The sequence below is a fragment of the Corythoichthys intestinalis genome, chromosome 7 (assembly GCF_030265065.1).
Source record: "Corythoichthys intestinalis isolate RoL2023-P3 chromosome 7, ASM3026506v1, whole genome shotgun sequence".
Classification (NCBI taxonomy): domain Eukaryota; kingdom Metazoa; phylum Chordata; class Actinopteri; order Syngnathiformes; family Syngnathidae; genus Corythoichthys; species Corythoichthys intestinalis.
Window position 1 is genome coordinate 29,886,765 of NC_080401.1, and position 243,793 is coordinate 30,130,557.

Here is a 243,793-nt window from a genome sequence, read left to right on the forward strand (position 1 = left end):
CTAGGGTTTCCACTAAAAATGCACGATAATATCGGTTACCGATAATTATCGGCCGATAATGGTAATTATGACATCACACAGATAATCCAGATTTTAAAAAATTCAACCGATAATGCAATCCGATAATTATATACTTGATTAAGCCTCCAAATGTGCGCAACCGAAGCAGTTTTGTCCACTTCTGCATCGCCGCCTCCTCAACACCTCCTCTCTCTGAAGCCCCTGAGGGAGGAGGAGTTGAGGAGTATGGCATCATAGCGGAAGCGGCGTTACACAACAGGGTTGTGGGATATCATGGCGGCTCTGTCAATAGCGTCGGTTGATTTTTCCGTGTGTGAAACAAACGACATTCTCGCCATCTGCAAAACATGCACTGCAGAAGTTCCATGAGGCGAAAAGGCGTCCTTATTCAACACCACTAACCTGATCAGACATTTAAAGCTGCATCACAAAGATTTTTGGAACGAATAGGAGGCTGCTGCTAATGCGCAAGGCTAAAGCTAATGTCAACAAACAGCTAAGGAACGGAGCTTGTGACAATGGAGAGATCTTTTGACAGCTCGGTCTTGGGCAGCGCCGTCGCCACTCATCTCTGGTTCAACTCATCAAGCACCATGGCCAGACAGAGGCCTGGCACAGGTGCTAATTCGGCGGCCGGACAGACTGAACAGCACAGGCGGGAGGAGAGGCCGGACTAGGGACGTTTTTTTTACCAGAGTGACCCGAGAGCCAAAGGCCCGGATACAAAAAATAGTGCAGTTTATACGACCACCATTCTTCGTGAAATACATGCCAAACACATTAGTTTCACCACGGACATTAGGACAAGTGATGTCAAGTAAGCATGCATATCATGACGGAACAGTGGTTAGATGCAGCGGCGGGCTTGGCAATTTTGGGGTCTAAGGCGAACATATCCAGGGGCCCTTTTCATGGGTCACGGGTTAAAAAGGTGAGAAGGGTGTGGAGGAAATATGTTCCGGTACACTAGGGCTGTCCTAAACGACAAATTTTCTCCTGATTAGTCAGTCGACTAGTTTTACAATTAGTCGACTAATCTAATAATTTTTTTTTTTTTTTACTAATTTAGCAATGAAATATTTGTTGACGCTTATTAATTCACAAAACCATTTTGAAACACTTAAATTCTTTATTAAAGTACAAATAATCATGTAAATAACAATAATTAATCACAAATAAACAATGAGGTTAAATGTTGATAGAATTTACTAGTGCAAAAGAATGGAAAGTAAACAGATTCAGAACACTGATTTTGCCTTTTCATCATTATTCAAAACAATTCTTAAAAAAAAAAAAAATTCTAGCATTATTATTATAGTATACTACATAATATATACTATATATACTATATAATAGTAGTATAATAATTAATAATTATTATTCATTGCCAGTCATATTTGTCATAAAGAGTGTCATTTGAAAGCTATTCTTAGTGTAGAATCTGTATTCTGTAGTATTTACTCTGTATTTACTGAACTATGTGGGATTAACTCCAGAAATCGTTATTTATATGACGAACATGACGTGCTTTTATTTTGAAATATATCACTGGAGGTACGTTCGCTACACCGCTAACCGAAAGCTTTACACAAAAAAACATTCTCCGTCATTGCTTGTGGTGTCACTAATAGATTTTTTTTTTCGTTAGCAAATGCTGTTAACGTTAACCAGCTGTTGAGTGTTATTGTATGACTGATTGGAATTGTACTGCTTTGTTTTGCCACAGGGTGTGCTGTCGTGTATTTTATTTTCGGTGTGAAGAAGAAGAAGAAAGTTAAGAGGCATTAGCGGCCTGTTTTTCTCCCTCACTGCACTTTGGCTCTCATGGAGAGCACGTTTGATCATGTATTCGTAATAAACGATAGCTGACGTGCAAAGTAGCAAGTAAGCTGTAAAAATAGCGAGCTTAGTGGCGTGAAGAATGCGGGAGAGCTAAGTGAAGCTAACGAACAGCTAAGCGGAGCTAAGCGATGCTAAACGGAGTTAAGCGAAGCTGAACGGTGCTAAATGAAGCTAAGCGACTGATACTCAGTCCGTTGTCGTGGAACAGTACATTATAGTGCGTGTGTGTGTGTGTGTGGGGGAGAGATAATATACTGTAAATGCAGCATTCAAATGACTTCCTTTTTTGTTTTGTTATTTGTTTGTTTGGTATGCTGACATAATTATACATGACGAATAGTTAGGGGGGCTGCTGGCTCCGGTGGCCCAAGCTCTTGCTGGTTGGGGAAAAGGCAGCTGGTTGGGGGCCTCCTACTGGTTGGGGGCCTAAGGTGATTGTCTAGTTCACCTGAATAGTAGATCCGCCTATGGTTAGATAATTTCAACATGCACCAAACCACCACACTCACAAGAAGTCAGCCAGTCAGTAATGCATTCAGTGTGCTGTAAATTTATGACGTCTTAATCAGATCCTTCTTAAATCTAGTCAAACAATTTTCTCCATCTTGTTTTGAGTGTTAAAAGACTAGTTAACAGATGAATGCGTCAGATTATTCTACTTACTTGAAGTATATATTAGCATTTGTTCTTATTAAGCCCATACATCTAAAAAAAATTGGTCATTTTTCATCTAAATCAAGAAAAAAAATGCTTTCAAATAATGTTTTGAAACATACAGTACCTATTCTTGAATAAAGAACATTTCTGACATTTTTTTTAGGATCAAGTATAATAATTCATTGCTTAAAATAAGGCTGTTAAGCTTATTTTCAGGTAGCTATTTTTCTGGCGCTGGCAGGTAATTTCACTTATTTCCAATAGGTTTACACTGAAAACAAGGGAATTTAACTAGTTTTAAGGCGATGTGTTTTTGCAGTGCAGTAATGTTATATGTTAGGAAGACTTACTTTTAAAGGCATTTTTGTGCAACTTAGGTATTCACTCTGTAAGTAATTGTTGCCAAACGTTTACCATTTCACAATGTCAGACAATTTGTCATTATTTAAATGGTTAAATTTACTACTTGTTCACATTTGATGTTGAAAAAGAGAGCAATAAATTCTATTTTTGCACAGTAATTATTTCTCTTGTGTATACTTTAAAATTTTACACAAATTATTTTAATAGAATTATCGGCTTGGCATTATCGGTTATCGGCTAGAATGAGGAGGAAATTATTGGTTATCGGTATCAGTTGAAAAATGTATTGTCGTGCATCACTACTTTCCACCCAATCCTGGCTTTGGGTCTCTGACAATTAAGTACTCCTGTTTTAATGGTGTGAACGGTGCATCTTTTGCCTCTTGACTAGAACATCAGATGGTCAACTTTCATATTTTATTTTATTTTTTTAAATAGTATCCCTTTGAGTCTATTGAGTTTGTGCATGTGCATGAAAGCACTAGTTCTAGATGGGTGGTTGGAGCTAGGAATCTGCTGTACATTCTTTAATCTGCCACTGTAATCCAATGGATCCTAACCTCTAGCAGAATTTTGCCACAAGTATCAGGCTTCGGGCTGCATCAGCCATTCTTTTGTAATGTCCCTGAGTTTCTAAAGGTGTCACAGGGTTATGGCTTGCAACAGCTCAAAGGTGCTGCTCACAACCAACAGCCTGCACTTAGAGTCCTTCTTCTTAATACTGCAGTATTAGTTGAACCTGATGACATTATGATCTGAGTGTTGTTGTTTTGTTTTGTTTTTTTTGCGAATTCCTCCAATAATACATTAAAAATGCAGAAAATTGACAAATAGTGTATATTGATAACTTGCTATTTAAAAAATGAGGCAATAGTAAACACACTGCTAGCCAAATATGCTCAAAATGTTCTGTTTTTTTTTCTTGAAATTGATTTTTCTTAATCTACAGCTGAATGAGTCTTCATTCATTGTTAGAATGTAGATGACTCGTTTTAGTAAAATCTAAATCTGGATCACACTCCCACACAGTTGTAACTGTGTTTGTCTGAGAATGATTCTTTCTTGCTTTCAGCCTAGGAAAGATGTGTGAAAACTTATCGTAGGGAGAGAACTCCCTCCAAATACTGAAAAATGACAAAAACAAGAAAATTGGAGCAGCACACAGCTGTGAACAAATGTGTGTTACATGGCATCACCCTTTCTTCAGGTTTCTACCTGTTTGATTTGTTTCCCTTGAATGAATAGGAGACTCACCCCGACAGTTGCGATGCATGGGAAGAACAGTGAAACATTAAAATGCAATGATTTTAGATGAATGAAACTGCTATCATTATCCTGCTTAATTCTTACAAGGGAGAGGCATATAACCAGTTGCTTACACAAAGACAACAAGTGCACAAAACCTAAAAAAAAAAAAAAGCAAATTATCCTCGCAGTTATGCGTTAAAAATGACATTGTTGTTTTGACGAACTTGTCCAAAGTTTATATTCGCGACTACAGTTGCTCTTTAAACTAAGCTGTGCGTGACCATCAAGAAAGTGCTTCTTCTGAGTTCTTATTTGCCTGAGTAGCATGATTATTTCAAGACTTGAATTATAAATGGCTAAACCTTTACATTCTGTGACTTTACACTTGAGTACCTTGAGTCCTGGACCTAATCACTCGAGACACTCCTGCCTGCTTGTATGCAGTAAAACCTTTTTCCTGTTTCGACCTAAATCCGGCGTTAGAACGAGGAGTGTGTTTGAGTTTATCACAATGAAAGCCACCTCAACACTCTGCCTGGGTCGGCCCCCTACGGGAGGGCGTGGCACATTGTCTGTCGGTTCGGAGCTGTCTCGTCAACTGATATTGAAGTTTATGGCAGAGCCCTGTTTTGTTACGTCAATGATATCTGGGCAAAGTGGCTTTTCAGACCAGGTTTTGGACTGGTTTGCTCCAAATTTACAGACTAAATCCATTTCTTTTAACTGCTAGTTCTCGATATGGTGGGAGCTAGAAAAATCATGTATCTAAGTCAGGGCTGTTCCTGACCAATTTGGTGCCCTAGGCAACACATTTTTTGGCGCCCCCCATTTTCAACACATATATTTAAACACTCACACCGAAAAAGCACATTATCTCTTTGTAATTTATTATATAAAAAAGACAACGAACAAGTGCATAAATTAAAAGAAAAATGCTGTAATAACTATTCAAAAGCACCAATAAAAAAACATTTAAAAAAAATTAATGAATAAAATAAATTACAATTGTTATTACAATATGATTAACACCCACCCACACAAACCTACTGTATATAAAGACACAAAACACTTTAAAATGCAACTTTTTTATCACCTTGACCTCACCTTGTCTTCATTGATGCAAAAGCATCTATTGCACTTTCATATAATAGTTGTTCTGGAAGGTGCACTTCTTTCCTGGACTTGGTGGGCTTGGTGCTGATGTGGATAAGTGAGCTATAAAAGATGGCCCAGGATGTACAGAGGTAGAAGAGCATCTACAAAGAAAAGAAAGTGGAATGTTACATTATATTAGTCAAATAGCCGTTGATCTTGAAACCAGCATGACATAACCATACTAGCGCCTAAATTCTTGCAGCCTACTGTACCTGTCTATTGGATCCGGCCACTATCTTTGATGGGCGTAGTTAAAAGAAAATAAATTCTTGAAGGACGACAACAACACAGGACTATACAATAATAATGAATTAAATAACATATGATAGCAAAAAAAAAAACATTTGAATGTTTTTACATATGAACGTGATCGCCATTTTAATGAATTAATGACGCATTTAATAACAAATGTTTGCATTTAAATCTGTGGCACTTTAAAACCCCCATACCACAGAACTTTGAAATTATTAATCCCATATTTAATGGTGTATTCATTTAATTAACCTTTGCACTTTTAGGCAAGCCAAATTTATTTGAAAAGCACAATTTAACACAAGGTAAAAGGGGTTCACATCACATGAAAATAAGACAATTTTAGTCTCCCAAACACTGTCCAAATTTCTCTAAAATTGGAGGGGGAGTAAATTTAACTGAAACTAATCCACAGCTGGCTGAATACTGAAAATATTTCTAAAAGAACAGCCTGGCGAATGATACAGTATAAATTTGCTTTAGCACTATGTCATATAAGCTCTATGTAAATAACGCTAGCTTGCAGTTGCGCTAAGTCTACGTGCTTATGCTGTTTTTAAAAAATAATCACAACAAACCTGTTTTTCTTCACGTCTTTGCTCTCTTCTTTCTTTTTCTTCTGACCCGGAAGGCTTTTGTCTTTTCATGAAGTTGACTTGTCACCGTAATGTCCCTCAATTGCAGCGGCTAAAAATAGCACCTTCAGGTAGCTCGCTTGTCTGCTGGGTGCTGAGTGGGACTAGGGTCTGTGGTGAAATTATCGCATCACAGGAAAAAGTGAAACAGGCAGAAGGCACACTAGAAAAGTGGTTTCATTATAATTTAAAGACTTATTATGAACGGTTTTGTTGTTCTTTTGTTTTATTGTTTTGTATAATTTTTTGAATACTGCTACCATCAAATATTATTAGAAGATTTTTCTTGACGCCCTTTTGGACGCTGATGCACCCTTAGGCGGTTGCCTAGATCGCCTTATGGGCGACATGTGTCTGATCTAAATACTTGTTTGATCATGTCATTGCATTTATAACATATTTGTAAATGCTAGTTTTACATTTGGAGTGGTAAGGCGATCACTGAAAGCTATGTAAACTGTTAACGCTGAAGGGATATTACCCATATTGTGGAGAAAACGTGTCCTTTTTATGTTAGCATTTGTACGGGACATCGACTTTTACATAGAAATGAAGGTGATTTAAGTTTTTCTTTTTTCACAACTAGAATACTGTTTTTCCAGAGAATGTCTCAATTTCCTTGATTCACCTACATATGGTAATACATTAAAGATAAAAACATGTAACACGTATTTTGTTCCCAAGTTCCAAGTGGTAGTGGTAGTATTTTGTATAGAGTTAGTTGTATACGTATTAAAGTTGAAGGGACTATACAGTTTGTCACTTTTTTACTCATGACTGCCAACTCTGGCCTAAAGCATAACGGATGCTTATGCACGTGCACGGCGCGCATGGCTGTAGCAGCACGAACATAAAGCAACGAGCGTTTAGCCCATCCGATCAGCAGCAGAAACGTAAAAATGCAGTAGTGTCGATAAACAGTTAAACATGGGATGCCCCAGCAATAAATGCAGTGATATAAGGTTATGGACACAGTTGGCTTAAAAATAACTTCTTCAGACTAATTAGCTTTCGGTTGTGTGTGAAGGCAGAATAGAGCTGGAGCGACAGATTAATTAAGAGAAATAGCTCTTTGATATTAATGAGCTTCTTCTACACTCAAAAAGTGCAAGTGCAAGGATGCGTGTGTGTATATATGCAAAAATGAGCATATTGTGTGTGTTGTTCCAAAGTCCCTCATAATCCCCTTCAGAAATGCAAAGTATTCACAGAAGTTTTCTCTCAGGCTACATAAGGACCTTTGTTGCATTTAGATGACATGATACTTCTTTAAAATTTGATATGCAGTACTATAGGCAATCGTCGACAGAAAAAATTAATCAATCATCCATCAATTCACTCCCAAATTCATAATTGTTGATTGACTGGCAGATCATTTGAATGCTGAACACGGGCATCTAAACAAGACCAGCAAACACGGTCTGCAAGAGGGGGGAACATCATTAACAACTCTGTTGTCTGCTAAATCAAAGAGGTTTCCTTGACTTTGATATTAGATTCTGGGGCTGACTGGGATGGGAGTTTGTAGCCTGGTTACCAAAATGCTAACTTCGTATAATAAGTGCGGAAAAAAACATATTTCAATATGGTTTCATGAGCATGTTTTAGATTTGCTGAGTTGCGCTGCATTCTTCTGTTTTCTTTTCACAGCAAGTTTACGAAAAAGTGATACGATCAAACAGAATTTGTACGGAGTGGCAATATACAGTAACATCAAACTGAAATAAATATGAGAATGCAAAAGTGAATAAAATATAACTGGCCCAAGTTCATCATCATTCTTTTATGATGATGTTACAACAACAGAGGTTTCTGTGAACTGAATAAAAAATGTTACTGCTTTGTCTGCTCAAAAAATTCATTTTGATAAGAGAATGGTGGTGACAAAGGTTTTGTTGAGAGCCCAAAATATAGTCTTGACGACAGTAGAGTAAACTTCATTGTAACTGCTCTCTTTGTTTACAAAAAGGACTTTTCGTGAACTGTGCACTGAATGTGTGCTAGAGTATTGCAAATGATGCCTAAACTTGAACTTTGAATGATCCTTAGCTTTGAGAATCAATGCCCTTTTTTGTTATGTTGTTTAATGAGCAACACGACAAGATCCAATTTTGGTTCATTAGAGCTTGAACAACTAATCTGTGCTTTGACGGCAAGCACTCAAACGCTTGATGTTAACTTATGAACAATGTTTAATCACCACAATGTTAAATTAAATTAAGAGATGTCAAGAAATGCACTCAACCATATAAATGTAAAGTCTGTTCCAGATGACAGGTGTTTGCTGATTTAAAAATAAAAATCTCTCTCCTCTGGTGCTGATTTCAGCCCAATTTTGGCACGACAGCCACGTCGAGGAGAAACGTGGACCATCGTGGCCTACATCTTGAGGTGCGGGGAGGTCCTGACGCATTGTGTTGTGAGACATATTCACCTACATGCTTCTACAATTTGTTGCTTAAAGGGATCCACGAGTATAAAGACTTGTAGGCCCCTAATAAGCCACAATCGTTTTCATGTAGTAAAATATATTATTAGAAATACATAACATATTGCCATTGATGTATTAGAAGCACATAACATATTGCCATTGATTTAAAAATCAATAATATTCAGTATATGGCGGAAAACACTCAGGTGACTTGAAGTTCCGCTCTGAGACCCCCAATTTGGCCAAATTTAAAATTGTCCCGTATGCATGTGTGATACATCATTGGAAAGCTTAAAATCCCAATTTTCTGGGGGAAGAAAATTTTTGGACAGGAGGGCATTTTTTTTTATTTTTATTTTTTTTTTTTTTCAATGTTTTTTAAACAGCAAAACCCTATCTGGAGGTGAGAGCAGAATTACAGATGTCATGACTTTGACAAGATATTGCGTACTTATCTTGTTTCAATCCAAAAACCCTATGTCGCATGTATCAATGAGTGTCAAGACACATCTGTGAATGGCCACAGCTGGATTTTTTGGGGGATTTTATGGGTGAAACATGGTAATATAACAAGGGTCGCAATGCAGAAATCACAGACAGCAAGGAGTGGTCGAGATGTTCTTTTTCATATATTTACCCTTTTAAACGTTTTTTTTCCAATTTTTTTTTTTTCCCAATTTTTCTTTGTTTGGATTGAATATTTATCATCTAACATATAGAGGAAAATGCAACAGTAACAAAAAAATACAATTTGGCGATAGCTATGAAGTAGCTATCCGTGACTTTTTTACAGACGCCCTTTTTTTCATTGTGACGTTATTTGTTTAAAAGTTTAAAACATGCGAGTGAATAATTTTTTAAAGTCGTTTTTTTTTTAAACAAAATATTAGACATCAATTAATGATTCTAAGCTAAAAATGACAGACATTTTGAATAATAAATATAATTACTTACCTTGTTTTCATGGCTTGGTTAAAACAAAAACGGTTGCGCGACGTCTGTAAACGGGGGTTTTTAGGGTAAAACGGGCAGATTAAAAATAGTTTGGGGGCTTAATGCGCCATGAATCTGCTATGGCAGCATATAGAGATATAGTTCTATCAAACACAACAGTTGTTTTGGCTTAAAATACAGCAGTTTCTTTTAAAGAGGAGTGCAAGAGTAGAAACTCTTTTTCAGCCTTGTCTGTGTTTTCCGCCATACATTCTATCGATGGACATTTGACCTGTGATAACCCTTGGGAGCCGTGGTGGCCATGCTCAGAAGCGCATCGGAGCACAAATTGATGGGGAGCTCAAATTGACAGAACACTGGCAGCTGGAAAATATGAGGATTTTGGGGGGGGGGGGGGGGGGGGGGGGGCTCACGATATCACAATAAATCATGATAAAATGACATCATCAATCATGTCGGTAGTGTCATTCATGTGTACCTGAAGAGTTGCGATGAAAAATCCAGTTAACCTGACATGCTGCCTACCATGCTACACACTACTTTCTTTGAATTCAGAAATTTGCCATTTATATTTTATCACCTGACCCTCTTGTTAAAAACGGGAAGTGGGGAGAATCTAAGAAATAGATAGGTATTATAGGAATTTCCTAACGGTGGTTTAAAGGAATGGCTTTAATGCATATTTCATTTTATGTGTGGCCTTTGAACCATATTATGCCATTGAGGTCTCCAGTGCCCTCATTATTGAAAGATAGCATAAAGAATAATTCACTGACTTATACAGACTCTGGTGTATTATTGGTGTATTCTAACCCCCACTATCTAAGCAGATTGATGAGACAGATTGCTGAGCTCACCTCAAAAAACCATGCAGATCTTTTCATGGTCCTGACATAAAGTAGCAAATAAAACCTAAGAGCAACAAGTTTGGTGCATGCCACATTAATTGTTTGACACATTAAGATAGATGTCCATCAACACCCACATTTACAGATCACAGAAAAAGTTTTCAATAACTTTAATATGGTATACAAGTATACTACCACTTCCATCGGGTCAAAATGGAGGACGTATTTTTAAAAAATAATACATCAAACTTGTGGTGTGTTTTCATCAACAATAAAGTTTTGCATATTTTATAGATCATATTTGTGTAACTAAATAGTAAAAAACACCAGTTATGCAAGAAACAACTGACTGAGAAACCAGACAAGTTGATCGGGTAACGCGGTGGTGCGTCTGCTGGGCTTTTAAGGCTGGCCGATGCTTATCGCGCTCAAGTATGGCCGCGTCACTCGTCTGACATCTGATCTGAAATTAGGCAAACTCCCCTCACTTGAGGCAGGGCTCAGGAAGGAGGGACGGAGCAGAACACATAGTTCTATCTCTACCTTTGGTGTCTTCAGATAGATAGATCATGCTTGCATTGTAGCCATATTATTGTTTGTCGTTCCGGTTCAGCTGCCACCATGCAGAACGCTGTTGGATATTCGTGTGCAATTTATTTTACTGTTGTGAAAATAGGGTGTTAAACTGAGGCTTATTGGATATTTCATTTTCAAATTAGTTCAAATTGCACTGTGCCGTCAAGCTGCACTGATTTGCATTAATACACGGGTGCTTTTCTTTCCAATACAAAAACTCCAACACACTGTAGGTGAAATAGAACACTGTCTTTGTTGTAGCTTAGTAGTAGTACGTCAACTATGCAGCATGCGTGTGTACTTCCATTGTCCATGCCTTGTATGGAGAAAATGCGCGAGCATGACAAATTTGGACTGAAACAACTGTTTTTAGATGGGAAACACGAAAAAAGATCCTCAGCACCCTCTGCTGTGAGTGACTTCCTGCGCCCCTGCTCACTAGTAACAAAAGATAAACTCTCATTACCAGATGAAGGCAAGCTCATGCACTCGTTCAATGTTATTCGTTATAGCCATTTATGCCCAAGTGGGCAGTGTAAAGTAGATTGAACACAGGGGTTAGTTAGCTTCGAAAGAGTTGTTGGTGGTGACTGTGGGCACCTACCTACAGTGGTACGAAAAAGTATATCTGAACCTTTTGGGATTTCTCACATTTCTGCATAAAATCCCCATCAAATGTGATCTGATCTTTGTCAAAATCAAACAGATGAAAAAACTGTCTGCTTTAACGAAAACCACCCAAAAATGTATAGGTTTTCATATTTTAATGAGGATAGCATGCAAACAATGACAGAAGACGGGAAAATAAGTTAGTGAACCCTCTATCTAAGGCGACTTAAAGAGCAATTGAAACCAATTTTTACCAAACAATTTAAGTCCGGTGTGTGCCCAATCACTGATGAGTGGTTTAAAGCTGCCCTGCCCACTATAAAACACACACCTGGTAAGAGTTGTCTTGATGTGAAGCAATAATGTAATCTAATGTGCATCATGGCTCGGTCAAAAGAGCTGTCTAAAGACCTGCGATAAAGCATTGTTGATTTGTATAAAGCTGGGAAAGGGAAAGACAAAATATTAAATGTGATGGTTCACTTACTTCTTCCAAAAAGTTCGGATCCTTTTTCATACTACTGTATATGTGATGGTGTTCCCCTACTTGTTTGTGCGTTTTCAGCTTACTGTTGTCTAGAGGTGTGTGACATGAGCTAAACTGCATCTCACAAGATGGCTAAATTTAGATAATGATAACAAAAAGATCCATACCGTGACATTGTGGGGGGATAAAATTAAGACACAGGGTTGGGTTCAATCACGCCTTTATTCATGGAGTCCTCACTCTCAAAAATGCCATCAAGTTCCTCTTTCAGAGGTTATTGCAAACTGAGCAACATCTACAGGAAACAGTCAGATCTGTTACCATCTGAGAGAGTAGCCCGCATACTGCTTTAAACGACTGGTGAAAGCATTCGCTTAAATCGCTAGCCCGGGGGTAATCGGCTGTGGTGCAGTTTACCTGCAGCTCCAAGGTTTGCTTCAGACATTTTTAGACACAGTAAACAAACCTGTCTTTCCGCACTTCCCAGGGAAGGCAAGTACTGTCTTTTTCTTTGTGTGTAAGCGGGTCTTAAAGAATGTGACTAATTTTACAACATCCTAATAATTTTTCAATCATCTCAGTTTTATACCAAGCTTTTTGTTTTTGAGGTGGTGGGGTGTTGCGTCACCATAGCAATACTGAATTTTAAAAAATGTTGCGACACAGTGGAGAAATTTTTGATAAACTGTGAATTGTGGTGCACGATAAGACGTGGGCTGTATTTTGAAAGGGTCAGGTTAAGTACTATAATAAAGAACAAGAAACTGTTCATCATATAATATTCATAAAGCTTTTCCATGCATACTGACATCCAGATCTTTAATCTGGATACATGCAAATACAGTATACAGACAAAGGGGAATGACGGTGTATCCCCCACCAGGCGCAATGCCTCACTCCTGCTAAAAATGGATATTGAGAGCAGTGGGTTGAATGAGGTGAAGACTTTCTTTTGAGGATTCTGCTCTGGCTTGCAACCATTTGAAATATTAACAAGGCCAAGGACTGTACAAGTCAAACCACAGACGTGATTGTTTTTTTCTATGCATCATAGAACATGGAAAGGAGGACAAAGACACCATCAGAGGTTGCGCTAGACTTTTTCGTTGTCTGTCATTTTGACTGACAGGGTCATAAAAATCTGGTCATAATCTATTTTTACCCGTCACTTAAATTTTTAAAATGATAATAATGACATATTCACTAGTATTTAGTTTTCATTCATTTTTAATTAATATTCTGTCCGAACAAGCTTAACAGAGAATCCACACCGTGCCATCACACATCAAGCAGATGAATATGTAACTTTTTCTCCGCAGTGACAAAAACAGCTGACTGTGGCCCTAGTAGGTAGGCTACGAGCCGACCTAAGCATAGCTTTAGCTTTTTTATCGACGCGACTGACAATGACATTCTCCTGTTTCAACAAGCTATCCTTTACCATCAGCCCTGTCTTTCTTATGTTAGGTTTTGTGTTGGTTTCTCCTAGTGTGACTTGTCCCTGTGATTGCCCATTGCTCTCACCTGTGTGTGTTCTCCCAGTGTATCCTGCAATCTGCATCCACCTGTGTTACCCAGCTGTTCCTCGTCTCGTTACCCCTTGTCTGCGTGTGTATATAATGACCCAGTTTCTTGTTACTCCTTGTTGCGTCATTGTCTACGTCAATGTCTATGTCTATGCCAACGTCAATTTCAAGCCCTGTCCGCGCCCTCGTGTACCAGTACCTCTGTTTAAGTAAGTTTTGGTTTGAACCTTGCCTTTTGATCCCTAGTCTTTTTGTTTGTACTTTGTGCTTTTGTTAGTTATAATTAAAACCATTTTTTTTTAGTTCTCTGCCACCTGCTTTGCTGCTTTTGTTTCCCTGCATTTGGGTCCACACCACCTGCTTTCCCGCGTTACCCTGACACTTATATATCCTCTGGTTGTCCTACGTCTCTTACCGTTCTTGGGGGTAAGTTAGTTAGCTTTGTGTAGCGATCGCAAATGCTACTCAGTGACAGCCAACGAACACTTGCAATTTTTTCATTGATAACATATCTTAATCCTATAATTTATTTACACTTCCCCCTTACTAAAGTTGTTTTTTTATATATATAACAGAAACTGTAACAGTGGCAGTCAAATACCATTGTAATTCTTTTCAGGTCATTCATTGTCAGACAGAAGCAGTACGGCACAACGTTACGCTAAAAAAATAAGTTAAAAATATAAAAATGGCTTACCTCTTTGTCCTCTGAAAGACCATGCCAACCCAACATAATGTTTACTGCATATGAAACGTGAATGGATTCGCCGAGCTGATGTTAAAATCTGCGCAAGTTGATTCGGTCTTCACATTTTTTCCTCCCTAGTTTTTGGTTCCGGAAACGTATGAAGAAAACATCCTTCACGTGTCGTAATGTCTAAAGTCGTTTCTACAAGTTTCTACAAGTTTCTACATCACGGTCTAAAAATAGCCTGCGTGCGGTACGCCATTGCGTGCCCGCTTGTGCATAATCAAATGTCTCAAGTGGGATTGCTGCAGAGGCTGTCCTTCATCCTCCACTGCATCAGTCCCTCTTTTTTCACCTCTTTTATCAACACCATCGTCGTTTTGGGGCTTTTTGAAGAAACTTCGGACACTCAGTTGCCTTGACATTTTTCCGAGTAAGGCCAACGACGTCATGCATCAAGAGAGACAATAGCTAATTAATATGCTCACTCGCCGCCCTGTGGTCTGAGGTGTGAATTGCAACCTGTCAAAATGACAGATGGACTTCATTTTTTTCCGTCACTGTTTTAAAAAACCGGTCAACGACGGAAAATATTCGGTTAACGCGACCCGTGGACACCATATAATAGAAGAAAATCCTCACAAGTTCTTTTGTAGAGCATGACTAAAGCAAAAAACAAACATGCTGATTTCCAAAAATATTTTGATATATCTTAGCACATTTATTCATTAATCATCATAGGGGTGCTGGAGCCTATTCCAGCTGACTAGAAGCAGCAGGTGGGTTACACCGAGAGCAGATTGCAAAATAAAAAAATGAATTTTGTAATCCTATCGTTTCAACATAATTACAGCAATATATCAGATTAGAATGCTGTACTTTTCTTGGTAAAAATAATATAAATTTATAACATGCAGTTCAAACAAAGAGCTTTCATAGATATAAAAGGGTAGCATAGGGATGTTAAATCATATCCATACAGGGGCGGACTGGTAGTCTGTAGCTTCCGGAGGATCACAGAACGGCCGGTGATCGAGACGGCCGGCGGCCGCCATACATACAGTACATCACTGTTTTTATCCCCCCTATCCTCTATGATTATTTACAGTTCGCATCCAATCTGACAGGTGGCAGCAATGCGCCTGGCTGTTAACCGCCAATCTGATAGGAGAAGAACGAAGAAAGCACAGAAAAGCCTTACTCCTTGTGGAAGCAAAATAGCGACAAGCGTGGATGAACAATATGGATGGTGGTGGCAAAAAAAGAAAAGAGAAGGGTTGCACGGAGAAGGATAGAGAGAAAAAACTGAGGAAACTCGAGAGCGAAGCATCGAAATGTCCCAAGTTGACACATGTTCGCAAGCAGCAGTCTCGCTGCATCGGCCACGCCGGCTAGCAACAGCCCAGCCCCCAGCGATGGTGAGAGTGGGAGCGGCAGCCGCTCTCATGTGCAGCCAGTGCAGGGAGAGACAACAGACGAGACAGAAGGTAATGATGAGGTGGTGTAAGTTCCCTAGACAAGCGCAGGGCAAGTAAATAGGGATGAAGAGGGTTACTTGCTAGGTATATTGGCAATTGTTATCCACCAGGTAGCTACATTTTAGATGAAATGAATGGAAATTAAAGGGTTAGTGCCAGCTAGTCCATGTCCCCGTTTGCAATCGTGTCAAGTTACACTACGCTAGTCCAACTAGCTTAAATATTTTAAGCTGTAAAACAACATATGCACACGTAGCAGCATTATTAATTCAGAAGAAACATAACAAAATATTAATAAAATGATTGGTTTTACTTTAAAGTTTAGGTAGTTAAATTAATATGATATGTATTTTTAATCATTTATATGTTTTTTTTTTTCTGGTTAATACTTTCCAATGAAGGTTATGTATACAGGATTTGTCTTGAAATGTTTATTGTATTTTCATTGAAATTGAAATTGTTAATTTCTCAGTGAGTATTCAAGTTAAAATGTATAATAATGCAATGTGTAGTTCTTCATAGCCGCATCATTTTTCTCTCAAAGAGCACGAAATTGATGCATTTTACAATAAAATGCAAAAAATAATAATAATAATAATTCTCCCCGGGGAGCATGCCCCTGGAACCCCCTAGAGCAGGGGTCGGGAACCTTTATGGCCGGGAGAGCCATGAACACCACATATTTTTAAGAGTAATTCTGTGAGAGCCATACAATATGTTTAAAACTAAAAATACAAGTAATATGTGCATTTTATGTAATTTCAACACTTTGTAAGTACAATAAGTCTCTGAATTCTTTTTAAATAATAATTAGATAATATTACAATAGTTATTTTAATATTTTGTTGTGTCCACAGAAAGTTTCAACCTATGTTTAAAATGTTTAATCTTATTTCGTTGTGTTTTTGCAAAATACACAAGTTTCAGTTTAAAAAGACTGTTGTACTTACGGTTTTAAACCAGTAGGGGGCAGTGTTGGCTTCTTGGCGTGCATGGGCAATAACAGTCCGCATTTGAGAGTGAATAAGAAAAGAGTCGTCTGTGCAGCAATGCGAGATGGACGTTGTTAAAAGTTTTTTTTTTTTTTTCTTGTTTCAAGTGAGAAAAAGAGTATAATTTGACTGTGTATATTAGCGGATTGCTTTATTTTTGGATGGTTGATATATGTATCGTGTGTTAATATAGTTGAGAAATATGTTTATCTTTAAGTATGTTTATGTATGACTGCAGATGTGTTCGTAATGGCGCGTGGACGACGAGTGAATGCTACTAGTGTCTAAAATGCAGAAGTTAAATGACACAAAAAAAATGTGTTTATTAATATAATTATATTAGAATTAGCATTTTAGAGCGAATAAGAAATGAGCCGTCTGTGTGCAGCAATGCGAGACGGACGTTGTTGTTTTTATCTTGTTTCAGCTGTACAAGAAAAATGGAAATAAAACAAAATTAAATGTGTAGCAACAGACTGAAGCATTTCATCTCTGTCTGCACCACGCTACGGATGCATATCTATTATTTAAACCAATTGCCAGACGCATCATCAGACTTTTGCGTTCTCCATTGCCGCACCTGTCCCGAATGTCGCCTGCTCACTGGCTTTGCAAAGGAAAAAATGTGAGCGCCCCTTACTGGTTTCTAATTTTAACGCTTCCCCTGTGGCCCTTACGCCCGCCCGTTTTCCCCGAGGTTCTAGCGCCCTCTCATTACATAATGAAACTTTTTTTTTTTTTTTTTTTTTTGAAGATTTGTCTGCGAGCCAGATGCAGCCGTCAAAAGAGCCATATCTGGCTCGCGAGCCATAGGTTCCTGACCCCTGCCCTAGAGGGTCTGTGTTTCTCTTCGTACAGAGATTCTTGTGGGCTGGGCTGAGTCAAAGTCCAGGGCTGCTTTTTAGTCCCAGTCCGCCCCTGTACCAATAGAATATAAAATTGGTATTTTCCCTTCTGCTGACTGGCTACCTGCTTCAACAAGCCTTGAGTTTTTTTTCCCCATACACTAAATGTATATAGAATGTAACAACATTTACAAGCAGTACGGCAATGACCCAACCTTTACATAACATAATCGATGGAACACAAAAGCATTCACTGAGTTAAAGCTTGCTCGCTGTTGGGTGATTACAGCCAAAAATCTATTGCTTAGAGTGCTTGTTGTTGAGACAGACGGGTAACAGTTTGGGAAAATTGGTTCTCATTCTTGCCTCACCACAGTCGCAGGTTCTGTGAGGTAGGAATTAAAATAGTCATTGACCTCTTTGTGTGGGGTAGAATTATTCCCTGCTCGCCTTCAATTTTGAAAGTGCAGGTTGTTCAACGTAATTCAAAATCCTGCACAAATTAGTCTTTCTACTACTCTACGAGCTCTAACAAATTATGAAAGTGAAACATTAAGACATAAAAGATATGATAAAAGGTGATGGAGTAGTATCATTCAGCTTACTGGATCTGTCACCCCATAAACAAAGCAAAACACATAAATAGCAAGTAGTTGTTATCTAAATCTAAACGTCATTGGGTGTAGTAAAATCAACAAATCAACTTGTTAATACAGCCCCTATTGTATACCACATAAAGTAGAAAGTGAGGAAGAAAGCATGAGATAACTTGTGGTAGCGCAAATATGATTGGCAATTGTACAATATAAAGCTGTAAGGATGCCGTCTGCTTGGTGTGTGTGTGTGTGTGTGTGTGTGTGTGTGCGTGTGCGTGTGCGTGTGCGTGTGCGTGTGCGTGTGCGTGTGCGCGTGTGCGTGTGCGTGTGTGTGTGTGTGTGTGTGTGTTAATGTCTGCAGGAAGAACACTCACCTGGATGGTAGTTCATTTAAAAGAAATAATGCACCTATCACCTTTGCTGCCGTGAATTTGTTCGACTTCAGTGCAGGCAGAGTGAATTCAGTTCCTACTGAGTGGCTGTGAATGTGAGCTTTCATGGTTTCCCTGCGACTGAATGGCGACTAGTTCAGTATGGTCTTTCTTTTGTCCGATATCAGCTGGGAGAGGCTCCAGCACCCTGCAATCTTGAATACAATAGGCAGTGTTGAAAATTTATGGCTGGAAAACTGTGCCTGTCTTTTACCAAACCCAGTGGGAAAAGAATAGAAGAACTAAGCAAAACAGATGAAGAAGAAACAGAATGTAGGTTTTTAAACAAATGATTGATTGAAGGAAATGTGTGATCATAGTTTGAGGTATATTTAGGGTTTGAAATATTAGTCTGGGCAATGATGAACATTTTATAGGTGTCTACAATCATACGCAGAGTTTAACACTGAGAGTCTGTGAGAGGCTGTGGAGTCGCTGCCTAGGTGTGAAGTGGGGGTTTCACTCTGGATAGCTGGAATTAGCGTCTTGAAAAATTGCAAATCCAGGGTTCCCTTTGCTTTGTCAAACATGGAGGAACACAGAGATGGTCAGTCGCCGTGTTCTACAATATGATTGACATGGCAGCACTGAATGCATACGTGTTGTATGAGGCATGCAACGGAAGGCAAGAGAAACTGGTGGACTTCTTGGTGGATCTTGCACAGGAATTGGCTCACTCTGGCGCAAAGAAGGCGCAGAAGGAGAAATTGCTTCGGCAACAACCTCCAACACCTAGCTTCGGGAAAAGGGCGAAGTGTCATATGTCACCACATAAAAAATGTTTTTTTTTTTTTTTTTATTACACCGTCCATTGTACTGTTGGCAAACTTCAGCTTTTGGAATATGTAAAAAGGTTGTCCGCCCGATTGCCTCCCTGAGCTATCCACTATACGACAAAGCCAAGGCAGCCCTGCCCGGCAAACACTCAAGATGCTGATTGGAGCAATCCAGCCCTGTGGTTTTATGAGTGTGATAGCCCCCCCGTGTCTGAAAATGTCATTGCATGTAATTTACTTTCCAATAAATGAATTCAAAACTAAGACTGCTGGTAAAATGTTGTCTATAAAAGATGTAAAGCAATAAAACAAACAACAAAAAGGAATGAAATGAACAAAAATAAATAAATAAATAATGGGTCAAAATTGTATTTTTGAACAGATCATGTGACTAGCACCTTAGAGACGGTCATTTGCTTTGTTTAGCCAAAACCAGCTGAAGACAGAAACAAGATGGATATACATAATTTTTTTCAAACATAAGCTTTCAAAAGCGACAACAACTACTGAGCGAGAACCAGGGATTGAAGATATGGACCATGAAACGCTAGAGAGCACCACCAAAATGGTGAGCGGGGTTTCAGTTTGTCCCACTAAAGACCCAAATTGTACAACAGAGTCACAACCGGACGTACCATATTCAATTGTCGACATCCTTGGCCAAAAGCATACGTAGCTGTCCTAAGCAGCCTGATTTAGAATTCCCCAAAAAATGATGGGAAAAAAAAAAAAAAAAAAACTTTTTAATATATGATTAGAAATATTCCTTGCTGGAATATTCAGTCAAAAAGGATGCCGTCTCCTGTTTTGCCTGCCGCCATTTTCAAACTCACGACGGTGAGGATTCATTTCGCAAACGTGTGAGTGACTGCAAAACTTGGCATCGATTTGAATATCTCCACGGAACGCAAAAATTGGAGTTTACCTCTCCACAGAAATATGTGCGCGCTCACACACGCACGCACGCACACCCACACACACACATAGCTGGGATACCTGTATTCACGAGCATTGGCTAAGCTAATGATGGAGCACATAACTTGAAGTTAATTTTATTGCTGACACCGCATTTCGGGGTCATCAACATGTTTTGCCCCCTGCCACAAAAGTCAAATCCTGGCTATGTCTACAATTCATAATTTAAAGATGATAGGCAAAAACTAAAATCATTCTTTAAAAAAAACAGATGTAAGCATTGTCTGAATCTTAACATGTAAATGGTGACATTATTCACTATTGTTTAAAAATCTCACTGTTTGTGTCAGCAAAATCCAAATATTTTAATGCATTATTTCTTCAAACACCATAGATCCTTACGTAAATCATATATAATATATAATAAACTACATCTTGACAGCATTGAGGGCAGCAGAGGAAGACAATACAAGCACAGGTCCCTCCAGAAGATCCACCTGCTAAATATAGACTTCAGAGACTTGAGGGAAGAAAGCACGATAGCAGGCAGGAAAGCTAGGGGGGTTGTATGGCAAGAGGCAACAAGATGGGAGGAAGAACCACAAGGGAAGACAAGAAGTGTGAAAATGCGAATGAAGTAAAACTTGTGCTGGGATAATCTGATGTATGGTATTTAAAAAATTAAGTTACCTATGTGATTAAAGATATATTGTCAAATTGGTCTGTAATGACCTTAGTATAAATGATTTAAGCTGCTCTAAGTTTGCACAGATGAATGTTTTGTTAAAATGCGTGCAAGTCTAGAGCTGCAGTGCTTTCTTATTTTACCATCCTACCAGATAGTGGCTGCTGACTGCTTCTCAATAATAGATCATCCCTTTGCCTCACTTTTCATGCTTGCCTTCAGAGTGTTACGTATGGGACAAACACGGTGAAGCAGTGACATGGAAAGAGAGAGAGAGACTACAACAAGCTTCCTCTTCTCCAGTAATGATGCCCCAACAGAAAAATACTTTACACTGGTACACCACGGTCAGAAACAAGGGTGTTAATTATTTATCTGGGGAGTTGCTAGAGGAGCAGTGTGATAGTCTGGCCAAGACTCACTTTTTATGACAAAATGCAAGCGCTTCCTTCTCCTCCTGCATTGATTTTTATTCCCTTTGGTCTTTCACTGAGTTTTGCTGCCTCTGATGAGGTCATGCACAACGCTCCATGTTGCGCCCCCTCAAAACTTGCCTGATGGGGCTTTGTTTTACACTGTCAGTCTTTAGGAGTAAAGTGTATGCTCGCACTTTAAATACTTCACAGAGAAAGCAAGACAATCTCATACAGAGGACTAGAAATGGGTGAGTTAAACAGTCCTACACAGCAAATATTTGGTTCACATGAGAACCAGGATTTGTCACAGAACCTTAATTTAGCAAAACCCAAAATGATGCGACATTTGTGGAAGCGAGAGAATGGGTAGGGGTGGAACCCCCACACTGCAAATTTGTAACGTCTTAATCAGATTATTTTTCTTAAATGAAAATCATTTATCATCATATACATTTTTCCCATCTTGTTTTGAGTGTTAAGGGCCAACAAATTCATGCATCAAATTGTTCCATTTACCGTAATTTTCTGAATATAAACCTCCACTAGTTTCCCTCATTTTGAATCCTGCGGTTTATAATCCAGTGCGGCTTTTACTTGATTTATTTTAGTTAATAGGTAACACTATATTTGACAGCGGGATCATAAGACTGTAGTAAGACCATCATAAATATGATATGACACTGTCATGAGCATTAACCCCTTCAGACCTGAGCATGCTGCTGAAGAACATGACGCGTTCGCGTCTCTAAATCAATAAATACACGGAATTTAGTTGCTATTCCCATTTCGGGGAAATGATTGGAAGAAACTAACTTCATGTGGTTTAGCATGCCCTCTTTGCTATTTTTGGCTCTTTGACAATGGCTGAGACAAAACGCAACTTAAGCAAAAACTTAAGTGCATATTTCTCATTAAAAACAATGTAAAATTAACATTAAAAATAACCAATAAAAGTACGAAATATCCTCGACCAAAAAAATGCACTTTGTTTTGGTATTTGAGTAGAATAAAAATCAGCAAAGATTTTTTTTTTTGCCCAGCAGAAAAAATGTGGGTCTGCAGGGATTAATGAATGCTTATGACTAGGGTTGTTCCGATCATATTTTTTTGCTCCCGATCCGATCCCGATCGTTTTCGTTTGTGTATCTGCCGATCCCGATATTTCCCAATCCGATTGCTTTTTTTTTTGCTCCCGATTCAATTCCAATCATTCCCGATAATTTTTCCCGATCATATACATTTTGGCAATGCATTAAGACAAAAAAATTAATAAAACCCGGACGAATAAATACATTCAAAATACAGTACATAAGTACTGTATTTGTTTATTATGACAATAAATCCTCAAGATGGCATTTACATTATTAACATTCTTTCTGTGAGAGGGATCCACGGATAGAAAGACTTATGACTTAATTATATATAAGTATAATTAATAAGTATATTGTGACTAAATATTGCAATCTAGTGTATTTGTTGAGCTTTCAGTAAATGATACTGTAGCCATGGCCAAATGCATGATGGGAAGTGGAACCATGACTGTGCGTAGTGCTACCAATTCATATATCTTCTCTGCGTTGGCAAATAACATAAGGTGTTAAGAAAAAGATCAAGTGCTACCTTGCTTCCCCACATTGCTTCCCATAATATTTCTAATCGTAGGGTGAGGGATTGTAAGGCTTTAGCCAATTAAAAAAAGGCTCCAAAGGCTGCCAAATTTCACTCTACTCATTTTACGCTGCCTTTTATCTCTCTATACAAGTAAAATGGCGCCATTACAGATTGAGCGCGACAATGCGTGAGTGGGTCGTGCATAGCATGCATTAATTGCGTTAAATATTTTAACGTGATACATTTTTTAAAAATTAATTTCTGCCGTTATTGGGATAAATTTGACAACCCTACCTTAAGACTAAACTAAAGACTCTGGGTGAGTAACATATTATGTCTGTAACGTTAAATACAATTAGAAAACGATTTAATTTTAAAAAAAAAAATATATATATATATATATATTTAAAAAAGGCATGGCCGATATTTTTTTGCCGATTCCGATACTTTGAAAATGACGTGATCGGACCCGATCGAACATCTCTATTTATGAGAGATGTCATTAAGTGTCATTCAGCAAATTTTGTTTCTTTCGCACCCAATGAAAAGGCTTTATTCCATTAGTGTTAAAGGTTGTATGTTTGTTCGCATAGCTCATCTTTACCTGAAGAGATGAGGAATTGGTCAGCTCAGTAAAAGGTTCACTCATTCTTGAAATGAGGAAATATAGCAGGCCTAGCCGTAAAATGACATGAATTTGGCCAGGCAGCGCTGCACAGTTAATATCGTATTGCTTTTTGTTCCTTTATTTTGTTTTTTGATTTGTCATTGCGCTTACTGATTTGTCGATGTGTGTTCTGATCTACCGTTGTGATTTTTGATTTGTTGTTTTTTTGTTGTTGTTGTGTTTTCTCATCTGTCGTTGTGTTTTGCACTTCATGGGCACCTTAGTTATAGTTTGAAAATCATACAGTAGCTGTTTATTATTATTGTTTGCTAGACATTAATAATGAATAAAATCTTTAAAATGACAGTTGTCTCCTTTTATTATGTAACAGTGCATTTTAATAGTATGCTTCCAAAAGATGACATCAACATACTTTCACACTTGCCGAACATATTTTAATGACACTGAACATCACACATGAAGTATAATACAGCCACACACATCCACCCCCCTCCCCAATAATATACATGCTTGCCTTTCCACCCATGAAAGTACAGTTTTTTTTATAAATTACAGCAGATGCTTTGACTGAATTATCAGTTACACTTAAAACTGTATTGTAGGGTTAACATGAAGACAGACTGTCTGTTTTCTTTTTAACTAGAAATCAAGTGTCAGCGCATCCTTGATAGTTTGACAGCTTACAATAAATAGCACACACGGAATAAATAATTGAGAGGATAAAACACTTCCAGAGCGCATGTTAATTCATGCTGGCATTTTCTTAAAACACTGTGAAATAAAACACTTCAAAACGAAGACAGTCCATTATTGGCTTTCAGCATAAAACAGCAGGCTGATGTGAAGGATTCTGGACCAGTTGCTGTAATTTCATTTATTTAGACCCTGGAGCCTCTGGTGCTCATGACATCAGTGGGCATTCATGCACTCGATCCCTCTAGTGAGCTATCAAGCTTACTTGAGGTGAGGAGGCAGTCATCAACAGGCCCTACAGTGTATCCACCTAACAAGTTTTAGGGGACGTACAAGAGCCCTCTTTGACCTTGTGATCTGACTACCTGATTGAATGACATCAATTGGACTTTACTGCCACTGTTTATCTTGACTCTGAACTGTTGGGAGTTCTGCCATTTGAAAAATATTATGCATATACATCTGATTTAGTGAGTATCAGCAACTTTATGCACCCGATAATCTCTGACTGGCATCAAGTGACTAATTTAGGCAATTATGTTGAGTGCAGATATGCCTGTGGGCTGTATCAGTTTTACAAGTACTGTACGACTGTTTGACTATATTGCCTTTGGAAGATTAAATTGCAGACCATCATATTAACTCCAGAGCAAAGGGCAGTTGCAAGCCCCAGAGCATTCATCATTATCTATTTTGTGAAGTTGGGTGACTATGCATCATCATGCTTGGAGATTGCTTGTGGCGTCCCTCAGGGTTCAGTGTTAGGTCCAAAACTGTTTATTCTTTACATAAATGACATATACAAAGTTTCAAGCAAACTAAAATTAGTTTTTTTTTTTTGCAGATAACACAAGTATCTTTGTCACGCCCCGGGCTAGGCAAGTGTCTGTCATTCAATTAGGATCAGCACCTGACGGGTGGAGCGTTGGCAGCTGTCTGCAATCATCATTAACAGCCTACATAAGCCAGCCAGAGCTCCACCACGTCGCTGGATCGCCTCTTTCAGTTCACTGTTAGTGCCCGCTCACGTTTTGAATATTTCTATGTGGACTCAACTGATCATCGACTTATTTGCTTTGTTCCAGGATCTTGCCTACGCCTCTTGTTATTGGTACCTTTGCCCGGAATCTTCACGCCAGACTCCACAGCCCTGTGAACAATAAACTGCTGCTACAATAAACTCAGATCCTCGTTATCTCTCGTGCCTGTTTTGAGGGTTCTCAGCCCACGATCATAACAATCTTTTGCTCTTGGGGGGACTTACATGAACTCCTGGGGAGGGTTTCTGATGAGATTTGTAAACTGAAAGCATGGTTTGATAGAAACAAATTATCATTGAACTTAAGTAAAACTAAATTTATGTTATTTAGCAGCCACAATAAATCTAGTCTAGTACAGATACAGATAGATGGGGTGAATATTGAAAGGGTCCATGAAAATAAGTTTCTTGGCGTTGTAATTGATGACAAGGTTAACTGGAAAGCTCATGTAAAACATATACAAAGTAAATTAGCAAGAAGCATTTCAGTTCTGAATAAAGCAAAACACATTCTTGATAATAAATCACTCCACATTCTTTACTGCTCTGGGGTAATACTTATAAATGTACAATAAATTCACTATCCATTTTGCAAAAAAGAGCCATACAAATAATACATAATGCTGGTTATAGGGATCATACTAATATATTATTTTTAAAATCCAGAACTTTAAAACTCACGGACTTGGTTCATTTTCAAACAGCTCAGCTCATGTATGAGGTCATCCACATGTTACTTCCTGGCAATATACAGAAGTTGTTTTCTAACAGAGAAGGTCATTACAGTTTGAGAGGGGAGCTTCACTTACAGCATCAGAGAGTGCGGACTACATTAAAAAGCTTTTGTGTTTCTGTTCGTGGAGTAAAGCAGTGGAATAAGTTAGATGAGGGGCTCAAGCAATGTCCAAGCATGACCCAGTTTAGGAAGTGGTACAAACACATGGTTTTCACAGGGTATAGGGAAGAGGAAGGGTTATAATATAGGGGGTTTTCACATATCTGTTATTGGCTGGTACTTTTTATTTCATTTTATTTTTATTTTGTCTTGCATCTTATGTATATGGTTGCATTATTTCTTTGTTGATATGAGGCCTAATTAAATAGGGCGGACTGATATTATTGAGGAATAGAAAAGGGGGGTAGGTTTTAATAAGCAAATGCTTCATCCTACTCCTTTTTGGACACAATGAATAAATTCTAATATTTATTATTATTACTATTATTGTCTTAAATATTGTTGCTGTTATCTCAAGTATTATAATTGGTATGTCTAATTTTTTTGTTTTGTTTTTGTTTGTTTATTACTTTTATTTTATCATGTCCAAAATAAAGCATTCTCATTCTCATCTAGTTTTGCATTAAGAGGTAGTTTTTGAGTTCCTATATATTTCGGGTCAAACGTGCTGTTATACAACAGCAAAAGTAACAACAACATCTTCAAATGTCAATCATCAATCCGCAAAAATTTCTGGAAATCAGGCATTAAAACTTAAAATGTTATTTTCCAAAAATAACATTTAAGTACAATATGTGCTGGGTTGGGTTTACACTAAAATTTAAGGTGCATGACCAAGGGCGTAGGTTTGCATAGGGACGGTACGGACAAAAAAAAAAACTTTACAGGAGGCTGAAATTGTCCCCAACAGCTTTTAAGCAATCTTATTTGCATTATATCATGGCATCAGTTGTATAGGTCATTTAGACTGTCTTTCCATATGTTGTATGGATAGAGTTGACCCTACTATTATTAAATGAATTATTCTTATGTTCAGATTTATATTTACCTCTTTTTCTTGCTGAATGTACCAGTCCATTCCCCCCCCATCAAACGCACGTTTGATTAGCTGATGACTAGACCCTCTTGTTACTCTCCCTCCCAACACAAATGCACACACCCAACCCAACCTTGACGGAAATACGTGCCGCCTCCTCCTCCCACTTTGAGGAGGAGGGATATTAGGAGTGATTTTCGGCTACCAGCAGCAGCAGCAGCAGCCACTGTTAAGTAATGTAAACGGACGTCAATATTGTGGATGGTGGCAAACACGCCCCTTAATTTTGCTACTGACAGTCCGATTTGCATCAGATTAGCATAGCATAGCAATTAAACTGTGAATTTGTTAATCTGCGAAACTCAAGTACACTGCAAAAATACACTTCCTCAAAACGAGTTAAATTCCCTTGTTTTCAGTAAAAATCTACGAGAAATAAATGATTATCTGCCAGTGCTTCAAGTAAATTTGACTCAGATTTCATGAAATAAGAAAAATAGCTATCTGATTCATGGTCTAATTATAAATTTGCAGTGTCTTTTCGATTGTTATGGTTAATTGTACTGAATTGAAATGTAGTGAACTATCCTGGTAACTATAGATCCAGCAAAGCGTGAGCAAGACGCTAATTAGTAAAGGAGAGGTCCCAGGACACAGTCTGTGTTTCACAGGAAAGTGTTGATAGTCAAAAAAATACACATGCTGCTTCTTTTCTTATTGTAAACATCCTGGTTTAAGAGGAAAGAAAGCTAGAGCATCTTGTGACTTTACACTTTTGAAACCAAATACCTATTAGTGCAGTCATTAATTAATTAAAATGAATTCATTTGTTTTCTACATTATTTATTTAAAAACATTTTTATTTGCAGCTTATGCAGACACTATTTTGAGATAATCGTACATTAATCATAATCAAGATAAAAAGTTTAATCCTGACTGAGAATTGTTTTTCCATAATTGCACTTTAGAGATGAAAATCAGGGAAAAGCAGATGAAAGAGACAACCAATTGAGTTGTATTACTCTTGTGGTGAAGGACAATGTAGGCCAAGAAGTAGTTCCATGTATAGGTTAAGTAGTATCTCCCCCCGCACCCCCAAAAAACAACCACTGTAAATTTCCTTTATATGAAGCAATGGGGAATTACCCTATTTTGAAAAAGGACTTTCTCCCATGCAAATAATTTTAACTTTTTTCATTTTTACATAGGAAACGCATCAGCATATTCGTGTGAAATGTTGCCCTGACCCTGGTTCACCTAATCTGTTTGGTGTTATTAATGTCTTGTCCCAAGCAAAAAATGTATAATACGTGCAGGTTATGCTGTTGTAGCGTCCCTACCAATGTCGAGACCAAACCCACGCTCTTGTGCATGACATTTTCATTAAAATTTAATTGTAAGTTGTAAGAAAAAAAGCTGTTTCATTAATTTAATTATTAATATTGTTACTTTTTTTTTGTTATTCAGTTCACAAATCCTGGTATGAGTTGTTTGAACTTTTTTCTGCGAGTAATTCTGTAATATAGTACAGATGATTTAATATGGTTATGTACTTAGTCCATTGAATAAATTATATTTTGGCTTGCAGCTATCATTTTTGTAACTTTTAAATTTTTGACATTCATGAAAGCAGATCAACTATTGGCTTCAGTAAAACTGCGAAAATTAAAATGTCATTCAAAAATGTTGTTTTGTGCTATTTTAAGACTTGTGGAAAGAAAAGAAATATAAGGAGTTTTGGTAAAGCCCTAAAGTATCAATTCTGCCTTAAAGTCAAAGGCAAAAGACTTGTTTTGTGGGTGTTTAGGTGGATTGATGGAATCTGAAAATTTTCAAGCTGCATTATTAAAAGAGCAGGAATTACCAATTAAAGATCACATTTCCACTCCAACAAAACTCACCCACCATATTCCTGAGATATTCTGTTACTTCTATGAAAGCAAAAATATTGCCCTTGTTTTATGTCAACATCACTGTGACATACGTAGGTTCATTGAAAATTAATGTTTTAAAGAGAGAAAAACAAGCAAGTCACAATGCTCTACATAATTTTTGTGAGCTTATTGGTACCTTATTTCAAATTGTTAGTAAACCCTTGAACCAATGCAGGATTTGTTTCCTCAGAAGAGACGGACCACTGAAGTTCTCAGTCTATGTAACTTTCAAGAATCACTCAATATTTTCTAGAGTTGAGTGGAAAAATGGAGTGAGTCAAAAATTTGCAAAACATTATCACGCTCATAAAGAAATGACCAAAAGCTGCGAAGAACAGTGACTTCGTTTACATGGAAACTAAAATATTGATCCAATTAGGACTTGTGTGTTCATACATCACACTTTCGGTCGAAACAAATTATTTCGACATGCCCAGATTAACCAAATATACTGTAGTAGTAGTACAAGAAGAAGCCCTAACAAATTGTGCCAACAAAACAAACCAGATAAAACAACAAACTCCACCCATTTCTATTATAAATGTTGGTGTTATGTTGCATATTTTCCCCATTTTTCTACCACCAAGTTTTAAAATAATTTTAAGATCTTTTAATATCTCAAGCAAAGTATTTGTCTTGGAAGCAGACCTCAGGTTCAGTCTTGCGCCCACCATGTCTTTCGGTTGCTCTGCTTCTACTAGCTTCTGGGAATAACAAATGCGTATACTGAGACCGTATTTTCTGTGTGTTTTCAAGCCGAATGAATGGATTATAAACAGACATAAACCACCCATTTCGTTCAGAGTAAAAACTTGATCGGAATGGCCATGATGTGGTCAGAATATTTACAAAAGGGGTGTGTACATGAAGCATTTTTATTTCAATCACACTTTTCGGGCGCATTCACACTAGCGCTGTTTGGTCCTTTTTAAACAGACAGGAGTTGTTTTTCTCAGATTGTCTGCTTCGTTTTATAAATGTGAACATGTATCCGAACTGTAGTTCGGACCAAACAAACTCTGGTCCACTCAAAAATCGTGCAAGTGCACCCTGCTTCGATTGTGAATGCAAGCGGAGCAGGGTGTGCTTATGCTACATTACGTGCAGCGTCACAGCTCCCTCCATTCCCAGGAAGGAGGTATTTCCTCATCTAAATTTGACCAATCAATGAGTATGCCTTTTGTCCAAGTGATACGACTCAGAAAGTTCGGTTGTCACGGTGTGAATACTGAACCTTTTCAACAAGTCATTTTCAAGTGTTGTTGCGAGATACCTCTAAGTATCAGAATAAACGTATACATGTAAACGCAGTCAGTGGCACATGACAAAACCCAGATTTTCAGCAATGCACACACAAAACCTCTTTAAAACTAGTCACTTCACACTTTTTAACAGACAAAAAATGTCAAGTCTCCTTTGCAGTCACAAAGACGTTTGATGGGGTTAACAAGAAGATATTGCATTATGCTATGGGGCAGAGTCAGCTCCATGACCAACAAAGCCTACTCTGGACTGTTGGTGTCACAAAACTAACACACTACTCAGAAAAGTCCCATTGTTTAAAGTTTAAATGGATGAAGTATTAAAAAATATAATTAAAAATTTACTTGTAAGAGGAAAAACTGTTCTCCTAACCAAAATGCAAAGTAACAAACATATAAATATCCACAGACAATGTCTGTGGATATTTGATTAGGTATGGTGTGGAATAACTAGTCTCACCGTTTACATGGTGACGTTTCGAGAATACGACAAATTTCACGTGTGCATTTATTTGGTTCCGTCTCCATTCGAACGATGTCGCAATTCAGCGCGAAAACGATGTAGCATTCATGCCAGGCCCTAGGGGGCAGTGCAAATTTACAAGGCAACAGCCAATGATGTACTTCTTTAACACCAACAACCTCCTCAGACCGGAAGACAGCATACCCGCCCACGCCAAGCAATGGCATTTTTCTTTTGAGGCACAAAAATGCAAACATTAAACATACAGTGGTACCTCGACATACGATAGCTTCGACACACGATCTTTTCAGCATCCGACGTAAAATTTGACTTGCCATTTGTTTCTAAATCCGACGAAATGCTCAAAATACGACGATTTACGACAGCGCCGCAGTTTTTTTGTTTTGCCGGAAGACGGATGCACAGCGGATTTTCTTGCGAGAGAAGTCAACACTGTTTCCAAGAAGGTTGGTGCAAGTGGGGGAAAAAGGAAAAGGTGACGCTTACCATTAAAATGAAGATGAGAGAAAAATATGAGCATGGTGTGTGCATCAGTGAACTCGACAATACGACCGTAGGATGTTAAGGTGACAGTTATTATTGTGATAATATTGCCAAAGAAATCGCAAGCTTTGTCAGGTTTCTAACAATTTATTCCATCAACTTGTGCAACACAGCACGCCTACTGTCCACTACAGTTTACGCCAGCAACAAAACATTAAAAGAGGAAGTAAAATAGAACAGCACTCTCGATCTCACGTCACGTTTATCGTCACGTCAGCTACGCGGTGCGTTCAGGTACAGCAAAAAACGCCCGCCACATTAGAACCCGATTCGTTACATTGTTACAGGATTTATTAGTATTATTATTATTAGGGCTGTCAAAATTATCGCATCAACGGGCGGTAATAATTTTTTAAAATTAATCACGTAAAATATTTGACGCATTTAACGCATGCGCGGAACGACCCACTTACGCATTGCCGCGGACAAACTACACTGGCGCCGTTTTATGTATATTGAGAGCTAAGAGGCAGAGACAAGCGCGTGGAGTGGACATAGGCACTCATTGGAGCCGCGCTATTTATTGGTGTAAGCTTTGGCATCTCTTCCACAACAATTGTAACTATTGTGGCAAGCGATGAGGGGAAGGATGACAGAAGAGCGTTTTCTTAACACCCTGTTTTTATTGAACACAACGCAGAGAAGATATACCATTTGCAGCCACCACTGACAGTCATGGTTGCCCAACTTCCCATCATGCATTTTGGCAGTTGAGTCGCTACAGTACCATTTAGAGAAAGCACAACAAAAATAATATTCCTATCTCTCTCAAAAAAAAAAATGTTTACAAAAAGAAAAGCGCTCAATGCAAAGAGAACTGGCATTCCCAATAAAAATAGCAATGCAAAATCAGACACTGGTCAAACTCTATTCAAACATTTCGTTTAGCTCAACAAATACACTAGATGGCAATATTTAGTCACAATATACAAACTATCAAAATTACTGTAACTTTTACTCACATTTATCTTTTAAGAATTACAAGTCTTTCTTTCCGTGGATCCCTTTCACAGAAAGAATGTTGAAAATGTTAATGCTAACTTGTGGATTTATTGTTATAATAAACAAATACAGTATTTATGTACAGTATGTTGAATGTATACATCCGTCTTATCTTTTCATTGCAATAATAATTTACAGAAAATATGGCAAATTTTAGAGATGTTTTTCATTGCGATTAATTACGATTAATTAATTTTTATGCTGTGATTAACTTGATTAAAAATTTTAATCGTTTGACAGCCCTAATTATTATATTATCATTCCGATTTTTATTCTTTTTTTTGTTTGTTTGTTTCGCTATGTGTAATTGCCATTTGTAATAGTACAATCAGTATTTATTAAGGATTTAGTGTAGGTTTTCGTGCTGTGGAATGAACTGAAATATAATGTATTCTTATGGGAAAATCCTCCTCGACATACAACCATTTCGACTTACAAACAAGGTCCTGGAACGAATTACTTCAAATGTAGAGGTACCACTGTATTTATATAAAAAATATATATTATTAAAAACAGTAAATTAAAGCCGTAATAGCAGCACTGCGCACGCCCAAAGTGACATGTGCGAGTGCTGACGTTATCGGTGCGAGAGCTTTCCTTTTGCAAAGCAAGCCCCGCAATCGAATCCTTCCCCTTTGGAGCCCGGAATAAAAGGTTTGCGTCTTTGCCTTTTGTTGTCGCTGTCACCAGATAACGGCGAAGCCATTGCGCAACATAATTGCTGCGTCTTGGTGCCGCAGCGTCACCATGTAAACTGCCCCTTAGGCTAGGCTCTGACATACAGATGAGACGAGCAAAGTGACAGGACAAAGGGAGAGGCAGATTAGACATACACACAGAGTAATGGCGAACAGGTGGAAACAATCAGGGTGGGACGGCAATCAAGAAACACAGAGGAAGAGCAAGTTGCCAGAAATGAGGAGGAATTAAGGCAATTACAAAATAAAACAGGAAGAGACAACAAACTTAATTAGGCTTTCCAGAAGTGACAGTTGGAAGTTGAAAGAGTAATTGTCTTGTCTAACGTAATGGATTAGCATTTTGGTATTGTTTTCTGTAAATGGTTATGTTTGCATGAAGCTTTTATGAATAATCCTTTTAGAATCCGATTACTGGCAACAATCTGGGCACTCACTGCAATGTAGACACATTCCATCGTTTCTAGTACTTCAAATCCGTTATCTAAGTAGGGCAGGTGTTGCAAACCCTTTGGATGGAAGACGTGATCTTCTTGTGGGATTACTGATTGTAACAAGGAAAATGTAAAAAAAAATGTTTGTTGATACTCTGGACTTTAGTTTCATCAAAATGGGAAAGAAGCAATTTTTGAACAACACGAATCACAATCACAGTCATGAAAGAAATTTGTAGATAGGCAATAAACACCTCATATTATAATATGTACAGTCTCTTCAATATGAAGATGAAATTGTCACAGTCTCACTTAACCATGGGCTCTCCTGAACTCAAGTAGTAGTAGTGTTTTGAAATATTTTTTGTTTTTAACACAAGAACGACTTCATAGGTTTATTGGACACAATATATTTTCGAGAAATGTCTCCTTGCCCAATTTAGTGTGTCCATATGATGGCCACTCAAGGTGGGCCATCAGCCAAACTGTCCTTGAATCAAACTGTCAAGTTGGTAAAGGCTGCCTTCTTGATGGATGGGTAGAAATGGGCTTTCATGAACGTAGTCCATAAGGTCAGAGCAGATCAGGTCTTGTAAAGAGCAGATACTTGTCATTTTTTCACCACTTAAAGAGCATGCTGACCTTGCATTGGCTCTTGCAAATGTGCATTTAATCACTTCCGTGAGGCATTAAGTCGAAATCGATCTCGGCAGCTAAATAAAGGAGCTGCTTCTGAACAGTGATTGGTGAGGAGAGGGATGGGTTGTATACGCACGTGAAAAATTAGAGTACATCTGCCTTGCCTGAACACTTTAAAAACCAACCAATGTGAATGTTCGATTATACAGATTCAGTCGGAGACTGGTCATCGATATGATGCCTCATTGATTGAACACTTGTAAGGATTTTCTTCTGGTGTCCAGCTAGAGACACTCCGATCCTCTGGAGATCTCTGACAAAACACAGAATAAAATACATATAAGGCATAGCAGTGTCAGAGAAATACCTGATAAACATTAGAGAAGGATAAAAAAATTTGACCACAGGCTATCTTCTCTCTCTCTCTTTACATCAGCTTTGACATATACTGTATATTGTTCCATTTTCTGTATTGCTTATTCGTTTTAGGCCTGCAAGGCAGACTACATCCATCATTCCCATTTTGATCGCTCATCATCTGTAATTAGCCCAACCACTTCATCAGTTCTACAGTATCAAAGCAAAATGTACAGCGATGCGGTTACTTACGGCAGTGTGTGTGTGTGAGTGTGTGTTGTTTTCTTTTTTAAAATAGGATACTGTAAATAGAACATAAGACTAAACATTATATATAATTAGCACAGTAACCAAATGATAATGGGAGGGACTAGCGGACTGTTTGTCTTTAGGGTTGCCAGTTTTCTTTACATCTACATTGTAGACTACATACTGTTGTAAACACATGAATTTAATATCACTGAAAGGGAAAACCTTGTTAGGGGAGGAGGAAACCTATTATGAATTAAAATGATTGATATATTTCACATTTTTTAATTATTATGAGTGTAAATAGTTATTGTAAAACTGCTCTACAGTATATCAAGTGAACTGTAGTATTGTCTCTTATTCCAACTCCCCAATTATTATGCTAATAACAACACAATAAATAACTGCAAACAGCAGGAGAAGCAAGCACATGAAATATGATCTTAAGCAGTTGATAACAGCATCGCTGGAAACCAAATAAGTAATCATTAAGTTGAAAATAGAGCAATTCATCTAGTGTGATGGCAGTTTGCAGCATGATAACAAAAGGGAACAGGGATGGGTGCTTGGAGGCAGTTAGGGGATAGCTCTGAATGGCAGACAGATGCACTCGTGGACTAGCCAGTAGCCTCCTTGCCAGCTCTCCAACTAACAAGATGCACACTTGGCATAGGATCAGTGTGAGATGTCTGCAGAGAAAGGCAGAAGAGGGACGACATACTCTGCAGTGATCTGAGTGACGAGTGGCAAAGAGGTAAAGCCTGATCGCAGGAAGGAATCTCTGTACTGAGTCATCTTAAGTGCAGCCAGCCATTCCTCCACAGAGTTTAAACGGCTCAGATCTGGAGCACCGCGATCTAACAAAGGATGATGGGAAGGACTGGTGGGGGAGAGATGTGAAGGTACAATAAAAGACATTTTTAAAGCCATTTGAAATGTGTCATACTTCCTTTGAGTTTCTTCTCACCCTAGCACAACATTGTTGGTGCCAGCTTTGAGGGATGCAGGATTGCGGATCATTTTGTCCAACATGTTGACAACATCGGGGAACTTTGGTCGAGCGTTTCTGTCTTTTTGCCAGCAGTCCAACATCAACTGATGGAGAACAGTTGGACAGTCCATGGGAGCTGGCAGCCGGAAGTTCTGCTCAATGGCATTTATCACCTAGAAAATAGTGATATTATTCATTAATCCTTCATATACCGTATTGGTATATATAAATATATATAAGACGGTCCTGATCATAAGACTACTCTTTTTCAAGACTCAAGTTTGAAAAAAGACTTTTTGAACACCAAATTAATCTTTATACAGAAAATAATTACAGTACATCTGAAACAAATGATTATAACAATATATTTGAGAGAAAAAGCATGTTATTTTGCCTCATTCAAATCTAATATCTGAACATTTAAATATGTAAACTAAAGTGCAAACACATTCGTAAAATAATGGCTTCTGGTTTTTGACATGTAAATAAAGCAATCTGTAGTGATAAAACAACAAATTGCAATATTGCATTAACCATCAAAGTGAAGTCTAACTGTAACCGTAGCCTTGAAACAAATCTGAATAAGGCAAAACATTGCAATAAAATAATGCAAACTGGTTAAACTTGAGAGTAGCTGAGATCTGTCATGACAGAACATCGCTTCAATAATATCTGGCGCCATCTAGCGTCGAGAATGGGTATAACGTCTAGACCGCGTATATAAGACGACCCCCACTTTTTCAGTCTTATTTCAATGCAAAAAACACCATCTTATATTCTGGCCTATACGGTATCTCTTCGTCTATACCGTTCATCCTTGTGGGAGTTGCGGACGTGCCAGAGCCAATCCTAGCTAACTATGGGCAGGAGGTTGGGTACACTCTGAACTGGTTGCCAACCAACTCACACACTATAAAAAACGATTTTTGCTGGTAGTAATTATGATCCATATAAATTGTATAAATTATACTAAAAGTATTTAGGTAAGCAAGTGAACAGTATTAAATTGGCAAAAATTAGCTCTCTTTCCCCATTTTTAATCAAAATAAACTTCAACTTGAACAAACAAGATAATGTTTACCCAAAAATATTAGGTGTGTGCTCAAGGCTACACATGCGCCAACACGTCATCTTTGAAACTGAAACGAGGATCGTTTCATTTGGCGAGACAATCCAAATTGGATGGCATCGTACAGTAGCAGGTAAATTAATTTGAACTTACTGTTTCTTTTAAATTGACAATGCGAAAACATTAACAAGCCTGGTATGCAGCGTGTTAAATTAGGAAGCCCCTGTAGTAAAATATTTTTATATTTTATTCCTGGATTTCAACATTCATGCCTGATAGCTAGCTAAAAGCTAGCTGTTTTCCAGAGCATAGCAACATCAGTTGCTATGCTCTGGAAAACACTCGTGTTGTTTACTGTTCAGTTAAAACTGTACTTAAACTCATGTTGCTTGCATATTACTTATTTTGGATTGATGCCCTCATGTTCTTCACTCAACAGTTAATACTGTACTTGAACTTGTACAATGAGATAAAATGTTTGCATGCAATTTATGTTGGGCAGACAATTTGTTAAATGTTTCATAAGCAAATTGTCTATAAAAAAACAGTTGACAATCAAATGTTTCTCTTGTGTACAATGACTTCAGTGTAAAACCAACCTAATCTACAATACTAATAATTAAGTTGATATTTAAATTAATATTAAAAATATTCAGAGAAATGTATAATACAATACATTACAACCATGCATAAATAATACTCTAATAGGTCTTAAGTGATATAATCTGTGTCAAAAGGTTAACTAAACCTTACCCATATTATTTGAGTATACCATTGTTGAGGCATTTAGGTAATATTTACTAAGTAAAATTGGCTAAACTTAACACTATCAAACTGAGCGTAAATTGTTACCTCAATTTTATTGAGTAAATTCTATAGGTTGTTTTTTACAGCGCAGGGCACAATTAGGCAAACAACTATTTGCGCTCTCACTTTATCAACAATTTTTTTCAGCCTCCCATGTAAATTTTTGGGATGTGGGAGGGACCCGGAATACCCGGAGAAAACCCACACAGGCACAGTGAGAAAATGCAAACTCCACTCAGGAAGGCCAGAACCTGCCATTGAACCCTTGTTCCATTAACTGTTGGGCAGACATGCTAACAACTCATTCACTGTGCCGCATATCGGGATATTAAAATAGTTAAATCATGGGCACCACACTAGTTTGTGAAACGAAAGCGGGGAGGGATCAAATATTTAAATAAAAGCCCATTTGAGTTTCAAACCAGTTAATATCCCAGCACAGCAAAATCAGCAGCATCGGAAGAACTCTCATGGTGTTCATTTTAACACTTTTCTGTTCTGTTGTTCATATGAGACAACACCTGTAGGTGTTAAAATAAATTTATTGCTGTGTTAAACAATAACTCCCATCTTAGAGTTGAAGATTGTTAAACTGAACCCTTTTGGAGAGTCATTTTGAATTATGATTATGATGACGTTGAACTGCTCAAAATGAGTAGAAACAAATTTTGTTTTTATGATGAAAGATGGGAATCCAATCTTTCTTTTTGTAAGTTCTGTGTTAATGTAGCCATAGATCTCAATATTCTGTGACGCTTGAAAGGAGAGGATGTCTTCTGACTAGGGATGTTTGGATGTTTGTGAATCGTTCTCGAATCTTCCACGGTCGAATCGCTCAAGGATGTAATGACGGCTGGGCATGTTGTACTGTAGTTCTAAGTGTTGGATGGTGCGTCTTTACTCACGAGAGATAATGGCTCGTCATCCAGAATGAATTCTTCGGCAATGACTCTTGTTATTCCCTGGGCTTTAGGACTGTCGAGTGCCAGTTTGTCACGCATAGCAAAAGTTTCTGCCAGTGTTAGTTGCGTAGGACCTTTCTTTTTGTCTTCGGTTTTCTTAACATACTTCTTATATTGTTTGTGGTGGTATTTCGCTAAATGCTTGATTAGGTTGGTTGTATTAAAACTTCTTACAGCTTCACCACCACGCTTGACTTTATTGCGGCATATGTTGCACTCTGCCTCTTCGTCTTTGTCGTCCTTTAAGGTGAAATGATCCCACACAACTGACATTTTTACCGATAAAGTCTCTCGGTAAATTGGGAGACGGTAATGTAAATGTAGTGTGTTGAAGGTGTGCCGTAAAATGCGGACCGGATTTTAGGGAAACCGAAGCAAAAACTGGAATGGATTATGTAAATCGGTGCGCTGGAAAACCCGGACCGGAGTTTAAAAAAAAAAAAAAACTGGATCGGAAGTCTGGATTGGAATTTTTCCGTGTTGGCCGATCCGATACTGATGCGCATTTTTTTGCCCATATTGGCGTCCAATCCGACCCAAATATCGGATCGGGACATCTCTACTTCTGACATGACGTTTGGTATTGAATGAGTTATTACAATTATCAATTATTTCACATGATGGTACTATGTGGAGAAATTCACCAAACTCCAAAGGTTGGAGCATCTCGTTGATTTACTGGATGTACTGTAACCAACACTTATGGAGCTCTTCGTCAAAGACTGAGTTAAAGTCTGATTCACTTTAAGACTGATCGACTTACTTCAAAAACACTCGACCGTTTTAAAGCGAAATTCAACCCCGACAATAGGACTCACTTGAATCCAATGGAGTAGGCATTAACCCACACAAAAGTGTCACGTTAACGTCACACTGCTTGGAAAAAAATGGTAAGACTCAGATTTTAACTCCTAGAGATTTGCTGTGAATCCCTATTTAAGTTTTATTCTTTCTGATATTGAGTAGCTCCTCTTGATTTCATTAACAGAAGATGGTTTTGAAGTCATAAAGAAGAATTTAGCTTTTTTTGGATACCAGCAATACAACATCAGACATATGCAAAAATATATGCTTTTGGACTGTAGTCTCCTTGTTGAATCATTGACCTGGAAAACCGTGTTTTATCTCCACCTACTTTGCCTCTCAGTTGAGCCTCCTTGACAGCGTTTGCCTTTAAGCTTGGAGTTACCTTTCATGCCTTTAAAAAAGCAGAAGTGAAAAGGCTTGAAATCTTACTTCATGTTCTTTTTTTTGCCACTCGAATGTTAAGTTATAAGCTGGTGTCAATGTACTTGTAAGACCACCGCATGGCACGCTGAGGGAATGACATGCTGCTCCGCTTGAAAATGCTGCAGCGTGTATTTGTGAGCGGTGTGAACTCTACTTGACCCTGGCATATTTCTTACGCTTTGAGCTGCAAAAAAATCTTTCTAAGCATTGCTGTCAATCAAGACAGCAGCAGGTGTAGTGAGACATCAAAGGTCTATGGATTCATGATTAATTCATGTTGAACACAGCATATACCTGTGGTATCCCCACTGACGATTTCAATTTGAATCTTGCTGTTTTTTTTGTTTCTTTTTAATAATTTGCAAGATGTGAAATCAATAAACTGTATGAAAATATTTCTGCATGTGTGTGGGTAGTGCAGTTATGCTTGGGGTTCATGCATACTTAATACCCACTGGACACTCATTAGCTGCAGTGCTACCACATACTTTCCTCATCATTATACACTGTGTGCCTTTATATAAAATGCCTCTATCGTTATACTTTCTCTGTCTTGTCTAGACAGCATTGGCTGGAACAGGTGCATTTGCTTGGTTGTTGTTAGTGCTTGACGATATACGATATACCATAAAAACAATTCTTTCTATCGTCAATAGCATACATTTTCTATAACATAAATGTATATTGGAGTCAATTCTCAAGTGTTGATTGTTGCCCTGCCTCAGGTGAGGAGAGTTTTGCCTGATTACAGGTCGAACGTCAGACGGGTGGAACGGCCAGCTGTGAGCAATCGTCATCAGCCAGCTTAAAAGCCCGGCGGATGCAACACCATGTCGCCCAAACAACTTGTCTGTTTTCCACGTCAGTTAGTTCTCGCATCCAGAGTATATCTATTGACTTTGACCACCGGCTCACGATATATTTTCATTGTTTCCAAGACCTGATCAGCGCGCTCGTCGTCGGATACTTCTGCTAACCTATTGACCTGTCAAAACTAGGGGTGTGACAAAATATCGAAATAGTGATGTATCGTGATACTTTGTATCCCAAAAAGTTATCGATATGCTCCTGCCAAGAATCGAGATATCGTTTTAAAAAGGTGTTAATGTCTAAAAAAATAAAAAATAAAAATGAACCAACAAGTTGCTACCAAAATCTTCCACCACAATAGTGTCTCAGTTAACTGTAGGGCTGCGTTTCAATCGCGGTTTAAATGAGCCCTCGCTTAGCCATTGCCGCACGGGGGGAATCCCCACCGCCATCTTAAGGGCCGTTTCAATTCCCAAAACAGCGAAGTGAACTTGGTGAGATGGACCCTCAGAGGGCTCAGTGATTGAGTGAAAAACGATAGTCACTCCGGCGGTTCCTGTATCCCACAATGCATTGCAATAGTGCATGGAAAATATTTCCATGTGGTGGTGATAATGACGCTCAAACACCGTTGGCTGCTGTATATATACCACCAAAGAAGAAGAAAATGAATCAAGCTGCCAGCATGGTGTTTGAATGTTATACCAAACTGCCTTTCGAATTGTAAAATTCATCATTGTTGTTAATAAATAAAAATAAAAGAAATTAGACTGTATGTGGCAGTTATGGCAGAACATATGGAATCACAATAGTGCCAAAATTTAAAACAAAAAACACATGAATAAAGAAATATAAAGAAGAAAGAAATTTTGCTTTTAACCAAAGGTCTGTCAATCAAATGGCATTGGGAGGGAATGAAACTTCAAATAGGTTGAAACCATTTAAACAAAAAATGTGTCTACTAATTATAAGGTATCGACAAATAAATAAAGAATTGGCCAAATAAAATTTGATACAAAACTAATAATTTGATACTTCCCAGGTACTGACGTATTGCCATCAAGCGCAGAATATGTCTCCGGCTTATTGACATGAGTCGCCGTGCATTTTGTGCGATGTAGAATAATGGTGCCACCAGTGGGTTGCCAGGCCTGGCCATGGCTCCCCCCAATGAATTTGTTGGCCACCCCACGCACCAGTATAATGTTAGATTGTAGTAGCTGCGGAACTCAAAATGTTGACTGGACTATTACGGACTATGCACATTAACACAATATAATCGTGTACAAAATACAATATAACACAATCAACAAACGTATATCAGTAGGTGTGTCCTTAAGTCAATCTGACAGTTTTCTACTGGCCTGTTTATTACTACAACATAGTAAAAACCTGAAATTATGGCTTTTATTTTTGGTGTGCCAGCTCAAGGTTTTAAGTGGCCCCATTTGGCCACTCCTATGAAGAATTTATGGAGGCGCCACTGATTTGGAATTGGCAGTATAGCGCTACTCAAAAACCTTGTGGTTGTTTCATGATTTTCTTGTCTGTGAGTGAACGAGGGCAGGTGCGTTCCATTTACGTCTTTCGCTTCCCCTCCATCCTCCAAGCGGCCTCCGTGTGACGTCATAGCAAGTGCTTAGGGCAACTCAAACCGTGATTGGAACGCAGCCTAGGGCTGCAATGACGGTGCTCAGCGCCCAATCTATTTAGACTGGGAACGTTTGTTCTTTCGAAACCAGAGCATTCGCAGTCATTCTGTCCGATTTTCAGGGCATTTAAAAGTCACTTGCTGTTCATTTTAGGGCATTTACAGGTCATTTTCTGTTGAGTTTGAGTCACTGACTATTCTTTTGGGTGATTCCCAGGTCACTTCCTTATTCTGTAACTCAAACTGAAAAGGAAGAGACCCATAAAATACCCAAAAATCAACAGGAAGTAACTGAAAATCAACAGGAAAATGACCTTAAATTGTCCAAAATTACCTCATTGCCTGGCATTGGCTGCCACTACCGGCCATAGAAGTTCAATCCGCTTGAAGTGGGAGGGATGGCAGCGAATGAACCCTCCCAGTTAAAATGGATGTCTACAAGTGATAAACTCATTCCAATTCACAACAGAAGCTTGTTTTTCTGTTTATTACTTGTTTGTAGAATATCCTAGAATGATTTCCTGACCAATGTATCGATAATCGTTGTATCGTCATATCGTCAGATCATCGTTATCGTGAGCTTTGTATCGCAAATTGAATTGTATCTTGAGGTACAAAGAGGTTCCCACTCCTAGTCAAAACCCTAGCTGACAGCTACACACGTGGCATCCACAGTGCTCACCACGACCTCCGCCTCCTGCCTCTCTCGGAGCTAAAGACCCAAATAAACGAATCTTCTCTCTCTCACTCGTGATTTGTCACGTTGTCTGCGTTGGGATCCCCCCCACCGCTTCCGCGATCCCTAACATTGATATTTCCTAAGTAAACAATGCATAATCACTAGATAACCTTACTGTTAGTGTGCACGAATGCGGAGAACAAGGTTGGCTCCCAAAACAGACAACAAGGGTGGCGCATAAACGGATTTATTTTAACCAGGGCAAAACGCGCGATCGCTAAAAAGAGATTTAAAAAAAAAACTGTCAATGACAACAGGTCGACGGAGACCACTATAAACAACCAAAGGGTAAACCAAGGTGATAAAGATAACACAAATACACTCGAAAACCTGAACAAGATAGAGGATACTAAATAAAGGTGGCAGACAAACAAACCAAGGCAAGGCGAAACTAGCCAATTCCGTATATCAAGCTCGAGACTACTAAAATGTCCAATGACGACAATGTCTTGGCGCCCTTCTCCCAGATGACCTGCATTTACAGTGGGGCAAATAAGTATTTAGTCAACCACCAATTGTGCAAGTTCTCCTATTTGAAAAGATTAGAGAGGCCTGTAATTGTCAACATGGGTAAACCTCAACCATGAGAGACAGAATGTGGAAAAAAAAAACAGACAATCACATTGTTTGATTTTTAAAGAATTTATGTCCAAATTAGAGTGGAAAAGAAATATTTGGTCACCTACAAATAAGCAAGATTTCTGGCTGTCAAAGAGGTCTAACTTCTTCTAACGAGGTCTAACGAGGCTCCACTCGTTACCTGTATTAATGGCACCTGTTTTAACTCATTATCGGTATAAAAGACACCTGTCCACAATCTCAGTCAGTCACACTCCAAAGTCCACTATGACCAAGACCAAAGAGCTGTCGCAGGACACCAGAGACAAAATTGTAGACCTGCACCAGGCTGGGAAGACTGTATAGGTAAATAATAGGTAAAATGCTTGGTGTAAAGAAATCAACTGTGGGAGCAATTATTACAAAAATTGAAGACATACAAGACCACTGATCATCTCCATCGATCTGGGGCTCCATGCAAGATCTCACCACGTGGTGTCAAAATGATAACAAGAACGGTGAGCAAAAATCCCAGAACCAAACGGGGGGACCTAGTGAATGACCTGCAGAAAGCTGGGACCACAGTAACAAACGCCACTATCAGTAACACAATGCGCCGCCAGGGACTCAAATCCTGCACTGCCAGACGTGTCCCCCTGCTGAAGCCAGTACACAACCACGCCCTGTGTGGTTCGCTAGAGAGCATTTGGATGATCCAGAAGAGGACTGGGAGAATGTGTTATGGTCAGATGAAACCAAAATAGAACTTTTTGGTAGAAACACAGGTTCTCGTGTTTGGAGGAGAAAGAATACTGAATTATATCCGAAGAACACCATAGCCACTGTGAAGAATGGTGTGGGAACATCATGCTTTGGGGCTGTTTTTCTGCAAAGGGACCAGGACGACTGACCTGTGTAAAGGAAAGAATGAATGGGGCCATGTATCGAGAGATTTTGAGTGAAAATCTCCTTCCATCAGCAAGGGCATTGAAAATGAGATGTGGCTGGGTCTTTCAGCATGACAATGATCCCAAACACACAGCCAGGGCAACAAAGGAGTGGCTTCATAAGAAGCATTTCAAGGTCCTGGAGTGGCCTAGCCAGTCTCCAGATCTCAACCCCATAGAAAATCTGTGGAGGGATTTGAAAGTCAGTGTTGCCCAACGACAGCCCAAAAACATCAATGCTTTAGAGGAGATCTGCATGGAGGAATGGGCCAAAATACCAGCAACCGTGTGTGAAAAGCTTGTGAAGAGTTACAAAAAACGTTTGGCCTGCGTTATTGCCAACAAAGGGTACATAACAAAGGATTCAGATGAACTTTTGGTATTGACCAAATACTTATTTTCCACCATGATTTGCAAATAAATTATTTAAAAATCAAACAATGTGATTTTCTGTTTTTTTTTTTTTTCCACATTCTGTCTATCATGGTTGAGGTTTACCCATGTTGACAATTACAGGCCTCTCTAATATTTTCAAGTGGGAGAACTTGCACAATTACTGGTTGACTAAATACTTATTTGCCCCACTGTATATGCTATCGATGATGAGCTGAGATTAGCTGCAAGTGCGACGTTGGCACGTCCCCACAGCCGGCTCTGCAACAAAACAAAATCTGAGCAGCAAACAGAATGCGACACTTATACCAGCAAACCTGGTGTGAGGTAAATCACCACAAAACACAAACATATGGTGCCTACATAAATCAAATAGTTACTGAAAGTGAAAACAAAGCCTCTGCTACTACAATGGAGAAAAATGAGTCACTAACAAAGCCTAACACAATTCGTTTCCCTTTTTCCTAAACTTTCTTTCATCAAATAATTCAAATTATACTAAAATGTGGTACAGTATATGGTTATTGTAGTGTACAATGTACAATATCGTGTATCGTCTAAGATATTTTTCGCTATTGACAATTGTAGGTAAATGCAGCCGTCATCGCAGCAGTTACTGATTATTTATTATTTATTGATTTCTGATAATGCCATCCATCATTTTAACACTATGTCTTACATATGGGCAAAAGATAAGTTTTTGACAGCAAAAAAGCACTATTTTCTTGTCATCATTGACTATTGTGAAAAAACTTTGACAAAGTTTAACAATTTATCCAAACAGTGAAATCAGAAGAAAAAACAAAGATGGCTGTCACAGCTGGAAAGCAATGTTCTGGTGCCTTCTGTTAAAAGTTATACTGTATGTCATTTAAATTGATGTCCTAGTTTGTGTGTTTACCAGACGTGCAGGCACCATGCTGTGAGGGACCGCAAAGGAATACACAAACACACACGCACAATCCAACACACACATACTGAGTGCAGATCAAATGTGATATGAAGTCACCAAGTAGAAGTGAGAAAAACAACCATGGTTCTTTGTTTGTAATGCTCACAGGCATGCAAGTTACGTACTTACATCTTGATTACTCATATCCCAGTAAGGCCTTTCTCCGTATGACATCACCTCCCAGGTGAGAATCCCATAGCTCCAAACATCTGAGGCTGATGTGAACTTCCTATAGGCGATCGCTTCTGGGGCTGTCCACCGTACTGGGATTTTACCACCCTGACAATCAGTGTCAAAAGTATGGATTAATGATGACAAAGCATTAGACTGCAGTAATGATAACAGCCCCTGACTAACATGAGCTAAGGCTCCAAGTTTCCAATGTCTCCACTATCACCTTTTAAATACACCATTAATAAAGATGCTTTATGTAAAGAAAACAAATTAAAACAAATCATGAAATTAAAAGTTAGCATTAATGTGAATGCAGTTGTTTTAATTGGCGGGAGCTTTGCCATGGCATTCTGGCTACATTTTTTCTTTCCCCCAGGGAAAACTAACATAGGCATTGAACTACCGGTACTTGCTAAACGCTGAATGCAGAATCTAAAAAAAAAAAAATACAGATACCTCACTGCCTAATTTACTGGAAGATTGTCATACTTTATTTTTTACATTCATGGATATTTTAAAAGGGAGATTATTCAGACAACAATTACACGTTGTTCAACATTGTACCTAAGATATGCAATATGTAAATTTATGTTCATCACACTACAGTCCCCGGCTGACTAAAGCAAAGAGGCAGGTTACAACCTGGACTGGTTGCAGTTCAATTGTCAGGAAAATACAGACAATAGACAAAAACAAACAAAAATATCTAAGGACTCGATCCACCAGTAGCAACCATGCAAACTCCTCGCTCGGTCACTGTCTTTATAATGCTAAAAGTAAGTATAAAAGTTTTAAAACTGTTTCATCATTTAAATATAGATTCAGATTCAGTCAAGATTTTGCCGATTGAGGAGTATTTTAGATAAAAAGTTAATTAGGTTCACTACAAAAGCCTTCCAGAGAAGTCTACTGCTTTAAGATGGCGGCTATTTACTAACGCCGGCGAGTCTGTCATTTCACATCAAGTTTTCTATACATATGCTAATGCCGGTGAGTCTGTCATTTCACGTCTAGGTCCTTATACAAGTGATATCTACCGTAGCATTATGTGGGCGTAGTTTGTCGCGGCTGTCGGCTGCAGTCAGGTATTATTGTTTTTTGATCTAGCACCATGAGTTGAGCCAGAGCCGTGAGTTGAGCACTGTCATTACCCGGGTATTGACGAGCATGTTTACTCTTGGTCCGTTCCTCATTGGGTCCTGAAGACCGCGCTGTGTTTTAGTTCCGCTTTACTTGGCATATTTCAATAATCAGAATATGGATGTTTGTGAATCGTTCTCAAATCTTCCACCGCCGAATCGCGAATAATCTAAGAATCAGAAATTTCAGACACCTCTAGTATGTACTACTATTATTTCAATGCATTGAAGGTAAAAAAAAAACAAAAAAAACACTATACTGTCATGTAACAATGTACCAGCATATTGCATCACACTCATGCATCACAAAGCTTCCATCACAAGGACTGTGTACTCTTTAATATGTCGCAAAGAACAACTGAGAACAGTATATAAGGCACAAACAAATAGCATTCAGTGTCAGGTCGTCAGTGATTCAGCATACGTTTGCATGCCAACTAGCCATTACCGCTTAACCTGATTGTTTTATTTGCCTGTCAACATCAATAAAATCCTGTGTCTGCGATATGCAACTGGTTCCTCCCTCTCGTACATGACATATATAGGTGAAGCCCATTTACCATTTAATACCAAGCCATTTAAAAACTGTTAATCTCACTTTTCCCTCTTATATTGATCAGCTATAAAATTGTTCTAGAGTTGGTCACCTAATTCATCAGTGTTGTTTTGACAGTTATTATTGCTGGGTCAGAAAACTTGTTACATGAAGTTCAGTGACATTTCAAGGATGACAGGCAACAAAAAACACATTGTTCAATAATAAATGTGGACTGTGCACGTGTGTAAGTGTTTGTGCCTGCTCACCAGTGAGCTTGTGTAAGTAGGATCCGAAGTATCCTCCTCCAGATACCGAGATAAGCCAAAGTCAGACACCTTACACACCAAGTTACTGTTAACTAGGATGTTCCGAGCAGCCAGGTCTCTATGAACGTAACTCATCTCCGCCAGGTACCTGCAACAAACGTGATTTGTTACTGTATGCGAACACGTATTATCATGCCAGCTGCTTGTGCCACTAAAAATTGTCATGGGATTTTGTGTTTCTGCGTTATCTTTGTCTAAAATAGGAATGGGATTGAATGCTTGTGAACATGTACGCTTTGGGTTTTTATCCCAGCAGGCATTCTGTGCATTCATGTGAATGACCTGTTTAAGTGTTGAGATTTACAGTGCAGTGAAAGAGATGATTGTGTTTTTCTATATCCACAGCATGTTGGAGCTGCTTCACAGAGGTTGTTGATATGTGTCTGAGTACTAAAAAAACAAAAACAAAGAATGTATCTGTGATCACCACATAAACTACATGTAACTGCTTTGATTATATAGGAACCTCATTTCAAATAAAAACAAAAAAGAGAAGCTTTTTTTTTTTTTTATCTTGATGATGACTGCAGAAATGCATGGGTGTGTGTGTGTACCTCATTCCAGATGCGATGCCTCTCAGCATACCAACTAGCTGGATCACTGGAAACTGCCCATCATTTTGCTGCAGGAGCACGAAGCAAGACAGGAGTATCTTTATTGGGTGTTTTCAGACTTTTTATCGAATGCGGAGGTTTTAGCAAGAGAAAACATGAGTGTGAAACGTATCATGTCTAGGGATGGGAATTGATAGGATTTTTATGATTCCGATTCCATTATCGATATTGCTTAACGATTCGATTCTTTATCGATTCCCTTATCGATTCTAATTTGGGGAAAAAGAACAAACGTTTTGATTGGCATTGAGTTTGTTTAATCAGAAGTCACAACCTTACAAACTCACAACAAGGTCAAAAGAGGCCCAAAGCCTCAATAATAACTGTGGCAATAAGTGGCAAATGTACAAGAATGTGTAACATTTTACTGAAACATTTTTCTAATAGAAATAAAAAATAATGGTATATATTGGCATATAGGTCGTTGGTCTGCCGTTGGCAATATGTGTTAAAACTTGCAGGGGTCCCCAAACTTTTTCCAGTGAGGGCCACATAACTTTTCCCTTCTCTGATGAGGGGCCGGGGTCAATTTGTAACAGAAAAAGTGTGACGAGTTCCTAAATGTAAAAAAAATATTGTTTTTCAGAAAGCCACAATCAAATAACCCTTTCTGGATATTTCACAAAACAACAAAAGTAAATAAAATAAAAAAAATAATATAATATAATAGTAATTAATAATAATAACACTATTAATCAAATAGATAATAACCAAATAACCCTCTCTGAGTTCATCACAGAAACAGGCCAGAAAATAAATAACACAATTGAGAAAAAAAAATTCAAAATGCTCTCTGGTATTGTTCAGGGGGCCGGACCAAATGTCGGGGCGGGCCGTATCCGGCCCGCTGGTCGTAGTTTGGGGACCCTTGTTAAAGTGTATTATTTACCAGTATATTGAAATGCATGCCTTTTAGTTTTTTATGGTGCTTTCACGCTCAAGTGGGGGCGCCCTTGCGCTTCCTCACGCGAAGAAGAACGTGCTCACGAGAAGAAGAGCGCGCTTACACGCGAAGAAGAAATGCCGCATCCAAGCGAGTGAGCGAGTTGGTGAGAGAGGGAAGCACTGCTACGACCCTACATTCTTTCTTAATGTTTGTAAAAGAGGCAACGCCTGTCTGTATCATCTTTTGTGTTGTTGTTGTGTGTTTCCACTCCCGATCGGACACTTAAATCCAGTTGTGTAGTGGTTTGAACGATGTGCTAATGCTAGCGAACGCATGCTAATCATGTTGTTATTACTGAATTAGCAGCTAATCATCGCTGATTTACGTTGATGCAAACCTGTTTGTTATTGGGGACGAAACTGATTTGTTTCATTTCTATTTTTAGTTTCACTCTTCAAGTGATGGTTGAATAAAGTCGGCAAATTATGCCAACGTCTTCTGTATTGTCATTTCGGAGTTTAGCTAGCTGTATAGCTGTCTCGGTGAGGACAGTGCAGTTGAGTCTATTCCCTCCCGATGCAGTTATCTCCACCTTCCCTCCCGATGCAGTTATCTCCACCTTGCAATGGTTGCAAGTCGTGTTGTTGTAATTTTTCCTCGTGAAGTAAAGACACACTTTCGAGCGTTTGAACCTACGTGCTGTCATTGTTATGTTTACGGCTGCAATGCTCGTGCTAAACCATCGTAACCTTTCATTTTCATACTCTTTCCTGGTGAAGTGTAGTCATACTTTGGAGCGGGTGGTTCTTGGCGCCATGCTAGTTTGATGCGTCTGGACAACAAGACAGTCACGACGCAATATGCGTCTTCAGGACTCGTTAAAGGGATCGTTAAAGCTTTTTCATTGTGATGTCGAGGCCTCGAAACACTCGGAACCGGTTCGGAATTGGAATCGGATTTCGATTCCCATCCCTAATCATGTCTAGCAAATACATTGGAAAATTAGTTGTTGGCTACAAGAATAATCAATTAATGACTTTCAAGGAAATGCAGACTGATGGAAAATGCACAGTTGTTTCAAAGAGGCCTCTTTTAATGTATAATTTGTAAAACGTGCACACAAGGTCATAATCTCCAACAAGATCAAATAATTGTTAGGATACAGGAATCACCCAGAACAAATACCCTTAACTAGTGGTCAGCGAATTGCTGGGCACTTATGTTTTCGTCAACCATGATAAGAACAAAAATATTTCCTCAACGAACAATTTGTTCATGGCGATGACGCGCTGAAAACGTGTCTTGGGAGACTAAAACATAACGTGATGGATGGCAGTTGTCATCTGACGACACGAGAACGAGATGAAAATTCGCCATAGTTTCGGTAAAATATTCACAATGCGTGATATTTTCTTATTCTATGTGTAGTTAGAACGCATTTAGCAGTGTTTGGTCATGTCACTCATATGACGTGCTGCGCCTCCCCCCGACCCTCCCGTCCCACACACAGGTTTATTCACCGGCTGGTGAGTAAGCCTGTGCCCATTCCAGGTTCATTTTGTGAAACATATGGGTCAGGTGGTACAGTATACCAAGTTGCTTTAGCCTTTAAAGGTCTGTGCTGACTGATCAGCACACACAAACTAACTTGTAGCATTAGCATAGCATTTGCGTTAGCATTAGCATTTAGTGCTAACTCTTGCAAAACATTTTACTTACAGTTCATGGCATCAAGGTGAGTTTAATTAATTGCAAATAATGTGCTGTCTTCATGACGCGTGTGTAGTACCATCATAAAAGTGGTGATGTCCTTGTAGACTCTACAGTTATGTGCTCATCTGTCATGTTCATTCAAAATTGTTGGAAACCGTGTATTTATCTATTTATTTATTTATTTATTTATTGATGGACTAAAACTTTTTTAAGTTTTAGACTTTTAGTTTTTAACTTTTTGAAGTTTATAGACGATAAAATTTTGAGAATTGTTGACTAAAACTAGACGAAATTTGTCTGAGTTTTCGTCGACTAAAACTAGAAGATGAACACATTTTGAAATGACTAAAATATGACTAAGACTAAAGGGTATTTTCGTCCAAAAGACTAAGATGAAAATTAAAATGGCAGCTATGAACAACACTGTTATGGGCAAACAACCCAAAAAACATTCATACTCACATAAACATCTATGGACAGATGGAGTTTTCAATCAGTCTACAAAGTATGGTTATGAGATTTGACACAAAACTGGAGTACCCGGGAAAAAAAACCATGCAAGCACACGTGCAAACTCCAGATAAGAAGGCCGGAGCCTGGGTTTGAACTTTTGACCTCATAATTGTGAGGCATCAGGTTAACCATCCATTATGCCACCCTTTCAACAGACATGTTGAATTATTTTAATATAATTATTCTTTTGTAAACTCACAAGCAGGTCGTAGAATTGAAGAATAAACAAAGTAATCCTAACTTAATCTCTTTTTCATGTACAGTGGTCCCTCAACATACGATCGCGTCGACGTACGTTCCTTTCGACATCCGACGTAAAATGTGACTCGTCATTTGTCCCGACATGTGATGACATCCTCGAAATATAACGATTTATGACAGCGTTGCAATTTTATTGTTTTTCCGCAAGACGGACGCACGGCGGATTTTCTTGTGAAAGAAATCCACATGGGTCTCAAGAAGGTTAGTGCAGGTGATGAAAAAAGGAAAAAGGTGATGCTTACCATTGAAAATAAGATGGAAATGATCGAAAAACACAAGCGTGGTGTGCTTGTCAGTGAACTGGCTTGACAATACGGCCAGTGTTCTGTCGATTTGGTGTCCCCGTCGAATTGATATCCAAAGCACTACGGAGCATGCGCATGACAACCACACCCCCACAGGCTTATCACAGGTTTAATGTCCATCGAGTTGATCTACAATTTTGACTACAACGTCATTGCTGTTGTTGTTGCTGCAAGTAATAATTTTAAAGTCTATTCATTTTATAGTGCCTTTTGACTAATAAGCCTATTAAAAATGATAACCATAGTAGAATATTATTTAAAGGCACTTCTTATAAGCCTGCTAAAATATGCTACTTCTAGGGACAGTCTTGTTTAAAGTATGATAAAAGCCTGTTGAAATACACGATCTATGCTACTGCAGTATTATTTAGAGGATGTTATATGCCTGATAAATTGTCCCACTGCTACACATAATATTACTAGTGTTTTGGCAGTGGGAGTAGCTGATATTAACGTAAGGTATATTTGTTCGACAGGATAGCTAGCATCGACAGTCCCCACCGTTGAGTTAAGCTGCTGTCAACAATGGGGAATTTATGTCTACGATCTCGACGGTCCTCCTCCGACCTCTGTTCGCCAGTCTTTATAAGTTAAGGTGAAAATTAATATTATTGTAACATCGACAAGGAAGTTACCAGCTTTGCCAGGTTTCTAATCATTTATTTCAGAACTTGTGCAACACAACACAGTTACTGTCCGCCGTAACCGACACCAACAACAACAGAACATGAAAAGTAAAAACGTCCCACTCTCTCACTCTCGTCAGTCACACGGTGCGTTCAGGAACAGCATGCAAAACACAACTGCCACATTACAACCCGATTTGTTACCATATTATTACTATATTATTATTATTCCGATATTTATCATTTTAATTGTTGTGTTATTTTTAATTGTTATTTGTAATTGTACCTGCAGTGTTTATGAAGGATTTAGCATAGATTTTTGGGCTGTGGATGGAATTAATGGAATTCTAACGTATTCTTATGGGGAAATCGCACTCAACATACGACCTTTTCGACTTACAAACCAGGCCCTGGAACTAATTAAATTCGTATTTAAAGGTACCAATGTATTTGCTGTATTGAGTGTAAAAGACTACTGTATGTGTGCAGTATTTTTTTCTGTCACTGCAGAGGTTTATAAACTGTAGAATTTTCTCCGAAACACAATACCTAACCTTCGTTTGGATGGACTGCAAAGCGATGTCGACAAGACGTTGCAAAATTTCCCCTGAAGTTTGTATGTGTGGACAGATGCGTTCGAAATTGCTATGCACACGGTGCTGCATCTTTGATCCTGTCTTGACACAAGCGTGCACACGTCCATCCCCCACACTCACACAAAAACAAGCAAAGCTTACAGTACATGGAGTTTGTTATCTTCAATATGATCATATGACCACACCATCAGTGATCTCATTGTCTAGTTTCATGTGTATGTGTTGGGGTGAGTCTGCGTGTCCGCGTGTGTGACAGCAGATGAGTCAAAACAGGTCACACTGTGAGAACTGAGCATAAAAAAGTTTCTCTGTCTGTTTTTAGCAGTGCCTTGAAGAGGGATCATAGGGAATGCCTGACAGAAAGACGGCAGGCGTGCTGGCAGGACAGGGAGAAAAGCTCACAAGAGAAAAAGGAGAAGGGAAAAAAGAACAGGAGGTTGTATCAATCTTTTCTTTTTCTGGAAAAACTGCTGAGCCCTTCCCTGTGCCCATCTGCTTGTCAATGGGGGTGTATTTCTTTGTGCCGATCTAAATTTATTTAATCCAGGATGTAAATCCCATTTTATAACTCAACTAATTGATTTCTGAAACTTTGATCTTCAAAGTGTGGTTGGAAATGAAATTAATTTTCAGAAGAAAGCTGTCAAATGTAAATATTACAGATGATTAAAAATAAATAAATATATGAATAAAAAAAGGATTTTAAGGGATTTACGAAAACTCATAAAAATAAAAATAAAATCGTCTAAAATCGTAATGTTATTAAAAACTACAATGATTTTTTTTCCCATTCATTTTCCATGCCACTTTTTCATCAATGAATTTTATACTATACTATACTACAGTATACTATACTATACTATACTATACTATACTATACTATACTATACGATACTATACGATACTATAAATTCAAATATTCTACAATGAAACATTTTATAGAATATTTGAATTAATAGTTGATTAGATTCACCCAGTTTAATAACTTGACGAATGCTAATTCAATGATCCTCAAACCAAAGGGAAATGAATATCAAACATATCATATTATCAGGATAAAATATCTACAGACTATGTACAAATTAACATTAAAATAAAATTACTGACAAATGTTTCCAACGTGTTTGTGTTTGGTGCATGAGTAAATTAAAATTGCAGACGTACTTTATACCTTGGTCAAAGCAAAGCATGTTCAAGGTAATAAATTCCTCCATGTGATTCATAATTCAGCGATTTTTTTTTTTTAGGTCCAGAATGGTTGACTTCAAACAAAAACCTTTTTTAATGAGTACAAGGATAAGATCTATTCTGTAGTAATTAAGATCTATTCTGTAGTAATTAAAAAAATTAATAGTTAGAGGACAAACATACTGTACATGCATGTAGAAGTATGTACGTACAGTTATACGTATTTATGTATGCACTGTATATACATATACATTTATGTACATACTCTACAGTATTTATGTATGTATGTATGTACAGTGAGGAGAACAAGTATTTGATATGAGTCTATCAAATACTTGTTCTCCCCACTGTATGTATGTATGTATGTATGTATGTATGTATGTACGTACATACTGTATTTATTTGCGTACATACCGTATTTATGTACTTACATACATGTATGTACTGACAAAAATTATTTCATCACTTTCATGGATGCTTTTAACAAAAGCTAAACATAAATACAGTGTAACTTACCCTGAGAAATGAGTCGAGAGCTCCATTCTCCATGAATTCTGTTATGATCATTGTAGGTCTGCTCTTGGTCACCACTCCTTCCAGCCTAATGATGTTTGGTTGGTCGAACTGGCCCATGATCGAGGCCTCAGAAAGAAAGTCCCGACGCTGCCTCTCAGAGTAGCCCACCTTTAGGGTCTTAATGGCAACAGGAATTTCTCTTTTCCCTACAGGTTTCAGGCGGCCTTTGTACACTTCACCAAACTCACCTGGAAGAGAAAACATGAATGCGCTCCAGTGGGTCAACCAAAGTTTTTTCATGGAAAGGAAATAACACACTTGTATTGTTTCTTGTTAGCTTGATGTATTCCAGACACTGCTGTTTATTTATTTATTTATTTATTTATTTATTTATTTATTTTTTATTATTATTGTGGCTGAATTCTGAGGTGTGGGCTTTCTTTTCTCTATCACATATTGTCTACTCAAGGACTATTTTGTGCTGAAATGCCATGTTTTTCAGGTAGCAGGTTTGGAATTAGTGTGTACGTACTGTACTGTTGTTTCAGTGAAAGCGGACTGGTGACCTTTCAGAGAGGCGGATCTAATCTAATTACACATAGCGTTGTAGCCCGGGTCAGTTCATCTTAAATATGTATGTAGTGCCAAATTCAATTAATTAGATTACATCCACATTCTTTAATTGATAACTTTTGGTAAATTGTGAAAATATCAATGCGAATGCAAAGTGAAGCAGAAAGAATGCATTATTTTCCGATCTTGGTCTAGACCAGAAAACGGATTTAACCAAATTGACTATAGTTGCGTTTGCGAAAGTAAAAAATGTACCCAAGTCACATTAAAGAGCAATAACGTACTGCACAAATGCTATTATTAGACCGTGACGTCGCCATCGTAACCCGGGAGTGGGTCGACACGGACACGCCCTCGCATGCGACCCATGTTATTACTGCTTGTTTTCTGCTGGTAATCTTTCAAATAAGAACATGCCGAATAAACATTGCTGCTATGGAACTTGTAGAAACAACTAGACATTACGACATCTGGAGGATGTTTTCTTCATACATTTCCCAAAGCCAAAAAATTCGAAGGAAAAAATGTGAAGAATGGATCAACTTGCGCGGACGTCCAAGAGACCAGTTTAACGCTAGCAAGGTGAAGCCATTCCCATTTCATATGCAGTAAACTTTTTGTTGGGGGCCACGGTCTTACAGAGGACAAAGAGGTAAACCATTTTGATATTTTTACTTATTTTTTAGCGTGGCGTTTTGCCCTGCTGCTTCTGTCTGACAATGAATGACCTGAAAAAATTTAAAATGGTATCTGACTGCCACTGTAGTTACCTTTTCTGTTGTAAAAAAACAACTTTAGTAAGGGGGAGGTGTATATAAATTAAAGAATTAAGATTTGTAATTAATATAAAAGTTAAAAGTGTTCGGTGGCTGTCACTGAGTAGCATTTGTGATCGCTACACAAAAATAGCTATGTAAATTACCCCCAAGAACGGTCAGAGACGTAAGACAACCAGAGGATATAATACATTAGAAGACAGGGCATATAATGGTAAAGGATAGATTGTTCAAACAGGAGAATGTCATTGTCAGTGGCGTCAGGCAAAGCACACAAGAAAAAAGTGTCGATATAAAAGCTACAGTACATCTAGATCAGGTCGGCTCTTTTTCCTGTCTTTTTCAGCCCTCGACACTTATTCCATCCCTGTAACTGAACATTTGTATGTTCTTCCACATCTTTACCAGTGAATTAGGCACCAGGGACATCATTTTTGGACAGAATTGGTAGGTTTAGCTCAGTAAACATCTCGTTCGTACACTATTTCCATGCATTTAGCATTAGGGACAAACGCAAGCTTGACCCGCCTAGCAACAATTGCTAACGTCATGAATATTAATGAGTAAAAGTGACGTGTTGTCTATGGTACGCCATTAATCTAAATTATTTGCATAAGCAACAATTTAGATTTAGCCATAATACTTGCATTATTCCTAATTTGCATCATTTAAAAAAAAATTAAACGATACCATGAATGTGTACCAAACTAGAAAGAAGCAATGGCTCGTGTGAATTAACATGGGCAAACGTGGATGTTTTTGGTTTTTGTAAATGTTTTGAACAAAGAATCTCTCACATGCGTTGATGTCAGGGGACAATATGCCAATGTTGTCAATCTTCAAAGAATTTATCACTCCATATCCAAACTTCGGTGGACTGCCGCTCATCAGAGAATGTAGCGAAAACACTATTACAGGCTTCGGGGACTGCATTTTGAAAACAATGCTGCTGCATTGTTGTTGAATTAATTCATTCCATACAAATTTTATTTTATTTTTATTTTTATTTTTTTGCACTTTTTTTTAAATCTTATTTTAAATGGTTCATAGTGGATTTCGGCAGCAAAAATATGACTCAACCTTTATTCAAATTTACCACTTTTTACATATAATTTTAAAATGTTTCCATGCAAAAGCTGGCGATTTGAGGACAAACATGAAATTAGTAAACATTGACAAAGTTCAACATTGATTGAACGCAAGGGAATTTTAAAATCCAGTTTTTTATCAACCTTCATTCCAATGCTAGTTAGCAGGATGAATCAAGAGGAAGTGAGCAAATGCCAGTAGTTTTTAATATTTGTTTCAACATCAAATACTACACTAAATTACAAGATTTTGATACCACTGGAAAGAGAAAGAAATGATTTTGTTTTAAATACCATTTTAAAATCTATATCTGGACCGATGTTTTTTGAAAATAAATTTGAAAAGTTTTAACCTTTTTTAATTTAATTTATATAAAAATTGAAAATGAAAACATATATATACATATATACACACACATACACACATACATAGACACAGTATATATACTATAAATATATATATATACAGTATATATACTATAAATATATATACAGTATATATATATATATGTGTTGGTAGGGGAGGTCGGGGGTTCGAACCCCAGTCAGGGCATAGTGATATCCAGGTGGGTCATTAGGCAAGGCCCTTCACGCTATATGCCTATACCTCAGTATGAGCGGAACAATCAATGATACAGTCACACAGGCTCGAACGTCGCCCGGGTCAACAAGGTTCGCGTCAGGGGACCAGGACAACCTGATGTCAAGAGGGCTACTGGAACAAGACAGGATGGAGCAGGACGGAGAACAGGGTGTTAATGTAGTGCTACTACAGCAGCAACCCCTGCAAAAGTGGGTACATGCAGAGAATGCGGGAAGAATGGTTACTTCGAAATCCCACAGCCACACTGACCAAGAAACAACTACTAGCTCAGTGTTCTAATATCCGAAAGAAGAACTTGCTATCACAGTTAGACATTGATGAGGCACAATGTGTCTCATCCAAGGCACAAAGTTGCTATGGCAAGGGGGAGCCAGGACACCAGGTCAAGTGGGGGGTGGTTTCATCATCACCAAGGTTACCAAGGGGTACCAAGCCCCAAGAGCAGCGGAAGAGAATGAGAGAGCAGCAGACCTGAGAGAGAAGATCATGAAGTCCTGGGGGAACTCAACTACCTGCTACATGCCAAAGCTAACAAACAAAGTGCCATCACCATCAGATTCTCTACTGGAGGATGTAAACACAGCACTGCTGAACATCCCCATCGTAAACATCACTGAGACCAATCAGCTGATATATGCAGCAGCATCAGTCATACTAAAGTCACTTGGCTACAAGATAAACAGCGCCAGTAGCCGGAAGGAGCCTCCATGGAAACGAAGGCTCGAGGCAAAAATCATGCCAACACAGAAGTTAGCCTCCTAACAGAGCTGAGCAAAAATGTGAAACCTAAGAAAAAACTGCCCAAGAAATACAGCAAGCTGTCCACAGCTGAGGCACTGGAGACTGCTAAGCTAAGGCTCACAGCCCTAGCTAGCCGCCTAAAGAGGTACACAGGAGAAGTAGAGGGTAGGAGAATAAACACTATTTTCTCCAATAATCCAGCTAAGGTCTACTGTCAGTGGTAGGGTAGCAAGACCACAGCAGACCCACCCGGGGTAGGTGGTTTTATTTACCTGAGATGTTTCGGCGAGCATTTCGCCTTCGTTTGACGAAAACTGGAAAAGTATCTGGGAAAAAGAGGCGTCTCACAACGCCCAATGGCTTGCAGACCTGCAGTCAGAACATCGCAACATCCCAAAACAAGACACATCATCACATCACATCACGACAGCAGAAATCCAGACAAGACTGTCCAAAATGAAGAAATAGGCAGCTCCAGGGCCCAACAAGATTCATGCCTACTGTCTTAAGAAGCTGACTGCACTCCATGAACGCCTAGCAGCACAAATGAACCAGCTGCTGAAGTCGGGGACCCACCCAGAGTGGCTAACTGCGCAGGATGTTAGCTGTACCTAGGATTGCGCCCCTCGTGTCCCGATCACTACTGGCACTGTTGCCTTCACTCCCCACATTTTCTCTAACTCTTCCTTCAACCCTTGATATTTCTCCAGCTTTTCGTGTTCTTTTTTTCCTGATGTTGCTATCGCTCGGGATAGCTATATCTATCACTACTGCTGTCTTCTGATGTTTATCCACCACCACTATGTCAGGCTGGTTGGTCATCACCAGTTTGTCCGTCTGGATCTGGAAGTCCCACAGGATCTTGGCTCGGTGTTTCTCGACCACCTTTTGAGGTGTTGCCCACCTTGACTCTATATATACAGTGGGGCAAATAGGTATTTTGCCCACCTTGACTCTATATATACAGTGGGGCAAATAGGTATTTAGTCAACCACTAATTGTGCAAGTTCTCCCACTTGAAAATATTAGAGAGGCCTGTAATTGTCAACATGGGTAAACCTCAACTATGAGAGACAGAATATGGGAAAAAATAAAACAGAAAATCACATTTTTTGATTTTTAAACAATTTATTTGCAAATCATGGTGGAAAATAAGTATTTGGTCAATACCAAAAGTTCATCTGAATACTTTGATATGTACCCTTTGTTGGCAATAACGGAGGCCAAACGTTTTCTTTAACTCTTCACATGCTTTTCACACACAGTTGCTGGTATTTTGGCCCATTCCTCCATGAAGATCTCCTCTAGAGCATTGATGTTTTGGGGCTGTCGTTGGGCAACACGGACTTTCAACTCCCTCCACAGATTTTCTATGGGGTTGAGATCTGGAAACAGGCTTGGCCACTTTAGGACCTTGAAATGCTTCTTACGAAGCCACTCCTTTGTTGCCCTGGCTGTGTGTTTGGGATCATTGTCATGCTGAAAGACCCAGCCACGTCTCATCTTCAATGCCCTTGCTGATGGAAGGAGATTTTCACTCAAAATCTCTCGATACATGGCACCATTCATTCTTTCCTTTACACAGATCAGTCGTCGTGGTCCCTTTGCAGAAAAACTACCCCAAAGCATGATGTTTCCACCCCCATGCTTCACAGTTGGCATGGTGTTCTTCGGATGCAATCCAGTATTTTTTTCTCCTCCAAACACGAGAACCTGTGTTTCTACTAAAAAGTTCTATTTTGGTTTCATCTGACCATAACACATTCTCCCAGTCCTCTTCTTGATCATCCAAATGCTCTCTAGCGAACCGCAGATGGGCCAGGAGGTGTAGTGGCTTCAGCAGGGGGACACGTCTGGCAGTGCAGGATTTGAGTCCCTGGCGGCGCATTGTGTTACTGATAGCAGCCTTTGTTACTGTGGTCCCAGCTCTCTGTAGGTCATTCACTAGGTCCCCCCGTGTGGTTCTGGGATTTTTGCTCACCATTCTTGTTATCATTTTGCACCACAGGGTGAGATCTTGCATTGAGCCCCAGATCGAGGGAAATTATCAGTGGTCTTGTATGTCTTCTGTTTTCTAATAATTGCTCCCACAGTTGATTTCTTTACACCAAGCGTTCTACCTATTGCATATTAAGTTTTCCCAGCATGGTGCAGGTCTACAATTTTGTCTCTGGTGTCCTACGACAGCTCTTTGGTCTTGGCCATAGTGGAGTTTGGAGTGTGACTGACTGAGTTGTGGACAGGTGTCTTTTATACCGATAATGAGTTAAAAGAGGTGCCATTAATACAGGTAACGAGTGGAGCCTTGTTAGACTTCGTTAGAAGTTAGACCTCTTTGACAGCCAGAAATCTTGCTTGTTTGAAGGTGACCAAATACTTATTTTCTACTCTAATTTGGAAATAAATTCTTTAAAAATCAAACAATGTGATTTTCTGTTTTTTTTTTCCACATTCTGTCTCTCATGGTTGAGGTTTACCCATGTTGACAATTACAGGCCTCTCTAATCTTTTCAAGTGGGAGAACTTGCACAATTGGTGGTTGACTAAATACTTATTTGCCCCACTGTAAATGGTTTGAATTTGTAGTGATGAGGTCACGCAGCCCTCCATTTACTTGAAAATGGACCCGAAGTGGTGCCATTTGTTTGTGCTACATTGTGCTTGTTTGTGCTGTAAACAGTTTGTGCTGCTATCGTTTTTTTTTTTTTTTTTTTTTCAAACAATTACCATTCTTTTATATGACAATCATAGGTCAACCAGCCCCCCATTTTTTATTAAAAATGGCTTAAAATGGTTTAAATTGTTTGTGTTTTGTTTGTCCTTTAAAAATTTCATATTTGCTAGTTATTGGGACAACCCTCTGTTATTGAGAGAGTTGGTACGCATGGTCAGCCATGGAAGTTCAGTTCATTCATTCATTCATTCATTTTCTGGAAAAGCTGCGAGTTACATCTTCACTCGAAATTAATATTTCAATATCTATAATACGATAGCAGCACAAACAAAAATTTTGACAGCATAAACAAGCACAAATGAATGGCACTAATTCGGGTCCAGTAAGTGGAGGGGAGGCATGATGTAATCACTACAAATTGAAAGCGTAATATCTACAAAAGTGTTTAAGTTAAAATTTTTTTTTTTTTAAATACAGCTTAAAACACGTACAAACAAATCACAAATGAATGACACAATTTTAAGCCATTTTTGATAAAAATGGGGGGCTGGTTGACCTCAGATTAACCTATGTTGACCTCAGATTAACCTATAAATGAATGGTAAATATCTCATAAACGATTGCAGCACAAACTAGTACGGACATAGCACAAATGATTGACATAATTTTTAACTAAATTTGCGTCTGATGGGGGGCTAACTTCTCAGAGGTGAAGTTTTATACAAATATGGATGTTTTTACGCACTGCCATTGTATTCCAGCAGGTTACAAAGCTAATTGGCTACCAGCAATCACAAGACACATACAGTCATAGCACAATTGTTAGTTAAGCAAACATACATTTTCAAACAAGAGAGGAAGCAAGAGCACTTAAAAAAATCATAGAGAGAACATGCAAACTCCACACTAAAAGGCAGCAGTAGAGATTCCAACCCAAAACCTCAGTGATGTGGTTTTTATTTTTTTGCATTTTTTTCTTGGTTTATAAGGAAATACTTCGGTGCATGAATAAAAAAAAACATTTCATTGTACACAACTTGTACCAAACAGATGCTTTTCTTTAGTGTGTGTGTGTAGAAATATAACCGTAGCTCTTCACTACCCAAGACTGAAGGCTATATATGTGAGTGTGTAAATAATAAATGAATGATATGAATTGGATGAAAAGCCATCACACTGGGAATGCCGCATCCCATCGCAATGCTCATTAAAAAGCACTGTAACTGCTGTAACTCAGCAGAAAAATGTATAGAGAATAAAATGGAAAAAAGAATAGATACAGGGTTGAGAAAGGGGACATATTTGACTAGAAACATTGGATTAAAAAGAAGAAACGTATGGACAGTGGAAAGATGAAGTGAAACTGCTAAACAAGTCAAGTCATATGGAAATAGCCACATCTATGTATAGTATTTAATAAGATCTTTTAACAACAAATTATCCTTAAATCAAGTGTTAGTACGGAGGTGTTTGCTACAGATTGAGTGAGGATTATTAGGTCAAGTGAAATACTCTTATCAACAGGAAGAAGAGAGAACGTGAAAGGATATTTTTATCTCCTCAGGGTGTGCTCTTGTTTTATCTCCCACCCACTATCAGTTGTTCAGCTTTCCCTGTCTTGCTTTTCCTATTTTAGCATATCCCAAAAGTTAAAACGGTGGTGATGCTTCTGAGGGCCTGAATTTTCGAGAGGGATTAAGAAAATGAGGTTATGAGGAAGTTAAACTGCTGTATATCCAGTATATTTTTAAAAAAAAATCCATTGTCAAATCAAACAAACTCATATTTCCTTGCCCTCTCGAAGGGTTTTATATTGCAGTGACATGTGGCTGAGGTAAAGAAACCTCGCCCCAAGAGAAATAAAAACAGAAACTGAAACTATTGATTTATATCCAGAGTAGCCCAGTTGACCAAAGTATATCCTCTCTGTGTTGAGGTTTATAATCTGCTTCTTGAGCTTCCTTTCCCAAAAAGGCATTTCATAGAGTGAATTTTGTCCCAATAGCATTAAAATACTGTATACGAGGCAAAACAAATGTTCACTTACAAAAAACATGTTCACATTTTTAGTCCTGTCAGGGTTCTTTTTCTTTATTATTATTATTCAAGTAAAAAGTATGCAAGATGCTCAACTCTCACACACTTAACGGTGCTTGTCATGTTTTTACTCGCGACTAGGGTTGCCACCTGTCCCTTAAAATAAGGAACAATCCGAAATTGGGAATTAAATGTTGCGTTCCGTATTGAACTAACACGGAATATAAATGAATAGATACATTTCTATGCATTTTAGGAGTTTTTGGGATGTCCCTTTTTTTCTCTGCCTGTACAGCTTTGGGCACGAGGGGGGCGTCCCATATTTCTTATTTCTGAAAGGTGGCAACCCTACTCGCGACTGCTACCACCGGCCTAAAGTGTAACTGCACCCTTCATGTTAAACCCGTGCATGGCGCGCATGGTTGTAGGAGTTGTACTGGAGTTAGAGCTGTGCTGGAAGCCGGTCTCTTCTTAATGTGTGCAGAATCCATGGTAAATTGTGGACAGTTACCGGCTAGCTCACCTGCGCAGTGTTTTATATTAAGCGGAGACGAAGCGGAGGCTCGGTGAAACAGTGACGCGCGTAACCGTGGACGCGCACAGGCTCATGTTCACCCAGTGTAAGACCCCTGTGTTCCCTTCAATAGAGTGAGTTCGACCTGAACATGCTGTATTGAAGGGAAGAAAAATGTTTTTTGGGGTCAGTATCAGTTAAAATGTCAGGGCTCTTTGTACTCATCAGGGCATTGGTGTATCATGCATGGAGTACAAAAGTATTTTACATTAACACATTTAATTCCATGTGGTACCTTTAAGGTCATTCTCACACCCACTTTACATTTCTCTCACAAAAAAAAAAAAAAAAAAACTCGACCCTTGTCATAATGAAAAAAGCTGCCTGTTTTTAAAACTGTTCCATTTACTTTGCCCACAACCATCAAAAAGACAACCCTAGCTTAGTGGTTACCACGACATGGTTCTGAGGTGAAGGGTTCAATCCTGGGCTATGACCTTCCAGTGTAAAGTTTGCATGTTCTCCCCATGCCTGTGTGGATTTTCTCCAGTTAATGTGGGTTTCTCCTACATCCGGAAAAAAAAAAAAAAAACATGCAAAGCAAGCTTGTTGATGAACACTCCATTTTTTTCCTGGCTATGAGTGTGTGCGTTAATGGTTGTTTGTCTCCTTGTGCCCTGCGATTGGCTAGCAACCAATTCAGGGTGTACCTGCCCATATTTACAGTTGTGTTCAAAATTATTAGATAAGTGTTTTTTGTTTGACATTCATTTTTCATCTGGTTTGTTATTACATCAAATAATGACATGTCAAGCAGACAAATACAACTGAAATAACAAAAATATTTTTAGGAAAATTCCAATTAATGGCCTTTCTGTGATTACCTCATGGACAAAATTATTCAACCCCCCAAGTCCACCACTCTTAAGAACAAAGGTTTCCATCAGGTGTTGTCAAACAGCAGTTGAAAACATCTGTAGAACCCTAATGAACAGCAATTAAGCAGATTTAAAAGGACTGTGACACATGACTCTTCTTGGCAGTTAATGACATCTTTATAACATGGTACAGTCCAAGGAATGGTCAAAAAAGGTCAAGGAGGAGGTCATTTCACTTCATAAGGAAAGATATGGCTATAAAAAGATAGCAAAAGGACAAAAAAAAAACTTCAAGAGACACAATTGGGAGCATAGTCTGCAAGTTTAAAGCTAAAGTCACAGTGGAAACGCTATCTGGGCGTGGTAGAAAAGGGTTTACCGTCTGCAACTGCTGTGCGATACCTGAAACGAAAGGTGGAGAAAAATCCCCGGGTGACAACTGAGGAACTACGACAGGACATGTAACAGGGAGGTATTCAGTTTTCGTCCTAGACAATAAGACACACACTGCGAGATGATGGCTTCCATGGAAGAACTCCCAGGCACGACCCCGTCCTTACTCCAAAGCATAAGAAGTATGCCAAAAATTATGTGGAGAAACCACAAAGATTTTGGCATACTGGTCTTTGAAGTGGTGTGACCAAACTGGAACTTTTTGGGCCAATGGATCAACGGTAGGTGTGGAGGAGAAAGAACAATGCCTATAAAGAAAAGGACACTATCTACTCTGAAGCACGGTGGGTGGGGGTCAGTCATGCTATGGGGTTGTTTTGCTTCTTCAGGTACAGGGAATCTTCAGCGTGTAGGAGATCTTGGAAGCAAATGTCACACAGTCATTGACAAGGCTGAGGCTTGGGTGACGTTGGACCTTCCAACAGGACAATGATCCTAAGCATACCTCAACATCTACAACATCTTGCTTCACGTCTAAAGGATGTTATTGTTGCAAAGAATGTTGTTCGAAGTACTAAAGTTATACATACTTAAGGGGTTGAATAATTTTGTCAATGAAGCAATCACAGAAAGGCCATTAATTGGAATATTCCCAAAAATATTTTTGTTATTTCAGTTGTATTTGGCTATTTGATATGTCATTATTTAATGTGATTATAAACAAGATGAAAAATAAATGCAAAACTTGCAAACACGCTTATCTACTGTGGAGGTTGAATAATTTTGAACACAACTGTAGGGTTGATCCCAGCACCCCAGACTGAATGGATTGTGTGCACAGGTTATCTTCATCCTTTGATAAGTGGCTCATAATTGATTAGTTTTCTTGTTATGTGTAACGTGCATCAGATATGCGATGATGTAACATTTAATTGTATTATTGTATGTATTTTATTGAATTATGTCATGTTCGTGAATAGAGTGGTAGCTGGACATTCGATCTCTTTGACACACGATCTTTTCGACATCCGACATATAATTTGACTCGCCATTTGTTTCTACATCCGACGACATGCTCTAAATACGACGATCTATGACAGCATCGCAGTCTCTTTGTTTTCCGCAAGATGGACGCACAGCATATTCTATTGTGAGAGAAATCGACATTGGGTCGAACAATATTAGTGCAGGTGGTGAAAAAAAGGAAAAAGGTGAGTCTTACCATTTACATGAAGATGGATAATAATGGATATGATTGAAAAATGGGGTGCGCTCTGCGCATCCTTAATATGGCTCAACAATACAACCGTAGACTGTCTTGCTGAGTGGTCCTCCTCCATTCACCAGTCTTTATAAGTTAAGGTGGCAATTATTATTGTGGTAACATCGCCAAAGAACTCGCCAGCGTCGTCAAGTTTCTAATCATTTATTCCATCAACTTGTGCCTAGTGTCCCCCGCAGCAAGTAAACAAAGTTAAAGTGAGGCTCATGCTGTTAGCCACGCGATGCGTTCAGGTACACCACAAAAACACACTCGCCACATTAGAATCCAGTTTGTTACATTGTTACTAGGGGTGTAACGGTACACAAAAATCTCGGTTCGGTACGTACCTCGGTTTTGAGGTCACGGTTCGGTTCATTTTCGGTAAAGTATGAAAACAAAATGCAAAATACAAATGTGCTAGTTGTTTATTACACACTTTTGTGCTTTCAACAATGGAACATTAGCCTATACAAAGCTAGAATTCTGCTCAAAAATAGAAAATACTATATTCTGAAATGTAGATATTTTGAAAAACAAAATAAAAATAACTTAGCTAAGCTTAGCTAAGACTTTTTCTTTAAAATAAATATCTGATGTGCAAAATTGAACAGTTGCAACACTGAAATGAAGAGTTGTTCCATCTATATTCCTTTTTAATTTGAATTCCCCACCCAGATGGTCAACCATCTTCCATGTTAACATTTAACCGTTACCCACGCTGCTCACTGCACTTCTGAGTGGTGCGACGGCCCTGGACGTTTAATTGTTATCTTTTTTGAGACTGTCAGTCATCTGATCACCGCGTCCGCCAGCTGGCTGCCTCCCCTCCCAACGTGGCGTACTCTGATTGACGCCGGACGGGCTGACGATGTTACCGCCGCTGACGGGCCACCCGAACAAGCCGCTGTCTGACATGTATCCATTATGCAGCGCTTTGTTTACATTTGCGGCGATAACGACACTTGCTTTATGTCAGCTAATCCGATACACGGTAATACGGCTCTGGGTAATATTATTAGGCCGTTGTTTGAACTTACATACCCATGTGTGTGTTGTATTGTGCCTGAGTCTTGTTAACCAAATAAAGGCAGCGTTAACAAAAGTCATCTGACCGCTCGTCATTTTACAGTCAACACTCAGAGTTCGCAACTTCGCATTTGACAGCATACGTGCCGCGTACCTCCTCGCCAGCTGTTTGCTCGCTATTCATTCACCTGTGCATTTGATTGCTATTTTGTTACACTCCCGCTTTTTCGGTGAGGTATTTTGTGTTTATTCGTTATTGGATCGTTTTTGTTCACCACTGTAAATAAGAGCACCGCCGCAGTAGAGGTAAACTGCTGTTTTCGTTCAACCTGTTTTGTTTAGTGTAGAAGCCAGGTTAGTGGCTGTATTGTTTTTTCTTTTTTACAATCAGGGTTTACTTAGCGGGTGGGGTTCAAGTGGAGTTTCATTTTGTTTGATGTTTTGGCCTTGGCTTACGCTGAAGCCAGCTTCTTCCGCATTTTATATATTTTGTTCATTGCGAGTTCGACTTGTGTGAATAAATTTGGGTCCACTTGCAACTTGTGTGAGTGTCTCATTTTATGTTACGCCCTTAGCAGCCGTCCGTGGGACGTAACAGTGGGATTATGGGAAGCATGAGCGGGCATTCCGCGCTTGTGTTAAATGCGTCAGATATTTTAACGTGATTAATTCAAAAAAATTAATTACCGCCCGTTAACGCGCTAAATTTGACAGCACTTTACATTTCGTCAGAAACTCGTTCGGTACGCCCCCGTACCGAACCGAGGGCCCCAAACCGAAACGGTTCAACACAAATACATGTACCGTTACACCCTTAATTATTACAGGTATTATTTTTATAATTATTACTAATATTATTATTCCAATTTTTATTCATAATGTGTTTGTTTTGCTCTTTGTAATTAATATTTGCAATTGTAACATCAGTATTTATTAAGAATTTAGTTTAGGTTTTCGGGCTGTGGAACGAATTAATGGAATTATAATGTATTCTTATGGGAAAATCCTGCTCGACCTAGGGCCATTTCGATTTACCAATAAGGTCCTGAAACGAATCAACTTCGTATGTGGAGGTACCACTGTATATTTTATTGAATTGTGCTATGTTTGTGATTACAATTGTACTCTTTCATTTTAGGAAGATACATACAGTAACATCTGTCCAGGGTCCGCAGATGAAAAATATCCCTTAGGCTAATTTTTGCATTTTTACAGTAATGTTTATTAATATGGCTTGTCTCTATAATTCAATGCAGCAGGATGAGAGGATTCTTAGCTTGGTTTGTTTAAGTTTCACATTGAGCTTATGACAGCGAAAATTTAAAAGTACAATTCGGTGCTGCACATCAAACGCAATTTTGTATTGAGATAGTGGCATTGACACAACTTATTATATTTCTGTGGATGTTTCAGCATGAATGAAAACAAATCTTTCTCAACTTCAAAGCACAGAAAATAATTGGCTTATTCCCGCCTCGCGCTCACTGACACATAAAATTCACTTATTTAGTCTACTCATATTTCCTGTTTCAAGTGACAAGCTGTCTCATGGCAGGAGCAACAAGCATTGCCAATGTGTCTTTTGAAAATGTTGGGAAAAATAAACAGTGGATCTCTAAAATACTGACTAATACGTGATGTCAGGTATGTACCTGTATATATTTAAATGCTTACCTGAGCCAATTACTTCTTCCATCTTGACACATGAAGGGTCAATTTCCTTGGCAAACTCTCGGACAGCCTCATTGGGGTCTTCATAGGTGAAAGGGTCAATGTATATCTTGACTCCTGGTGAACTGTGACCATCAGAGAGTGTCGGGAAGGTCACCGTGGGGGCAGGACCACTAAACATGTCAGTTCTCAGGGTCACCTCTGATAAAAGAGAAAAGATAAGCACTTAGAAAGTTCACTATAAGCAAAAGCCAAGTTGTTCTGTTGATGATAAAGAAAGAAAAATAAACTAGTGGAAATAACCACAAAAAAAAAAAAAGAAATTATAATACATTTATAAGGATGGGAATCGAGATGGGAATCTTATAGAGAACCGGTTCCACTTGTTCCGATTCCATGGAATGGTTTGGTAATTTATCTAATGATTCTTTTATTTATTCCAACCAGCATGATTTATGTTTCATGATTTACGCATGTTGCACATATTCGATTCAGCAGGCACTGCTACATGATAACTCAAGGAGAGACTAATAATCAAGTATAATCTGGAGAGAGTCGTTGCTGAGTGAATTTGCATTGATTTTCACAGGCCATGTCATTATTCATGAGACTACTTAAAGAAATGTTGATTTTCCCCAAAAAGTCTATTAATGGGTCTATCGTATTCCTCGTCGAATACTCTATAAGAAAAATATAACATATATGCATCTAGAATAATCCTGAACGATTTTATTAGCAATTTTAATACTCCTGTTAGAAAGATTCCATGGGTATGCGTTCGTTCCCATAGCAACCAGTCAGTTACTTCCTGTTATTGTTGTACGTCACGCGCCAAGAATAGGCGTAAGTTGCGCATTTCGAGCAAAGGACGGCCACCTGTTGTGTCTGTGCGAGGAAGTATTAATTTGCGTGCGTCAATGAACGAATGTAAGTATTTACTCTTAATGCCATAAAGTTCTTATGCTAAGTTAGAGCCATTATCAGCGCGACCATTTCGTGTTTTTACTGTTACGTCGGGTGGTTGCTGCCGCTCGTTCTCGCTGCGTCGAAGAGAGCGTTGTTTACATTATATTCGCGTTGCACATTTGTGTTAAGAGGGAATGTGTTAGTTTAGCATATTAAGATGATGTTGTACATCCATATGAGTGTAAAGTGTTGGTTTTTGCCACTTTTATGGCCAAGATGACCGCACGTGCATGCAACGGGCCTCTGGGTTTGCGCGCGCATGCGCACGCCCCCTCCACCTTTAAGTTCATCATAATGTGCGAGTCATATATGTGTGGTATTGACTGCTTTACAGTAAATTTGCATTGTTTATTGCATCAGCACTAATATGATGTAATTTTCTTTCCTTTCAGAACCACACATATACCCACACATTCCAGTCTTCTTCCACACAAATACAAATACATTAACATCTTTCCACGCGTGCTCTCATCTGCTCATTGAGTGATTGTCATATCAAGTGCCATTGCCTGTATATAGTTGGATTAAAAGTGCCAAAGACCAACTCCACTCTCCGCTCCTTGTGTTCTAACCGACACCCCGAGGCGAATGAACCATGAAACATATTGAACCCAGAACCTCATACAGTCCATTCGTCCAAATTAGAATCGATAAAGAATCGAATCGTTAAGCAATATCGATAATGGAATCGGAATCATAAAAATCGTATCAATTGCCATCCCTATACATTAATGTCGTCCTAAACAATTACCTTATTTTTCGGACTTTAAGTCACACCTGGGTATATGTCGCACCAGCCATAAAATGCCCAACGAAGAGGAAAAAAAAACATATAAGTCGCACCGGAGTATAAGTCGCATTTCTGGGGGAAATTTACTTGATAAAACCCAACACATAGAACAGATACGTCATCTTGAAAGGCAATTTAAAATAAAAATACAATAGAGAACAACATGCTAAATAAGTGCACAGTATGATAATGTTACATGATGCATAAACAACGAAATGCGAACATGGCGGGTATGTTAATGTAACATAGCTATTAAGAGTTATTCAGATAACTATGGCATACGCCAAAACACCGAAATAACATGTGAAATGATATAATAATGTGTTAATAATTTCACACATAAGTCGCTCCAGAGTATAAGTCGCACCCCCAACCAAACTATGAAAAAAAACTGTGACTTACTAGTCCGAAAAATACAGTATGAGCAGCTTGGTTTGGCAATTGAGTGCTTATAAAGAGACACATTAGCAGTATAACGTTATTAGCTTCTCATAGATAATACTTACTTGATGACTTGTCATCAAGTGAGGCAAGGAGATCTCTTTATGTTTTTCATGTTTTATGGTGTAGTAATGCTTTACATAACGTAATGCTTTCATTGTATTTAATCTAAGATGACTTCCATTTATTCAAAACTCAGGACTCTGCTTTGGCAAGTAGAAACAAGCAGGTGGCTGAGAAATTCAGTCCATCGGTTGTCAATCTAAAGGTCAACCACTAGGTTGGGGTGAGTGCTATCTTATTTCTATAAGGCAGTTAGGCCCTAAAATAGGCTGATTTTTTCATGACAGGAAATAGGTTGCCGAAAAGTGTCATTCTTGATGCTTGAAGTGTTTTGAAGAAAGCACCTCAAATCAGTTTTGAAGAAATGCATGATGTGTTTCCTGTAACACCAATAGCCATCACATGATTACTTGAAGTCCCAGTAAGATTTGCAACAGTCAACAAGTATTAAAACCATGATGTTCAATAAGATTTGAGTCGGGAGTCTTGATCATAGCCAAATCTTTTGTTCTTAGCAGTGTGATTTGAGTCATTATCCAGTTGCAGGACCCAAAGCCTGCGGTGGGTCCCAGGTTTTTTGACATTGGTTAGCACATTTCACACCACAATGTCTGGCTCATCTGGGGGTTTAATTATACTCTGTGCAGATGCAAGAAACCCTGCTGCAACAAAGCATCTCAGGAAATATGCAGGCTTCTTTCTTGTTTCCTGGGAGCTCCAATGTTCTTTTCTTTGTGCAAACGGCAGAAGCAAAAGCGTTTGTACCCATCCAAAGAAACACGATAGAAACTCCAAACACACAGCTGAGAACCTTAAATAATGGCAAAGAAAAAAAAACATTGGACCTTTTTGAAGTGGCATTCAATGAGCGCTGACCTAATTCTGATGAAACATGTAGACATGAAGACAGCATTAAAACCTGAGCATTTGAGGAGTGTGCTCAAGGAGTGGTCCAAAATTCACATTGACAGTTGCATAAGTCTCATAAGTATGGTTTTTTCAATAGTGTACTTATATGTGATTAACATGAGATAAAATACAAAAGCCATTATAAACTACATAGCTGAAGTCTCAGTCATATTAAGTCATTTTGTGGAGCCGTTAATGAAAAGTACGTAAAGTTGCTGATTTTTACATCTCTGTATTTAAAATGAAACATTTTACATTTTATTTCATCTTCAGTGTGTAAATTCTAGTCATACACACATATATGGCGGAAAACACTCAGGTGACTTGAAGTTCCGCTCTGAGATACCCAATTTGGCCAAATTTCAGAATTGTCCGATATGCACGTGTGATACATCATTGGAAAGCTTAAAATCTCAATTTTCTGGGGAAAGAAAAATTTTGAACAGGAGGGCATTTTCAAAGGGAAAAAAAATTCAACAGCGAAACCCTAACTGGAGGTGAAAGCGTGAGAGAACATAATTAAAGACGTTATTAAAGAGATTTTAATGAGCTATTATCACGTACATACCTTGTTTTGATCCAAAAAGTCCGTATAGCATGTCTCACCGTGCGTCAAGACACAGCTGTGAATGGCCACAGAATGACTTTTTGGGGGTTTTATATGGGTGAAACACGGTAATATAACACGGGTCGCAATGCAAAAATCGCAGACTTCAAGGAGTGGTCGAGATTTTCTTTTTCAAATATTTACCATTTTAAATGTTTTTTTTTTGTTTTTTTTGTTTTTTTTATTTGTATATGTTTGGATAGATTATTTATCATTTCAAATAACGGGGAAAATGCGACAGCAACAAAAAAAATACAATTAAGCGATAGTTATGAGGTAGATATCCATGACTTATTTACAGACACCATTTTTTCATTGTGACGTAATTTGTTTAAAGTTTAAAATATGCAAGTGAATAATTTTTTTAAGTCGTGATTCTAAGCTAAAATGTCAGATATTTTGAATAATAAATATAATTACTTACCTTTTTTTTTATGGCTGGGTTGAAACAAAAGCGGTCGCGCGACGTCTGTGAACAGGGGTTTCCAGGGTAAAACGAACAAATTAAAACTAGTTCGGGGGCTTAATGCGCCATGAATATTTTCTATTCTATTGATAGAACAATATGTCTATACGCTGCAATAGCAGTTTCATGGCGCATTAAGCCCCCAAACTATTTTTTATTTGTCCGTTTTACCTTGGAGACCCCCGTTTACAGACACTGTGCAACCGTTTTCTGTTTCAACCCAGCCATAAAAAGAAGTAATTATATTTATTATTCGAAATGTCTATGTCTATATATATTATACATATATTTTCTAAATACTGCGGTAACTATAACATTCATACCAAATTAATCAATAGACCCTACCCACCGACGTCACAAAACCACGTGCTCGCTGTATGGTTCCGCCCACTTGTCCGTCATTTTGTCTCTGTATTAGCATTGGTTTCAATTGATCGAGGAATTTAAAATGCATTTCATGGAAGACCCGGTGCTTTCTGATGCCGTAAACTCACTGGATGTGTTGCATAAAAGGCGTTATGTGGAAAAGCTTCGTTCTATACAGTCGCCAGATCCATATTTGATGCCCAAATCGATGTTTTTCGACCCACTGTCTTCGCCTTGTCTGCCTGACATCTGCTACGCTGATATTTACAATTATCTTGTCCACACAAAATCAGCCTATTCTCACGAAAATTTGAAAAACTTCAAGAGCTTGGAGGCTTATAAATACTTTGTTGCTGGTTGGGTGAAGCAGGTCCTCGTCCACGAAAATTCGGCAGGAATCTATCTTGTGCTTGGAAAGGTGAGTTACGAAATTTTCAATTCAAAATCTTTTGTTATTGCTAACATCCACTGTCAAGTCTAATGTATTTCATGTCGTTTGTCAATGGAGTTAAGGCTTTTAATGTTTATATGGTTTAGCGATAGCACTCTCACTACATACATACGTGTATGTTGTCGGCGATTAGCCTAGCAATGATCTTAATTGTGGTTATTTGTCAGCCCAAAACCCTCTAAGTATATCTTAAATGCATCTTACCGGATATAAAATGACTGCTACATAGTCTGTGGTGATTTTTTGGTGCCCAGTTTTCACGTCGAATTGCAGCCGTCCATTTCGCTCTCCTCTTTGGATCCCTCGGAATACGGTAAAACTTCAAGTCTCTCCTTCCATCTTCTCTGTTAGTGCAACCAACAGCCACACACGCCTTCACCATTTTGATTATTAATGTTAAGGAGCAGAAAAACACGCCGTAAATAGGAGGAATGTACGTAGCCGTAACAGGTTAACACTATGTTTTGACGGACAATTGGGCGGTACCATTCAGGAGAGCGGAGTTGTGACGTCACGTGGGTAGGGTCTATAGTTTTGGTCATGATAATTTTGACATAAAAATCCAATGCCATTTCATCTCTGTGAGACATACACCAATACATTGTACAAAGTCTTATCGGCATTGTGGGAATTATAATGTCTACATAGACGACTTTCTTCTGGTTTTATTTCCTAAACATTGGTGAAATGCCTGCCCTTTAGTGTCATTGACATGAACAAGAAATCATACCTCCCCCTGCATTGTACTGCTGCAGCTTGTCACCATACACACTCTCTTTCAATTGCCTCCTTCTGCAGGAAGAAAAAAAATGCAAAAGTAAAATGAATTAATGCATTGATACAAAGACAAAATTCACTTTAAATTTAATGCAACATCCCATTTTGGAATATCAAAAAGAGACATAAAAAAGTACAAAGTCTATCTAATTCATTATTTGCTGACAGGCCCCAATGTGTTTTGTCGACTTTTAACTGAGGGTGCAGCTGAGGAAACAAACTGTACAGTATATATTATTTGCATTATGGTAACTGATCTTCACACAGACACCTTGCAGTATTTGGCACACAGCCGAGCGCTTGTCACTTAATATTCCTGGGAGGTCATCTTACCACAGCAACCTTGGACATAGTGTATCTCAAAACCTACTTAAAATTGCCAGGAAACACAGAAAATTTTGCTGTAATTGGAGTCCATACACAAAGCACAAAGGCCATCTTGAAATTGCCTTTTTATTATTTTTTTTCCTAACCATTTAATTGGTTTGGGAAGGAAGTGGCTAAAGATGCCTAAAGAGTTCTTTTTGTTCCCCTCAGAAAAAGTAAGCATCCTTGTTAAAATGTACTCTATCATTGCTCCCATTAATTTTTTTAGATGAACAAAATATCCATTTGCTTCAAATATTGTTCACAAAACTATCTAAAACTGGGATCAAGATGCAGATTAGAAAGCATGATTATTGCACAGGTGTAAGAAACGGTCATTTTGTGTTTGTGGATAATATTTTAGATCTTTGATGTTGTCTCTTCAAAAATGGGAGCCAAAAAAGTATTGTGTTTATATTTTTGTTCAGTATATTTTAGTGCTAAAAAAAATCATTAATTTGACTAGATAGCAGTTTCACCGCTCATCACAATAGTGGATGGACTTGTGCATCGGATTTACAACAGGGCACATTATGGAAATTCTAGAATCCATACCTAAAGTTGAACTGAAAATCAGTCATTTTAGTTAGAAGCAGTGTTGGGCACGTTACTTTAGAAAAAGTAATTAGTTATAGTTACTCACTACTTCTTTCAAAAAGTTACTGAGATAGTAACTGAATTACTCTATTTTAAAAGTAAACTAGTTACCAGGGAAAGTAGCTATTTTCGTTACTTTAAAAAGAAGTTGTTGTATATCAATGAATTTGAAATTTTCTGAGCAGTATTCTAGCCAGTTGAATAGAGAAGAACAGACAGGGAGTTGTGTTATAGAACCTTGTAATATTTATTGCACCTCACCAGCAACAGATTTATCCTACACTTGAAGTGGAACAAAAATAAACAGATTTGAATTGCTTACCACTAGGGGTGTGACAAAATATTGAAATGGTGATACATCACGATACTTTGTATCCCAAAAGGTTATCGATATGCTCCTGCCAAGAATCGAGATATCGTTTTAAAAAGGTGTCAATGTCTAAAAATAAAAACGAACCAACAAGTTGCTACCAAAATCTCAGTTAACTCTAAGGCTGCATTAACGGTGCTCGACGCCCAATCCATTTAGACTGGGAACATTCGTTCATTCGAAACTAGAGCATTCACAGTCATTTTGTCTGATTTTTAGGGCATTTACAGGTCATTTCCTGTTGAGTTTGAGTCACTGCCTGTTCATTTGGGTTATTCCCGGATCACTTCCTGTTCTGTAACTCAAAATAAACAGGAAGAGACCCATAAAATAACCCAAAATCAACAGGAAGTAACTGAAAATCAACAGGTAAATGACCTTAAATGGCCCAAAATTGACTGGCATTGGCTGCCACTGACAGCCACATTCAATCCGTTTGAAGTGGGAGGGATGGCAGGGAATGAACAAATCTTCATTCGCTGCCACCCTCCCAGTTCAAATGGATTGGACGTCTGCTAGTGATAAACTCATTCCAAATCACAGCGGAAGCTTGTTTTTTCTGTTTATTAGTTGTTTGTAGAATATCCTAGAATGATTTCCTGACCAATGTATCGATAATCGTTGTATCGCACTATCGTCAGATCATCGTTATCGTGAGCATTTTATCGCAAATCGTATCTTATCATGAGTTACCAAGAGGTTCCCACTCCTACTTACCACAGATGTCGACAAAAGCTTTGCCCCGGGACATAAATTACACTTTACATGTACGTTCTTTCCTTTAATTTCGACCATCTTGAAATAGTATGTATATCTCCACCTCATAAAGGACAAATTTTCCTCTGAATGCTCTGCCATCATATCCCTCTGCATCTGTTTTGCGTGTGTGTGTTTGCCGCACGTGCTCTTCCGGTTTGTGTGTGAAAACACCAGCTCTGAAGTACGTGCGCTATTAGGCTCGAGCGTTTACGTCACAGAATCGGGGATCACGTGAGATTTGACAACAACGCAGCCATATTGGAAGCAGGTCTGGCTCGCAGGACATTAAACTTTAACTTGCCAGTTCGATAAAGAGACAAACTCGTTACTAAGGCGAAGAACAGATATGTGATCAAACGTAAGGATGTGAACAATGTTGACTCTTACGAGCAAGCTGAAGACAAATGGAGTAAAGATGTCGACGGGCTTCCACAATTACGCAAAATGGACATTCTGCTGTATTTATTGTTTGCTGTATGTTACTAAACTCATCAGCGATTCCGAAATTACAAATCGCTACAAAGCTACGAACGATTATGACCGTATCGAAGGGCAACTCCATTGTTCTTGCAAAGGTAGGCTATGTGTGTTTACTATTTTCATTGCCATGAACCTGAACGCACCCCAAGTCTTGGATGACAAATAAACAGCAGAGTAGACTTGCTACGGCTGGTAGTTTCTTCAATTTATTCAAAATAAGTAACGTACCGCTTTTGACCGTCAGTAACGGTAACGGCGTTGTAACGGTGGAAAAAATAATTAGTTAGATTACCCCATTACTGAAAAAAAAATAATGCCGTTATGTAACGCCGTTATTCTCAACACTGGTTAGAAGTGGACATTTTGCAGGAATACTATGCTAGTCTATTTAACAGATTCCAAATCACAAAATCAGCCCTAATTAGAAAGCAGCTACCATGGAAAAATGGGTAATACGCTGTAAGACGTTTTAGCCTATGCCAAGGTATGTGAACAGCAGAGGGTGTCACAATTGGACGATCATTTAGAGGATTTACCATGACAACGGGGGAGGGAGGGTTCATTCATTGTTGCCTGTGGCTTTAATTTACATTAACAATCTAAAGATTGTTCTAAAAAAATGAATGAGTGTTAAGTACATGGGAAAGCCAAGAAAAACTGACTGTTTCTCATGTGCGCAGACTATAAGGGGAAGACATATATCTAAAAGCACTTTTGTTCTAGGTGTATTACCTGGTACAAATGATGGCAATGGCTACCAGAGAGACAATACACACTCCACCGACTAAGGAGCCTGCAATCAGCGAGAGCTGTTGTCCTAGCTCTGATTTGAACTCATCTGCAAAATCATAAAAGACGAACATTGTTTATTAATTGAGCTATAGGCCATTTAATAATACAAAACAAGTAATTCTGCGTGCCTGACTGATTCTAATGTGAACAACATGGTAATTATGCTTTTGAAGCCCATATTAATGTCAGATGATTTTTTGAAATAATATTTGCAACCATTTTTCTACTCTAGCTAAACCTCTCATATCTTTTGATTGTGCAAGCAGCTCCCACTCCTCTACACACCTCCACATCACTTCAGTTGCACACCCACACACTTACCATCAGTGAGTGTTTGGAATAGCATCTCTTTGCTATAGGCTCCATAGCCAGCCACAGTGCGGGCCCTCACCTGAACCACATAGCCAGTGCCCGGCCTCAGCCCTTCCAAAATCACACTTGGGGTCTCGCTCTCAACTGTTGAACTGTTTGACAGTGGAGGCTGAGACTGTGGGGACAGTGCAAAGGGATAAACATGTCAGAGACAAAAAAATGAATGACCCTCAGACGAACTTTCCATATTTTCAAAAACTGATAACCTTAATATAATGAGCTTTGTTGAATTGCGCTTCAGTTGTGTCATGGTATGGACATATCTCCAAAGAACAGAGACACAGTGAGAAAAATTGGTTAATGGTAGTCTGAACTGTTAGTCACACATGAACCCAGCTTGCCTGCACAGCAGACAGCTGCAGCTGATAACTTGGATTGAAATGACAACACCCCCTCTTTGCACACAGAATTTCTGCTTTATCCTTCTGGGAGCTGGGTTATTTTATTTTAAGTATTTTAAACAGATCTGTATCCAAATCAGTTTTCTGAGATCAGAAAGAGTAGCACTGACTTGTACCTGTTTTTTTCATGTTTTTTTTTTTTTTTTTTTTAAACATGCTTTTTTCCCCCCTAGAAAGAGCTAGTGTTGTAATAAGGGCATCTTCCGGTCTATAGTTTTCTGACATACTGTACTTTTGGTATACAACCTATGCTATGGCAGAATAATATTTTTGTATATATTTACTCTAGGTCTGTCAAAATTATCGCGTTAACGGGCGGTAATTATTTTTTTAAAATTAATCACGTTAAAATATTTGACGCATTTAACGCACATGCCGCGCTCAAACAGATTAAAATGACAGCACAGTGTCATGTCCATTTGTTACTTGTGTTTTTTTGGTGTTTTGTCGCCCTCTGCTGGCGCTTGGGTGCGACTGATTTTATGGGTTTCAGCACCATGAGCATTGTGTAATTATTGACATCAACAATGGCGAGCTACTGGCTTATTTTTTGTTTGAAAATTTTACAAATTTTATTATAACGAAAACATTAAGAGGTGTTTTAATATAAAATTTCTATAAGAACTACAAGTCTTTCTATCCATGGATCATTTTAACAGAATGTTAATAATGTTAATGCTATCTTGTTGATTTATTGTTATAATAAACAAATACAGTACTTATGTACAGTATGTTGATTGTATATATCCGTCTTGTGTCTTATCTTTCCATTCCAACAATAATTTACATAAAAATATGGTATATTTTATAGGTGGTTTGAATTGCGATTAATTACGATTAATTAATTTTTAAGCTGTGGTTAACTCGATTAAAAATTTTAATCGTTTGACAGCCCTAATTTACACTAATTTGGGGATGTACCAATGCACTGTTATCCTCGAGAAGTTAATCTGGAAACGTAACATGCTGTTTACAGGTAACACATACAGTGTTGTTAATAATGGCGTTAGATTATAACAGCGTTTCTAACTGCGTTATTTTTTTCAGTAGTGAGTAATCTAATGAATTACTTTTCCCATCTTTGCAACGCCGTTACCGTTACTAAGGATGTGAACGGGCATGTTACTACAATTTGGTTGAATGAAGCGCAAGTTGTCTGATTTGGTCACACATCAGGTGATTGCCTGGAGGAGGGATTAGGGTTGTGATGCTGTTGCAAACGAGATGATTAGCCAAGTGGGTGGGTCATGTCTTGCTTCACTGCATGCTCTGGCAAACACAACAAGACAGCGATAATGGCGACAGGCGAGGGAATTTCAAAGGTAGCGTTCTAAAACTTGAATTATAATAAATATTGTTACTTCACGGAATATTTAAAATAGTGTTCTGCTTATTATGCAGTAAGTACACCATACAGTTTCAAAGTTTTGCACTGGTTAATAGTCAGTTTACATTTGTGTTTTCTTAACAGACTGTAATATATTTGATCCAAATTAATACCAAATGTTCTTAAATACTGTATATGGTGTTTTTATTCTTCAATAAGTTAATATAAACATCTTCGATGTGAATGATGTTATAGAATGTATAATTTAATAACGCGTAGAAGATGAAAAGTAACGTGTTACTTTGCTCAGTAACTAATTACTCTTACAATGAGGTAACTGACAGTTACTGAGTTAGTAACTGAGTTACTAACTAAGTTACTTTTTGCGAGAAGTAATTTGTAACTGTAACTAATTACCTTTTTAAAGATTACCAACACTGAACACGTATAACCCTAACCTAACACAGACAGAGACTCAAATCCGTGACGGAAATGTGAGAACCACATTTGCTGCAAGCGCTCAACCCCTATGCTACAAGGAGGCCAGGAAAAAACAGCTTAATGTGTATTGCAAGTTACACAAGCTTAAAGGTCTGTCATATGAAATGTGCGCAAAATCTAACTAGATTTTTTTTTTTAAATAACCTGCTCTATTTCTATGGTTAAAAAAAACTAATCTGGCCCTTGAGAGTAAAGGTTTTCCCATTTGTGATACATACCTTAATCCCAAAATATAATCAATATGCATTCTTTTTGCTTTATCACCGATCACAGTTCTTTCATTTGAGATATAATTACAAAGGGTCCTAATTCACATGATTATCTAAAAACCCTCAGTTTTAATTCGGTCTTGTTGATAACATAACTGTTGGCACTATCTTCTAACCCCCAAGGCAAGTTGGTTGAACCCCAATTTAACCACACCATAGCTTTCCATTACCAGAAAGGTTTAATCCGGTGATGGGGAAAAAATGACGGAAACATGATTACAGATGATTTCATGTAAAAGAAGACAGAAATTCATGCTGTTTAGAATGAAGGAGGCTTCGACGATTATTGGTAGAGAGTGTTTATTAGGGACAAAAAGAAGATTGAATTGTAAAGATGTAAAATAGGGAAATTAATTGAAGAATTTGAAAGGTAACTGCATTGAAAATCAAGTATCACTGCTATATATCATTATTTTATTCTTAGATTGATCATCATGTATTCTCTCTACAGTTAACAGAATTGAGCCATATAACTCATTTTTTTCATGCAGATACATGGCCAATGTCAAATAGTCGCAAGTGTAAGATACTAAGACACACCACATGGATAATTACAGCATATGTTTACATGATTATTTTTTGAGAAATTAAGATTTATAACATTGGAAGTGACCACAAAAAGTAGGTGTCAATGTGTGGAGTGTGTGCACGTGTGTGTATGGTTGGGGGGCTTTTTGCCTGCCACAGTAGGGAGGTTAGAGGGCCAGCCCATCTGGAAAGGTCTGCTAGCCAGAGATAAGCGGAAGGAAAAAAATCCTACCACCATGTGCCATATTAAATTTGTGGAATTCAAACCTCGTTATCTGCACGAGTGAGGGCAACGGATGAGGAAGTCAGAAGGGGTCGACGAGGTGGAAACGAAGAAGTGGAAAAATAGCAGCATAGTTGTCAGTCGTTTATCGACAAGTAATTCTAACAAGAAAATAAAGTGAAATTAAATAATGTAAGGTTTTTGCCTGATGTCACATAATGAAATGTCCAACCACTAGCCTGATGTTGCTTTATCAGAAAAAAAGTTAACCCGTTTTCTGAGAGGTGTTTATCTTATACTTTTTGGTCTGTATGTTTTTTCACAATTTAAATTGTACGGTAAGGGGGTTTCAAACATCCAGGCCTTGGACCTTTTGGGGCTCACATGGCATTTTTATTTCACTTAACATCAAAGTTTAGTGTTAGTGTGGCCCGTGCGTTAATTGCCATTCTTGCCCTGGATATCTTTCTTTTAATTTACTGTATTCATTTAGCATCACCTGCAGTTCAAGTTTAGGCTTTATTTTTCAACAGGTTACCCAAAGTCAATTAGCAACATTGGTCACTGGGTTGAAAAGCAATTTTTAAAGTGACACCAAGTGGAATAAAAATATTAGGGCTGTCAAACGATTAAAATTTTTAATCGAGTTGATTACAGCTTAAAAATTAATTAATCGTAATTAATCGCAATTAATCGCAATTCAAACCATCTCTAAAATATGCCATATATTTCTGTAAATTATATATATATTCTGTAAAATAAATTGTTGGAATGGAAAGATAAGACACGAGATGGATATATACATTCAACATACGGTATATAAGGACTGTAGTGGGCATTTCACTCTACTGTCATTTAAATCTGTCTATGCTGTCCTCACTCCGAAGCGTCTACTTTTTCCAAAGCTAGACAGCTAGTGAACGACGTCATAATAATCAGGCTTCTTTCTTTTTCATCTGATTTATTTATAAAATGGCCTCAAACCATTGTCCTCTTTAGACTGTCGCAAAACTACCAAAAAAAAGTACACAAGCATTGCATTAGCAACAACGTTAGCTTAGCACGCTATACAGGTTCACAAAACATAAACAAAAAGCGTCTCATACAAAAAATATAACATTTCGCTTACTAACATAATATGTGCATTATTTACAACAACCATACTTACGGACAAATCTTGTCCAAGGATCATATAAGCACAACATTACAACGTAGGCGTCAGCCCGAGACGTCCTGCAGCCATATTGAACTGGCAAGACAACAATAAACCATGTCGCAAAGCGACCACAAGAGTTCGCTGTTAGCACAAAAAGCCTTGCTGTAAAACTTACCAAAAGGCAGAATACTGTCTGAGCGGGACATGTGCGTTAATTGCGTCAAATATTTTAACGTGATTAATTAAAAAAATTAATTACCACGCGTTAACGCGATAATTTTGACAGCCCTAAAAAATATATCATTTCGCAACATCCCAATTTTGTTTCTCAAAACCTGCCATTTTATAAAAGGTTGGCATCAACCCAAGCAATTTCATGTTGTAATACGCAAATATTAAAACATAAGGCATATTAGCAGAATTTGCACTATAAGGCGCACCTGACTATAAGCTGCCACCCAACCAAATTTGACACGAAAACAGCATTTGTTCATGGATAAGTCACCCAAGACTATAAGCCGCCGCTGTCCTCACTGTATTATGGGATATTTACACCAAAAGATATTAACCGGTAAGAGCAGGGCGTTAAACCGAAAATTTACCGTGACCGAAATTCTTCACGATGACCGACGTAATTTTGACCATGTCGGTAAATTCGGTAATTTAATAAAACAAGAAAATATAGTCTTTTCATCCCGCTTTAACTCTGTGTTGTTCGGCTATGTTCATTCCCCTTTAAGAAAGCAGTCAGTGTGCTTACGTATGGAGTCACATGGTTTTCAGGAAGCCAAACAAACAGAAGCCCAGTAGGCTAACGCTAGCGGCTAACGCTACAAGCAAACGTGATGGAGTCGGGCTTAAGGGAGCTTCGCCAAACTTTCACCCGACATTAAGTAAACTCTTGGCGGGTTCCAGACGGGCTTTCACCCACTGTCCTCCCTGGTTCTCACGATTTCAGGAGAGGATTCTTTCATTGCTTTCTTCTGGTAGCTAAGCCACAGGCTAACGCTAGCGGTTAACGCTAGCCGCTAATTCTACAAATGAACGTGATGGAGTCGGATAGCGGTTCTAAGCCTCTAACCTTGTCGAAACGGCTGAAATTAATGAGTTGACTGGGCACGGACTTCATCTAGCAATCATTATGTCGCGTTATTTGGTATCTCTGTGTGATTTCTCTGAAGGCTTTCATGATGGTAAAGCACTCAGCATAAAGTATAATCCAACAGTGAAGCCTATATATAATATGACAGTTTAATGGCCACAGCTATTTTTCCTGTATGTGTTTGCTTTATTCTGCCATCATAAAATCTTAAATGTTTCATTGACATCAGAGCAATACAGCTTTAATCTGGTTGTGTCTGTGTATGTATTAAAAAATGTTCTGGAAAAAAAAACCTGAAACCATTACGCAAACACTTGTGTTGAATAATTATGTCACAGCAGCCATTACCAATAAGTTGTCTGAAGTGTACTGTTAAAGCTGCAAGTCATTTGTGTTACAATGACATGTTTGCACAGTCGTCAGATTGAAATTTATAATGTTGAACATTTTTCAAGTCATACAAGCTGTTATAAATGTTCACGCTAGAATTCTTATTGTTTACAATTTTTTTATATATACTTAATGTTTAGACTGCGTGTGCAATTGTTAAATTGAAAGCTGGTAAATAAATTTAACGAGAAACAGTTAATTTGTATTCCATGCATTGATTCAAATTTTCAAATTATATAACAGTCCGCTTGGGCGAATTTATCGTCATTTATCGTTTTCGAGGTAAATCTGCTCAATTTACCGTGATACGTACTTAAGGCCATATCGCCCAGCCCTATAACCAGCAACACTTTATTTGATAGTGGCATCATAAGACTGTCATAAGACCAAATGAACCACTATGAACCTTTGAACAACCTGGCTACAAAGCTTCATTGCTTCAAGAAGCTTCATTTGGCCATCACTGCTCCCTTGGGGGAGACAGTCAACCTCTGCTGCCACATGCTATCAACACTGCTGTCGTCCAACATGCCTCCTAGTATGCATTGCAGCACTACAGATGTAAATAGCAATCAAAATTCATGTTCTGCACTAATTCTTCCTTCAGTTACTGTTCCAGTTGTTTCATTATTTTCTAGTTGTCGTATTTAGTAACACTTTATTTGAAAGTGGCGCCATAATACTGTCATAAGACCATCATAATTATGACATGACACTGCCATGAGCATTAATGAATGCTAGTGACAGATGTCATTTTGTGTCATGCGTCAAATTATCTCACTTTTGAATGGATGTAAAAGAGCTGAGCTGGACATACAGTGCTGGCCAAAAGTATTGGCACCCCTGCAATTCTGTCAGATAATGCTCAATTTTTCCCAGAAAATGATTGCAATTACAAATGCTTTGGTAGTAATATATTCATTTATTTTGTTTGCAATGAAAAAAACACAAAAGAGAATGAAAAAAAAATTCAATCATTATCATTTTACACAAAAATCCAAAAATGGGCTAGACGAAAGTATTGGCACCCTTTGAAAAATCATGTGATGCTTCTCGAATATGTGTAATTACAGCACCTGTTACTTACATGTGGCATATAACAGGTGGTGGCAATAACAAAATCACACTTGCAGCCAGTTAAAATGGATTAAAGTTGACTCAACCTCTGTCCTGTGTCCTTGTGTGTAGCACATTGAGCATGTAGAAAAGAAAGAAGACCAAAGAACTGTCTGAGGACTTGAGAAGCAAAATTGTGAGGAAGCATGGGCAATCTACAGGCAACAAGTCCATCCCCAAAGACCTGAATGTTCCTGTGTCTACCGTGCGCAGTGTCACCAATAAGTGTAAAGCCCATCACACTGTGGCTAACCTCCTTAGATGTGGATGAAAAAAAAAATTTGACGAGAGATTTCAACGAAAGATTGTGCGGATGGAGGATAAAGAACCTCGACTAACATCCAAACAAGTTCAAGCTGTCCTGCAGTCCGAGGGTACAACAGTGTCAACCTGACTATTCAGAAAATTACGGTAGTCAACTACACATGTTGAGGAGTCCGCAAAATACCAGCAAGGTTAGAGAGGGGCATATTGGTTTTCTGAATCAATTTTCTTAAAGTACTTTAAACCTTTATTATGGAATGCAGGATTTGGTCTGAATGCAACCAAACTTTACCTCCACTGAGCCCCAGATAAATTGAATATTTAATGCATCAGCAATAAGTGCATTTGTTTAACAGTTTGAACATTATTAATAAAGCATTTGCATATTTTTCCCATTTTGCAGCACATCTTAATTACAGCCAAACATCTATTGTGCTAGAAAATTTGAGACAGCAAGGCAGGAGTCTTGGCAAAGATACCGAAGGGAATCTAAACTCTGCAGCTTGGTTTGTAATTTAGACCGCGTGTGAGTTATTGATGCAGTGACTCACTGAGATTTTGTATTAAAAATGAGCACAGAGACAGGCAGCTGCTTCACCCTCTCGACAAAACAGTTTCTTCAGTTTTGTAGGCAAGGATAAAGAGATGTCATGTAAAAAATGTGGGTCGTGTTTGAGGTTTGTATGCCTGTTAGGGTATGCCATCTACAGCTCACAGCTTGTAGGTTTTCATCTGTGCTCATTCCTATTCACACATATTGACAATATGTGCCCCTTAAAGGTTTTTAATGGAGGTGTTTTCACAACACAAACCATTCATTTAGATTTTATTTGAAGACTGAACACCTTCTCTTAAGCAGATGAAAGTCATGCAGTTTCCACACGTCAGGTTTGGTTGAATTTGAAACAATTCTAGTGGGGTTTGTTTGGTTACGCATCAACACTCATCCGAACCCTGCTGTGCACCAAGCACAGAACGAGACAACTAGAAGATGGCAAGTCTTTTTCTGTTTTCAAATACACTAGTGTGGGTAGGTTTTTAAAAAAAGATGTGAAATGACACCAGGGATACCTTAACAATGGTTTTAAGAACTATTTTGCATATACAGTGGTACCTCTACATATGAAGTTAATTCATTCCAGGACCTTGTTTGTAAGTCGAAATAGTCGTATGTCGTGCAGGATTTTCCCATATGAATACATTATAATTCAATTAATGCGTTCCACAGCCCAAAAACCTCCACTAAATCCTTAAGAAATACTGCTGGTACTATTTCAAATGACAGTTACACATAGCAAAACAAATAAATTATAAATAAAAATCGGAATAATCATATAATAATGATAATAATAATTCCTGTAATAATGTAACGAATCGTGCTCTAATGTGGCGGACGTTTTTTGCTGTACTTGAACGCACCGCGCGGATGAGGTGACGGAGAGAGGGAAACCTTACTTTCACTTTCAATGTTTTCTTGAGAACACCGTCAACTGCGGGGGACAGGCTTTAGGGGTTTGACAAAATATCGAAATGGTGATATATCGTGATACTTTGTATCCCAAAACATTATCGACATGCTCCTGCTAAGAATCGAGATATCGTTTTAAAAAGGTGTCAATGTCTAAAAAAATAAATAAATAAAAAGGAACCAACAAGTTGCTACCAAAATCTTCCACCATAATAGTGTCTCAGTTAACTCTAAGGCTGCACTGACGGTGCACGACGCCCAATCATTTTAGACTGAGGGTTTTCAGGGCAGTAACAGGTCACTTGCGGTTAATTTTAGGGCATTTATAGGTCATTTCCTGTTGAGTTTGAGTCACTGCCTTTTCATTTGGGTGATGCCCAGGTCAGTTCCTGTTCTGCAACTCAAAATCAACAGGAACAGACCCATAAAATACCCCAAAATCAACAGGAGGTAACTCAAGATCAACAGGTAAATGACCTTAAATGGCCCAAAATTACCTCATTGCCTGGCATTGGCTACGACTGACGTAGACATAGACGTTCAATCCGTTTGAAGTGGGAGGGATGGCAGCAAATTCCATATGGATTGGACGTCTACTAGTGATAAAAACTCATTCCAATTCACAGCAGAAGCTTGTTTTTCTTTTTGTTAGTTGTTGGTCACAAAATCATTCTAGGATATTTTACAAATGTATCGATAATCATTGTATCGCCATATTGTCAGATCATCGTTATCGTGAGCTTTGTATCGCAAATCGTATCGTATCATGAGGTACCAAGAGGTTCCGACTCCTAGTAGGCTTTGCATAAATTGATGGAATAAATTCTTAGAAACCTGACAAGGCTGGCGATTACTTTGGTAATATTACCACAATAATAATTGTTACGTTAACTTATAAAGACTGGTGAACGGTGGTCGGAGGAGGACCGTGGAGATGTATTCCTGTATGATTTGCATCTTCATTTAGAAGGTAAGCGTCACCTTTTTCCTTGTCTCACCACCTGTGCCAACCTTTTTGAAACCTGTGTTGATTTCTTCCACAAGAAAATCCGCCGTGCGTTCATCTGCGGTGCTGTCACGTCGTCGTATTTCGAGCATGTCGTCGGATGTAGAAACAAATGGCGAGTCAAATTTTACGTTGGATGTCGAAAAGTTTGTGTGTCGAAGCGATCGTATGTCGAGGTACCACTGTATATATAACTGTAGAAAAAAAGATGTGTATGCAGATGGACAGAAGTTTGACTTTCATCATGCAATATGGCACACAAAGTAGGTTTAGTTTCACCTCGATGCATTGTTTGTTGTCCTTTTGTTTTAGACTGCCCAAGAGGAAGGTCACAAGATCTCACTGCTTTGTTCTTCTTGGGTAGGACATTAAAATTGCCCCTGTTCCGTTATCAGTGGACGGATCACAATGATAATTGGTACGTACTGTTTATTCAGGAGATATATACACATCGACCCTTTTTTTTTGTCTCAGGACTGATTAAATACATTAACAATTGCGGATTTGTTGTTGCCTGTAGGTTCTGAGTTAGAAATAAGAGGGAGAATTGCGCTCTTCAGGTTTGCTAAAAATGTCACTAGACTTTTGAGACTTTTGAGTTTAGGGAATGAGTCAGGCGGTTGTAGTTCATTTGAACCTGTTTTGGCGAGTATAAATTTGAACGTGGTTTTACAAAGACGATGTATGTACTTGGTTAATGGTTAGTTTGGGTGATGTTAGTCCTTTAAACATGGCCTTTTTAGACTGGACAAGTTGGTGCAACATTCGGAGAGGACAGTTTTTGTGGCGAAAAAAAAAAAAAAGCATTAACGCTTGGACAAAAGAAATGTTAGCGCTCCTGAGCCCCACTCCTCCTTCTTGTGTGTGTGTGTGTGTGTGTGGGGGGGGGGGGTACATAGATAGATGGCTGAACCTGGGACCAGGTGCAGGTGATCATCCTCAACAGCCTACTTAAACCGGTCCTCGGCCTCACATCATCGCCAGATTAACAACTCAACGAGTTTGTTACTCCAGCTTCAGTCAGTTAAGAATCCTGAAAATCTGCTATTTAGCTAATCTTGCTTGCCTGCCTGAACGCCTGCCTCGCCGCTTACCTGTTCACCCACCAAACAGCTCACCTGACTATTTGAACACCATCTGCCATACCTGTCAATAAAACTCTTGTTCTCACTGCCAGTTTGCCTCCCAACTGTGCGCTTGGGTCCCCCGTCACACCAGAACCGTAACAAGAAGCTAATGTTCACCCTTAGTTTTTATGTTTTGTTTTGTTTCCTGCATTTTTTCTCCAACACAGTGAAAATGACTTTAAACATCTGTTGATGGTGTGAAAAGAGACCACAAAAAAAAAACCAGCTCAGTAAATGTGTACTTCAGATGTAGCAAGAGACCCAAACACAGCAAAAATAAATTTAAATTGTTCCATCACTTTAAGATTTTTTTCCTAGTGATTTTTACCGTATTTTTAATTTAATACATTGACAATCCACCCAGTAACATTTAGTTTGTCACTGCATACTTATGTCTTTATGGCTGTAGGTGCAAAGGGAAAATTTACTGAGGTGTTCTCCAATCAATCTGCTCATTCGTAAATGATAATACAGCATATTCAGTGTGATTTTGTGGCATTCACTCAAATGAGAGACGCAATATACAGTACAGGCGAAAAGTTTGGACACACCTTCTTATTCGTTCGTTTTCTTTATTTTCATGACTATTTACATTATAAATTCTCACTGAAGCGTCACCTTTTTCAACTATGAATGAACAAGTGTGGAATTATGTACTTTTATGTACTTTACTATTTTGCACACTCTTGCCATTCTCTTGATGAGCTTCAAGATGGAGTCACCTAAAATGTTTTTTTTTACTTCACAGGTATGCCTTTTCAGGGATGATTAGTGAAATTTATTGCTTTATCAATGGGGTTGCAACCTTCATTTTTGTTGCATTGAATGAGGTGTGTGCAAACCTTTGGCCCGTACTGTATTAATGTCACGGGTGATCAATCTAACATATGTTGGTACCTCTCTGCCTTCCCTTACACAATCATAATGTGCTTGTTGTGAGGAGGAGAGTCCGAGGGGGAAAAAATACCCTGATCAATAATAGTCTTTTGTTTGTTTATGAATAACACACAGTGGCAGATAAAGACTTTCACGTAATTTGTGGCCATAACTCGTAAATCTAAAGTACAACAAACCGCACTTTTTATTCATGATAATACCACAAAGACCTTGTTTAGAGTGTTGGGAATCCCAATTATTTTAAAATGTGTTGGTTTGTCCCGAGACAATTTTGACATATGCCAAAAATATTATGGCGTTTGCAATCATGTACTGTAATTTTTGCACTATAGACCCTACTCACCTACGTCACAAAATGACGTGTCGCTGTATATATATATATTGTCCATCATTTTTTAGCCCTACTCTCAATGGTTTCAATTAGTCGTGCAATTTATAGAGCAATTCATGGAAGCCCCGGTGTTATCTGACGCTGTAAACTCATTGGATGCGTTGCATAAAAGGCGTTATGTGGAAAAGCTTCAGTTTATCCATTCGCCAGATCCATATTTGATGCCTAAATCGATGTTTTTCGACCCGCTGTCTCCGCCGTCTCTGCCTCACATCTGCTACCCTGATATTTACAACTATCTTGTCCACACAAAATCAGCCTATTCTCACGAAAGTTTGAAAAACTTTAAGAGCTTGGAGGCTTATAAATACTTCGTTGCTGGTTGGGGGAAACAGGTCCTCGTCCACGAAAATTAGGCAGGAATCTATCTTGTGCTCGGGAAGGTGAGTTATGAAATTTTCAATTTCAAAATCTTTTGTTCTTGCTAACATCCACTGTCAAGTCTAATGTATTTCATGTCATTTGTCAATGGAGCTAGGGCTTTTAATGTTTATATGGTTTAGCGATAGCACTCTCACTACATACATATATAATGTGTAATAAATATGAAGTGCGATAGCACTACTCCAGACTGTCCCTAGTTGAATTTATTTTTTAGCTTTTGACCTCAATAGTGAAATTGTAAATTAATTGTATGACAACTGTCTTATTATCCCCTTATAATTATATATTTTCAGGTAGTTCATTCACAACGTCTGAGTGTATGTTGTCGGCGATTAGCCTAGCAATGATCTTAATTGTGGTTGTCAGCCCAAAACCCTCTAAATATATATTAAATGCATCTTACCAGATATAAAATGACTACTACATTGTCAGGCCCAGGGCCAGGCAAGTGTCTGTCATTCAATTAGGATCAGCACCTGACGGGCGGAGCGACAGCAGCTGCCTGCAATCATCATCAACAGCCTACATAAGCCAGCCAGAGCTCCACCACATCGCTGGATCATCTCTTTCAGTTCACTGTTAGTGCCCTCTCGCGTTTTGAATCTTTCTGTGTGGACTCAACTGATCATCGACCTATTTGCTTTGTTCCAGGATCTTGCCTACACCTCTCGTTATTGGTACCTTTGCCCGGAATCTTCACGCCAGACTCCATAGCCCTGTGAACAATAAACTGCTGCTACAATAAACTCAGATCCTCGTTATCTCTCGTGCCTGTTTTGAGGGTTCTCAGCCCACGATCATAACATCTATCTTCTGTTATTGCAACCAACCGCCACACATGCCTTCACCATTTTGATTATTAATGTTAACGAGCAGAAAAACACGCCATAATAGGAGGAATTTATGTAGCGGTAATGCGTCAAAACGACGAGTAGACGGACAATATGGCGCGGAGGCGTGGTTGTGACGTCATGTGAGTAGGGTCTATAAGGCGCACCTGACTATAAGCTGCCAGCCACCAAATTTGACACAAAAACGTCATTTGTTCATAGATAAGCCAGACTGGGCTATAAACCGTCGCTGTCCTCACTGTATTATGGGAAATTTACACCAAAAGTTATTAACCGATAACACTATTTGATAGCGGCATCATACGACTGTCATAAGACCATATGAACCACCATGAACAAACCACCATTGCTACAAGAAGCTTCATTTGGCCAATCACTGCTCACTTGGGGGAGACAATCAACCTCTGCTGCCACCTGCTGTAATCACTGTTGTTGTCCAACATGCCTCCTAGCATTCATTGCAGCGCTACAGATGTAAATAACAATACAATCAAAATTCATGTTCTGTGCTAATTATTTCTTCAGTTGCTGTTCCAGTTGTTTCATTAATTGATAGTTGTGGTCTTTTTTAACAATTTAGTTGACAGTGACGCCATAACACTGTCATTAGACAGTCATAATTATGACATGACACTGTCAAGAGCATTAATGAATGCGTATAACAGATGTCATTTTGAGAGTTATGCGGCAAATTATCTCACTTTTGAATGGATGTAAAAGATCCGAGCTAGTGTCATAGTGTCGAGTTAGTGTCATAATTTGTCAGATGACACTTAATGACATCTGTCATAAGCATTTAGTAATGCCCATGATAGTGTCCTTGTCCTGTCACAGTTATGACGGTCTTATGACGCCGCTGTCAAATAAAGTGTTACCTATTAACCCAAATAAATCAACAAATAAGCCATACTGGACTATAAACTGCAGAATTTTAAATGAAGGAAAAAAGTAGCGGCCTATAGTCCGAAAATTACGGTAAGTCACTTTTGATTTATTTCACTGTATTTATTTATCCAGGTAAGATGAATGAGAGCAGATTTTAATTTGTTTTGCTGACCTAGGTACAGACCTTTACCCTTGAGTATGATTTATATAGCAACTGATTAACATTTTTTTTGTAATACGCCTAATGGTGTATTTATATCTGCATATTCAAGTTTTCATGTATCAGAACATAAAGCACTGATTTCCTGCTATTTTAATAAGTAAAAGCTAAAACGTAATACAATGACGAATTATACACTGTTAGAGTATCAACCAAGGCCATATTCATTGTCGATTTAATAACGCCCCGTTTCGCGTGTGTTTTAGTTCAATGCCAATATCTATGACATATTATGAGTGAACAGTTGTTTAAAAAACGGTGCGTGAAGATGAGCAAGCAGCAGTAAGACTGTGGCTCCCACTGTCTTGATAATTGATGTGGCTGTGCTTGTTTTGTACATTTCATTGACTCTAACGTACTGCGGGCTGTGAACAGTATGGAAAAGCATACAAACACATTCATCATCCAAATATACCTGATCATAGTATCGTATCTCATAGTCGAGGATTATTCCATTGGGGTGTTCAGGAGGCAGCCACGTCAATGAGAAACTGCGGCTTGTGGAGCTCACTTGGTGCATGATAGGAACAACTGAAGGAGCTGTCAAAAAGGCACACACAGGTGCACACCGTAAGCATTCCATCATACGAGAATTATGCAAATTTGTTATGATGCAATCAAATGCAGGATTATTTATAACCAAAGATGAAACATGTTACCCCATCGCGAATAAACGAAAGAAGAATGGCTATAATGAATTGTATGCATAATTTTTTAAAAGCCAGTGGCTGTTGGCCATGATGTTTTGTGTATTCATGAATTTGTTGCATAAATGTTTATGTTGGTTTATATCTCATTATGAGCATCATTACCTTGAGAAGTGAAGGGATGAGAAGAGTAATGGAAATACACAGCATAATGGTTGTGCATGCAAGGAAAAAACATACTAATCATTTCTTGAATTCATAATCTGATTTGATTATGGTGTTCATGATATTACAATGTAGTACTGAACAATGGCTTTATGAGCAAATGCTTTAGGTGCAAGTCATTAATCAACACCGTAATCATTGAATCAGGAGGAGTTCGAAAGATGGTTTAAAATCTCTAGAAATGTTCACTGAATCATCTTAATATGACAGCATTAGCCTACTGAAAACCGTTCCTCTTTAAGTTTATGTTCACAACTGCATATTTTTGTATATCGGGAGTTACATTCCTTAAATACTTGGGTTTCAGAAATTCACAAATTACAAAGAAATTCAATTTTGAGTGCTAAAACGTTCATAGAATGAGGGATGTCTGGCAGTAGATTTGAGTTCTATTCAGAAGGTGTAGAAGAAGGCAATTGATCACTTATTGAGAAAGAATGACTAGCCTGGGACAGAGGGAATGAGATAATTATAGCGTTTTCCATCAGAAAAGGAACCTTTGAATCTCAATGTGGGTGGAAATTTCACTCGAGTCTGTCTCTATAAAGTATTGATAGACCAGTAACTTGGCTGACTTTATAGTCTGTGAGAAGTAGGCTATCAGAGACTAGAAGAAGAGCAGGGCCAGTGGTTAAAGGGAAAAGAGTAAATGAGAAGAAAGAGGCAAAAAGGGCAGCAAGATGAAAGCTGCAGGAACAACACAGAAGAGAAGGGACGAAGGAAGGAAGACAGAGGGAAAGCGATGACAAGCTGAGAACATGTTTTATGAATTAAAAGGCTGCAGCTCAATTTCCTTTATCCCCCTAGCCAAGCCTCACTCACATAATCCACATTGCCCCAGGGTACGATTACACACACCCCACAGATGGCCGCACACACATGCGTTTACTCGCACAATGCTTTTGCACTCACCAGCTTGGTTGGTAGTAATGTTGATTGACACATGCTGGGCGGGATAAGGGCTCTTGTTGGAGACACCGTTGACTGCCTGAAGAATAAGAAATATAAACAGCATAAACTGTTATTGATCCTTGATGTTCAAATAATTAATCATCTGTGAAAATACAAATTCCAAAGAGACCTTGCACTTACTTTTGTGGTGTTATGTTGTACACTGTCAGTCAGTACTGACCCTTATTTCTTGACTTTTTATTACAGTGCTTGTACTGGATGTCAGCAGATTATGCAGGTGTATCTTATCAGAACACCAGTGAGCATGATAATGCAGGCTTTAAAAAGCATGCTTTCTATTCCTTACAGGCGACCACTAATCTGTTGGCAGACAGTACAGCTGTCGCAGGCAGATTTGATCATCTGTGGGCTAATTAAGCGGACAGTTTAGTTTCGTAACTAGTGGGAATGCCGTATTCAGCTGACTCATTTAAAAATGAACACTGTAAATATGTGCTTTATGCCAACGTGACTTTCAGCTGCTGCGTCCTGTGTTATTTTTAATATTATTAACACTGTCCTAAGAAGCATTCGACTTAAGCTTATTTCAGTCAGCATCAAATGATTACTTCACATGGTTTGCTATTTCTTTTGGTTAAATATGTATGCAGATTCTAAGCTAGGAGAAAAAAAAAACACTCGCCTGATGTCCAAGTACAGTGGTACCTCTACATACGAAGTTAATTCCTTCCCGGACTTTGTTTGTAAGTCAAAATGGTCGTATGTTGAGCAGGATTTTCCCATAAGAATACATTATATTTCCATTAATTCGTTCCACATCCTGAAAACCTACAGTAAATCCATAATTAATACTGCTGGTAGTATTGCAAATAGCAATTACACAGAGCAAAACAAATAAATTATGAATAAAAATATAAATAAAACTCTTATTTCAATGCAAAAAACACCATCTTATATTCGGGCCAATACGGTACATACAATAATGTAATGATTCGGGTTCTAATGTGGCGGCTGTGTTTTGTGTGACGTACCTGAACGCACTGCGTGGCTGACGTACCAGAGAGTGAGGGAGGACTTTTAACTTTCACTTTTCATGTTCAACTGCGGCGGTGTAGCACAAGTTCTGAATTAAATGATTAAAAACCTGACGAAGCTGGCGATTTTTTGACGATGTTACAATAATAATAATAATTGTCACCTTAATTCATAAAGAAGGGCGAACCGATGTCGGAGGAGGACCGTCGAGACTGTAGACATGCTATGGCCGTATTGTCAAGCCAGTTCACGAACACGCACACCATGCTCATATTTTCCTATCATTTCCATCTTCATTTCAATGGTAAGCCTCACCTTTTCGTTTTTTTCACCACCTGCACTAACATTCTTGGAACCCATGTTCATTTCACTCACATGAAAATCCGCCGTGCGTCCGTCTTGTGGGAAAACAAAGAAACTGCGGCGCTGTCATAAATCGTCGCATTTCGAGCATGTCGTCGGATGTAGAAACAAATGGCGAGTCAACTTTTACGTCGGATGTCGAAAAGATCGTGTGTCAAAGCAATCGCATGTCGAGGTACCACTGTACTTTTGTTCAGAATTAGAGTGTTTCAGTGTGTAGTAGACATGGTCAAAAAGAAAATTTAAGTGACTAATTTTATTTTATTAGTATCATGTCATGTTGGTCATGTTGGATCCACCGCAGCCACTGCAGCAAAAAATGAACTTGACTTTGCTTTTTCACCTTGCTGGAAAATTTAAAATGTTGCCTAAGCAGCTAAGGTTTTATTATGGTCACAGTCTGTGCCCTGGAACAATATATTTACGACAGAATGACCAAATCGATCATCATCATTTAATGGGCTGTGGATGCACTCAGATGTACCACTCTTCTATAATGAGCATTCAGATGTTTTTCAAAAAGCCACTTCACTCAAGTGAGAATAAATAAATAAATACAGTAAATCAATAGCATAATATTCCACAATTTAATAATGAGGTAATTTATCCTTCATTGTTCATTGATTCAACCCAACCACATTTAAAAGCTTGAAATACTTTCGTATAACCCTCTATCAAAGACATATACCAAACTTGCATGTGGCATTAATATGAGTAGATATGCACTGTCCACAGTTAAATCACCCGATATTTTAGAACCTCATACTGTGCAGACAAGGACACTAAGGTGAGATACATGATGTTAAAATTGGCACTCGAGCCTGATGTTAATTTGGCTCATTATCAAAGTTTGAAGTTTGAGCCTGAGCTGGCTTTAAAGACTCAAAAAGATTCGACTCCTGGAGTGATTCCTACATATACTCTAGCAAACGGTGCAAAAGAAAAAAAGTGAGCACAGGTATCAATTCCAGGGGTATCGTTGATCAATTATATCCTTCCTGCTGTTGGTAAAACTGATGAGACATGAGATACTTATGAACAAAGCTGTTAACATCATTTGAGAAAACTCCATGACAAAGCTTTCTTAAAACTTTGGACACTTTTATGACAGTTTTTCAAACAAACAAAAACACTGAGCTGCGGTAATCTTCTCACTTTGAAAGGCATTCATACTTTTCTTTTAACCAATAAACCTTGAGCGTGTAACTCTGATGTGACACACATTTCAATTTAGTTATACTACAATCAGTAAAAAAAGTAATGTGTTGCCAAAGTTTATTTTGTATGTTCTTTTTAAATTGGCTGTGTTGAGGCCAATGTGAATATTTTGAATGCAAAAATGACTTAACTCATGGAAACACAATTAAAATGGTTAAAACTATACATTAAGGCTGTAACAACTAATCGATTAAATCGATTAAGATGATAAGTAAATTAGTTTGACAATCGATTTTTGCCGGCAGCTATGAGCAGATGTTTGCGTGTAAAGTGACGCTGCGCGAGCGCCAGTAATTAGAGCAAAAGAAGAGAGTTCACTGCTACACTCACGTTGGGTTACTGAGTCAGTAATATTACAAAGTGTTGAGAGTTAGAATTTCATTAGTGTTGTTAGATCCAGTGTGCCTCCGTCAGGTGAGTAAATGCCAATTGTATTGTTTGTATTATTTCTTGATGAGACATTAATACTTAGCACTGAGCGCTAGGCTAGGTAGCGATTATGCTCATCAGTGTCTTAAGTGTCTGTTTGTATTGTGTTTTGGAGAAGCATATTAGCACTTGAGTTATTGTTAGATAGTAAAGTTCATTCTTATTTGTTTTTATAAAGAAACCGCACACATAAACTCATTCATATACGTAACAGCTTAGAGTCTCCTTTTAACACAAATTCCCATTCAAACTGTAATTGTCATACAAGACAGTGTACTTTGAAATTGGATCTGGATTGTATCTATGAACAACTGTTTGATAAAGAAAACTGATTCATTACAGTCTACCTCCTCCTTATTTGAGTTTGTTTAGTTTGTTTAAAGAAAATAAATGAGTCATTGACACAATTTATCAGTGCTTTGCCCATAAGAAAAAAATGTCAATCAGCAGCACTTTTTTTCATTTGAATGAATGGGTATTGAATGGGAAATCTGTAAAAGTATTAACTTGTCACACACCCTAGGTCTGGTTCTATGACATAATGAGATAAGAATACAGACCTACTGTACATGCAACAGGTAATCACACCAACCTGGATGTCAAAGGTGTATGATGTGTGGGCCTGCAGATTGCTGATTTCCACTTTTGTTACTTTTAGACCCCGCCGGCCTGGTACATAGGCCACACTGTCCTCACATGGCTGACACACGCGTCGCTCACTGCTGTGACACCGGTGGCACAACACGTTATAGGACAGGTCTTCGCGATGCCCAATGTCACGTGGTGGATGCCATTCAAGTTGCACTGATGTCTGGTTAACAACTGAGACTAAGTTGCGAGGACCAGAAGGGACACCTAGAAGTGGCACCATGAAAGCAAAATATCAATAAAGACAAATATAGGTGTACTTAATTATTCACATCAGAAATTCCAGGATATACGGGGGGAGTATTTTGCTTTAAACTTAAAAACCCGATCCTTTTGACCAGATTCCGATCCTCTGAAAAATTTCTGATCACGTGATTGGATCAGGGACATCCATAATTGAAGTGTTTAGAGTAAAGAGACCAAATCGACATTTTTATCACTATTACTGGGTAACTAGCTTTACCTTGCTTGTTGTTTGATTCATTTTCAATGATGATTCTTGACTATAATCAAAGATCAAAGTAAGATTTTTTCATTAAATGGTACCAGTCAAAAAACAAAAAATCTAATGTTGTTTCCTCTTTTGAGCTGTCGAAGCACCATGGCAAATCATAGAACAGTATATATTGAATAGCTTGAGAACTGAGACCTTTTCAATCAATCAATCAATCAATCAATCAATCAATCAATCAATCAATCAATCAATCAATCAATCAATCAATCAATCAATCAATCAATCAATCAATCACATTTATTTATATTTCACTGTAAAATAACCAAACACATATTTTCCGACAGCATCAATTTGCATAAATGCCAACATTTTTGAGTTGTTGTATTTTGAGTTGCTTTCTATGTTGTCCGGATAAGGTGGTGCCTAAGTGTTTCACTATCCACTTAGGCAAGCAGTACTTTGGGATCATCACCATGAAATTACAACAGAGTTGATTGGTGGTGTCACACAAGCAGCGTGAGGACCCAGTTATTCCAAAATTCAGAGTGAAAGATGTAATGCATGAGCTGTCAGATAATATCTTTTTGATTCAAAAGGATCAAATGAGTGGAGAAATGTACTTTGTAAACACAGGTTTCGAGAAAAGGTCATTTCAATCTGGCATGTAAGTTTGCCATTTATATGCTGATCAAAATTATTTCCATATCAATATACAAGTAAAACCATGGTAATATTATAGCGAAAGCTACAGCTTTTTTTTTTTTTTTTTTACCTCAATCTCACATCACTGCCAATCACAGTCAAGTAAGTCTGGTAAAGGTCATTTTTGTTGTATTACCTTTCATGATCAAGCATTTGCATTGATTTCATCAGTGGCTGAACTGTGCATGACCCAGCCTTTGAATTCCCTAAAAAACACCAAGTTCTATCTAGGTCAGCAAGGACGTGCACGTCTCAACATTATGTGCGCACGTAGGAACCCAATTCTCCTTGTTTATGTTATCAATGCCCAAAAAAGAAATTGGGCAGCAATCTAACAATATGCAATTAGTTGCTGTACTGTACACCCTCACAACTGCTCGAAGCGAATTGTTAATTTCTTAAAGAGTGCACATAAACGTATAAACAAAAACACATAATCTAACTGGCTGTAGAGGCAGTCTGAAATGATTCATGTCTCAACCTACTTCCACCCCGTCTCAGTGGAGCTGAGAGGGAGCATGTTTCTAACCCTGCTCCTCGTCTTGCATAGTAATGCAGCCCCTTCAACACTCTAAACACATATTCACTTCAACGAAAAGCCAGTGGAATGTGGCAGACGAAAAGATGAGGACTCTGTACAGCACTGTCGCTTAAACTTTTGCATCTCAAATGTGAAATGGAAAATTTGCCAATGCATGTGACTAATGTACTTAGTGGGCTGTATAGTATGTATTTAATTGTGATCACTAGAGCCCAGTATATCACCAGTTCTACTGTTTATTTTGTTATCTTTTTATGTTTAACAAAGAGGAACTCACTGGTACATAAGTCTTGCGGTTTGTCCATGTCACCACGATAGTAACCATTCCGACAACCACAGAGGGAAGCCGCCTCAATGGTGGACCGGCTATTAAGAGGACATTGGGCACATAATCCAGGTCCCTGGGTTGATTTAAAGGTGCCCTGTGGACAAGCTGTGAAGAAACAGGAACATGAAAATGTCATGCTTTCATATTCTACAGTAAGAGTTTAGTCCTGTATCATGTTAATAGTCCATACACAATGTAACCAAATAAGCTGCTTTGACAAATGTATTGGCTATGCAACATTTAGGTATGGGAATATTATTTAGAGAAGACTCATAATTATGATTTGTAGGGTACTTTTTTCATCTCTGTCACGTCTCGGAAGTCTTGTTAATGTTTTGTGTTGATTCATGTCAGATTCTTTTATTTTGGTAGTGGCGTGCCTCCTTGAGTTAACTTGACTTCCTGCCCTTGCCAATCAGGCTGATCATGTCCACCTGTGACCCTCCGTATAAATAGCCTGCTTCTAACCTTGCCCAGTGTTGGTTTGTCTGCTATCCTGCCACGTCCTATGCCACATCCTTGTGTCAGCCCTTTTTTTTGACAACAATTCATTTTTTTGAACTAATGCCTTTTTGTTTCTTGTGGAATTTACTCGATTGATGTCCAGCTGTTGCTGTGAATTTTTGTTCACTTCCTTTTATTGAACTTTATGAACTGTAAAATAAACCTTTGTTTGGATTGAACTGTCGAGCATTTGGGTCCTTTGGTGCATCCTTGTCAATCTCATCTGGATCAGAGTGCTGTGATAGCATATTTATACTTTTTTTTTTTTTTTTTAAAGGAAAAATGTAAAATGTTCATATTGTCAAATTAACAACGAACTACTGTAAAAAGAAGTACATTTTATTATGCAAGTGTTGTTTTACATCAAACAACTGTCATAGTACTCACTTGTTCCCCCCTTCTCCAATTGGAGTTTGAACCCATGACATCAATGTGGCAGTCAGGTGTGCTGACTACTGAGTGAATAGCACAGTCTAGCTTAAGCTGCCAGTACATTCATTTAAGGTCTCAGGGAGTCATGTTTTCCTAACCTATATGCTCTTCTGCCAACCGGGCTGCAGTAGCTCAGTGGTTAGCACGTTTGATGGCCCAGACAACGATGTGTGTTCAAAACCAGACTGAAGACTGGGGATCATGAGGAAAGGTGTGTTTGATGCAATGCAAACCATCTTTGAGTGTCCATCAACACTGGTTAAATGCCAATTGTTTTTCTGTTAGTTGTCCATTATAATTACCATAAGTAATTATAATTATCCATTAATCCATTATAATTACCACAAGCTCTACCAAGGTTTTTCGACAACTGTTCAAGTGGAAAACGATTTAGTAAGGGTGTACGTTGAAGCAATGCCATACACAGTATTGTGTGCTACAGTAAAGCAGTTCTTTTGCAATTAAATGTTTCCACACCGATCGAGCAGCTGAACCCATCAGAGAGCCACTTTGTGAAGAAAACTATCACCCTGCCACCAAAACGTCTGACTCCTTGACTGACTTTTAATCTTTTACAGGCACTTTAGTGCAGCATTTCAGTTCATGCTCCGTCTGCAACGGTCTGTTTAAACCTTCCCATCCCAAAAAGCCCACTTTCCTCTGAAGCACCCTGCAGAAGAGCAGCATTGTCATCCATATTGACTCTGCTGTGTCTGGCGCAGATAATCTCATGAAGACATCAGTGTTAAGTAGATGCCACAGTAGAAAAGAAAACATAATGTCAGTCCTATTTTTACACACGGTTGCATCTACAGTACAGATAGCTATAATACGGCAGAGGTATACTGTATTGTTCTTGTAGTTGAATGTTTTGCCACCAGACTGTAATTAAAAGGGAAAGAACCTGCTGTTTCAGCGATGCACACCAATACAATTTTAATTATAATTCTAACTGCATTAATGAAGTTAGTTTTTGACTGCTGATCATTAATTCTGTACTAATGTATTACACAAGCAACTGAACTAAAGAATGTAAGAACAAACAACAACAAAGTTTGGTAAATGTATAGAACTAAGAAGTTGCAAAAGGCAACTGTTTACTGGCTCACATTATGTTTGTTGTATCGCTGTGCCAGCTGGCTAGACAGAATTTTATTGACTATATTTCACAAATTTTCCACAAAATGGATGATTCACTTTCCATTCAACCAAAAAATATGACATTAGATATCATACCCAACTGACAGTATTTAATTACACGCATTTGTAATTTTGACAGGCAAGCTGTATAAAGCAGTGATCCCCAAACACCGGGCCAGGGACCGGTACCGTCCCATGGCGCATTTGCTGCTGGGCCACAGAGAAATAATAATTTGTACGAACGCAATCTGGCCTGTGCTTCTTAACTAATCCATGTAGAGATTTGTGTACGTCGCCCTCTAGTGGTTGGCCACCATTACTGGGGTGTTTGCACACCTACAGCAGCCCAGCTTCACTCAATGTAAACAGTAACATTAGCTGCTGTTGGTTGTGTGCTGTGTGTGGCGACGTCTTTGGACAGCTTTTTTAAGGGGCATAGTCCAGCTGCTGGGGCCAGCAGAAGAGCCTTTAACCAAATCAATTTTGCATAATATGTGGCTAAAAGCTAGCAAACGAGGCAAAAAACGCGCATGCACTGAGAGCATCACACACCGTGGCAAACCGTAGTGGAAGCCTTTCACGGCTGGAGAAGAACTCATCATGCTCGCAACCAAGGATATTTGCCGTCAAGTTTTAGGAGAGTCAACCATCAAAAAAGGTGGATTCAGTGTATGGTGAGTCACATTTTCCCTGCTCTTAACTCATTCACTCCCAGCCATTTTCACCGGAGCAAGGCCCTTCGCTCTCGGCCGTTTTACTGGATTTTGACTGATTTTGCAAGGCCCACGGAAAACTCTGTTCTATTGCTATATAAACCCACCAAACGAAAGATTAGACTCTCTTCTTTCAGCAGAAAAAAAAGTTAGTTCATATCTTTTTCCATTCTTTAGAAATCAGCATTAGAAAATAGCTTAGTTTGAGCAATTTTCCAACTTCTGATGAAAAAACAGAGAAATTGAGCTTTTTGTGAAAGCATACATTTCAAACATAACTTTGACTTTAACACAGCTATTTTTCGCTTATGTGACATCCCAAACATCTGAATAATGTTTTTGTTCTACAAAATAACAAACAACAAGTAAAATAGAGCTTTGATCGCAAAGTAACAATTTATTTACACATAAGTATTGAACTGTTGAACTATTTGCTCACATAAAAACGGGGAAGGCTGCTCCCGGTTGAATGAGGTGGCTCCTAGCACATAACAACGGGGAAGGCTGCTCCCGGTTGAATGAGGTGGCTCCTAGTAATCTGATGAGTCCGGATCAAGATCAGTCTCACTTTTTTCATCATCTTCATCGTTGGTTTCAACCTCGGGCTAAGGAGTAACGCAACGTGAGCTCCGCAGGACGCGTGTGGAACCTGACGCTGTTATGGAGTCACCGTGTCTCATCAAGATTTTTTGAATCCTTCTTTGACGATGGTGTCAAAACACTCCTCCAGTGTAGTTTGCCTTTTTTTCCCCGATCATTCTCCACATTTTTCTCAAATTCTCACTCGTCTTCACAAGATTCCTCCAACTCCCGTTTCCTGACTATTTTTCTTCACTTCCTTTCTTAGCCTAAGATGAGTTCTTACCAAATACACAACTGACCTCCAGTGGCCAGTTTTATTGCTTTAAAATAGCTTTTGAGCTTTTTGCATTGTATCTTAGATACAGCGGAACCTGTAGATGCCTCTTGTCAAAAAATAAATAAATAAATTTAAAAAACACGTCGTATAAATACGTTTTTGGGACACTGAAGCAATTAAAACTCGAACGTATTTATGTTTTTGGGAGCAAATGAGTTAATGGTCATTTTTAACCCCATTGTGTTATTATATATTTACTGTAATTTTCTGCCACACATTGCCGGTCTGTGGAAAAAAAGGCCCACTTGACACCAGTCTGTGGTGCAAAAAAGGTTGGGGACCACTGTTATAGAATACAAAACATACTTGATAGTATTCTACATTTGATTATTTTTGAATGAACAATTATCATAGTTATTGTTTTGTCGAACATTTACATGCACTTGTTTTCAGATTACTAGATTACATTGTGACCGTTTTAAACATTTAATAGTATCTTATCACAACCAACTGTGAAGTGTAAATGATGCAGTGCAATCAAACTTTGAGTGTCCTAAACAGTGCTAGCCCTTTGTTATTTCAATATATTGTTATCACTATTATTATTATTATTGTTAAAGAAAATACCCCAAACTCTTTCTGGCCACCCCATCCTTTTTCCTGTATGTGAACTTACAGTATACTGACATTTGTATCAGCCCAGACTGTTCCCTGGAGGGCATATCATTTTGCAGTGTGATTTCACTTAAAAGATTTATCCAGGCCTGACGCCCAAAATACACTTTTAGTCACAATTAAGCTGTTGACTTTCGCCGTTCGAATTTTCAGTGCATTGCTAGTCTATGGACTACAATATAAAAGTCTAAAGTTACAATTATTTCCTACAAACATCATTGACCACATTGTCTCCCTCATTGCATTCATTCACACCTCAATAATTACCAAATCCACCATCCTTTGAAGTAATCTTTTCAAAACTCTCATCATTTAATGTGTGTCTGTGTCCTTTGAATAGGCCGACAGACTTCTGACTTGTCAAGGTCATTTATTCAACAACAACTTCGTACGCACGGGGTGTGTTACCATGGCAACATGTCCTGCCATTAGTCATCTACACAGAAACATCTCTGCCACGTCTCTCTTTCAAAGCTCATTTAAATACTAACTCTAGAGGTGGTGTTTTTTCGTTTTGGTTCTTTTGTATTTGTTTATGAAGCTACCACATAAGGGTTCCAGTGTTAGCATAATAAACAATGACTAAAATTCTAAAATGAGCACGTTGAGTGGGAAACTACACACAGACAATTTGCTTTGATGTAACTCGGCACACAAACATCTTTCCATTATCCTTTATAATATGGCAAAATTAACAAGTTTAACAAGGCTAAAACCATATGAATGTACTGTTAAGTATATTGTTAAGCAAGCATGTTTGTAAGTTAATTTGCGACAGTCTTTCTCTGCATTCTTTGCATTTAATCAACGCTATCGGTGAGTGATACTTAAAATATTTCATTGACCAATTCATTAAAATTTAGTGATGGCGGATGTTTGACCATGGATTGACTACATTATAATACAGTATATTTCAATTATTGAGTTCCCTTTCTGTGTATTTGTTAGAATGTCACGTCTTTTCAATAATGAGACACACTCACCACAATAATGAACCGGTAGGGTCAAATAAAATCATTTGCATGAGCAAGATCTTAATTGTATATAATCGATTATATTTAATCAATTAATGATGAATATATTATATCATATGGCTGCCAACCAGTTCAGACTGTACCTTTCCTAGGCCCATAGTTAGCTGGGACAGGCTTCAGCAAAGAGAAAACATCACTCGGATATAAGATGGCGTATCATTAATGTGCTACCCAGGTCAACAGGAAACAGCAGGCAACATCACATCACCTCAGAGAGGTCATTGAGGACAGGTGAACTATTTCTGGTCACCAAGTGGTCTACCATAGTGATAGGATACGTAAAACCTTGCAAAGGAGGAAGGTGTCTACCAGGTCCACATATTCAGTACATGGTTAAAAACACCTGGCCGGAATTGGGTAAGGTCTGAGGGCAGGTGAACCATGCAGATCCTTACTCTCTTCCAGTGAAAAAGGCTGCCAAAGCCACATTATGAAGTTGTTTTGTCACAGTGTGAAGGTTATACTGCATTCCGGTCCCATAAAGTCCAATTCGTGAAATTTCTGTGCCCTTTCTGGGCTTTTTCATGGCAGGCTGCCCGTACACGTCTAATTGGCATCCCTCACATGGAGGAGGTCGAGCACCGCATCCAGCTTGTAGGTGACCACAAAAGTCTGGTTACCCACCACATCCAGCTTGCTGGAAAGCTCTCCCATCTGGACGCCAGCAGCCTTTGCAGAGCTTTCCACCAATTTAAGCAGGTCTTGCAATTTAGGGCACGCTGCCAACGACCTCCAAAAATAGCGGTAGACCAGGGTTCTGCCAACTCCAATAAGCCTGAATCTCACCACCATAAATCCAATCAGATAGGCATCTTCCACATGCTCGATGTACAGTTTTGACTTCTTCGACTTACTCCAGGAATCCATCATGTACCCGGCCAGATAAGTACCACCGGGGCAAGCAGGCTCTCCTTGCCTACTTTCTTTGTCAAGAAAATTTTGTCAAAAATGCTGAAGGACCATGTTACGAATTTCATCGCAGCTCATAAAACAGAAGAGACTGAGAGCGAGGTGGGGTGTAAGATAAAGGGAGCAGCTGCAAAAGTGCCTTCATTGATGGGCAAGGAATTAGGGCTTGAATTGAATTAGGGCTGCAGCTATTGATTATTTTAGTAATCGATGAACTAGTTAGTTCGAATAATCGATTAATTGGATAAGGAACATGAAAAATTAAAATACCCGAGCTGAGCCTCAAATGGTATAAAAAAATTAATTATTGTGAATCTATGTACAACAAAAAACAATTGGCTAACTTGCATAGTAAAATTCCGCTAGCTTAAATGCTATAAAATGCTAACGTTTTTTTACAATGTTCTTAGCAAATAGTTCAGACACATATTCCCACAAAAAACGGCAAATATATTTATAAACTAATTTACGAATGCATTTAAAAAAAGATTAGCTCAAACAAAAACTTATCTTACGTTGGTCGTAACAGGGCGCAGTTGGATTCACCCATGTGAAATGAGGCAGACCAGAGGGCAGTGTATCCACCCTAATCAATAAAACTAAATACAAACACGTTCAAAATAAACCATTACACTTTACACACCACTTTAATTAAACTAATACTTGAAGCAAAAAAATTTAATTCGAATATTTTATTCTAATCGAATGCTCGAGTTAATCGATTAATCGTTGCAGCACTATATTGAAGTGATAAGATTCGCTCCCCTGGTGGCCCTTGTGACGTACATGTGTAAAACTGACATAATTTTGCGGCCCAATAGATGGCATTCATGGGCAATGCTGAGTGCCAGCCCTATGGTTAAGTAGCAATTTCATTTTGTTATGTTTATGTTAGTTTCGTTATGTTTCCAGTTTAATTTCGCTATTTCCAATTTGCCATGTTGATAATTGCAATGTTTGTTTACAGTTTTTCGTCTAACGGCGAAGAATTGACGATCGGCCCGCCATTATATTTACGTCATCAACCTTCGCGATGTGGCCCAGGAATTAAACAGCTGGTTTCACACATGCCGCGTCTCGAGTAAATCCCGGACATTATACAAGGGCGCGACTCAGTTAATGTCCGTGTCAGTCGATCCAGGAATTGCTTTGAGATATAAGGGCTGCCCATTTAAATCCCGGGATTTAAACAAAGTTCAGCGTACTGTATGTCTGAAAGGGGCTTTTGTCCAAAGTCATTTCAGATCAGCTCAAGCACACCCAGACATACTCATTACTCATTAAATGAGGCATTGGTGGTGAAATGTTACTTTCCTTTTTCTTTCAGTTCATTTTAATGTACCTATATACTGTATTTTGTTCACTTCTCTGCTAGAAGAAAACTTATCTTTATACGCTTCTTTTATCACTTTCCCCTTTTCTTATATGTCTACTGTACTGCCATATCTCCAGTTCTCTGATAGTGCAGAACTAATTTTCTCTTGCCTAATTAGTGCGGGATGAAACAGACTCAGTTATCATTTCACTCCATGTACATGAACATCACACAAACACACACCCTTGTAACAGAAATACACACCTAAAGTAATGCATACAGACATAGGTGCACACACACAATGGATTAGTCTCAAGAGAGAAAAAGGAAGAAACTACATTAGAGAGGAAATGGGGAAAGAGGGCAGATAAAAAGGGAGCACAAATGAGAAACATTGAGGGATGAAGAGTATTTCTGTGCCAGCTTCACCCGAGTTTTATTCTGCTGTGGGTTGCTCCCTAGAGTAAAAATACATCTGAGAATATTTCAGTGCCCATGATTTTTCATTCATAAGATAAACTAGATTTTAGAGAGAACATTTAGAATGAAATGACTCAGCCTTAGTGGTTATCATTGATGATACTAAATGGACCAAAAAAGGACCTAAACATTAAAATATAATATTTGGCATCATGATTGTATAACGGTTATCCCACGCAGCCAGTGGAATAACATTTAAATAGCCATTGGAACACTCTTTGTGTACAGTTTGTATGTTTAGCCAGTACTTGAATTTCTTTGCGAGGTTGCTAGTCATCATTATTAGATATTTATTTGTTGAGTTGCGTCTGTTTTTCCTACACAAGTAATACCGTATTGGCCCGAATATAAGACGGCCCTGATTATAAGACGACCCCCTCTTTTTCAAGACTCAAGTTTGAAAAAAGACTTTTTGACCACCAAATTAATTTTTATACAGAAATTAATTACAGTACATCTGAAACAAATGATTATAACAATATATTTGAGAGAAAAAGAATGTTATTTTGCCTCAATCAAATCTTAATATCTGAACTTTTAAATATGTAAATTCAAGTGCAATCACATTCGTAAATGAATGGCTTCTGGTTTTTGAAATGTAAATAAACCAAACTATTGTGATAAAACAACAAAATTGCAATAACTGCATTACCCATCAAAGTGAAGTCTAACTGTAACTGTAGTCTTGAAACAAGTCTAAATAAGGAAAAACATTGCAATAAAATAATGCAAACTGGTTAAACTAGTAACTGAGCTCTGTCATGACAGAACATCACGTCAATGATTTCTCTCACCATCTAGCGTCGCGAATGGGGAGAGTTTGCCTGGTACACCTGACTCACCGCTGTTCCAGCTATTGAGTCTGGCCACCATTCATCGGATACAATTTCCAGGGCGGAGCAAGCCACAGCAAACAGACAGCAGAGAGGACCAATCAGCGACGGGCAGACGGGACGTTAGTTAAACGACGAGGGCAGGACGAGGGACTTGCGCGCGGAAGTAAACATACGAGGAGAGCGGAGTTTATTCAACATAGCTAGCGCGAGACAGACTGTTGTCAATGACTCGTATCGATGTGTTTTTGGTCATTTAAAACTGATTTTACCGTGAATTGGAACATATTCTCGGCTCTCCTGTTCACCATCTGTGTTGTTGTGAAGAGTGATGTTGCTCGTTAAGAACACGTCACGCAAATAAACGAATCTGATTTGTCGATTGATTTTGTACCTGCTCGAGAGGCCTTTAATGGGCTGGTTCCCAGACTTTTCTCTCAGTGTTTGAAAAATACACGGAGAACAGTCTGGCCGTGCCAGGCAAGGGGAGAGTAGCTGAGAGCTGTCATAACAGAACATCGCTTCAATGATATATGGCGTCATCTAACGTCATGAATGGGTATAATGTCTAGACCGCAAATATAAGATGACCCCCTCTTTTTCATTCTTATTTCAATGCAAAAAAAAGTCTTATATTTGGGCCAATACGGTATGTATTCTGTTTGCTAGTAATAGGCTCATATTAAACTAAATTAATTCAATCCACAAGACAATGGTAGATTCTTTGAATATGGATTTAAAATAAATATAAGCACATTTTGGACTGCAAAAGTTTAATAAATAAATAATTTTACCTCGGCACAGGTTATCACTGTCTGGTTCATAACCCGCTTTACAGCTGCAGCTACCAATGGGCACCATCCACTCGCCGTCACCGTTACAGTAAAGCTTTATAGGTACATCTACTTCCTCTGCGTTGGGGATACAATTTCCCCTGGCAATGACAAGTGATGTGGATTCTGCTCCAGTAAGTGTCTAGAAAAATATTTATAAAAATAATTTCTAGGTAGGGTACAAAAAAACTGTATTAACAATAAAACAGAAAAAACAATCTGGTGCATGCTTACCTCTGGGAAGTAAGCAAAGTTTTGAACAATGCTGGGACATTTTTTGTAGAAAACCCTGACAGCAAGTAGGGACATACAGGCTCCAAGATCCTGGAAAGCCAGATGGAACCCTTTTCCTTTGGAGAGTGGTCCAAAACTTCGAACTTCTGTGTTGACCTTCATCAACCTCCCACCAAAATCAACTTGAGAGAAACTCTCATCCGCTGCAATGGTATCCACCTGTTGCAAGGATAAATTACTATGTCTTGCCACATGCATAGATCTTTGAAATATATTTTAAACAAATATTACAAAAGTTAAGCAGACTAAGAAATCACTAAATACAAAAACAAAATAGAGTGGTACCTCGGCATACTAACGCTTCGACACATGATCTTTTCGACATCCGACGTAAAATTTGGCTCGCCATTTGTTTCCACATATGCTCGAAATACGCTTAAAAGTGCGTAAGAAAGGATAAAAAAAAGTCTTAAATAGCATTATTACGTGTATTAGAACCATATTTTGAGACGATTCGACTAGATACAACAATTTGGCAAAGTGCAGATGACGAGAAATCAGTCTTTTAATCCGCCGTTTAGCTACGCCTACTATTATAGGGCTCTAGCGCCCCCAACAGAAGGATCTCGTAGGCAGGGTCATGGTTTCATCTGATTTAGAATTCAGCTCATTGAGGGGGAATTATTCAGAACGAGGAAAATGCGACGAAGACAGCCGCAAAATGTCATTGTTTCAGGCTCTCTACTCCAATATTTTGACAGGATATTCTTTTAATCTAAGTATTTTTCCCCAATTGCTAAAAAAATGGTATGGTCATGTCAAATAACAGTCTTGTGCTAGATGGAATATGAAATAATAAAAAGCAATTATTTAGTACGACATGGCAAAATTACTCCATAATGGTCAAAACTGTCGAATTCACCTTTATTGTCGCACCTTCCAAACGATATTTTATGCCACCGTAGTTAGTCCGGCTTTTGTCATTTCCCTGCCCCGGCTTCGAATTATGTTAACAAACCAAGAGGCGTGACAGTTAGCCGACATGCTAACCCGAACCGAATGTTGTCTCAGAGTCTTTTCGTTTTTTGAAGCGAAAAAAAAAATCACACTAACCTCGCCCGGTCATATCACAGGGCGACGGGGTTTTCGATTTTCCTTGCCGCTCGGCAACCTGCCCGGCGGCGAGCAAGTTACAGCTTGTTCTCCTGCTGCGGACAGAAGAGCTCGCCAGGGAAGCAGCTGGAGAGTACCGCCGGACAAACCGACCAATGTCAGAGGAGCGCGTAGCTGGCCACAAGGTCAACATGAATATGGCATAAAATAATGATTTACTACACGGCGAAGACGTAAACAGAGAGCAGTGTGCAGTTGTGCAGCTAACATGGCAGGATGTGTCTGAGGAGAACTTTTCTACATGTCTGTCCATGATCAAACAAAAGTTAATAGTCCTTTATTTAAAGGGTATGTAGTGCCCTGGGAAAATTGTAATATTCCATCATTTATCCATAAACGCATGCCTTTTATATTCATATCATGCCACTTCGTGTAATTACACACAAGAAAATGAGAGAAATTTGGCTCGATTGTCAAGCTAAAACGACCGGCGCCCGAGATCTGGCAGATTGTGTGCGTGACGTCACGACAAGTGAAGAGAGTGCCACCGGCCACTAGGGGGGCAGCGCCTGTCTGCATCAATACAATTCCTTCTACTGAGGAGAGAATTAGGGGTGTTTTGAGCTGTTTATGCTGATGCATTGTGTTCGTCCTGCACATATTCCAGGTTCCCTCACGAAGAAACACCCCTCGTTGTCAATAAAAGAGAATTCAGAATTGACAGTGAGGGGTGTTTCTTCAACAAGAAAAAGGCTCAGTGCTTTAATATTGAATGGCGGCGATGATGGCAGACAATTTCGTTTCTAGTTTCAGCGACGAATCCGACGTAGAAGGACGTAACGTATGTTCATCTAATGGTGACGAGGAGAGTTACGAAGCTTTAACCGGTGTTTTAGGTTACCAATTTGAGCCCAAACGAACGCCAATGCAGCGTAATGAAACGGTCATTGAGGGGAGCAATGACACTGATGAAACATCGGCAGCAGATAGAGTGGGAAACACCAATGATTTGTTTTGCATTTCTTTTTGTGAAGCTGATACACCGTGACTGCAAAATAAAGGAATGCATAGAATAATTATCATTTATTGCGCTATCATAGCTTTTCGCTCTGCCAACAGACACAAATATGAATGGGATCAGAGGATTTGTTCTATATATTTTACGAACGATAATTTATACATGTGTTCAGTCCTGTATCCAATGCGTGACATTTTTTTATTATAAAAGAGTACTCACTCTGGCCATTTCGAGTTTGGCTGCTCCCCTCCTTTGCTTAGCTTTAGCCTCCTTTACCAGTCATCGTCCTCTTTCTTGATATCTCGGGACATTTAGGTGGCTGCACCGCATCTCCTTTGAGCAGCAATCTTTTAGCAAAACCCGATTTCTCTTGTCCATAGTTCGAGAAGCTTTCAGGTGGAAAATGCGCACCACAGAAAAGCTTGCCGGAGGCTGTGTCTAGAAAATTAGCCCTCTTTGCACGGACGAACTTTACCCATTGTCTGTGTAGTCCAGCTTTTTTTTTCGCGTTCAGGAACTCATGGATACTATATTCCAATAAATAACTATTTGTACACCACATAGCACAGCAGTTTTGAACCATTTTTGTGATGTTTTGGTCAAACAAACCCCAACGCTACTCTCTCGTCGTTAAAAAACAATGGCACCTGGCTCCGCCTCGACTGTCAATCACTTGTCGTGACGTCTCCGCCCCATTCGGCTGTTTCCGGAACACTTTCGGAAATGTTCGTCATTTTTTATCTATTTTCGATAATTGCTCATTAATGTGATTGATTTTTTTGTTAACTTTATCAATATTTGTTATCTTGGCACATAACGGTTCTATTGATGTCTCACACACCCTTTGCCGCTACATACCCTCTAAAGAAAGTTTGCAGTGTTTACTATGAAATCGCTGTATTCGCGGCCATACACACAAAGTTGCAATTTCTGATGGGGTTGAAAATTTTTACAGAACACCGAGCACACGAAGAGGGCAATAATCCGAGTATAGAGGGGGTGTGCAAAAAAGCCACCGGTCGTCGGCTGAGTGACATTCTCGGTGGACAATCAGCAACAAAATGCAAGCCACCTTTGTATTAAAACGTGTGCCATGATCCCAGTATTTGACATAATACAAAATACGATGTTTACTCACTTCCTCGTAAGTCCAATGGTCCGACAGTAGTAGGGTTTGTTTTGGCCAATATCCGACGTGAATGGAACCTTTTGAAACCCAAAGAGGCTCACACGCCTCTCCCTGGTGCAGCAACAATTATCGGCAGCCGTTTGGCTGGCGTGATGCGAAAAATAAACGGATTAATGCGCAAAATCAGCTGAATCCGCAGTCCATCTAGATGCTATAAAGCAGGGGTAGTCAACATCGGCCCCCCGGGGCCCCTATCCAGCTTGTTTTCCATGTCTCCCTCCTCCAACACACCTGACTCAAATAATCAGGATCGTTATCAGGCTCCTGCAGAGCTTACTGATGAGTTGATAATTTGATTCAGGTGTTTTAAAGTAGGGAGACATGGAAAACAAGCTGGACAGGGGCCCTCGAGGACCGGAGCTGGCTACCCATGCTATAAGGCAATGCTTTATTGTGAGATGCTGACCCGGGTGATGGCACATTCACATTCGTCCTAAACCCAAGACTGAGGCCGGAACTTCCTCGTTTTCATGGCGCGGGATTAAAAAATTGAATATATAAAACAATCTCTTCCACACTGCGTGAAATATGAAATAAACATGCTTTTTGGTGTCATACGCACTTTAAGACAGCGCCTCAGTTTGTTTTCCCGCACGACAGGTGTACAGCAAATTTTCTTCTGAGAGAAATCAACATGGGTTCCAAGAATGTTAGTGCAGGTAGTGAAAAAAGGAAAAAAAGGTGAGGCTTACCATTGAAATGAAGATGAAAATGATAGAAAAATATGAGCATGGTGCGCACGTCCGTGAACTAGCTTGACAATATAGCCGTAGAATGTCTACGATCTCGACGGTCCTCCTCTGACCTCCGTTTGCCAGTCTTTGTTAAGTTAAGGTGAAAATTATTATTGTGGTAACCAAAAAATCCCAAGCTCCGTCAGGTTTTTAATAATTTATTTCAGAACTTGAGCAACACAACATGCCTACTGTCCGCCGCCGCTGAACAAAGTGAAAGTAAAAAGTCTCTCGATCACTCTGTCAAGTCAGCCACGTGGTGCATTCAGGTACACCATGCAAAACACATCTGCCACATAGGAACCCAATTCGTTACATTATTACAAGTACTACTATTATTATTATTACTGTTATTATATTAATATTCCAAAGTTTTTTCAATATTAATTTGTTTTGCTTTGTGTAATTGCTATTTGCAATAGTGCCAATAGTGGGAAAATCCTGCTTGGCATACGACGATTTCTACTAACAAACAAGGTCTCGGAACAAATTAACTTCGTATGCAGAGGTACCACTGTACTGATTCCTCAAAAGCCCTGTTATGGTGTATTTCAATTTTAATCATGTACTTGTTGGAAACAATAGTTATCCTAAACACTGACTTGTCCAACATAGACTCCTTGACAGAGAAAGAAATTCACAATGTATGTTAGCAGCAATTAGAGCTGTGTCAGCATTGAATTTGACATAAAATTGGAAAAGCTGTAGAGGTGAGTAGTTTATGACATTGTCACCACTTGTTACTGAACTCTCCCATCATATGTATTATTGAATGAACACTTGAGTAACATATACACTGTAAATTTAGGCAATGAGCCACTGAGTTTTTCCCATGTGTATAAGTTGTGATAGAAACGTAAATGAAACGTGAATAAAAGCCAATCTTTCCGAGAAGTAGTCAAATTGGACGTCAGACATTTTTAAATGCCAGTGTTATTTTAGCCAATCAAATGCAAGTATCTCAGTATCACTTGTTGGCTCCCCATTGTACAATGGCACTGCTCTTAACCATATAGACTTTAATAGATCTAAGAGTTGAAATGGGCTTCATCCTCGTCTCAAGCGGAGAAAAGACCCTGAACAGTGACAGATTCAACAAGATACAGAAACTATAAATATATTTTGTTTTAGCTGCTTTTCACCTGTTTCAAGTGTATCTGTGTTTATGTGCTGTACATGTGTGAAGTGACTGAAAAAAGAGAGCATGCTGGACCAGTCTTAAGTCAAGAAAACATACAATTTTAATGTTAATTGAATGTAATAACCTTTAGGAAGGGGGCATTTGCCCAGTATTCCATCCCTCTGATGGCCTCTGACACAGCCCTGTCTGTTTCCAAGTAGTAAAGGTTGAACGTCTCTTTGCAGGAACCGAGGACACTGGGAATGGAGGCACAGTCTCGTACAGTGAAGCGGATTTCTACATAGATGCGCAGCGCTGCCCGTCTGTCAACGTATGTGGTGAGGAGCCAGTTGTTCTGGCTGGGCTCAAACACATTGCAAACTTGATAAGTCCTGATGGTGTTGAGGTTCTCATCATAGCCACTCACCTCCTCCCACTGGCAAAAATATATGTGTGTAGAGTAAATAGAGGGGATGGATGGGGGGTTGGAATGAGTGTTAGAAAAAGGAGATAGGAACAGCTAAATGATTAATGGGTTTACCAAGCGTCGATTCAGTTTTAACATAGCTCCCGCTTCCTCTGCACTCTTTGTCTCATCTTAGTCTTGTGATGCACCAGATTATGTACTGTACAATTAGAACATACACATACAGTATATGCACTATATAAACTGACTTACTGTAATTGTCACATTTGTTGGGGTCTTGCTTAAAAAATAAATACATTGGAATTAGTTTAATAGCATTTGCAATGTATACTAGAAAAAAATGTATAAACTAGGGCTGTCAAAATTATCGCGTTAACGGGCGGTAATTATTTTTTAAATTAATCACGTTAAAATATTTGACGCAATTAACACACATGCCCCGCTCAAACAGATTAAAATGACAGCACAGTCTCATGTCCACTTGTTACTTGTGTTTTCTCGCGTTTTGTCGCCCTCTGCTGGCGCTTGGGTGCGACTGATTTTATGGGTTTCAGCAGCATGAGCATTGTGTAATTATTGACGTCAAGAATGCCGAGCTACTAGTTTATTTTTTGATTGAAAATTTTACAAATGTTATTAAAACGAAAATATTAAGAGGGGTTTTAATACTAAATTTCTATAACTTGTACTCACATTTATCTTTTAAAAACTACAAGTCTTTCTATCCATGGACCGCTTTAACAAAATGTTAATTTTAATGCCATCTTGTTGATTTATTGTTATAATAAACAAACACAGTACTTATGTACAATATGTTGAATGTATATATCCGTCTTGTGTCTCATCTTTCCATTCCAACAATAATTTACAGAAAAATATGGCATATTTTATAGATGATTGCGATTAATTACGATTAATTAATTTTTAAGCTGTGATTGTCTCGATTAAAAATTTTAATCGTTTGACAGCCCTAGTATAAACCATACAACCCAACTGGTACGCAAGCTAACCAAACAGAAGCGAACATGCAAAAAATTCCCGGTCCCATTACATTCCCATTATTCAACTAAAAAATATCTTACTCCATTTGCAGGGAATGATATCCAGCCCAGCTCAGCTGTTGCTGTTCTTGTGTCCATCACTGTATCTGTCAAAAAAAGAGAATAGAAAGGGAAATTATTAAATTGGAGAATATCCATCCACTTTCAACACCACGCATCTTTGTCTGGGTCAACTGGTATGCCTCAGACTAAAAGCAGACTACATCCTAAAATGGTCATCTGTAGGTGTGAGAACCTCTTGGTACCTTACGATACGATACAATTTGCGATACAAAGCTCACAATAACGATGATCTGACGATATGGCAATACAACGATTATCGATACATTGATCAGGAAATCATTCTAGGATGTTCTACATACAACTAATGAACAGAAAAACAAGCTTCTGTTGTGAATTGGAATGAGTTTATCACTAGTAGACGTCCAATCCATTTGAACTGGGAGAATGGCAGCGAATGAACGTTCGTTCATTCGCTGCCATCCCTCCCACTTCAAACGGATTGAACGTCTATGGCCGTCAGTGACAGCCAATGCCAGGCAATGAGGTAATTTTGGGCCAGTTAAGTTCATTTACCTGTTGATTTTCCGTTACTTCCTGTTGATTTTGGGGTATTTTACGGGTCACTTTTTGTTTATTTTGAGTTCCAGAACAGGAAGTGACCTGGGAATCGCTCCGAATGAATAGGCAGTGATTCAAACGCAACAGGAAATGACCTGTAAATGTCCTAAAATGAACAGCAAGTGACCTGTAAATGCCCTGAAAATCGGACAGAATAACTGTAAATGCTCTGGTTTCGAATGAACAAACATTCCCAGTCTACTGTATTTTTTGGACTACAAGTAGCACCTGAGTATAAGTCGCAACATCCATCCATAAAATGCCCAACGAAGAGAAAAAAAACCCATATAAGTCGCACCAGAGTATAAGTCACATTTTTGGGGGAAATGTACTTGATAAAATCCAACACATAGAACAGATATGTCATCTTGAAAGGCAATTTAATCTAAAAATACAATAGAGAACAACATGCTGAATAAATGTACAGTGTACAGTGCATGAACAAGAAATGTGAATATACTGTCCTCACCAGGACGCTACGGCTCGGTCCTGGCTATACAGCGAACTCCCAAATGACGATGCTGGACGTCCGTATAATTTGCTGACTCAATTTGGTCCTTGATACCAAACAGGTTCGCATCAACGTAAATAAATGATAATTCGGTGCTCTTACAGCAATGACATAAACGGCTAGCATGCGTTCGCTAGCATTAGAACATCGTTCAAACAACCACACAACTGGCTCTAAGTGTCCGATCGCGGGTGGAAAACACACAACAACAACAGAAAAGATGATACACACAGGTGTTGCCTCTGTATAGATATTTTAAAAGCATAAACAATGAACGTAGGTTCGTACTTTGCAGCCGTGTTTCTCTCTCGCTAACTCGTCCACTCACTCACAGCTACGTAGCTGTCCGTCTTCTTCTGGCGTGTGAACGCTCTTCTTCATGTAAACAAGTGCGAGTGCGCCGCCACGTGGGCGTGAAAGCGCCACAAACTAAAAGCATGCATTTCAATATAAAAAAGTCAATAATACAATTGAACACACATTGCCAAAGGTAGAACGCGAACGTGGCCATCGCTATTAAGAGTTATTCAGATAACTATAGCATAAAGAACATGCTAAATAGTTTACCAAACCATCAGTGTCACTCCAAAACATCAAAATAACATGTGAAATGATATCATAATGCAGGTGGAAAAGCGCTATACAAGTATAACACCATTTACCATTAATAATTTCACACATAAGTCGCTCCTGAGTATAAGTCGCACCCGCAGCCAAAATATGAAATAAAAACGCGACTTATAGTAAATAAAATACAATAAATGGATTGGGGGGGCCAAGCACCACCAATGCAGCCTTAGAGTTAACTGAGACACTATCATGGTGGATTTTGGATTTTTGTAGCAACTTGTAGGTGCCTTTTTTCAAAATTTTTTTTTTTTTTTTTTAAAACAGTGACACCTTTTTAAGATGATATCTCGATTCTTGGCAGGATCATATCGATAACCTTTTGGGATACAAACTATCATGATATATCACCATTTCGATATTTTGTCACACCCCTAGTCATCACTCTGTTACAGGGCACACACACACACACAGACAGCCATTTGCTCCCACAATCACACAGCCAGTGAGTGGGAATTGATCCCATGCTATCTGCACTGAAGTCAGGTGAATGCACCACTACACCATAGGGGAATAGAAGATGTGATTCAATAACTAAACAACTGTATAAAGAACACTTTATCAATATCATACAGTATTTTAACAATGTATGGAACTGATTAATGTGAATAATTTTGTTTTGAAGCAGAGTGTCCTTTTTCTCCTCACGCAGTGCCAATCTGTGGTCCACACATTGCAAATTGCACAGAAATGCCTATAGACCCTACTCACCGACGTCACAGAATGACGTATCGCTGTATCCGGCCGCCATATTGTCCGTGTCTGTTTAGCCCTATTCTCAATGGTTTCAATTAGTCGTTCAGTTTATAGAGCAATTCATGGAAGCCCCAGTGCTTTCAGACGCTGTAAACTCATTGGATGCGTTGCATAAAAGGCGTTATGTGGAAAAGCTTCAGTCTATCCATTCGCCGGATCCATATTTGATGCCTAAATCGGTATTTTTCGACCCGCTGTCTTCGCCCTCTCTGCCTGACATCTGCTACCCTGATATCGACAACTATCTTGTCCACACAAAATCAGCCTATTCTCACAAAAGTTTGAAAAACTTTAAGAGCAGCACTCTAAGCAACATTACTCTGTGTGATTTCTAAAATGGCGACAATCAAAAAAAAAAAAAAAAGTTGACTGCGATGGCCGACGCTTCAAGGATAGGTGGATATTGAACTATTTCTTCAATAAAACACGCAACAACTGTGTCTGCCTCATTTGCAAAGAGACAGTCGCTGTTTTCAAAGAGTTCGATGTGACGCGATAATATTACCGAATAAGACACGCTGACATGTACGACATTACAGGGAAGATACGCAGCGAGAAATTATAGCAACTAGAAGCTAGTTTAATTTCACAGCAGCAGTATTTCGCAAGAGCCCGAGTGTCGAAAGAGAACGCCACAAAGGCGAGATTGTTGAAATTATGAATTAATGAAAAAAAAAAAAGTAAATGTGACACACAGAAGGGCTTGCTAAAATTTGTTTAAATATATTGTTCTATGTAAATTAGCCAAGGTAGCACCCCGCATTTTTACCACACCAAATCTGGCCCCCCTTGCAAAAGGTTTGGACACACCTGTTTAACTGATGATCCGTAGACAAGGCCAGCTTCTTTCACTTGGTACCAGCTAAATATTATTCAAAATGTAATGATGGTGGAAAAAAATAAGCATCTTGAATTTGAAACTGTATGTCGTCGGCGATTAGCCTCGCAATGATCTTAATTGTGGTTGTCAGCCCAAAACCCTCTAAATATATATTAAATGCATCTTACCAGATATAAAATGACTACTACATAATCCGTGGTAATCGTTTGGAACCCAGTTTTCTCGTCAAATTGCAGCAGTCCATCTCGCTCTCCTCTCCGGGTCTCTCGGAATACGGTAAAACTTCAAGTCTCTCCGTCTATCTTCTCTGTTACTGCAACCAACCGCCACACACGTCTTCACCATTATGATGATTAATGTTAACGAGCAGAAAAACACGCCATAATAGGAAGAATTTACGTAGCGGTAATGCGTATACACGACAAGTAGACAGACAACATGGCGCGGAGGCGTGGTTGTGACGTTATGTGAGTAGGGTCTATAAAAGCCCACCATCCGAGACTCGGACCTGCTGGCTCCCCGTGGTCGAGAATGCCTGTCAGCCTCAACAGTGAGTGCTGCCGCTGCAGGCCCCTCAACACTCAAATATATGAAGCAAAGAAAAAACATAACCCACGAAAATTAAATGTGTTAATTAAACCCAACACACACCCTTGCCAGAATGGCCTGTCAAATTGACTCAATTTCCAGGAGAACGAGACCCTCAAAACGACTACCCAGGGAAGCTCCACTTGTCTCATTATTTGCAAAATAGTGTATGCACAGTACAAACATTGATTCTAAATGACAAACACTGAACAGTGGCTGGGGGCTAGAGGTCGCTGTGATAAAGACAGGAACTGATCATTTGACATGAGTGTTGTACTAAACCTCAGCAAATGCAAATGTATACATTTAAATACTGAATTATTTATACACTGTTTTCTTGGTGCAACTCAATTACGGGGAAAGACGAGGCAACCCTCTGACGGCATCTCTCTGTGCTCAGCACTCCTGATATTAGTGGGCGTGAAGAAAGAACAAAGGGAAGGTATTTCCATATTACTGCACGGTGTGACGACATACTGTGACTAATTTCAAAACCTACCGTTTGTTGAACGAATTCACTTGCAAATGTTTCTACCTATCAGTGGTGGATGCTGGTCTTTCAGTGTGAGGAAGTTCAAAGTGTTTCCACCTGTGAGTGCTTTGTAACAGTGTTCGGCATCAGCGGCACTCACTGTTTGGTAGGGAAAGAAACTAGAGTGCCAGAAGTCAAGTCTTCAAACACACGTATCTACAATAGAAAAAATACCAGTAATAGACGCTTTAAAGTGCCTGTGACACGAAAAAGCATGTTTATTTCATAATATACGCGGTATTTTATGCTCCTGAATGAAATGGACCACTTGGATGTATGAAGAAGCGATCGATACATTTATTCAATTTTTTTCAATCCCGCGCTACGAAAATGACAGACTTCCAGCTTCAGTCTTGCAATGAGGAAGAGGGCGCTGTGACGTGTACGGGAGAATGAGTCCTCTTCTATATACAGCCGTACTGTTTTATGAGAAGGACTAAGGATTCAGCTGATTTTGTGGATTAATTTGTTTATTTTTCGCATAACGCCAGCCAAACGGCTGCAGAAAAATCTTGCTGTACGAGGGAGAGGCGTTGTGAGTCATTTTGGGGTTTCAAAAGGTTCCCATTCATCGGTGGATATTGGCCAAAACAAGCCCACTACTGTGGGACCATCGGACTTACGAGGAAGTGAGTAAACATCGTGTTTTGTATTATGTCAAATACTGGGATCATTTTAATATGGAGGTGGCTTGAATTTTGTGGCTGACATGTTCCTTGTCCCCTTGGCCGACGACAGGCGGCTGGCCGCACATTCCCCCGCCGGGAGAGCACTATACTCGGCTTATTGCCCTCTTCATATGCCCAGTGTTCTGTCAAATTTTCCAACTGATCAGAAATTGCAACTTTGTGTTAAAAATAACCGCGGATACAGTGATTACAAAGTAAACACTACAAACTTTCTTTAAATAAAGGATTACTTACGTTTGATATTGAATGGGCATGTAAAAAGCTCTCCTCATACACATGGGCTACGTTCATACTACAGGTCTTAATGCACGAATCCGATTTTTTCGTGTTTTTCCGACTCGAGTGAGGCATTAACTTGATGGTCTGAACGTGACAAGTCGCATAGAATGGGACCATTTCAAATCCGATCTGGGTCACTTTCGTATGTGGTCTAAATCCGATCTGGGCCACATTTTTCCAGACTGTCGCGGCGGTCTGTACTGTCCAGTCCCGCAAATCGGATTTAATGCAGCAATTACGTCATCAAATAGCGAGAGAGTCGTTACCGTAGCGATGCACCTGTGCGTTATTAGCGCCTAGCTTGCAGTGAGCACGGCTTTTGAGGAAGGGCTGAGCTTGACAAGAGTCATAAAAAATAAAAATGGGTTGAGGATAAGCCTGAGAATGCTCAGTTTTCTCTCTGCTCCAAGTGAGCAATATTTCAACATTGCCTCCACGGCCGAGAGTCGGGACAAACTGCCCGTATGTGTGTGTGACGTGCACGGACAGTGCGTGCATGCTATCGATCCATATAAACTTTGAATATAAGCCTAAACGGGGATTATTTATGTCTGTTATTTGTGTCCACCTTTTGAAAAGCAAAATATGATATCCCTGGAATGACGGATGACGTCTGTCATTTGTTTTGATGGTTCTGCGCATGCGGGTCTTCTTGCTTAGCACGTGTTGGACTGCGAATTAGTGCGCATGCGTAATACTTGAACGGTCTCAATGGATAAAGGCAGTCTGAACGGGCACGCCAAAAAAACGGATATGACAAAAAATCGGATTCGTGCATTAAGACCTGTAGTATGAACATAGCCGTATTGCCATGTTAGCTGCATAACAACTGCAGCCGCCCTCCTATGAGTCTCTCACTCTTTACGACTTCGCCGTGTAGTAAAGCATTATTTTGCCATATTCGCGTTAACCATTTGGCAGCTAGTACACTCTCCTCCGACGTCGGCCGGTTTGTCCGGTGGTCATTGTCCAGCTGCTTCCCCGCAAACGAGCCCTCTGCCCTCAGCAGGGGAACTACAAGCTCTAACTTGTTCGCCGCTGGGCGGGTTGTCGATCGGCGATGAAGACATTTGACAACCCAGTCGTCATGTGAAATGATCCGAGCTAGTTATGTGTGATTTTCTGCTTTGAAGACTTTGAAACATCACTCGGTTCGGGTTAACATGTCGGCTAACTGTCATGCCTCTTGGTTTGTTTACATTCTCCGAAGCCGGGGCAGAGAAATGACATAAGCCCGACTTAGGTGGCATAAAATATTGTTCGGGAGGTGCGACAGTAAAGATGAAGTTGACAGTTTTGACCATTACGGAGTAATTTTGCAATGTCGTCCTGAATAAATGCATTTTTATTATTTCATATTCCATTTAGCACAAGACTGTTATTTGTCATGACCATGCCATTTATTTAGCTACTGGGGTAAAATACATGGACAAAAAGAATATCCTGTAAAAATATTGGAGTAGAGAGACTGAAACAATGACATTTTGCGGCTCTCTTCGTCGCGTTTTCCTCGTTGTGAATAATTCCCCCTCAATGGGCTGTATAGTAAAACCGATGAGCCCATTCTCCCGCTGACGTCATCCACCTGTTGGGGACGCTAGAGCCCTATAATGGTAGGCGTGGCTAACCGGCACATTAAAAGACTAATTTCTCATCATCTGTGCTTTGCTTCATTGTCGTATATAGTCGAATCGTCTCAAAATATGATTCTAATTCACATGATAATGCTATTTAAGACAATTTTTCTCCTGTCATACGCACTTTAACAAAGCAAGTGTCGGTAGGAAAATTATTAAAGTCTACAGTTCAACTCAGAACAACGGAAATTGAAAAATCTTCCCTTGAATGTTAATTCAACAAGATCACAGATTCGCTCATTTCACTGTCAATCAAAAAGGGATTCAGCCTCAAACAGATCATCCAATCATCATGCAGAGAGGCAGAGCGTCCGGGCCAGCTGAGCACCTCGAACTGCCCTATGGACCCCCAGAGACATACAGCCTACGATGGGCGGGATAAAAAAAGCCTTAAGCCAATAACTCGCTGTAGTGTATTACTCTCAACTCTAGAGATGCACAGCGTCCACACTGTTCAAAGGACTGTGAGGCTTCGCAAATGAATGAAAAGCAAGCCACCTCGTAACCAGTGATAAGAAGCTAATTCTCAACAAAATTTGTGCACGCTGTAGCGCATATTTAGTCAATGACATGTACACAGAACCGTATATATTTGATCATAGACTCCACCATCAGTTGACAAGACAGCTCCCACAGACATTGCGCCACGCCTTCCCGTAGGCAGAAGTTGAGTTGGCTTACACTGTGACAAACTCAAACACACGCTGCATTCTGATGCCGGATTTAAGTGTAAATAGGACGAAGGTTTTACTGCATACAAGCAGGCAGGAGTGTCTCGGGAGTGATTTGGTTGAGTATTCAAGGTAATTATATTTTTCTCACCATGCATGCACTTTGAAACGTTGTGAATACAATAAAAAGGAATGGAAAAATTAGCCTTTAGCTTGAAATATTTACATAAAATGAATGATAACAGACCTTTTAACCAATGTGGTTTCTACTAAAACAACCAGCACCTGACTGCAATCAACTGATTACACTTATAAAACACTAGATTGTTGAAAAGGTGTGGTCTTGTTTTGTTGTCCTGCACCCCCTATGTGGAATAGTTTGGAGACCACTGGTCTAGAGTGTTTTACGTTCATATCTATAGAATTTCAGCAATTTAAGCATTTATTTACAAGAATTTTAAACTTAAAAAGCTCTTTGTTTCGTGACGGCCGCCAATACCGTAACTTTTGCTTGAAATATTTATGTAAAATGAACGATGACTACCCGTTTTTTGCTTTTAACCAAGAATCTAGGCTGTTTTACGTTCATATCTATAGAAATTCAGTGATTTAAGCATTTATTTACAAGAATTTTAAACTTAAACGTTCATATCTATAGAAATTCAGTGATTTAAGCATTTATTTACAAGAATTTTAAAATTAAAGAGCTCTTTGTTTCGTGACGGCCGCCATGTTGGATTACACTATACTGTAACTTTTGCTTGAAATATTTACGTAAAATGAATGATAACTGTCCGTTCTTTGCGTTTAACCAATAATCTAGACTGTTTTACATTCATATTTCATAACTGTAGAAATTCCGAGATTTAAGCATTTATTGACAAGAATTTTCTACTTTAAAAGCTCTTTGTTTTGTGACGGCCGCCATGTTGGACTTTGTATCTCTGCACAATAGCGGAATTCAACCAAAGTAAGTTGTGATTGTATATAGAAAAATGCTAATTTTGCTTTTGTTGAGAAAAATTAAGATGACTCTGCATGCTTCCCTCAAGTATTACGTTTCTGATGTGATGACTGAGTGATTTTTTTTTTTAGGTGTAGAAAACTTGCACTCAATTAAAAAAAAAAAAAAAACAAGTTGCTATTTTTGACAAAAACTTATACAGTGGTACCTCTACATACGATCGCTTCGACACACGAACTTTTCGACATCCGACGTAAAATTTGACTCGCCATTTGTTTCTACATCCGACGACATGCTCGAAATACGACGACAACGGCAGCACCGCAGACGAATGCACGGCGGATTTTCTTGTGTGACAAATCAACACAGGTTTCAGAAAAGGTTGGTACAGGTGGTGAAACAAGGAAAAAGTTGACGCTTACCTTCTAAATGAAGATGCAAATGACAGAAAAATATGAGCGTAGGGTGGGCATCCGTGAAATGGCTCAACAATACATCTCCACGGTCCTCCTCCGACCATCGTTCGCCAGTCTTTATAAGTTAAGCTGACAATTCTTATTGTGGTAACATCTCCAGAGAAATCGCCAGCTTCGCCACGTTTTCATCATTTCTTTCACAACTTATTCAACACAAAACGCCTGCTGTCTGCCGCAATTGACGATGTTCTCAAGAAAGCATTGAAAGCGACAGTAAACTTTCACCCGCTCCCCTCCCTCTTAGTCACGTCAGCGCCGCGGTGCCTTCAGGTACAGAAAAAAACGTCCGCCTTATTAGAACCAGTTTCGTTACACTATTACAGGAATTATTATTATTATTATATTATTAATCCGATTTTTATTTATTATTTATTTGTTTTGCTATACGTAATTGCCATTTGTAATAGTACCAGCAGTATTTTTTAAGGATTTAGTGCAGGTTTTTGGGCTGTGGAACGAATTAATGGAATTATAATGTATTCCTATGGGAAAATCCTGCTCGACATACGACCATTTCGACTTACAAACAAGCTCCTGGAACGGATTAACTTCGTATGTAGAGGTACCACTGTATGTTAAAAATTGCTATTGATCCTGAAAATATAGGTGATTATCTCTGCATTTGGTGATTTGTGTGGATTTAGCGTAAAATTTGAGAATTTTATAGCCATTTTAAGTTTTGTTGTACTTGTATAAAAAAATAATTAATCAGGATTTTATTAAGGATCAACTTTGAATTTTTTTTTTATTTCGCTGCTCATGGAGACTCGTAAATGCCAAAGGGAGGTGCCTGTTTTGGCTTTAGGTCGCTAGCGGCTTTGGATTTGAAAAATATTTGAATTTTATGTTTTTGAAAATAGGCTCCCTACGGATCGGCCCTGAGCCCCGTGTCCCATCAACTAATAGTGAAGTCTATGATTTGATCACTTATTTTTCTGACATTTGAGGGGAAGCTTAGCTTCCCTTGCAGTCTTAGAGCAATCGCCACTGGAACTCATTACCATACGATTCTTTTTATGCATGAAAACAGTTCAAAATATTATAAACAACTTTAGTGTCCGCTTAAAGAAAGGAACAACTTGCTAGTTAAACAAAAATATGCTATCCGGCGTAAAAAGTAGAATAAATAAATAACACAATTTGCTATTAAGCAAACTTCCGAATTACCTTGTTCAAAATTAACACTCAATGACAGGGCTGACATCAGTTTCACATTATGCTGACATCACCTTCACAGACCCAACATAGAACCTTTAGTAGTAAAACACGGTGACAAAACAACATCACACTGTGAGGCGGCCGCAGGCAAACAAGCCACTTGACTCCTCACATGCCCTCCTCCTCCTCCAGCATTTGTTCATGCTGTCACCCTGTTTCTCATTATCCCCCCTTCCTCTGCACACCCTCCCCACCATCTTCTTCTCCTTCACTCAGTCTTTCATCTGCCCCTTTCACTTTGGATGTTTCTTTTTTTGTCAGTGAGCTCGCCTAATTACAGCAGAACCTGCTTTTTTCAGCTTTCCCTTGAGAATGAAGGTCGTTTGGGGAATGAAATGCTTGTCATGCAGAATGTATTCCACTATCGGAAATCACAGAGTAAAGCTTATTCAAACAGTGACAATTGTCACTATCCAATTTGTAGCTTCAGCGCTTTCAGTGGTGTCATGTCAACAAACATCTTGTGAAAAAACACAACAAAAATATAGCTATTATTCTTTCAGTTCATGGTATTCGTTCCTTGTAGCTAGTGAACAAAGAACATACCTTAAAAATTGATGGTGCAGTTTGAACATAAGAAATCATGGAAGTCTTACATATTAGCAATTCTCAAAGAGAATTCATGACTTGGCAAGGAAAATAAGAATATGTATTTCGTTTTTCATGCTGCTATGCATAACATTTTACTCTGGATTTGAATAAAGGTATTCAGGCAGAAGAGTGGACTATCCGGAGTTATGTGGTGTAATCTCGTTAAAAACACAGACAAAATGTTAAATTGATTGTATAAATAATCATAAGAATGTATATAATCATGACTTTCCCATTCCACTCATCCAACACCATCAACAAATTTGCAAATGACACCAGCATAGACTTAAGTTGAAAACCTGTCTGGTGCTCCGAAAACACGCTAACATTGAATGGCCAGACAACAAAATGATTTATCATGGATTTCAGGAAGCACAGCCCTGACCATGCACCCATCGTCATCAATGGGGTATGAGTGGAAATTATCTCCAGCTTCAGGTTCCTGGACACCTACATCTCCAATGACTTATTCTGGTCCCCCAAGGCTTGGCCGAAAAAGGACTAGCTGAGAGTTCACTTCCTCGATGTCCTCAGGAGGAACAACTGCTGGCCTTCTACCACATCTCAGTGGGGAATGTACTTATATTCTGTCAGGGTGTATGGTAGACCGGCTCCACTGCTGAGGACAGGAAAAGTGCGCAGGGGCTGACCCAAAAAAAATCATCAGCTGCCCTCTGTGGAAGAAATAGTCCAATCCCGTGGCTTCAGCAAAATCAGCACCTCTTTGGCCTGCTGCCCTCTGGATGGCGCTAAATGTCATTGAAGTGCCACACCACCTGGGTCATACGGACTTTACCTTGATAACCTTAAATAGACCCAACATACAACCACAACCAAGGGCACTACCTCAAAATATGCAATCTGTGATGATGCTCTTTAATTATTTCATTAAATAAGTGTCTGTGCAATTTGTCACTGTGTTCTTGAAGTATTCAACATTAGCATATTTCTGTACATATTCATGAATACAATGAACATACTGTATTTTTAATCTGAAAGCTCCTTCTTACCTGATTCTGTCTATTTGTTTTTGTTGTCTATATTATCAAATAATTATTATTATAATATTTACATATTATATATTTTATACGGTGCACAGTGACAGAATGGTTAGCACGTCCGCCTCACAAATTGTCCCTAGGTATTAGAGTGTGCGCGAATGGTTGGTCGTTTCCTTGTGCCCTGCGATTGGCTGGCAACCGATTCCCCACCTACTGCTAAGGGAGAGCCAAAAAATTGATTATTAGATGCATCACGATTTCGACGTGATGATTTGATTACGATTCATAAATGTTCAAAAACGATGATTCTCCCTAATAATTTTATGACAGCCGCTCGTAGCAGAATGAAATTCAAGACTCGTCTGCCGCCCGGACACCTTTACGCACACACAACGTTATGATGGATGCTGCCGGTTACTGAGCGAGAGATTTACTCCTTTTCAAAACAATGGAAAATAAATTTGTGTATGAGACAGGCAGGGACCTGGCGGTCGTGCTTCTGTGCGCGAGTCGTTTTTTAGAGTGAGAGGGGAAGAGAGATTGTTCGTTGCTCCTTGTCTTTCAGTTGTCCAGCAGTAGTTTCAAGTCGTGTCAATTGAAAAATGTCCTGAGTGTGTTGCTAAGACCCGTGTACGTCTATAAGAGGTGCGTACACGAACCCTCTTGTACTGTTTAGCCTTTATTGTTGTTGTTTTTGAGATGTCAACAGTTAGCGCCGAGCGCTGAGCTAATTAGCGAATTCGCTACCGTGTATTTCCATGTCCATTTGTGCGTTGTTGGTGTACAAAAGTCACTCCATATGCAGAATGTGTAAAACCATGATTAAGTACAGCGGTAACACTACAAACATGCGAAATAGTACAGAAATCTGTGAAAACTAAGTATATTGGTTAAAAGAAGTCTTATTTCTAAAGACAGAAAACGCCAGAAATTGTGGAATTCATTTTTCCTGTGTAAATTTTATTGTATTGTTGAGAGAAATAAGTACTGCCTTTAAAAATGGTTAATGTTTTTTAACTTTCTTGTGAAAAAAAAAAGCAGTTTAAAAGGAGCTTTTTGTTGTTTAGGCATGTTTCCATCGTTCCTGTTGAATCATTAGGATATTTTAAATAAATAATGGACAGAAATTTCTTTGGCTACTTTAATAATTAGTAATGTGCGATGCATCGATAATCGTGATAACCGTGATCATCGTCAATACCGTGATCATCATTCAATAATCGAATCGTAGCACCCTGAATCGTAATTGAATCGAATCGTGGGGTGCCTAAGATGGCATACAACTACCTACTGCCTATAGTTAGCTGGGATTGGCTCCAGCACCCCCGTGACCCTCGTGAGGATAAGCGGCTTGGAAAATAAATGACTAAATATTTCATATAATAAATTGAATAATTCATCACTGAGAATCAGTGAGTTTAGAATTAGTCAAATCCCCTGTCTCCACGATACTAAAAAGGCTCATTAACATTTCTGATCCAACTGTGATACTCTTCCTCATCTCCAGAGCAAAACTAGCTATAATTAACGTAATTCATGGCAGGGCCATAAACCCCGAAGAAAACTGGTGAAAAAAGAAATGTCAGTAATCTGCACTTTTTTGTTTTTTGTGAGGATTATGTACTCACTCTGCTTTAGTCAGGGATAGGGATACAACACGACTTTGATAAAAGCTCAAAATGCATGATGTAAGCACTTTATTTAAAAAAAAATACACAGGGGAAATAATGGTATAACCAAAAAGTAAGAAAAAAAATAGATTAATTGATTAATTGAAAGAACATTAATATATATATATATATCAAAATAATTAGTTGCAGCCCTAATGTAATTGCACTTTTACTGTGCTTGCATTTAGCACTCAAGTAAATATTGTATGGTTTTCATGGAGAGAAATGGAGAGAGGTCTAATGAGAACAAAACTAAGCTTTGTTTCATGGTCTACAGGCTTATTAGGGTGTAGCTGCTCATCATTCTAATTAACAGCACGCACCTCTTTTTGCAGAAAAGGGAATAGTATCACTAGCCTAATTATTTTTGACATATTGGAGGCTATAGTTGCACCCTTCTCCACACCACCTACAATTTATGCTGCTCTACAACATGAAATCTAAATTATTCAATCACATAATGACCAGCAGGTAAATCTGTATGGTACTATGGTACTTAAAGGCTACATTCAGACTGCAGGTCTTAATGCACTAATCCGATTTTTTTGTCATATTTGATCTTTTTTTGTCACCGTTCAAACGTAGTCTTTTTTCATTAAGACTGTTCACGTGTCACGACTGCGCACAAGCTCACAGCCCACCACAAGATGTGCAAACTGCCCCGCATGTGCAGAATTATGAACATAAATGACAGCAGCCTACACAGGCTGGGTTTAAAGGACAGGTGAATAGTTTGTCGGATTTCGGTGTGATTTGATAAATTTAAATTTTGGACGAATTCATCGAAATGACTAGGGATGGGAATTGATAGGATTTTTACGATTCCGATGCCATTATTGATATTGCTTAACGATTCGATTCTTTATCGATTCTCTTATCGATTCTAATTTGGGGGAAAAGAAGAACAAACGTTTTGATTGGCATCGAGTTTGTTTAATCAGAAGTCACAACCCTACAAACTCACAACGAGATCAAAAGAGGCCCAAAGCCTCAATGTTAACTGTGGCAATAAGTGGCAAATACACAAGAATGTGTAACATTTTACTGAAACATTTATCTAATAGAAATAAAAAATATTGGTATATATTGGCAGCTAGGTTGTTGTTCTGCCTTTGGCAATATGTGTTAAAGCAGGGGTCCCCAAACTTTTTCCTGTGAGGGCCACATAACTTTTCCCTTCTCTGATGAGGGGCCGGGGTCAGTTTGTAACAGAAAAAGTGTGACGATTGCAGAAGTGCATAAATGTAAAAAATTATTGTTTTTCAGAAAGCCACAATCAAATAACCCTTTCTGGATTCTTTATAATAATAATAATAATTAATTAATAATAAAAACACTATTAATTAAATAGATAATAACCAAATAACCCTCTCTGAATTCTTCAAGGAAAAGGCCAGGAAATAAATAACACGACTGAGAAAAAAAAAAATTCAAAATGGCCGGACCAAATGTGGAGGCGGGCCTTATTTGGGCCGCGGGCTGCAGTTTGGGGACTGCTGGGTTAACGTGTATTATTTACCATTCCATTGAAATGCATGCCTTTTGGTTTTTGTGGCACTTACACGCTCAAGTGGGGGCGCCCTTGCGCTTCCTCATGCGAAGAAGAACGCGCTCACGTGAAGAAGAGCGCGCTTACACCCGAAGAAGAAATGCCGCATCCAAGCGAGTGAGCGAGTTAGTGAGAGAGGGAAACAATTCTACGAGCCTACGTTCTTTGTTAATGTTAATATCTACAGAGGCAACGCCTGTATGTATCATCTTTTGTGTTGTTGTTGTTGTGTTTCCCCTCGCGATCGGACAATTAAATCCAGTTGTGTAGTGGTTTGAACGATGTGCTAATGCTAGCAAACGAATGCTAACCATTTGTTATTACTGTTATTAGCAGCTAATCATCGCTGATTTACGTTGATGCAAACCTGTTTGTTATTGGGGACGAAATTGATTTGTTTCATTTCTATTCTTAGTTTCACTCTTCAAGTGATGGTTGAATAAAGTCAGCAAATTATACCAATGTCTTCTGCATCGTCATTTGGGAGTTTAGCTAGCTGTATAGCCAGGACTGAGCCTTAGGAGAGCGCAGTCGTATTCCCTCCCGATGCAGTTATCTCCACCTCGCAATGACTGCAAGTCGCTTTGTTGTAATTTTTCCTCGTGAAGTGAAGACACACTTTCAAGCGTTTGAACCTACGTGCTGTCATTGTTATGTTTATGGCTGCAATGCTCGTGCTTACCCGTCGTAACCTTTCATTTTCACACTCTTACCTGGTGAAGTGTAGTCAAACTTTGGAGCGAGTGGTTCTTGGCGCCATGCTAGTTTGATGCATCTGGACAACAAGACACGTCACGACGCAATACGCGTCTTTAGGAGTCGTTAAAGGGATCGTTAAGGCTTTTTCATTGTGATGTCGAGGCCTCGAAACACTCGGAACCGGTTCCGAATTGGAATCGGATTTCGATTCCCATCCCTAGAAATGACTATGTATTTCTAACGCGTAACTGCGAGAAGAATTTGTGGGGGGTTTTTTTGTTTTTGTTTTTTTAGCACTCCATTAATACTGCAAACCCAAACACAGAAGTGTGACGTCATTTACAGAACGCAACAGAAGACTTGGTAGACTTTATCCACAGCAGCACCAGCTATGGTGATGTTTCCAGCAAAAGTACCCATTCAGGATCGCCTTTTCATGACGGTAGCAATGACTAGGGCTCACAGGAAAGATTATCTAAAATAAATCCTTACATGTTTGAACCTGAGCTGTCAGATGACGAAATTTTACTCAGCACAGCAGACGGCAGTGATGACACCGATTGGCGGCTCGACACTTTACGAAAGGAAGAGTGGTAAGTAGGGTTGGGCATCGCTTGAATTTGATTGGTTCCGATTCCTATTCCACGTTTCGATTCCAGTTCCAAACGATTCTCAGTTCCGATTCTTTTAATAAGCACGGTTTGTATTCATTTCTTAACTTCTCGATTTTTTTTTTATTTATTTAATTATATGAATTTTCGATTAACTTTGCTAGGAATTTCTCACAGGGCTATTTTTAGCTTGCAGATAAATATCAGTCTTTGAACTTGAAAATGACGGTTTCTTTCCACAGAAGTGCACTTTCACAAAGTTTATTTTTCAAAAGCTCACGGAGAAAATATTTACACATATTCTTTTGCTTATGTTTTAGAGTGTCTTATACTGCAGGCATTTATTGTATTGCATCATTTGTTTTAGGTGGTATTTCTACAAGTTTTGCTATGTGCGCTTGGCTTCCCCCCTAGTGACTTAATGGAAGCAGCAGGCAAAAAACAACTTATTACTTTGTAAGTACTTTGTACTTTGTACTACTTATTACTACTTATCTCCTCTGCACCACACGTTGTTGGGAACCCTTGATAACACAAAATCTGTAAGTTTGCACGTTTTAGCAGAGGGTCTGATATCATTTCGGTGTGTGTATTCTGTTACTTTGTTGTCATTTATGTGAAGCCAAGTAACACGAATTTGTGCAAAGCTAAATTAGCCACTTCATTTGATTTGCTCATAACGGAGCTAGTCTTCATGTGGCTTCTTTTTCATGGTGTTCGGCAGCTTTTTTTTCCCGTTCGGCGGTCAGGGCATCGAAACTTGGAATCGAAATTAAAAAATTCAAACGGCTTCGTGAGAACCGGAGTGTTAGTCCCGGATCCCATCGATGCTCAATGCTTGATGCCCAACCCTAGTGGTAAGCCAGGGTAAGTGGTAAGTCTAGCAACCCGATTTCTCTCTGAACCTTTCTCTCTCAAATCATTCTGTGATATAATTATCAGTAATTGCAAAAACAGTCAAGGAGCTATACAGATCTTAAATGTATCAAATTCACATGAACAGTTGACCTGTCTATTGTTCTACTTATGACAGGCCAGGAACAACAACAACAACAAAATAAATATATACTGTATGTATATACGGTCCCTGACAAAAGTCTTGTCGCCTATCCATTTTATAGAAACAATTGCTACCATACAGCTGCAGAATTTGTCCCTTTTCATGGTTAGGAATGTAAGAGGCAGCTAAGATTTGTTGATATTTCAGACTATTTATGATACCTTCCACCCCTGCAGATCTCTCGCACACCCCCATGCTGGATGTAACCAGACCATGATTTGCCACCACCAAACTTCACTGTTTTCTGAGTGAATCTCGGATCCATGCAGGCTCCAGTAGGTCTCCTGCAATGTTTGCAGCGACTGCGGTGTAATTAAATGGAAGATTCATCTGAAAAATCCACCTTTTGCCACTTTTCCAGCGTCCATCCTTTTGACGGGCTGTGGGCATTTTTTTAGTTGTCTGCACCCTGAGAGATCTGCAGGTTGAAAGGCAACATAAATAGTCTGAAATATCAACAAATCTTAGCTGCCTCTAACATTCCTAACCATAAAAAGGGACAAAATCTGCGGCAGGAAGGTGCTCCATCGCATACTTCAATCTCTACCTCAAAGTTCCTCAAGGCAAAGAAGATCAAGATCCTCCAGGACTGGCCAGCCCAGTCACCCGACATGAACATCATTGAGCATGTCTGGCGTAGGATGAAAGAGGAAGCATGGAAGACAAAACCCAAGAATGTGGATGAACTCTGGGAGGCATGCAAGACTGCTTTCTTTGATGTTCCTGATGACTTTATCAATAAATTGTATGAATCCTTGCCGAACCGCATGGATGCAGTCCTTCAAGCCCATGGAAGTCATACAAAATATTAAATTTGGATCTCACAGCACCACAACTTAATTCGCTTATGTTATGTAACATATTTTTGTATTTGAAGTACATTTTTTGTTCAATTTTCACATTACTTTCTGTAGGCGACAAAACTTTTGTCTTGTCAAAATTTGACCTTTATACCTTCATTAAGTGATAAGTCTTTTTTCAGTGAAACAAATATATGTTTGTACATTCAACATCATTTGGGAGGGTCTTAGCTTTCATATGAGCCATTTATGAAACCAATTGAATAATTAAAAGTCAGGTTATTAGCAATTGTTTCTACAAAATGGATAAGCGACAAGAATTTTGTCAGGGACTGTATATTATAAACATTTATTGTAAATAATTGAGGCGGCACGGTGGCTGAGTGGTTAGCACGTCTGCCTCACAGTTCTGCGATCAAGGGTTCAATCCCGGGCTTCGGCCTTCCTGTGTGGAGTTTGCATGTTCTCCCCGTGCCTGCGTGGGTTTCCTCCGGGAACTCCGGTTTCTTCCCACATCCCAAAAACATGCATGGTAGGCTGATTGAACACTCTAAATTGTCCGTAGGTATGAGTGTGTGCGTGAGTGGTTGTATGTCTCCTTGTGCCCTGCGATTGGCTGGCAACCAGTTCAGGGTGTCCCCTGCCTACTGCCCGTAGTTAGCTGGGATAGGCTCCGGTACCTCCGCGACCCTTGTGAGGAATAAGCGGCATGGAAGATGAATGAATGAATGGATGTAAATAATTGAAACCAAGCCAGCTTCCAGTCTGAAAAACAACCTAAAGGCAGCCATTAATGGTAGGATCCCTCAAGGAGCCTTGGCTGTCCTTCCACTGCCTACCTTCGCTGACATAATTGCCACATGAATTATGATTTAGGAGACTTGAAAATTGAGGCCGCAGCCACCGTCAGTAAATTTTGCCCCAGATCACATTTAAAACAACATACGAATGTGACCTAGCTCATGTTTGTAAAAATCAGCTTCACTGCAACTCAGCTCATTCAGACCGTCAAGAAAATGTCTCACTTGAGTAGGATAAAAGTGAAAAAAATGGAATTGGCTCACTTCAGCCTCTGGTGTGAACATAGCCCTAGAGTGGTAGTTAAAAGCTTGTTGAGTTCTTCAAGGAAGACATCAAACTACTTCTATAATAGGTGTTGAATGATATCATTTCACTGTGCACCATCTCCTAATGTTGCTGTAAATTCGGACAATGGCACGCTAATTAGAGTTGCATCTCTCCACCAAACGACTGTGCAAAAAGTCCTACTGAATATGTTGGTGATTATGTGTGTCTCTAAATATACCATACAGAATATAGTAATTTGTAGCATGAAAGGTTTAATGGAGCATAGATACGGCAAAACAAGCAAATATATCCACAAGGGAAACACATTAAAAGCCCTTTTTGAGTCTTACATTCCAGTCCATCAAAATTATCTGGAAACAATTGGGGATGCCACCCATAAAAAGACCTGTGCAGTGGAATAACCAGTTGGAATACATTTTCCACCCTGCTGTCATTATTTGATTGAGACGGATTATGCGGCATTCACTCCAGACTGATGCTCTGGTGGCTTTTGAAAATCCAAATGTTCTACTACCAGCCACTCCATAAATGTTCGCATTCTACATCAGCTAAAAGACTCACTCTGATCTTTCAGAAGAGTATATTCAGCAGTTTGAAAACACAGTGTATCAGCAGAAAAGAAGAATAATTTAAAATTGAGAAAATTATGATTCCGTTGAAAGAGCAGGACAACTGCATTTAAAAAACTAAATTTGAAGGTTTCTGCATTATTTAATTTTTCACCGCTTTGATCACTTTTGATCAACCCTAAATACAATTGAGTTGGGAGGTAATGGATAATGGAAACAAAACAATAGTTTTTCCAAGAGATTTGGTATACACCATGGAGGGATCTGATGTGAACGTCCTGGTCATGAGGAATGTGGCTCTGGTGGGCAAAAAAAAAAAATTTTTTTTTTTTAAATGGGAGGGGTTAAGTGAGGCCATGGAGCACAAATTCTAGATATTTTTTTTAAAAATTCTGGTCCACCATCTGGCATTTCACCAGAGGAAAGCAGTGCACCATCAACACCGTGTATAGTGGAGATGGCACGCTGCTGACCTTGACTCGAGATCTTGTGAGTCGGTGGGCTGAAAATTTCAAAGACCTCCTTAACTACCATGAGGAAACAGTCAGAGGATTCTGAGGTAGGCTCCCCTATCTTTGAGCTTGAAGTCCCTGAGGTGCTTAAAAAGCTCCTTTGGTGGGGGTGGATGAGGTTGGCTCAGAGTTTGGGGTTGTCTTGGCCAACACGCCTTTGCAATATCGCGTAGACATTAGGGATGGTGTATCTGGGTTGGTAAATCTTTTTAAGATGGATGTTTTCTACAACAGATAGATGAAACATCTCAGCCTTCCTGGTAAGGTGTATCAGGGGTACTGGACAGTAGGGTCTATTGGGATGTCAAACCTCAGGTTCATGAGCAGTGTGGTTTTCCTCCTTGCCATAACTGTGGAGCAGAGCACTTGAAGGGGGACTGGAGTTGATCCAACTGACTAGGGCATATGATTAGGATGTCCCATGGACGCCTTCCCTTGTAAGCTTTTCCAAGCACGTCCTACTGGGCGGAGGCCCAAGGTCAATCTAGCACATGCTGGGGAGACTATGTTTCAAGGCTTGCCTAGGAACACCTCAGTATCCCCCTGAAGGAGCTGGATAAAGTTGCTTGGACGAGGGAAGTCTCAGCTTCCCTTCTGAAGCTACAGTGGGTATGGTGTTCTTTGGATGCAATTCAATATTCTTTCTCCTCCAAACATGAGAAGCTGTGTTTCTACCAAAAAGTTCTATTTTGGTTTCATCTGACCATAAAACATTCTCCCAGTCCTCTTCTGGATCATCCAAATGCTCTCTAACGAACCGCAGACGGGCCTGAATGTGTACTGGCTTCAGCAGGGGGACACGTCTGGCAGTGCAGGATTTGAGTCCCTGGCGGCGCATTGTGTTACTGATAGTAGCCTTTGTTAATGTGGTCCCAGCTCTCTGTAGGTCATTCACTAGGTCTCCCCGTGTGGTTCTGGGATTTTTGCTCACCGTTCTTGTTATCATTTTGACGCCACGGGGTGAGATCTTGCATGGAGCCCCAGATCGAGGGAGATTATCAGTGGTCTTGTATGTCTTCCATTTTCTAATAATGGATCCCACAGTTGATTTCTTTATACCAAGTGTTTTACCTATTGTAGATTCAGTCTTCCCAGCCTGGTGCAGGTCTACCATTTTGTCTCTGGTGTCCTTCGACAGGTCTTTGGTCTTGGCCATAGCGGAGTTTGGAGTGTGACTGACTGAGCTTGTGGACAGGTGTCTTTTATACCAACAATGAGTTAAAACAGGTGCCATTAATACAGGTAACAAGTGGAGCCTCGTTAGACCTCGTTAAAAGAAGTTAGACCTCTTTGACAGCCAGAAATCTTGCTTGTTTGTAGGTGACCAAATACTTATTTTCCACTCTAATTTGGAAATAAATTCTTTAAAAATCAAACAATGTGATTTTCTGTTTTTTTCCACATTCTGTCTCTCATAGTTGAGGTTTAACCATGTTGATAATTACAGGCCTCTCTAATCTTTTCAAGTAGGAGAACTTGCACAATTGGTGGTTGACTAAATACTTATTTGCCCCACTGTATGTACTGAGGATTCCCTGTGTGAATATTTACAAAAACTTTAAGGGTTAAGGGTTAAGTGATTGTCTTCGAGATTATTTCTTATGTTTTTTTGGAGTACTTTTTAATAAAGGCCATTTATTTGAAATATGCTTGTTTGCAGAGCAGGGTGACACAAATGTGACCGCAATCAAATAACAAACCATATTGATGACAATCTTCAATGAGAGCACACTTATTTTGCCTTATCATTTGCATTTGAAAATTTGGAGTATGACACAAGGTTAAAGTATTTTTAGTCTTTTCTTTATTTTCTAACCTTTACAACACATCATTAGCTATAATTACTAGTTTTATATCTGGCTTTTGGGCTGTGTCGCTTATTCCTACTTCTGAAACAAGCTCCTGTGTGAAGCATTTCACTTGTCACTCTGACAGAATCTTTTATACTTTTGTGACAAAAAGAAAACAGGAGTGGCATTTGAATGGAACATTTCATTTAAAAAAAAAAAATTCTTTGTTAAAAGCGCAACACTTGCAGATGCTCACTTGAAAATCCTCAGATCTCCTGTTCAAATGAGTGTGGGTTTTGATAAGATGGGTGAATTAGAGGGCAACACTGGTGGGCATCAATGAGGATTGTGTGGTTTCTGTGGGCGGTGAGTGAAATGCCATGTTTCAAACCATGAAAATAAAATAATGCACGATGAAAGTAAACCAAATATGAATAGAGTGACAGATGTGGGGAGAGAAAATAGATGTGCCTGGTTATTTATTATTAATATCCGGGCATGTCTGTCAGGTAAAACAAAGACACTATTCAATAGTGTTTTTGTTTCACCCGATAAACCTACACATTTTACCCTTAAGTGATGCTGATTATATCAAATTATACAGTATTTAATTTGAATTAAGGTATTGGGGCACATTGCTTCAAAACATACAAAGGGGGGGGGGAATCTTTGCAGATGTTGAAGCTTTCTATCCTTGAAACATTTACACATGTATCTCACTATGGGAAAGGATGAATGATCACTTTTAAAATACAAACTGTACCACAAATGAACTATATATTTTATCAAACCAATGTAAATTGGTTTCAAACACAAGACTCTCCTGTAATAAGTCTCTATTCAAAGAACAAGAAAAATATAATCAGCATATCCACAATTCTGGCAAAAAAAAAAAAAAAAAATTGACATGCTTTAAATATTTTGACTGAGCTAGTCAATTACAATATTTCTCCATATATAAACACCCTTTAAAAAAAGGATTAATTTTGGTGAAATTAATTGAAATAGATGGACTACTGGCACTAAACCTTTCAGTCAGTAAAAAGCATAAAGACCCAATTCTTATAAGAACCTGACAAGTACATACATATCATCGACTTAATGAAAACGTTTATGTGTAGAACTCCTATTCCAGGATTCATAATACAGACCAAACCAAAATTGCGTTGAAGTCACATACAGTTTCGTAGTAGTATTTTATTTTAGGGCTGTCAAACAATTAAAATTTTTAATCGAGTTAATCACAGCTTAAAAATTAATTAATCGTAATTAATCGCAGTTCAAAACCATCTATAAAATATGCCATATTTTTCTGTAAATTATCATTGGAATGGAAAGATAAGACACAAGACGGATATATACATTCTGCCTGAAATGAAATGAAATTTAAAAAAAATTAAAAAAAACATACTGTACATATGTACTGTATTTGGGCCTGTGCGCGATAACAAATTTTAGTGTGCGATAATTATTCTCATAAATTATTGCGATATGCGATATTATTGCGCCCCCCCCCAATTTTTTTTAACCAATTTACAATAACACAGTGTGAATACAGTATATATTAATAGATCAAGTACACCCATTTAAACGCGATAAATATTTACACTTAAATTCAAAAATACTTTTTAAGAAATCACAACTAAAAACAATAGACCATGCCTCTTAAAGTGCCCGTGACACGAAAAAGCATGTTTATTTCATAATACACGCGGTATTTTATGCCCCTGAATGATATGGGCCGCTTGGATGTGTGTGGAAGCGATCGCTATTTTTATTTAGTTTTTTGAATCCCGCACCATGAAAATGAGTGACTTCCGGTTTCGGTCTTGCATTGAGGAGGAGGGCGCTGTGACGTGTACGGTAGAAGACGTCCTCTTCATGCTACAGTGTACTGTTGTGTATGAGGACGAAGGATTCAGCTGATTTTGCGGATTAATACGTTTATTTTTCGCATCACACCAGCCAAACGGCTGCAGAAAAATCATTCTGTATGAGGGAGAGGCGTATGCGCCTTTTTGGAGTTTCAAAAGGTTCCCATTCACCGTGGATATTTACTGTGGGACCATTGGACTTACGAGGAAGTGAGTAAACATCTTGTTTTGTATTATGTCAAATACGAATACAGCGATTACAAAGTAAACACTATAAACTTCCTTTAAATGAAGGACTACTTACGTTTGATCATTGATAGGCATGTAAAAAGCTCTCCTAATGCTCAGTAGCAGCAGCACGTTAGCTGCACAACAACTCCAGCCACCCTCCTCCGGGGAACGAACTGTAAATTGCTCTCCACCGGGCGGTTTGCCGAACCGCGAAGACAATCGACAACCGGGTCGTCATGTCAAATAATCCAGGATAGTTATGTGTGATTTTCCGCTTCGAAGACTTTGAAACATCACTCGGTTCGGGTTAGCATGTCGGCTAGCTGTCACACCTTCTGGTTTGTTTACATTCTCCGAAGCCGGGGAAGGGAAATGACATATGTCCGATTTAGGTGTCATAAAATATCGTTCGGGAGGTGCGACAGTAAAGGTGAAGTCGACAGTTTTGACCATTATGGAGTAATTTTGCCATGTCGTCCTGAATAAATGCATTTTTATTATTTCATATTCCATTCAGCACAAGACTGTTATTTGTCATGACCATGCCATTTATTTAGCAATTGGAGAAAATACTTAAATGATAAAAAAAATATCCTGTAAAAATATTGAAGTAAAGAGACAGAAACAATGACATTTTGCCGCTCTCTTCGTCGCGTTTTCCTCGTTGTGAATAGTTTCCCCTCGACGGGCTGACTGGTCCTTCTCAAGCCATTTATATAGCTATTGGGGGAAAATACTTGGATAAAAAGAATATCCTGTAAAAATTTTGGAGTAGTGAGACTGAAACAATGACATTTTGCGGCTCTCTTCGTTGCGTTTTCCTCGTTGTGAATAATTCCCCCTCAATGGGCTGAATAGTAAAACCGATGAGCCCAGTCTACTGCTGACGTCATCCACCTGTTGGGGACGCTAAAGCCCTATAATGGTAGGCGTGGCTAACCGGCAGATTAAAAGACTAATTTCTCGTCATCTGTGCTTTGCTAAATTATTGTATATAGTCGAATCGTCTCAAAATATGATTCTAATTCACATAATAATGCCATTTAATACTTTTTTTCTCGTGTCATATGCTCTTTAAGTAAAAAACAACAATATTGATACCGCACAGAAACACAGAATAAATAAAGTGTGTTTAAAAAATTTAAAAAATTGCACTTAATAACTTAAGCATTTAGGCAAATGAAAAATGTTCCCGTTATAGCTTCTGCAATGGTGTTCCATAGGGATGCAACGATACAGTTAAGTCATGGTTCGGTACGATTTTTGATACGGGGGACACGATTTTCGATCCGATTCAATACATTTAATGCTCTGTTAAAAAAAATAACCATTATATTTTTTGTTTAGTTTTTTTTTGTTTTTTTTTTTTGCTAACAAGCAAAAATTAAATATCCATCATATAAACATGCGTTTTAGTGCATAATATTTATGTGCTTACTTTTTACTGATCTGAAAAAATTTTGTATATAAGTGCTGAGAATAATCTTCGCTGTTTGTAAAGTGAGGCAGGGCACACTGTTGATTGCTACAGCTCTCTTAGCAGCTAGGTTAACTACATGAGCAAGACATCTTATTTGTTGTCCGAATCCAACTGTGTCACGTACTGAATTAACAATATTTGCAACATTATCTATAGTCACTGGTATGGACTGATTTGTCCTTCTTAACTTCCATTCAGTCATGACAGTTTAGAATTCATCGATGTAGTATATGGACTACGTGTCCCATAATCACTCTGGGCTCACGTAGCCAATGGCATGGGACGTAGCACATCTAGTTTCCCATTTCATGATATCTAGTGTGTGCGCGCATTAAAAAAGTTAGCAAGCACCGCTGAAGTCACGTCTGCTCATTACTACACAACACCAGCATATGACAATCGACTTTCATAAACAGGACGAGTTTGAAGCACAGCGCTCTTAATTTCATTCAGCTGATCATTGTCAAAGCGAGGTTGTTCGTAGCAGCCAAGTCGATAACAATGTTTTGGCAGACTTCGTTGTAAATATCTGGCGTTGTGCCGAAAAATAGCCGCCCTGTGTGAAATGTCACTCCTGACGGGAGCGCCCAAACATCAACAACACCGGCGCGCCATAGATGGTCCACAGTCACTCCGGAGCACTGACGCGGCCGGTATACGTTGAACAATAGTAACAATAATACAACAATAATGGGAACGATTGGCTCCGGCGCTAGTTTTTGCGGGACCTGGAACGAAGATGCATTTTGCGCAGTTGGTAACTAGGAATCCGAACTTTTAACAGCACGTCTGCCGCACGCGCGCACGCACATGCAAATGAGGCGATAAATCGCAGCGGAAAAATTACCGCTTTCATTTTTATTTATCGCGCGATAAATTGAATTATTGCATATTGCGACAGGCTTAACTGTATTTGTTTATTACAACAATAAATCAACAAGATGGCATTAATATTAACATTCTGTTAAAGCGATCCATGGATAGAAATACTTTTAGTTCTTAAAAGATAAATGTTAGTACAAGTTATAGAAATTTTATATTAAAACCCCTCTTACTGTTTTCGTTTTAATAAAATCTGTAAAATTTTCTATTAAAAAAAATAAACTAGTAGCTCGCCATTGTTGATGTCAATAATTACACAATGCTCATAGTGCTTAAACCCATAAAATCAGTCGCACCAAAGCGCCAGCAGAGGGAGACAAAAAACACAAGTAACAAGTGGACCTGACACTGTGCTATCATTTTAATCTGTTTGAGCGGGGCATGTGCGTTAATTGCGTCAAATATTTTAACGTGATTAATTTTAAAAATTAATTACCGCCCGCTAACGCGATAATTTTGACAGCCCTATTTTATTTTCTTCTCAATGTTTTTTTTTTTTAAATCTCTCTTCTTTGCGTGTCCCCTTCATCCTCATCCAGCTGCATTTTCCAATTATTATCCATCACTATGTGAATAGCCGTAGGACTATAGGAAACTCCCCTGTTGCACAGAAAAACATAGTGGAGGAGCGGCCTAATAGTCCATTCTGCGTCTGTGCCATGTATACAGAACAACATGGGAAGAGGTGCATTAGGCTAGAGTATGTGAAATTGGTTGATGCTTTGCTGCTGAAAGATTCAGGTGGTTTTCAAGCTATACATTTACAGTATTCCATCCAAATAATGTGTCTTGTGTATTGGTTCGAAAAGACACATATACAGTACAATCGCATGAGACATTGACTTTAATGGTTGTAAATATGTTCTTCAACAGGTTTTTGGCTTAAAATACTATAATCTGACTGCAGAAAATCCAGCAAGCTATCAAAAGTACCAGGATATTGCAGATGTTTTCACAGGATGTCTCAGAGCCGCCAGTCAGAACTGAAAAGAAAAATGAGTGTGACACAAAATCATGCTCGATGGGGCTGTGAGCAGCTCAATACTCATTAAAGACAATTACCGGTATATGTAATATTTTTTTCTTTATCAACTAATAAATTGAAGTGCTGGTTTTACTGTAAATGTGATTCAAAGGGGAAAAAAATCTTGAGTTTAACCCTCCAGCTCCCCCACAAAAACCCATTGCAGTTTATGGGCGTTGTTAAATGTATCATTAGATTATTTAATGCAATGTGACTGTTTTAGAGACACCAAACACCTAAATTTGGTGAAAGTAAACAATTAGTTAATTTGTTTTTTTTGCATGTTCACTTAACAATAACACAAATACCTTCAAACATAATCCATGCATGATCCTTAAACCAATTTAACTACCAGTATTAGTAAACCAGTGTTACTATAAATGGAGAAATTTTGTTGATTTAGTGACCCATGTTTGGTGAGGACTATGAAAAAGTCGTTACTTTGCTTGTCATTGCAGGCAGCCACTAAAGTCGTTGGCACTTAAAAATGCTGGCAGATGCTTGAAATCCCTGAAACAGAAAATATGTGAACTACTGGAGAAAGTGAATAGATGCTCACGTTGACTGGTGGCAACAGTCCATCAAACTGTTCCAACAAGGGAGCAGTTTCCATTGGTTAACTCAAATTTCTTCTACTGTTACTCTATGTTTGGTACTTTTTGTAACCAAAGTGTTTTCTGTATTATTTTGGACTTGTCTGTATTTGGGTTGAGTTTTAAGTCTTCAGTAAGCCTGTCGCAATATCCAATAAGTCAATTAATCCCACGGTCAGGATAAAACAAATGAAAAAAAAGACAATGTACTAACCAACTACTAGATGTGTGACAAAATATCGAAATGGTGATAGAGTATATTGTGATACTTTGCATTCCAAAAGGTTATCGATTCGCTCATGCCAAGAATCGAGATCTTGTTTTAAAAAGCTGTCAGTGTTTAAAACCAAAAATAAATAAATAAGGTACCAACAAGTTGCTACCAAAATCTTCTACCATTACAGCATCTCAGATAACTCTATGGCTGCCACTGACGGCGCTCAACAGCAAATCCGTTAAGACTGGGAAAGGTGAATAACCGTTGGTTCATTCGAAACCAGAGCAGTCACAGTCATTCTTTCTGATTTTTGGGGCATTTACAGGTCACTTTCTGTTGAGTTTGAGTCACTGCCTATTCATTCCCGGGTCACTTGCTGTTCTGTAACCCAAAATCAACAGGAAGTGACCCATTAAATGCCCCAAAACCAACAGGCAGTGACTGAAAATCAACAGATAATCAACAAAATTATCCCGTTGCCTGGCATTGGCTGCCACTGACGGACATAGAAGTGGGAGGGGCCTGTTTGAAGAGGGAAGGGTTCATTCACTGCCACCCTCCCAGTTCAAATGGAATGGACATTTAACTCACAGCAGAAGCATGAAGATAGCTTGTTTTTCTGTTTATTAGTTGTTTTGTAGAATATGCTAGAAGGAATTCCTGACCAATGTAACGATAATCGTTGTATCGCCATATCGTGAGATCATCGTCATCGCGAGCTTTTTATCGCAAATGGTATCGTATCGTGAGGAACCATGAAGTTCTCACCCCTAGTACTAACAACTTTAGCCTGCTATAAAACAGTGACATTCTTCTCAAAAACACAAACTTGCGGTTAAAAGGTGACACTTCAAACATGAAAACTCGCTGGTTTACAGCATTTGCAAACTATGGGGAAAATTAGAAGAAAAAAAAACTAGTTAACACCACATACATGATGAAAATAGAAGTGCTTTTGGATGGGTCATACATTAGGATGAATTGTCACATTAGTGTTTGAATTGGTTAAAAAAAAAAAAAAAAAAAAAAGTAATAATATTGCATATCAGCAATAATTATATACACTCACCGGCCACTTTATTAGGTACACCTGTCCAACTGCTCGTTAACACTTAATTTCTAATCAGCCAATCACATGGAAGCAACTCAGTGCATTTAGGCATGTAGACATGGTTTAAGAGAATCTCCTGCAGTTCAAACCGAGCATCAGTATGGGGAAGAAAGGCGATTTGAGTGACTTTGAACGTGGCATGGTTGTTGGTGCCAGAAGGGCTGGTCTGAGTATTTCAGAAACTGCTGATCTACTGGGATTTTCACGCACAACCATCTCTAAGGTTTACAGAGAATGGTCCGAAAAAGAAAAAATATCCAGTGAGCAGCAGTTCTGTGGGCGGAAATGCCTTGTTGATGCCAAAGGTCAGAGGAAAATGGCCAGACTGGTTCGAGCTGATAGAAAGGCAACAGTGACTCAAATAATCACCTGTTAGGCCTGAATGATATTGGAAAAAACTATTGTTGCAGGTTTTTGGGGGTTTGCGATATATTGCGATATAAAAAAATAATAAAATATATAATTTTCACTAGATGACTTGAATAGCTGTTTGGAAAGACTTTGGATGACTCACCATCACCACAGTGTACAGTGATCCCTCGTTTTTTGCGGTTAATGGGGACCAGAACCCGCCGCGATAAGTGTAAAACCGCAAAGTAGTGCACCCCCCCCATTGTTTTGTGTGTGTGTGTGTGTGTGTTTTTTTTGTGTATATATATATATATATATATTAAGGGTGTAACTGTACATGTATTCGTATTTAACCGTTTCGGTACTTGGTGCTCGGTTTGGAACGGAGGCATACCGAACGAGTTTCTGACGCAATGTAACCCTTACTTTTCGAGGCTGTGAGTCGATCGGGTTACAGTTTCTTTGTGTAGATTAGATTTACTCCATCTTCTCTACTATAATGAGGACCAACACGGTAGGACACTAAGAAACGTCAACGGTGCGACAACGTGGCCGCCGCGAGAACGCAGTGAAACGCGGCCGTTAAAGTCAATCAGCCAATGCATACCAGTCGCAGTGAGGCCGCGTGTTACACGCGTCCCAGGAGCGGCTCAACGCGATGCATGCGAAAAGAACGGCAGTTTATTATTTGACGCGAGACGCGGCCCTCCTGCGTCAATACTATTAGCTAGCAGACATGTGCTGTGCCGAAAAATAGCCGCCCCGCATGAAATGTCCCTCCTGACGGGAGCGCTTATTTATAACGTTTTATTGAGATGAAAACATCAAATGTTTTCATGGACAGTAATGGATTTACGACTGTAAGATCAGTTCTAAATAAATAAATAAATTACACAAAATAGTAGTACTGTATTTTCGTAACAAATCGTGGACTGGGCCACATAACCATCTTTGAACAGAAATGTATTAGTCTAGTGACGTGTGGGCGCTCCCGTCAGGGGGAACATTTCACGCGGGGCGGCTATTTTCCGGCACAACACCGGGCAGACCGGAAGTCACTCGTGTAAAAATACGGTGGATCCGGTCGATTTTCAAACTAATATGCAATCGTAACTCACTTTTTGAGTCCATCAGATCTCTTGAGTGGTAGACCGGGGCACAGTTGACTTGTCTTTGTTGATTTACTGCTTTCTTCTCTGCTATACTAATAACCAACATGGCCCCGTGTTCAATACAAAACCCTCCTACCACAACAAAACAAGTAGGAACTAATATTCACATAGGAACTAAAGTTATACAACATAAAATATACAGTATAAATGAATACTACATCACATTTGTAAAATATAAACACATAATAAAATAAATAATAGCCCATTTAAATAAAATACATTGAAATGAGCTAAAACACCTGTAATTAAATAATAAGTATAATACACACATCCTGCTTACACAATTACAATAAATTTATTAATTTCTGTGTGGCGCTTCAACTTGAGAAAATCCACCAATAAAGCTTTTGAAAACCGCTCATAAGAAAAAAAAAAAAAATTCATTGAGGCATTTCATTTGTAAAATACATGTTAAAATGTTTGTCATTGAGATTGCTCTTCTCTTTAGCACAGGACTTCTTTTTTCTTCTTTCTTTCAGAAAGAAAGCTGACCAATACGCGGGGTCTGAAAGGCAAATTGTTGTTGGATTATTATCTTTAAATACCCGCTACTTTTTGAGAAGAATTCTAGCTTTGTATAGGCTACTATTCCTATTGTTGAAAGCACAAAAGTGTGTAATAAACAACTAGCACATTTATATTTTGCATTTTGTTTTTTTACTGTACCGAAAATGAACCGAACCGTGACCTCAAAACCGAGGTACGTACCGAACCGAGATTTTTGTGTACCGTTACACCCCTAATATATATATATATATATATATATATATATATATATATATATATATATATATATATATATATATATATATATATATATATATATATGCTATTGCAACAGGCCTAGTCTTCAGTATGATGAGTGGTAGTAGGGTAGTAGATAGGGGTGTCACTTGAAAGTAAGATTTAAATAGACAATGAAAAAAACACATACAGTATCTTACCATGTCTAAAGGGAATTATTTATTTAACAGCAAGTATGAGTTTTGGTCCATTTAAAAGAGGCGGATTACATGAAATGGAGCAACGTAATTATCATGCCAGTTTTTAGGAGTATGGATACTAATGTCTTTATAATGACAATACATTCAATACATTGTGAGGCAAACACAACAGCCATGTTCCTCCTGCTTACATGATGTGTGATGGATTGCCTCTTGGGCACGTCCTTGGCTTTTGAAAGATTTTTCAGGGTTTAGATGGCTCCATCACTTTTGAAGAATTCCACCAGGGGAACCTTTTCACAGGTTATAAACACTTTGTAACACAGTTTTTTAACCGTTTTGCTGTTTTTTAATTTCAAATAAATCTGTAATGTTTGTAAAATCACTACCATTAGGATAACTATTTCTGGAAAAAAAAGATAAAATAAAATAAAATATTCATAGATCAGTATCTTTAGAATTAGATTCATCAATCCATCCGTTCCCACACCGCTGTTCGTCGTCTAGCATGCACTTTTCTCAGCTTATTCACCGGCAATAGTCAGCCTCCTCGCCTGATCCACAATCGACTTACTCCACCACCCCGTAATGTGTCCGTCACCACACACATTGCCAACACCAATACGCTTCCGACCGGCACACCCACTTCACCAATGGCCAATCAGGCCAAAGAGTACGCAAATTAGCTCCAGTCAGCTGCATGTTAATGAGAAACAGAATTTTGCCAAAGGTCAAGAAAAGGACCAACTACAGTAAATGCCTTTCTAAAATGACATACTGGGCACAAACCTGGTTAAATCCCATCCTAGTTTATTAAAAAAAATAATGTCTAAAAGCGAATGTTAAGTGCACCTTTAAATAAAGATGGTTAAAAGTAATTCCCTCATTTGTATTCTATTGAAGCTAACATTAGTCTTGGATTTGGTAAACATATGTCAGCATGTGCATCAATCTCCTCGGAGACGGATCAAGAAAGGTAGACATAAATAAAGGAAAAATGAGGGAGATCCCACCATGGGTCTTCTGCATCTCCCCTGACAGCTTTTCTCTATCTGAGGGTCAATCTGTTGACAGATGTTCCACTGAAACCAGTCCCAGAAGCATCCGGTAGCTCTTTGCTATCTCAGAGGGTAAAACAGGGGAGACGGGGCGACACATGCTTGCACAGTATGAAGCTTGGGCATGCCAATGTGAAGACTGATGATAAACGGCAGGGTGACTGTATTATTGGAAAAGCTACACAAAAAGGGAGGTAAGATCTAACACTGCTCCTGAAACATAATAAATAAAATCTAACATTTCGAAAGCATATTTGATGTTCTTAATTTTCCAACTATGATTTAATTTTTTAAACATTTAGAAACTTATTTCACATACCATCTGTAAGCTACAATTGAATTGTTTGGTTAGTCATTGAATTTTTGTTCAACAACTTTAAAATGTTTAAACTCAATGCCCGTCGGGATCCCTCCCTTAATTATGTGGAGTAGCAACAGCAAGCTTAACGGACATTTTAATGAAAAAGAAATAATAATAATAATAGTTTTGGAATTGTTTAAATTTAAAATTGGGATTGTGGCCTCAAAATGTGGACATGTTCTGGAAATGGATAACGTCAGGTCTCGTTATTAAACAATCATCGACTTTTTTTACTCTTCATCATTTAATTCTGCAGTTGGGATAACTTGTTCAAATCAATTCTAAGCTCCTCAACTTTCAGTCAAAGATAAAACAAAAAGTTCATTGTCTTATCATTAATATTTAATTCTAACCTGGTTTTTTTAACTCTCGATAAGAAAAAAAAATGGCATCTGAACGCTCATGCTAAGAGCTCCCAAAGTAAAAATGTCCAGTATATTTCCCCTGACTGTAAAACTGACTTTCTGTGTATACTAAAGAAGAGGATAATCTGCAGAACTCAAGTTGCATTAAAATCCTAATACAGTGGTACCTCTACTTACGAACGTCTCTACGAATGATATTTTCAGGTTACGACTCGCCTAAACAGGTGGGAAATTGCCTCTTGTAACGAGTGAAGTTTCAGGTCACAAAAGGCAAAAATACAGCACAGTATGGGGAGTTGTGTGTATGGGCAGCTACTCGCAGCTCCCAGAGTTTACTGAAAGTAACATACTCATAGCTGCTCTGCCATTTGCTATTGCCGAGCATCTTCCTGGCATCCAATTTGATAACACTGTACAATGTACAGTATGTCTATGTGGCGTCCTCTTCATTAGGACCTCCTAAGCTCATGAGCCAGATCTGGCTCTTTTGACGGCTGCAAAGTGCTTGCAGACAAATCTTTCATTATTACAAAAAAAAAAAAGTTTCGTTATACTCCTTTGCATTGTTACCAGCATCCCCAAGTGGCCGCGGTCCCGTTTCAATATGACCGGCATTGCCAATTTGGTGCAGAAGAGGAAGTCGGCGAGCGCAAGGGGAGAGAGAGACAGGTGTAGAGAGAGTTGCGCTGGAGCGCTGTGTTGAGTGTAGAGCTGTCCCGACTAGTCGACGTTGTCGACGTCATCGATGACGTAAATGCATCGACGGGCAAAACATACCGTCGACGGGTAATGACGGGTTTTTTAAAAAATTACATGCGGATAAAGTTTAAAATGGCGGGCGCTCGCGATGCAATCGGTGAAAGCGGCATAAAGCCAAAACAGCGGACCAGAATGGCCAGAGCCTGGAATTATTTCATAAAAAAATATGGAGGGTGCCACTGTGTGCACTCTTTGCCAAGCTGAGCTCGCATACCATGGTAGCAAGTCGGCTATGAACGAACACTTGAAGCGCTGTCACCCAGGTGTAATTTTGGAAGACAACAAGAAACAACAAGCTAGCGGATTGTAAATCCATACAACTTTCTAATGATTTTTATAAATTGAGGTTGCATTTATGTGTGTCGTATCATCGTGAATCATTAAGTTTTTTTCCCCACGTACGTCACGTTTTTAATCTACTCTGCTGCTGCTCCCGAAAGCTGGAGATCTCGACATCTCTGAGCACAGCATGCAGATTGTATTTATTAGGATCATGGAAGCTCCCACTTGGAGACACAGCACTGGCCTGCTTTATAATCCATGACTATATTAATGTTAGTTACTTTATATTATAAAGTATTATTGTGTATATACTAAGCCTAAACGATATATCGTTTAAACATTGCCATCGCGATGTGTGCGTGCGCGATAGTCCCATCGCAAGGACGTGCGATAGTTTTTTGTTTTTTGTTTAATCCACATACGCCCTGCTTTCTGCTCTGCGCAGAGCCTCACACCCTCCGTCTCCCAGCTCTTTGAACCCCACAGTCACTGCAGCACTTGCTTATTAAAGTTAATGACGCTGGTATCTTTGATCTTGCCAAAGAAGGGGACATCACAGCGCAGCAGCTGTCAATCATCGTTTAACTTGTTAAACAGTTTCTGCAAGGAAGCCGCTTTGGAATGAATGTGTGTGTGTGTGGAGACGTTTGAGACATATTAATTAAATGCCAGAAGTGATCATGAGGAGTTTGTAATTTCTACATGTCCACCAAGAGTCACAGCTAAGGTAGATAAACAGAAGTATTTAATAAAGCCAAGCATTTTTCTACTACAGTACTTTATTCTTGTTCATGCCTTATACAGGGCAGTGTATCTAATACTTGTTCTTCCCACTGTATGTATCTCTTTCCAATGCTAAATCTAAATAAATACATTGAGCACACACACAAAAAATAATAATAATTTGGGGGCGGGGTGCGTAACTTCGCGGTTTTTCACTCATCGCGGCGGGTTCTGGTCCCCATTAACCGCGAAAAACGGGGGATCACTGTACACTGGTCATTGTGAGTCATCCAAAGTCTTTCCAAACAGCTATTCAAGTCATCTAGTGAAAATTTCTTTAAAAAAATATATATATACAGTATATATATTTTGTTTTTTTTAATATCGCGATATAATATCGCAAACCCCCAAAAAATCACAGCAATAGTTTTTTCGTTCAGGCCTAGTATATACATATAGTAGTATACTATAAAATTAATACTATATATTTAATTTTTGTTACTATGACTATGTGTGCCTTTCGTTCAAAATAATTGTGGTAATATTTCAGTGTGCCCTCTGCGCTATCCATTTTTTGAGGTAAAAACAAACAAAAGTTGAACAGTTTTTCCCCTCCCCAAAAAATGCGGAAAGCACACCAGAAAGAGCATCTGAACTCACACAAAGTATTCTGAAAATGATTGTCCGGGACATGAGGCCCATGGCAATTCATTTTTACATTTAGAACAATATAGACATACCACAAAAAGAGTAAGAATTGTTTTGACTCCTGTTAAAAAGGTGAAGTCATAGTGTTTCCGTTTACATTTTTTTGCACTAGTTAATGCCAGCAGCATTTGACCTCATTGTTTGTGATTTATTATTGATATTTATGTTATTTATTTAATAAAGAATTTAGGTGTTCCAAAATGTTTTTTGTTAATTAATAAGCTTCAACAAAAATTTCATTATTAAATTAGTTTAAAAAATTTTTGATTAGTCGACTAATCGTAAAAATAGTCGGTTTACTAATCGGGATGAAATTAGCCGTTTGGGACAGCCCTAGTTGAATGGCTGGGTGTCCCCCACTGGTTTTTGTTTGTGTTAATAAAGTCTCCGGTAAAAAAAAAAAAAAAAAACATCCGACACATCTATGTGTTTTTATACACTAAACCACCTCCCCGAAGGCAGAACCGGACATAGGAGGGACGACGAACAAGCCACGGAAATCGCCAGTCCAATCTCGACAACGGTTCGGAGTTGAGAGCACCGCATTACCAAACAATGCAGATTGGTAACAGTGCATTGCGCGAAACAGCGATGGTCACCAACGACCAGAAAGCCAGTTCGCAGCAATTTTAGTGGGAAAATAGCAAACATCTTCTTGTGTCTATCTATTTAACTATCTATCAATCGCATAGGCAACGCAGATGAGGCAGAGACACTTTTCACGTGGGGTTGCCGTATTTTGCTGTCGAAAATAGCGACAAATGTGCGCATGTGCGTGAGATCAGGAAGTAAATTTCCCTCGTTTTCAGTTTCGTTTTCCGCGTTGTCACTTGTCAGCTAATTTTAGAAACACTTTTGTGAAGATGGCAAAAAAAAAAAAAAAAAAAAAAAACAAGAAGTATCGTACTTATCAGCAGAACATAAGGACATAAATGTGGCACCGTTTTTTTCTCTCGCTTTGGATGAGTCAACAGACGTAAGCAAATAAGCCAGGTTTTGACTGAAAGGGACAACAATAGGGGAGGATTTATTCAAGTCCTTCATTGAGTTCACTAAAGAAAAAAATCTACTGATGGATAAGCTTGTTTTGTGAACATTAAAAGAGACGCAAGTTTCTCAACGCCTGCATGAAGCTTAACCCCACTTAAGCCTGAGTTATGCTCCCGCGTTGCAGTGACAGCGATGGTTGTCCAACCAGGTGACGCTGTAATTCACCGCCAAGCCACTAGAGGGATGTTGTGTTATGTTTCTACGGTTTTGGGGCATGCTTGTTGACTTCCTTTTGTCTAGTTTAACGGAGAAAAAATAAACAATGCAAGATGGAACGCTTGAATGTGGATCTTCAGCTCCTCAACATTGAATATATGTTGATCATACAAATGTTGAGGCACAGGCGACGCAGAAGACGGTTTCGAGGTGGTCTGTCCAACTTTTGATGCCGCATAGAGTTCTTCTAGCCTCGGGTGAAAACCAGCTAGCTGTGGCAGCTAACTTCAAACTGGTGACGAGCACTGCGTCCAGCGTTTTGTCCGAGGTCTGAAAAGCCCTCCAGCCCAATTTGTTTGCCGTGTCCTACAACCAGCCAGTGGGAAGCCATAGCAGATTTCTGGCGTTTATGGAACTTCCCAAACTGCGTTGGAAGCTTTAAGTTAACGTTATCATAAAAAGCACCGAGGCACTCTCAATCAGTGATGATGTATCGTGTGTGAACTGTCTGTTATTGAAATTTAAAGATCAAAACAACTCTTTTGACACCAAACCTGTGCTTTATTCTTCATATACTAAAGTGTGACACGTAAAGTCACAGACTCACAGCAAACATATGTACGCAATAAATGATGAAGTGCACCAACCAAAAATACGACAAAGTGATAAAAAGCTGGCAGTTTTTGGCCGACTGGGTCACTGCTTTGTGTGGCCACTCGATTCCGAACACACACATCTCGGTGGTTCTTCCATTTTTTTAATTAAATCGCTGACCTTGCCATTTGGCAAACTTTATGATGCCTTGACGAGACTTGCTCTTCGATGATACTCCCGTGGGCTTGGTCCATTTATGCGTCTAGAAAAATAATGTTTTACAATGGCGGTGATTTCGCGCTGAACCGGAAACAACAATCACAGTCCATTTCCGCCACGTCATATCCGTTGACGCTAGGGTTTGAAAAATCAATAGGACCGCATCAGGCTACGGCGCAGGGTCGTAAATCGGGTCTTCCTTGACGGCGCAGGTCTGATGCGGAAGTATAACTCGGCCTTAAGTATCAACCAGACTACAAAGCCATAAGCAAGACCATGCAGCACCTCTTCATTGATTAGCAAAAACAAAACAATGTTATTAAAAGAATTCAGAGACTTGTTGTACTTTAAAAATGTTGAAATGACATAAAATGCACACATTACTTGTATTTTTTTTTTTTTTTTTTTACATATTGTATTGCTTTCACGGGATTACATTTAAAAATATGTGGTGTTCATGGCTCTCTCAGCCAAAAAGGTTTCCGACCCTTGTCCTAAGGTGCCTCTGCGGCTTCTCGTGAGCATACATATTATAACTTTTATTCACTATGGCCCCCAAGAAAGTTACGGTGAAAAAAAGGACTAGAAAAAAAAGAGTTATTTTGTCTACACAAACAATGCAAGATATATATAACAAGTATGAAAAAGGGGTGCGTTTGGTTGATCTCGCCAAAGAATCTTGCCGTAATGCATCATCAATCGGCACGTTATTAAAATGGCGGCGCAAGAACAACACCGGGAGTTTAAGGCATCATGCGGATGGTTCGAGAAGTTCAAAAAGAGGACTGGAATTCACTCTTTGTTTGGCATGGTGAGGCAAGTAGCGCCAACCACAAAGCGCCCGACAAATTTGTGCAAAAAATTGGTGATTGATGAGGGCAACAGGAGATGAGGACCGCAGTTAAAAGGTAAATGACCATCATTTTTATTCTTTATTTTTTACATGATGCACAATTCTCATTTTGCTTATTGTGCAATAATCTAATTGTAACATATTTCTTACATGTTTTGATGCTTTTTTATGCGTTATAAAACATTTGTGTCCAAATTTTGGGGGGCTTGGAATGGATTAGTACCGTCTCCACTTAAAGACTTTTCAGGTTAAGAAACTGCTTCCAGAACCAATTAACTTTGTGGTTAAAGTCGCCACTGTAGCTAAAAGGTTTTATTAACTTGCCTTGTAATAAATAGGAGACAGATATTTCTGTCAGTCATGAAAATGCAACTGTACAATATGTACTAAAAGCAATTATTGATAATCTTTCTTTTTTAAATAAATGTACAGTAAATATAATTGTTCACAGGATTTCCTATTTCATCCAAACGGATGGTGAACATAGTGCATCATTTACTGTTCATGCCTTTTCCATCCAAGACCTCTTTTGTCCTCGTTTCACATTTCCTTTTGTTGACACAGGCGTCATCATCCAGCATGGCTCTCTGTGAGACCATATGCCCATAACAGAAGTCCTAAAGAGGCTGGCAGTGGGCCCACTAACAAGTAGCACATAAATAGATGGCCATTATTGTAAATCCTTTAATTACTTAAAAAGAGCTCAAGTACAACATCGTAGCGTGTGATTGCAATCCCAATGAAGCTCCGTGGATTTTGCCCAAAGGTTGAATTACCAATCAGACGCACCCATAATTACCTATCGAGCAAAAAGGTTGCTACTATTGGATTTAATATGAATAGAATTTTAATTCAACCTGTTTATGGTTAAAGGGTTTCTTGCCAGCAACATTTATCCAGCCATCCATCCATCTTTTTTTAATACCACTTATCCTGGTCAGGGTTGAGGGGTTCTGGAGCTGACACCGGGAGAAAGGCGGACTACATTCTGAACTGGTCACCAGACAGACAAAGGCCACATAAAGAACAACTATTCACAAACACAGTTACACTGTCACCAAATGGAAATTGATTCCATGCTGCCTGCGCAAACGCCAGGAGACAAGTACCTGTACCATTACACCCTGAAGGCTGATTTATGGTTCTGCGTTGCGGGGACAGCGGACCTACGCCATTAACTCGGACCTGATTTAAGACCCCAGGCTGTAGCATGATGTGCACCTCCCAAAAATTCTGACTACACCTCACATCAACACGTGGTGACCAAGGGAGTTCCAAAAACTTGATTAGATGCATCGCGATTCGACACGTGACGATTACGATTCATAAAGGTTCAAAAATGATGATTTTCCCTAATAACTTTATTACAGCCGCTTGTAGCGGAATGAAATTCAAGACACGTCTGCCGCCCGGACACATTTAACGGACGCACAACATTATGATGGATGCTGCCGGTTACTGAGCCAGAGATTTACTCCGTTTCAAAAGACTGGCAAATAAATTTGTGTATGAGACAGGCAGGGACCCGTCGGTCGCGCTTCTGTGCGCAAGTTATTTTTTTAGAGCAAGAGGGGAAGAGAGATAATTCGTTTCCCCCGTCTTTCAGATGTCCAGCAGTAGTTTCAAATCATGTCAATTGAAAAATGTCCTGAGTGTGTTTTTAAGACCCGTGTGCGTCTATAAGGGGTGAGTACACGAACCCTTGTTAGGTTTTGTGTTTGGTTTCTCCTTGTGTGACTTGTCCCTGTGATTACCCATTGCTCTCACCTGTGTGTGTTTTCCCAGTGTATCCTGCAATCTGCATCCACCTGTGTTACCCAGCTGTTCCTCGTCTCGTTACCCCTTGTCTGCGTATATAATGACCCAGTTTCTTGTCACTCCTTGTTGCGTCATTGTCTATGTCCGTCTTTGCCAAAGTCAAGTCCGTTCCACGCCCTCGTGTACCAGTCCCTCTGTTTAAGTAAGTTTTGGTTTGAACCTTGCCTTTTGATCCCTAGTCTTTTTGTTTGTACTTTGTGCTTTTGTTAGTTATAATTAAAACCATTTTTTGAGTTCTCTGCCACCTGCTTTGCTGCTTTTGTTTTCCTGCGTTTGGGTCCTCACACACCTGCCCGCCCAGCAATCCCTGACAGAATGACGCAACCAATTGTGGACCCAGCGGGAAAAATTCATTTTCGGCAGGCACGCCGACGGCCATCAACCCGAACCCGACCACAGCATATTTTGTTAGACTCTGATTTTTCTGATTTTGAGGAGGATCATAATTTATACGATCTCCTATTTTCTGATTCTGACTCTGACCCGGATTTTGATTTCACAGCCTCTGTTTCCTCTGATCGTTTTTCTTTCTACCCCCCTACCACTGTGTCCCGTTCGGAGCTCCTGGCCAGAGACTCCTACCTGGGGTCCCGTTGGGCCATCTATCGGGGACCCCCCCGGGGTGGTCTGCGGGGTCGCCCTGGGACAAGGCGACCTAATGAGGCTGTTCTGCCGCCCCTGCCACCTGAAGGCGCTCACCAAAGGCCTCGGCGTGGTCATCAACGCCGACGGCGTGCGGCGGTTCCTCCCGCACCGGCTCCCCGCAGTCAAGTTCTTCCCGCGCCGGCTCCCCGCAGTCAAGTTCTTCCCGCGCCGGCTCCCCGCAGTCAAGTTCTTCCCGCGCCGACTCCCCGCAGTCAGGTTCCCGCTCCGACTCCCCGCAGTCAAGTTCCTCCCGCGCCGACTCCCCGCAGTCAAGTTCCCCCAGCGCCGGCTCCCCGCAGTCAAGTTCCCCCAACGCCGGCTCCCCGCAGTCAAGTTCCTCCAACGCTGGCTCCCCGCAGTCAAGTTCCCCCAACGCCGGCTCCCCGCAGTCAAGTTCCCCCAACGCCGGCTGCCCGCAGTCAAGTTCCCCCAACGCCGGCTCCCCGCAGTCAAGTTCTTCCCGCGCCGACTCCCCGCAGTCAGGTTCCCGCTCCGACTCCCCGCAGTCAAGTTCCTCCCGCGCCGACTCCCCGCAGTCAAGTTCCCCCAGCGCCGGCTCCCCGCAGTCAAGTTCCCCCAACGCCGGCTCCCCGCAGTCAAGTTCCCCCAACGCCGGCTCCCCGCAGTCAAGTTCCTCCCGCGCCGGCTCCCCGCAGTCAAGTTCCTCCCGCGCCGGCTCCCCGCAGTCAAGTTCCTCCCGCGCCGGCTCCACGCAGTCAAGTGCCTCCCGCGCCGGCTCCCCGCAGTCAAGTGCCTCCCGCGCCGGCTCCCCGCAGTCAAGTGCCTCCCGCGCCGGCTCCCCGCAGTCAACTGCCTCCCGCGCCGGCTCCCCGCAGTCAAGTTCCTCCAGCGCCGGCTCCCCGCAGTCAAGTTCCTCCCGCGCCGGCTCCTGGCAGTCAAGTTCCTCCCGCGCCGACTCCCCGCAGTCAAGTGGCTCCCGCGCAGACTCCCCGCAGTCAAGTGCCACCCGCGCCGACTCCCCGCAGTCAAGTGCTCCCGCCAGCAGTCTCCTGCGACTCCGCTGCTGTTCCGCCAGCAGTCTCCTGCGACTCCGCTGTTGTCCCGCCAGCAGACTCCTGCGACTCCGCTGCTGTCCCGCCAGCAGTCTCCTGCGACTCCGCTGCTGTCCCGCCAGCAGTCTCCTGCGACTCCGCTGCTGTCCCGCCAGCAGTCTCCTGCGACTCCGCTGCTGTTCCGCCAGCAGTCTCCTGCGACTCCGCTGCTGTTCCGCCAGCAGTCTCCTGCGACTCCGCTGCTGTCCCGCCAGCAGTCTCCTGCGACTCCGCTGCTGTCCCGCCAGCAGTCTCCTGCGACTCCGCTGCTGTCCGGCCAGCAGTCTCCTGCGACTCCGCTGCTGTCCCGCCAGCAGTCTCCTGCGACTCCGCTGCTGTCCCGCCAGCAGTCTCCTGCGACTCCGCTGCTGTCCCGCCAGCAGTCTCCTGCGACTCCGCTGCTGTTCCGCCAGCAGTCTCCTGCGACTCCGCTGCTGTTCCGCCAGCAGTCTCCTGCGACTCCGCTGCTGTTCCGCCGGCAGTCTCCTGCGACTCCGCTGCTGTCCCGCCGGCAGTCTCCTGCGACTCCGCTGCTGTCCCGCCGGCAGACTCCTGCGACTCCGCTGCTGTCCCGCCGGCAGACTCCGGCGACTCCGCTGCTGTCCCGCCGGCAGACTCCGGCGACTCCGCTGCTGTCCCGCCGGCAGACTCCGGCGACTCCGCTGCTGTCACGCCGGCAGACTCCGGCGACTCCGCTGCTGTCACGCCGGCAGACTCCGGCGACTCCGCTGCTGTCACGCCGGCAGACTCCGGCGACTCCGCTGCTGTCACGCCGGCAGACGACGGCGACTCCGCTGCTGTCACGCCGGCAGACGACGACGACTCCGCTGCTGTCACGCCGGCAGACGACGACGACTCCGCTGCTGTCACGCCGGCAGACGACGACGACTCCGTTGCTGTCACGCCGGCAGACGACGACGACTCCGCTGCTGTCACGCCAGCAGACTACTCCGACTCTGTTCCTGGCCCGCACGACGACTCCGACTCTGTTCCTGGTCCGCACGACGACTCCGACTCTGTTCCTGGTCCGCACGACGAATACGACTCTGTTCCTGGTCCGCACGACGACTCCGACTCTGTTCCTGACCCTCGCCCCGATGATGCTACTCCCCGTTTCCTGCCACAACGTGCCGGTATGGACGACCGAGCACTACCTCGTCTGGGACGCCCGCCTGATCTGCCCGTGCGGTCACCCAATGTCTGGCGCCCCGGGCGCCCTCCCGATCGACCCGTGCGATCGGCCCACGTCTGGCGTCCTGGACGCCCGCCTGACTGGCCATGACGGGCTGGTGTTGCTCCCTCCTCCGAGCAACCTTCTGACTTTTTGTTTCCTCGGGACGTCTGGGATTCGTCCCTTGAGGGGGGGGTACTGTTAGGTTTTGTGTTTGGTTTCTCCTTGTGTGACTTGTCCCTGTGATTACCCATTGCTCTCACCTGTGTGTGTTTTCCCAGTGTATCCTGCAATCTGCATCCACCTGTGTTACCCAGCTGTTCCTCGTCTCGTTACCCCTTGTCTGCGTATATAATGACCCAGTTTCTTGTCACTCCTTGTTGCGTCATTGTCTATGTCCGTCTTTGCCAAAGTCAAGTCCGTTCCACGCCCTCGTGTACCAGTCCCTCTGTTTAAGTAAGTTTTGGTTTGAACCTTGCCTTTTGATCCCTAGTCTTTTTGTTTGTACTTTGTGCTTTTGTTAGTTATAATTAAAACCATTTTTTGAGTTCTCTGCCACCTGCTTTGCTGCTTTTGTTTTCCTGCGTTTGGGTCCTCACACACCTGCCCGCCCAACAATCCCTGACAACCCTCTTGTACCGATTAGCCTTTTTAGCCTTTATTGTTGTTGTTTTTGAGATCTTAACAGTTAGCGCCTAACGCTAAGCTAATTCGCTAACGTGTATTTCATATGCAGAACGTGTAAAACCACGATTAAGTAGAGCGGTAGAGCAAAATATACTACACTACAAACATGTGAAATAGTACAGAAAACTGTGAAAACAAAGTATATTGGTTAAAAGAAGTCTTATTTCTAAAGACAGTTTGTTTCCAGAAAAATGTGGAATTCATTCCACCGGTGTAAATTTTGCAAAAAATTTTTTAAAAAAACAGCTTAAGGGCAGCTTTTTGTTGTATGGGCATGTTTCCACTTTTCCTGTTGAATCATTACGATATTTTAAATAAATAATAGACATAAATTTGTTTGGCTACTTTATTAATTAGTAATGTACAATGCATCGATAATCGTGATAATGGGGATAACGTCAATGCTGTGATCATCGTTCAATAATCGAATCGTACCACCCTGAATCGTAATCAAATCGAATCGTGGGGTGCCTAAGATGGCACACCCCTAGTGGTGATGTGAGGGTCAAAGGACTGTGATTGGTCCGCTCAGAACGTTGTTTCCGGTTCAGCACAGAAACACCGCCATTTTCAAACATTCAAACACCTCCGCAAACATCTTCTGCTTCACCTAAGCTTCAACATTTATATTATCAACATTTGTTGTTCATTATTGATTAGCTGCAGCTGTGAATACACATGTTCCATTTCCGTTTTCCGCTGTCTATTACCAGAAGAAAACTAAAGGAATTTGACAAGAGGCCCCTAATATCGTGCAAAGACAGAGCCACACCCCTCTGGTGGCTTGGCAGTGAATTACAGAGCAACACCTTCCCTTAACGCAAAACTTCGAATGCTCAATGACAACGTAGGGTATACGCCGTCGCTCTGCCGTCAACGGAACACAGAAGCATAAATCAGGCATCAGTAGGGGTGTATTAATGAATTGATCCGTTTTTTTATAACAATTGGTTAAGCACTATCAAATCGGAATTGATCAAAACGCAAAACATCACCTAATATTGTCATTTTTTTGGGCCTGGGCATTTTTTAAAATAATGGCTTTATTAAAATGTCAGTAAGGTTTCAGCAACAAAATTGTCAAAAACATCAAAATTGTTTGTATTTTTTCAGTGCATTTTATACCCGACTATAGCGAAGTAGTAAAAAAGGTAAAATAACGTCACACAATGCCACTATTATTGATAATATATTTAGCAAAGTTATGGATGGTCAGGTCAACAGTGGTCTGTTTGTATGTGACATAACTGAACACTTACCAGTTTTTACTTTGTATGATTATTATTTTCAGAGCAAAAAAAGATTCAGTGGTTACTATACCCAAGCGAATGTTAAAGTACATATGACAAAAAAAAAAAAAAAAAAATTAAATGGCATTATTATTGGATTTAAAATCATATTTTGAGACGATTCAACTATATACTACAATTTGGCAAAGCGCACATGACGAGAAATGCATCTTTAAATCTGCCATGTAGCTCCTCCTGTCATCATAGCGCTCTGGCACCTCCATCTTGGTGATGACGTAAGAGAATGAGAGATTTCAGCGATTTAGCATTGACCTAAATGGAAGAGGAAGCGTTTTTCGCGATTCTGGTTCAAGTGTGGATTTTTCGAAAGATATTGTCGATTCAGAGGAAGTATGTGACATACAGTCATATATGTTTGAGTCGTATTTGGAGGAGGAGGAAGATTCAGAAACAGAAAAAGGCGACAGAGACAACAAACACGAGGCTAGACTATACTAAAGTAGATGAGAGCAGACTGCATGGGCAACACAAAATGTCATCATTGTTTTTATCTCTTTACTTCAATATTTTTATGGGATATTCTTTTTATCTAAGTATTTGTTTACCCCGATTGCCATATGAATTGTATGGTCATGACAGATAACAGTGTGCTAAATGGAATACGAAATATTAAAAATGCATTTATTTAGTGTGAAAGAGCTAAATTACTGCATAACGCTCAAATCTGCCAACTTCTTAAACCTCCCAAACGGTATTTTATGCCATCGGAGTTAGTCCTTTGTCATTTCCCTGCCGGGGACTCGTAGACGGACGAAAGAGCGTAAACAAAAGAGGATTGTGAGAGCTAGGCTACATGCTAAACCGAACCGAGCGGCTCTTCCAAGTCTCTTCCTCGCCTTTCGAACATGAAAAATCACAGCAGCTGGGGTGGTTCCCTTCACCTATCAGCCAGCCCCCAGCGGCGGGAAAGTTTCTGCTCGTAGTTCCCCTGCTTCGGCCCCGGCAGGCAGGGAGTGCTCGTCGCCGGGCACACAACAAGGTAATGAACAGCGAAAATGGCGCATTCTCGGTGGACAAACCAGCCGCTGTCAAGGCGCCTGGCTGCTCGACCCCAAGCCGAGTACAGCGCTCTCTAGGCGGGCACGCAAAGAGGGCCGAGGGGGGTGAAAGTCTTGACACCATGGAGAATCGGAGACGAGACCGGGGGACTTCCTGAGTCCAAGCCGAGTATAGCGCTTTCAAGGCAGGCAAGCGGAGATAGCCGAAGGGGGTGGAAGTCTCGACACAATTGAGGCGAGACTATACATTCCACCAATTTGCTTGCAACCATGTTTTAATAATGAAATATGTATTTTCTGCATAGTAATATCTATTGTATAAGCTTTCCGTAGGAAATAATGCAGTATTACCTGGATTTTTATGAAAATACTGAAGTTTCTAAGCGAGACATGCAATGAGGAGTTGTTGCTGGCACTTTAGTTGTACACCAAGGCACTGTGGCATGGCTCAAACACTTCATAGTTTTTATCTGGTTTAAGTGAATATCATACATGATCATTAATCACTGACTCAGAGGCTTGTTTTATTTACATGTTTACATAAGTTCTGCAGTGATACGCCTACAGTGCTGAAGATATACTGGTGTACTGAATTTGATTTGTTGATAGCCCAGAGTCCCAATGTTGGTTTACAAGTCACAAGTTTTCTGTACAAAAGCATGGCCAGCAGAGGATGAAAATGACATTGACATTGCTACTTTTACTAAAGTTCAGCTTCCCCGGTTGGTTTTGCGCTCACCAAAATGCATGTACTTTATGTACTAGGGCTACCAAGTACTAGGACTACCAAGATCGGTCGACTAGTCACGACAAAGTCGACGATCAAATTCTTCAACAACTTATTTATTAAGCGTCGTTTAATGTTTTTTTTTAATGCTTTATTTGATCTGTTATTGTATATATGATAATATACTGTATTTATTAAGGGTGTAACGGTACATGTATTCGTATTGAATAATATTGGTGCTCTGTTTGGAACGGAGGCAAGTTTCTGACGTAATGTAACCCTTACTTTTCGAGGCTCTGAGTCGATCGGGTTACAGTTTCTTTGTGTAGATTATATTTACTTAGTCTTCTCTACTATAATGAGGACCAACACGGTAGGACAGTAAAAAACGTCAATGGCGTGACAATGTGGCCGCCGCAAGAACGCAGTGAAACGCGGTCGTTTAAGTCAATCAGCCAATGCACAGCAGTCGCAGTGCTGCCGCGTGTTAGACGCGTCCCAGAAGCGGCTCAACGCGATGCACGCGAAAAGAACGGCAGAGTTTATTATTTGACGCGAGACGCGGCCCTCCTGCATCAATACTACTAGCTAGCAGACCGGGCAGACCGGAAGTCACTCCTGTAAAAATACGGTGGGTCCGGTCGATTTTCAAACTAATATGCAATCCTAGCCCACTTTTTGAGTCCATTAGATCTCATGAGTGGTAGATCGGGGCACAGTTGACTTGTCTTTGTTAATTTACAGTTGTCTTCTCTGCTGTAATAATAGCCAAGACAGCCCCGTGATCAATACAAAACCCTCCTACCACAACAAAACAAGTAGGAACTAATATTCACATAGGAACTAAAGTTATACAACATAAAATATACAATATAAATGAATACTAAATCCCATTTGTAAAATACAAACACATAATAAAATAAATAATAGCCCATTTAAATAAAATACATTGAAATGGGCTAAAACACCTGTAATTAAATAATAAGAATAATACATAGATGCTGCTTACACAATTAAATTAATTTCTGTGAGGCGCTTTAACTTGAGAAAATCCACCAATAAAGCTTTTGAAAACCGTTAATAAGACAAAAAAAGATTCATTTGTAAAATACATGTTAAAATCTTTGTCATTGGGATTGCTTTTCTCTTTAGCACGGGACTTTGTTTTTCTTCTTTCTTTCAGAAAGAAAGCTGACCAATACGCGGGGTCTGAAAGGCAAATTGTTGTTGGATTATTATCTTTAAATACCCGCTACTTTTTGAGCAGAATTCTAGCTTTGTATAGGCTACTGTTCCTATTGTTGAAAGCACAAAAGTGTGTAATAAACAACTAGCACATTTATATTTTGCATTTTGTTTTCTTACTGTACCGAAAATGAACCGAACCGTGACCTCAAAACCGAGGTACGTACCGAACCGAGATTTTTGTGTACCGTTACACCCCTAGTATTTATATATTTATTTATAAAATAAATACATTGAAAATAATGTAACATTTATTTATTGGATATGTATTTCTGTCACTGCTGCTACCTAGCGGCACAACACACTGTACACACGCACACCCCTACATACATAGACAAACACTGGGAAAAAAAAGTTATTTGTATTATAAACCAGTAAAAACATTTTTTCCAAATAAGAAATTTAAAAAAAGAAACCAGAACAAAGCAGTGCTCAGCAGGAGAAATGAAAATCACTTTGGTTTTTGCATAAAGGTCTCCTTTTTTTGTTTAATTTGAGCCCATTAGTCTGTCACTTCAACTAATTTTCTTCTCAAAGAATCACATCAATAAATCACTATGTTAGACTACAGGCACTAGCTTTCTCCTTGTGCTGTTCTGTCATCCATATTGATTGAATTTCTAAAATACAAAGAAAGCATCAACTGCCCTTTGTTCCAAAATAACCACACTTTATGCATGAACCCCGGCTAGATGTATTTGACTTCTCTTATAACTGCTACCAGTTCAGAAGAAGAACAAAATAGGCAGTGTCATTTTTTAAGTGCTAGGTGTGAGAAGCGAGAATATTCTCATACAGTGTTTAGCAGCTGGCCGCCAATAGCATTTTGTACAAATACTGAATGTTGCTTTTATTCTGTGTTTGTATGTATAGTTTTGTTCAAAATTACTCAATTTATGTCATTCCTAAACAAATCAAATGTGGACTTAATTGTAAGGCAAGGCAAGGCAAGGCAAATTTATTTATATAGCAAAATTCAACACAAGGCAATTCAAAGTGCTTTACATCACATGAAGACCATAAAAATCACATTTAAATCAACACAACGTAAAAACCAAGACAAAAGATCTCATTTTAATCACAGAATAAAAATAAATAAATAAAAATAAAACAAAAATAAAAATAAAGCAAAAACTACTACTACTAATAATCATTGAAATCAGCAATGGAGATAAGCACAAGAGGAATAGAAGGCAGGTAGATTGAAATATATAGACAGTTATGGATATGCAGTGCTAAACAAAAGCGTTTTTAGCCCTGATTTAAAGGAGCTAACAGTTTGAGCATACTTCAGACGTTCGGGTAACTTGTTCCAGAGGTGAGGAGCATAATAACTAAATGCTGCCTCACCCTGCTTGGTTCTTGTTCTTGGAACATGAAGAAGACCCGTTCCAGACGACCTTAGGGGTCTAGATGTCTCATAAGAATCTAACAAGTCAAGCATGTATTTTGGTCCAAGGCCATTAAGTGTTTTGTAGACGAGCAGTAGTATTTTATAGTCTATCCTTTGACTCACTGGAAGCCAGTGTAGCGATTTCAAAACCGGTGTAACGTGGTCCAGCTTCCTTGTATTTGTGAGGACTCTGGCTGCAGCATTCTGTACTAGCTGCAGCTTCCTGACTGATTTTTTTATCAAGACCTGTAAATATACCGTTGCAGTAGTCCAATCTGCTGAAAATGAATGCATGCATAAGTTTTTCCATGTCTTGTTGAGTCAGAACCCCCTTAATTCTGGTTATATTTTTTAGGTGGTAATAAGCGGATTTAGTGACGGACTTTAGATGGCTATCAAATTTTAGGTCTGAGTCAATAATTACGCCAAGGTTTCTGACTTGATTTGTAGCTGTAAGTGACATTGTGCTAAGTTGGCTGCTTATCTTTGACCTTTCCTTTTTTGGCCCAAAAATGATCACCTCTGTCTTCTCCACATTTAACTGGAGAAAATTCTGGCACATCCATTCATTGATTTGATGAATGCATTTACTCAGGGAGACTAAGGGACTATAATCATGTGGGGACACAGAAATGTACAGTTGTGTGTCATCTGCATAGGTGTGATAGGAGATGTCATACTGTTCCATTATCTGAGCTAACGGAAGCATATAGATGTTAAATAAGAGTGGTCCAAGAATTGACCCTTGAGGGACTCCACACGTGAATTTGGTTCGTTCTGACTGATAGTTTCCGATTGACACAAAGAAATCCCTATCATGTAAATAGGATGTGAACCACTGAAGAATAGTGTCAGTAAGCCCTACCCACTGTTCCAATCTGCTGAGTAGTATGTTGTGATCAACCGTGTCGAATGCGGCGCTGAGATCCAATAGTAGCAGAACAGATGATTTGCCTGCATCGGTATTCCGACGAATATCATTTAGGACTTTGATAAGCACGGTCTCGGTGCTGTGTTGTGGCCGAAATCCAGACTGAAATGAGTTAAAAAGATTGTTTTGCATCATAAAAGTCTGGATCTGTTCAAACACAACCCTTTCGATAATTTTCCCCAGGAATGTCAGATTTGATATTGGCCTGTAATTACTAATGGTTGAGGCATCCAGATTAGGTTTTTTTAGGAGAGGTTTTATTACTGCAGTTTTTAAAGTCTGAGGAAACTCTCCTGTTTGGAGGGAAGTATTTATAATCTGAAGTATGTCTGGGGCTATGCAATGAAAAACAGTTTTGAAAAAGTTTGAAGGAAGGATGTCAAGGCAGCATGTTGTGGGCTTTAATTTCGACACAATTTCTGTTAAAGTGGCATAGTCCAAGAGGCTAAACTGTCTAAGATTGACGTGGGGGACATTTTGGGAGGCATTTAGTGTAACATTTATTAATCTGCAGTTGCACATAGTCTGTCTAATCTTTAGTACTTTGTGTGTAAAGAATGCTGTGAAATTATTACAGGACACCTCAGATGCCAATTCCTGAGGTATTGATGCTTGTGGGTTTGTCAGTTTGTCAACAACAGAAAATAGTGTGCGAGTATTGTTGGTGTTTCTACTAATGATCTCTGAAAAATATGATTGTCTATCATTTTTCAGTTCCTGGTTGTATTTGCGAAGACTCTCTTTGTAGATATCATAAAAAACTAGGAGTTTGTTTTTTCGCCATCTGCGTTCTGCTCGTCTACAGACTTGCTTTTGTTTTATAGCTAGTATGGCATTTCTCCAGGGTGACCTCTTTTTTCTTGACAAAGTTTTTGTCTTAATCGGGGCAATAGTGTCCATTACAGTCATCACACTGGAACTGAAACTAGTTACAAGTTCTTCCACTGGAGCTATTGTAGGGGTTAATGATGAGGCATAGGCCTGTGTGAATAACGTACATGTGTTATCACTTATGTAACGCTTCCTAATCACCTCTGTTTCCCTTTTCAGAGGATGGACAGGGGTGGTCATTTTAAACATAATGCAGTAGTGATCAGCCAGAGCAACATCATTCACTGTGACCTCAGAGATGTTAAGACCTTTGGATATTATTAAGTCCAGTATGTGCCCTCTGTTATGTGTTGGAACTGTGACATGCTGAGTTAAACCAAATGTATCCAAAATATTTAAAAGCTCTCTAGCACATCCTTCTTCAGGATTATCAACATGAATGTTAAAGTCACCCACTAAAACAACACAATCAAAGTCCATGCAGACGGAAGACAGTATTTTGGTAAACTCATCAAAAAACATTGTGTTTTACTTCGGTGGTCTGTAAATTGTTACCAAGGCAGCTCTGCAAGGGCTTTTTAGCTGAATGACAATATATTCAAAGGAATCAAACTGACCACATGAAATATTCGTGCATTGAAAACTGTCCCTGATCAGACTGGCAACCCCACCTCCTTTCTTATGGGTTCTTGGCGCACTAAAGAAATTGAAGTTTGTGGGGGTTGCCTCAATCAGAACTGTCGAACTCTTATCTTGATCTATCTAAGTTTCTGTTAGGAACAACATGTCAAGGTTATGTTTGCTGATAAAATCATTAATTAAGAAAGATTTGCCAGGTAAAGATCTAATATTTAGCAGAGCCAATTGGAGATGCCAGACTGGATTCACTGGTGAGTTTTAGGAATGACATGCTATGCTTAACAGGTTGGCAGAGTTGATTGAGCGTTTTTTATTTCTCACCAGTCTAGCCCTTTTTTTGTTGTTTATCACCACTGGGATTGTTGAGCATACATACTGTACTCCATAAGGCCCCGGCTTTTGCTGGGACAGAACAGTCTTTGTAATGTTGTCACAGCCTGGACCCGGTGCACATCATATTGGTGTCGCAAACATGGCTTCCTCCATAGAAGGATAATACCGTGTAGTTCCAGAGTTGTAGTGCTTTGGCTTTGCCCCGAGAGAATTCCAGGGGAGGCTGGTTGGTTTGTTGCCATCTTCCCCTGGCACCTGTCGGGTGTGACAGGTACAGGGTGGAAGCGAAGACATGAACTTGAGGAGATCAAGAGACTGGTTAACCTTGCTATCTAGATCCGTGGAGTCCCAATCAGGTTGACTCATTATTCCATCCAAACTAAGTCGTCGGCGGGGTGGCTTCCGGGACTGTGGGGATTTAGGCCTTGATGAGGCCTTAGCCTGGCTGAGTCGGCGGAGTGATGGCGTCTTGGAGTGTGAGGATTTGGTGCTGGATGGGGCCTTATCCTGGAGTCGGCGGCATGGTGGCGTCTTGGAGTGTGAGGATTTGGGGCTGGATGGGGCCTTATCCTGGAGTCGGCGGCGTGGTGGCGTCTTGGAGTGTGAGGATTTGGGGCTGGATGGGGCCTCGACAGCAGAGGATTGCACGGTCGGGTCGTTCTCCTCCTGTTGAGCTGATGGAGCCACTTCTTGAGTCTCATCTGAAGGGGGTCGATCACCTGTTACCAGGGTCTCCTCCCGTTGAGGCAGTGGAGCCTCAGCAGAGGAGGGTTGGTCACAGCCTGGCAGGGCTGGCTTAGTCACTTCCCCTTCAGCGAGGTGTAATATAGATAAATGCAATTACAGTAGTACCTCGACATACGATCGTTTGGACACACGATCGTTTCGACATCCGACGTAAAATTTGACTCGCCAGTTGTTTCTACATCCGACATACGATGATTTATGACAGCGCCGCAGTTGTGATTTTCCGCAAGATGGACGCACAGCGGATTTTCCTGTGAGAGAAATTAACAGGGTTCCAAGAAGGCTTGTGCAGGTGGTGAAAAAAGGAAAAAGGTGGCGCTTACCATTGAAATAAAGACTGAAAAATATACCATATTTGTCAGACTATAAATCAACCTGAGTATAAGTTACACCAGCCAAACATTGCGCAATGAAAAGGAAAAAAACATATAAGTTATAAGGGGGAAATTTAAATTTTATTTTTAGAAATTTATTAGACAGAATCCAGCACCAAGAACAGATATGTCATCTTGAAAGGCAATTAAAAATATAATAGAGAACAACAGGCTGAATAGGTGTACGGTATGCTAACATTATATGACGGTAGAAGTTAGATTGGGCCTAAAAAATCCAGCCCGACCTGACCAGCCCGTGGGTATTAAAGCCAAACGATCAATTAACTTGATTCGCTTGCCCGAGCCCGAAAAAATACCTTCAATGTTTTATTTGTAGGCACGAGCCCGAAAAAAAACGAAATTTTATGTTTTATTTGTGAGGACTTAAGACAGGAGGACACGCGGGGATGCGATGCAGGGTTGCGTTTTGTGTGATCACGTTGCATATATGCATAATGATAACAAATTAAAGCCTGTCTTTTGTAACTAATTCTCCCAGTTAAACAAGACAGTAAGATGGATATTCAATAAACATTTATATCTTTTATATTTGCGTGTCTGTTCTAACAGGCGGATAGTTGATTTGAAATTTATTTTAATCTTCTTGAGTTGGCAGAAAAAAATGCAAGTTTTCTCAAGGTATAAATAGTCTAAATATTTTTATGATCATTATAAATGCATTTACACAACGAAATAACGCTCGAAAAGTTTGTTAAATATATATTTCTCGTACGAGACCAAAGCGCCACATTCGTTTACATTCAGTGAAGCGGACACAATTTTCCGTATACCATTTTCAACGATCAATTTGAATCCTTGCCATATCCCACTCCTACCGCAGTTGTTTGCTTTTAATTTCCCTGTCTTTAGTTGTTTTTTCACTCCTATGCTGTTCCATATCGAAAAGGAAATACCAGGATGCTCGCGGAGGGTGCCATGCAGGGCGGTAGGGGAAGATTAAAAAGAGAGCGGGGCCACTGCGTTCACATGTGCAGGCATGCACAGCGCCTTCTCTGTTTTATCCAAATTATGTATTTTATTTAACATCCATTCATCATTTTACTATAAATATATGAAAACATATTTATTTTTAAAAAAAAGTTAGTGGGAGCGAAGTCAGCCCAACTCAACCATAAATAATCACACATAGGTCACTCGAGAGTATAAGACGCACCCTCTGCAAACCTATGAAAAAAACTGCGACTTATAGTCCGAAAAATACAGTAGAACTGTCACGACTAGTGATGAATGTGAAATAAATGCGTCGACGAGCACAACATCCTGTTAACGGTTGATGAAGGGTTAAAAAAATAATTGCTTGAAAAGTTTAGAATGTCGGACGCTCGGTATGCAAGTGTGGGATACAGGCACAAAGCCAAAAAAAGCACCAGTGGCCAAAACATTGACTTACTTCAACGAAACAAAGATGGTACGCTGTTGTTTCCTGTGTCTTCAATGCCAAGCTTGGTTGCACATCGGCCGTGAATGAACACCTTAAGCGCCGTTACCCAGTTGTAATTTTGGAAGACGACAGGGGACAACAGGCTGGCATATCGTAAGTCCATCTAACTAACTAATGACATGTTTTATCGAAGTTGCTAAGCCTAATTTTCACCGCTGCATTTTATCGCCGCGTGCGTGCTTGCCCACATATATTTGTGCGTGCGTGTTGATGGCATATGAGACTCCAGTTCCTTTCACAGATATTTATTGGTCATCAACACGCTGTTGAATTAAAGTTCAGACATACAAAATAAGGAAACACATCCATATTCAACACTGTAAACGTTAGCATTGCTACATTAAGGCTAATGGGGAAAAAAATACAATCTATTTTAGCCTGCTATAAAACATTGCCAGTCTTCTCCAAAGCACAAATTTGCAGTTAAAAGGTGACACTTCAAAAATGAAAAATCACTGGTTAACAACATTTGCAAACGAAAAAAATGAAAAAAAACACCTATTACTGACACCACATGCAATGACGAAAAGTGCTTTTTTTTCTTTGCGGAGTGTAAAGCTTACAGTTAGCGGTTTAGCGAATGAACTTCCGGTGAACATTTCGAAAATAAAAGCACGTCATGTTCGTCATATAAATAATGACTTCTGGAGTTAATCCCTCATACTTCAGAATTCAAATTCTACACTAAGAAAAGCTTTAAAATGACACACTTTATGAAAAATCTGATTTGCAATGAATGATTATTTAATTATTAAAATACTATTATTATATACAGTATAAGTATAATATAATATCAATGCTAGATTTTTTTTAAATTGTTTGAATCATGTTGAAAAGGTGAAGTCAGTATTCTGAATCTGTTTACATTCCATTCTTTTGCACTAGTTAATGCTATCAGCATTTGACCTCATTGTTTATTTGAGATTTATTATTGTTATTTACGTGTATATTTGTAGTTTAATAAAGAATTGAAAAGAATTAATGAAGAATTGAATAAAGAAGTGTTCCAAAATGTTTTTGTGAATTAATAAGCATCAACAAAAATGTCATTGCTAAATTGGTAAAAAATAAATAAATAAATAAATAAATAAAATTACATTTAATTAAATTTTAAAAGAATAAAGAAATTATTAGATCAATCGACTAATCGTAAAAATAGCCGGCTGACTAATCGGGAGAAAATTTGTCATTTGGGACAGCCCTAGAAAAATATGAATGTGGCGTGGCATGCGCGTCCATGAACCGGCTCGACAATGTGGCTGTAGAATGCCTACTATCTTGACGGTCCTCCTCCGACCCCTATTCCCCATTCTTTATAAGTTAAGGTGACAATTATTATTCTGGTAACATCGCCAAAGAAATTGGCAGCTTCATCAGGTTTTTAATCATTTATTTCAAAACTTGTGCAACACAAGATGACTTCTGTCCGCCGCAGTTGAGGTCAACAACAGAACAATCAAAGAAAAAGTAAAATCTCTACCGCACCTCTCTTACTGTCACCTGCATTCAGGTACAGCGCGCAAAACACATGTGCCAAATTAGAACCCAATTTGGTCCAATATTACAGGAATTATTATTATTATACTGTGTTGTTATTATTCCGATTTTTATTTAGTATTTTTATTTGTAAGATTACCAGCAGTATTTATTAAGGATTTAGTGTAGGTTTTCGGGCTCTGGAATGAATTAATGGAATTATAATGTATTGTTATGGGAAAATCCTGCTCGACATACGACCATTTCGACTTACAAACAAGGTCCTGGAACGAATTAACTTCGCATGTAGAGGTACCACTGTACAGTTTTTACACGTCTTAATTTGATCTGATTCTGAATAAAAATAAATGTACTACTAAAAGACTATATAGCAGTTGGGGCTGCACGCGTGTATGTACAAGTACATGGCCATACTATGTTACCCTCCCATTTTTCTTATGAGCTCAGTTTCAGCTTCTTCAAAGATGTCGCAGTGCCTGCTACTTTGGTAACAGAGCAATAGATGCTGGATAGCAATGACTTTGATTTATGAAGACAAATTCAATGCAGAGACTTGAACTTGCAGAGTGAAGCATGTTTATAGTTTATGTAAATGCAATACTGTACATTGTTGCAGCGCTATTTACAGTATATTTAAAGGTCATCAATGTTTATGAATAGACAGACGGATTCACAACATGACAATTAAAAGACAAAACAGTCTTTCAACGACTGAAGCTATTACTGTTAATATGCAAACAATGACAAAATGTCAAAAATCAGATAATACCTCATAGGCCTACTATCAAAATTTTCATAGTCGGCATAAATACGAGGAAGAAAATACATTATATACGCCACATATTCAATCTAACAATGAAGAACATTTTATTTCATTTTAAAATGAAATTAAATGACTTTTCTGTGATTATGTCTGTCAGCTCTTGACTGTGGAGTTCTGTACTGATATTTTTATTTCATTTATTTTATTCTCAACACTATGCAGGTCAAATGCACTGACATTTCATTCTGTATTCACTTGTGCATACCAGAATGACAAGTTCATCTGTCTGTCTGTCTGTCTGTCTGTCTGTCTGTCTTCTGGATAAGCCATTACAGTACAATACACTGTCACTTGGAAAACCAGGTAGATATTGGTAATTTGCTTAAATGTGCCGTATCTGACATGAATCGTCAGTCGTGCTGGAAAAAGTTGTTCAGTTGTGTGAAAATTCACAGCAAAGATGTGAAGCTTCAGAGATAAGGAAATATTTTCACACAATTAAAACTCATTAATCACATCACAGTTCTGGAGGTGTCTTGTTGGAAACAAAATAATTATTTACAAATGATTACTGTGTCGAATACAAGACACATTTTGATTCCCATCTCATCTTACCGCAATGCAAAATGCAAAAGTAAATATTCCCACTCGGGGTTTTAACTACCTGAGAGAAGAAAACAAACACATGATTCACATCTATTCAAAAATGCAGAAAGGAAATAAATATTTAATACTGAAGGCCTTAGAAAACAGACTACATAGGACCCAATAGTATAAAAGCTTCAGGGCTCGTGTGAAGGACCTTCCAAGCTAGCACTTTTCCCCAGTTCAACTATATGTCTGTCACATTGATAACGTGTCACTACATGAATATAGAAAGAGCATCTTTAAAACATGAGCTGGCAGAACATGCTGCACAGTATGCGAGAGCAGCATGTATAGTACGTACTTCAGTACTTCAGGAGCCGAACTTAGGGGGGGAATGATGGTGTGGCCGCACCCAGGCCAAGCCTCTAGGGAGCACTGGTGAGCGGGGGTAGGTTCTGAAAATAATATATTAGGATGCTTGGAGCTTTAATAAAGTGTATTAGTATTAAAAATGTTTGAAGACAACATACATACATAAATATATAACATTTATCTTTTAAGAACTACAAGTCTTACTATCCGTGGATCCCTTTAACAGAAAGAATGTTAATAATGTTAATGCCATGTTGTGGATTTATTGTTACAATAAACAAATACAGTACTTATGTACAGTATGTTGAATGTATATAGCCGTCTTGTGTCTTATATTTCCATTCCAACAATAATTTACAGAAAAATATGGCATATTTTAGAGATGGTTTGAACTACAATTAATTACAATTCATTAATTTTTAAGCTGTGATTACTTCGATGAAAAATTGTAATCGTTTGACAGCCCTAATATTTATATTTACTGTACCTGTTTAATATGTCTGTCCTTTCTCTGTCTGAGACAGACGACGCCTGTTTAATCTCTATTGAAGTGTATTGAAGCATGTATTGTAAATAGTGGCTCACAGCACAACGTGTAGCAAATACGTGATGAGTTGGCGGGACATTCTGGAATACTCTCATTTGATTGGCCAAAAGCGTACTGGTGTTCAATAATGTCTACCAATGGTCATTTTGTCTACTTCCAGGTCATTTTTTAAAACATTTTTATCATCTTATACACATCAGAAAAATGAAAACCTGTTGTTTTTTGTTTTTAATTTCAATTTCCGCTGGGATGCACATAATTAAGGTGTTCCCATTCCTCTAAGATCTGCCAACAATTCAGGAATTTCAGATGTGAGAGGACACCTGTTTTCCCTTTTGGACTAGACCTGATGTCTGCGCAAAAATCCCAATTTTACATTTTTAAAGTTCAAAGTTAAAGAGTGAGATAATAGTCTGTTGCTTGCATTTAGGAGCACATAATAATTAGTATATTTGGTTTTGAGAAAGGCATCATACCAGTTGATTGATACATCTAAACAAAAAAATGTGGGGGAAATATGATATGTAATACTAGAAACAAAGCAGGCCAACATAAATTTCACATCCATATAAATCATTTTTAACAAGCACCTCTGGAGAACATCCTACTGCTCAAAATATAGCCTTGTTAAAAAGAGAATGAAATAATTCATTGGCATCTTAACAATGTGCAGACATCCTCTTTTGTGCCCTGCAGTATATGTGAATGAATCATCTTTTGTTTCTGTGTCGTATTTTGAAGCAAACGAGTACATGCCAGCCTTTTAAGCTAAGAGGTAGCCTAACATTGCTTTATTTATTGACATTTCTTGGTGGGGGGTGTGGGGGGAATCTTTTAAAGGTTAGCGTCAGTCCTAATTGTTCTGGTTGCATATTAACTGCAAGTTGAGCTTTTACATGTTTATTACTGCCTACCATGGAATGTCATAAGTCATCACCTGCACTGCTCCTTTTCCTCTAATCCTCCTACCTGTGTCTCCTACACACAATCTCAGCTTTCTGTTCTGTGAAAATACGGCTGCCCTGCAATGCATTTACATATTTCCTAATGGGGGCACCTCACCAGGGTCTGTCATTACACACTCTTAGAAGACTGCAGAGTACTTATCTCACTCACACTTTTATTTAAGACAGCAGTAGGAAAAGGAGAAAAAAACCAGGGGAGGTTTCTGAGGCAGGTTACATCTAAAAGGATGAGGATGTGAGGAAGAATGTCGTAAGACGGTGATGTAGAAGACAACTAACAGGATGGGAGTAATATTATTTTGCATGGCATGAGTGGAAGAAAAAAAGATACAAGTACAATAAATTCATGAATGTAGCTAAATGAAATAAATGTAATAATGTTCATGTACCGTCATTTTCGGACTATAAAGCACACCTGACAAAATGATAAATGATAAATGACACAAAAATGGCATTTGTTCATAGATAAGCCGCACTGGACTATAAGCCGCAGCTGTCCTCACTGTATTATAGGATATTTACACCAAAAGATATTAACCAGTAACACTTTGACAGCGGTATCATAAGACTGTAATAAGACCAAATGAACCACCACTTTCCAGAAGCTTCATTTGGCCATCACTGCTCCCTTGAGGGAGACAGTCAACCTCTGCTTCCACCTTCTGTCAATGCTGTTGTCGTCCAACATGCCTCCTAGCATGCATTGCAGTGCTACAGATGTAAATAACAATCAAAATTCATGTTTGTGCTAATTATTTCTTCAGTTACTGTTCCAGTTGTTTCATTAATAGTGTTACCAAATATCATAAGTAGCTTTCTTTGACAGTGGCACCATAAGACTGTCATAAGTCCATCATAATTATGACATGACACTGCCATGGGCATTATTATATAATAATACAGATATGATTTTGTGTCATCTGGCAAATTATCTTACTTTTGAATGGCTGTAAAAGATCTGAGCTGGACATAAATGGAGTTAGTGACATGATTTGCCGGATGACACTTAATAACATCTGTCATATACATTCATTAATGCCCATGATAGTGTCATGTCATAATTATGACAGTCTTATGGCAGTCTTATGATGCCTCTGTCCAATAAAGTGTTACCTATTAACCCAATAAATCAACAAATAAGCCGCACTGGACTCTAAGCCGCAGGATTCAAGATGAGGGGAAAAAGTAGCGGCTTATAGTCCAAAAAGAACGATTTTTTTTTTTTTTTTTACTGTTTGCCTGTTTATATTTAGCAATATCATAATGAGAGCGGCAACTGAACATTTTGGTGACAGTAAGTGTTTTATTTTTAAATTGTCTAAAAGGGAATATCAGGAGGATGAAAGATGAAAAAAGGAATATACAGTATGTAGCTTTAGCACCATACAGTGTAAACAATGAAAAGTGTAGTACCTGCAAAATACAGTGGATGACCCCTAATCAAGTTGCACGCTGTTTTTTACTACAATTACTTCAAGACCCAATTACACACTAGACTTCATAATTGATTGATAATAATGTATCATTATGAAGTCTATGCACTAGTCGATTCAGCACATCCAAAAAAAGTGTCTTAACACATTCTTCCTCAGGCTTCAGCCTATACTGCATTCACCTTTGCCTTAAATTGAGACCAGTAATAAATGAACAACCATAAGCAATCATTAGAAATCATGATCAATTAGTCAGCTTAAATTGGTACCTGCTATCCTGCTGGTGGCTGTTTGATACGAGCAGATTGCAGCTGCAAAAATTGAATCATTAACTGGATGTGCTATGTATGTAATCAAAGCATGCCTACATAAACCTTTAGACTTTTTAAATGTTAGTTTACACAAGTCATCGACAGAATGCCAACCTTCTAAACTTTTGGCGGGCTGTTTTTTTTTTTTTTTTTCCCAAGACTGCAAGTTACAATGATTTGTCATGCATGATGTATGCCCATGCATGCATGCCCAGACAAACAACTGTTGTCCCTAATATTATGCAATATTTTGCTTCATAAAATAAAAATTAAAAACATGAGAAACTCCTGCTTGCACTATGCAGTGTCTTTTACACTTAGCAACAATGATCAACATGAACATGAAAACATAAAGACCATAAGTCTGACTTGTCAAACCAATGTGAACATTATTATTTTTTGTCAATTGATGTAAGACTGTCCAGCTAATACTGGGATCAATGGCTGCATTTTTTTTGTTTTTGTTTTTTTGGTCTCTGTCATCTGATCACAGGGTGCAAAATAATAAAATAAAAACTGTTCTATAAAAGCTGCATGAAGCATCCTTGGACATTAGCAAAATTATTTCTGCATGATCCAATAAAAGTGAACAATACATTTCAAATGAATTTTAATTTGTTACACTGCTTCTCAGATGTTCATAACAAAATGAGAAGATGTCTGTAAAATTTTATGAGGCACTTACTTGCATTTATTTGCTGAATGCAATTAGTCCTCAACAGAAATAACAATTATAATAAATGATAACTTCGTAGGCTGACTTGTATGAGGGTCTCTGATTATTCTCTTTAAACAAGAAATTTAATTCAGCCCAGGAAAAAAAAATGTAGAAACGCAGACCTACCTTCTATTGCCCACACTGAAGTGCTCAGACACAGAAAACCCGCTGTAAAAGTGGCCACCATGGCCCCACTAATCATCCTGCTGTCCTCTGCCATTATCCGGCTAATATGAACCAAATCCCAGTGATGCTCAAGTCAGAATTCCACTGGTAGACTCACATCCCCATCGTGGTAGAAGAAGGAAGCGGACGTCCACTGATGCGAACACACGGCTCACGGATGGTGTGAAGCTTCTCCGCTCCCTCTGCTATCATTACCGCCTCTCAACACCTTTCTGGCCAATCAGAGAATAGGATGGCGGCTCATTAACCAATCACCTTTCTCTTGGCACCTGACCTACACTGAAAGCCCAATGGACTGCTTCCGCATGGTTGCCTTTAAAGATTGAGCGACACTAAGTGGCCAAATAGAAGTATGACATCTGGCAAATGGAAATTTCGTAGTGGCTCCCGAGTGTCACCTAGCGTTTGTTGCCTTTCAGTCATAATAATAATAGTGCTAATAATAAAAGCAAAATAATGATAATAATAATGATGCCCCAGACATATTGATTATGTGCTGCGGAAATGAAATTTACTGTACACTTATTCAAATTATAGGAACTGGGTAATTGTGCCCTCGCCCCTCCTTTATGCATTTTGTATGCCCCTATTAAGACTAATGTTTGGCAACGAGCCTGGCAATAGTTATTTGTAATGAAGCTGCATTTAAAAAAATATGTTTTATAGGAACATGAAGACTGAAATTCAGGCAAGCTAAATGTAAGGTACACGGTCTGGCACAAACACATTCAGTCATTCTGAAGTGGAAAAAATGTGTAGTTATTATTTCTTTTGTTTGTATTTCAAAAAAGCAGTACACAATGCAGTTTTACCGGTCGTGTAGCGGTACATTCCAGACATTAGTGCAGGCAGCATGGGGTCAGTTCCCACTTAGTGATGGTGTAAACTGTAAAGTTTAGTTCTGGTGTGAATACAGTGGTATGAAAAGTATCTGAACCTTTTGGAATTTCTCTCATTTCTGGATAAAATCACCATCAAATGTCATCTATCTTTGTTCGAATCACACAGATGGAAAAAAATGTGTCTGCTTTAACTAAAACCACCCAAACATTTGTAGTTTTTCATATTTTAATGAGGATAGTACACAAACAATGACAGATGGGGGAAAAATAAGTAAGTGAACGATCACATTTAATATTTTGTGATAAACTTTTGAATTCATTCTTCCATTAATAACTGCAAGTTGTCCAGGCCCTAAGGCATCAAAACAGCCCCAAATTATGATGCTCCCTCCACCATGCTTCACGGTGGGGATGAGGTGTTGATGTTCGTGAGCGGTTCAATTTTTCCTCCACACATGACAAACAATAAAGAATATTTTGCCATAAATTTTGTGGCGTGTCCAAGTGCCTTTTTGCGACCATGAAACAAGTAACAATGTTTTTTAGACAGCAGTGGCTTCCTCCGCGGAGTCCTCCCATGAACACCATTCTTGGCCATAGTTTTATATATAGTTGATGTGTGCACAGAAATAGTGGACTGTGTAAGTGATTTCTGTAAGTCTTTAGCAGACACTCTAGTCTGCTAGGCAGAGGGTTAACTTACTTATTTTTCCTCGTTCTGTCATTGCTTGCATGTTATCATCATTAAAATATTAAAACCAATAAATGTTTGGGTGGTTTTAGTTAAACCAGACACTGTTTTTTCATCTGAGTGATTTTGACAAAGATCAGATCACATTTGATGGTGATTTTATGCAGAATTGTGAGAAATTCCAAAAGGTTCAGATACTTTTTCAGACCACTATATGTGCCCTGGGACTGACTCGTGACCAGTCCTGGGCTGGGTGTAAGTCCGCCATGGAGTAACCTGGGATTAGTTTCAGCAAACCCCCTTAACCCTGAAAAGGCTCAGTGGTGTCGGAAATGAATGAGTACATAATATAAATAAAAATTGGAGACAAAAGAAAATATGCATAATTTCAGTGTTGATGTTAAACTTCCAAAAGATTTACAAATGTGTTCAGAAAGCTTTAGTTTTGTTTATTTTGGTCCTGCATGGTGTAGTCTATATTTTTCTTTGCACTGGTAAATGGGAAAATATCTTCCAAAGATACAGTAAATCTAGCAGAAATCTTTACCGTTGATGAGGCTCCCACTAAGTGCTGTAGTTCTGCTTAAATATTGAGTTACAAGTATGAAACAAGAACTGGGGAGTATCTTAAATCAAGAGTTGAGTTATTTGCTTTTTGTCTTTTTGTTTTTCCCAAAGGTGCTTAGCTGTGCCCTTTATCCTCAGCTAATCCTGATATGTTGCTTCTAAGACGTCATATGGAGCAGTGGATTAAGCCAGGCATGCAAGCATTCAATGAAAAATCCCCTCGAGTTGTCTGATGTGAAATATGCTCAGCATGACATCTAAAAATGGTAGAATGATGTGACATTTTTTGTAATAACAGCAAAAAATAACATCATTTCAGTACCTTGCTAGTCTGTGCTTTGTTTATGGATGTTTTGATAACTGCTGATTTCAAAGTTGATGACAACATTAACAATTTGAATCACGACATGTCATACATTGAGGAGGGTTGTTGTCGTTGGGGAATCCAAACAAATCCCACCAAATATTTGTTATGCAATACTCACACGCACCACGATTTCTTAACATTTACATCACAGATTATAAATGATTCATTCCCAATTGAGTATTAACTTATAAATGTACACACATGGCTCACCATGTTGACAGTCTTGTTTCCAATGTATGCAATGATAATGCACACTTGGCTATACATACATTTACAACTTACACAATGTTGTTTAAATACACACCCTTGACACCGTTTTTTTTTTTTTTAAATAAAATAAAATAAAATAAAAATACACCACAGCATTTGCCACAGAGCCCTGTCCCTTCTGAGTAAAGAACAATAGAGCATTCAGGACATCAAAGTCATCATTATAGACATTTGGTTGATTTTGCACCATCTGTCATCTTTCCGAACATCTTGTTTCATTTATCTTCTTCCTTAGAATTCATTGAAACCAGCTCAACAAAAGCAATCAAACTACAGTACAACGCAGCAAACCAAACAAAGACTGCTGTTACTGCCAGTTTTGGTTTCTCTTCATTATCAATTTTGGCAATGTTAGTCCTTCACTGCACTAAAGAGTCTGGCAGAAGGCAGAGTATCATCGCTGAAGAAGTAGCAGGCCAGCCAGCAGGAGGAGCGATACAACAAGGCTAGACGGGTGGCTTTGGCATGTGGCTTCACCTGTGACTTTCTCATTGTCTTGTGGGTATGCATACAGTCCTGGCCTGCTTCGAGTACAATGACCACTCAGACACATTCCACTTCCTGAGCCGCTAATGTCATCACCTAAGAGAAAGTAGCACAATATAGTTATTACAGTTGTTTGGTCATCCTCATGATCATACACTGCTGGCCAAAAGTATTGGCACCCCTCCAATTCTGTCAGATAATGCTCAATTTTAGGGCTGCAGCTATCGATTATTTTAGTAGTCAATTAATCGATGAACTACTCATTTCGAATAATCGAGTAATCGGATAGGGAACATGAAAGCTTAATGAAAATACCTAAGCTGAGCCTCAAACGGTATTTTAAAAAAATATATTTTAAAAAAAATTAGGCTCTATGTACAACAAAAGAACAATTGCTAACTTACATAGCAAAAGTCCGCTAGCTTAAATGCTATAAAACGCTAACTTTTTTTTTTTTTTTACAATGCTCTTAACAAACTGTTCAGACACATATTCCCACAAAAAACGGCTAAACATACCTATAAACTAATTTACGAATGCATAAAAAAAAAAAAAAAAAAACATTAGCTCAAACAAAAACTTATGTTGGTCTTAACATGGAGCAGCTGGATTTAGCCATGTGAAATGAGGCAGTCTAGAGGGCAGTGTAGCCACCCAAATCAATAAAACTAAATGCAAACACTTTCAAAATAAACCATTACAATGCCATTTCAATTAAACGAATACTTGAAGCAGGAAAATGCAAATGCGAATCTTTTTTTCTAATTGAATACTCGAGTTAAACAATTAATCATTGCAGCACTACTCAATTTCTCCCAGAAAATGATTGTAATTACAAATGTTTCATTAGTAATATCTTTATTTATTTTGCTTCCAATGAAAAAATCACAAAAGAGAATGGGGGGAAAAAATCAAATCATTATCATTTTACACAAAACTTCAAAAATGGGCCGAACAAAAGTACTGGCACCCTTTGAAAAATCATGTATGGGACCCTTTGAAAAATCATGTGATGCTCCTCTAATTTTTGTAATTAACAGTTCCTGTTACCTACCTGTGGCACATAACAGATGGTGGCAATAACTGAATCACACCTGCAGCCAGTTAAAATGGATTAAATTTGTCTCAACCCCTGTCCTGTGTCTTTGTGTGTGCCACATTGAGCATGAAAAAATGAAAGAAGACCAGAGAACTGTCTGAGGACTTGAAAAGCAAAATGGTGAGCAAGCATGGGCAATCTCAAGGCTACAAATCCATCTCCAAAGACCTGAATGTTCCTGTGTCTACAGTGCGCAGTGTCATCAATAAATGTAAAGCCCATGGCACTGTGGCTAACCTCCCTAGATGTGGGCGGAAAAGAAAAATTGACGAGAGATTTCAACAAAAGATTGTGCAGATGGTGAATAAAGAAACTCGACTAACATCAATACAAATTCAAGCTGTCCTGCAGTCCGATTGTACAACAATGTATACCCGTACTATTCATCGGCATCTGAATGAAAAGGGACTCTATGGTAGGATACCCAGAAATACTAGGAATTCTGACCTAGGGAAATAAAATAGCCAGGCTGGAGTTTGCCAAAACTTACTGGAGAAAGCCAAAAACGTTTGGAAGAATATTCTCTGGTCAGATGAGACAAAAGTAAAGCTTTTTGGGAAAAGGCATTAACGTAGAGGTTACAGGGACAAAAAACAAGGCCTTCAAAGAAAAGACCACGGTTCGCACTGTCAAACATGGCGGAGGTTCCCTGATGTTTTGGGTTTGCTTTGCTGCCTCTGGCACTGGACTGCTTGACTGTGTGCATGGCATTATAAAGTCTGAAGACTACCAACAAATTTTGCAACATAATGTAGGGCCCAGTGTGAGAAAGCTGGGTCTCCCTCAGAGGTCATGTGTCTTCCAGCAGGACAATGACCCAAAACACGCTTCAAAAAGCACGAGAAAATGGTTTGAGAGGAAGCACTGGAGACTTCTAAAGTGGCTGACCTGAATCCCATAGAACACCTGTGGAGAGATCTGAAAATGTCAGTTTGAAGAAGGCACTCTTCAAATCTCGGAGACCTGGAGCAGTTGGCCAAAGAAGCATTGTAAGAAACTCATTGATGGATACTGGAAGTGGTTGTTCGCAGTTATTTTGTCTAAAGGTTGTGCTACCAAGTATGAGGCTGAGGGTGCCAATACTTTTGTCCGCCCCATTTTTGGAGTTTTGTGTAAAATGATAATGATTTTTTTTTTTTTTTTTTAATTCTCTTTTGTGTTTTTTCATTGCAAGCAAAATAAATGGAGATATAACTACCAAAGCATTTGTAATTGCATGAGTCCTATTGCATTGTAAATGTTTTGGGTTCAAGCGCAACCTAATTTTTTTTCGGCTTCTAGACACAAAAACTGTATTAGTATGTAAAGTATGCAGGGGCATCACTTTTATCATATGCGTCTCAGCAGAAAGAAATTTCTTTCATAAAGTGGGGGGGATGAATTTTATTTGTCCAATATTTAACTGTCGTGAAACATGTTAATAAAATCCTTCCTTTCCCTGAAGTAGGCATAATAGCCATTGTCAGACATTTTTAAATGCCAGTATCATTTTAGCCGATCAAATGCATGGCCTGACTGATGTCACATTCGTCACAAATGGATGCGCTTGTAAGCAGTGTCATTTTATTGTATTTAAACATTAAGAAGTCTAACACAGGGGTTTTCAACCCAGTCCTCAAGGCACACTGTGGGTCCTGGTTTTTGTTCCAGCCGATCCAGCAGAGACAGTTGAACCAATGAGGCTTCTGCTAAAACAAGCCACACCTGACTGCAATCAACTGATTGCACTTGTAAAACACCAGATTGGGGAAAAAGTGTTGTCATCTTGTTTGGTAAGAATGAAATCCTGCACCCACAGTGTGCCTTAGTGGAATAGGTTGGGGACCCCTGGTCTAACAAATGCGCAATTTTCATACTACAATACTTTTACTTTGGCTGTCACATGAATCTTATTTATACTAGCTCCTGTGTTTCACTTTTACAGTATACAAAATGTGTAAATTTGCTTGCAGCAGCTTGATTTTAACAGTGCTGTATCGATTCCTGTGCAGTTGGGACAGCTGCAAGTTAGAGCAACTTATTCCAACTGCTAGTGGTGTTTTCACACCTCTATAAGAAGATTACAACACCAGATCAGTATAGGAATTAGCATACTCTAAATCCATTTGCCAGAGTCAATAAGTTATTTGTAAACAAGCAAAGCAGCTTTAAGCTTCATGTCATGTTCACTCCATAGCTGCAGGGATGGTTTAAAAAATAAAAAATAAAAAGTAAAATGCCATGCATATTTAAATCAATCAAAACGTGAAACATTTCCCCCTCATAAAATGTACTCACTTGCATCCTGGAAATCTACATCGTTCCCATCCATGGCATTTTTTAGCCTGTTGCTCATAATTTTGAGTTGCATTATTTGCTGTCGGATTGTCATATCTGGCTTTGTTATGTCAAGCTCTACCTCTGGATTGTTGATCTGGTTAGCCAAGCCATCTCCCATCACTTCAGGAAGGTATCTTGAGGAAGTAAAAATAGTAGAAATAAAGATAACTTTAGGGAAAGGACTAGTGCTGTTTTCATTGTATTAAAAAGAAAAGTTATGTTTTAAAAGAAAAAGTGCTTCTTCTTTTTTTATCCTTCGTGATTGATTGACTGCGTGTGCATTTGTGCTTGTGTGTTTATGTTGTGTGTATGCATATGTAAGTCGACACATGCAAAAGTGTGTTTAGTGTTTGAAAGAAATTATTGAAGCTGAAAGAAAATGCATAAAATATGAAACACCATTATTTACAGTCTGCTTTGAAGTCTCTTGCTTTTCTTAGCAAGCATGCTGTTTCCAGGTTAAATACATTTCATGAATGATAATAAAACATCTTCAACACTATTTGTTCCGATCACGTCATTTTCAAAGTATCGGAATCGGCAAAAAAATATCGGACATGCCTTTTTTAAAAATATATATATATTTTTTTTTAATTAAATTGTTTTCTAATTGTATTTAACGTTACAGACATAATATGTTACACTCATCCAGAGTCTTTAGTTTAGGCTTAAGGTAGGGTTATCAAGTTTATCCCAATAACGGCGGTAATTAATTTTTTAAAAAAATGTATAACGTTAAAATATTTAATGCAATTAATGCATGTGCTGCACAACCCACTCACACATTGTCACGCTCAATCTGTAATGGCGCCGTTTTACCTATATAGAGAGCTAAAAAAGGCAGCATAAAATGAGTGGAGTGAATTTTGGCAGCCTTTGGATCCTTTTTTTAATTGGCTAAAGCCTTCCAATCCCTCTCCTTATGATTAGAAATATCATGGGAAGCAATGTGGTGAAGCAAGGTAGTAATTGATCTTTTTCTTAACACCCTATGTTATTTCCCAACGCAGAGAAGATATATCAATTGGTAGCACTACGCACAGTCATGGTTCCACTTCCCATCATGCATTTAGGCATGGCTACAGTATCATTTACTGAAAGCTCAACAAATACACTAGATGGCAATATTTAGTCACATTTGTCCTTTAAGAATTACAAGTCTTTCTAGCCGTGGATCCTTCTCACAGAAAGAATGTTAATAATGTAAATGCATCTTGAGGATTTATTGTCATAATAAACAAATACAGTACTTATGTACTGTATGTTGAATGTATATATTTGTCCGAGTTTTATTCATTTTTTTCTTAATGCATTGCCAAAATGTATATTATCTGGAAAAATTATCGGGAATGATTGGAATTGAATCGGGAGCAAAAAAAACAATCGGATAGGGAAATATCGGGATCGGCAGATACTCAAACTAAAACGATCGGATCGGGAGCAAAAAAACATGATCGGAACGACCCTAGTTTTTACGGTTTGAGTTTTTCTAATATAAAAGAAGTGTGACCAAAAAAAAATCCAGCTGTAACAAACTATAACTCACAATACACAATGTGCTTTTACACTGGGTATTTACTGTATATCCATGCAAATGTAACAAGAGGGAGAGTTTGAACAAACACCATTCAATGAGAGATGAAGATGCTTGACTACAATGCATGTTTCTTTCCCACCTGGCTTTTGTGATCCCATTCCAGCATGTATCCTTGCTGGCGCCACCTGCTGCCAATTTGCTGCAAAGTGCCATGGGGAGCTGAAGCCAATACTGCCTCATTTCCCTTAATTTACTAGAGAGATCTGACACCTGCGAATGACAATAATTACACCCAAACATGAAAATCAAAATGAAAACAGTCATGCTTCAATCTATGGCTCTATCCATTTAAGCATCATTGTAGAAGTGTGAGTCTAGCCAATCTGACCTAGATACATTAGGTTCAGAGGCTGGCTCCAGACAATAATTCACATTGACAGTCACACCAATAGGAAAGTAGTACACAGAAGAATCTGTGGAGTTGATTTACCAGTGTACATTAGTTTGAGTTGATCTGTGTTGATTTGGGTGTTGTTTTAACACAAGCAGTATGAATATCGCAGTGTAAATTAAGTGAGTTGGACACAAACACCCCTAGCAGAGTTAAATGTACATCTAGCAGAGTTAATTAGCCACACCCAGTTTAAGTGCATGTGTCAGGAAACAACTGTTAGGGGCTCTTCACCCTGAGCCCCGCTCCTCTTACTCCCTGTATTTGTGGGTGTGTCAGCATTCTCATTACAGGGTTGGACAGATGAGTTAACCTGGGACTAGGTGCAGACAATCATAATCCATAGCATACTAAAACCAGTCCTTGGCCTCACTTCATCATCAGATCAACGACTCAACTCAACGTTTTTGAATCCAGCCTTATCCACCTTTTAGTATTCAGACAGTTCTCGATTGAGCTCAATTTGCTTTCAGTTTCCTAAATTCAGTATTACAGCCTACCTGCCTCTTGCCCCCTTTTCTGTGTTTGAGTTCCCTGCTCATGCAGAAACTTAACAACAGCACAATTAATATATGGCAGAAAACACTCAGGTGACTTGAAGTTCCGCTCCGAGACCCCCAATTTGGCAAAATTTTAAAATTGTCTGATATGCACGTGTGATACATCATTGGAAAGCTTAAAAGCTCAATTTTCTGGGGGAAGAAAAAATTTGAACAGGAGGGCATTTTAAAAAAAAAAAAGGTGAGAGCGTACGCGAGAGCAGAATTAAAGACGTCAACAAGATATTATCGCGTACTTACCTTGTTTCGATCCAAAAACTCCATGTAGCATGTATCACTGAGTGTCAAGACACAGCTGTGAATGGCCACAGCAGGATTTTGGGGGGATTTTATGGGTGAAACATGGTAATATAACAAGGATCGCGATGCAGAAATCGCAGACATTAAGGAGTGGTCGAGATTTTCTTTTTCATATATTTACACTTTTAAACGTTTTTTTTCCCAATTTTTCTTTGTTTGGATCGATTATTTATCATCTAACAAAGGAGAAAATGCAACAGTAACAAAAAAATTACAATTAAGCGATAGTTATGAGGTAGATATCCGTGATTTTTTTACAGACATTTTTTTCACTGTGACGTAATTTGTTTAAAAGTTTAAAATATGCGAGTGAATAATTTTTTTAATGTTTTTTTTTTTTTTTTTTTTTCACGGAATATTAGACAACAATTAATGATTCTAACGTAAAGCTAAAGCAGACATTTTGAATAATAAATATAATTTATTACCTTCGTTTTATGGCTGGGTTGAAACAAAATCAGTTGCACGACGTCTGGAAACGGGGGTTTCAAGGGTAAAATGGACAGATTAAAAATATTTCAGGGGCTTAATGCCCTATGACTCCGATATGGCAGCATATAGACATATCAAACACAACAGTTGTTTTTGCTTAAAATGCAACTGATTCCTTTAAAGAGGAATGCAAGAGCAGAAACTGCTTATTCAGTCTTGTCTGTGTTTTCCGCCATATATCATATAATACAATATATATAATTAACACTGCTATTCTAAAAAAATAACACATTTTAGTATTAAAAATGCACTTTCATGTGTCATAAAACAACACCAAAACACCATGAATGTAAATAAAATTTTTAAAAAAGAAACGGTGAAAAGGAGTAATTACAATTAATTGTTAAAAGCACAGTGGTACCTCTACTTAAGAACGTCTGTACATATAGAATTTTCAGGTTAAGACATGCCTCAATGGGAAAATATTGCCTCTTCTTAAGAAAGAAAATACAGTATGGCTGGTACTCGCAGCTCTCAGAGTTGACTGAACGTAACATACTTATAGCTGCTCTCCAATTGGCTATTGCCCAGCATTCCTGGCATCCAATTGGCTAAGAGGGACTTCCACTGTATGTGTGTATCCCAGCATCCTCTTCATTCGCCCCACGTCTTCCGACAGCTTTACTTGAGTGTATTAGCTTTGATTCTTTATTCTTGTTTTTCCATTATGCTCAACTCAGATTTTGAGTTTATTGTGCAATGATCTAATTGTAACATTTATTTGTTACACGTTTTGATGTATTTTTATGGATTATAAAAGATTTATGGCTGAATTTTGGTGGGCTTGGAACAGATTGTATATAAAAAACGTGTCTCTATTTACCGAATTTCCAAGTTAAGAAACTACTTCTAGAACCAACTAATTTCGTAAGTAGAGGTACCACTGTACACTTTAATGTGTTAATAACACTGACAATATCAGATATTTAACAATATTAATGAGTAAATATGTTAACACAATCCAGAGTGCAACTAACTCAGACCCTGTGAGAATTTTATAAACTCAGAAAAAGTGTAGATTTTAACTCTGTCTGAGCTAAATTAACACTCGTGATTTTACTGTGTAGTCTGTGTCATTTTCAGTATTCTAACATAGATGTAGGTACTCAAATATTGAGCTTCTTCACCGCCTGCTACATATTAACACTAATAATACCAGTAGTTAGTCAATCTTAATGGAATCATGTGAAGACTCATTTGAAACACACCTGCATTTCGAGTCTGAGGCTTACTGTGGGAGAGGGTTTGTATTCTGAAGCAGCCAGAGAGCCGCTCTTCTTTTTCTTGGACTCATGAACCGTAGGACTTCCTGTGCCTGTATCAACTGGAGTTCCACATGTCTGATACACCTAGTGATGGATAAATAGGTATGTACAGATTAATTTTTAATCCCAAATAAGCGTTTTACTGCCGCAAAAATGAACAGTATATACTGTATTTACTTATATGCCCAGAACCACAGGGTTATAGTCCAGAAGGTATCTAAGGTCAAATAGAATAATACAGACTTACAGATTTGTAAGATTTCACAATCACTGTGACTAAGGCACACAGCTGTAAAAATACAAAACAGCTTTAAAATTAATCCAAACCATGTACGCTTCCCTTGGTGGCCTTAATTAGGTGGATCAAGGTCATTTAGTAGAATTTATGAATTTTAAAACAGCAGCGAAAATTCAACACTAGATGTCCCTCTATACACATTAAAAGTGATAATTTTTCAAGTTTTATGTTTTCCATTCATAAACGGATTCCATGAATTAATACATTATGTTTGAACAATGCAATTAGGTACATAAACAATCAGACATTGCAAAGATAGTATATATATATTTAGCTCTTAATACACATCGAAAATGGATTGACAATAAAGTAACCACAACTTAATGTTAACAGTTCAGAAATATATACTGTAGAATCTACCCTGAATCTTTTACTCTGACCTCCAATATGTTCAAGTGCCCTGGAGTATCAAGGGGTAAAATAAAAATAAAAAAATATGCAAGACTGAAAGGACTTTACTGTTATTATCACCAGTGTTGTTAATAACGGCGTTACAATATAACGGCGTTACTAACGGCGTTATTTTTTTCAGTAGTGGGTAATCTAATTAATTACTTTTCTCATCTTGGCAACGCCGTTACCGTTACTGCGGACGGAAAGGCATGCGTTACTATATTGGTCGAAAAGTCTGAGGGAGACGGACTCACCGAGACGACAGAGCAGAGCAGGAGTTGGGAGGAGGCAAGAAAGTTGTGACGCCGAGCAAACGCGATGCTAGGTAGCTCCAATAATACATGTTGTAGCCGATAGCCTACAAACTACGCCCGCATGTTATGGTAGATATGGTAGACATGGTAGATATCACATGTACTCTATATAGATACAACTAGATGCAAAATGACAGACATGGCACTAAATGCGTTAGTAGACAGCCGCCATCTTGAAGCAGTAGACTTTTTAGGACGGCTCTGTTGTAGAGAACCTTCCTAGCGAACCTAAGTAACTTTTTATATAAAATACTTCTAAATCGGCAAAATCTTGACTTGAATCTATCTTTAAATGATGAAACAGTTTTAAAACTTTCATATGTCGAAAGTAGAGAGAAGGGAACTAATGCAATAATGGGAGCAATTCTAACAACTTTTAACAGTTGATTCAGGGTAAAGAGTAAATTAGGGTAAAGAATTGGGCTCGGGCCAATTGTACCAAAAAACTTCACATAGTGTGGCCAATGTTTTTTTTTTTGTTTTGTTTTGTTTTTTTGTTTTTTTTTTTTTTGAGGGGAAAAAAAAAAAAAAAAAGTAATTATCAACAATTACTTTGCCAAGTAACTAATTACTCTTACATTCAGGTAATTGAGTTACTAACGCAATTACTTTTTGGGAGAAGTAATTTGTAACTATAATTAATTACTTTTTTTCAGTAAGATTAACAACACTGATTATCACTCATTGTGACTCATCCACTATATCTCTACCAGAAGAAATGTGTCCTGATTTAAGATGGTAACTGACACATTTGTATCAAAGACATTATAGCCCACTGCTCTGTAAAGTTAATTTGTAAAGGTAGATTCTTGATTAAACTATATACAGTACACGTTGGTATCCCTCTGTTAATAAAAGGAAAAACACTGTTTACTGAAATCACTTGCAAATTATATATATTCAAAATTAAACAATCAAAATCAGCCATTACTTAATTTTCATCCAACAGAATTCTAGATAATAATAATCACAATAATAATAAGTGATGAAACCGGCCTGGACAAAGATGAAGGCACCCATTAGTTAATATTTTCTTGCAAAACCTTTTGAGGCAAGTACTGCAATCAAACGATTTCTGTAATAAGTGTTAATGAGACTTCTGCACCTGACCTGTACATAGCTATTTTGGCCTACAGAGCAAACTGCTCCAATTGTCTTACGTCTGAAGGGTGTCTTCACCAGATGACGAACACTGTCCCTACAGTGAAACATGGAGGAGGCTTGATTGTGTCTGGGGCTGCTTTGAGGCATCTGGAAAAGGGTTTCTTGAATCTGTGCAAGGTACAAATAAATCTTAAGGCTATCAATGCATTGTGCAGAGAAATGTGCTGCCTAGTCTCAGAAAGCTTGGTCTCAGACGCAGTTCATGGGTCTTCCAATAGGATGCAAAAGGCATAAAAAGACCCAAGAATGACTAAGGAAAACAGCATTGGAGTATTCCAAAGAGGCCTTTCAGGAGCCCAGGTCCAAATCCCAATGAACATCTGTATGAGGATAAAAAATATTCTATGGGGAGCATTCTTCAAACAGTCAGACCAGTTTACTCATTAGGAGTTGTTCAAAATAAATGTTGACAGCTGCAGAATTCTCATTGACCCTAGCAGATATTGTTTGATTGCAGTGTTTGCCTAAAAAGGTTAAGCAACACATATTGAGTTATTGGTACCATCATTTTTATCCAGACTGGTTGCATTTTTTATTTTATTTTATTTATTTGTTTTGTGTTTTGTTTTGTTTTGTTTTTCTTTCATAATAATTCTGTTGAACACAAATTTAAAAGTAATGGCTGATTTTTACTGTTTGGGTTTTTTTTTTTTTGTGTAAGTTTCAAGTGATTTCAGGGACCATTGTGGTTTTTTTTTTTTTTTTTCTTTCATTAAAAGAGGGATACAAACACGGGTAGTAGCTCAGTATTCTGAGCGGCATGCTGCCGTTGTAGAGGCCTGGGTCTGAGTACCACTTGTGTGTTGCGGCAGGAAGGGCATTCGGCGCAAAACCCTGTGCGCCAAATCTTTCATGCGACTCAACTTTTTCGCTGTAGTGATCGCTGAAGGGAAAAGCTAAAGAGGATAAATGGAAAACAGGTGTACCGACATTTTTTTTTCACGAGGGTATAATACCTACTCTGTTTTCTTTGTTATTGTTAAAAATTACAAAGTTTTGGAGGATTTTAAGATGAAAAAAAATGAGGATTAAGACTTCCTATTTGTTGAATGAAATTGTTTCATCAATACAATTTTAAAAAATGGAATGAAAACTAACAATGATGGTTTACTTTCAGACATGCCGTAGTATGTACTGTAAGTAGTATGTTTTACTTTTATCGAGGCAAGAAAAATAAGATTAACTTACTTTGGCTGAAAATGTGTCAATGTTTTCCTTGAGCAGGTAGACACCCTCAAAGATCTGCGAAGGGATGGATGACAGAACCAAATCAAGATTGGGCTCTGTGCTGAAACTAGATGCCACCTGGATCATGGTATCTGAGGATATGATTTCAGTTCATCAAGATTTAGTTTTTCTACCTTTCTTTGTTGTTTCTGTATGTTTTGATATTTTTACCTATAAGATTCTGCCACTCTGGGTTCAGATCAGCTTGGTTGGCGAGGCAGCCCTTCATAACATTGGCGCAGTAGTTGTCACAGGGTTTGACAGAGGCGAGACCAAGGCAGTGTGGGCAGTAAACCAGCTTCACCAAGGACTTAACACATTCTGGACTCAGAGGAACCTGATAAGGACGGTAGTACATATTGACAATGCCGTTACTTGCAACTTGGATCAGTAACACTCTTTACAAGAACAAGCTTAGACTAGGAAATTCTAAAGAAAAGATTGTAATAGAAGAAGAAATGATCAAATCAAGTGTGAATCAATTGGAAAGATGTTTCCAATTTGCTGATAGTGACATTCTGTGCTCAGGCCAGAAGAACAATATTGATTATCATTCAAAGTTTTCATTTGTGATTGTGAAGTTAAATTGTAGTATAACTTCAGACCAAAATAATCTCCAGAATTAGGATCAGGTTTAAACTGCAGTTCCACGGTAAAATACAATTGCTATATTCTATATATTTGTATATGGCGGACAACACTCAGGTGACTGAGTTCCGCTCTGAGACCCCCAATTTGGCCAAATTTCAAAATTGTCTTATATGCATGTATGATACATCATTGGAAAGCTTAAAATCAAATTTTTCTGGTGGGACAAAAATTCAAACAGGAAGGCATTTAATTTTTTTTTTTTTTTTGTAATTAAACCTCTAAACCGGGGCGAGAGCCTGACAGAGCATAATTAAAGACACCATGATTTTAACAAGATATTATCGCGTACTTACATTGTTTCAATCCAAAAACTGTACATGTATAAAAACTGTAGCATGTATAACCAAGTGTCAAGCTGTGAATGGCCACAGCCGGACTTTTGGGGGATTTTATGGGTAAAACACGGTAATATAACAGAGAGGGAGTGTCAAGATTTTGTTTTTCGAATATTTACCCTTTTAAATGCCCCCCCCCCCCCCCCCCAATTTTTCTTTGTTTGGATTATATATCATCTAAAATATCGGGGAAAATGCGCCAGTTACAAAAAAAAAAATACAATTAAGTGATAGTTATGAGGTAGATATCCGTGACCTATTTATAGACACAATTTTTTTCATTGTGAAGTATTTGTTTAAAAGTTTAAAATATGTGAGTGAATAATTTAATAAAGTCGTTGTTGTTTTTTAAGCTAAATATTAGACATCAATTAATAATTCTAAGCTAAAAATGATAGACATTTCGAATAATAAATATAATTATCTTCTTTTTACGGCTGGATTGAAACAAAAGCGGTTGTGCGGTGTCTGTAATCGGGGGTCTCCTGGGTAAAGCGGACAAATTAAAAATAGTTCGGGGCTTAATGCACCATGAAACTGATATGGCAGCATATAGACATATTGTTCTATCAAACACAACAGTTCTTTTGGATTGAAATACAGCGGTATATTTTAAAAAGGGGTGCAAGAGCACAAACTGCTTTTTCAGCCCTGTCTGTGTTTTCCGCCATATACATATAGTCTCTCAGAAAAGTAGAAACTAGTAAAGGAAAGAATGTGCTGGCATTTTCCCCCACAGTGAACTGTTTGAGAGGATATTTCCACAATACAAGTAATACAAAACTTACTCACCTGTGAGACCTTTCTGACAACCTCCCCACTGATGATCAGCCCCTGGACAAACGACCTGGCTGTGACAAAAGCCCGTATAACCTTTTCTTTCATATCCCGGGGGACATCTCCAAATGGTCGCAAGGTCTCCTGTTGCTTAGCAACACACTCTAGGTAGTCCTCAGACAGGATGATCTACAAGGGTGGTGACAGTAAGGCATAAAAAATAGTTTCAATATTCATTTTTAGTCAATTTTACTTTGTGTGGGATTAAATAAAATAAATTCGGTGGTTGTGAAAACATATTCATTAAGGTATTGTACACTTTGTTCCTTAATAATGCACATGGTGTGATGGTGTGTCGACACTATTGAGAGAATTTAACATAAAAATAAGACTGAGTTTAATCGTCATTGCTAACATCAAATCCTTTTAATTGACGTTCAGTAGTTCAAACAAATAGTATTTTAGAATGTTGATTTTTATGGGGAAAATGACATTTACCAATTATTACTTATTTTACAGATTTACCATGTTGAAAGAATTGACTGACTCGAAATGATCGGGTCTGTTCATAATAACTGGCATTGACATTTAGCTTATCCTATAAAAGAACACTTGAAATATACAATCCCACTGAAGTTGGGACGTTTTGTAAAATCAAGGGCATAGGTTTGGTCTAAATATTGGTAGGGACGATATCACAGCATAACCTGCATGTACACTTTTTGCTGGGGACGGGACATTAATAAGACCAAACATACTGTATTTGGTGAATGGGGGTCAGGGCTACATTTATCACCAATATGAACCTAATTAATTGATAGGCTAAATGATTAATGCAAAATAAATCTGTATTTACCTATACTAACTTTCACACTTCAAATTTATAACGTCTTAATCTGATAATTTTTGTTAAATCTAGTCAAATAATTTTCTCAATCTTTTTTTGAGTCTTAAAGGCTAGTTAACAGAATAATGTGTCAGATTCTTCCACTTACTTTAAGTATTTATTACTATTTGTTCGTATTGAGCCCATACATCTAAAAGTTGATCATTTTTCACCTAAATCAAGAAAAAATCCTTTCAAATAATGTTTTGAACAATATTCTTGAATTAAGAACATTTCTGACTAACAAGTTTTTCTTTTAAGATTAAATATACAAACTTTTTCCTTGAAATAGGTCTGTTAAGCTTATTTTCAGCTAGCTGTTTTCTCATTTCAAGAAATCTCAGTGAGTAAAATCGAAGCACTGTAGCAGTAGCAAAATTAGTGGAGTGTTCCCCATCTCCGCAACATTGATGTCTTTTTACATTACTGACAGTGGCTGCTGCTGCTGGCAGAAAAAAACTTCTAATATCCCTCGTCTTTGAAGGGGGTGGTAGGCGACATGTTGTATTTCTGTCGGGCTGTGAATGTGTGTGTTTGGGGGGTTGGGTCAAGTCATCAGCCAATCAAACGTGCGTTTTAGGGGAAAATATGGACTGGCACATTCAGCGAGTGTAAGGGGTCAGTGTAAGTCTGAACATAATAAAAGTAATGTAATTCACTTAATAATGGTAGGATCAATTCTATCCCTACAACATATAGGAAGACAATTTAAATGACCTATATAACTGAAGTCATTATATAATGCAAATAAGGTTGCTTAAAAGTTGGTGGGGATAATTTGAGCATCCTGAAAAGTTGGTAGTGTTGTGTCCCTACTGTACCTATGCAAACTTACGCCCTTGTGTAAAAGGTATATAAAAAAAGAATACAACAAATTGCCAATCCGTTTCAAACTGCATCCAATAAGTTATTGTATATAACCAACACTAATACATTAAATGTGATGTTTCTACTGATTAACTTAAGTATTTTTACAATTTTTCCATGTCATAGGCAGTGGATGACTTGATAGCATGTGTGTTTCACAGCTCTGAGATCAAGGGTTCAGTCATGTGGAGTTTGCATGTTCTCTACATGCAAGTGGGTTTTTTTCCAATTAAGCTGCTTTCCTTACACATTTCAAAGATATACATAGTTGGTTGTCCAAACATGACTTGGCCCTTGTGTGTTATTTTATTACTCTAAAATAACTGTTCCTTGTTGAGGTGTCGTGTCTTTGTATAGTGTTGTCATGGTCTATGCAACGTCTTATTCCCATGTCAACAAAACCAAAAAAAAAAAACGATAGTTTGTACTTTCAACACTGAGTTTCTTGTACTTTAAGTGTATTTATTGAATTGAATATAGGATAAGGATGTGCACTTTATTGTACTCTTTTCATAAACAATGTCCAAAGTTAATTGGCATTGTGTTTAGCAATTATTTGTATACTTTGTCCACCTCAAATGATCAAAACGATAGAGTTCTTACGCACATCTCTCGGAGTAGAGCTTTTAAAGGTGCGTTCCAGAAGGTGTGACCAGAATTCAGTCAACGTCTCATCCAAGTTGAGGGCAGAGCCTCGATAGTACTGTTTCAGGTCGGAGTACAAATCTCCGTAAAGTCTTGTATTCTGGGAGTATGAGGCACCAAGCGGAGATAGCACCTCATGGAGGGAACGTTCAGAGCGACTGTGAAGTTCAGTGAAATAGTCTGTTAGGAGGAAAAAAAGTAAAAAACACATTCATGGGAGATGAATTTGAAGAATACGGTTATTTTCATTGAAATTTTTAACAATATATTCAGAAAGGTATCCTGTGCTTTCCTAATTCTTGTTCTTTCTTGTTTTTATTTCATCTTGTCTGTCAATATGACACGCCTCACCTGTAAGCATTTGTCCTGCTGTAGTCATCTGTCTTTGTTTCTGATCCTTTCCCTTTTTCCTTTATTCTTTTATTCCTCAGTTCTGCAGAGCAGCCTCCTCAGTGGGTCAACTGCTCGTTAGCTGAACCAGCCCCTGCCCTAGGGGACACTCGCTTGTGTGTGGGTGGGTGTTTGTGTGCGTGTGTGCGTTTGTGTGTAGGTGTGCACATACGTGGGTGGGTGTTTGGGTGTGTGTGTGCGCCCCTTAAGATCAGTGGATCGGCTTATGATGTTTCATTGTGTCTGCCTCACTCTGCCCTCATTATAACACCCAGTTAGGGGTCCCCACGACGGACTTGACATACACATCCCCCCCCTCACACGTGCAATTACGACTGAAGCTACAGCTGGATGCAGAGCACATCCAGAGCTTGTTGCAAACACAAACTTGCCAAGCTCATCCAGTAATAGTGTCATTCTGAAAACACACACTCACATACACACCCATACACACACACACACACACACACACACACTACTTACTGTCAAAACTTCGATAGAGGGAGTTGAAAGCGGCCTGCAGTGACCTGCCGGCCTCCCTGATCAGGCCCTCTGTCTCTCTTCCACTTAGTACCTCCAGGTTTTCTTCCATGCTGTTCGTACAACAGGTTGGACCCTTGGGACAGGTTGTAAGATGTTCACCTGAAATGGTAAAGTAAAAAAGGAAACTAATAGTTTTACATTTCATTTATGAGGGAAAATTCCATTCATGTTTTTTTCTTAAGCATCCTAAACATGGCTCGGATCCTTTTCACATATTGGCTTAGTCTTTAACGACCCAACATCTATTTGCTGTAATTATAGTAATAATATTGTAGTCAGTGATGTCAGTAACGCGTACTGTAATCTAATTACTTTCCTCAGTAACGAGTGATCTAACGCGTTCATTTTTGCAAACCAGTAATCTGATTAAAGTTAGTTTCCTTATTGTCTGTGCGTTACTATTTTGTTATTGCATTAATGTATGTAGAACGAAAAATATTGTATTCATTTATGAAGAGTATTTTGAATAGAAAATGTTAGAAAGGTTTTCACTTCGTGTTCGTTTCCATGGAAACCCCACATCACTCTTCATGTTTTGGTCTCAAGTCACACACGCTAAATGTTTTGGGACTGACGTGTGCCAGCGCGGATGCACATTCGAGCCGAATGCAGCCACTTGTTGAGATCAATCAATCAATCAACTTTATTTGTGTAGCACATCTAAAAAATCCGCAAAGGAGTCCAAAGTGCTTTACATACAGTGGGGAGATACACGGCAGTGTATCAAATACTTGTTCTCTCCACTGTACCATAAAAGAGCAAAATAAGTTAACATTCAAAGATAAAAGAAACACATAAAAAATAAAATAAATAAAAGACGAGGTCATAAACAGTCTTTGCACATTAAAAGCTGAAGAAAAATAAAATGTTTTAAGGCGTGATTTGTAATCCATAAGTGAAGGGCTTTCTAATAGTAAGTGGTAATTGGTTCCACAGCCTGGGCGCCATCACCGCAACTGCATGGTCACCCCTAAGCTTCAGCCTTGATCTTGGGACTTCTAGAAGCAGGTGGTCAGCTGATCTGAGGGTTCTGGTTGGACTGTAAGGCTGAAGCAGTTCTGACAGATATGGTGGCGCAAGATTATTCAAACATTTAAAAACAAATAGTAATATCTAAAATGTATCGGGTAATGTACTGGGAGCCAGTGATGAGATGCTAAAATCGGGGTGATATGTTCGCGCCTGCGGGTTCTAGTAAGGAGTCGAGCAGCAGGGTTTTGTACAAGTTGCAGACGGGCCAGTGCAGCCTGACCGAGGCCTGCATACAAAGAGTTACCATAATTCAGCCGAGTTATGACAAAAGCATGAATCAATTTGTCCAAATCAGAACGTGAAAGAATAGATTTCACCTTAGCAATCTGGCGAAGCCGATAAAAACAGTCCCATACAGCACAAGAAATCTGCTTCTCAAATTTAAAATCAGAATCAAATTTGACCCCCAGATTTATGACATAGTTTTTAAGAAACTGAGACAATGAACCAAGGTACACATTCAGGGAGGCCTGGCTACTTGGTCCGGACACCATGACTTCAGTCTTGCTTTCATTCAAACTTAAAAAATTAAGTGAAAGCCATGACTTTATATCGTTGAGGCATTCAATGAGTTGACAGAAAGTGCCATTTTGCGCCACTAGAAAATAAATCTGACAGTCATCAGCATACAAATGAAATAAAACACCATGTTTCCAAAAAACAGAACCAAGAGGCATTAAATAAAGCGAAAATAAAAGAGGGCCGAGAACAGATCCCTGGGGAACCCCGTGTGGGAGCGATGCCTTTTTGGACATGAAATTGCCCATTTTTACACAAAAAGTCCATTCATTTAGGTACGACTTGAGCCATTCAAGAGCGACACCTTGAATGGCCACACTGTGCTCAAGACGAGAAATTAAAATCTCATGGTCTACGGTATCAAATGCTGCAGATAAATCTAAAAGAACTAAAACAACAAACTTGCCAGAGTCTGTTGCCAAAAGTATATCATTTGATACTCTTAAAAGTGCTGACTCAGTGCTGTGGTGGGATTTAAAACCAGACTGGAATTGTTCCAAAATCTGGTTTTCTTCAAGGAATGGTAGCAGCTGACTATAGATGACCTTTTCTAGTATTTTAGAAATATATGGAAGATGAGAGATAGGCCTAAAATTTGAACAGAGGGTGGAGTCTAGGCCTCTTTTCTTCATTAAAGGTTTTACTACTGCATGCTTAAAGTCATATGGCATTGTGCCAGTAAGGAGACTACAGTTAATAGTTTTTAAAACGTGTGTGCCAATGATGTCAAAAACCTCTTTAAATAAGTGAGTGGGGAGATGTGTGAGGGAATATTGATCTGTGTGGTCCATGAATGAACGTGAGTATTTTTCCTTCATTCTGGAGGATTCCAGCGATGGGTTAGAGCCGGTACACACGTGGCTGTTTCGTAGCTTTGCCGTTGCAACGGCAAAGAGTCGTCACTCCCGCTCGTCCTCGCGAAGTCTGCGACCATTTTTTAACGTCATATTCGTGTTGCACATTTATGCCGTAAGGTGACATATTCATTTATCATCTTTGGGATGTGTTGTAAGTCCAATTTAGTGTAAAGTGCTTAGTTGCCGCCATGTTTTGCAGCCAAATTATCCACGTTTGTGTACGGTGTAATTCTGGGTTGTGCACGCGCATCCGCGCCTGCCCTGACCTTTTTGTTTATTGCACTGTGCAATTCATTTGTGTGTTGTTCGTTATTGTGCAGTCAATTTGCATTGTTTTATATTGGCACCGATATGCTGTTAACCCTATCCTGAAATTCAGAATTTTTGACATGAGGCATAATCTTCAAGTTAGCGGGGTTTAATTAGTCGGTGCAGTTGATTTCAACAAATTCCATGCAGTTTCTTTGTTATTTGTTAGTTTCAGGGCTCTGTAGTGGCCGAGCTAGCGCAAGTCAATGGCGGTTGAAATCAACTCCATCGAGCAATTAAACCTCCGCTAACTCAAAGATCAAGCTCTATGTGAAGAATTCTGATCTTTCCCTTTAAATTCAATTATCGGAAAGTCAATTACATGTGATCACATTTTTCTTTTGTCATTCTTATGTTGAGGCGGCAAAGGGGAAAAAATTGGTAAAAAGTCAGTGATAAATTAGTTTTAAAGTAATTTAGTTACTTTGATAATAAAGTAATCAGTAAAGTAACTAGATTACTTTTTTGAGGTGTAATCAGTATTAAAATTACGTTTTTCAAGTAATCTGTGACAACAGTGATTGTAGTAGGGTGAATTTACTCAACTTAAGAATTGTAACGATCATGGAACTGACTCAAATCAGAAGCTCCTATTTGTCTAGCGATACCACTGGTTTTTTTGGGGGTTTTTTTAAGGGGGCGAGGGGGTACAGCAAGACACATGAGCAGAAGTCATGATGGTCATTTGGTGGTTAACAGCAGTTTTGGTGACTGAAAATAATTAGCCAAATGGTAACTAGGAAAAAACAATATGAAAGAGCACCCCTAAATATTTTGTTTTATATTCTTTTTATTTTTGTATTATTGAGGGTTAGACGATAAGCCATAAAATCAATGACGTACAGTCAAGGAAGCTCCTTTAAGTATCAGCTTCTTGAAAAGTGGAAGCCTGAGCGATGTTGCATCTTTTAATGTGTGTAGGTGTGTTCATGTTTGGTTTAGAGGCGTGTATCTAATGTACGACCTGAGGGCTAGAAAGGGTGCCAGGGGGCCCAATCTCTTAGGCTTTTAGGCTATAAGCTTTTTCTGTCCATGTCAACAGAATATAACATTTTATTATAATAATTACCTCCGGTATAACTGTTTTTTGTAGATTATACACAGTATTGCAAATACCACTCAGCAGCTATTCAAATCCCTTTTTCATGTACTGTGCACCACAACATGTACTGTATGCCTTTTACTCATAAATGGCATAAACTCCACCCTCATTCTGAAGAGTTCCCACTAGTTTGCAGGGTGTGATGTGTCAAATTAAGATTGTGCTGAGTGTGTGTGTGTGTGTGGGGGGGGGGGGGGGGGTAAACTGTTCCACTGTAATCTGCAAACTGCACATATGCAAATACGAATGTTGGAATTGAAATAATTTTTGTTGTTTGCTTTGTTGATTTTTGTTTTTTAATTGCAACAAGATAATATGTAAATGTGAATAAAGATCAAATTATTTTATTTGTTTTTTCAAAATAGGAGGAAAACATGATTTTTTTTTTTTTTTGTAATTTATCAGGTCAAAAATGTAATCGTCCACCCCACTTGAGATCAAATTGCTGTCAATGTGGCCCTCGAATCAATATGTGTTTGACACCCTAAACTATGAGGTGAGAAAAGCACCCAAAGCTTTGTTCATCAGTCACTTTCATTTCATTGTGGTTGTGGTTGTGGGGCTCATGGGTCACAAGGTGCACCTTTCTTTAGAAATGTAAGTGAATTGTTAGGGGTTTGGGAAGCCTGAGGGCTGGAAGGGGGTAGGGAGTAATTGTCCAACAGGAGAAGTGGAGCAGAAGAGGTGATGCCATCATCATTGTCGCTCCATAAATCTTTCATTGAGTCTTGGGCACTGACTGCCAAGAGTCACTTGGAATGTGAGTCATTACACAGGGGATAGCAACTTATTTGATTCTATTTGGAAAGGATGTCTTAGGTTTATTTAAAATTCTGTGACATTTACGAATGGATTTTATTTTCATAGGTGAAATGATAGCTACCAATGAACGGAGAAACCAGTACACACATGGTGTTGGTGGTGTTAATGGTGTTATACTTGTATAGCACTTTTCTACCTCTCAAGGTACTCAAAGCGCTTTACACTACATTGCCATCTACCTACAGGTGACACAGCACCAGGAGCAATGCGGGGTTCAGTATCTTGCTCAAGGATATTTAGGAGAGTTCATCAGGATGGAGAATTGAACCCACAACCTCTGGCTTGGGGGACAACTACTCCACCACTGAGCCACGCCATCCCAATATATATAAATATATATATCAGGGGTCGCGTTAACCGGATATTTTCCGTCGTTGTCCGTTTTTTTAAAACGGTGACGGAAAAAACTGAAGTCCGTCCGTCATTTTGAAAGGTTGCAATTCACACCCCAGACCACAGGGTGGCGAGTTAGCATATTAATTAGCTATTGTCTCTCTTAATGCATGACGTCGTTGGCTCTTCTGTCAGAATATTGTAGCGTCACCGGGGTCTGGCGGCGGCACCGTGATTGACACATCAACGCGAGGTTCTTATTGGTGCACCCGGTGTGCCAGCGCGTCATCCAATTGATGGACAAGATTGCCGCCAGTGTATAGACCCCAATCACATGACGTCACAACTCCGCCCCCCTGACCGGAGCCGCCATATTGTGTGTCAGCTCGTCATGTTTACACATTACCGCTACGTACATGCCTCCTATTACGGCGTGTTTTTCTGCTCGTTAATATTAATAATCAAAATGGTGAAGGCGTGTGTGGCGTTTGGTTGCTGTAACAGAGAAGATAGACGGAGAGACTTGAAGTTCTACCGTATTCTGAGAGACCCGAAGATGAGAGCGAGATGGACTGCTGTAATTCGACAAGAAATCTGGGCACCAAACGATCACCACAGACTATGTAGTAGTCTTTTTATATCTGGTAAGATGCATTTAATATATATTTAGAAGATTTTGGGCTGACAACCACAATTAAGATCATTGTGTGACGTTGGTGATTGGGGTCTATATCGTTGTCTCTTTTTCTTTGGGGGCGGAGTTGTTGGCGGTAAGCAGAGTAAAAAGGGAGAAAAATACCACGACTTCCGTGTCTAATTTTTCGCCAACAAGCAAGCGTTACAATATTAATTAAAAATGAATGAATACTAAATACTATTGAATATGTCATCATTATCATTTTAAAAATTTAAGTGACGGGTAAAAATAGACTATGACCGGATTTTTATGACCCTGTCAGTCAAAATGACAGACAACGAAAATGTCTAGCGCAACCTCTGATATATATATATTGCCTACAAAGCAATATGCTTCAATGTCATATTCATCAACGGGATTCTATTGTTTTACAAACTCTGTTCATTATTATATTTATTAGATCATGTAGATTTTGTAGATCACGAAATGTAGTTCAGCACATGAAGACACATCAACATCACAACGAACATCCTCATCTAGTAGGATTTGAAGAGAAATTCGGATTCAGACAGTAATATAGAATTTAATATATATTAGAGCCATGGTTCTTAACCTTTCTAAAGGTATAAAACCCACGGGTTCCACATGTGCTTTAATCAAACCCTTTGAATAAGATTTTTTTTTTTTTTTCCCTCCAAAATTTAAAATCGATATGTCTAAGCTAGCAGACTAAAACCCAAGTTAATTTCCATTTAAATTTCGTCTCATTTGGACAGCATGTTTTTAAACAGGCCAAAATTTATGTTTTTATCTTATCTCATTTATCTTATCTCTCATTTATGCCTGCAGCATCATCAGACCACTAAACCAAGACTGGCCCAATGCGCATATCATTTAAATTTGGAGGAATATATCTTATATTGTTCAACATTAAACCTGCTTAGTACCATTAACCTTGACCGTGCAGTTTCTGTCATGTTTACATCTCAAATTTAATGAAACACCCTGCACAAAATGATCGCCAAATTTGTACACAAAGTCATTATGTTAAAAAAATAATCAGGAATTTTCTCACAAATCCAATGAATAAAGAGTGTCAATTTACAACAGAGAATTTTGCCTTTTCATTTACTTTTTACGTTGGAAAATGAAATTAAACTCCATTCAGTTCACACTGTTTCTATTCTTGTTTTCATGTCGACATTCTCATTCTATCGCATCCTTGTCTCACATACTATTTTGATAGCATAAAATGTGACAAAAAAAGTTGGGTTTTTTTTTTTTTTTTTTTTTTTTTTTTTTTTATGTCAACGCAGTGCACGTTACGCGTAGGTCTGTTCTACTGCCTCATACCAAGTGAAAGTCAACCTTCCACTGAGCAAACCAGTTTCTCCTTCCATTAGATAGCGGATTAGCAGTTGAAAGAATTGGAATAAAGCCTGTAAATTGCGGACTAAGCAGTCCAAAACCTGGTCTAAAACACCACTTTGACCCAATTTAGTCAGCGTCCAAAAATAAGGCCCTGCGTTTCTTAAACTTCAACGAAATTTCACCCTTAGACTGACTCACCGAACCCCTGGGGTTCGATCAAAACACTGTATTAAAAATTCCTGTGCTTCATCTGTCTCTCTCTCCCTCTTTTCTTCTATTGCCCAATAACCCCTTTCCATTCGCTGCTTTCGCCTAATAAGCAATGAACATATAAAAAAAAAAAAGGAACTACTGTATCAGAGTAATTTGCATGTGAAGTAAAAAACTTTCGATGATCATGCTGTTCAACTAGTATTATTTAATCTTACACTTTTGATGGTTTTGATGCTTTCGTGTTTGTGTTTTTTTGCCTTTACAATGGAATAGCATATACTGGACTGTCTCAGAAAATTAGAATACACAATATTCTAATTTTTTGAGACAGTCCTGTGTATATATACAGGACTGTCTCAGGAAATTAGAATACACAATATTCTAATTTCCTGAGACAGTCAGGAAATTAGAATATTGTGTATTCTAATTTCCTGAGACAGTCCAGTATGTATGCAGGAAAATTTACAAGGTTGAAAGATGCTTGAGTAAACTAAGTTTGAACAGGTATCTATTTGTCTGACAATGGAAAGACTACCCTAAATTGCGTGACATTGCAGAGGGAAGCGGTTTTAAATGTCACCAAGACACCAACAGTGTTAACACGTGGCTCTCACAAAGACACCATTGCTAGTTGCTCATATGCTAAAATCAGCATTCGATACATTAAATTCCTGAAAAAGATAGAACTGAGCACAAAAGTGACACAACCAAAAATATGCTAAGACCAGTGTTGTCAGTAACGCGTTACTAAGTAACGCATTACTGTTCATCTTTCCAAGCCAGTCATCCGATTAACGTTTGTTTCCTTAGTGCCTGTGCGTTACTATTTTGTTTTTGCCTCATAATGTATGTAGAAAGAAGAATACTGTAGTCATGTACGAAGAGCATTTGAATAGAAAATATTGCTCTTGAGTTTGGGAATGACATCACATCTCACTTTTCTCATCGGGGGAAAAAAAACGGGTCAGGTGTATTACCATGTTGTTTGAGCACTGTCTGCCACAGTGGTCAACAACATAGCATTCTGACTAGGCAGCGAGGCTAACAGTGAAAGGCAGGATATATACCGCAAATGGCTGCCTTTGCTCACTGGAAATATAGCCATTACTTCACATTTCTGTCCAGTAAAGATGACAAAAATATCTCCGTGCGTTGCAAACTTTGCGCTGGCTGAAAAAGACTGTCGGCCGCTAAAAACTCGACATCCAATTCAACAACGAAGCACTTGGAATTACAGCACAACGCGACAAAACTCAAAACAAAGCCTACAGGTACCAAGACAGCCAGCATTTCTACTTTTTGTAACCAGCCTTTATGCACATTTTATTGTTAGTGTTTGTAACCATAGCATAGGCACAAGACTTTTGTGGGACTGGGGGCAAAGCATGGTGATGACTCTGAAACAAATGTCATAAGTTTGGACACACCTCATCATTTTTGCATTTTATATATATATTCACTACTATTGTAAATCCTCTCTGAATACATCAAAACTATGAACAAACGTGTGAAATGGCAAAAAAGTGAAATAACTGAAAACAGGTTTTATATTCTACATTCTTCAAAGTATCCACCTTTGAGGTGTCGCCAAACTTTTGGCCAATAATGTATATATAAACATATATATGTGTATAAAACTGTTCAAGCTCAGTTGTTGTTGGTTGCATTTGAAAGCTTAGGTTTACAGAAATTCTAAATATCCATCTTGCCTCCACAGGTGTAGTTTTGGGTAAGCAAAGCAAAAGATAGTCTCTAAGTTGCTAGTCACATGATCAGCTTGAAAAATGATTTTGACCCATTATGAAATACGTTGTAAGATTCTTGTTCATTTCATTAATTTTTGTTGTTTGTTTTATTGCTTTACAACTTTTATAGACAATATTTTAACAGCTAGGTCTTTATTTTAATGCGAAGTTCAGAATTTTTGACATTAGGCTTTATCTTGGAGTTAGCGGGGGTTTATTTAGTCGTTGTAGTTGATTTGAACAAATTCTGTGCAGTTTGTCAGTTATTTGTTAGTTTCAGGGCTCCGGAGTGGCTAAGCTAGCGCGAGTCAATGGTGGTTGAAATCTACTCCATCGACTAATTTAACGCCCGCTAACTCAAAGATTAAGCCTTATGTGAAAATTTCAATTACATGTGATGACATTTTTCTGTTGTCATTTTTATGTTGAGGCAGCAAACGGAGAAAAATTGGTAAAAAGTAACTGATAAGTTACTTTTAAAGTAACTTAGTTACTTTGATAATAAAGTAATCAGTAAAGTAACTAGATTACTTTTTTGAGGTGTAATCAGTAATCAGTAATTAAATTACTTTTTTTAAGTAATCTGTGACAACACTGGCTAAGACAATGTAAAGTACTTTGCTTGAAAGATCAGCAAATGTAACACAGCTGTTTCTGTCAAGTTGTCTTTGAGTTTACATGATTTAGGCATGTATTTTGCAATGTAATAATTTTGGGTTGTTGCCATTGTTGCCATGATGATATAAAATGTTACCAATAATAGCATTTTTTCACAGTACAGCAGTAAAGAAAAAAAAAATCTTTTAAGTGCTAAGAGAATTCTGTAAAAAGAAAACCATGTGTCTTGTCCAGTTTGGTAAAGAATTTAGGTTTAGAAGCCATAAAGTCAACAGATTGATGATGTAAAATTATGTATATGTAGGAAAACTCTTTTTATTGCACAGAGGCTTTATTCGGTTCTCTGATGACCTCATGTAATCTTACTATTGTTCCAATCATAATTTGTGTTTGCAGCTGTACAAGTCAATCATGATTAAAATAGCATACAAAGCTCTCTTAAAAGCATGCAGCACATAATGCAATCATCGTTTAAGAGTGCTCTATTTTTGGGTACAAGTCCCTAATTTTTGTTTTCATTGTATGCAATACTCTGTGAACTCCTTGGTGGTTCAATACAATAAGCTTCACTCTTAAATCATGTTATGAGACCAATGATCTAAACTGAAAAGGTTTTTTTATTATTATTACTTTAACGGCATTCTCTACATTAATGGAACTGACTCAATTAACGTAATGTACATTATAGAATGCAATGTAAAACTACAATGGACCTGCGCTACACCATTCTAAAGAATAGATAATCAGGTTATCTTTGTGGCTAATTCCCTAAAAGCAAATTGGCAACTCTCCTGAACTCACCGATGCACTGACACAAATTTAACTGCCAACACTCACTTACTTATAGTCACTGCATGAGACAAGGGGGCACTATTGAATGTGAAGAAGTGGATTCACTGAAGACCATAGTAACCTTGTTACAACTGCACAGTTCCCAAGAAAGGAAGATGAAAAGTATAAACTTGCTTAAAGCCATTCAGCAACTCATACTGGTACGATATTACAAACAAGCACCTTGAAGCCAGGCAAACGATAAGTCTTGACGCAGGAGACACTCTCAACGGAAAGTCATCTGTCGTACGTACTGCTGTGATGCTGGTCAGGAACATAAGCTGGCTTCATCTAAACTGCCTAACTTGAAAGCTTGCTCCTTGCACCCTACAACTAATTACATGACATTACTAGTGATGCAACGATTAATCGATTAACCCGAGTATTCTATTCGGAAAAAAACATTCGAATTAAATGTTGCTGCTTCGAGTATTCGTTTAATTAAAGTGGCATTGTAATGGGGTTTTTTGAAAGTGTTTGCATTTAGTTTTATTGATATGGTGGATACAGTGCTCTCTGGTCTGCCTCATTTCACATGGCTGAATCCAGCTGCTCCCTGTTAAGCTCAATATAAGCTAAGTTTTTGTTTGAGCTATTGTTTTTTTAATACATTCATAATTTAGGTTAAAGGTATATTTAGTCGTTTTTTGTGGGAATATGTGTACGAACTATTAAGAGCATTGTAAAAAAAAAAAAAAAAAAAACGTTGGCATTTCAATCAATCAAATTAATCAATCAAATTTATTTATATAGCCCTTTACAAAACCTGACAGGCCCTAAAAGTGCTTTACAACAAAACATGACTCAACATTGTTACAGTCCGCGAATGCGGAGAACAAGGTTGGACCCAAACACAGACAACAGAAGGGAAGCGTTCGGGGATTTATTATTCACAAGCAAAACAAACTCGCGAACGCGGAAAAGTGGGACTAACAAAAGGATTCCGTGACATACAGGTCGACGGGGATCAAAAACGCGAAAACTGAGCAAAGGGCAGATAGCCAAAAAGACAAACAAAAATACACTCGATACCTGCACAAGGTAGAGGATGACAAAGCTAAGACGTCTGACGACCTAGATGACAAATACAGAGCGGCTCGAAAGCAGTATGTGCGAATGGCGACCAGCAAACTAATCTCTCGGCGCCGTTGTGTTGGTTCGCCACCGTTTATATATTAGTGTTGATTAGCTGGAACTCGCTGCCGGTGTGACGTCACGAATGCTCCCACAGCTGGCCCTGAAACAAAAGAATTCTAACCAGCAGCGCATCATGACAAACATAAATAAAAGGCAGGAAAGTATTGTGCAATGACATTAAGAAAAAAATTAATGAAACAAAAACAGCTCACCGCCATAGAAGTCCAGCAAAAAAACAATAAAACCGATAAAAAACAAAACCATTAAAAACCCTAAAGCAAATAAAACCAGGCTATCCTAATCTGTATAAATTGCGAGTCTAAAAAGGTGTTTTTAACCGAGACTTAAAAAGACATAGAACCGTAGTGGTGCGGATTTCAGGGGGAAGGTTATTCCACAGCCTAGGGGCAGGAACCGCAAAAGATTGGTCTCCCCACTGTTTAAGTTTCGACCTCGGAACATGTAAAAGAAGCTGCCCGGTCGGACGAAGAGTCCTGCCAGAGTTACGGAAGGTTAAAATTTCCCATAAATAAGATGGAGCCTGGCCATTAATAGAATTAAAAACAAACAGTAAAAGTTTGAAATCAATTCTTAAATGGACTGGAAGCCAGTGGAGTGATGATAGCATGGGGGTAATATGCTGACGTCTAGGTGTACCTTTTAAATGTTTCATAGCATTTAAGCTCGTGGACTTTTGCAATGTAAGTTAGCCAATTGTTCTTTTGTTGTACATACAGTATATTACTCATTTATTAATTTTTTTTTACCGTTTGAGGCTGAGGTCAGGTATTTTAATCTATGTTCCTTATCCGATTGCTTGATTATTCGAACTAACTACTTCATCGATTAATCGACTAATAAAATAATCGATAGCTGCAGCCCTAGACATTACTTTTAACTGAGCTGTGGTCGTAAGGTGTTAGGTGCCTGTCATGGCGGCAATCCCTGAACCCTCTGTTAAGGGATGCCATCAAACTGAAGAAGGACGCCTACCGGGCCTTTTTGGCCTGTGCGACTCCGGAGGCAGCTGACAGGTACCGGCTGGCCAAGCGGAATGCAGATTCGGCGGTCGCCGGGGCAAAAACTCGGACACGAGAGGAGTTTAGCGAGGCCACGGAAAACGACTTCCGGGCGACTTCAAGGAAATTATGGTCCACCATCCGGCATCTGAGCAGAGGAAAGCAGTGCACCATTAACACTGTGTATAGTGGAGATGGTGCACTGCTGACTTCGACTGGGGACGTCGTGAGTCTACCTCCTAAATTCCACCGACATGCCTTCCATTGAGGAAGCAGAATCTGGGGACTCCGAGGTGGGCTCTCCTATCTCTCGGGCCGAGGTCAATGAGGTGTGTAACAAGCTCTTCGGTGGCAAGGCCCCGGGGGTGGATGAGATTTGCCCGGAGTTCCTAAAGGCTCTGGATGTTGTGGGGCTATCATGGCTGACACACCTGTACAACATCGCGTGAACATCGGGGACAGTGCCTCTGGATTAGCAGACCGGGGTGGTGGTCCCCCTTTTTAAGAAGGGTGGCCGGAGTGTGTGTTACAATTATAGAGGGATCACACTCTTCAGCCTCCCCGGTAAAGTCTATTCAGGGGTGCCGGAGAGGAGGGTCCGTCAGGAAGTGGAATCTCGGAATCAGGAGGAGCAGTGTGGTTTTCGTCCCGGCCGTGGAATAGTGGACCAGCTCTACACCCTCGGCAGGGTCCTAAAGGGGTCATGTGAGTTTGCCCAACCGGTCTACATGTGTTTTGTGGATTTGGAGAAGGCGTTCAACCATGTCCCTCGGGGAGTCCTTTGGGGGGTGCTTCGGGAGTACGCCGCACCGAGGCCCTTGGTAACGACCGTTTGGTCTCTGTACTAACGGTGTCAGAGTTTAGTCCACATTGCAGTAAGTCAGATTCGTTCCCAGTGAGGGATGGACTCCGCCAAGGTTGCCCTTTGTCACAAATTCTGTTCATTACTTTTATGGACAGAATTTGTAGGCGCAGCTGAAGCATTGAGGGTGTCCGGTTTGGTGGCCTCAGCATTGCATCTCTGCTTGTTATAGAAGATGTGGTGCTGTTGGCTTCATCAAGCCGTGACCTCCAACTCTCACTGGAGGGGTTCTCAGCCGAGTGTAAAGCAGTTGGGATGAAGATCAGCACCTCCAAATCCGGGACCATGGTCCTCAGTCGGAAAAGGGCCCTCTCCGGGTCGGGAATGAGATCCTGCCCCAAGTGGAGGAGTTCAAGTATCTCAGGGTCTGGTTCACGAGTGAGGGTAGGAGGGAACGGGAGATCAACAGGTGGATTGGTGCAGCGTCTGCAGTGATGCAGACTCTGCACCGGTCTGTAGTGGTGAAGAAGGAGCTGTGACCGACAGAACAAGATCGCAGATACAAGCGGCCGAAATGAGTTTCCTCCACATGGTGTCCAGGCTCTTTCTTAGAGATAGGGTGAGAAGCTCGGCCATCCGAGCGGGACTCAGTGTTGAGCCTCCACTCCTCCGCGTTGAGAGTAGTTAGTTGAGGTGGCTCGGGCATTTGGTTCGGATGCCTCCTGGACGCCTCCTTGGAGAGGTGTTCCAGGCATGTTCCACTGACGGGAGGCCCCGGGGACAACACAGGACACGAGGAGACTATGTCTCTCGGCTGGCCTGGGAACGCCTTGGGATCCCACCGGAGGAGCTGGTTTAATTGGCTGGGGAGAGGGAAGTTTGGGACTTCTCTGCTAAAGCTGCTGCCCCTTCGACAGCAGTAGATGATGGATGGATGGATGGCTGGATGGATGGATGGATCGATGAATGGACGGACGGACGGACGGACGGATACTTTTAACTGAATTATCTATTATGAATTTAAGATATCAACACCATGCAACAAAACACACTGGCCTTAATGGGTATGACAACACTTGGGGAAATGCTAATATTCCATTATTTATCCATCAACGCATGCCTTTTGAATTCATATCATGCCACTTTGTGTAATTACACACATCGCAACACCAAGAAAATGATAGAAATTAGGTCGATTGTCAAGCTAAAAGGACCCGCCCCCGAGATGCCGGAAATCTAGCATATTGTGTGCGTGACGTCACTATAGGGAAACAACCGGCTCAGTGCTTAGTACTGAATGGCGGCGATGATGACGGACAATTTTGTTTCTATTTGCAGCGACGAATCCGACGTAACGAACATTCTTCTAATGGTGACGAGGAGACTTATGAACCTTTCTTTGGTGTTGTGGGTTATCAATTTGAGCCCAAACGAAAGCCAATGCAGCCTAATGAAAGGATCATTGAGGGGAGCAATCACACTGATGAAACACCGGCGGCAACAGAATCACCGAATGGTTTGTTTTGCATTTCTTTTTGTGAAGCTGATACACCGTGACCGCAAAATAAAGTAATGTATAGAATAATTATCATTTAATATGCTATCATCGGTTTCGCTCTGCCAAACGACACAAATATGAATGGGATTAGAGGATTTGTTCCATATATTTTACGAGTGATAATTTATACATGTGTCCAGTCCTATATCCAATGCGTGATATGTTTTTTATTATAAAAGAGTACTCACTCTGGCCATTTCCCTCCTTTGCTTTGCCTGGGGTGGTGAGGTGGTCTCATCAGAGCCAGTCATCGTCCTCTTTCACCGGGCACCGCATCTGCTTTCAGCAGCAATTTCTTAGCAAAACCTGATTTCATTTGCCCATAGTTCGTATAGCTTTCAGGTGTAAAATGCGCACCACACAAAACCGTGCTGGAGGCTGGGTCTGCAAAATTAGCCCTCTTAGCACTGACGGACTTTACTCAATGTCTGCATAGTCCAGCTCTTTTTCTCCTGTTCGGGAACTCATGGGTACTACATTGCGACAAATGGCTATTTGTAAACCACATAGCATGACGGGTTTGAACCATTTTAGCGATTTTTTTTATGAAACACGAACGCAACTCTCTCGTCAATAAACAACTATGGCACCTGCCTCGACCTTTTGTTTCCTTGTTATGACGTCTCCGCCCCATTCGGCTGTTTCCGGAACACTTTCAGAAATGTTCGTCATTTTCTATCTATTTTCGATAATTGCTCATTAATGTGATTGATTTTTTTGTTAACTTTATCAATATTTGTTATCTTGGCACATAACGGTTCTATTGATGTCTCACACTCCCTTTGCGTTTTCATACCCTTTAACAATAGCTCACTTCCCTCCTATAGACTGGATGGAGATCCTAAACAACACACGGTGACAACAACTATTTTGCAAGCATTTGCACGAAAAACTCCCATGCTGTTCAAAAGCTGCTTGGTCTTTTCTGATTACTCACCCAAGCTTGTATGTGTAAGATTCTTCTAACTCCATATGCCACATATACAGATTTGCAAATTCAAAACTGTACAGAATGTTATGTGTGAACTAATGCCACCACGCGCAAATTTTCTTTTTGTGCAAAGTATGGTACATATGATAAAATGATATGATATGATCAAATGGCATATAGATTCATGCTGGAATACTTAATATCCTGTTATGTAACTCTCTGTGTGAAGAGATAGATTTTGTAAGAATTCTCAAACACTCAAACTCATGTGTTTGATTAAACTCAGACAAAAACAGCTCTACAATTAATCCAAACCCCGCATGCTTCCCTTTGTGACCTTAATTAGCTGGATCAAGGTCACTCATCAGACACACAATTTAGAAACGCAGGTCACTGCAATTCATGACGCAAATTCATCATATGTATATGGGATCTTTAATCCCTTTCAACACACACATCAAAAAGGATCAGAGATACTCAATGTTAAATACTGTACACATAGGCTGTCTGTAAGCCGAGTGGAATTTACTGTACATGTGTAAATGAACAAAGACCTGTCTGCTGGGGGTCTCAGGCATTAGCATTTGTTGCCACAGTACTGTATGTGTCATAAAGCTACTACTGTTACGGTTTGTCCTGCAATTGTAATAATAATTATAGTGAATGACTAGAAGGGCTGGATTTTTTTAACAACTTTATACATTATTTAGTTTAGCCTTGCCTACAGAATATTTCAGAACTCATTCATTTTCATATAATAATTCACAGAAATCTTTTAGCTTTATTCGTGGACAATGAATCGCACTCCTTTACTGTGAGGGTGCATTTCGGGCGGAGGAAGAATAACTTTGTATTTTTTAAGCGAATGGTCAACAATTCGCCTCAAAAAAACATTTACATTTCTCAGTAAATCAGCAAGAGTAAACTGAATCAACAGTACTATACTGTTAAAAAATCACAACCTTAAATGGTTAAAACTGTGAAAAAGTGTTTTTAATAAATGTATGTAATGTTTGTATAAGGAGTGGGAACCTCTTGGTACCTCACGATACGATACGGTTTGCGATACAAAAGCTCACGATAACGATGATCAGACGATATGGCGATACAACGGTTATCGATACATTAGTCAGGAAATCATTCTAGGATTTTCTAAAAGCAACTACCGTAATTTCCCGAATATAACGCGCACTTTTTTCCCCCAAAATCAACTTGTAAAATCATGGTGAGCATTATAAACGGGTACAGGGATGGAGACAAAAATAGAATTATATACAGTATATATAGAGACCGATTTTTTTTTAAATTGACACGGCCATGTTGTGTTGAAGAAACGTATGCAGCGATCCGTTGCCGACCATTACGGTACGTGACGTCAACATTTTGTTTCGGTCGTGGCGAGCTAGGGAAGGAGTCGCAGGTGGAGTATCAAACAACGGCGCTAATCCCCGTTGCTTTATTGACATTTGGGCTGCAAATAAATACAGTAGCAATGTCTGCCTCACATGCAACCCGCGGAATATAACTATCTTTCCGGCTGTTCCCTCAACAAAATACCTCCCCCCGGGAACTATACAACGTGCAAACATAAGTTCCGCCGGTGAATTCTGTTATAACTCGCGACACGGTAATACTTTACTCTGATTGGTCGAATGATTTCGTCTGTGTTAAATTCTGCTTTTTTCACTCTTCATAAAGCACTGAATTTAGTTTCTTGAACTCATTTGAGTCAAAGTTTATTGCAGCTCCGCAACTCGGACCGTAACAAACGTAACACAACACAGACTTTCTGTGTCCGTCAACTATATCTGTCCCTCGGGAAACTCAAATCCAAATAACAATAGTTCCCATTGTTACATTCTAGTCAACAGCAATGCGCTCTTCTGATTTCTGACCTAAATCACCACTTTTATTTTACTGTATCAATCCATGGAAGAAACATTTATTTATCATGATGAAACGAGCAAGTTATACAGCAGCCTTTAAAAGAAAAGTCACATCTGTTTTGTTTTCTCCTGGATTCTGGTAAGTTGAAGAAGTTATCAGATCATATTATTACCATACATATTGTCAGTTTACGGTAATGTTTTGAACTACCAATGTGCTACGCTTGTGCTGTGTTTCACCAGTCAGTAAAATGACATTTCTGTATCTGTTTTCTTGTAATTCTTCTATTTATTGGTGCTAAAATTAGGGTGCGCGTTATACACGGTACAATAATTTGCCCTAGATTTTACAAGTAAATTTGGGGTGCGCATTATACACGGGTGCGCCTTATATTCAGGAAATTACGGTAATAAACAGAAAAACAAGCTTCTGCTGTGTATTGGAATGATTTTATCACTAGTAGACGTCCAATCCATTTGAACGTCGATGACCGTCAGTGGCAGCTAGACATGTGCCGGTTACCGGTTTCACGGTTTACCGTGGTGTGAAAACGTTGCGGTTTCAAAACCACTAAAATTTTCCGTCATACCTTAGTACGGTATTCGCTATTTTTCATGTGCCAAAATGCAGCCGAAGTGGCTTGGTGCGGCAGCGCTCACCCCTTCCCGTTTGTTGCCTTGAGTGTCAGTGATGCTATTCTGCTAAACAGCCAGCAAACCCACAAACAAATCCTCCAAACACAAGGCGTAGTTTTCTTCAATTTATTGAGCCCTCAAATCGTGGTGAAATATACAAATTAATACATTTAAAACGTTGTACAATTGTATTTTTCCACGTGTGATTAGGTTCAACAGGATAGCAGTAGCACCATTAAAAAGTTCGCCAAAAACAAAACGCACATTTTCCTTTCAAATTCAATATACAAACTAACTAAAACTTACAAAGACGAATGTTAGCCTAGGCTAAGCTGGGAGAGCAGCTTCGTTGTGGTTTTATGTCTCACAGCCGCTGAGTGAGAGAAAAGCTTGAATGAAGGGGGGAAGAAAAAGAATCGCGTCAAAGATCGCTAATTGAGAAAAGGAGGTCTCACTCCTCACTTTTTTTTTTAGATGAAACCTTTCCTCAACAATATTTACATTTTAACTAATTTATAAAACTAACTTATACATTTTCAACTAACTTATTAACTTATGAATTCTTTGTTCTTTTTAACACAAAGGCATGGCATCATGTAGACTAGAGTTGACACAGTGGCTGAAAATGGCGAAACTTCACTTGAGCTTCCCCCTTAAAAAAAGTCATACAGTATATATCTTTAATTTTATTTAGAAGTCTTTTTACTCTTTATAGCAATTATTTTGTTCTTACTCTAATATTGAGCAACTTGAGCTGTGGCTGTGGGTATAGTCTAGGTTCTATTTATTTTTATATAAAATATGTTATTTTTTGTTTATTTATTTTCACATTATATTCATGTTCCTATTTGCAAATATGTTTTGAAAAAAAATCCTGTTCAATGTAAATTTTTTTTTTTTTTTTTTTTTTTTTTTTTTTAACCCATACGTCTCAAAATTTTGGAGCTATAATTGCAATATCGTGATACCGTGAAACCGCGGTATTTTTGCTCACGGTTATCGTACCGTGAAAATCTCATACCGGCACATGCCTAGTGGCAGCCAATGCCAGGCAATGGGGTGATTTTGGGCCATTTAAGGTCATTTAATTGTTGATTTTCAGTTCCTTCCTGTTGATTTTGGGTTATTTTATGGGTCCCTTCCTGTTTATTTTGTGTTACAAACAGGAAGTGACCTGGGAATCACCCAAATGAATAGGCAGTGACTCAAACTCAACAGGAAATGACCTGGAAACAGGCCCGGAGTGACTAATCGGGAGCTTCTGGACGATTCCAGAAGGGCCGGCCGGCCAGATGGGCCGGTCCGGGTTTTATTAAAAAAAAAAAAATTACACTGTTATAATTTTTTGTTTGGTATTTATTTATGACAGTGTCACTGAGTATAACTTACATTCTGTTACCGCTGTCCCTGTGGGCCGTCTTAAAAAAAAAACTATTATTTTTTCATCCTCACGTGTGCAGACGAAAAATACAGCATGCAGCTCCGCCCCCTAATTGTAGTCTGTATTGAGCCAAATTAGCTGCTACCTCGGTGCTCGGATGGATAAAAAGAGCAAGGGTAGCGCTGAAAAATAAGAATTAAAAAGAGAAAAGCACTCGTGAAAGAATCGGCATAATGCGCAAAAATAGCAAATTTTTTTCATGCAACGACCTTGCTGCCTCAAACTACAGAGGATTACAACGAACGTGGTAAGGCCAGATGGCGAATAAAATGCAACTTGTACCGTGTGATACGACAATATGTAATTGTGGAAACTTTGGCTTCTTGTAGCACCTCACAAGGGATATGTAGCAGCAAGCATTAGCCATAATGAACACACCACAGGTGCAGAGCTGGAAGGTAGGATTGCCATGTCGTTCAGCGAGTGAACATAAGAATTAATATAATCAATTACGTGGCGTTTTTAAAGTGGAAATGGAAAATGGATAATAGTATCATTAGAAGTTGTTACAATGTGCAATACGTATTCTTTATTTTTCATATTGTTATGTTGCTATGTTTGTTTTATCTGTAAGCACTCGTTTTGTTAATATTTGATGTTGCAGAAAAGGTCTTATTCATTTATTTTAGGGCTGTCAAAATTATCGCGTTAACGGGCGGTAATTAATTTTTTAAATGAATCACGTTAAAATATTTGACGCAATTAATGCACATGCCCTGCTCAGACAGATTTAAATGACAGTACAATGACATGCCCACTTGTTAATTGTGTTTTATGGAGTTTTGCCGCCCTCCGCTGGCGCCTGGGTGCGACTGATTTTATAGGCTTCAGCACCCATGAGCATTGTGTAAGTAATTATTGACATCAACAATGGCGGGCTACTAGTTTATTTTTTGATTGAAAATTTTACACATTTTATTAAAACGAAAACATTAAGAGGGGTTTTAATATAAAATTTCTATAACTTGTACTAACATTTATCTTTTAAGAACTACAAGTCTTTCTATCCATGGATCGCTTTAACAGAATGTTAATAATGTTAATGCCATCTTGTTGATTTATTGTTATAATAAACAAATACAGTCCTTATGTACCGTAGGTTGAATGTGTATATCCATCTTGTGTCTTATCTTTCCATTCCAACAATAATTTACAGAAAAATATGGCATATTTTATAGATGGTTTGAATTGCGATTAATTACGATTAATTTTTAAGCTGTAATTAACTCGATCAAAAATTTTAATCGTTTGACAGCCCTAATTTATTTTTCAAATGTGTCATTTAATATAGTTTTTTTTTAAATCCATTTTTAAATTTGTTCAAAATATGTTGTGTTGCACTTGTTAAAATAAAGCCACCTTGTTAAACAACCATTACCTGCACTGAATTGGAATACACAGAATTACAGTACACGGCTTTAGAGAACACTGAACTTAACACGTTAATGCATAATGACATAATTTTAAATGAGTGGGCCGGTCTGAGGCATGAAATTCCAGGGCCGAAAATGAGTCCCACTCCGGCCCTGCCTGGAAATGCCCTAAAATGAACAGCAAGTGACCAGTGACCTGTTTATTCCCCTTAAAATCTGACAGAATGACTGAATGTTCTGGTTTCCAATGAACGAACGTTCCCAGTCTAAATGGATTGGGTGTCGAGCACCGACAAGGCAGCCTTAGAGTTAACTGAGACTATTATGGTGGAAGATTTTGGTAGCAACTTGTTTTTTGTTTTTTTTTTATCTTTTATCAATATCTCGATTCTTGCAGGAGCATATCGATAACCTTTTGGGATGCAAAGTATCACGATATATCACCATTTCGATATTTTGTCACACCCCTCGTCTGTATCGTTTACGAGCCCTTAAACTGCTAAAATGTCATTACCACTTTATCCTGTAAGTCAAGACAAATTTTTGTGTTTATTACCTTTAATCACAACAAATATCTCAAAGGGCTTCACAGGCACACACTTGATAGACAAGCATGACATCCACTGATCTGAACCCCCCAAAAGAGCAAGGAAAAACCCCAAAACTCCCAAGAGGGGAACATAGGAAACCTTGCAAAGGGCCACAGATGCTGTATCCCGTTCCAGGATAACCAGGCAACAACAGATTGATCGAATGGACACATTTAACAAATTGAATGATGCTGTACAATGACATCAAAAACAATTTGAAAGTCCATTCCGTTTGATGAAACACAATATGTGGGATCTCGGGAGAGCGGTCCTTCCTGATGACCTGATGCTGGACTCCTCCAGCCTTGCATCAGAGGAAGTCAAGGAGCAATGGAGCCCCGCCGCATGACGGAATCCATCCCCCTCGTCCAGGTCAGGACTCGGCGCCTCCGGTTTCTATATGCAACGCACACAACAGACCCGTGTGCACCTGTCACACTTCTCTAAGTCATGTGAATGAATTCATATCTTTGGAGGATAGTAAGTCTATCTTAAAAGTGTAAGGTCGTAAAGGTCCAAATTGTAAGAATACCTCATGCTTGTAAAAGTTACATAACAGCATTGATGCATTCAATATGAGGTTTATTGAGGTCAACAGTTTAACACTATAATAGACTGCATTGATAGAATTTTATGTTTAGCCCCTAAAACGTCTTTCATCCTCCTACTAGGGGGAAATTTTTTTATGGCACTTATAAAACTAATTCTATGATTCAAAATGTTTCAACCTGTGAGCACATGCTGGGATAAAAGCATCTCAAGCAGGAAGTGACCTCTGCACCGGTAAAGGTCCGTCTCATTGTGAGTCAGACTTTCTTTCCCAAAAAGGAGTCTTGAGCTTTGCACCCACTTAAGCCGAAAAATAATAAATCAGCGCACAGTCATTGTATGACATATGGAGAGTTTAAAAAATCTGTGATAAACAGTTACAGAGAATAAGAACCACTTCTGTATTCTAACAGTCACTCTGACAGATGGGGTCTGGACTGGTTCAGCCATCATAGATCAAAGTGGCTCATTCATCTGCAGTAAAGTCAAACACTGGTTTGAATTATTCAACCTAATTTATTTGTGACTTCCCTTTTCTAATGAGCGTTTTACAATAACCCTGTCACTTACATGGCAACTTATTACCTAACGGAGAGACTGATGACTTTGCCTGTTTTTCAATCATGCGAGAAGAAAGAATAGTTGTGAACAAGACGCATACAGTAAATCGGCAAAGTGACTCATAAATCCTGTAACTCGTTTTTGTGATCTTTTTTGTTGATCTAAAAATATTGGGGGGGGGGTTCAGATAACATGGAAAATAAACTATATTTCACCTAGACCAGACATGTCCAAAGTCCGGCCCGGGGGCCAAATGAGGCCCGTAGTCAAATTTCATCCGGCCCACAGCCTCTGTCATAAAATCAATAACCTCAGGCCCGCACACAGACTTAATAAATTGGTCATCAGTACTGCTACCAGCATATGAAGTAGCTTACACACTAAATGCTGCTCCTCATTTACCCACTAAAAGGCAGCAGCACTTTAAGCAACATTACCCCGTGTGACCCTTTACTCCCAATTTTCTAAAATGGCGACAATCAACCAAAAAAAGACGGCCGACGCTTCAAGGATAGATGGAAATAGGACTATTTCTTCACTAAAATACGCAACAACTGTGTATGCCTCATTTGCAAAGAGACAATCGCTGTTTTTCAAGAGTTCAATGTGAGGCGATATTACCTAACAAGACATGTTGACATGTACAACAAGATTACAGGGAAGATACGTACGAGAAATTGAAGCAACTTGAAGCTAGTTTAATTTTACAGCAGCAGTATTTCACAAGAGTCCGAGAGTCGAAACAAAACGCCACAAAGGCTAATTGCGAGATTGTTGAAATTATTAATTTTAAAAAATTATAAAGCAAAAGTGACACACAGAATGGCTTGCTAAATTTTGCTTTAATACATTGTTCTACGTAAAGGACGCCAGCCAAGGTCGGCCCCCCACATTTTTACCATACGAAATCTGGCCCCCTTTGCAAAAAGTTTGGACACCCCTGACCTAGACCATACTATAGACAAGTTTCCGAGGTACTTCCGCTTTACTTCCGGATGTCTGCAAGCAACTTCCTATTTAGAATTTCTCCATCCAAAACAACAGTGGAGCTGGAGTAACATTACTCATCAAAATCCCTTAAAAAAGACCATTTGAAAATACCGCATCCATCTGTCATCAACACGACAGGGGAGGACATGTTCATGAAGGCAGATGTGGAACCAAGCTCATGCCACTACAAAGACCAGGTGTTTTTGTAGCCGTGTTGCCGTTATGTTATGAAAGGTATGTTCTTCCTATCTCTGCATTTTCATGTGTCCGGGGCTCAAAAAATAAATAAGCTAAAATCTTGCACATGAAACGACTTTTTGCCTTTAATATTGTTATAAGGATGATGATTGTAATTACGATGATCTTTAATATTATTTACTACGACTACTGTATCTGCTGCTAGCCTGTTGCTAATTAGTACGTGTAGATGGCACAATTATGTCAACGCAAAAACGTAACTTTTACAAGTTTTTCTTTCATTTGTTTACAGGTGGAAAACGCTGTTAGGCCAGGGAAGATAAGTTGATGTGCCTCACAGCAACACTTACTGTAAATTGATGGACATACACGTATATCGAGAACTACGTCGTTCTACCCAGGGGCAGCCGAGAGGCTGAGGTTGGAGGCGGTGGCTCGCCTCGCGGCGGACCGTCAGCTCAATCCCGAGATCCAACAACAGGATTTAAAACTACAGCAACTTTAAGAGATGCTATTGGAGCTGGAATTACCGAGGACGGCGGGAGAAAGCCAGTCTGTAGGCCGTAATGTGAAAGTTTGGCGAGGCTCCAGAGCTCTGATGTCTGATGTCACATTCTCGTATGCTATTTTTCCAATAATTTAATGAATTGTGATTTATTGACCTGTTTTGCACATGCGCCAATCGTTTTAAATAAAACAAGAGATGGAATCATGTTGTCCAAATGTTTTATTGCGATCAATATCTGCAATAAAAAAGGATGACATACTATTTTTGTTTATTAGTACAAACCTTGTTATATTTTCTTGTCACAACAAAATCCGTGTCATCCCTTCTTCATTCGGCAAATGTAATATAATTTGTAATTTCACCTCATATTGGTCACTCAAGTGGCCGGCGTATCAATCTATACCTCACGTCAACACAGGCTGACAGGTTGTTATAATTTTGTCCACAAATGATCAACGAAGTGATAAGAACAATCATACAATCTCATCCACGTCTCATCTAAGTCGTGCTGAACCCTTTTTTGGCGATTCCGTAGGTTCCTCTTGCTTGATTTTGCAGTTTTAACTTCATCAAAACACTGCTAACTTCAACCGCAACTCATGAGTTTTTTTTCTTAACCTGAAGTTCGAAGCAGAAATTTTCCAAGATGGCGACGCCCATATTTCGCTCAGGAAATGGGTCAGGTGAATAATACAAAAAAGAATTATAGAATACTATTCAAATTAACCATGTGCTATGTGCTGGTATGTAAAACACCGTATTTCTCGGACTATAAGTCGCAGTTTTTTTCATAGTTTGGCTGGGGGTGCGACTTATACTCAGGAGCGACTTATGTGTGAATTTATTAACACATTATGATATCATTTCACATGTTATTTTGGTATTTTGGAGTGACACTGGTGGTTTGGTAAACTTGTTAGCATGTTCTTTATGTTATAATTATCTGAATAACTCTTAATAGCTATGGCCACGTTCGCGTTCTGCCTTTGGCAATGTGTGTTCAATGGCGTACCGCACGCAGTCTATTTTTAGACCGTATATATATATATATATATATATATATATATATATATATATAACAACTTTAGTAAGGGGGAAGTGTAAATAAAATATAGAATTAAGATGTGTTATCAATGAAAAAATTAAAAGTGTTCGTTGGCTGTCACTGAGTAGCATTTGCGATCGCTGCACAAAGCTAACTAAATTACCCCCAAGAACGATAAGAGACGTAGGACAACCAGAGGATAAATAAGAAAGACAGGGCTGATGGTAAAGGATAGCTTGTTAAAACAGGAGAATGTCATTGTCAGTCGCATCGATAAAAAAGCTAAAGCTATGCTTAGGTCGGCTCGTTTTTTCGTCTTTTTCAGCCTTTGACACTCAAGCCATCTCTTTAACTGAACATTTTTATGTTCTTCCACATCTTTGCCAGTGAATTTGGCACCAGGCACATCATTTTCGGAGAGAATTGGTAGGTTTAGTTCTGTAAACATCTCCTTCGTACACGATTTCCATTCATTTCCTATTAGGGACAAATGGTGGCTTGTCCCTACTTAGCAACAGTAGCTAATGTCATGAATATTAATGAGCGGAAGTGACGTGTTGTTTGCGGTACGCCGTTGTATTTTGTGGTGCTTTCACGCCCACGTGGGGGCGCACTCACACTTGTTTACGTGAAGAAGAGTGCTCACACGCCAGAAGAAGACCGACAGCTACATAGCTGAGTGAGTAGGCGAGTTAGCGAGAGAGAAACACGGCTGCGAACCTACAGTGCTGCTCAAAAGTTTGTGAACCCCCTCAACATTTTGGAATTTTCTATTATTTCAACCTGATTTCCTAATCAATCAATTCAGTAGTTTTTTTTTGTTTTTTTAACAGTTGTGTTGTCGAGACTAAATTAAAAAGAGTTTTCATCAACTGATGTAGGTGCAAAATTGAACTGTTTGGTCACAACCAAAACCGCCATGTCTGGCGAAAAGTCAACACTGCATACCACCAAAAGAACCTTCTCCCAACAGTGAAGCATGGAGGTGGGAATGTCAAGATCTGGGCTTGCTTTTCATCCTCAGGACCTGGACAACTCCACATAGTCCAGGGAATCATGAATTCTGAGGAATATTGTCAAATCCTAGAACATAACCTGACGCCATCTGTTTTGAAGTTAAAGCTTGGCAGAAGGTGGATCATGCAACATGATAATGATCCAAAGCATTCCAGCAATACAACCAAGGAATGGCTGAAAAAGAAGAAGATTCGTGTTCTGGACTGGCCCAGTCAAAGTCCTGACCTAAATCCCATTGAAATGCTGTGGCGGGACCTGAAGCGAGCAGTTCATGCCAGACGCCCATCAAACCTCTCTCAACTGACTGCATTCTGCAAGGAAGAATGGGCAAAAATCCCCCAAAGTAGATGTGAGAGGCTGATTAGTCACTACAGAAACCGTTTGGTTGAGGTAATCTCTGCAAAAGGAGGCGCAATATCCTATTAACTGAAGGGGTTCACATACTTTTGCACACATGATATCTGAGTTTTTCTTAAATCAACCACTTTTGTTAAATAAAGAATGACAATATAACTATTTCTTTTGTTTCAGTCCATTATTTGGAATGTCAGTATTGTGGATTTGGGTATAACTTAACATTTAATAAGGTTATTTTAGTTTTTTTTACAAAAAATCTGACCATCGCTGTGGGGTTCACAAACTTTCGAGCAGCACTGTACGTTCATTGTTTATGCTTGTAAAATATCTCTACAGAGGCAACGTCTGTGTGTGTCATCTTTTCTGTTGTTGTTGTGTGTTTTCCACCCGCGATCGGACACTTAGAGCCAGTTGTGCGGTTGTTTGAACGATGTGCTAATGCTAGCGAAGGCATGCTAACCGTTTTTGTCATTGCTGTAAAAGCACCTAATTATGATTTATTTACGTTGATGCGAACCTGTTTGGTATCGAGGACGAAATTGATTCAGGAAATTATACAGACGTCCAGCATCGTCATTTGGGAGTTTAGCCCGCTGAATAGCCAGGACCGAGCCGTAGCGTCCTGGTGAGGACAGTATATTCGCATTTCGTTGTTCATGCATTGTACACTGTACACTTATTCAGCATGTCCTCTATTGTATTTTTATATTAAATAGCCTTTGAGGATGACATGTCTGTTCTACGTGTTGGATTTTATCAAGTAAATTTCCCCCAAAAATGCCCATTCCCCACCTTTTTTCCTCTCTTCTTAAAGGTCAAGGTATACTGGTATACATGTATATGGACTTAAATACAGCTCTGATTTTGTGTGATGCACTGCTAATTACTCTTCATTTGTATGTATGGTTTACCTAAATAATAGAGTTATTCAGGACAGCTGGGGTTGTGGGTGGGTTGGTTGTTTTGTGTTTCCGCTATGCTTTAGTTTTTAATTTTTTATTATTATTTTGTTTGTATTTTTTATCTGTCTATGTACATTAAATTTTGGAATAAAAATATTTGAAAAAAAAAACAATAAAAAGATCTTCAAATCTGATGTTGAGATTCCTCATTGACTTTCGCATCATCTCAGCTGGGATACTGTGAATTTCATTCTAAATTCTCTATTGTTACTAAAACGGCAGAGTGTTTACTTGCTCAACGTCACTGTCTCAAAATGCTAACACTTGCTCATGTCTGCAGATTTGTAGTTCAAAAATTCCCTTTTTTTTTTTTTTTTTTTTTTTTTTTCCTCAACAGTTCTCGTGGGAGAAATAAGGAGATTTTTCAAAAGTCAAGACCTGAATAGTATTCTAAATAAAAGATCTGGTATCGTAATTGTATTGTACGGACATCCTGAATTACCATCGGAAGTGAAAAATGTAGATTGGTGCCTCCCTAAAAAGAGGACAAAAATAACAAGTATGCGATGACGGTGTCTGTCTGCTCAGCGTCTGTGTTTACCACTCATAACTCAAATACAGTGAATACCAAGCAAACCTGCTATTATAAATCTAGATAAAGCATTTGGAAATTAATCATGGCATTAGTCAGGACAATAAACTAGATGATCATATATATTTTGTTCTATCATTTCAATCAGCAGTCCATTGTAGTTTATGCATGAGTGTGTGCATGTAAATTTATATGTGATTACAGTAGGTACTCTTATGTGTGCGTGTGCATTTCAGACATGGGAACAGACAGGGAGGTGCTTAGAAATTTGTGTGAAACATTACCAGACTAAAAATATCCTACTCCACCACAAACCATTCCAGCCTGCTGCCCACCAAGTCTGTGTGTTGGTGCATGTGTGAGTGCAGCAACCTCATACATAATACTATAATTTTAGGTCAAATCTGCTAGACGCCAAATAAATGACACAAACTTTATTTCACTCTGCAAAAAGAAGAGTACATGCCAACAGCTATCTGTGGCACTGAGGAACTGTCTGACTGCGCAAATTTTTGCATTCAGAGGTGAATGAGTCAGGATGAGTCAAAGGTCACAATGGCTATCTTGATGTGCTAGATTTAGCAAGTAAAGTATTGGCAGTGGGCTGGAATCAGCAATATGTGTTTCTTCCTGGATAATAGTATTCCGATACATGGAAATGCTATGTGTGTAAACACAAACTGCTTTACAGAACACAAACAGAAAGTGACACATGTAAAGGGGGGGAAAAGAAAGTAGGCATGTATGTTATGTTGCAATGCCAGCATGTGTTGATGCCAGGTTGTGAACTAGAAACTGCTCACACAGATTAACTGATCGGGATTAACAGGAGATTAGACATCAGCCCTTAATCCAACAGTAATGATGGTCCTAGTGATGGTAAGGTGGCAGATAAAACGTACATTTAGGTATGTGTGAGTGTGTGTATCACTGAAGAGGCCACAATCTAAATATGGTTAAATTTCCAGCAGTTTAGTAATTGGTTGGGTATGATTCACATGAAAATGGATTCGGTAAAGCCATTAATATGGGCACATCAGAGGCAAATTGCTCTTTCCTGTTCTTTCACAGTTGTGAGGCATCAAATCCCCTGGACAAAAGGAACATTAGGTCATAGGGTGACGGCAGCCATGTTCAGGTTAAGAAGAGAAATTTGGTTCAATGTCCAACAACTGCCTGATCACAGTCATGTTGACTGAATGCTTTAGATTCAAGACAAAGCAGAGGGACTTGCACTTGTAGAGCTGTTCTTAAATGTTCTATCACTGAAATATTTGAAATACACAGTAGGTACGACAGTATGGAACGATGCATTTGCTCAATGTTATTTGGTGACATAATAGGAGCTATGTACTTTCATTGAATGAAGATCCTGTTACTTTTACATCAAGGTACATATTTTCTTTTTCAGAATACCAAAAACATCTTAAAAATATTTTGATAGTTGGATTTGTGAGATTACCGTACTTTAATTTTGTGACTCAGACTGTCTCACAATGTTTACTATATGGAGAATTTTTCAATAAATCATAATTCTGTTCACATTTCATCTAACTAAATCAAAGTGCGTTCACAGACAGTTTTATCATAGTATTATAGGATTACTGTAGCACAGACTTTATAGTGTATTGATATGACACATTCCCCATTCACACATCTTCCCTAAGGGGGCTGTCCAACACTCCGCTTCATTTATTAGCAGTCAGTCACATGCAGCGATTCAACGCCGGATTAAAGTTGAAAAAGTACGAAAGCTGTACCGCATACAAACAGGAAAGATTGTCTCAGGAGTGATTTGTTCAAGGATTCAAGGTAATTATTATATTTTTGGTGAAATTAGTCGCTACAGCATTGGCATTATACTTCGCAATATTTATGTAAAATAAATGATACCTGCACGTTTTTTTTTTTTTTTTTTGCTTTTAACAAAGAACTGAGACTGTTTTACGTCCATATCTATAAAGAATTCAGGGATTTAAGCATTTGTTCACGAGAATTTTTAACAGAAAAAGTTCTTTGTTTTCATATGGCGGCCGCTAATTTCCTAACTGACTAGCCTCATAGTTCGCAATATTTATGTAAAATAAATGCTAACTGCACGTTTTTTTTTTTTTTTTTTTTTTTTTGCTTTTAACCAAGAATCGAGACTGTTTTACATCCATATCTATAAAGAATTCAGGGCTTTAAGCATTTATTCATTATAATTTTCAACGGAAAAAGCTATTTTTTTACGCCGCTAATTTCCTTAATGAGTAGCCTCATAGTTCGCAATATTCATGTAAAATAAATGAGACCTGCACAGTTTTTTTGCTTTTAACCAAGAATCGAGACTATTTTACGTCCATGTCTATAAAGAATACAGGGATTTAAGCATTTATTCACAAGAATTTTCAACGGAAAAAGCTCTTTGTCTGTGATATGGTGGCCGCTAATTTGCTTACTGACTAGCATCATTGTTCGCAATATTTCCGTACAATAAAGGCTAACAGCACTTTTTTTTTTTTTGCTTTTAACCAAGAATTGAGACTGTTTTACGTCCATATCTATAAAGAATTCAGGGATTTAAGCATTTATTCACATGAGTTTTCAACGGAAAAAGCTCTTTGTCTGTGTTTTCACTCGGTCAGCTTTGACGGAGATAGGCCCCCTATGAATCAGCCCCGCGCCACGTGTCCCGTCAATACATTATGAAGTCTATGACTGTAGGGAAAACAAATAATGATACAAGCAGACTGATGGTCAAATGGATGTGGCTTTGTCATGGCAGGGCAGTGCAGAGTAGGGAATGTACAGGATGCTCATCAGATGTATTTTTAAAATGGTATTTTTTTGACATTGATAAAATGTTCTAGTCACAATTTATTTACAGGTATTTGTTATCAAATTGTCAGTTGATGAAATGGGTTGGGTTAGGACAGAATGAGAATTTACAGTATTTGACAACATTCCATACAATACATTAGCAGGTTATAATTTACAGTCCATTGTGAATTCAAATTATTATTATCTGAGGAATATTATTTAACGGTATGCCTTAAAAATAATGAAAACTATGACACCCAGGGAGTAAAAGAGATGCTTTACAGACATGATAAAGAGATGTTTATGTAAATAGTTTAAAAACATAAACTAACAAAAACATCTGTGAGACTTCTATTTTGTAATATCACAGTCATGTGGGCTTTAAAATCACCGAGAGAAAAGCACAGTATGCAGTGACACCGCATCATTCATTATTCACATAGCGGCATACTGAGAATCGCTTGATATGCAATTTTAATGATTAAATAAAAACGACTCTGGGGAAAGGGGGAAAAAAGTAATTTAAATACAAATATCAGATGGATCGTAACAGTGTTTTTACCCCCAAGCTGCAGTTCTTGTTTCTTCGGTAATTGTTAAAGCTTGCTTAATTATCCATAAGAGATTTCAAGAAAATCATTCATAACGGCATCATTAATTGAAATGTGTCCCAAGACAATGTTACAGCTTGGTAAGCATTTATTTTCATTCGTGCAATAATTTATAATGTAAATCATATTTTACTATCAATAGCTTTTACTCAAAGGATTAAATAGGAGAGAGAGAGAGAGAGAGAGAGAGAGAGAGAGAGAGAGAGAGAGAGAGAGAGAGAGAGAGAGAGAGAGAGAGAGAGAGAGAGAGAGAGAGAGAGTGTCATATGCATTCTAGTTATTTTTTATATCTTAACTAATGAATTCATGGCTTCATAATGTATATCAGGTATTTCAAACTCATTTTTGTTTCGGGCCACGTTGTATTCATGGTCTTCCTCAGAGGGCCATTATGACTGCAAACCCATCGAAATATATGATCCCCTCATATTATTTACGTATACACAACACATTGAATGAAGAATGGTTTTAAATCAAAAACTACTAAAAACACAAAGTGACAATAAACTGCAATAGTGCTGCAACAATTAATCGATTAACTCGAGTATTCGATTAGAAAAAAAATATTCAAATTTAATTTTGTTGCTTCGAGTAGTCGTTTAATTAAAGTGGCGTTGTATTGGTTTATTTTGAAACTGTTTGCATGTAGTTTTATTGATTTGGGTGGCAACAATGAATACGATACAACTCATTTCTCATGGCTGAAACCAGCTGCTCCCTGTTAAGACCAACATTAGCCAAGTTTTTGTTTGAGCTAATGTTTTTTAATGCATTCATGATTTAGTTTGTAGGTATATTTGACCGTTTTTTTTGTGGGAATATGTGTCTGAACCATTTGTTTAGGAGCATTGTAAAAAAAAAATAATAATAATAATAAAATAGCATTTTATACTATTTAAGCTAGCGGACTTTTTCTGTGTAAGTTAGCCAATTTTTCTTTTGTTGTACATAGATCCTCATTTTTTTATTTTTTTTTTAATACCGTTTTAGGCTCAGCTTGGGTATTTAAATTTTTCATGTTCCATATCCAATTACTCGATTATTCGGACTAACTAGTCCATCAATTAATCGACTAGTAAAATATTCGATAGCTGCAGCCCTAAACTGCAATTTTGGTATTCAAGCATGAAAAATGACGTCCACTAACATGATTTGCATTTGCAGGCCACACAAAATTGTGTGGCAGCCTGGCTCTGGTCCTGAATTGTGAGCAAATTCCTGTGAGTGGCTTTAACTTACAATTACGCTTGCGGTTTTGAAGAATATCAAAATGTTAAATAAAACATGTGATACACCTGTACATGTTTTAGGTTGGTGACTATTTAGCTCTGTAACACATTAGTTAAAGTATAATCGTATAGTGCGTGGACGTTCGTCTCTATGTGCCCAGCAACTGGCTGGTAACCAGTTCAGGGTGTACCCTGCCTCCTGCCCGTTGTTAGTTAGGATAGGCTCCAGCACCCCCATGGCCCTTGTGAGGATAAATTGTTCAGAAGATGAATGAATGAAGGAATGTATAATCTCTAAATGGGATTTTCTTGGGGGTGGAGTTTAAACAAGTTGACGAGAACTACAGTGTTGGACTTTGGCGGATTCCACTGTAGTCACAGTCCAGACTAAAAGTGAAGAGTGAGAGCATCTCTCTACTAGCTTACAGGAACACAAAGGTTAGTGAAATGGAAAGTAGGGCATTCTCTAGTATGGTTGTAGAAAACCACTAAGGGGACTGTCCAAGCCCTTTCCTTTAAAATTACAAACCACAGTGCATGACATTTAATATGAAGTGGTGTCTGTATGGCAAAGGAAGGTGAGTGCACTACACCAACCACCTCCTCCATCATTGTACTTGAAGAACATTTGTGCACAAAGATATAAAATTAAAAAAGACGAATCAGGACAGAAGAGCAGTAATCATATACTTTATGCTACAGTCTGTTAATTTAAAGTGTGAGAGATTCATCTGAATGTAAATATTATGCATGAAGCTGTATTACGACAAATTTAATTTGATTTAAACTTCATAAGTACTATTGTATTTTGATTGAGTAAAGTCTGGGGTGTTTTACATTATAATGTTACTGTAATTATTTTAAGCATTACAGTCACCAAAGAGGACTTCATACATGGCCTGCTTCATCTGATTCTGAACGGATTCAATTGAGAAGAGTGTTTCTCAATAAGATGCAGAACCCAGCATCAGTTCAAAGCTGACGATGGGAAGGAGGCCGGGTACACTCTGAACCAGCCAGCCAGTCACAGGGCACATGTACACGAACAACCATAAACACAAGCATTCACACCCAGGGACAGTTTAGACTGCTTAAAGGCAATATGCCCATTCCCACCACTAAAAAAAGTAAAACTATGCAAACTTTTTTTCTTCAACAAAACAAGAAGACCATTTTCGCCAGTAGTATTTTTTAATTTTCTTTTAACTTGCACAGCGTGCATTCCACCAGAGGGGGAAAAAAAGTGTAGTTTTTTTTTTCACTTGCACAGTCTGTTGCCAGTGGATTTTTTTCCTTTTTTATTTGCTGCTGCTCGTTTCCGCCAACAGAAAAAAAAACTCAGACCACTTTTATGCACACAAGCCAGGCAGCATTTGAAAGTTACTCATGCTACCTTTTCGCACAAACACAGCAAATAAAGGAGCCATAAAAAATCGGTGTCGAAAATAAGATGCTTTTGAAGTTAGAACTGAAAAATATGTAACTATGTTGACGGCTGTGCAACAAGTATGGCTGCGGGAGCTTGCTGAGTTTTCTGTCTTTGGTGTGAGGTGTGAGGCAATGAACGAACATTAAGTCAGTTCAAAGCCAAAATAATTGATAATGCCTCAAATTTGTCCGGACTAGACACAAACAGGGCCTTATTTATTTCACTGCCACCGCCAGCCATGTTACTGCACATCATTTTGTGCGCATGCATGTCAGTAATTTTTTTTTTTTTTTTTTGTGGCAGGAATGGGATTCCACTTGAATGTTTGAAGATAAGTGCTGAAAATGTGCAGTCTGAGAGCAATTTAGAGCTGAATCCCTGGGATATGAAAAGAAACTCTTTTCCTTTGTCAAAACTAACAGGATTTTTTGAGTGGGCCGTAAAAAGGCCCAAGGTGACGTCATCTAGAACTCTAGAACTTGCTTTCTGGCCCGCCCTTACCACTATATAAGTATGTAAGTATGTCAGTAACGCATGGCACAATTGCAACTTTTTGATATCGATCCCCCAAATACATCTCTCGTGTGTTAATATGTTTTATGTTATTAAACAGACGACTGGTACAAGAAGCGGCGTAGCATACGTGAACATACCTTGCATATTTTGGGGGTGTGAGAGAAAACCGGAGAACCCAGAGAAAACCCACAAAGGCAGAGGGAGAACATGCAAACTACACATAGGAAGACTACCAAGGTTTGAACCCAGATCTCAGAACCATCAAGAAGACATGCTAATCTGCAGTGTTGTGAATAACGGCGTTATAAATAACGCTGTTACATAATGGCGTTATTTTTTCAGTAATGGGGCAATCTAACTAATTATTTTTCCCGCCGTTACAACGCTGTTACCGTTACTGACAGTGAAAAGCGGTGCGTTACTTACGCTGAATAAATTGAAGAAACTACCAGCCGTAGCGGGTCTACTCTGCTCTGTTTGTCATCCTAGACTTTGGGTGCGTTCAGGTTTGAGAATAGCGCACGTGTTTTGTTTTGTGCTTTCTTTTAGCAAAGATATACCACACAGGACGTGCTGGCACTCTATTTCTTTAATAGCACATATAACTTCAACATTAACACAAACGTACGGCTCTGTAAGATAAGCTTGTTTTTGTATGCCAGTTTGCTCTCCCACAGCTATTATACGCGCACTCCCAAGCTATTATGAAGAATACAGTTTTAGCCCATAATCATGTGCATTTTTATTACCGGCAATTGCTCACATTCTGCTGATAAATAGATACACACACATATGTTGATTCATCACACAACGTCTCAGTACTTTTCCACCAAGCCACAGCACTTTGAGTGCAAATGTGTGTTCAAAACAAAGATATCCTGCCAGCTCAAGAGTGTGACTGTTAATTCAATCAAGAGTGTGACTGTTCAATCAATGACTAGAATAAGGAACTTGCCCGATCGAAACTGCCACGTTGGACAACAGTGTTGTAACTGTATTCTGCCCAGCAACAAGCCCTCAATAAAAGTTAGCAGCGCGGGGGAGCTCGGAGAGAGACTTCGATGAGACAGCATTGGTCGCGGAACTCTGTCTCCTGGCTCTCCCAACCTGCAGGTTGAAAAACGTCAACTCTCTGACTATGTCTCACTTCATGCCCTGCCCTTTGGTCAGCTTGCCTTGGGTAAATAACTAAGTTAAAGAACGAGTTTTAGATCCAACAGGCTCTCGGCAGGCCGTGTCTCTAACTCACTCCCGCAACATGTGAGCAAAACAATAATGGCGCCGTGTGCACTCTGGGATAATTCTGTATCAGAATATTACAGCACGTACTTCTTATGAGTCCAGGCTGTTTGTCCCTGCTCATTCAATTAGACAATGCTTTCCAAAGCTTGCTAACGTTTCTGTGTTTGCGACACCTGAATGCTAGCCTCGTTCCCATCCCCCACTGTCAGCCAGCAAGAATGCTGCTTCCATCTTGAGGAAGGCAGACGCTTTGAGGGTGACAGGAGGAGTAGGGGGACAAGGCTACCTGAATGCACCCCCTGGATAGATGCGATGGAAGTGATTGTGATTGGCTGAGGGTTAGAGTCATGTGTCATGGTAAGCCAATCAGGTCTACTTGACCAGTTGTCTCAGGTTGTGAGAGTTAGATTGATTTATTAAACTCACTTTATATTGTTTACTGCTGATTGTTATTTTATTATATTGTTTACTGTTTATTTTTGTTGCACTTCAAGTGTAGGATAAATCTGTTGCTGGTGAGGTGCAATAAATATTACAAGGTTCTATAACACAACTACCTGTCTGTTCTTCTCTATTCAACTGACTCGAATACTGCTCAGAAATTTTCAAACTCTTTGACATACAACCACTTCTTTTTAAAGTAAAGGAAATAGTTACTTTCCCTGGTAATTACTTTTACTACAGAGTAATTCAGTTACTAACTCAGTTACTTTTTGGAAGAAGTAGTAACTATAACTAATTACATTTTTAAAGTAATGTGCTGCCCAACACTGCTAATCTGTATGACAGAATATATAACAATGCGATTAATCTTGATAAATTACATAAAAGTCAAGCTATTTAAATTTTAAACCATTGCACAGTCCTAATATATAAAGTACTTACAATATATATTTACTAAACATAAACAGTAAATTGATTTGAAATTTTTAAAAATGTTTTCATGATGTCTTATTTACAGTTTATTCACAAAACTATAATAAATAAACACAATTCAGTGCAAACTGCAGCCCAAATCTCAAACAAAATAGTCTCATTTTTTTGTTGCAGGTCACTTGATCACATGGGTGTGTGCTTCTCTGCAAAATAATGCATTTGTGCGGGATACCTCTTTAGAGGTGTTGGTTTTCACTGACTTTAAGACATACACCACACCCACACACTAAAGTTGAATTCAACTTCACCATTGGCCATGTGTGAGAGCAAAAAGTGCTTGCAGGCACAAAGACAAACTGGCAGACAGCAGGAAAGAGGATGACTTCTATTCACATAGCATTAAACCTGTGGCACAATGGATATGTGAGTAGGGAGAGTAGAGAATAGAGCGAGTAACTCATGAGATATGAATTTAGAGCATACTTGCCATATTAAACTCTCTTTACTATCAGTCACTAACAGAGTTAAGTAAAGTATTATAAATAATACAAATTGATGCATTTCTTAATATTTATTGGACTTAATAATGAATCGAGTTTCACATGTAAATCATGTAATTCATTCCAAGCACTACTAAAACACCACATTAAAGTGCATATGACAGGATGAAAAAGTCTTAAATAGCACTATTATGTGAATTAGAATCATATTTTGAGACGATTCGACTACATACAACAATTTGGCAAAGCGCAGATGACGAGAAATTAGGTTTTTAATCTGCCGTTTAGCCATGCCTACCATTATAGGGCTCTAGCGTCCTCAACAGGAGGATGACGTCGGCAGGGTCATGGTTTCATCTGATTTAGAATTCAGCCCATTGAGGGGGAATTATTCAGAACGAGGAAAATATGACGAAAAGAGCAGCAAAATGTCATTGTTTCAATCTCTCTACTCCAATATTTTTACAGGATATTCTTTTTATCCAAGTATTGTTCCCAAATTGCTAAATAAATGGTATGGTCACAACATGGAAATTGAAATGTTAAAAATGCATTTATTCAGTGCGACATGGCAAAATTTCTCCATAATGGTCAAAACTGTCAACTTCACCTTTACTGTCGCACTTCCCGAACAATATTTTATGCCACCGTAGTTAGTCCGGCTTTTGTCATTTCCCTGCCCCGGCTTCGGAGAATGTAAACAAACCAAGAGGTGTGACAGCTAGCCGACATGTTAACCCAAACCGAGTGACGTCTCAAAGTCTTATTTTCGCTTTTCGAAGCGAAAAATTACATCAAACTAGCCCGGTTCATTTCACACAACGGTGGGGTTGTCGATTATCTTCGCCGATCGGCAACCTGCCTGGCGGCAAGTAAGTAACAACTCGTCGTTCCCCTGCTGCGGGCAGGAGAGCTCATTTGCGGGGAAGCAGGAAGGAGAGTGTAGCTGCTACATGGTCAACACAAATATGGCGTAAATTAATGCTCAACTACATGGTGAAGACGTAAACAGTGAGAGAGCGGCGTGCAGTTGTTGTGTGTGGCTAACAAGGCAGGATGTGTCTGAGGAGAACTTTTCTAAATGTCCGTCCATGATCAAACGTAAGTAAATATTCCATTATTTAAAGAAAGTTTGTTGTATTCGCGACCATTTTAACACAAAGTTGCAATTTCTAAGGGGGTGGAAAATTTTACAGAACACCGGGCACATGAAGAAGGCAATAAGCCAAGTATAGCGCTCTCCTGGCGGGCACGCGAAGGCCTGAGAGGGTGTGTGCGACAAGCCGCTGGTCGTCGGCCGAGTGGCATTCTCGGTGGACAAGAAGCTTTGTCAGCCACAAAATGCAAGCCACTTCCATATTAAAACGCGTGCCATGATCCCAGTATTTGACATAATACAAAACACGATGTTTACTCACTTCCTCGTAAATCCAATGATCCCACTGTTGTCGCACACTTGTTTTGGCTAATTTCGGGGTGAACGGGAACTTTTTGAAACCCAAAAAGGCTGACACTCCTCTCGCTGGTGCAGCTACAAAACCCTGCAGCCGTTTGGCTGGCGTGATGCGTATTTTGAGATGCTGACCTGGGTGACGTCACATTCGGATTCGTCCTCAATTCGAGACTGAAGCCAAAAGTCACTCATTTTAATGGCGCGGGATTTAAAAATTGAATAAATAAAACGATCGCTTCTACACACATCTAAGCGGTCCATTTCATTCAGGAGCATAAAATACCGCGGGAAATATGAAATAAACATGCTTTTTGCTGTGATACGCACTTTAAATTTGCTGTCATGTCCTTTGATTGCCTATCTTCATTTGTAATGCTTTGTAACCCTCTAGTGGCGCTTAAGTGTAACTAGTTTGTTAGGTCCCAGCTGATTCTACAGACGTTATCACATGAGTACTCAAGCTCATAGCAAACAAGTAGTGCCAAACACGAGCTAACTTCAGCAGCCATTCATACAGCATCGCTTGTTAGTCAAATCATTCGTTTGTTTCGTATACATGAGAATTGTGTAGCACATTATAGTGTGTGTATTTTATTTGTTTACAATTCTAATTAAACGCAGTCACATTATTGCATTGCTGATTACAGTACGTAATCTTTTGTGAATAATTATTCGTAAAATGAAGTGGAAAAAAAGCTCCAAAAACTTTTCATAAAGTACATTTTTCACGTACCGAAGCTTTCTTATCCCAAGATACCACTGTACAGCATATATTTTTAGGGAGGCTGGGAGAGGGGGTTAGACGGCGGGGAAGCAGTATCCTGCACTTCCCTGCCCACACAAACCTTCACAGTGTTGGGTTAATGGGTGCCAGTCAGGAACCTGGAAACCTTAATAATAGGGTGGTTAGTGGGTCCCACTTTTTATTTGGCGTGGCTCCTGGGGAAGAGCCTCCTTTTTATCCGGGCAGGAGGCTAAAGTGGGGAGAGGTGCCTGGGCTAAAGCCCCTCCGATCCACCTCATGGGAGCGTCCTCTCGTACTTGAGAGAAATAGGTTTTGTATGTATTTTTCATCTGCCACATTGTTTCCTTGGACGACCACTGCGTCAACGTTCTTCAACGCTGCTCTAACTTTTGTACAAGTGTGCCTATCAGAATTGATGCTGGTATATTTCCAATGATATAATGAGTTATTAGAACAATATTCTTACTTAATCAGTTTTCACGTTTTTCTGTTGGCCTTTCTGTACAGGGAGAAAGCACTTTCAACGCATAGTTATTCATTAAAATAGCTTGACGGATACAATAGTCATGCCCTTTTTGTTCATTGGGCTGTATGACATTCATGACTGAATTCTGCCTAGCAACAAGTGACCAGAAAATGTGATTGAGGCTGCAGGAAAAAAAATGTGAGCAATTCTATTCTATCTACCTTCCTGCTCACCTGCCTGCCTGCCTACCTACCCACCTATCTACCTATTACTGTAACACTACAGGTATATAAAGTAGTTAACCATTCTTTTATACAGTATACCACTTTTAAATATTACAGCAAAAAAATAATAATAGGCATCAAATCATGGTTTGGAATAAAGGAGTAAAAAGATTCCCCAGTTCCGACATGACTGCCACTGCTATCCACTCTCTATTGACACACACATTGTCACCTACAGGTAGTTTAAAATCTTCAGTTCAACTATGCATTTATTTTTGAATGCGGCGGGAATCAGAATTATCTGATGAAAACTCCTGAAGGCAAGGCATGGGAAGAATCCACGACCTCTGAACTACAAGACGGATTTGCCAGCTTTTGTGCAGCCAGTTGCATCAAAATATTGTTTTTCTCCGGAGTCCATGCTCAACAAATCTTTTTAAGTGCTACAGACTTGCAATATAAGTATTCCTCCCTAAGGACAACAGCTGCTGTACTCTTACAAAAATGAATAGTCTCTCTTTATGGGGATACTACTGTCTGTCGCTATCTTTCTGTGCCTATCTGCTTGTCAGTTTCAATTATTTCAGGGGAAGGCAAAACTCTTGCTCAAATAACCAGAGCAGATCATGGTCTAAGAGACTAAGGCATTGTGTTTTTCATCTGTCAATAAAAGATGAGTTTTTAATGGAGAGGATGGAGTGAACTGTGTTGGACTCTTCTTTGGCTATAGCCCTGAAGCACCCGCTGAGACCTTGAGTGACTCACTTCTCTGTCTGACTATATCTGTCCCTCCTCTCTCTTACTCTCCCCCTCTCTTTCCATCCCTCTGCCGATCCTCTGGTGTCTTTCCCTCCTTCCTCCGTCTGCCCATGAATTACTCGATCAAGCTGCATTTACATGCCTCCCTCTTGTCTCTGTGTTGGTATCGCATTCGGCATCAACCACCCACGCACACAAACTGCTTCATATCTCACCACACAAGACATATGTACACGACCTTCTGCATCATACACAGCTTGCACACAGGCGCATCAGAGTCTTTTGTCTCCATCTTTCCAGGCTACTGCCGCTGTCCACCCCTAAATGATCGAAGACACAAGCCTTCAAGGAAATTACCAATCTCCTGGCTCTTCTCTTCTCACAGTTAAAACAGTTTAATCCAAATGTGTGAAGTGTGATGTCTGGCTGACAGACAGGTGGACTGACCAGTTCTCAGTCTGACTGATAGTCTGATTTTCAGAATAATTGACTAGTTAATTAAAAAATATTGGAATAAAATGAATGCCTGAATATAAACACCCTTTTTTGTTAAACCCAACTTTTTTGTGTTGTTTAAAACATTTGCAGATTTCTAGTACAGACATTACTTCTAGTATTATTTTATGCCAAAGTCAGGGATCACTTTAGTTTATACAGTATGCCGTACCCACATGGAAATTGGCATATATTTGCTGCAATTCCGTCTTTGTCTTAAAACAATTATAAAATGCATTGTGGTTTATTTAATGAATAGCTATTTGCTTCTTCATGCATATGTATATATAGACCCCACCACTGGCACACACAACAATATAAGTCAATTATTGATTGGTATTCTGCCTCAAGACACTTTGGTCACTCCTTGCTGCAAAGGTTACCATTCTTTTAATAAAAATATCTAAACTTCAGTGGGTGCAACACCAAGATATTTTCCAGTGAATTTGGAAATGGGTGTATTCCACAATTATGAAGTTGATTCAATTACATATAGGCCTGCAGTATAAGGAGCCCAGTATTTTATCAACAGAAAATCAACAGAGCAGAATCACATTTGAAACGCTAAATCAAATGAAAACCAAGCTGTTTTTTTTTTGTTTTTTGTTTTTTCTCATTGTCAGTGGGCTTATATTTCACTCACACAAAGGTCAGTAGAGACAGTTTTCATAGGAAAGGTAGTTCAGGTGAATAAACGTATGCGAGCGCGCGTGTGTGCGTCTTTTTTAGAACTTACCGGAGGTTTCCGTTTGTGGTACTCCGGCCAGCGTAAAGCCTTTTCCGGTGTAGAACTGGCGCAGATCAGCGCAGCTCCTGTCCGGTGCCTGCCCTGCTGCTCCAGTCAGACCCAGCAGCAGAGAGAGCACCAGGACGAGCATCTTTCCAAGTGTAGTCCAAGTAAACCTAGCTGCTAAAGACAAAAATCGGAGTTCTTCACAACGAGTCCTTGTCACAGGTGCGGTGGCGGTTGTTTAGCCAGAGTGTACCGGGAAGCCGGTTGTATTTCTGCGGCAAAGGAACAACAACGCGCAGCTGTAGGTAGGTGTCGGGTACACCCGGCACCTTTTTCCCCTCCTCTGCCCCTACTTCGAAGACGAAAGGATGCCGGAGACAAAGAGAGCGAGAGAGAGAGAGAGAGAGAGAGAGAGAGAGAGAGAGAGCGAGAGAGAGACCTCTTTAAATTCAGTGATCCCTCGTTTTTCGCGGTTAATGGGGACCAGAACCTGCCGCGATAAGTGAAAAACCGCGAAGTAGCGTCTCCCCACCCCAAAAAAAGAACAAATTAAATTACGTTTTTTATTTTTGTTTGTTTGTTTGTTTGTTCGTTCAATATATTTATTTAGATCTATCATTGGAAGAGATATATAAAATACATATTTGTTTGGGGGTTTTTTACCTTTTTTCCCTGAAG

At 39.0% G+C, this 243,793-nt stretch overlaps 2 protein-coding genes across 4 annotated transcripts; both read right to left on the reverse strand.

Moving 5' to 3' along the window:
* Window positions 1-24,086: 24,086 nt before the first annotated feature.
* On the reverse strand, window positions 24,087-181,444 carry LOC130918369 (ephrin type-B receptor 1-like). The gene is made up of 20 exons (XM_057840045.1): window positions 180,759-181,444; window positions 117,739-117,803; window positions 116,375-116,665; window positions 111,056-111,274; window positions 110,783-110,963; window positions 101,044-101,199; window positions 99,014-99,276; window positions 95,377-95,452; window positions 94,008-94,132; window positions 79,036-79,201; window positions 78,655-78,760; window positions 75,304-75,365; window positions 69,518-69,715; window positions 55,276-55,523; window positions 48,612-48,679; window positions 47,998-48,145; window positions 46,010-46,159; window positions 35,739-35,935; window positions 35,493-35,651; window positions 24,087-34,478 (listed from the first exon to the last, which is right to left on the reverse strand). The coding sequence occupies exons 1-20, from the start codon at window positions 180,850-180,852 to the stop codon at window positions 34,367-34,369; spliced, it is 3,084 nt and encodes a 1,027-aa protein (XP_057696028.1). The 5' UTR covers window positions 180,853-181,444; the 3' UTR covers window positions 24,087-34,366.
* A 128-nt stretch (window positions 181,445-181,572) lies between these two features.
* LOC130918368 (glypican-1-like) lies at window positions 181,573-243,475 on the reverse strand. 3 transcript variants are annotated; one of them, XM_057840043.1, is made up of 11 exons: window positions 243,369-243,469; window positions 243,119-243,289; window positions 200,495-200,653; window positions 199,584-199,801; window positions 197,239-197,412; window positions 195,632-195,797; window positions 195,422-195,552; window positions 192,008-192,148; window positions 189,136-189,266; window positions 187,418-187,593; window positions 181,573-184,137 (listed from the first exon to the last, which is right to left on the reverse strand). In XM_057840043.1, exons 2-11 carry the CDS (start codon window positions 243,258-243,260, stop codon window positions 183,950-183,952), a joined length of 1,626 nt encoding a protein of 541 aa, XP_057696026.1. In that variant the 5' UTR covers window positions 243,261-243,289; window positions 243,369-243,469; the 3' UTR covers window positions 181,573-183,949. The 3 variants fall into 3 exon arrangements, with proteins under 3 accessions (XP_057696026.1, XP_057696025.1, XP_057696027.1); XM_057840042.1 differs by having other exon boundaries at window positions 243,119-243,292; window positions 243,369-243,445; XM_057840044.1 differs by having other exon boundaries at window positions 192,032-192,148; window positions 243,119-243,475.
* Between the last annotated feature and the right edge of the window lie 318 nt (window positions 243,476-243,793).

Coding starts and splice junctions, on each gene's coding strand:
- LOC130918369 (XM_057840045.1), bottom strand. CDS start 180,852: ATGGCAGAGGACAGCAGGATGATTAGTGGGGCCATGGTGGCCACTTTT. Junction 101,200..110,782: donor CAGTGATAACCTGTGCCGAG/GTAAAATTATTT, acceptor GTTTCTTCACAG/CTTGTCCACAGGGCACCTTT. Junction 95,453..99,013: donor CATACACCTTTGACATCCAG/GTTGGTGTGATT, acceptor CTTATTCTTCAG/GCAGTCAACGGTGTCTCCAA.
- LOC130918368 (XM_057840043.1), bottom strand. CDS start 243,260: ATGCTCGTCCTGGTGCTCTCTCTGCTGCTGGGTCTGACTGGAGCAGCA. Junction 199,802..200,494: donor CCTCTATCGAAGTTTTGACA/GTAAGTAGTGTG, acceptor TCCTCCTAACAG/ACTATTTCACTGAACTTCAC. Junction 197,413..199,583: donor AAAGCTCTACTCCGAGAGAT/GTGCGTAAGAAC, acceptor CCACCCTTGTAG/ATCATCCTGTCTGAGGACTA.